Source organism: Chamaea fasciata, unplaced genomic scaffold (assembly GCF_029207755.1).
Source record: "Chamaea fasciata isolate MVZ Bird 193981 ecotype frontalis unplaced genomic scaffold, bChaFas1.0.hap1 SCAF_6, whole genome shotgun sequence".
Taxonomy (NCBI): domain Eukaryota; kingdom Metazoa; phylum Chordata; class Aves; order Passeriformes; family Sylviidae; genus Chamaea; species Chamaea fasciata.
This window is the reverse complement of record NW_027094091.1, coordinates 10,766,005-11,054,362: the sequence shown is the minus strand read 5'-3', so window position 1 is coordinate 11,054,362 and position 288,358 is coordinate 10,766,005. Positions and strand designations below refer to the sequence as shown.

The window sequence follows — 288,358 nt, the reverse complement described above, 5'->3', positions numbered from 1 at the left end:
CTATAGTAGTAATAAAAAAAGGAGTACCGGAGAGGGAAATCAATCTTTTCCCTTACTCATAATATCTACTAACTCTTCTCCAAGCCATCTTTTCTTTGTAGGCACAGCCCTATATTGGAGTAACTACCGGCAAGAAAAAAGAAAGAAAGCAGGAAAATCCCCTAAATTAAAAAATCCAAGCAGAACAACCCACAAAACCTTCTTGTTATTGATAAAAGTGTCTCCAAATATATGGCATGTGCCTACCTAAACAATACAAATATGGCTAGTAGCGCAAGAATGAGAAAGCAAAATATGGCATCTGTTGTATCTTGCACTGAAACAACCAGGGGTCGCATCACCTATCTTCCCTAAAATCATTCCACTAGCAGTAGGGCTGTCTTGGATAATCTGGCAGCACTTCTTACGGTGCAAGAATACAAGGACAGAGAGGAGAAACTTGTTAAGAAAACACATCTACTTATTGAGCTGGGACTGAAAGTAGAGGAGTTTTTGTGAAAAAAAGCTCTGATTATATCTGCGTCAGGTACAAAAAGTGACCTGGAGCACTTTGTGTTAGAAATATTTTCCACTGTTAGCATAAGCAAAGCAAACAACAGTACAGAAGTCAGGCTGCAGATGTGCATTGGCAGTATATGCAAATGCTCTAAAAAGAGGTTTCCACTTATTTATATACACTGCCATCAGTGTGGTGGGAATTGAAACTAATAACATCTCAATTGTTTAGTTGTTTTCTGGATAAATGAGAGGCATCAAATGTAGGAACTTGGCAATATATTTATATTAGTGTTCTGGATGGGGTAATTTTAAATTGATTTTAGGTCTTGTATTCTAGAAGGTGCTTTGCCACTGAAGACACTCTGTTCTCTGAAGAACTGCCATGCTAAATGAGGCTCTGTTTATTGTGATGTTATAATTTCTGTACTAGTATATGGGGTCTTCCTTTTCTGGGTACTTGAAAGCTTTTTCTCTAAGGAAGGGTGTCCATTACTCAGGTTAGCTGTCCCATTTCCAGCATCGTTTTCTTAATCTGAGAACAAGTCTTGAATTTTCAAGACAGAAAAAAAAGAAGGATTGATGCAGCTCAAGCAAGACAAGAAGGAATTAAAGCTTGGCTGCTTTGAAAGATGGATGCCTCCCAGCAGGAGCTCAGAGAAGAATTGCCTGTAAGAATAGAAAGTGGGGATAGGTTGCTGGGAAACGGATTAATGAGCTGGAAGATAAATTGAGAGGAGAAATTAAACAGCAGATAGACCCTGCTTTTGGTGTCAAAAAGACTGATGTCCAGTTCCATGTAAGAGAAGAGGCTGTGAGTAAAACTGCCACGTCAAACCCTCATGCTCTGGTTTCCAGACCAAAATGTTTCTGTAATCACCTCTGTTGGTGAGGCAAGCTGGGCTCTGCTGTCCTGCACATGTGTGCTGTTCCCTGCTCATAGAGCCTTCAAGAGCTGCTGTATTGCTTGGGCAGTGGCTCTGATAGCATTACATGGGAGAAAGGCCAAACTGGGCCCTAAAATTAAAAGAGTTGCCAAGGGTGCTCTGTTAAATCACATTTGTGTGTGTGGCTCTTACTTCTCTTGAGCAGAGGAGAAACCGTAATGTTTTCTGACATGTTTTTGAGGAGGGAAAAACGCTTTCTTACTTGATTTAATAGTTTGTCTCTAAAAATGAGCAGAATACGTAAGTGATTGCCTTTGAAAAGAGATTATTAAGGTGCCTGATGTGCATTCGTTGGTACAGAATAAATTTATCATTTTACAGTCCACACATTTGCATCTAAACCTGAGTCAGCGTTAGATCACTAGGGACACCTTTTACTGTCACAAAAGTCCTTTGTATTTGGTAGAATAACGGTGCTTGTATGTCAGTATGAGTGAGCTAGTGATGGAGCTTGTAAGTGAGAAGGAACATTTTGGATATGCATGGGAGACCTGCTGCAGATTCTCAGAGAAAAGAAGAACATATCCCATTTGGAGAGACAGCAGTGGAAAGGGCAGATTATGGAAATGGGTCATGCTCTGCAACAAAATGTAGTGCCTGAGGGAGTATCCAAGAAGCGTCTAAGAGCTGGAAATGTAGTGACACGGTTATGGATGAAGCAGCTCTGTTCATCCATTGGAGCAGAAAGCAAATACATCACTTTTCCAGAGCAAGTGAAGGCAGGTGCAACGAGAACTGAAGGCAATTACAAGTTACACACTGTGTAAGGCTCTCTCTCCTGTGCTAAGACCTTAGTGTTGAGTCCATTTCCCAAGATATAAATCGAATGGATTTTTTGGGTAAAATCTTAAATGTCTGGATGATACTTTCAGTTAACCTGATGCAAATTTAGCCTCGTCCTGTTTAGTTTGGTAGAATAACTTGGAATTTTTAATAAGGCAACTGAAGCAAAGTCTGGTCTCAGTAGGTTTTATGCATTTGAATTCAGGATAGAGCAGTGATGTGAGATGATGCTCTTGTTAGAGCCTGAGAACAAGAATGTTTACAGGAAGGGGGTTGTCCTTCTAAGTTTATAAAATTGCTTTAGATTGCGTTTTCTAAAATTTTGGTCTTTAAACCAAGCAAAGACTAGGACAGGACTGAATTTTACAAGCAACCCATCTGAAAATAGGCTGATATTACTGTGTACAGAATAATCTTACTGGGTTTTGACATAAATTAGATCACATTGATGTCACTGTTTCAGTGTCTAGCCTACAGGAGGCTAGAGATGGAAATATTATGAAAAGTCTGGGCAACATCTAAGTTGCCAAGTATTTAGGCCATATGGATCTAGTAGCCAAAGAAAAACAAAAACAAAGAGAGGGAAGCAACACCTGAGGTATAGCATTTTTAGACAACATGAAATGTTTTACTGGTCTATTTGCACATCTAGGCAAGAGAAGGAGGGAAAATATGGGGAGTTAATTTTATTTTTTGATCCTACATGTATAAAAAGTAATTTTTGGCTTTTGTGATGTTTTGCCACTTGTCAAAACCTTTAGATGAGCCCTGCTTGTGCTCCTTGTCCTCATGGTTGATTTATTAGAGCAACTGCAGCCAAAGGTGGGTGATACAAGAAAGACTGGCTTTGAAAACACAAAGGCAAAAACATCTTTGGTGTTTTGGCTCCCCCAGCCTCCTTCTGTAGTCCAGCAAAAGACTGGAGATAGCATCAGCTTTTACAGGCTCTCAGATTTCTACATTCTCATAATGTCTGCTAAGTTATGACAGTCATATGCCTGGTGAAGCATCTGGTTAATCTTTAATTCTGTAGTGAATAAATTCTCCTGCCTTTAGCACTGATGTGAAATAATGGATCTGACCTTTAATTTCAGACCCTGGTCTTGTGGGACAAAGTGAAGCATAAAGCTTCTTTCACAGCTCCACGGGGTTCCTGGTTTAATATTGGCAGATGTACAGTAGGATCTCGTGTCTTCTTATCACTGGCCAGTTTTAGGGAGTTTAGTAAAAATATTTAGAACAATAAAAAAAGATGCCCTTTGCAGAAACTTGTGTGTAAAATCCTGACAAAACTTTTCATCAGGGGCTTCTTATAAAGTGTCCCAAGGCCTATTCTTAGGGCGGTATCTGTCTGAAGTCTGGTAACTGCACCACTTTTTCCTCACTATATCACGTGCAGAAGTCCAAAGAATGCCTCTTGCTTGTCAACTGTTTCTGGTTGGTTTTTTTTTGTTTGTTTGTTTGTTTTTTTGTTAGTCTTTGCTTGCTTGTTTTTGTTTGTTGTTTTGTTTTGTTTTGTTTTGGGTTTTTTGTTTTTTTTTTTTTTTTCACCACAGACCAATGCTTTTCACCATAGTCCAATGATGAATAAAGTTTTTCTGATTCACCTTGAACCAGAGTTAAAAGAGAAGCTGAGATGAATGTAAATTTACAGACATAATTCAGAGTTCTAAGTTCTCAGATCTCTTATTATGAAGGTTAAATTCCTCCAGTGCAGACTTAGGAAGTATTGTATTAGGAATAAGTTCACTTGAAGAATATGAAAGAAATGCTCAAAGGAGTACTATCCACTGTACTAGAATAGTATGAGGAAACATTATCAAAAGATAAGAAACATGGCCTATAAATTTGCTTTTGAACCTGTAATTGCCCTAACAAGCTTCAAAAATGTGAGCCATTAGGAATTTTTTTTCAAAAATTTCAAACTGCAGAGAATTTAAATATAAAGTTGCTGTATCTTCATTGTACTGTTAGCAAGAAAGCTTCAAGTTCTATTAATCTGTATATATATATATATTTTTTTTTTAAAATTTTCTCCTCACACTGATTCACATTTTCACATTTCCAGTTTCACATCTTTACTGTTGTGTAGCTTATTACCTGTTAAAAATGCAGTCATTTTCAGTAATGCTGATACTGGTAATGTGAATCTCAAGTGTAACCTAATGTACTGATAAAATACCTTCACCTCTATGTCTCTGCTGTTGAGAAGTCACATGGCAATTATGTCTGTACCTGTAGTGTTTGTGGAGGTTTCTTTTGTTTTCTGAAATGCACTATTAGGCATGAAATGAAAGAAGAACTGACAGTGCCCAACCCTGATTGCTGTGTCCTCTGCATTCCAAACACAGTGGTTATGGGAAAAAGGCCACTTTCTTTAATTTGTGTTTTTTAGAGATAGCTTATTTCATGACACAAAATATAGCCTTCCATTAATTTTCTTGGGATTTTTTTAGTTTGTGAGCTATATAAAAATAGAGCTACCATATATATATATATACATACATGCATATACATATACATACATACATACATATATATATACATACATATATATATATATATATATATATATATATATATAATTTTTCTTTTATTCTGTTGGAGTTTGCTGTAGAAGGTCATCACAATTGCAAAAGTCCCATTGCTTTGAAGGATGCCGAAATGTCATGTTTGTGGAAGCATATGGGAGCCAACTGAGAAAGTTGTCTCAAAATATTTTCTCTCCTTTTCTTCAGTTTTAATTGGCTGTTAAATAGAATTTTCAGTTTCAACTTTAGGAAAAGGTAGGAGAAGTGGAAATTAGTGAAGAAAATAAAACCCTACAGGATTTCTTCCCTGAAAACCAGTTTTAGTATGTGTAATCCATGAGCATGGATAGAGGTGTATGGTTCTCTTTCACAATCCCCCAAATGTCCAATATGAATGGAAGTTAAAGGACCACAGCTATAATAATTTAACAAAAAACATTGATATTTCTCATTAATTTGAATGTAATTTCAAAAGAGTTTCTATCAGTTGGTATATTGCTACGGCTTTGATAATTGATTAATTTGTTTTCAATTACACTTACTCTCATTTATGGACGTTCCCATTCATTTCACTGCTGAAATTGTGGGAGATGTGGTTTTTAAAATGCCTTGAAGTCTATAATATATCTGTCCTTTTTAGAAGCCTAAATGAGATTCCTCATTAGTTCCAGTAGGAATCAGGTTGATGCAAAAATTAGTTTGCTTTAATTTCTACTTTCTTTTAAGTAGCACATATCACGAGCTGTACAATTTCTTTTCGTACTTCTCTCTCATTAAAAACCTCACCTTGTTTGGAGAGAGAAACTCTAATCATTGTGTGGCTGGAAGACAGAAATTCTGCTTTTCAGCTCTTAGTAAGAAAAAAATTCTGTTTGCATTTTGTCAGACTCATTTGTCACCTATGATGACATTTCAACTTTGTCACATTCAACAATTTCAGTTAATGTTGTTCATTCTGTTGAATTTGTATTTGTTTTCAAGAAAGGAAGGATAACTATAGGATGCATAAAATTATGAGCTAGAAAGCAAAGAACCGAGAAAACAGCTGTGGAGTGTTAGAGGAGAACTGGGGTGGACATTTCGAATTTTGGGTCCTTTTAAAAATATATAAACAGGTTACTGATTTCTGACCTTATAGTTTCTGAAAAACAATTGTTCTCTACAGGAGTCTGCTTGCTTTAATCTAGCTTGCACATGGGTTTAGAGTCGCAACACTCAAATTTCAAATGAACACATAAATTGAACTAAAATCATATCTTGTCTTTTAAACAATGAAAATATAAATCACGTTCACTCTGCCTTCGAGAGAAGGGAAATGTCCATGAAATGTGGGTAGTCGAAAGTCTGTGTGACAGAGAAGAGCTCTAATTTATACAGGGGCCATGATTTTAAGGAATAAATGTTTATAATCCCAGATGGGGAAAGGTTTTAGAAAATAATTTCACAGTCATGGGATTGCCACTCAGAGAATAATTACTTTGTTATGGACATATCTTCAGTTATAATCCGGTTAAATATGTGTATATACACTAGTAATAATTTAACAAGTTCCTTTTGGTGTGTCTCACTATGATGAAGAAAGGCTTTAATTCATCAGTGAACTCTCTGTCTGTTTTCCCACCTCCATTGGTTCTTCCAGATGTCTGCTGTAGATGCCCTAAAATGATAAAAAGATTAAGGTTTTAAGCCATCTGTTGATGTAGGTCTTGCTAGAATTAGAAGTTCTAATTACACATGTCAGTGTAGCACGCATTTTCAAGGCTCCCTTTATTCCATTATCAATATCCTCCTTGTAGAATCTTTTGAGACGTAGTTTTACTCTTTTATCCATTTGAGAGATCAAGCAAGAATTCAGTACCTTGGTTATTTGGCATCCAAGTATACAATATTTTCACTGATATGTCCTTACAAATAGTGGAATATTTCTCCTATCCTTTTAATTTTAGTTGTGAAGCATATTCATTTATTTCACAATTTAGATCCATTAACAGCATTTTAGGTTATCTGCCTTTTTACTAGAGCATCTAAGGTTCTGAATTTTTAACTGCACTCCTTTGAGGATCTCAGCATGATTCTCTGCAAGGTCTGTAGAGCTTGTGCAATATGGTGTGATGGAAATGAAATGAGAGTTAAGCTTCTTACACTGCACTTTGTACAGTTGCTTTAATAAGCCAAATTCTCTCAGTGTAACTGAATCATGCAGCTCACAAGTGGCTGAGAATTGTAATTGTAAAATTATCCAGTCCTTCAACGTGGATCTTCATTGCAACAGCTTCTGAAAGAAAAAGTGCCTGTGGATGGACTCTGGAGAGTTTGTGAAGGTGTACCAGGTTCCTGCGGCTCACTGTCAACACCCAGGCACACCTCACACCTGACTTGCAGAATGGTAAAATATCTCCTGGGTTGTGGTGGTGCAGAAAGACATTGCAGGCACAGGAAATATCTAAACATGAAATGCTCTAGGTTATTCAAGGCCATGTTTTCATTTTTTACTCCAGCTAATTAATTTAAATAAGTAGGAATAAGTTGGCAATATTGGCCAATATCTGCTTTTTTGGCGGAAGAATATTGCCCTAAGATACCCATTCATAATAGAAATGGGATTGACCTGCATGAAATTCAACTGCAGCTGGAATTTCTAAAGTTGAAAACAATGTTGTAGGTAAAAACCAGATACAGAGGAGTTTCTGGAGGACCTTTACAAAAGAAATAGCTGATAGGTTTTCCTTGCTTCACCACAGCCAGTGTGCCAAATAATGTCAGCTGCTATATTCTGTACCTTGGCTCCATCTGACTTTAACTGACTTTTTATGAAAACTGATAAAGTCCTAACCTGAAGCACCTGAAGTCAATCAACAGTGAATTTTTATCCCTTCTTTTAAAATTCAAGTGAAACCATTATCCTGTTAGACACATAAAATTCTTCCCACCTTCATTAAAGAACTTCGGCCAAGTTTTTGTTTTTGGAAGGCTTTTTCTTCCTTAAGTTGTTCTTGTCTGCTCAGTATCTTTTTTTACCCTTAGGATTTTCATGAAGAGCCTCTATTTTCATTTTCGGCTTTAAAATATCATTAGTTACAAAAGACACAGGATATCTCATTGCTGTAATTAGAAAAATAGGGTTTGGGTCTGGGATTTACAGGCAGCCCCCGGTGACTCTCAAAAGCAATCCATAGCTTTTGGAATGTCTTTCCTTTGGGAAGGAGAAAAAGGTTTAAAGCACCCCTGCTCAACTCTTCAAGAGCAAGTCACTTCAGGAGTTTCTCTAGACTTAACACACAAAAAGGAGGGCATAGACCTGCATAGGGTCTGTTTAATATAACACTGAAATATTGGAGGACATGTTTTAGAAAACCATACTGGAAATATGAATGACTTTTTAGTTTTTGCAGTTTCTAACTCTGCTGATTCTGTGCCCTGTACTGTTTGTTTCTCGAGCTCCCTTTTATGGCTAGAGAATTTGTGTGCATTCATTAGCAGTAAACTGGGATCAGGCTTGGTGTCTGTTTTCTTGGCCTCAAGTTTGCTTTTCTTTTGAATAACTGCTTTTTATGCATTTGCATGATCTATCTCTGTATCTGATGCATTTCAGTAAATTGCAAGATCACTAGCAAGGGCAGTGACCACATCCTCTGTCTCCTGATAAATCTGGAGGTTAACAAACTCTAAGCAGCCTTTCTCTTCAAAATGTGTCTTCTTTTTTCTTTGCTCAGGCTGTCCTGATTTTGCCCAAGAAAGAACAGAACAACTGCTGCTGTGATCAGGGCAAGGGTCCTGCCAGCCCAGTTTCCTTTCTTCAGGAAAGATCAGTACCTTACAGAGAAATAGAAAAGATGTGACATTGAAAAGAATCTTTAGAATACATTAATTTTTTGAATTTATTCTAGCCACTGATCCAACCAATATAATTCTCCCTTAGCAAATGGTACTCTCACATATGAAATAGACTTTTTCATGGTTTTAGCAGCCTTACACAGTCAATAGCTGTTTTATGTTCAAGTGTAATAGGTACTTACTAATTTTCTCCCTAGACTTATTTGCATTTCTGTATGAAATAGAAAATTTTGATAAAAATGCAAATATAGCACCTACACACTCCTCTGTTCATGGTTTTTAATTTATTAGGCCTGTGTACAATAAATCTTAATCCACTCTGTGTGCTACATACAGAGAATATTCTCTAGCTGTTGAAAACAAGTGTAAATAATGTCAGAGAAAGCAGAAACTGACATGGATTAAATGACCTTTCTAATAAAAGGAGCAATAATTGTAAATTAAAGTTTCAATTACCCAACATACCTATGGATCGATATTTACAGATGTGTCTTATGTTGAGGCAATAAATACTGAGGGAAAGGACCTGTATAGAAAAAGAGTTTCTTTTTAAGTCTCTTCCTTCAGCCTCTGGATTGTACTGGGGGTTTGTTGTTGTTGTTGTTGTTGTTTGTTGATTTTTAAAATTGTTGTTGTTTGTTGATTTTGGGGGGGTGTTTGTTTGTTTATTTGCTTTTAACTGTAGTTTCTTTTATAAAATTGTCTTTCTGTCACCCAAACTGGAGCTTCTTTTCCATATTTTCATTTCCATGGATGTTCCCTTGGCCTTTCTGTTTTTTATCCCTCCTACTGCCTTCCCCACTGGTCACTTTTTTTTCCCAGGATCTCTTCTCTGGCAAAACTAATGCCATCCATTTATATGCTGCTCTCTGATGCTATTTACATTTCTGGTTTTCTCACCTTCTGTTTCCTTAGCATGCTCTTCATATTCAATAATTTATTTTTATTTTGTTTTTTGGTTTTTTTTCAGTCTGAACTTTGATCTCTTATTTACACCTGGAAGATTTTCCCGATTCAGTGGGGAAATAAGCTCTCTTCATGCATACCCTTTTATGAGAATTCATCTCCTATGTGTGATTGATACTGATAGGTCATACAAATGATTTTAGGTCTTCTTAAAATGATTTACAGTTTAAGATAAAGTTGTCTTCAGCTCTGCAATGTCTTATGTGTCTGTCTTGTGTGTGATTATAGCTGCCTTGGGGCAGGATTCCTGTCTTCTTTCTTTTGCATGCAGCTCTGAGCATGTTCCTGTCACTAAACTAGTCATGTCATTATTGACTAATAGATGGGGTGTTTCACTTCTCTGTTCTCTTAATTTGAACCTTTGTGAAACATCATTCCCCTTTTTAACCATTTGAAACCTACCTTACAGCTACTTTTATTCTCAGCCCAATGGAAACAAACGGTATTTTCTCAGCAGAAGCATCTTAGTAAAATGTACTGTTGGCACAACTCCTAAATCTTGATTTAGAAGATTTTAGAACAGACATTTTGAATGATTTATAAATGATTTGCAGGGACTGATGTGTTTGCTTCAGAGATTGACTGACATGTAATCTAAAATTTCTTCACAGTTGTGTAGTTACTCCTTTTGACTTTAATGGGAAATTCATGTCTCCACTACCAATTTGATTAATGGGGTAATACAACTTGTGACATTAAAAAAAGTTAAACGTTGATAAAGATAGGAGTTTCCTAGGAAGTTGAAAATATATTCCAGTTGTTGCTGAAGAGTTACGAAGTCTGGTCACTTGAAAATGTTAGCATGACTTTTAATGTTAGAACTTTAAATAATACTTGTCGTCTGAATATTTGTGCCATTCTCCACTCCATAAAACTTTATGCTGAAATCTTAATGTCTGCAGGGATAAAAACTTTGTTACATAAAGTAATTGGTTTTGAAGAAAGGAAAAGAGCATAAACTGACATATGAATAAGCAGAAATGCCACTCTTTGAGTCCACTAAGTAGAAAAAATCTCAAAAAATTACATCTGCAATAAAAACATGCAAAAAAAGTTTGTTGGCCTTTTTAATATTTAAATTTTTAATGTAGTATTTCAATATGCAACATTGTTATTATTCTTAAGAGGTGTGGTAAAATATTGTCCAGTTTTAATCAAGCACACCATTTTCTGTACAGGTAAAGTAAGAAGATGCAATTACAGAGGAAGAGAGTAGTCCCATATGTAATTAATTCACTTAATATTCTTTTGGTTGTGTAGTAGAGTGGAGCGATAATCTGAGAAAAACAAGTTTTGTTAGCTGTGAAAACAATGTTGATTCCCACATGCCAAGTCAGTGCCTGTTAGTTAATATTTCTTGGTATACATTGACATGAAGTGCTTTGTGGAGATGGAGTCCTCTCTGCCAGAGTGTGCAGGTGTGCGCAAGTATGATGAGCGTGTGTGTGTCTGTGCAACTCTGATTTTGTATTCTCGTTGGGTCAGGAGGAGTTTTGTTTGGGCAAAAGCAAAATTTTACCCCCATTTAACGCTGAAAATCTGGAGAATGGAGAAATTAAGCAATTTGGGACTACAGAACTATGGTCTAGTGACAGAACTAGGACCTGCTGAACCCAGAACTTTCCTCCATAACAGGAGTGTTATTGCTGTTGTTCTTCCAGCTCTCCACTTGTAGAAGACTAATCTTGTCCATGAGACACACCATAGGGTTATTAAGATTCATATCACAAAATACTTCAGCTTTTAGGGAGCACCACTGACCTCAGGTCTGCCATCTTGCCTCCCATCTCTTCAAGGACTTGATTAACTTAAGCCTGCCTTTAAGATTGGTATTCCTTACAGATTTTGTGTTTCTAATTACTGTTGGTTTAGGGAAGATTGGCTTGTTGTTTCAGTAATCATGTGAATTCTTAATGGAAAATAAGGATCCTCAAATGGCATAGAGTGTGTTTTATCATCCATTTTTGTCAAATAAATTGACAGTTTCAGAGACTTAAATACTTACAGCCCTACTCTCTGTTAAGACTGTGAGCAGGCCCGAAGGGATTGATGACAATTTTTGAATAATAAGATATCGCATAGAATGAATGAAAACAGCAAATGTAAGCCCTGTACTGTTATTAAAAAGTTGATGCACCAGAGGCATACAAAGTTGTGGCTAAAAAGGGTCTTTGAGAGAAAAGGAGGATAGGAGCAACTGTGAATGAAGCTTTAAAAGAAGAAAAAACATGACCTGAGAAGAGAGTAGATTTAACATACATTTTGCTGAATGAAAAATTTCATCTCTCCCCTCTCCCCATTGGTATTTTGCTCACATGCTTTTGGAAATAAGCAGTGACAAGTTACCACTTTACACTAATTAACATTTTCTCTATAGAAGATTTTAAAGTTTCTGCATTCTTGAAGAAATCTAAATTGCATGGTAAAATATTAAAATGGTGTTTTTAAAATTCTGTCAACGTCTTCTGGTTGTGACAAATGAGAACCCATTTGCTTCTGTATTTTCACTCACTGGCTGTCAGTTCCCAGGCCTGGTAAACCTTGAGGGCTTTCATGTGGTATTTTGAATTTGGACCAGTCATATCAGGCCCTAAATCCAAAATATATTCCAAGGCTGAAGCAAAGATGTTGCATTAATTTAATTGATGTATTTTTCTTCTGTCTGTACAATCACAATTCAATATCCCATGAGGTCAATTCCCATCTTCTTGGTCCTGTGTAAGAATTTCTCTGAGACAACTGAGTCTAGTATCTGTCCCCAGATGAAATCCATTCTTCAGAGAAGCTGTCAGTGAACTGACTTATGTCATGTGTATGTTCATTTCCACATGCTCCACGTACTTATACCCTGAAACACAAAAGTTTTCTTCATTATATAGATAAAATCAGGAGCAGAGATATGCGGAAATATATTGCTTTCTTGGTGTATATTATTCTAGTATAATGAATGTTCTTTTTTGAGTTCACTCTACTAGCAGCTTGTGATAAAAAAGCAAAAAATAAAGTTGAGCACAAGTGTGTTTTAACATACCAGTGAATCAGGTTTTGCTACTGTATCTTTGTATCTAAATGATTTCTTCTTCCTATTTCTATTCTTGATGTTCTGCATTTTAATGTCCAGATGAACCAGTTTTATGGTTGAGAGGTTATTTTCTAAAGCAAATGATGAATGTAGCTTTACACAAGAATTTTAATGCAACAGATGCATTCACTTATAGAAAAACATCAAAGCCTCTTTGACAGCAAATGAAAATATATTAGTTTGTCATTAAAGGAATTTTGAATTTCTTACTAACTTAGATAAATGTAACAAAATATATTTTTGACATCTCATTAGTTAAGTTGATTCCAATGGAGTCATACACTGTTAAAGATGATTAAAAAAAACATTAAGACCGTTCACTGGAAAATACCATACGGAACAAACTGGAATTGATTTGGGTTGGGGTTCTTTTTCTGCAGCTTCACTTTACCTATGGTCCCCAAGAGCCAGGGAATTTGAGTGTTGATTTTAAAGAGATAGTCTGTTAACAAGAATGGTAGTACCAAATCTTTGTCTGACAGAGAAGAAATAATAAGATAAGCAGATAGAGTACTTGTAGCAGGAAAAAAAGACCAGTGGAAATGACTTGCTTGTCCCAGAACCCCATTTATTCACATACTGTGTTTCTGAACTTAGGAATTTGACTGACTTTATTTTACTTTCACCTATTCCTGTGTTCTTGAAACAGTTTTACATCTATGCAGATGATTTTGACTTGCACCCTTCCATAACTGTCTCCACTCAGTCCCCTGTCTACCCAGTAGTTTCATCAGAAAGATCAAAGAAGAGTTAGGTCTTCATGGGGTCTCCTTGCAAAAGATGTGCAGGGTTTAATCTGAGACTGGTACATTCAAATATTTCATGCCAATTTCTGTTTGTAAATATAGAGGGTTACAGTTTGAACTGTTCTATGTGAATATATGAACACACTGACAATATATGGCTATTAATATTTAATATTTTAGCCTTTTGCCAGGTACAGGTAAACTGAGAATAGGTCCAGCTCCAGACAACACTGCTTGAACACTTAAAAATATTCTGTTGTTCATCTGATGATTAGATATTCCTAGGTTCTTTTTTTGTTTTAAATCACAAGACATCCAATACCTGTTCCTTAATCATTGCTGGTAATGTTGTCCCCCAAACATCTTTTCCCGTATTCATAAAAACTGGTTAGGGAAGAGGTTGGTACATTCTCTCTTTCCTAGGTTGCCCATCCCACTGGGGATGGACATATTGCTTGAATATAGAGTTTCCTGAAGAGCTGACAGTCTGGTGGGTGATGGATGTTATTTCCTGCGAGCTGGCTTTCTTCAGGGACAGCTCAGGGCAATCTGAGTTTAGGACTTCAGGAGCTCATTGCACAAACCAATACTTCTTGTTTTTGGAGAGGGGGATCACTGCAGGACACAATGGGTGGACGTGATAACTAGCTTTGAACTGGTCTAAGATGGATTAGAAACTCCACCTCAATCCTGATCATACTGGCTGGAAGAATCCCTTGTGTGTGCCCCACATCTCTACCTGTGGCCTTTGACAGGGCTGCTCCTTGCCTTTTATATGCCATCCCTTTGTGATGCATGAGCCAAATGTCATGAAGCTAATACTTATCCAGGTCCTTTGTGAGTGTTCCTGCATGCATTCCCATGCTCCCATTTCTAGGAGGATTTTCATTCCTCACTGTCATGATGCTGTGCCTATGGTAATGTAATGCAAACACCTGAGCCAAGCTGGCTTCCTAGAGAAAGGAACAAGTCAAACAGTGTCTGATTATTTGGGGCCTTGCCCTTCTGGGGAGTGTCCCAATCCCCTTCTTTGCCGTTGATGATAACAAACTCATTCAACAGATCTACTATCATGAGAGACTGGGACTCTTTCAGAGGTGATAAAAGCAATTACTGATGCTGGCATTGAATTTTTTTCCCCATATTTTCAATTAAAACCTTGAGAGATGTGGAATGTGGCTAAGGAGGAATTTTTTGTGTGTGTATATATTTTTCTTTCATCAAGAATATATGGAGGAAAAATTACAAAAGGTGGTATGGAAATGTTGTTTGACAGGCTTCAGTCTTTTCAATGCAGACAAGACTGAATGCTGCACCAAGTAAATTGTTCAGTCTTCCCAAGATGACATCATGTTCCACTAGTCTTAATCACTATGTATCAAATCAGAAAATGTGCAGAATTACTGAAATGTCCGTTGCTGAAACAAAGAGTGTAATTCCAGGGCATGAGTAAAATGCAAATGAGTCCAAACTTTTTAGAAGTTCTAAATTTATTTTTATACCTATACAGTTTACACTCAGTATAGTTAACAATGTGTGCAGGAGCATGGATGCAATTCCCTTTAATACAGTTCAATGACTGTATAGCTGATGTTATCCATATCTATATGTCTATACCTGTATACATGCATATAAACAAATATAAATACAAATATAAATAAAAATAAATATATAAATATAAATAAATAAAAAAATAAAAAAATAAAAATAATAAATAAACAAATAAATGAATGAATGAATATATATATATATATATATATGAATGTTTCTAGAAGCAAGAAAAATGAAGAAATATAAAATGGCTTGGTCAACAAATTGGCTGAAAGAAAGAAATCAAGCGAAGTAGAGATACATAAGGATGCAGAAAGACAGCCACTGTATGGACACCACTATCGCAGTGACAAGTTTATGGCAAGAGAAATGATGATTAGGAAGAAATGAGGCAGCTAAATGATAAGGTGGGGAAAAGTAGATGTGGAAAGACTGATGCAAAAAAAAAGTATGCTGTTTGGCAAGAGAGGAATTGCATGATGGTCTATGAAATTAGAAAGTAAAGAGAGATAAGATGAAGTGAAATTGGATTTAATGAGGTAGAAGAAAGGTGATTAGGGACAGAAAAAAAATAGAATTTAGTGATGAGAAAATCCTGTTAAATTATCCAATAAATCTTCTTTCCACTCAAGCATTTCCCTTTCTCCTGTTTCTCTCCAAAATAATTTCCAGGATGGTTGTATCAGTGTCTAACCATAGAGTAAATGCCCTTTTAACCATCTCTCCATAGAACCAGGAAAATGATATACGTGTGCTCCTGGCATGTAATCACAGTGTCCAGGCTTGTAGTCTACATAGTGTGTTAGCTCTTTTCCAAGACCATGGTTAAGAAACTGGTGTCACCTTTTCAAGGGCTCCTTTGTGGTTTTTCATGGGCATTAAATCCATTCAGTATATGGGATACTGTGTATGATATAACCTTCCCCTGTTTTTCATAATCTCTAGTGCGCTAGTTAAATCTTTGTGCCATTTGCTTCTCTTTTATATTGTTTAGTTTCCTGTTACAGTTTATTTAAATCCAAGTATAGCAGATAGGAGCAGCAATACACGGTGCTCGTGTGTCATAGTTTAATCCAGGCAGCAGCCAAGTGCTGCACTGCTGATTCCTTCCACCTTCCACCTTCCCCTCCCATGGAAGGATGGGCAGGAGAATCAGGTAAAAAATCAAACAAGTAAAACCTGTGGTTTGAGATAAGAATAGCTTTATAATTGAAATAAAATCTAATAATGATAATTATAATGAAAAGGGGAACAACAAAAAGAGAGAGAAATAAATCCCACGAAGAACAAGTACTGCACACTGCAGTTGCTCACCATCTGCTGCCGACTGCCCAGTGAGTCCCTCAGCAGTGACTGGCACCTTCCAGCCAAATCCCTGTTTATTTCCTGAGCATGTGTGGAATATCCCTTTTGGCCGAACAGGTTGGGTGTCTGGCTATGCTCCCTGCTGGCTTCTGGTGCAGCTCCTCACTGGCAGACATGAGCCACTGAAGAGTCCTTGATGTAGGGTGAGTACTACTCAGCAGCAGGCGAAACATCAGGGTGTTACCAACATTATTCTCATCCTAAATCCAAAACACAGCACTGCGCCAACTTCTAAGGAGAAAATTAACACCACCCCAGCCAAAACCAGGACAGTTCAGCAGAGAGCTTTCAATTAATGTAACTGAATTATATTCAGAAGGTAAAGTTCTCAGATTTTGTGCAGTTTCCTTGTTTTCCCTTTTTTTTTAATTGATGAAGAGGAAAATTCAATACTTCATGCCTCATACGTGCCTCATACTTCATACAACAGTCCATCAAAACAACAACTGCCACTATTGCATTCTTAATGCATCACCTTTCTGCCTTGATGTCATGGCACTGGGTCCTTGTTTGGTAAGAATTTGCCTATAGGTTAAAATTCAATCTGTTTGGACAGTAGGATGGAAGCGACAGCAAAATTACTTATTTCCCGCAAAAAAGTGGTTTAACAAAACAACCCTGGACAACTCACAGTTTGCTGTTCTGAAAAAGGGCTCTTCTCAAATCAGTGAGCTAGTAGAGATGGAGGACTGTTCTGAAAAAGCAGACCAACTAAACTGCAAAGTTTAGTTGCGAAAAGTACTTTAACTTGAATATAGAAAGCTTTCCTGTGCAGTTACAGCAGGTCTGATGCACCAACTAAGCTTCAGTATTTAAACAGTATGTTACAGAGTGGAAGGCAACTAAATTGAGCAGGAGTTTTGGAGATCTGATATTTTAGTGATGACTAGTCACTTGTTCTTAAGTTTTTTTCTTTTTCCCTTCTTTGAAGACTATTTTAAGAAAATAGAAGAAATCCACTAAACTAAAGTTAATGCAGTTGTCATGAAAAAAGCCCAAAATCAGTTTAGTCAAATCATAAAACTACAGGAAGTGTACTGTTATGCTTCTCCTACAAACTGGGAATGCTCAGTGGAAATAAGTGTGTACTAACCAAGTCTTCCACCTCTATGTCCTTCATGGGAAAACATTCTGAGTGCTGCAATTTCACCAGTCTATTTGTTCAGCTTGAGGTACATTTCAAAACTGTTCTGGTCAATTAGATAAGCCTGATGGTTGCTCAGCAAAGTTCTTAATTTTCAGTGCCGTAAAGTTGCAAGGAAGTTCCCTTAAGTGGTAGTCCCCTTGACATGGAAGGTGCTGAAATCCAATCTGAGCAAGCTCTTTCCTTTCCTGTAGTCTCTGGCTGATCACCCTGTCTCCATGAATTTGTGTTACTTACCCATTGTCAGCTGAAGCTGCAATTGGCAGTATTTTAGTGAAGTAGAATTGTTAACCTCTTTTAAGAAGAGAAGCAATATCCAAGCAAAGCCTGTTTACCAAGATTTTGGAAATCTCTGCAAATATGAAAGTAAGAGCGTTCCTAATGACTATGAAAAAGAGAAAAATGCTGAAGTAATCACAAAATTTAATGAGTGAAATAGGTGTATACTTTTAGCTCTTTACTTCGTCTATTTCTTAAATACTCGTTATTAACAGTAAGGATTCTGCATATTAACCCTAAAACCTCTCTTTCCGGGGTGGATGATGCACACAGCTGTTTTTCCAGCCGTATGAGTACAGTCTGTGTTCTAGTGATGGACCAAACAGCCATTCTTTTACTGGTGATTCTTGCATCAAGCTCTGAGCAGGTTCCTGCTGTGTACACCAGAGTCAAATTGTTTGTGAAGTGAAATCTGAAAGGAAGACAGCATGAAAGAATTTCATAAGGAATATAAAATAAAACAAGATAGTTGTTGAAAGCTACAGGAAGCTTGAACTGGCAAGAAGAGAGGAAGTATTCTAAATTTATAATGAAAATTAATTATGCATTCATTGCATTTGAAGAGGTCAGACATGATGAATTTAAATAGTACATGAGAATGAAGGCCATCTTTTATATTAAAGGCAGTACAACAGGGTGATGTGAGGAGAGGCAAAGAAATATAGGAAGCAAATAGGAAAAATTGCAAGACTGAGGCAGTAAGAAGCAAGAACATTTAATGAAACAGATCTGCTTTGTGACTAAATTGATTCATGATTTTCAGACAATTCAAAACAATGATAATTTATTAGACATAAATGAAAAATTCTTAAAGCTGTACAGAAAGTTAAGAAAATAAGAAATTTCAAAGTGGATTCTCTCCAGCTTGCAACAACCTTTAAAACTTTAACAGAGTGGAGTAATTTTTTCTTAAAATTTTATTCCTTTCTTACATGTAGTTGCCGTGTATTCTTCTTGCTCTTATAGGGGGGAATGCTAATTTTTTTCCTGCTTTTTGCTATTTCCTGTCACATCTATTGTGTTCCTGCTATTCCATTTAATTTATGAATCTAGTATCCAAGCAAAGGAATTCAGCACAAGCCTGAGTAAATGCCGTATGGGAGGACTGGCTGTAGGGCTAAAGCAGAGTATGTTGCTCCACTTTCTGGGTTACTGGAGCAGAGAGTTATTCTTAGCAGGGATAGACTCTACTGAATAACACAGGCAGAAATTCAGCAGAACCTTTCTGCTTAACACTGTTTAATACATTTAATGTATTCTGGGATCTATGAAGATACCACATTGCTCAGCCATCTTTCTGTTCGAAAGTCAGATACTTTGGAGCTGGGGACTGTGTAATATTCATATTAACTTGGACAATGTTTATATTGATAGCTAAACACTGCTGTCAGAGCCAATGGTTTCATTTGAGCAAGGTATTGCTATGGAGCTTGTACCATGCATAAATAGTTTGTATTGTGGAGTGTGACTGGAAGTCAGAAACCTGCCCTGGTTTTCCTGGCCAAGGCATACCTTTAATCGTGAAAATTCCAGTTGAAATGAGTCCTTCAAGAGTTTGATTTCTATGGCCCTGAGCTAAGCGCCATTAATGGCTAATGAAATCAGACAGGCTTGGTGGCTAAGAATGGTGTAAAAAAAGTTGGAACAGAAAATAGTAAATTGCCATCTCAGTCTTTTATATAGCAACACATCAGAGAAGTAAAGATTTTTTTCCCAGAGGATGGTTTCATGTACCTTGTTGTCCATGGGGTGCCAGGTTACCAGAGCAGGAAAGTGTGCTGGATATTTCCATTATGGCAGTTGTTATGATTCACTGGTTTTAATAGTATTCCCAGCTTTACGTGAGGGAATTCTCCAGGCAAGCTCCTAAAGTATCACGTGGAACCTAACACGTTTATTGTTTGTTTTTTTTTTATCACAGACATATTCTTCATTTACTTATTGTCTGTACTGAAAATGGCACCATAATTCCTCTAGCCACAATTAGATAACCACAGTTAGGTTTAATCAATACTTATTCTTCTGAAGAATATTATACTGACATCGTGGAGTGTATCTCTCTCTGTCCTGACAAATACAATTACCACTGGAACAACAGCCTAAAGTCCCCCTAATTAATGTAATTGGTTATTTCCAATTAAATATTTAACACATGTGTGCTGTCCTCATAATTTAGAATCCTAGAAGTTCAGTGTGATAATCTATTAATGACTAGCTTTGCACTATGTTTGGTGATAATCCTAACAATGTTGGTGATTGGCTTTTAGTGCATAGGATTTTTGACACTTTTTAAGGTGTCTTGGGTTTTTGTGTTGTATTTCCTTTCCCCTTGTGTTTTCCTTATTCTTCACCCTAGAAATGAGTGTAGTTCTAGGATAGTTTTATGGTATTTCTTCTTACCCTCACCAAAGTGCCCGGGGTTACTGTGCATTTGCCCCATGAACAAAGTATGGGGCACTGAGTCACCAAATGGAGATAATTCTCTCTTTTCTCCATGAACCTCACAAATATTAGATAGTTCTGGGAAAAGCTTGTAGATGTTCATGAGAGAGCCACACTAACAAGAATATGGTGGACTATCAGCACACCAGATCAAGCAGAAGTTTGTTTCTTAGAGGAGCAATAGTTAAAATAGGACAATCATCTCCTGTTTTCAAATTACCATTTTAATGATCTCCAAGGGCTTAATTCAGTTTCAGTCATTACTTAAATTTTGCTTTAAATTTGAAATTAATTTTTTTTGCTTTTAAAACTTCTTTGGAGTATCAAAGAGTTTCTTCAGCATTTTCTCTCATTTCAATACCTCTGTCCTGAACCAAAAGTAGATTTTTTTTACTTTTAAAAAAGGCACAGCAGGAGAAAATCCTTCCCTGCTAGGATCCAGTCAAATTTTCCTCATCAGTTAGGTTGACAGCAGGTTTAGCACATTTATTAATTATGATTGCAATTTGTTAGAACAAACAAGATTCCAACCCTTTAGGAGGCCTACCTAGATTATAAATAAATAAAAACCTTTGAAAAATTCTTCAGGGTGAAAGCTAAGCAAAGACAGAGAAGGGATTCTACTTTGACACAATTCCAAGTGGAGAGTACCTTCTTTTGAAAAATTATTCCAGATAAGTTAACAATATGTTAATGGTCTACAAGTGTGTATATATAGATTTTTTTTTTAATTCATTTTTTTTTGCTTCTAGAGGTTCATCAAAACAAAATGGTTCGTGAACTTGTATATGAATCTCCTTGTGTAAATCTGTCTTCACGACTGGCATTTGTTCTCTCCTCTTTCTTGGGCATCTGATTGTATTTCTGGCTTTGGGGCACCTTGTTTTTATCTACTACTCAGCAGATAAAATTCTGCAACAACAGTGATTACTGTGCATGGTGGGTTGGCACATGCTCCTCTTCTTTTTCAAGAGAATGGATGCTTGCCAGGTCCTAAAAGGGATCTCTGGAGGTCATCAATCTAGTCAAACTCCCTTCCCTCAAGAAATGCAACTACCTTTTTCAGAATTACCATCCAAGAAAATTAACCAAAAGGGAAGGTTAATTTTCAGACATCATTTTCGGTGTGGCATTTGTTACCTAGCAGACTACTTCTTGAGCAGAACCCAAGCACTAATCCTGGGGTTATAGTTGTCACAAATTACTAAAAGAGCTGCTCTTTGTGTGCCAACAGATACAAGAGATTTAGATGATTATCAGCTGTCATGGTCAACTACTGTATTTAGAAAGTCTAAACTGTTTTTCAGTTAGAGGCAGGCAGTGTGGCAATTTAGTTGGGTAGCACTAAGATTATTGATTTCAGATTTTGAGAGGCTTGTTAAATATGTTGTGAAGGCCAGTATTCTTTCATTTTTTTTTATGAATGGCCATCAACACCAACACTGAAACCCTGAAAGTTGAGTGTACTGTAGTGACATGAATAAACCTCATGTCAATATCTTCAAAAGAAGCAAATAGCTGTTCACAACAAGCAAAGTCGTATTTCCTGTGCTGACCTGGCTTTTGTCTCCCTATCTACCAACACTTATGATTGTCATAATTTCCAGTTTTCTATACCTCATTCTGTGAACAGGGCTGTATCCACTCCGTTCCTTGATACAAAACCAGTATGAGCAGTTGTGTCTTGTCTCAATGTCTTAGGATCAGTATTTCTGAATTTTCTTCTATGGCAGTGATTTGCATCCAGTAGTTAACATGCCTCTATCCATTGTTGTACATTTGTCCATGAGAAGCAGAAAATAATATAATGCAAGCAAATAATCTGTTCATTGCTGGCACTAGAACTTCAGAAATGAAAATGTATTCCATAACTAACCTGCATGACACTTTTTCAGGGAAGAGTAAGAACTCTTGTGCTGTGAACTGGACTCACCTCTTTGTTACACTGATCATAAAAAGGGTTCTTTGGTTGCATTTCTGGGGCAGTTCCAACGAAAATCAGGGATCTAGTCCAGCTACACATACTGTAAAACAGAGCTGAATTTGAGTCATTAATGTGTTTTTCTTCAGATGTAAGATTTGGTTTCACCAATGTGCTGCTATAGTAGGTTGCTTTTGTAACTACATTCATCTTTTGAAGTTGCAGATATGACAGAGACGTGCTGTCAAGGTAGGTCAGACCCACAGAAGTGTATGAGATAGTCAGGACAAGGATACTGTGGGCTGTGAGAGTTTCTGTGACCCAGAAAGTAGCACAGAAGTACATTTACTCTGTGTGCTGATGACATATTCACTTTGTTTTTTCAAGAACTCAGTTACTCATTTTCCCACTTTATTATGTTTATTGGACAAGTGCCACATGGTTCATGATCAGCCGAAAACTGAGGTCACACCATTAACATTTTTTGGAATTCATAGCTAGACATTTTTCCCCTTTTAGCAGAACACAACTTTGAAATAAATAAATTTAAAAACCTGAAAGCTTATTGTAGTACCTTGTAGGTCAACCAGTTGGTTTTCCAAAAAATGGCATTGCCTGACAATACCTGTCAGCAGCTTTTCAGTCATTCTGAAAATCAAAGCATTTGCTTAGGTATATCAATGTAAATGCCACTGCCTGACTTAAGTGTTCTGTGTTATTTGGCCGGATTTTTTTCCCACAATTTTTAAGTGGCTTAGAGTGTCTTTTCCTGGACAAAAGTAGTTAACAGCCAAAGAAAACAGAATTGAAAGAGGCTCAGATTGTGGACATTTGATATTTGAGCTGTACATCTTTGTACATCTGGGAAGTTTCTGCTTTGATCCGAAGGTCTGTGGGATCAGTTGAAAGGCTGATGCTTACGTCACTGTTTTAAAGCTCTAAATGCTTTGTGCAACCACTCCTGATTTTTCAGTAAGATGTATTCTCTTTCTGAATGCTTCTATCAAAATTCCTGAAGGACCAGATGGTACCAGATTCGCTTCATGACTGACTTTCAGGCTGAGCCTGGACTTCATAATTTGGGATTTCATCTCTGGTTTAGCTGTGAGCATGTTAGCCAGTTTCTCTTTCTCTGGCCTCTTCTCGCTTTCCCAGTGACTTGTACTCTCTTGACATGGGAAAGAGACTGTTCCACAATTGGCTGATTGCAGCTTTTATTTTGGGTGTGTAGGCCAGGTGTGACCCTTTCCAGCTATAAATGATTGCTCCCCTCTGTCACCGACCCCACACATGGGCTGTGCTTCAGGATGTGCCTCAGTCTGTGCCAGGAGCTGCTCCCTTTCATTACCTTTTCTCTCATTATGCCTCAAAGCATAAAAGCATCATTTCAGCTGCTGTCTGCCCCTGGGTTTCAGGCAGTACAACACTTAGGAAAGTTTCATCAGATTCATCTGTGGACAGCTGTATTTAATGAAGATCTCCTGAGGATTTTTGAGCAACACTGTATTTAAAATTACCAAACTTCAGTCTTTACAAATGCTTGTGTGAACATTTCATAACCATGCCCAAACTGTTCTCCGTGTTTTGTGCAGACAAGGAGAAATTATTTCAAAAGAAACATTGTATTCCATTCTGGATGACATCCTGCTGCTTCCAACCATTTTTTTGTTTGCCTTTTTTTTTCTTCTCTGCTCCATCATATATTAATTCCGTCTCTTCCTCCTTCAGAGACAGATGGTGAGCTGGTGGTACTAATGAGCTCCCTGCTGCCCAGGGAAGGCGGATTGAAATGCTTTGTGTTCTGAGAACTAACAGGCTGAGCACCCTCACTGAGGATGTAACACATGTGATGAAAGGTTTGATGCACAAATACTGTAGCAGACGTTTTTTTCGCCAGCACCTATGAACCGTGTTTCCCCAAGAGAACAACTTCCCAAAACAGCCTTCCTAATAGTCCAATCCTTACTGTGTTTATTGGAGTATTGCTCTGAATGGTACAATAATCTCTCTCTTTTATGGAGATGGAGAGAGCATTAGGTTGTGGACACATGGCAATTGAATGCCCTGCTTCTCTGGCATGAGCGCACTGAGAAATAAAAACAAAGAGCACCTGCTGTTCCTTGGAATGAGTCTTTGAACATTTTAAAAACTTTCTTGGCAGAAAGCCATTCTCTTCTAGGCTGACTTTAAAAGGAATGCAATTAATTATAGGAGCCACAGACCTCTAAGGTAACAAAATGTAATTATCCAGGGAGTCATGATGGATTCTGTTATGTCTTGTTTAAAATGTAACAGGATTGTCAAAAGTGACTTGTACTGAGGATGCAATTAAAGACAGATTCAGTTGGCTGGCAAGTCTAATGGCTGTAATCGTGTGACCAATTCAAGGCTACCTACAAGTTTTGGAATGGTAGTTATGTGGATTCAGCATGATCACGAAAAATATTTCAAAACCTAATGAATTAAGATTCTGTGAATTTTTGTAATAGATTCATTCAATATGCTCTCTCCAGCAGAGACCACAAAGATGGATCCCTTTCCCCATACTCAGCAGAAAAACTTCAGTGAGACAGGATTCCTAATTGAGTAAATGTGAGACATTTGGGGTTTTGTGTTTAAAACCAAATAGATACTAATATCAGAGTATCTGTCTTTTTATATGAGATGTCTCCTTAAGAGAGACCATTATGCAACTAAAATGGAGAACATTAAAAAATCAAGGCTTTCTTTAAAATTACTACATAGAGATTGATCGCACACATTTAGGAGATGGATAGTAAATCTAGCTCTAACCTGAGCAACAATTATAGCTGATAAAGAAGTGTGTGACTCTTATCAAAGCAGGTGCTTTGATATCTGTTGATTCAGGATAGTACCCAGTCCACATTTAAGTTAATTACTGTATACTAGCAAGTAACAGATGTGTTACAGATGGCTAGGATGATTAAAATAAAAAAGCTCATAAATAAAGATTTTACAGGTTTGGAAGCTAACAATATATGCACATGTTAAAAAGGACTATATTAAAACTCAAATATTTTAGTAATTGAACTAAAACGATATTTATTTATTTATTATCTGTCAGTTGCTGTGGATAGGATTAAAACAGACTACTGAGTTACACACTCATTCCCATTTGTCTTAACTTCTACTCTGCCAACAGTTAGTCTGGGATAAAATGTGTGTTCTCTTTTCTTGGTTCTGTTCTTTCACCAGCTTTCAGTAAGAACATGAGGGTCAGTCTGAAAGTGGCTGGTGGTCTTTACACTTGTGGAAATAAAGCTTTTTACAGACCTGTACTGGTTTCACCAGAATACTTTTACCAACATTTCTAGTTTATGGCTGGAAATTCTGTGGCAAAGGGAGAGGAAGCCACACAGACAAACAAACACCTATCTCAGAAAAAGCAATGTGGTCCTGTAGGCAGTGCAGGGTCAAGAAGTTGAACCAAGGGTTCCCAGAGGACCAGTGGATATATTGACAAAAGGCTTTTGTTTTGTTGTTCTTTTACCCTTATTTTCATCCTAAGTCAAACCAATTGCAATATGGAGTCTCAAAAATTTTATATCACAAGAAAATGGTTTCCTGTCCAGCTGTGAAGTGTCATTGTCAGGTGAGAAAGATTATGAAACGTTAGTAGAGGAAATTATACAGTCTCAGTAATATAAGTGTGTATGAATAGGCTTACCCAAATTCCAAATTAGTAATACTAATGTATACCACCACATACATATTTCTGTGTGTGTAGATACATGTAAATGATATATTGTTTTCCAAAAGATGTTGATCTGAGCATTGTTGTGTCATGTGGGAAGATTAGGGTAAGATGCACTGCAGAAATATTTCCTTCTCTCATGTATTAAAAATTGGCTTCCTATTAATGCTTTCTATTAGTTTGCGTTTTTGGATATGGTAGAGTATTGTCAAATATAATGCAATAGTGTTCAGATACGTTTTAGTTTTGCTTTGTCACAGACATACCCTTTAAGAATTAGACAGGAAGAAATAATGTAGCCTTTACCTGGATTTGCATTATGAAGCAACTTCTTAGAAATTACTTTTAAATTTCTGTCATGTCATATGAAAAAGTCTTTTCTTTCTATTTAATTGTGAGACAAATACCCCACCCCTCATTCAGATGTACAGGAGATGTAGGCCGAAGAAGTATTTAGATTTGATTAAACTTCCTTATTTTCCTCATATGCTGCTGGCACTGGGGAAACCTGGGAAATTCTCTCCCAGTAAAGATAAATTGAGAGGAAATGCCTTTTCAGTGCTGAATAAACCACCTGTGCTTTAAATATGGAGAAGCTTGGTTATTTTGCATCCAGTGGAACCTAAACATGTTGATGTTGGAGGCTGTTTCCTTTTGTTAAACGGTTGTCATGCTATACTGGCTGTCGTTAAATTTGCTATGCCCAAATCTTCTGCAACTGGTTGTTTCCCAAGCTATATGGATTCAACTCTTCAGGTCTGTCTTCATATTGGGTTATTCTGTTCAGTTTTAGGATAAACTATACCTGCTCTCTTTTTTTTTTTCTGAAATGTTTTGCTGTTTCTTCTTTTACCCATCCTACATACATTAATATAGACAAATTCTTGTGGGTAATTCTTTTGCACATAGTCAGCACAAGAAAAGTGATGAATTTGGATTGTGAGCAGTGGACGAAGTACAAGTAGATACTCTACTACATCTAGATCATGTTCAAAAAATGCCTTCTGTATGTTCAACAGTACACTTGTTTTGGCTGAGGACACAAGGCTGTCATGCATATGGATCTGGATTTCTCTGAAAATCTGTTCCAAATCTGAAATCTTCTGACTTTGCACTATAAGGGATTATACTTGTTACAAAAGACAACTCCATAACCCACTATCAGATTTCTCCACCATAGTTCTAGTCACAAGGCCTATTCAAGTTAATGTCTAAAATCAATATTTTATCCCCTGTTGCTGTAGTTTTTAATTTTTCTTTCTGTGGGTAGCATGCAAAGGGCTACAATAAATTATTTCCTTTCCTGTTGTATACCACATCTCACTTGTAAGTACAGTGCCAGAATATGATGTGAATTGTTAATATTCCAATGCTGAGCACTGAAGTTTATGGAAATCTGGCATGTAGGATGATGGGTTTATCAATGTGAGTTCATTAAAAGGCATGTATGTTTTATTGCTTTAATTGGTCACTTTCCCTAAGGCAGTTTTTGAGTATCCAGTTCTTTATTTTTGGTCCAAAGATTTTGATGGTCTCATGAAAAACAAGCCAGTATCTAGGGGCGAATAACCGAATGAAGCTGCTACAGAGACGGTGGGGAGCTAGTGAAAACACTTCCTCACAGTCAACTTCACTGGAAAAACAGAAGAGTGAGATGAAGGGGATTCTCTAGACAAGTCTGTGTTTGCAGCAAATCAATTTTTATTACTGATCTGGTTGATGGACTAGACAGTGTATATATTACATTTGTATATCTTGGAATCTGAAAGGTTTCTAAGTGTTGTTGGAAGACAAAACTAGACTTCTATATAATGTTGGCAAACTGAGGAAATGATGGGAAAACCAGAGGAGATTAATTAATAGGTCTAGGGGCAAACTTTTCTACTTTAGCTGGAATTGACAGCTTCACAGCTACTGATTAAATGGAAATTTTACAGAAATAAAGCTTGAGTTTTAAAATTAACCACAAACTGAACTTCAGTACTGTTTTTGTGATACAGAAAAGTCAAACCTCACACTGGAATAAATGTATATCTTAATTTATATGTAAAAAACACAGATTAGTCCTGGTCAATTTGGCTTTTTAGCCCATCAGATGGGAGTGACCCTAAAGAGCATCAGGGGTGAAGGAGGGTCTAACAATTGATCTGTGACAAAGACCAGAAGAATGTGGGGGTTTTATTTTAGAGATTAGTAGTCAGTGGGCAATGTATTAATCAAATATAATAGAAAATATCAGCAAAGAAGATGCAGGCTCTAAATGCATAATGCCAGATGGTGAATAGCAGGCTTACATGTCAGCACAGAAAACACAAGTTAGAAAATAGGGAAAACTTTATAGTGATATACTCTTTAGGTTATTTGCCTGAGAAAATGTTAAAATCTTCATTACAGGTGGTTAATAAATATGCCAACAAACATCTGTTAGGGATAAAGTATAATTTACCTGCCTTGGCAGTGATGGAAATGAAGTGGGCATCTTTTGAAGAAACTTGCAGCCCTGATGTCTGGATTTCTCTGTGGGTTTGTTTGTTTGCTTTGATTCTAATGGAAAATTGATATTATTAGAAAAGAAATTTTGTGCTTTAGGACTACTTACTGCTTTATGTGCTTAATGTCTGAAAAATTTCACACCTACAGGTAATATTGCTTAAATTTACATGATGAGAGTTTCTTAAGTTAGGCAGATCAATACTGTAGTGTTGATCAATAACTGTTTAATGTATCTGTGGTAGGGTAAAATCAGATGTTCTTATCCTTTTGGTTTGTGGTAAATTATGTCTTCCTTCTGAAAATCTTCTTTTATGACCATGCCTAAAATAAACACTTTTATCTGCTCTGATGTCTTGGTGGTAAACGAAACATATTGTTAATATTTTGGCTTTTTAAAAAAGTATCAGAGTTATTCTGATGACTCTTGTGACCTTCTGAAAGTGCTAATTTGGAAAGCACATTAAGAAAGCTAATAGACTCCACTGGTACATTGCCCTGTGTGGCATTAGGGTTTGTTGCCAACTTCCATAGCAACACAGCAATGGTGCAATAAAGCAAAATTTGCCTCCATGCCTTTGGTCTCATTGTTACTCTGTGCTGTTCTACGTGGCATGATACTGTTGTGTAAAGTGGCATAAATGCAGGTTGAAAGGCAGTGTGACATCTTTATAACAGAGAGGAATAGCCTACAGCAGGAGCTGATGAGATTTGAAAGGGGCAAAGGATTCAGCTTCTTGTACTCCTGTACCTGCCTTTGCCAGGGTGGAGATGGGCATGGCAGAGCAGGCAAGGTGCCCTGGGCTGTTTGGGGTGGATTGGACACCTGAAGAAATCCTGCCTTAGAGGTTAGTGGTTCACCAGTAATCCAACAGTCAGCAGCTGTTCTGCCTGCCCCCAGGATGTTTCATTTTTCATAGAGAAAGCTTGTTTTTAATCCTGAGAGGCGCTTCTGTCAATGTGGATTACAGGTATGCTGGAAATGTGTGTTTAGATCCACTGTTCAGTAATGAAAGAATTGAGGGCTGAAACACTTTTGCTGAGTAAAAAGTTACTTTTACAGTACTTGTATACAAAAAAAAAAATTGTATACAAAACTTTAATATTTTTAGGCACTGTGACAAGAAATTGGAATTTGAATGCTAATTATGAATTATACTCAAATCAAGATGGTTCCTTTAGCTTCTTTATGCTTTGCATACATTTCTGCCCTAATGCATTTTCAGTTCTCTTTGTTACCTGAAATATCTTCCAGATCTGGAAGAAGGAACAATTTCTACCAGGCTTGTTTGTTCTGAGTTGCAGCATTACCTCATGGGTTTATGCTATCAAATACAGAAAACTGTTAGCTCTGTTAGCTCTCCTGGGTTCTCCTGGATTCTCATGAAAAGTTCATAGAATCAGAATGGCTTGGGTTGGAAGGGACCTTAAAAATCATCTAGTTTCCAACCCTGTGCCATGGGCCAAGTTGTAAATGAATTTGATATTGTACACAGATGTCATCTCCATTATAAAGACAGAATGCTGGAATCAGATCCCTTTATTGCTGGCTTCAACATCCATTTTATAAAAAAGAAAATCCATTGATGTCTTTGCTATGAAGAGCAGCCCACCGTGATTACTGGAGGGTGTGAGCAGTGTCCATGGCAGTGCCTGCAGGGCCTTAGCTGGAGGTTGATTTATGTGTTACATGGCACAGTCTTTTCCACCTGCATACATTTTCAGACAAATATGAACACCCACCAAATGTAGGTGAAGAACAGGAGCTAAGAAATGTTTGTGGTACTGACTGATGGCATTTCTAATTTTTCATAGGAAAATCAAATCTTTATGAAAGCTGAAGTAATCCAAAACATATTAACCAAGTAATTCCAATGATAATATTGAAAGTGGGATGTTTGATGTTTTCCAGTGGCAAAACAGTGCCAAAAAGACAAAAGTGCAGACCAGCTAAAGAAGCACTTGTTCTGTGAATAGGTTTGTTGGGACAGGTATGGTGATGGTTCTGCATATCCAGAACAGAAATCACTTTTGTTTTACAGTTTTGTTCAGTCAAATTACCTTTTGTACTTCGGTTCAGCCACTATTAGTTCCAAAGAGAGGAGTGCTTAGGCAAGAGAGCATTATTGAAGGCATATGCAGTACACAAAGAATAATTGAGAGACTCGTTCAAGGGTACAAAGTTCTGTTACAAGTGGTTCATGAAGCAAGCTAAAAAACCTCTTGAACCGCTCCCCCTGCACATTCTGTTGAGATGGACTAAAGCTGGGGAGGAGAAACAGGGATTTTTGATTATGGAAATAACTTTTGCTTTGGATGGGAACATGAATTTCTCAATTGAAATTACTTTTAACCACTTGGAATAAGAAGATTTCAAAATGAAAGTGTGTATTTATAAATGTTTTTCTGTAGTGAATGGCAGTAGGAAATTAACATTTACATTATGGATTCTTTAGAGAATGAATTGTTAAGTTAGAAAGTGTTGTTTTCCATCAGCAGGGATAGTGGTAGGGAAATGGAAGGATAATGCTGGAATATTTACTTGTCTCTGGATGAGCGGGTAGTTTTCCTCTTCAGCACAAGGTGACCAGGAGCTCTGGCTCCTGTGAAAAACCTCCAGGACTGAGAAGGGCAGCTCTCATTAGATCTTGTCTTCTGGAAGTTCTGCCATGCTCTTGGGTGTGTTTGGGAGTCCCGGTGTAGCATTTAAACAGAATCAGCCCTGAAAGGAATTGTTACCATGTACTTAATGGCATGTAGACCCAATTCCATTTTTCATATCACTCTTTTTCTAAACTGACTGTTGTTCTCTAGGAGCAGACTGGACCCAGTGTAGGTCTTCTGCTTCTGTCTGCAGGAGTTTATTCAGAGGTTAGGAGCTGGCATTGTTTTGTCCTGTGGATGCAATTTGAGGGACATTATGGTAACATTACTCCCACAGTGAGGATTAACTGACAAGCCAATACCATCATGGAATCAGTGAAGGTGCAACCCAGAGGATGATTATGGCAGCTACTTTTCCATCAGAATTCTTCTCTGTATTTGAGTGTGTTTGACATTGCAGTTGAGCTGGGTTTCAAACAGGAAGCATGCAGCAGCAGGCTGGGGGGCCAAGTCTTATGTTGGGACACAGGACATCAAAGAAGCCACATGCCTACCTGAATCTCTTGTTCGGCTTGAGTCAAGCAACAGAATATTGTTTTCTGTGAATATTAGCTCATTTTTGAGAATTAATTTATTTCAATCCCGTCTAGACATGTCTTTTGTTCATCTTCTACAAATAGACTTCAGCAAATGGCAAAAGGATTTTCAAAGTCAATAGATTTTAACTATGCATTGCAGAACTCTTGAGGATGGCAGTCAGAATTTATAATCACAAATGCTAAGGGCAGAACTCTGATTCTCCAAGTCACAAGTTGATCAAGCAAAACTAAACTGACCTGAGCTCTGACAGGGCATAAGGAAACAATTCATTTTATACCAAATAAGATACTCGTCAAGAATTGCTTTACAGATATTCTGAAGCAACCATCATTGATACTTTGCAAACAGTAATTTGTCTGAATAGCATAATACAGTGTTCTGTGATATACTGGTGTATCGAGATGATTTTAGTGTTCATAAAAATAGAAATCACAGACCTTGATTCCAAGTAATTTACTTAGGTAGGTGCCTTTTTAAGGGGGTCTTAAAGGATAAACTGTTTTCTGTCTCTTAGCATCTCTTCCCTTCCTGTATACCTCTTTGCAGAGTATTTACCCTTTTCAGGAAATGCAAATTGTCTCACCATTCTCAGTTTCCCCTTTTCTCAATTATAATGGAAACTAGGATGGTGGGAGTGGCAAGTGAGGTCTGCAAGATTGTGGGCCAGTGCTTCACAGCTGAGCTGTGAACTGCATTGCAGGTGTGTTGTTCTCAATTGGCTGTGTGTAGTGATATTTGAAATATTCTGACAGAGATCCCCTTATTTAACATTTTTGGAACCAGTTGCCTGCAGACAGCACACCTGATATTTAAGGAATTTGTCTTCTCCTTTCTGAGACAGGACAGTAAATTGACACCAAGTGTTCTTATGCTAACAGAGAAGATAATAGAAAATTCTAAAGCAAATGCAAATAGACCTTCTCGACTGTGTCCATGCCTGACATTGCTATCAGTACTGTTAGTGATGCTGTACTGGCAATTTAGATTAAATCTGTGCCTAACATGTCCAGTTTTCAAAGTAAGGACTAATGCATTTCTCTCTCCTTGCTGTGCTACACACTGGGTGTTGTATAATCACTGCCAAAAGATAAGAATGAAATGGGAAGAAAAATTAGCAAAAAAACAACACTATTGTCATGGGGAAGGCAAAGAAAAGATAGGTAAAAAAGATTGTATGTGCAATTAGTGCTGTGATAATAATTGGAAATGCAGTTACTAAAGCCATCTCCAAAGGCAAATTTTGCTTTCCTGCTCATAGACTTTGAAGTGGTGGGGGAGAAGCTTGAGGGATAGGGGTAGAGTGGGCAGCAGAGGATAACAGATCATGTTTCCCTCCACAGGACCTTAGATCTTCTAATGATGAAGTCACACACATCTCTAGTAATTGTATGCCTTGCAGTATTGCTTGTTCACTACAAGGCATGTGAGATGCCTCTCTCTTCCTACTTCTTTACACTGTGCCTTTGTGTATCTGCTGCTCAAGGGATAGAGGTACAGCAGAACTAATTCCCTCCCACATTCTTCTCTGCCTTTTGACACATTTACTAAAAAAGACAAGGTGTTTCCCCCACCCTGCCCCAAATCTGTACCTAAAGATTTGAAGAGACAACTGCAAAGCATAAAACTAAAGCCTGGAAAATCCACCTACTATATGCATAACCCAAGCTGTATTTTCTTTAAGACATTTCATTGAAAATATAACATAAATGTTCTTTTTTTCTTTCCTTTTATACTTGACAGAGTGTGTATGAAGATGTGAGAGCCTGAATGTGGTGTTGCTTATTGTTGTTATTTAGTAAAGCCACAGAGCTGAAATGATAAGTAATCCAAACCTCATAATAATAAGTAGGCATGACTCATGGATTACTCCTAAAGTATTTGTTCCATTAATCCAACTCTACTGTGTGGTTTGAAAGTAATTACATTTTAAATATCAGTGTGAATAACTTAAAGGTTTGGGATCACTTGAAGTTTCTTATCAATCATCAGCTAATACCCCTTAGTTATAATTCGCATTCTTAGCAGAATAAGTGACTCAAAGCTACTTCTTATTTTACTTCTTTTTATAATTGTTTACAACTTCCTTTGATTGTATGGTAATATCCTTTACATTTACATCCTTATTGTCTTAGGGGTTACAAGTATCAAGTTTGTTCAATTTTAATCCTTTATTGAGACAAATCCAGAAGTTTCTCTGACCTTTTGTAATATTTGAGGGAATGTGAAGCATCTGAAGCACCATTGTGTTGAATGCGTATTTATTTATATAAGCAAAATATGCAAAATATGAGGACAATCTGAGACAGATCCAAACATTATAAAAAAAAATTATCAGCTTTAAGTGCTAATCAAAATGCTATCCACACGTAGCTGCCGGATAGTCCATATGTGGCCAATGCAAATAGGGATGCGATGTGACTGTTCCTTGTTATGGTAGATTAGTCAGTTCCTAAAGACACAGTACTGATATAGAGGACAATTTCTGTGGGATTTGATGGGTCATCTGATTATCATATTTCATGTTGCGCTTACTAATCTCAGAAGAAAAGGATTTCCTAGCAGGTAAATAAGGAGACTGCAATTGTATTCGCACCCAGAATATTCTGACTTGGAGGGGGGCCAAAAGGATCATTGAGTTCAACTCTTAAGTGAATGGCCCATACAGAGGTCAAAGCCAAAACCTTGGCATTACTAACACTCTGCTCTAAATTGGAACAGAAGATCACTTTCCTTTTTGAGACAGTTATGCAGCAATGCAAATATTTAGGAAACACAAAAGAAAATTACTGCCATATGTAATTTTTTAATGTAATAATGCCATTGAAGGAAGGAAGGTATTACCACTGGAAAATAATTCTATCCTCCATCACACTCCTTAAGTCTAGCTGCCTCATTTTTGTGACTCTGAAGTGCAGGATTGCTGGCTCCATGTTAGTGACAGAGGAAAAATTCATTTCTATACATCGTATATCATGATGAAAGAGCAAACCAGCTTTGAGGCTTCTTCTCAAACTTGCCCAGAGCTTCCTCAGTAAGAGGCAAGAAAAAGCTTTTTAGATTCTGTAACTGTTTCTGGGAAGTGTTTTGCATCTGTCTTCATCTCATGTAATGTGGCCTATCTTGGTCTCAAAAAATAATGTTCTTCCTCAGTCAAAAAACCCGAAACAAACAATGACCAACCAACCAACCAACCAAACAACCCCCCCTAAAACCACCAACAAACCAATAAAAAAACACAGCATAGTTGAAGAATGGCTTTACTTGTCTTTTACTATAAAGTAGAAGAATGGAATTTGTCTCTCTTTCTTAAAGTACATTACAGATGACCTACTGTCCAAACTCATTTACTATTATTAGATCTTTCCAAACTTGAGATGTGCTGACATCCTGTCTTTAATGCTCTTGTAAATTCTGAAGTAAACAGATTTCAAAGACACTTGACTGTTAGTGTGAAGACAAGGTCAAAGAGTTGAATGACACATCCTCCTCGTACAATAAGACTACCTATCAATCAGTTTTACTAGCAAATTCTTAATAAAGAAAAGAGATCAGAATGTGACAAAAGTGTATCTTGGAAAATATATGTGCATGATGTTCATCTTGGTATCCTTGGAGGAGTAGCTAATGATGAACAACCATTACATATGACCTGGAAATATGCTTGTCTCCTGTAGGAGAACCTCTTCCACAGTTTATTACTTCTGAAAATTAGAAATAGAAAAAAATCTATTATGTTAAAGTGGTCTGAATTTTTTAAGTAACTAAACTTAAATGTGTACTGAACACATTTAAGTAACTAGAATAAGCAAGATAGTTTAATTTAAGAATTATCATGTTTTAGTGTTGTGTAATTCAAGGATGGTAATTTACAGACATTAGGAAAAAAATTAATTATTGCATTCACTGACAATGCATTTGGTAAATACACACTCAGAAGTTAGGTCATTTTTCATTTTCAATATGCTGAAAGATTTTGGCATTTTTTAGCATGCCCTGTGGTGCCACTATTTTGCGTTTCCCTTAATTTTCTGCAGCACTTTTTCTGTAGGGTTAGATGTTAGAGATGGGTTAATAAATGGTAATGTTAAATACAGCCAATCTCCCACTTCACTAGTAGGACACAGTCTAAAATTATACCGATGGCTCTGGAAGAAGGAATTCCCTTTACCTGCTAAGTAAATATATGGAAACAAGAAAATGGTGACTCAAATGTCTTACTGTTATTAGCAAGGATATTAAAAATCAGAGAAAAAATAAAATTCCTGTGTGATAAAGCACTTCAGGTGCATTCAGCAATAAAGGACTTGTATGTCTTTAAGATATATAGTGAAAGTTTTTCATTTAGTCATTATCTCATGATTATAATGAGAGTTTGTCTCAGTGAAAACAATTCAAACCTGGAGATCCAGTCTGATCCAGTCTACACACAAGATACATTTACATATAAATTTATACATATTTATATTACATTTAAATTTATACATATTTATATATGTAAATGTCTCTTGTGTGGTGAATTTGGCAGTGCTGGGTTAATGGTTCATTGGCTGGTAATCTGAGATGTCTTTTCCAACCTAAATGATTCTATGATTTTATAAGAAGGAGAGCAGATGGCACTCTGTGGTTTTCCATGGGATATTCCACAAATGTGGGGCAGTAGGCATTGAGTGACTTCTTCTGACCACCTTACTGTTGTTTCCCCCAGTGACAGCTGGAATTTGGATTTCTTTGAAAAAACTGCCCTGGAGTAGATATAATTTGGAATAAGAATAGCAAATGTATCTTGGTCTCTTCCCAAATGCTGGCATGGTGGGTATTAATTTACTGGTACAAGATCAAGCTGGTTTCCAAGTCATGTGTAAGAGGTATTTAATAAAACATGTCTGGTGGGACAAGTGGCTAGAATGTGGTACCTGTGCATTTATTTGTAGAGTAGTTGTATCATGCTGAACTTTCCCTATGAACTGGAGGCTTGACCGCATATACCAAAAGGTTTGCCAAAGATTTCATAGGTTGAATTCCCCAAAGTCGGGGTTTAGAGTGGAATCAACAACAGTAGAAAAGGAAAAAAGAAAGCTTTCCTTGGCCAAATCCTTTTTTTTTTTTTCTTTTCATTTAAGCTTGGCTACTTTAGGCAGTTGAGTAAGACTGAGCTCGATATGACTGAAAAATTACATTTAGATAAAATGCTTTTGTGCCACTTTTGAGATTTCAAATGCAGAGTTTGGGATACAACTTTAATTTCAGAGTTCACATCCAAAGATTGTGCAGGCTCTGTGTTGTAAGCACTTTTCTTTTCAGTAAACGTGAAGGTTTCTTTTGTTGGCTTAACCAACAGTGCTGCCAGTTAGGAACTGTTTTGGAACAAGCACACTCCAAGAAGAGTTCATTTCTGCTGAAATTAAAGCAAAAAACAAAGCTTTTGGTTTTAGTTTGTGAAGCTGTGGATTCCCTAGCAAAAATGCAGAGAAGTTCTTCTATGTGATGTTTTAACTGTGTTGGTTGTCTACGGAAAATTACTTTTGATGCACAGTATCTTCAACGAAGTCAAATTATCTAACTTTCAGTAACTGCAGAATCACAAGTTGAGTAACATTGGAAGGGACCTCTTTGACATGATTGGATCCAGCCCACTTGACCAAAGCATGGTGATCTAGATCTTGTCCAGTTGACTTTTGAATATCTCAAAGGATGGAGATGCCACAGGTTCCCTGGGCAGCCTATTCCACTGCTCAGCCACCCTCATGGTAAAAAAAAAAAAAAAAAAAAAAAAAAAAAATTGTGTTTAAACGGAGTTTAATGTATTTCAGTTTTTGTCCATTGCCTCTTGGCTTGTCACTGAGCACTGCCAGGAAGAGTCTGGCTCCACCTTTACGCACATCAATTATTTATGTACATTGATAAAATCTCCCCTGAGCCTTCTCCAGACTGACCAGCCCCAGCTCTCTCAGCCTTGCCCTTTGTGGTAGGTGCTCCAGTCTCTAACCATCCTTGTGGCTCTTTGCTGGGTGTACTCCAGTATGTTCCTGCCCCTCATTCTGAAGGGCCACATTACTGCAGCTGTATCTCAGCAGTGCTGAGTGGGAAGGGTTCACTTCCCTCAGCCTGCTGGAAATGCTCTTCCTGATTCAGCTCGAGACACTGTCGGCTGCCTTTGCTGCAATGGCACTTTATTGGCTTAGGTTTGATTTGATGCCCACCAGGACCTCCAGAGCTTTTTCTGCCAGGCTGCCTTCCAACCTGTTGGCCTCCAGTATGTTCTGGTGCTTGGTGTTATTTCTTCCTGGTTGTAGTACTTTCTGCCTCACTTTGTTGAGCTTTATGAGATTCCTGTTTGCCTGTATCTCCACAAGATATATAACTGATATATCAACCACTCCTCACAGTTTTGTATCATCTATAAACTTGCTGGATCTCTTTCCCATCTTCTTGGATACTGTGAAATTTGCCGGCCTCCATCTGCAACTGTTCTCTTCGTGACCTTCAACCACCACAAGTCTTATTCAAGGAAGGAGCCCATCTCCTGCTGTCCCAGCCTCAGTGAGAGAGCCCAGATATCCCAACAGCCTCAGAGCTGTGTCTGCTACTGGCTCCTCCATATGAGCTTGAGTAGTAGCTGATAGGGGAAGAAGGAGAACAGGTAATAACCTTCATTCCTACAAAAGAATTCCTTTTTAGACACTGGGTAACTTTTTTCTCTTCCTAGTCTCCTTTAACGTCAGACAAGAACGTGATTGAAGTTTTCAGTTCCTTCAGTGCTCTGGGTAATTTTGAATGCTGAGAACTATTCTTATTCTGTGAGGCTTGTTTTAGCTTGCGTTTGAAATTATATGCCGATAATTTATAGTGGACCAGGCTTCTGTTAGGGGCAGTTAGTCATCACCAAATGAATGGATGTATTAGCATGTCACCCTGATATATATCAACCTCCTCTCCCATAAAACACAGTGGCAGCTGTGAATATACTCTAAGTGCAGCTTTTTTAAAAAGAAAATAGATCCAGCAAGGCATGTATTCAGACGATCCCTTCTACCAAGGATCATTGCCTTACTGTTTTATTTTTGGAATGTTCATTAACGTGGTGTGGAAACACCACAGATCCATGTGGAGGTGTTAACAGCCATAAAATTGGCTGCTTCCTGTACTTGTTGCTATGAAGTGTGATCTTAGTTTGGAAACTCCTGTGTAAATGCGTGTATTTGCCTTAGGATTCTGTTTCCTAGCAAAACGTGACACAGTGCAAAATGTGCTGCATTTGCTGTGGCTGGCCCTCTTAACCTGTCAGCATAATTTATGGGAATACTTCCCAACACCTTCTGCTGCTAATGGTCTCTCAAAGTCCTGCAGAAAAGGCTAGTTCTGCCTCCTCATTTTGAGCCATGATGGTGGCACTATTTGTCTCTTTTCTGGATCTATTTTGAATTTATGTCTGGCCAAGGTTTTAAAAGAGCTGCTATTAAAGCAGAAACATCTGCTGGAGCTTTATGTGCTGCTGGCTTGCCAAGTTCAGCAGCAGGCCAAACTACAGCTGATGGGCTCAGCCCTCCACAGGTGTCACTGCAGTTACAGGGAAATTGGGCTGCTGAAAGCTCTAAACAAAATAAATAAATAATTAAGTAAACCCCCTTCAGCAACCGTAGAAGACTGTTAGGAGATTCTGGCAGGGGTCATTAGCAAATAACAGAAACAAATCCTGCTGAAGTGGTTGTGAGTGCCTGAATCCCCCGGGGCCCCTGGTTGCTGCAGCACCCTGAGATGTGCCTCCTCCCATTCCTACCTGCAGGCTTCCCATCATGTTCTCCACACTGCCAGCTCAGGCAGCACAGACACACAGTGATTTTAAATGCTGTAAGGAAAACCTGATTTTGTTTAACCATCTGAATACTTTCACGATTCATACACATCGTGGCAATCTCGTTTGTGGGCAGACATGGGTGAGGCAGATGATTGTTTTGGCATGGACTGTTTTTGAAGGAGAGGATTTCAAAACAATGTTTTAAAATTCCTTGTAAAGGTTTTGTTTTAATGCATTTGTAATAACTTGAAATAATCACGTCTTTGACACTGGAGACACGGGAACTGACATCCTGGATGAACTTGAGCAGCATCTGACAGCCTCCATCCCGGATGTGTACTTGCAGTTTCAGAGAAGCATGCCAGAAAACTCACAACAGGCAACAGTGGGTCTCTGATACATTTCCAGAGTCCATTTGTCTGTATTTACTTATTGTTTGGGATTTTTTTTCTTTTTTAAAATGTCCGGTTACTCCCTTAGTTTTGCCAAGCATTTGGCTTCAGGTGCAGAATACCACATTCAAATTACTGACAAATCATTGACTTCATTTACCTTTTTATAAAGGGCTACACCCGGCCATACAGTTAATTTTCCCGCTCACCTCCCCCACAGCTATCATAAAATGGCGGTCAGTAATTCAGCAGCAAAAACTAAAACTGTTACAACTGGAGTTAAAGAAGAGTTCTGCTTACTGAAGAGTGAGAGGAAGACTGTTACAGTTGGCAGAGCCCATTGCTAGAGGAATAGATAATTGCATGTGAATCTGCATATGCAATTTATTAAATTATTATCAGTTCTTTTTTAATTTTGTAAATGTTCCTATTCCAACCAGTTCTATTTAGTGATTACAAGAAAATTTGCTGTTCTGGTCAGAAAGCACAAGGCCGAATTCTTTCATATATCCCAACATGTTTCTTGCCTTCCAAGAAGCTGCCAGACTGAGAATAAAGTTGTTTCAGAAATATTTCTGCTGTGTTTAGTGGTTTAAATAAAAAGCCTGGGCTATGGGAAATGCCTAGCATTTTTCCATGGTGGAAAATTTTAATGTTCCTTGCAAACCTCAAGAAAATATTCTTGAACCGTCTCCTTTCCCCAAAGAACACAAGTATGTGAGATAAGAAATAATTCCTTTGTAATTACTCATTTCCTCTCACAACACTCATAAAAGAGAAATCATACTGGCAGTGACATATATATGTTTCCATTTCTGGCAATATAGTTAGTAAGCATAATTTTGGAAAATTGCATTTTAGCAACAAAGACTTCTTTTTCCAAAACAAAACCAAACCAAAACAAAACAACCAAAACAAAAAAACACCCCAAAAACAAAAAAAAAAAAAAAAGAAAAAGAAAAAAAAACTAACCCCAAAGAAAGAAACAAACAAAAAATATCCTACCAAAACTAAACCCAACTTTTTTTTCCAAAGACGGTTATCTAAATAGGTGAAAGGAAGTTAGTATTACATAGGAAGTATTAATTTGTTTTGTAGGTAGTAATTGAATAGTTTATTGAATAGTTAATTAAATATTTAAGTCTCTCAATAGCAAACCTCCCAAATGCTCCATGATACACCCTCTTCCTTGCTGAGACCTACTAATGCAGTACTGGACTTGCAGCTGCTGAAACTGAGTCTACACAGGGCTGTTTCTTGGGATAAATGCTTATATACAAAGTGTTAGTTACACAATACTTTGAATTCAGTGAAGAAAGTGTGGTAAGAAATTCATCTTTCCCATATTTCCCACAATTCATTCTTGTTTTCTACTCCCTCACATAGGTCACTGGAGCTGTTTATGGGAAGGGATTGTAAACAGCATTACTGAAATGATCCAAAGGCAAGACTTCAAAACTGTTGATTTGACTGTGAATTATTTCAATAAGTTCATTTCTAACAGGAGTAAATGACTGGGGTTGAATGATTGTGGGGTAATTTTTGATTTGCCCCCGAGCACCTTAAGGTACCACTGTGCCCCTTGAGGGCAGCGTGGTCCAGCACATGCCCCAGCTCTTCCATGGCTGCAAAGCCAAGGAACAAATAACCCGGAGCTTTTACTTTATGCAAAAGTAAGACATAACCCTGTCTTGCTGGTGGTGTCTTGTCTGCTTTGTCACTGTGACACTGCTTGTTTCATGGTTGAGTGGATTCATCACAAGTATCTGTGTACTGCAAGCGTGGCTACGGGCTGTACCTTCCAAGACGTACTGACAGCAAGTGCTGTGTGTTGCTGATGGAATTAATGCACCAAGGCAGTAGTTTCAGAATAGGTGTCTAACCTAAATTAACACTTTCTGAGAGGAAAGGAGATGGCTGCGCCTAATAGAAGCTAATGTGATGTTTTGTCAGCCTGTAGAATATAAAAGCTAATTGTTGGAGCTGTGCAGCAAAGTAATGAGGAGCTTGAAAATGTAACTGATAAGCAGAGTGATTATAGACTAATGAGCAGGATGTTTGTGGTATATTGAAGGACTAATGAAGGGCTGCAAAAGATAACTGCAATGGTATACAGTGAGATATGCAGAGTAGGAATGTTTAAATTCAGCACAGAAAGATTATGTAGTAGATACAAAAGATACAGTGCTGCTAACTGTTGGAGTTTGAGCATGTGTGTGAATGCATTGTGCAGATGAAGCAATTAACCAAAACCAGTACCTGATAAATGCATGACTGAAGATACTAGTTAGGGAAAAAATTGACACAGCAGGTAAATAGATATTGTATAATTCATGTATCTCCATCAAGTAACACCCTCATCTGTAAGAAGAGCTCTGTCCATGTTCTCTCATCAGAAAAATGTGAATGGTTGCTGTACTTGTGCGAAGCATTGGGTCCCAACAGCTCTGAGACAGGATGGTTCCCAGAAAACGTGGACTTCAAAACGCTTCCTTCGAGGGTAATTGCAAGATCAGGCTAGAAGATTGTAGCCTGGCATGCCAGTCTGAGCCCAGTCAGGCTTGGTACTCTGTGGTGTCGAGGACCCAGCTGTGCGTATTGCAAAATAAGGTCATGTCTTGTTTCTCACTGTGACATTAGCAGCCAGAGTTCCTGAGGAAAGATCTGACTCCCTAAAGTCACCTGCCATAGTAATTCTTGGCTACAGAAGACTGGTTTTCCCTCCCCTGTGGCCGGGATAGGATAGGATATGTTTAATGCTTTGAATAAAAGCCTAGTTCTAGAATGTTTATGATCCTCCTTGAGTCTTCACTTGATGCAAATGCAGTCTTCTGGGTTCTATTTTTCTTTTTTTTTCCGGTGGAATTTTTTAGGTCAGCAATTTGCAATAAAATATGTATGGACATTAATACCTGTAATTATTGGAAGGAGTCTCTGTAACTGTATAAATGCAAAGTTGCACCATGTCCTGTAAACAGCAGAGCATTACAGAACAGGTCACTTGAACTAAAAAGGCAGTTGGGATTACCAACTCTTAAAAATATCTGTTATGAGATATGTGACCAATATATGATATCAATAATTGATAAGTGAAAACGGGACATGTTCATCTCTAGTGTTTTTGGGAAAAGAAGGTAAACCTGCTACTGTCTAAATAAAAAGTTGCTAAAATATTTATATGTTACCTCTCGCCTACACCATTGATTCTTTAGTATAAAACTGGATTAAGGAAGAAGCATTTCTATATTTTTGGTTTTGGAAGGAAAAATGTGTGATTTCCAAAAGGCTCAATTTTCTGGAAAGTAGAGAGAGAGGTATTTCCAAAAAGTACTCTAGCAAAGCTGATAGCTGATTATTATTCTGTTAATTGGATGGCTGGGTGTTAATTGGATTGCTAGGAGTCCTACTCTTCTACAGCCTTTGAAAAAACTTTCATCTACACGAATTCCTCAATATATGAGATGGGTGGTGGAATCCAGTGTTCAATGTGTTCGTACTCTGAAGAAAGGCTTTGGGGTTTTGGAGGTTTTTGGTTCTGTTTGAAGGGATTTTATGAGGCTAACCAAAGCCTCTGCAATTCCCACACTGGAAGTGTAAAAGCCCTTGTAGGCTTCTGCGCTGTTTAAGGGAAGATGATGAGCTAGTTTTCTACTTGGTTAATGATGCTCCTCTGGTTTCTTCCCTTTCAGTAGGTTTGTCCCGGTATTTGTTGTTGGAAACTCTCGTGTATCTATTTTAGATAATCCATCAGCCAGTTCTTCATTACTCCGCTGTAGTTATCTATTTTCATTGCAGATATTTGAGGTATAATTCACTGTGTTGTCTCTATTATTCAGGTGAGGGTCCAGAGCACAAAGGAAATCCTACTGTTAGATGTAAGTCTGACACAGAGCAAGAACCCAAAACTAATTTCTCTGGCATTTTAAAGTTCATGCTGTAAATCTTGGACTGTTCTGCTGACTGAAAGGAGGGGAAGGTGGGAAGACAACATCTGCAACTGAGTCTGGAAAAAATTAGGTGGGAAGCAGTTGAGTGAGTTTTATCTACAGATCCACTCTTCCTTGATTCTCTAATGTGCATCTCAATTGAATATCTTTTTTCTACAATTTACCAATTATCTAAACCTGCAGATCTTTTGTATTCTTTTCTTTCAAAGACTTTTTTTTTTGTTTCACCAGTTAAGTAATCTATGAGTCATTTGAAATCTCTTCATTGTTGTCTTCCAGGATTTAAGTTAACGGAGCTTGAAAGATATGACTCATTTGACTAAAATGGATCTTGAGTTAGTCTTCACGAAGAAAAACTAGAGGAAATCTGATGAACATGTGTTTTAAATGTTTCAACTATTCTCTTTCTAGTGTGTCTCTTCAATTCATTAAAAAAAAAAAAGAGAAAAGCTTTTTTTTTGCAGCTGATGTGTTCTTTGAGTATTAAATTTGATTTGGGAATACAATTTTCATCTCTACAAATCTTCATTAGCATCTTACTGTATTAATTCTATTTTTTCTTACATATTTTTAACTATCTACTTGTAAATATAACCTGGAAAAACGACTAACAATGAGCAATGTTGAATCACAGGTGTGAGTCACCAGGGGAGAGGTGTATAATGATAGTGAAGTTCAGAAAAGCAAACATTAGTTTCACGTCTCTTTTGCTATCTGCTAAATTTCTTCTTCTTTCTCAATATTTCTGTTGGAAGATATCCAGATCCAATGTTTAGATCTGGATATCCAGATCCAGCATTTCCAAATTATGTTAGACATTTATTTTAGCTCAAATCTAAAAAAGTTACATTTTTGAGGATGAGATGTAAATTTACACAGAGCTTAGGGGCTTTGGGAGTTTTATTCCATCAGGGTGCATTTCTCTACCACTTGGAAGTATTCCCAACTATTTTTTTGTGATCACAATATTAAGCTAAAAAGACCTAATTATGTCTGTGCTGTAATATCATTGTATGATTTTGAGGACTCTTATCTGAACATGCTGTTCTTACAGTGAGAACTGATTTTTTTCTGTAAAGAAAAAAAAAAAGGAAAAAAAAAGAAAACTAGCACAGTTTTCAGCAGAAATATGTACATTACTTCCAAAGAAGCTTCTACCCAGCCACAAGCTGTCAGGCTCATGTTGTGTGATGTCTGCATCAGTGTGTGGGTAATCATGTCCCACCATGCAATGGTTCTATCACCGGAGTACTGGAAGATGTCTTTCCTGTGAATCCTCCACTGAGTTTTGCTCAATGAAGAAACATCCTTGTAATCTGTAGCCTGGAGTGCACAGGTGGATATGTAGCAGCAGGAAGCAGCCTGTGTGTAGTTTTCTGTTTCCCCTGCAATGTCTCACATAAAGCCAAAATTCTAATTAACTGTGTCCAGATCACTTCGAGCTGCGGGTCAGACCCTTCTTTACAAAGGCAGTCTGTACACTTCTTGCTCTGGATTATGGAGTTCTGCTGTTGTGCTGCCACTTCAAATAAACCTTGGTATAGGAGGAAATTTTACTCATCAGGTACATGTGTATCCTCTTTCCATTGTAACTTGAAAAATCTTTTCATGATTTTTTAGGGAGGAAAGAGATTGTGTTTATCCTGATAAAAAACAGATTACTCATGTGGTGTTTTTCCATCTTCTTAACACTCTTGACACAACATGAGTTTGGTTCCTAACAGAAAAAAAAAAAAAATCTCACTAAAACTGAAAAACTTGTAAAGGTCTCCTCCTCTCCTTAATTTTGTACAAAGTACATTTTGAAACTTATATTGAAATAGGCCTGCACTGGGATAACAGAATTCATCCTTCCCAAACCTGTCTGTAGCTCAGTAATGCAAATAAAGGATATTCTGTTCTAGCTGCCTGCTACAAAATGTTAGTTCTTTATATATGCAGAGTCAGGAACTTGGATGTCATATCTTAAGTGAAAAAGTTGAGGTGACCTGTTTTCTCTGGACTGTAGTAGATTCGGAAAACCAATTATTTTGCACAGTGCCTCCCTCCCTTGAATGATGTCCTTGAACTATGTCCTCTTGTGCACAAATGTCTCAAAGAATAGCTGACATTCCTGGGCTCTCTCAAATCTGGGTTCTAGTAAAAAGGATTTGGAAGTCAGAATACATTTCTCCATAGATCCACAGATCTTCTTCCAGTCATGGTTTTCCTGCTTAGGCATGGTGTACTTTTCGGGAGATACAGTTGCCTATTTTCTCAGGCTGGAACTGGATTTTTTTTTTTTTTTTCCTGCTTGAGATTGCTTATTTTTACCTGAAAAAAATAAATTAAAAAAAAGAAAAATACTTTTGACTGTATAGTTTAATAAAATTTTTCTGAAAATACTGTAGTTATCTTAGCGCCATATTCTTGTTAAACCTCGTTCTTTTTTTGCAGTACTTTCTATAAGTCATGAGAATTAGAAGGGAAAGTTTTGAAGTGGAACTTTTTATCTTGGAACTTATTTATCTTTTTGGGCTTCCTGCCTGTACTCTTTTCACACATTGACACAGTTGCTGTGGTGTCCCGCACATGGTGTCACTCTCCAGTGGTCTCATTGTGCTAAGCCTTGAACTGCCTCTTCAAAGTAAATTGAATCATCTTTAAGGTTCAGAGAATTATTTCAGGATTTTATTACTGGGCTAGCCACCGACCTGATGTTCTTCCCTCAAAGAGAATAGTCTAGGTTATATTTCCATCATACATACTTGTTCTGCATGGTTTCATTACAGCTGTCTGAAGTTGGTATTTTAAGTCTTTGCGTTAGTTTCTTTCTGTCAAATACCACTGGCAGATTAGGTTTAGCACTGTCTATCCTGTTCCCCTTAGAATTTTAATTAGTTCTGTGCTGAACACCCAGTTGTACACTGCAGTTGTATGTGTTTGATATCTAGATATTTATTTGTCCAAATTGAATTGCTATGATTCAGTTAATTCTCTAATGCACTGCTGTATATCTGCAATAAAAGCAACATTGTGTGTGGGGGGGAACCCCAGATCAAATCTATTCAGATAACGCTATAAAATGGTTAAGCTCTCAGCTTTAGGCTGTGAGGATGGTCTGAGTGTCAGTCTTATGACCAGCTGGGTTTTTTAACTGGTGGAGAAGGAAGAAAAAGAAGGTAAACATGAACCTTTCTTGGTATTCCTTGGGACCTGTTCCAGGCACATCACTGTCTGCCCTCTATGCTTGGTGGTGTCAAAGACATAGAAAGCTGCTCCATGACAGCGGCTGGAAGTTCCTGTATCTTGTGGAAAGCTGGATTGGTGAAATACAGGAGGTGCCTCTGGCTTCATACAACATACCCTCTGACTTCAGTGACATTCTGGGTGATGCTGAGACATAGAGGGATGCTCATGGCAGCTTTCTGTGGGCACCAGCCCTTCAGGGAATAACCCACCTCACATGGCTTGGGGGAGACCTCAGGCAGTGGGCTACTTCTCAGCCAGGGATTTGATTTTTTCACTGTTCTCTCTCATTGTACTCAGTCATGCTCCTGCAAACTTCATCAGTGACTGCCCTGGGTGAAGAGCATGAGGCAGCAGAGCCTGCTGGGGAGCAATGAACATGGTAGAAAGGGGCTGCGGGGCAGGAAGCACTGCACAGGCAGTGCAGGGTCACACTGGGAGGGACAGTCTTGTCCTAATTCTTTTGGACATGAGAGCTTTTGAATGCTCCCAGTTGTTTGAATGATGAAGAGTTCCTGAGCAGGGTACCTTCAGCCCTTTCTTATCCCGGGGTAGAGTGGAAATCCTCACACCAGCTCCGTGTCCTAGGAGTGCTTCTTGGTGAAGAAGAGACAAGTGCCTTAAATGTGTCTGAGTCTCTTTCCAAATGCAAAATGAATAAATGTAAATATGGAGAGGACATATGGTAGAATTTGATCCTAAACAGAACAAACAAGGTTTCATCCAAGGTGATTTAAATTTGAATGTGACTTGCTTTGAATTTCACTAATTTTTCCTTATACTGACATTTTCATTTTACTTGTCTGATCTTTTTATAATTGACATTGACAATACAATTGCAGAGTACAGATGCCATTTTTCACTGCCGGCTTTTCAGAAACATGGAACAAATTCTTCAGAGTGCCCACATTTGAAATACTCATGGAGACGTGTCTGTGACATATTGATGGTCAAATACTGAATTTCATTTTTTTAATTCAGAATTTAGTGATCCTCTGAAAAGGAGCTGGAGGAGTGGATGGGATGCCTTTATTCAGTACTAATTCTGCTAGAGGTCTAATGTGAGTCTTCTGGGTCTTGGGCCAAATTCTTCTCTTATGCAACAGCAAGCTCTGAAGTCAACTTTTCTTTTTCTGCATAGCTGAGGAGGTGCTGTTAGTACTTGCCAATGAGCCTGTGCTCTTCAAAACCCTTTTTTTCCACCTTGTGGGTGGTGATGGAAGGTGTACATGTCAAGCTTCTGTCACTGCTCAGAAAAAAATAAAGGAGCACTGCAGAAAACTTCAAAGTACAGACAAAACTAGTCAGGTTTTTTTTCAAACCTAGAATCTAGTTTTCTTAATAGTAGCAGGTTTCTTTTGGTAGCTAATGAGCAAAAGGATGGCAGAGAAGCATTGAAAATGGACAATTGGTGCACAGAGGGGCTTTCTTTGCAGAGTTTCAACGCTGAAGCCTTTAAAGCTGAGAGCACTTACAGATGTTTGATTTCTTTCAGGTCTTCAGATTTTGGGACATTATACACAAAGTTGAATCTACAGCCTGGAATTGCCACTGTTATTGACAATTTCTACATATGTTCCACCAACAAAAAGAAGGTATGTGGCAAAAAAACCATTTTTGTAGTGCAGGTGAGATTCTGGAACTATGCGAAGTGTGTTTTACAGGTTTTCAAAATATAGGAAACTGATTTTCATGATGGTGCAGATCACCTTTGATGCATTTGGAATGTACAGAAGTGGGATATTTATTGTTCCTGAATAGTACGGACAGAAAAAACTACCTCGATGGACACGGAAATGATCTTATGAGGTCATATGACTCCTGGCAATCATGCTTTCTTAGTGTTATCCATGCAAATGAAAAAGGAAATTCTCTAGGTTTTCATACATCCCAATGGATTCTGGGATTAACATTCAAACTCTTCATCCTTTTTGCACAAGGTAATTTGCATGTTCCGTAATATAAAGTATAGGGATTGGGCAGGCTGTCATTTATAATGATGTTTATCCTGTGTTGAACCTTAATTAAATAAATTTTAAAAACCCCTCTCCTTGATACTTTCTTAAGAAATGTTCCTGCATCATTACTAAAAAACAAAATGCTTTTCTTGGAACATAGGCAGGTTAAGTGGACTTTATAACTGAGAGTGAAATTGACCCAGTGTCTGTACAAAGGATGTTACATTAGAAGCAACAGGAAGAATGATTATGAGAGAAAAAAACCACATTAACAGCCCTTCTACATCTTCAAAGTGCCTGTGATTTAAATGGCAAGAATTTTGAAGTACAATGTGAAACACAAGCACAGTAGGTCTTTCATGAAATAAGAATTTTCTCTTGATAAGGGACCTTTAAATCCAGTGTAATACAGGAACACCAATTTCAGGTAGAGGCCACTGATTGGAAGAGCAATGGTTTTTGCTTAGTTAAAAGTCAGTGGAACTCAGCGATGCTGCCTCGATGATTAGGTACATATTATATTTCTCTTGAAATTGTCACTGGAATTTTGTCCCCAAGCTGTGCTATGTCTGAGCTTGGTAATATATTTTTAATCTGCTGCAAAGCCAGAAATGATTTTTTTGTTTCTTGAAGTGGAACCGGCAACAAGCATGAAGTTTCTTCAGATTGTGTATCTCAGATATACGGTCTACTGGTGGTTTCAAGTCTAAAAGAATAAAACCAAAAATCCTTACCCATCTCAGTTTCTGGAATAAAAGCTAGAAAGATGAGATGGATGACAGCCCCATGGAAGATCTTTCCCAGCTCAGTCAGCTACAGTATCAAAGCCTGCCCAAGCACAACAGTTCAGTGACAATGTGGTTGTGCCACTTGTGTGAAAAAATAAACAGCAGTAAGATCACTGCTAAATTTCAAACCCGAATGACACACCAGTGTTCACAAGAACCCTCATGTTAATCCTGTCTAAGAAAAATCTATATTCTTCTAAATTTCACAAGTTGAAGTTTAGAGATACAAACCCTGCTTAATAAACTATTATGATATTGAAATCTACCTGATACAGAAAGTCCCTTTGAGTCAATATAAATATGCTATTTTTATGTGGATATTTGCTTCTATGAGACTGTTGTTTATTAGTTTACAAGCAAGAAAAACAGCAGAGCAGAATGGATTTCTAGCACTTTTGAATGATACCATAGGGAGATATGTTAATACATGCAAATATACCTACATGCATATGTGGTACAGAAATGACGAAAGCAGTGGGGTTGCATGCTTTAGCCAACAGCTTCGGACTGTTCTTGGAGGTTTCACAGTCACGTGTGGAAGGTAAGAGGGAAGTCATCACGTTGTAAGAGCTTTGTCTGTTGTAATAGGAAATTTAAGGTGCTGGACCTTTGATTAGGGCACTAAGACGATCTCACACAAGTTACTTGGGATGAGGGAGGAACATGTCTCCCTGTCTATTTCAGCACATTATCACTGTGGTGGAATAGAATATTTAGAACTCTGACTCCCTTTTCTAAGCTGAGCAGAAGTCTCAGGGTTTCACTTGTTCTTGATGTTACTTCAGATCATTACAGTGTGGATTTTCTTCAACCAGTTCACATTTATTTAAAATGTGCTGAAAATAGAAACTGGAGTGCTGACTGTGTATACTGGAACTGAACATGCACTTTAAATTTAAAGCATAAGTAGTCCCATGCTACCACTTAGCATTTAGTGACTGGGAAAATACATGAAAGCAAGGATAAAAGACATTTATAGGGATTTTTAATACTTAGCATATTAAAAAGTATTCTATGATTTCATTCCATTTAGCCATTTTTGTCCTCATCTGTGGAAGAACAGATACTGCACATGTAAAGCTCATCATTCCCACCTCAGTGTCATCAGAGCATTAACCACACCTGGTTTAAGTTCTGTAGAATTAGGTATCTGGTGAAGCTCTCTCCCTCTACAATTAAAAAAAAACAAAAACCAACAAAACAATCAAGGGATAAATATGGGTATGTCCAGGCAGTTCATACTGTTAGAATCATAGTTTTTCATGAGAATTCTATGACAATGAAGTTGAATTATCTTGTGATAACTGATAATTATCAGTTATCTGTAACTGACTTTGTGAGTATTGTGGGTCTGAACAGAATCAAACTGTGGCTTCCTACAAAGACATACTAAGAGATGGGTCATGGTTTAACCCCAGCTGGCTGTTAAGTACCACAGTGCCGTTGGCTCACTTCATCCGCCCGTTCCCCCAGGGCCTGTGGATTCCTCTCATCGAGTCCTGTGGACTTGTGCACTTTCAGGTTCCTTAGATGGTCTCCAACCTGTTCTCCTACCATGGCCAAGTTCTTCAATCTCCCAGTCCCAGCCTTTGCCTTCCACAATTTGGGTGGTGTGACTAGAGCTCTTGTGGATCAAGAAACAAACACGAAGTAGGAGATCATTTGTTTGGTTGTTGTGAGATGTAGTTAAATGAAATATCTGCTAGAAGGCTCCAGTCTAGTTCTTGGGCTGATATTTTTACAGTTTATAGCTTCCAGTAAACCTGCTTCTGGAGTGGCCTAGACTTTCACTCAACTTGCCTCCACTCTGTGAGCTGCAATTATACCAGACACACCAATGGACTTCTAAGTGAGCTTTATACAGTAAATGTGAAATTGTACTGGATATTTTCTGTGAATTACTCTAATTTTCGTTTTCTTAAGATGTATTGAAAAGAATGCAGCTGATGAAGAAGTGCATTAGCAAACAGTACAACAGCATCCATTTCACATGGTACTATATTGAAAAGGGATTATATAAAAACCCCCACAAGGTTATAAGGTAAAATAAAAGGTAAAATATAGGAATATTGGGGACTGAATAAGCTGGAGAAGCTATGGAAATCATCTATAAACCCCACTACATTCATTCAAGAAGTGGAACATTCTACTTCTCTCTTAGCCTTCTGTGAACAAGTTGTGATGAGTGCTGTTATAGGTCTAAGTTAGGAATCAGGAAGAAGTTGTATCAAGGTCATGTCTACACAATCTTTTGACAATTGAGGTAAATCCATTCGCTCTGTGTCTTTTTCTGGCTGAAGGCAGCAGAACTCAAATGCAGAAATTGTGTTGCTGCAGTTACCAGCAGACTCAAGCTATGAAACCCAGTTTTGACAAGAAATTATGACAAATCTCTGAGGGCAGAGCTTAAGAGGGCTTTGTTTGCTCCTCTGAATGGACCTTTCTGATGAAATCATGGTATGGAGGTATGAACTGGGGCTGTATTTTTTTTGAGTCAGAGTTGAATTTTGGCCAGCCACCTGCACAAGTAGAAAACATTTTCACCTACCTGCAAATGACCAAGTAGGATCATAGATCCTACCCTAAGTGCTCTAAAACAGCAGAGTAGTAGGCAAGGTCACACTCTTAATTAAAAGTTCACACTTCCTAAGGATGCATTAATATTTGCTTTGCATTTTGTCTGGTTTTAGTGTAGTGTAAACCAACAGCTATAGACATTGATATGGTTTTGCAAAGCTGTAGAATAGTGAAGGGGAGTCCTGCTATGTAAGCTCTCTGGTGCTAACTTTTTGATTTGAAGAACTTTTTCATTGATCTGTGTCATAAAATAGCCTTTCCCTATGCAGCCTTGAAGTGTTATGCAGTGATAAAGAGATATCCCTGCACTTTAAACAACAGAATTTATGTAATTATGTCATTTTCAGTAATTATCACATGCTAATAATGTCAAATGGTGCAGGAAACCCATCAGGTACCATGGGCAGGAAATAATTTGCTTTGTGTTCTCTGTTTTCCAAGCCAACATTTTAATTGTGACTTAAGTGTGATGTACCTGGTTTATAGAGTATGAGATTAAGGCTTCCATAGTGTCAGTCTGGAATCAGGTGAACAAAGTAAAGTCTTTCTACGGAAGAAAACAGTTAGCAGAATTTATTTTCACTGAGCTAAATTATCAATAAAATATTAAATATTTTTGGGGGCATATATGCTGTTGGTTGGATGTAGAAATTACATATTTGATTTTATGGAGTGTTGCTGGGGAGGAATTGAATGACCACACTGATTTTTTTCCCTCACATTCAGTGCATATTTTAATTTTAATTCATGCTAATTCAATTGGTGCATCCATCCTTCCGTTTATATGCTTTTGGAAAACAGGCAGCTAAGCAGTTTATATTCAGGCTTTTGATATTAAGAGAAAATAAATGTTGATTGTGCGTACACGAACTTATTAGTTAAATGGGTTGAACACTTATATTTCCCAGCTGTCACAATGACCAATAGCTGCATGTTTTTCCAAACTGAAAGGCAAGGTGACAAACAGGTATTCTTGCTTGCCAAACAAGGCAGAACACTTAAGATAATAATAAGGATATAGGCTACATACCCTATTTAAACTCCTGATAATTTAAATAGTATGAATTACACTGTGCAAAACAGTATTTGCCAGAGCTATAAAAGCATTTTCCAAGATGCAGTTGTCTTGAGCAATGTTTGCAAGCACTTACAGGTAAATGCAGTCCTACATCATTTTGACATTTGTCTTTCAGAGCAGAACAATTGGTTGTAGAATTTGTCAAAATGCAGTATGACTACATTTCTTGTAAGGAATTATTCTACTGAACTATCAGTTTCCTTAGAGACCATGCCAGAACATCTGCAAATAAAGAGAGCAGAATTATCTTACACTTTTACTAGTAGTAAGCTAAGGAATATTCCTTTCAATAAAGTGAGTAGTTACTTCAGGAACATTTCCCTGTTAAATTACAGAATATGAGTCTGTATGTTGAGATCTCTACCATGATGTGTTCTTGCCTTATAAGCAGTGTCACCATTCAGTTTTATTCCAGTGATGCACCATCAGAGCACTGATGTGACCTGACTGCATCATTTTGCTTAAGGCTTTAGTCCATAACTGTTCAGTTTGTCTTCAGATATTTCAGATACTACCAGAAATATGCCCAATAATTGACTCATTTTTTTTCCCCACCCATACTTTGCTAGTTGGTAAATTGCTGTGAGAGGCAGTCCTGGGCAGAAATCCCAGATTTTATTCACACACAACTGATGAGCAGTTGCTTCATTGACAACCAGGAAGCTGCTAAATGCAAGTGTAACTCAAACAGTCAGAGCTTCATTTAGCTGGAGTCACAGTCCACAGCAGAGGTTCATCCAGCACCACCAAACCCATGACATACATGGGGAGGATTTGATGGATGCTGTTTGATGGGGTGTGACTATGTGTATGTGGAAAAAAAACGGGATAAAGCTTTGAGAAACAGAGTGGAACTGTTGAAAATTAAAGCTGTGGATGAAACAATGGCTTGGGATCTGACTATTAAAGAAGTATTCGAGTTATTTACTGGCTAAATGGAGGGTAGAAGCCATAGCTTTCCAGCTGGGCTGATTTCTGCTATGGTGAGAAACCAGAGCTTTTTCACACTTTGTATGTAAACAGGGCTGCATAAAAAATGTGTAAGTCCTATGTCATTGTCATATTCTAACTCCTGGTAATACTTTCAGCAAGTGGAAGGCAGGAGCAGTGTTACTGTCCTATTTGAGAGTACCCTCTCTCCTAACCAGTAGATTATTGAATTCGTTTTCCTACACAGTGTGACAGAGGAGGGTTTCATTTAGCTTTGTTTCCATCAAAACTCTTTCTGTGCAGTTCTCCATCCTGTTCTTGTATGTGCAGAACTAGAAGAAATACCCAGCTCCTGTTGATCATGACAGATTCCTCTTTGAATACCTTTTTGAATGCATGTCTACTAAAACATTGAACCATGCGAGCTGAGGCTACCTCTGAAATTTTTGTGTCAATTCTACTCTCTTCGAACCAATAAATATTCTACAGTCCAGCACCAGAAGTACACTGTCATTAAAGGCTGCACTTGATATTAAAAAAAAAAAAAAAGAAAGAAAACAACCGACAAAAGCCAGCTAAGCCAACAAACCTGACTAACAATACAAATGAACAGTGGAGTGCCATGACCAGCATGTAGGTTTCCCACAGTATGTAGGATAATTGTTCATCAAGGTAGAAGGTGTGTGAGCTAAATGGCTGCATGCTTGAACAGACATTCTATGTTATTATTCCATCCTAGAATTCATTTGATGCTTAGAGATCTCCATTGAAGTTTTTGTGACTGACCTTCCACTGTGATTTTGTAGCCTAATGTGCAACTTTTGCATTCTTTTCTGCTCATGCATACAATTATTCTGAGGAAAAATAGTCCTGTCTTTACGGTATGCTCACTATAGATGCTTTTGTCCTGTTTTTATGAATGCCCTGTCTAAAACTCATTAGTTATAAAAGCAGACCAACAACTACCAAAAAGACGTAATGTTAAATTAAGTTTACTGTAGTGAAGCCAAAAATAAAATGACTAGTTGGTGGGAGTACAACATAAAAAAGATTTATGTGAAAATGGAAAAGACCTCCAAGCAACTGTTAAGAGACCATTGTGCATATGATTCTGCACTTGAGAGATATCTATTTTCCTCCCAGTAATTCTGGAAAGAGAAGGATTCCAAGCATCGTATTTTCAGCAAGGTTTTATTTGCTATTATGATGAGCAGGGGTCATTGCTCAGAGAAATAGGAACAGTCAATCAAGATCATGCAGCAGAAAGCAGGTCTGAAGCTGCCCTCAGCACCTGGGGGAGGGTGCGCTGCTGAGGGGGTGGCTGGTCAGAGGGAATGGGAATGCACAATATTCCATGCCGGCGGGGTTTAAGATCTGGGATTTTGATTTGCTCTGTCTAAAAATAAGGGTAATTTTGCAAAATTTAGACTAGGTTGTTATTTCAAAGCTCATTATCTTAAAATGTAGATTCTTAGGTCCAATTCTAAAATTGAGCCCTATGCCAGTGAAAAATATAGAGGGGATAGGGGTGTGTGGATTTGCTGTGCAGGACACCAGACGAGTTGTGTGTTTTCATTGTCCAGCCTGCCCATGTGCTCATTGACCTGAAAGTACTTCTGAAAACCTTTTCTGCTTGAGATAACAACTGAGGGAAAAAAGGAAACTTAAATAATCAACCATAAATGGCTGAAGTAGATCTCTAGACCTGAGCGAGACCTGAATGAGGCTTTTCTCCAGCATGGCAGAGATTTCTTGTGTCCTAGCAAAAGCTACAACAGTCTTCTATTCAATAGTTATGAGGATCATGAGCATCTTTTTTTTAAGGCTATACATTTCTAGGTGAATATCATCCTGGAAGATTTTCTGATGCAATATGACACTTGGAGAATTAAATATAACAAGGAGGTAAATCATAATAAATGGGACAGAGTCCAAAGGAGAAGGTGTCCATATGAAGAGTGGATAGAGAGTTACTCAATCTGCAGGAATTCTGTCACAGGTAAAACAAGAAGGAAAGATGTGCTGCATTAGTGGTGCTGAATCTTAGCAAGAGGAGACAGGAGAAAAGGGAGAAAAAAAAAAACAAACCTGAAAAGAGGAAATGGTAAAGGATTGGTAACAAGCCTCTTACGGTACTCAATAAGAATTTAGCTGGTCTTCAAATCTGCTTGGATGAAATGGGTACAGGTAAGTCTATAGAACGGAGTCAGGTTTCTGTTGAATAGGTGAGATGAGGGTTTTCTGTGAGTGTTTTACATTATTTGTATCAATTGCAATTATCCTGTATGTTGAGATTGCTTTTGTCTAATTATTTACTGAACATCACAGCATGTCAAGAGGGTGTATCATGTTGCAGAAGGAAAGAAATTTGGAACTCTTTCATCTTAACTCAGGGTCTAACGGCAGGAACCAGTATGTCCATGTTAAGGAGATTATATGAACACTGCTAAACTGTATTTGACAAGAGATGAGTACCATTCAGGAGGTCTGCAAGGACAGTGTACAGTAGGTGTATTCCCCAGACAGGCCCGAGAAAATAATGTTGTAGTGTGTTTGAAACATATTCATCACGCTTGCTGATGGATCATCTGCTTCTTCTGGAGACCTGTGTGTTTCTTTCTCATTTCCCCAGGGATGGAGCAGCGATGAGTCCCAGCTTCCACGCTTCATGCCATGCTAGTGTTGTCCAGTGTGTCAAATCCTGCTTCTCTTTGCTGCTGTTCAACTTCCTTGTGCTGACCACACAGGCTTCTCTGGTTCTCTCAGCAGCAGAGAGGCAGCAGGAGTTTTTCCCCTAGAGTTGGCATGGAAGCACAGTGGAAATGAGCAGGGTTTAAATGGTGGTCATGGCCATTTTGCAGGGCTAGCAGTGTGCTCACCCCCCCTGAGAATCCCTGTGGCTGCTGCCCCCCGATCTGCCAGGAGTAAAACTGATGTTAAACCAGTCAACTTCTGCAAACTGCCTGTCGTGGCACAAGTAGGACTTCTAAACTATTGTGGAAATTAATTATTCCGTTGACTTTTTTTATTCTACTCTTTGTGGCATTTACTAGAAAGGATGAATGTAACTGTTTGCTTACCTTTTTCTGATTCTGAAATGAGCCCTGACTCCCAGTAGCCCTAGGAGCAGCAAATGTCTACTGGAAAAGCAGGACCTGTGTGGCAAATGTATTCTAAAGCAGCCTGTACCCAAGTGTTTGAACACAGTCAACAAAAATTCATGCAAAGATAAAACAGGATTTTAAGTTTGGGGGTTTTTTTCACACAATGAAAAGTTTCCTTCTGGAAACTGGAATATCACATTCAGCTAAGCCACCTCTAAAGCCTTCTTGATGTGGTCTCTTTGGGTCTTGTGCTAGAGACATATTTTTTCCATCTGTGGGAGTAATGCACAGGTTTGTTGCCATTCCTTCATAGCAGAAGATTGCTATGAAATGAATGGTGGATTCTCCTTAATATTGCCGGTTTGGGGAGGAGGGATTTTCTGCAAGCTTGTTTAAGTTTGTGACTAGAAGGTATTTCTCTCTTCACCATTTTTGCTGGGGGATTTTTCGTAACCTTTCATTGCCTCTTTCTGCTTTTCCATTTCTTAGTCTCTTTCCAAAACTCTTTCTGTTTTTCTTTCTCCCGTTTCTGCGCATTACTTCTTCCTACACCTCACACATAGATTGTGGACCAAATTAAAGCTTTTCTTTTTCTTTCATGGTTACAATTACTAAAGAAAAATATTTAGAAGAATGTAGGTAATGGTCTATATTTCTATTCAATAATCACAATATTCTTGGGATACTAATAATAATAAATCTGCTGATGCATCTGTAACTATCATTCATAAAATGAATCTCTTCAACAACGGTGGTAGGATGATTCAGTCGGAGAGCTGTTAGCCAGGAGACCTGACATCAGTTTCTATGACCTTGAGCAAGCCTGAGCCTCCCTGAAGCCTGACTTCCTGTTGCCTCATACCTTGTAATGGCATTTGCCTGGTGCAAAACCACTGTGACATGACATGATTTGACAGCCTACCTTGAGATCAGGTTGCAAGGTAAGGTTTTGCAAAAAGTGCAGAATTAGTCTGGTTTAGTTTCCTTGTTCATAAACTTAAGACCATAACACTGAAGTCTCTAGATCATCTATGATCCCTAAATAGTGCCAAGAATTTTTATGAACCCATTTCAAGACAAATGCACATTAATCAGGTATTTTTTTGTGTCAGACCCCTGCAGTATTCAACAGCCTTTTAAGATTTGCAGCATGCTGAAAATATTTGTTATAAATATGTTCCTATATTTTTTTAAGGTTGTTTAGCATTTATCAGTTATGGCTGGTTCAGTACATAGATAATAATTTGAATATGATGGTAATACTTTTATTCTCACTGAAATGAGGAACGTCAGCTTTTTGCCCCAAATAGAACAGGATTTATTTTTGCTGCAATTTCTGGATCTACAATTTACAGATATATTATTTTAATCTCAGTCCTCTGAACAAAATTGGCAGTCTGGGTCTTGAAATGTCTTTCAGATTTGACTAAGATGCTCTTATTCTTTTCTAGAAGGCACAAGTCTGTGCAGGGAGGGTCTGAGATGGAAGTGTGTCAGGTAGCACTGAGGGATTGCGGGTGTTTATCTTGTAAAACTTGGTGCCAAAAACGGACAACTGCAAGTTGCATAAAAGCAGTGCTTTCAGTGTAACTATGACTACAAGAATCGGCCTGGGATCCATGGGAATAATCTAACATATCACTTTAAGATACTAAATGCACTAGAGTAGTTTTTAGTGCTAATATATGTCCTGTTTTTTTCATTCCGCCATACCCATGAACTAATTTTTTTTACAGATTGCATCACTCTATGTTTAAATGTTTTTCCAGTTTGTTTGGGAGGCAGTGCTGGCAGGCAGGAATTAGTGGGGTTTGGCTAAAGGTTCCAGTCTATCCATGAGGATAATAGTGTCTCACACTTTGTTCTTTCTGTGGGCTCCCGCAAAGGCAATGGTTCTCTCATACCTGCTGCTATGAGGATTTCAGAAATGCTTCTCTGCTGTGCAAAGTGCTGTAGCACAGGAGCAGGAGGTCCAGGTCTGGGTCCGTATTATTCTTTTTACATACTTTCTAAGTAAGTCTCAGGGATGCAGGGTTTGTGATGGGCTTTGGGAATGCAAAGCAAAGGCTCCTCGGAAACTCTCACATGCTGTATATTATTGTGAGGTCCAACTGTAACTTTTCACTTGACTTAGGCTGACAAAGTCTATAAAAGTGTCCGTTCTGGACTAAAATTCCATTCAGGAAGTACTAATGTATTGCTTGGTATATTGCAAAACCATATTAAAACCACTTGTGCGCTGCGCTCTGCCATAAGATCTCAGAATTTTATGTGCATGTGGATGACTTGGCGTCTCCCGTTAATAACTTTGGGAATTCTGGAGAGGTTATAAGATTTCCCTTTTACAGATGTGGAAATGGAAAGATGTAAATTACTTGCATGGCAAAGAAATTAGAGGAACTTAATAATATGCCACACATCTAAGTCAGCTTGAAGACTTGTCTTGAAAACTAGTCTTTGCCATCACAACAGAGTATTAGATTAATCAAATAGTACATATTATTACCAGTTTACAGGGGAGTTTGGGCTGGTGGCCTATCACTACCATAAATATCACTAGTCAAATATTTGAAAGTATATTTTGATGACCAAAAAAATTCAGGGAGGTTATTATTTCTACAATCAAAGACCGAAATTTAGGAATTATTTTCAATGGTAAGATCATAATTAGCTTTAAAAGGGATCAAGTAGACTTTTACAATTTGTGGTTGTTTTTTTTTTTTAAGATTAAATAGGTGAATACACATAATTTGATAAAATATTCATCTATCTGTTATCTAAGATAAAATATCTCTAAGACTAAAGATCTGACTTCTGAGCCAAATTTCTTAATTTTGTACAAAGCTAGTTTTGAAGATAATGAAAGTTTTAAAGCTTTTCTAAAGGGTTTGAAGCAATTCGAATCGTATCTTAAAAAAGTTGTACTCAGAAATGGAGCAGAGAGTTGAATTCACACCTAGGACTTTAATTCTAGATACTTGGTTGGAAAACATTGCCCATGTGTTTCTGCACAGTTCACACAATTCAATTTTTATTAACACTTATTTTCTATAAACCATTTACCATGTAAAGTACCATTACCACATGGCTGTATTAGGATAAGATCAGAATTTTTTACCAATACTCTGAAAAGTTCTGAAAAAAATTTTATCTCTTGACTTCCAAATTAAAATAAACTGCTTGGAAAAGTGTTGATGGAGCTAAGATAAGGAAAACCAATGAGATAAAGGGGAATATTTTGTTTAAGTTGTTACCCTTTTAAATGTAGTGCTTTAATATTATGTCAGGGTTTACTTTTAAAAATAATAAATTCTCCTAGTTAAAATTAGCATTTGGCTTGGGAGACTAGTCAGAATTAAAGCATGCATTGTAAACATTGGCATTGCCACTTCAGCATTTTCTGGCCAAAATTAATTTTTTTCTGAAAATGCCCTGACATTTTAATAGCCCGATAAGTGCCAGAACCTTACACATTTTTTACTCTGATAGCTGGTAAATTTTTGACTTACATAATATTTATAACTCTGAGTTTACCTCCAAGTCATAAGGGATACTGCTTTACTTACGTATTTTGCAATTTTTTGGATTCATTAGTAAGTGCATTTTCCTTATCCACCCTGTTTTCTAACTAAGATCTTAAGAGGCAAATTCATTAGGCTGATGCTTGAAGTCAATGGGTGATAGTGCTCTGGTTTTCTGTCTTGTGTTCAGTAGTCCATGATTTAGGTAATTGCCAGTTATTTATCTCTTCTGAACACTTTGACAGCACACTGTGTTTTGTTTGTGGTGGCTTTTTAGCATGTCTCTTGTCTGATCTCTGACTAAAGAACCTACTGCAGCTTGTCAGTTTTTGAGGTTGGACACTTTGCTGTTCCTTAACACTACTCTGTCACCTGCCACAGCATTTAAGCCATGTTCAGATGTGTAAGGTAAATATCACCCAGGGAAAAAAGAAGCCAACACTCGAAGTGTTCATGATAGCAAATAAGTTTTTTTAAAAATCAGCTAACGATGTAGTGACAGAGTGCCAGAGTCCCCCTTTCTGCCTTCCTGCAGCTACAGCTAACAAAATTACCCCAGAGAACATTATAGCTGTAAACTGGCAGTAACATCTACTGTGGCTTTTACCAGAAATCTCCAAAAAAAGTCTATTCTCAAGGCTATAGGCATTTTTAGTAGATCTCAGGAAAAGTAAAATAATGTAAGAATGCACAGTAAATTTTCAGTATACTTTTAAATCATGTAAATATATAGTGATTGTTGCACACTAAGATGCTATTGTACTTCTTTGAAGTTTCCAGCTTATTTTCATTTCTTAAGGAATTGTAAACATCAGTAGGAAACCTTCAATTTAGGTTTGCCCAGCTCTGTTGTAGTATATTATGCAGTAATCAGAGGTATACTCCAGTTTGATGACCTTTCATCTAGGGTTGTTGTTTAGCAGTGCACAGTGCTCCAATCTGGTTTCATATGTTTCATGTATTGATTTTTTCACATAGCAGGAACTGGAAGAGTAACCTGGGAAGGTCTGGCATCACTGTGACCTGATTTTCCTCGTGACTTTAGTCAGCTTCTGGGAGTGGTGGGCTGATGGAAATGGCATTTCTCTCCCCACTTTGCTTTTGGGAAAGCAACAAAAATGTGTTTCCCTAATGGCTCTCCCTCTATCTTTCCATTCGAGTTTATTTCCATACCAATTCTCTTTTTGTCCTCCCACCATTCCAGTTGCAGATCAGCCTGAAGGGGGCTTTTCCTGGCACCTTCACCCCAGGGGCAGCAGCAGCATTCAGCTCAGCCTGTATGGCTGGGCAGCCTTGCATGGACACTGCTAATGAATGCAGCATTGAAAGCTGAGGTGGTTGTACCTCAGATGAAAAATTGCACATCAGATGCAGTTTTGGTCAAGAATCGCCTCCACCTGGTGCTCTGCTTTCAGAGCATCTTACCTCTTTCTTTTGGACAAAGAAATGTCCTGGCATTATTTTGCTCAAACCTCTATAAAAACTCCTTCCCTTTCTAAAGCTCCGGGGTACAAATCCCCAGTTCACACTGGGGCACCATGAAATCACAGAATTATTTATATTGAAAAAGACCTTTAAGATTATCAAGACCAACTGTAAGTCTAATGCTGCCAGTGCCACCACTAACCCATGTCCCTAAGTTCCAGGGACATGACTCCCCTGAAGGCAGGACCTGGCACTTTCACCTTGTTGAACCTCATAGAGCTGACCTTGGCCCATTAATCCAGACTGTCCAGATCCCTCTGCAGAGGCTCCCTGCCCTCCAGCAGATCAAGATTCCCGTCCAACTTGGTGTTTTCTGTGAATTTACTGCAAGTGCACTCTTCTGCCAAGACTGGTTGGACCAGATGAGTCCAGAGGTCCCTTCCAACCTGGTATTCTATGATCCCCCCATCCAGCTCGCTGATAAAGATGTTAATGATCTGAATGGGGGGATTGAGTACACCATGGTGATGGCTGGCTTCCAAATAAATAACTGTGATGATGGTTGCTGTGAGACTAGTTCTGTGTGAAGAGCCCATAATCTGGATGAAAGGCTCTTCATTCCTAGGGAACGAGAGTATGAGCAGTACTGCCACAAGGGGTTGAGCTGGTGACTGATGTCAGTATTCCAGGTTTCTAAAACAATGTCAGCAGGCCTCTTTGTAATCTTGGATATATTTCCTCCATCTAAAAATCTCTTCCTAAATGGAGTTCTCTCATGGGAATGAGGTTGCTTACTGACCATTTCAGAATACAGTAGATTGTCAATGTTTGTTCATCATGTGTAATAGTGGGTATGAAATATTTATAGTCTTTCCATAAGGATTGCTATTGGGAGTAGCAGAGTCACAACTGATTGCCTCAGCTGCTGCTTACAAAAGCCGGCTGAATTATCATACCTTGGTTGGAATGAACTAGCCCTGTGTTAGAAGTATATTACCCAGTAAACACAATGAAGTTGATGCCTGTTTGCAGAGACCTCACTCATTTCAAAAGTCTCAAGAGACAAAATAATTTATTTCTGTGGCTGAATCACTGAACAAAAGAGAAGCTGTTTGTTATCTGAAGTAACAGGACAGCATATGTTTCACTGCAGTGCGGCTGGCAGCTTAGAGCCTTGAAAAATATGTTCTTGTTTTCCAGGGACCATAGACATCAACTTTGTGCATCTCAAGAGGTGTTAAAACAACATCTGATGAGTCAAGTTGCAATGAGCCTTGCCAGGGAAGAGCAAGCAACATAGTCAAGGTTTTGGCAACTTTGATGTTATCTTTGCCTTTTATAATCAGAGAATATCTACTGTGATTTCTCAAAATTTTTCTTTAGCTTTACAAAAAGAAGGACGTCCTGAGATATTGTCTCTGTCACCCAAGTATCTTGAAATTTTAAGCTCAGAAGTGGAAACAAAAAGTTAAAGGACAGTTTGTATTTTAGCTTCTGTTCCCTTACCTATTAAAAATTACTGAATCTGTCATCTAAGACTGCCCGAGTTAGTCACCTGTGGAAACTGTCTTTATTCTGGAAGAATAAATTGCGAATTTTCATTTTTGTCATTTTTGAAAACACTTTGACTGCCAAACAATTTTCTTGAAATGTCAATTCTGCAGATTTATGTAGTCCTACGTTTGTTATGTTTGTGTTCAGCTATGGCATTCCATCTGTCTTCATGATTATTAGATAGGCAGCCATTTGGATACTTTAAAGTTTGTATTTTCTGGTAGAAGACATCAATGATGCCCACATTTTTTGCACCTTCACACTAGTAAACAAGGAAAAAGTGGTAATCATGAAAGGCTTTTTTGCTCCCAACAGCTTGCAAAGCCTTTGAAAAGTAGTCCTTGTACAAGATAAAGATGAAAGGTTTTCAAAGTCTGTATGTTTCTAGAAGGTCAGGCAATTTCATCGTCAGTCCTAGGCAAAGAGGAGGGACTTCATTTGCTGCTGATGAAAACAGCCCCATCAAAAGGCGTAACAGTCAAGTCTGTGGAGGAGTTATGTGCTTTGGTTGGACCTGTAATTCCATTATGCAGAGTAAAAGGAGTTTCACGGAAGAGCCTGAAGCACTGATTCTTCTCTGAAAGAACAGGGAAAGAGAAACCATGTTCCTCCCAGATTTGTCAGGCTGAAGTTGGAAGCACAGGGTGTTCCATAAACCTTGAACTGTGGATGATTCACTCAAAGAGCCTCAGCTGGGACCATGATACATAAATTAACAGAGAAGTCCGTGGCCATATCAAAGGCTCAGACTGTTGATCTTCTGGAGTAATTAACAGCTTCATCACTTCACCTTGTCCACCTTGTACAATTGCACACCAACCAAGCCTTACCACGGTGCCGTGCAGTACTCTTGCATATCCACCTAGGAGCAATTGCAGCAAAAGGGTAGATAACTTGGAGACCTGATCTTTACATTTTGCTTCCAGTAATATTTCCCAGTCATAACTGTTGAGCTTAATTTCCTACCCTATCCTTTGCATTAACTTAGAATTAATGGTTCTGTTTGCTGAACAGGCTGCAGGCAAATGGGGAGACATGCCTTGGGTGTAAGGTCTCTCATTTCTGTTTATTTTTTACTGCAGAATTCGTCTTTCCTCACAGAAGTCCTATTTATAAAGGAAATGAGAAAGGATCTAAGGAAATCCTTTCATCTTCCCTCTGCTTGCCATATTGAGGAATTATCACCAGAAGTAGAAACACTGACCTTCTCCTTATTCAGAAATAATAGAGAAATGAATTCAAGCAGTAAATATTATTTCAGTACATATAGGACAAAACTACTTGGTTGTACTACACCTATTACATCCTAGGGAAATTGTCACATTTGGATGGCTAATAATTGCCTTGCTGAACGATCTTCTATTTTGTTGGCAAACCTCATGCTGTTGCATGTTTATTGCATGTTTATTGTGAATGAACAGAGGGGTTCATTCACATGACGTTGAATTCTTTTGCCATCTTTATATTAATACCTGATCATAGTCTCAGGAGTAGTGGTTTGACTGGTTCATGGGTGACAGCGATTACTAGGTAAAACAGCATAAACAAATCTTTCAAATATTTTTTACTTCATTATTTTTTTTTTGATATCTCCATGGCTGTGAGCAACATGGAAGAACATCACAGGCAGTGTGTTGCTCCCAGTGCTGCTAGAGAATCTAACCTAAATTTGATAAGATGTGAATTAGCTGAGTTTAATCTTGAGGATGTAAGTGAAGAGGCATTTATCAAAATACTGTACAAAACTTCTGCAATGTTTGCTTGTGCCACTTCATTTGTCAACAACCTTCTTGAAGCATCAACCTTTAGTCTGGCAATAGAACTGGAGTGTTGAAAATAGTTTCTTAATTGTTCTATGCACTATGAGTTTCTTTATTACCAGATTATAGTCTTACAACACAGATTATAGTTGGAGGTACATGATATACAATATAAATATGATAAGAAGTGTCACTACAGCTTATCCTTGATTAAGATTTTATTTTACTCTCCTCTTAACTAGGATTGACTGGATCACAGGCCATTTCATTTAAGAGGCTGTATGTGAGAGCTTTGTTGATTTTTAATTTTCTTCCATTGATTTTCAGCATCCAGAGAGCACTTGTTCTCTAACGGCTCTCTGTGTTGGTGTTTGCTTGCAAATTGAAGTAAAAGATAAATGGCTTTCAGGGTAATACCTCTCCAAGGGCTTCCACTTGAGGGCTGGTGGCTGTTAGCAGAGCTGCATTATGTTTAGAAAAGTTCTGTGCTCAAACAAAAGCATTCTTGAGCCTTTTAAATGTGGTTAAATTGTTTTTAGGTCTGATGTGACAACAGTCTCTAGCTGATCTATAAATCTGTGCAAGGAATAGCCCATTTGTCCACTTTTTAAATGAAAGTAAAATTCTCTGCACTTTTTTTTCCTTAGGAATTTAAATGTGTTCCTTGCTCGTGTTTTTTCCACAGCAAACAATTGATTTTTCAATTAAAAAAAAGACTAAGAGTTGCTGGTATTCAGTTAGTTTTAACAGGTATTTGTGCTAAAATACAATGCTAAGTTGAAAGGTTTGTTCTGCGTACTGGAAAACAATATTTTTGAAATTGCTTTAAATTAAATTTTCAAAATCTTTGCTTACTTAGGAGTATTAACCTCATCCATAGCATAAGTTCTTTTATATTTGTATATTTCAAGCCTTCTTCACTGTTTCTGTGATACATCATTGCACTGAGTAATAATATTCTGTTTTACAACTACTGCGAGTGAAAGGGTCCTACCTAACACCCCTTGCCCATTGCCTCCTAGGACCAGGCTTTTTTATTTAGAAAAGACTAATCCTTATTCTAGGCTTGAGTTAGAAAGCCACAGAGAAAGAAGTGTGAGGTTCTAGGAGCTCCAGGAGGATGATCCAATGGCAGCATTTCCTCCCATCATCTTCACTAGAAATGATTGCTGTTTGTTGCCTCAGAAAGTCCTGTTTTGATGTCAGGTAGCTTTGTACAGTTTGTACAGAGACTGCAGTATGTGTTGTCATGCAAACCTTAATTCAAGCAGCTTCAGCAAAGATCTAAAGTAAGTTTTGTATTCAAATGTCTTGATCAGGACTGAAACAGCTTAACAAATTACCCCATTAGTATATGGGGCTGAGAAATTAAAGGCTCAGTCTGAAACAAAGAGGAGCTACAAATCCTGGGCTCCTTTCCCTGCTCTGCTGCTGTGTTATTTCATATCTCCAAATTGAGCACTAGAACAATCTCAACAGTCCCCTCGCCCTGCAGAGCATTGGTCACAGTTTCATCAAATCTCAAGAATTAAACCCTGGATTTTAGATTAATTTCTGTGTTCTGCTGCAGCTGGAATTTAAACTGGTCATGTTTGGCACTAAGCAAGTGGGTGATGCTATGGACTTCAGTGCAGTGCTTAAGGCTAAGCATTTGCACAATTGCATTGGGAACTATGGAATAAGATGGAATGTACAAAAATTAGTCTTTAGCAGAGGAGTGGGACAGGAACCTCTCCATATCTTAATTTATAAATGAGAAGAGTAGCTTTTTTTCCCCTAGAAAATCAAGTCTCTGTTTTACAGGAAAATGCAATTTATCTGAAGCCATCTCTTAGTTCTTTTTTAAAAGTTATAGATTCCTGATGGCTGTGTGTCACAGGGCACACAGAAATCTTTTGCTGAAGGCTTTGTTTCAAGCTTGTGGGGCTTTTCCTTCTCAGTGGTCAGGCACATTACATCAGATGTGCTTTTGTTTTGTTTCTTCAATGCAGCTTTTCAGGGTGACCTCTGCTGAGATAAGAGGACTAAAACCACTGTGGTTTTTCCTGAAGAAACATCTTTAGCTGAAATGGGCAGTTCATTGCCCTGACAGCAATTGCTCATTTTCAAAAAAAGAAACCAAACATGACCAAGAGCAGGTCTGGCAGAGCCACTGCCTTTTTGTTCCCTCCTTTATTGCTTGTGAATCAGAGCAGTGTTAAGTCTTGAATACAGTAGTATTTGTAATGACCATAGTAATGATAGAGAAAAAGCACTGTCTTTTCTTTTTTTTCTTGAGGGATTAAAGGAGTATCATAATGTTGCTTCATTCCTGGTTGGCTTTGGATTGGAGGCTCTTCTGGAAGAGCTTGAAATTTGGGCTATATCTTCACTGCATGGTTCACTGCTGTTTATTCTCAGGCAAATGTAGTGTGAAGGGGTTTGAAATTCTGCCAATAGTAAGAGTTGGATTTAAGCTACTGTTGTGGAAAGCACCATCAAAACAGGGAAGATGTCCAGGTTTAGACCACACAGAGGTGACACAGCAGCTGGTCTATATTAGAGGGATACATGTGTACTGGGGATCTGTCCCAGAGACTCGTTTCCCAGTGGGAGAATTTAAATATGATTTTAGGCCAGCATGAATCTCCAGAGAAGGATCTTCTCCCTCTCCCTTCCTCCTAAAAAGGGAGTGCAGCAGGTCGGCCTTGAAGGAGCTCTTACAAAGACAAAGATATAACCCTCAAATGATTGAAGGGGAAAGACAACCAAGGGATTTAAATGAAACGAATCCTGATGCTTTTTCTGTTTGTCTTTCAAATAGAGTCTGATGCAGCAGCCTTCCTGCAGGAGAGGGTTTTCACCCAGGGGGCTGTGGAGGAGGCTGGCTGCTCTGCTCACACTCTAGGAGCTCCTGCTCTGTAGGGATGCAGCAGTTTTTGGTGATAGTGTAGGGTTGGGTGTGTTTACCTTTGTGGAGCTGTGAGTGGCTAATTTGAAAGTCAGGGAGTAGAGAAATGAAACCTCCGTCTCTTGCGGAAGTGGCAAATAATAATTTCTGTTGTGAAGGTGACTCGGTTTACTCTCATTGCAATAGAAAGCAGGAGATTTTGTAAGTGATATTAGACCATATCACAATCCATAAATCAATCCATGTTCTTTGAAATGGAGTGTGGGATGTGAGGTGTGTGCATGTGTATGTTTATCGGCAATGGACCCCTAGAGCATTTCATGGCAAACAGCTAAGAGTGATATCAGAGAATACTCCTGGAATAAGACTCAAATGAATAAAATTGTGAATATTTTTCATGATACTTGTTTTTAATCAGATGCCTAGCAAGGGAGCTGAAGGAGGGCACTGGAGTGGTTTGAAGCTGAAAATCAAGCATTTTTATGGAAATAGACTCATTAAAACTGCCTGTTGGAGAAGGGCAACTGTTTTTCTCTGAACATGATATTTGTTCAATAATTGAAATATGTTTCTAAAAAAGAACAATACTTTTCAGTTTTCTTTTTTTTTCCTTTTTTGGTTATGTGATTCAAGAATGCCATTTATAAATAGACTAGATACCTTGCCTCAGAATACCTTGAAGGTATCTACCTGCTTTTTACTGATCTGGCAATGTAACCAACCCAACCTGCAAAATAAAAGTTTATTTCATTACCTATAGATAAATTACTAATTTGGATCAGTAAGTAGAGACGTGGTTCTACATCACAGCATCCATTGTCTTGATGGAGTTGACTAAGTAAACTCAAATAGCTTGAAATTATTTCCATTATTTAAACACTTTAATGATCTAATACCTTTTTTTACAGCATCTTTTAAAAATATTTTTAAAGCAGTTCTTTTACTTTGAACCTTGTCTTATACCTGAAACAATAGACCTTGTTACTGCATTTGCATACACGTTTGGGAAGCTATTTGATTATTTATCGTGGATATACTGTCATCTTTTTAACCTTCCCATTAATTCTAAAATTCTGGAGTGCTACTTAGTTTTTATTTTCACCACACAGAGTGACATCCTTGGCTTAAAGAAGTCTATTCAATTTATTCCAACTTCAGTATTTGATGTCAGAGGGTGCAAGGTGGGGCAGCTGCTCCCTGTGGGATGGGGAGCTCAGAGCCAAGGGGAATCCTGTGGCCAGTCAGGCAGAGATTGCCAGGCACAGGATGGTGACGAGGCTGCAGCTGGAGAGAGGGGGGGGTCAGCCTTGACTGTGGCTTCCCCTCAGGGTATCTGTGAGCCTCTTCTTCCTTCCCACCCCAAAATTTTTCATAACTATTTTCAACTCAAGTCAGCTGTTGTTCTAACCTCATAGACCCTCAGGATGGTCAGCTTGCGCAGGGGTCTGGCATGGACACCTCCTGAGGTCTGCTGGGTTTCTGGCGTGACTGAGTGCCCCACACATTCAGAATTCAGTTTCATGGGTGTCCCAGTCAAAGAGTACGATTTACTTAGTGTGTTTTTATTTTTAAGTTGTTTACCTTAAATTCAAAACTTCATAAGACTCTTTTTCATATAAGATGAGCGCTGTGAGTCAGCCCATTTATTTATATAATCTGGGTTTTTTATTGCAGAGTCAAAGACACCACGAGAAAGGAAAATGCTGTGCAACCTGCAGTATAAATCCTTAAAATAGATCCTCTGAGTCTTGAAGTCACCAGCTTCACACACTGTACGAAAATGTGTTGGTTCAATCCTCCAGCTGGCCAAAATACCCATTTTAAACATTTATTTATAATTTCCTTGACATCCTTTCCTTTTTGTGAGCATCTGAACTAGACCTTTCAAGGTTGTAGCATTTCCTCCCCCCTGCTTCTCTGGTGGGACAAAAAGATTGCTCCTGTCGTGCACCTGGAGCCCAAATGAGACAAGAATCAGTGCCTTGTTAGGCTGAGAGCATCCCAATTTCTCCAGGGATGGAAATCCATGCTGTTGTAAGCAAGATGACCCAAGTTCACTTGGTTTGGTTGCATTATATATATTGATATTGGTTCTTTTGTCACTTGGCTGATTTTTTACTTAACAACCCTCCTGTTTTGAAGTCTCCCAGCACGCTGGAGACCAGCTGAACCTGAGAGGCACTGGTGATCTATTGTGTGGGAGTTCTAAAGGTGTCTGAAGCTGTGGTTTGCAATTCATTAAATCCTCATCAACTCTTGTGGCAGATGCCATTAGTTATGGTTTCCCTTTAAGCAAGAGGTTTGCCAGCTCCTTCCTGCCAGCAAGTTCTCTGGTAAAAGAGAAAGACATAGTGTGCACATGGAGTATTCGCCCCCCTCCAAAACCACCCACTCTTCTGCAGATTTTTTCTTTTTCATTTTCCTTCTCCCCACTGCATTATTTGCTGTTTATTGATGGGGTTTTTTTTTCACCTTTTCAATCTAATTTTGTTTACAATATGTCTGTGTAGGTAAACTGGTTTATGCCTTTCACTTCAGGTGAAGTTAGACAAAATTTGTGTAACTCATGGCAAAATTGCATGTGAGGTGCTGGAATGAAATTTTTCATGGAAAAAGATACAGAGAAAGGTAGACACCACTGAGATGGGTCAAACTTTGTGTGTGACGGCATCAGGGATTGCTTACGGAGTGCTGCTTGCAAGCCAGTTAACTGACAGTTTCCTGGGCATTTATCCTCACTTGTTAGTGCATGAGCTGCTGGCTCTGCAGGGTATCAATATTAGAATTTTATAGGACTTTTTTTTGTGAAGTCTTTTTAAAGCAGACAAGCTGTGAGAATCTGCACCATGCCTACAAAATATGTTCTGAACAGAAGATCTGGTGACCCCTTTCAAGTCTCTCCATAAACCATAGAGCACCTGTTGGTGGCCTTTGTGTTGGCATTTTCATCAACTTTCTGAAGAGGCATCCTTGCTGCCTTGATCAGTACAACTCAGTGAGAGCTGCTGATTACAAAATTCTCTTTTCCAAAGACAAACAGAAAGTTTGTAATTGCTCAGCATACTTTATTTTCTAGCAGCTATATCCAACCACACCTGTCAGTTTGCATGTGTCACAGGAAAGGATTCAGATCACTTCCGATCTCTTTTGTCTCCCCCACCGTTGTGAGCTGGTGGACTTTTTCCAGCAGAAAAGGAAAAACATGTTTTTTAGGATCTAAGCCTGTCACTGCAGACATCAGAGCAGTGACCATAGTGTGAAAGAAATGTTTTGAGATTTTCAGAGGGCACATTCTTAAAGCTGAGTGTACTACTTTAAAAAAGAGAAAGACTTTCTCAACATAGCATACTAAACCTACAAATCAATAACAAACAAAATTATTATAGTGTGTCTAACTGACCTACTAACACTGATTTTAGTTTTTTTTTCTGAATAGAAACATATTTTTTGTTGTTTCCAAGACTATGCTTGGAACTGTGAGTTCCATTATGTGTTATTACCTCTATAACTGTGTACCTGGTCTTTTCTTGTACATTGACAGATGTGTCTGTCTCAAGTTTCAGGAGTTTAAAGTCTCCGGTGCACGTTAAAACTCTAGGCTCAGTGTGAGTGTTGGGCCTCTTGAGCAAACTATATGCCAGTCAAGAAAAAGCAGTAGTTAATCAAGCCTGTCTGGATATCTGCAAACTTCTGTGCTCCATGTTAATGGGCAAGTCTCTCAAAATACCTTTTCCTCCCTGGGTTTGGTAAAACAGTTATTTTTCTCTTTGAAAATGCAGGTCTTCTACTACTTGGAAAATATGTGCTAAATAACACAAAATAGTTAGATGAGACCTACCATTCCTATAATCACATTTTCCCCAGGATTGCTCTTGCTTTTTAGTAATCCATTTACTGCTGTAAGAATGCTGCAATTACTGGACCCAGGCATACTTACTGAAGGACTTTCTAAATAGCTCTGTTAGAGATATGTTATTCTTCAATTTGGCTTCCTGCTAAGGAATTACAGCCATTCTCTCCATGCATTTTTTCTTCTGGTACACAGATTCTCTACTGACTGAACAGACAAAGTTTCATTGATAACAACTCCTGATTTGGAGCCCTTTTTCCTCTATACCCTCTCCCATACTTTAAGTGATATTGTGTCAAGAAACTCTTCCCATCAGCTTGCATTATTTGTTTTGGTAAATATAACGGCTTGACCATCCCTCTTGCTGGGGGTGCAAGCCTGATATCGACAGAAATCCATGTAAAAAGAGGGGAAGAATTCAGTGAGGCTGAACAGATGGAATTGACTTCTCTTATGTGTTTTTTTTGTTGTTGTTGTTGTTGTTTGTTTTGGGGTTTTTTTTGGTGTGGGTGTTGTTTTTGTTTTTTTTTTTTTTGTTTTTTTTTTTGCCTAAAGAATTTTGATACTCAGGGTCTTGAGTGTCTATTGTCCTGAAACCCATTTACTGACTTCTAAAACTGTGGGGAGAAGCTACAAGCAGACTACTGTGGCAATGCAAAATGGAAGCAGCAGGAAAAACAGGGCTGGTTTTACACAGCAAGCAGAAAGGATTTGAGGAACCTAATACAAGGGTTAATAAATGCTTTTGAGCATAGGAGCAGCCTGAGTTTCCTAATGAGTATGTTATTGTATTTCAGGCAACTGTTTCACCAAAATTATCATCTTTGTTTTTTGTAAAACTAGACTGACCTCCAGCTGAACTGTGCTGAGAGTTTTAACAGAATTATACCAGCTGTTAATTGTTAGAAAAACCCTGTGCTAGACTCACAGCTGGTATAAACTGATGCAATTACATTGTGTTCAGGGGACCACTGCTTGTCACATCAACCTGAGGGTCTTGTGTTCGGGGTTTTTCTGAGGCTGATGGGCAGCATGTGTCTGCTGTTTTCCCTTCATGCTGTGCTTACGGTGTGTGCTTACTGCTTTCCCTACATGTTTTGCTTACTGTGAGGTGGGGATAATATCTATCTCTTAGATATTCCTTGCTCAGGCTTTGAAGAGACCTTTTACCACCTGTAATGCTTCCCAGCTCTCAAAGAGTGCAGCATGCCAAGGCTTTCCTAGCTGGCATCAGCCATCACTGTTATGGAACCTCCCTAATGTAGGCAAAAACACGTGTGCGACTTCATTTGACTGCACAGTGCAAAAGTGGTTTAAGGAGGTCCAGTTTTCAAGGAGAAACTTTATTGTTGAAGGTATTCCCATGTGAGCAGTATCTGCATTGCAGTCTTAGCCACTGGTTTGCAAAGAGGTGGAACAAAGGGGATGAAAATGGTGGGCTCATCTTTTCCTGGTTGTCTGCTCCTTAGGAAAATTGTAACTAAGGACAACTGTAACTAAAGCTTTGTCCTTTATACAGATTCATCTCTTCTAGAAGTTGGTTGGTTGGTTTTCAATATCAGATAAAATTTTAATTAATAGCTTAATCTCTTAATCTCTTTCAGTAGTTCTCTTTTAGTGCTCTTAAATTACAAAATTCCTAGGAGATGGGTGCTATTTAAGTCCACAGGAACCCGAAAGAATGCTAAGCTGGTTTTGTCCAGAGCTGCATAATCTGGTAATTGTCTACAGTAATGCAATTTCTGTGATTAAATGAGGTTTTTCCCTTGTAATTTTGACACCATGATGTAATAGCTGTATGGTAAAGGTGCTGTTTAGTAGCTCTTGCTTGCTCCTATGTCTTCAAAACAAGAAAAGGTAAATAAATATATGGTGAAGACATTTTGAACATTTACTTTTTTTGATATTTAAACAGAGACTTTTTTTCAGATGATTACTGCTTGCCATTTTCCAAAGCAAGGGATTGTCTCCAAGTGAATGTGCTGGAATGAGATATCAAATCCGCTGTGTCTTTGCCCCCTAGGTAGCCTGTTACAGCTAGAGGGAAGGGCAGCCAAATGTTAAATTATATGTCTCAGGCCATAGATACTAATTTCAGAGACAGCATTAAAAGAGTGAAAACAATTAGTACCCCTCCTTGGGCTGATAGCTTTCAATGGGGGAAAATAACCATCCCTCAAGAATCCCCCATACTTCCCCCCCACTGTAATGCTGCTATTGTTTTTTCTTGTACCTCCTTTAAATTCACAGTGGCCAAAGTTAATTCTCTTTCCCTCTGTAAAGTATTCCTTATGACCAAAGGGAGCTATTCCTTATGTGTAAAACGTGGGTATGAATTTCTAGTCTATTTTAATATGATTTAACAGGTGGAAGAGGGAGCAGAATTTCTTTCAGGTGGCCAGGTACTCCTTGGTGTGGCAGCAGCAGGTGAACTGCTGGCCCCTAGTGGTAAATGGGAAGTAATTGGAGATTGTGAGTATCCCTTGCTCAGAGATGATGTTTTCTGATGTTATGTCATGTAAATTACACCAAGATTTGATATATAACTGAGACCATGGCTGTGATTTAGTTTCAGTTACATGAATTGTTCAGTATGATTCAGATAATCTTGAAATTAAATACTCTTCATTTTAACTAAATGAAGGAAAGCTCAAGCTGCGTGTGAGCACAGGAACAATAAGATTTGCGTCTTAAGGGCCAAGGGTAGAGTCATTTTAAGGGAACAAGCAGTCAGTATTTTATAATTTCTGTAAGGAGCAAAAGCTTCTGTCAGGCTGGTTGTTACAGACAAATAGATGTCATTTTAAAACAAATCATCTGAAGGTACTTATTTTATTTCTTTTCCAAGTGAATCCATAAAGAGGTACAGCTCTCCCTAGGATATATGGGCAGTTAAAGAGGAAAATAATAGAAAGGCCAGTTTGGCGGCCTGCAGGTAAATGCTGTGTTACAGGGCTGATCTCTGCTCACCTGGGACAGCAGAAGCCACAGAGAAAAGATGCAGCATTCTCATTTTTAATACTTCACTGAACTGTGCTCCAGTCCAGCAAGTGCTCGTTTGATGAAATTTAGTAGTTTTCACATGAAAATTTTAGCCAAAACATGCTGAATCTGTCCAGAAGTCTCCAGGAGAAATGTTCATTACAGCAATACCTTAGGGAGATTCAAAGAAGGGAGGAAAATGCAAACCTTTCAGGACAGTTGAGAGGAGAAAAGCCTCCTTTATCAACCCAAGAAACAATTACTGTGAGAAGTGAGACATTTAGTCTTACTAATTTGTGTGTTGCCAGATGCTTTTACATTGCTTTATTTTCTTTGATTAATGTGTCTGAATTAAAACTTACCCATTGCTTAACTTGTATTTGTACTAGACATAGTTACTCTCAGCTTAGTGCATTCTTTTTTTTAAAGACCATAAATAATGGTCCTGAGTCCTAATCACAGAAACTGGTGTAATTCAGAGGTTGAAGCAAGAGATCTGTGCCAAGATAAAACGAGAATGGAATTTGATTTCCTTGCTCTGAATGGGGAGAGACTTTGGCATCGAGGTTGAGCTACTGTTTTCTGGTTAGCCCAGACTAACTGCCATTTCTCTACAGATATTCCCTTCTGTAAGACCTCCTTCATCCTCGCCCCTTTTTCCTCTGAAGTGACAGAAAGGATCTGCTTACGCTTATGTGCACCTCAATAACAGGATTTCCCAAACGTTCCCTGGCAGGACGTTTCGCAGTGACTAATAGTTTCCCTTTGTGTATCTTATTTTCTCCCTTTCCCCCTGGCCTGTCTCCCCTTCCCTCCCCAAGACCAAGGCCATAGAGCCCAGCTTCTTGCCTGCCTGACTGTGGGCTGGCTGGTGGTATTGGGTTCTTCGGGCCTGAATGAAGAAAGTGAAAAAAGGAAATTTAAAAATCCATAAGTTGCAAGAAGCAGAACAGCCAGGTGTTGTTTACTCAGTATAGCCTCCATGAAGTTTTTAGTACTGTAGAGATTTTCCTGTAGAAAATTTGTCTCTGAAAGTGGCAATATTTCAGCGGTTCCAGAGTCTTTTGGAGCTTTTCCCTGGGTGTCCCCACCTTGGAAGAATGTATTGCTTTACTGTAACTGCTGGAAATCAGGCTTTGTGTTTGATTCTTAGTGCTGTTTCCCTCATTCACAGGAAGCAGTGGCTTGGAAGAAAAGACTGATGCCCCTTCTGGCATTCATAATAAGATTTCCTTCCATTTACAGGGCCTTAACATTACTTACTCAGCTGTGCAGGGGTTGATGTCAGTGAATAGCTGCCTGAGTAATTTTTGAGTTATTTAACATGTTGAAAATAAGCCTGAAGCTGTCAGACAAGTAACATCTACATAGGCTTTTTTCCTAGCTGCAGCCCTTCTCAATTTCTGTACTGTATTAGAGCTAAGCTAATAATAGTACTTTGGGTGATACTTTAATGGGAAGCTTTGTTAATGCTCTTGTGAAGACTAAAGAGACCAGTTAAGTCAGTGCTAGAAGTGTGAGAGAGCCAATGAAGCTAAACTGGAGGTTGAGGGAATAGATGGAGCAGCTAGTTGTTTTGCTAAAGCAGACAAAGTATGTGTGTAGGTCTTCGCAGCACATTAACTAGAGAGTAGGTACAATAGCTACATTGTCATAGAGCTTCTTTTCTTCTTTAAGAAGAAATTTTTTGTTAAAACTGAGGCTAATTTTATGAATATGAGTGCAGGTATTCAATTCCTTGTAACATGTTAGTAGTCATTCCCACACTGAATCTTTTTTTCTGCACTAGCCCATAACTTAGCCCGTTAACTAGGAAGAAGGTGAGTGGTACTTTTTTTTTGAGCTGTCAGCAGATGATGTACAGAAGGAACCCAGCAGCAAAGTGGGGCCATCTGGAAGATCATTTGGTGACTTCAAAGTCAAGAGAAGAGTGGTAAAAATGAGAGCTGCATCTGAGAGGAGCAGGGGATGCTGGTGAAGATGCTGCTGTGGCACAGTTTTGTGACAAATCTGTGTCTGGTGGGCCAGACCCCTGTTTGGTAGCCCTGATGGAGTTAGTGGAACTTGTTGACTTCCTGCCTTTGGGAAAATGAGAGCTGCATCTGAGAGGAGCAGGGGATGCTGGTGAAGATGCTGCTGTGGCACAGTTTTGTGACAAATCTGTGTCTGGTGGGCCAGACCCCTGTTTGGTAGCCCTGATGGAGTTAGTGGAACTTGTTGACTTCCTGCCTTTGGGATTTTTGTCTCGAGTGACACTTCTATGAGCTTAGAGGTGTGGATTACCTGACATACACCACTGTCTAATCTAAGTAAGATATCCTTGTTAAGAAAATAAGATTAGGATAATAGTAATAAACACAGTAGTGACTGCAAGACTGTAAGACTGTAAATATCGTAGATTTTTTTCTATTTAAATTAAGTTCAGAAAAAAATTATGATTTCTTAAAATTAATGGTTTTATAATTGTTTCAATAAGGTGGTAAAAAATATTGTATAATACTTGTTTACTTCAGTGACTGTGTGTTTCCTTCTGTGTGGGAGCAGTTCTAGGATGAGATCTAAGCATATCCTGCCAGAGTTATTTTGTTTACTTTCTTGGTTTGCCTCACCCTTTTCTCTCGCCCTGTGGAATAACTGTAATGTATCAGATAAATTCTATTCATTCTATGAAATTGTATAAATAAACTTGAAAACTATACTAAAAATACTAAATTCTGTGGATTGGGTTTTTTTCCTTTGTTCATATTGAATAAGGCTCTAGAGGAAGAACTATATGGTATTGTTTGGTGTTAGTAATAGTGGCAGAAGACAGCTTTATAATTTGAGTAAAATTTCCTTAACTAAGTCTGTGAAAGCATCAAAGGCAGCACAAAGGAACATGACAGGGTAAGAGTGGGAAACATGCTGAAAAAGGCAGTGAAACATGAAAATACATTAAATAATGTACATACATAGATTAAATGAAAATACAGAAAAGCTCTCCTTTAAGGGCTAAGCCAGCACATGAAGTCCTGTGGCAGGAAAACCACTGCACGTGTACTTGTGGCTGATTGCCACTGTCAGCTTGTCTTTGTGACTCCCCAGCAGAGAATTTTGGTGCAATTTTCATGCCAGCCAGCCAGGTTAGCAGGCTCGTCTGGGGCTGTCCAGGGATGCAGGGTGGTTGCAGAACACAGCCCGTGGGAGGCTTTCTTCTGTCTTCCCCTGCACAGCTCAGTGTGGCAGCTTTGTGGTGGGAACCACAGCACGTTTGACTTTCAGTTGCATGTGTTCTTTTGATTGCAGAAAACTGGTCAGTGTAGGGTCATAAAAATTCCTGTGAATTACCTCCATGGAGAGTTGTGGAGGCCATCAGTGCATGTTACACTGTGGGAGATATTGTCTGTAGTCTATATACAATATACAAAGAGAGCAGAGCCAGATCTTCCCACTTAGGACTGGCAGTGTTCTGTGCAGATTGAACCCTTTTGGATGTGAGGAAAATGATGGGGTCAATGCTTCATATTCCATGTATTCTCCTTTTCTCCAAGTGCACAGTTTGCTCACAGCATATGTAAGCAGACACGCTCCTCTCTTGTATTCCCTTTGTGATTTCCTGGTATGCTTTGCTTTTTGCCTTCCTCTTCATACATGGACCAAGTAGTAAAGCTTGAAAGCAAATGTGCAAGAATAAACATATTGTCCACGCTCTGTATCCCTTACAGACAATGCAGACTTTGAAATGCTTTTTGTTTCAGCTAGAAATGTCAAAATAATCAGATGCTGGAAAGCTACTGCTTTGCATAAAGGAAAAATGTTGACACCGTTTTCACTTGCATCAAGGCCCTTAATGAGCAACTGTTAAGGAAGAGAGGACTAACACAAGTAATTGTATTTCTCTTTGGGATTACCCTGTCAGCTACAGTTCTTCTTTTCAGAAAAGCAGAATAGTATTTTTATGCTAATTAGAAATGTAATATATATTGAGGACTGAGACTCTCCTTTTACTCCTGGAATATGAAGCTTCCAATCATCCTGCAAAATTGAATAGCCATTTCTACCACTGTGTGTTGAGAGCACCCTTGCAGATGTGATTTGGGGCTGTAAATGAGTCAATGGTAGATCATTGTCCTAACCCTGTCTTGGCTTCTGAGTCATTTATAGATGAAGTGTGAATATCTTTGGATGGTGTAATTGGATAGGATGCCACTTCTTGAGATTTCTAAAACTCACTTGGTCTCTTGCTTGGTACAGATATGCTTGCAGGGACAATGGAACAGGGACATTTTTAGCAGTTAAAGAATTGAGAAAGGGAAGTAGTCCCGCTTTGTGGGATTTAAGCATGCAAAGGCTATTAATACCAAATGGGGCTAATGCTTTTAAATTCTGCTAGTATTCAAATGTAAAAAAATGTGCAATTTCTTGTAAAATATGCATCTTTTTTAGTCAGGGTTGTCTGAAAACTGACATATTGCTGTTCTAGATTTTCCTGAAATTGCTTTTGCTTTTATGAAGAAATAGAGCAATCACAAGCTTCATTAAATGGATGTCATCACTCACTGGTTTCTGTACTGTGTAGCTGTGATGCTTTGTGCTTTCTCTGGTGATTCCACTGTCACCATTCCAGGTACAAAGGCTGTTCATGTGGGATCTGTACAGAAAGTGAAGTATTTTTTTTTAATACACAGACCTTTATAAGATCTGTGAAAGAATTGGTTTAATACTGAGCCAAAGTCAAAAGAAAATGCTGAAGTCCACATTCAGGTTCCTAAAGACTGCAAAATTTGTTGGAACTTGCTTTAAGATCACTTTCTTTTCCTGACAACAACAACAACAACAAATAAAAAAAAGTGTCTTAGGTGTTTAGAAGCAATATTTTTGTTATGATGAGGCTTTTTTGTCATTGTTAGTACAGAAGCAGATTTTCATGTTCAATCAGTGCTGATATAAATACACAAGTAAACACAATAATGTATCAAGGGGCTGGGTTAAGAAAACTCAAATATTGCTTTATCTGTATTCTCTCATTACTCTTCATCTACTTCCTGAGTGATTCTTCGTACTTATACAATGATTTTAAAGAACTTTCCACTTGTCAAAATGTGAAAAATTTATTTGCTTATACACATCTGGAATATTTACTTTTTTGTTGCTGTTAAAGATTTTGAATTCATTTTGCTTTATGATTATATTATTGCTGAGGGCCTACTTTTAACAGCTATCATTTTGTCTGGGTTTGCATTTTCATGGGAGCTTCACCTCTAAAAATTACATTTAAACCTCATATTAGATTTAAACCTCGTATCAATAATAAGGACTGGCTTGTTTGCTCCTGAATGCTTTGATTTCATGTCCTCATCTCTAGAAGGTCACAAGTCTGGCTGTCCCTCAGTTTTCAAACAAAATGAGATCCTTAGATACATTTTGTGTTGCAGCCTAACAAATAATGTTTGGTTATGTACTTAATGAAAAAGATTGCTGGTGGATGCTCTTGTGCTACTTTTAGTTGTTATCTGTGCTCATTGATCCATGACAGCAGTTTAATTACACGAAAAATGAATGTCGATGGATGTAGAAAGAAATAAATCTTTTAAATCTGTGCAGCATAGTTCACTGAAATTACTGAGTGTACTGCACTTCCTCAGACTACCTTTAGAAAGGTTGAATTTGAGCTATAATGTACTCTGTGTGTGCATCCTTTAGCATCGTGTTTAACCTGTCTCTCACTGCTTTTAAAATGAAGGCCTGGAGCAATAAGCTGATGTATAGAGGAGGGCTTTGTAGACTTCAGGTGATCTGTATTTATGTGATATTTCATGTTTATATTGGGTTGATTTGCTGTGGATTTATTTCAGCCACACTTAGGATGGCAAGAATTAACTATGAAAGAGTAGGAAGCAGGTTTAACTCTTACCCAGATAACATATCAAAAAGAGCTGTTGACTGAGCTTACCTTTGTCTCTTAGCTGTCAAAGTGGCAACATTTTGGTTGAGTGGAAAATACAGACTTCATTCTGTTTTGCAGCAAGGAGATTTTTTTTGAATATAACATATTTTTCAGCCATCACGAGCTGTGTTTTCCATATTGTGGGATTCCAGACATTCATATGTCTGTGAGGCAGAAGAGTAATTGGTCTTTAGGTCAGTATCTTTTAATGCTCTCTGAAAATAACAGAAGTGGTGTGAAATGGTTGTTGCTAATCTCTGTTCCCAGTCTAAAAATTGTTAAAGATTTTTGGCTGCCTTTTCTGGCAGCCTACTGAATTGCTGGGTGAAAATACAGTAATTTAGAACAATTCACATTTCTTTAACTGTTTTGTAAGTCAATTTCCCCAACAGTTTGATAACGCCTTTAATTTCAGAGTAGCCACGGAATAAATAGCCATAGGACAATGCAGGTGCCATTTAAAGCTCAGCTTCATCACCTTTATGGCAATCATGCTTAAAGTCAACTAATGAGTGTGGAGCTCACGAGAGAGAAGATATTGGCAGGATAACACACACCTTGCTGCAACTACAAAAGGTCATTGGATTTTTAAGCTTTCAGTTAGCAAACAGCTACTTAAGGGGCAGAAACCAGGACTGATATTTCAGCCATGGTCACAGTAAAGTCACTTAAATACATAAGTAAAAACAGGGAAAATCTGACAGCTTCCACCTCCAGGGCAGTAGGGAGAAAGCAGACCTGACCTTGGTGACTCTTACCTACCTTCCCTGTATCGAGTGCAAGGCAAGCACTTCTCCACGTGGGTCATGTTTGTCCCCCACCCATGCACTCATCGACTTCAGACATTAAATCACAGATTCAACTGTCCATTTCAAACAAAACCCCAAAACTTTCTATTAAGCAGTCATCAAACCATTTTAGAGACTGCTTTTTTTGCCTGGCGCTCTCAATATTATGGTGCACACTTTTGAAACTGAGACTGGCTGAAATTATTTCCCTGAAATCGGACAGGGGCTAGGATGTGGAAAAAGAAATTGTAATTTGGGTCTCCTGGCACTGTTAGATCTTTTGTCCCTTGGGATGTGCATTTTATACAAGTGGTATGTGGCCAGTGTTTCCAGCTTGCTCCTGTATTTGATTTTATAGTCACAGTAATGATTATTGCTCATCTTGGTTCCTGCTAGACCATTTATTGTATTAAAATCTGTGTGCTGGGTTATCCTCAAGTTGAACTGAAGGGTTGGTTTATAACAATCCACCGTTTATGGCTCATTTAATATTTCAGATTTAAACAGTTTTTCATACTCCTTTTCCTTTATTCAGAATTGCTGCGAGGACTGAGTGGTCCTAACTGAGCAAGTGTATTGCACAGAGAATTAACTTGCAAATATTAAAAAAAAAGATGTATGTGGTAAAATGAAAAGCTGTTTGTTAAACTGTACCTCCAGTTCCTCGTGATTTAGGAAAAGGAGAAATTCTTCACCTGTATAAAATTTCTTTTTTAAAGAATGGCTTTTTTCACCTCATAATTTTTCAGTCTTGTGATTTGTAAAAAAAAAGATAAAAGTACTGCTGCTGTAGTTCTTGGTGTAATCTTTTACAGTGTTGGCCAGATTCAGAAATGATACAAGTGTTGGTAATAATTACTATTAATTTAGTAGGGAGGTGGGTCTTGCTTCTTTTCACTGTCGCAATCTAAAATTTTAGGCATTTAATACATTTTTGTGGTCGAATTAATAAGAAGCCAATGACATCTCACCATGAGAAGTCATAGAATTGGAGTGAGAGATGAAATGTATCATTGATATGGCTATGACCAGATTTGTTTAGAGACTGAGGAAATCTACACCAGAAGGCAGATTTTTAGAAATAGCCAGTGAATATTATTTTGAATTTGGCTTTTCATTGTCATTATTGACTTGCTCTTTGTGTGTGTTTGCTGTTAAAACCTTAAGCATCTAATCCTGTGTTAAGTTTGCATTTCTAAATCAATACTAGAAAAAGAAACTTTTGTTTGCAGTTTTTTCTATCTCTGACAGGACAAATGAAAACTTTTAATGAGAAAGTCCTAATTTCCATCTGCATTTCTACCATGCATTATAAAATGACTTGAAACTATAGATAGATTTTATTGATTGCTCAGTTGTTCATGTCTTCTGGTATGAATTGCTGTTATTATTACTTTTAAGAATATGTTAGATGGGTGGCTGGGGTCTGTTGCTGTTCATACCTCTCTTTGCACCAAGGGGATTGTTGAGCACCTTCCAAAGCAATAAAATGTGACTTCTGAACCTGTGGAACTATAATGCAGACTGTGAATTGGTATAACAACAGTGCAGCGGTACATAAAAATAGGTGAACTAGAGGGATCCTTTCTGCAAGATCACAGGATGCCTGGAGATGAACATAGTGAGCTGGGGATATCTTTTCTAACTCTGAGTTTGTTAATAGCTGATCTCTTTGCAATCCAGGTCTTTTGTATTCATGTTGTTTCTCAATTTTGTGTGCACAGGTAACCTTCAGGAAGAAATCAAATTCAGAATAATATACACACATGACAGATTTGAGTTCCATCTCTGCTGAAGTGTCTTTTCACTCCTACTAATAGTAACTTGGTTGGGGTTATTTTGGAAAATGTAATAGAAAATACACAACTAGGTATGTGATACCGTTTTAGTCTTCAGTGTCTGTGGCCATTTCCTATTGGTTACTTGGGCATAAAATAGTTTGCTGTGTGTTGCCTCAGATGGTGTCTTTTTCAAGACAACTGTTGTATTAATATTAGGCAGGTTTTCCTGCAGACATGGGAAATAGGGGACAATACAGTTTTGTGTCTAATGTTACTCAAATAGAGATGCTAAAAATGAATAGATAGAGTGTCTCCTGATAAAGATAACTGTATCTGTAGATCAAAACCACTTGAAGGTAATTTTGAGCTAGGTAACAATCTGTGGTGGGCATTGTTTTAGTAGGGCACAATGAGAAAGGTGGTAGTTGTGACAGGAAACTAGGATGAATAAGGTATGATTGAAGTAACTGAAGTCCTTTAGAATTTGGTCTGAATGAGTCTCAGTATGATTAATAAAGAAAGTAAGTCTTTATAAAGTTATGTGTTAATATTATTAATGCATAGGATGTACTGAAAATTACTGATGTATTTGTAGAACTTGAGCATCTTCCTCAGTTGCATGCCAATACATGCTTTCTGAAATATAAAATCAGTGAACTATTTCAGTGTGGTACCAGTCAGATTTGGCTGCAGGTGTGAATATCATCTCCCTTCTGAAACAAGTTGTCATTTGTTCAATTTAACGCAGGTATTTTCTGCTGAAGGGGAAATATCAGTGTGCTACCTGCTTGATGAGGACATTTAGATTCCACAGCTCTTTTAGTAAAGGTGGATTTTTTCTTTTTTTGCATTCATTGAGAATGTGACCTGATGAAATCTGTAAGTGTTAGGCATGTTCTTAACTGTCAGCTGTCACTCTGTTGCAGAGGCTTCATTGGCCCTGTATGTGACATCAAAGCCTTCCAGGGTGAGCAGAACTGCTGTGTTAAAGTAATGCTAATAAGAATGTAAACAGCAAAAGACACATGATCCAGGGAAATTGAGATCTGCAGAATGTGCAGATCTACATGGTGAACCTTTGTGAGGAGCAGCAGCAATAGAAATTTGGGTATCGAGACAAGCAGCGTTGGCTTTTGACTCTTCAGAGTGTCACAGATGGCAGGGAGGCAAATTAACAATTCTTTGAGAAAACATTTGTGTGTGTTACCAGGCTTCTGACAGATGGGTTTCTGCAGTAAGGCCTGCAAGCTGTAGTTTCCACTGCTGCTGTTGACTTACGAATACAGGGGAGTTAGCGTTGGATCAATAGGGATTTTTGAAGCCTTCAAGGCTCGTACTGGGGGGTGAGTGAGTGGTTTCCTTGGATGTTCAAGAGGTTACTTGGTAATAAGTCAGGCAAAGATATGAATTTCTGCAACAGTCATATGAAAGAATGAACTTTCAAACTTGAAAGATATTAATTTTTCTCATTTCAAGAAATGTGCACATGACTGAAATTCAAGTTGGTTAAGTTTGGTAACTGGAGCAGCAGTTTCTCTGGTAGAACCTGACCACTGGACATGCTGATTATAAAAGCATAATTCTGTTATTCCTCCTGAGAGCCTCAAACAAAATCCCTTTGTTGCAGTTTGGTGGCTGAGCCTATCAGTAATGTCCCTCTGGATCTGTGGGAGCAGCAGCTCATGGATCTGCCCTGTATCCACTCTGTGACACCGAGTTTGAACCACCAGAGCTCCTGGAGTGGGGAAGAAGTAAAGGCCTTAAGAAGACACAAATTGCCACTGACTAGTTACAAAAGAAATCAGAAGGGATCTAAATCTAAATATTTGATAATAACCAGAGAGTCAGACCAGGGCAGGGTTGTTGCTGTATGCATGGATGCAAACCTGTGCATCTTACAGGAAGAGAAGATAGGTGTATACTGATATTATAATGTCTTAAGCTTCTTTTCTCATCTGTTTTCAAGTATCTTCTAAAAGAAAATAAAGGGCTGGATTAAACTGACCTCAGATCTGCTACACAAAGTCGTATTTGACAGAGGAAAGGTAGATCTTAAAGAGAATTAAGAGTGTTTATCTGGATGGTTGTAGAAATCGTCATTTTAGATAGGAACCAACATACATTAATGAAGAATTAGGAAGCAAGGAAAAGGCCTAGTGTAAATAGGCTTCACCCAGAGGGTGGCTGGGCACTGGAACCAGCTGCTCAGAGCAGTGGTCACAGCACCGAGGCTGACAGAGTTCAAGAAGTGAAGTGTTTGGACAATCCTTTTGGGCCCACTGAATGACTCTTGGGAATCGTGCTCTGCAGGGCCTGGAGCTGGACTCAGTGATCTTTGTGGGTCTCTTCCAACTGAGGATATTCTGTAAGAAAGAAGCATTAGGATTTATTGGCGTCAGAGATTTCAGTAAAAGGCATGTGTCACTTCAGGAGGCATGGAGAGGATTCCATGGTAGGGTATTTGGTGGGAATTTCTTCTAGGATTAAAAGTAGTAGAGCAAATACAAGCCACCTGATAGGAGTTTCAGTGTGAAGAAAAAAAATTCTAAAAATCCTTTTAGAGGCAAAAAGAGCAAATGGGGGGCACAGCAAAGTGGTCAGTGTACCACCCTAGCTGTCCATGATCTCTGGCAGGTACCACTAGATCCCTTTTCTAGATCACCTGTAAGTGGCCAGAACCTCTCACTTCTCAAATAAGTAACCCAACATTACCCTTTCCAAAATCTTCTTCAAAGTCTCAGTAGCACAAGATAAGTAACTTCTCAAATAAGTAACCCAACATTACCCTTTCCAAAATCTTCTTCAAAGTCTCAGTAGCACAAGATGGGAAGGCAGATCTATTGGAAAGCAGTGATTTTGCACATTAGTGCAGGACTGTGTTGGATTTGGGAGTCTCCAATGTCAAATTTTAGCTGAACCCTAATTGCATCTGGACCACTATATAAATCTGCTCCAAAACATAAATGCATTAATTCTAATCTTAATAAAAGCAGCAGCTGCAGATGGCATTAAGGTCTTTAGGAAAAAAGCTTAAAGATATACTGTAGGTGAATTTTCATATTTTAAAATTGAATTTTTAAGTAAGTTTCCAAAGATTTGTAATTCTTCTTATTGCACTGGATCATTCAGCAGAACGCTTAATGCTGGGGAAGGAATGGTTTGCATTGGCAGGCTAAAGAAGAGAGGAGAAACTTAAAATTCCTTCAGACTAAGAAGAAAGACAATTCATTGCTGACAAGACTTTAAGAAATGTTAGGAAGAGCCTGTCAGGTGCATGGGTGTAAGCATCTTCTGGGCATACTGATAGACAAGGCTAATAAAGCCAGGGCTCAAGAACATGAAAGAAGGAGTGCTTGGCAGGAAGCCATTAGCAAAAAATTCATCTCTGTATTTAAAAATGAGTAGAACTGCAATTGAAAGGAGGTAGAAAAACGCAAGGCTAGATGTGTAAAGAGTGGAACCAGAGTGCTGATGCTCTTAGCACAGGGAATCTCACAAGCGGCTGATGAGCTGGGGGAAGATTCTGTCCCGGTTCCTAAATCTGATGTGAACATGGACGAGATAAAAACGTGAACTTAAAAATTGGTTTATTTCACTGCCACAGCACCAGGTCTTCTTATTTCAGTTTTCAGCTGTCATATCCTAACATAAATACAGCATTGAAACTGAGCATTTCTCTTTCATTGAATCTTTTCCTTGTTTAAGTAAGAACAGTTTGCTCTTGCTAAACAGATTGAGCTTGGAGACCTTACATGGTAAAACTGGCTTTTCAGCTCTTAGAGCATTTCTATGGCTTTTTTTTTTTTTTTTCTTACAGATTTGTGGCATTATAAAATTTTACCTTTGAGAAAATTTATTTGCTGTTTGCTAACCTAATATTCTGTATTGGTTTTTTATCCCCTAAAATCTTTAAGATCATTGATGGTGTCAAATTTCTGGGAGATGAGGAGCCCCAAATACTGCTTCATTTATATAAGCCCTAATTGGAGCAGGTGGCTATTTCTTGAGTTCCTTACAAAATAGGTAATTGTAATTTTGGGTGAGGTTGGCTATTTGAAGGCTGGTTTTCTGGCTTCCTGCTGGAGATCATAGTGTACTTCACTTCTTAGCCTGTGAGAGCAAAGCTAGGCAATAGGACCTTTAGAAAATCCCACTCTACAATTACAACAACAAAAAATTTTCTAGCAAGTGGTTGTCACTGCTTCCTTTTTTTTTAAAGCTGAGCCACCCACTGGGAGTTTGATTCTTTAGGATTCCAAAGATGATTTGAAGGCAGGGGAATTCAACCTAAAAATTATTTAGAGGAGTTCTTCAACGCCTCAACAAAGACACAGCTGTAGGCCTGTCATTCCTGGACCTCTAGGACTAACAAATAGGTGTTGGATGCTTTGGAAAGGGAATATTTGTGTCTAGACATGTGCCTGTGTGCTCTGCACATATTCATAGTGACTGTCTCTTTTTGCCCTCCTTGGGTTGATTTAGAAATGTGTATTGCAGAATCTGGATTAGTCTCTTTTCAGCATCCTTATTACCTTATTTTTAAAGATGTAGTGCCCGAAGGACTGCAATTCTTTAAGACTATTGTTAGCTAAGTTGTTGAAAATCTGTTACATTTGATAAAATTGTGAGACTGTTGGTATTAGCAAATGAATCACTTTCAGCAGAACTGTAGAAAAGCTGAATTTTCAGAAGGAATCTGAGGTGCTGCTTTGTAAATAAGAGCTGTAGATGTGTTGTATTTAGCCCTTACACCGGAGTCAGTCCCAGTCAACTCCTCTAAAGTTACCAAGTCCATGCTAACTTCATGGTGAGAGCAGAATATAAATTGTGCTGTCCCCTGGCTTGCTTTACTCCTGGCTGGATCACCAAGGATCAGCACTCAGGTTGTTGCTGACTTGTGGCTCCCAGCAGTGCATCTCCTCCTTGCTGCACCCTGGCTGCAGCATTGCAGGAGGATGATGAAAATGTCACTTGGGAACGAGGTACCCAAGTTCCTGTGTGTAAGAGACAACTGATTTTTTTCCTCCTAGGAGACTGTGTCATTTGATGGTTGCTTTCACTTTTCAGAGTCTATCTGAAAGTGTGCAGAAAAAGTTTTTTCTCTATTTGATAAAATGATTTGGGAATGCCATCTTTTGGCTTTTCAGGGTGGGTATTGTTTGTCCTGCAGTGCAAATGGATGGGGATGTCTGCAGTGCTCTGCTGCTGCTCTGCTGGAAAAGTAAATTGAAAACCAGAAACATTGCTGATCCTTTCCAAGTTCTTCCACAATGACTTAGTATTCCCTCATTTGTTCTGAAGTGTGATTTTTGCATTTATTTTACTTTGAGCCTCCAGTGACACCCATCAAGCCTGATTATACAAAGGGTTTGCAGTCAGACACTACTCAAGAAGAAGGAAGGATATAAACATTACTGCTTGCTTCATAAAGAAACATATTAATCTCTCTCTGCCAGGCCTTTGTGAACTTTTGCAGTGGATAAATGATACTGTAATTCTTCAAGCATGTAGGGAAGGGAAAGCTAGTTACTTGACTTGTGCTGTCAGCTATCATTGGAAACATAAAGTCTGTGTTTCTACAACTCCTGACAGTTTGTAGAAGTAGTGAATAAAAATATGCATACTTAGTCAAATTGTGCTGCCTAACCAGAATATACTGTTAGCCCGATATCCTATTTTTGGGTGAAATGTAATATATTTGATTGAATAATTCTATTGTGAGTTTAGTATTTCATCTTTCTGTTTGTATTTTCAAGGCTATAAATAAATTCATGAGATGATTTTGACATTATCTTACAATAAATATCTATGGTAATTCCTGGATAAGAATTAATTTGTTATTTTGATCAATCTATACTTACATATATTCATTGTTATAATATTTTAGTCATCTTATAAAAATGTTAAAATTGTACTCTTAAGACAATAATTTCAAGAAATGTCCTTTCTGGTAGTCAGTGTTAACTGCTGCTTTCAAAGGTAGATTTAAAAAAGGTTCTATTATTGTTTTCTTGAGGTCATAAATAGAATAATAAATAAACCACAATAATACAAACTCTAATTCATATTTCTGTGTAATTATAGAAAGCACAAGTGGTTCTTTGTCCTCTGTAATTTTCTGGCTGTATTTCCTGTAAATGCCAGCTCCACCATTTTTCTATATATTTTCATTTTGGTAGCTGAAGGAAAATGTCATTTCCCAGTAGACAGAATAAGAATCCTCTGTAAATTGAGTAAAATCAGAAATGTAAAATGTCAGCAACTGTTTTCATTTAAAGAAGGCCATTTTCTTTGTGTGTTTGCATGCAGTGAATAGGGAAAAGAAGTTTCTTCTTTTTTTTGGCAGTATTGCCAATAAAGATGATATTTCAAGCAGCATTTTTAATTTGTTCTTCTCCAGGGACTGACAATGAATTATTAACAGTTTTTAACAGCGATGCTGCCAGTTCACAGTGTGTCTGTAATCCGGGGTTGAGTCCTATCCTCCTTGAAGGAACAATACTTTGTTCTGTGTATTCAGTGCAATTTCAGCTGGGGTCAGATGACCTCTAAGAAATACCTGTAGTGGGCTGAGATGGTATCATCCCTGAATTGTTCGACCCTTGCATTGGAGGTTTTGCCAGAAGACAGCTGAGGTAGCAGAACAAATCATCCAACTGCTTTTCAGCATCTTTGGTGCAAATTAACTGTCTTTGTTTAATCAAGGCTCACTAGCTATCCAAGTCAAGCCATCCAAATCTGTGCTGAAGAAGAGGGATCCTTATACAATCAATTCCTCATTCAGCATTAGGAGAGGTGGACTTCAGCCTAAGAAACAGCTTATACGAGGAGAAGGATTATGCCCTGTAGAAACATGGAGCCATTGGAGCTGCCAGCTTTCAGATTTTTCTTGGTTTATTTTAATCATGGAGAAAAAATCTGAGGAGAGTGAGATTAGTACATAGGGCTCCAGCTTAATTCCAAAACTTGCATACCTATCTTTGATTTACCTTCCTATCCTCCATCTTAGTCTTGCCTTGTGGAGAGGGCCTGGCCTGTGGAGGGTGTGTTTCCCTCCATCTGGGATGTGATTAGCCCAGTGAGAGTCTTTTCACTCACTGCAGAAGGACCACAAACCGTGTCGTACACATAGGTTAGGTATTACCCTTGGATGTCCCCAGCTGGGAGGGATGACTTTGGCGTTAACGCCTCAAACACACAATCACGTATTGCGTCTGACAAAGTCATGTAAGTTATCTTTAGCAGCCCCTCACTGTGAATTAAGCTGTAGTGCATTCATTTGTGTTTATTGTGGTCTAAGACTGCATGCACTGATGGTTGCCATGGGCCAGGTAATATTTGTTAGCTGAATAAAGTATAATAACTGGATTTGGAATCTAATCCCTTGCTGAATGTGTGCATGGATTATTGTTATTATTGAATTTCTTAGTTAGAGTTATTTGTGTGTTAAGAAACCAACATTAATAGATGGGAATCTAAGGTAGATCGATGTGATCTGCTTAGTTTAATATCCTGTCTCAGAGAGAAGTTTAGGATAACATATCTCATAACAAGGACTGAAGAGGAAGGAGTTAATGTTCTTTTTTGAAAGTATTCTGCTAGTCACTTTTGTGGAATGACTCTTCTGTCATGAGACAGAGAGATAAAGTTCCCTCTCAATATAACTCATTATTTTGATACATTAATTATGAATCTTCTTGTTTATTTCCCTTCTGGGATAAACACTATCAATGTTTTCAAATCCAGCTTCAAAGGAAGAAGCTCTGTTTACAAAGAATTCCTAAAATTATGGCTAATCTTTAAAGTATATTCCAAATACAATCTCTTTGTTATCATAGTAATATTATATTTATTAAAGCAGCATAGAGAAGGATGGAGTCAGAAAATAATGCCCTCTCTGTCCACTGACCTGGCACTATTACCTTTACACTGAAGGTGGCTGGAGTGAGTATGAGAAAATCTGTCTTGTTTTGTTTTGGAGGATAGGGACAGTAAAACGTATTTCTTATAAAATCTGCAAGTTTTATATTTGAGGTTTTGAGTGAAAGTGCTGCCCAATTCCACAATAGTGCCTTAGAAATGGGTAACAAAGGGAAGCATAAACCAGGCAGTGCAGTCACTGGAGGAACAAAGATAATCTACATATTTATGTTAATAAATAAGAACAACCACTTTTTTTTTTTGCTGTCTCAGATGCTTCTTCCAATTATAGCATCCCTTTTTCTGTCTTAATCTTTTTCTTAATTAATACTGGTGAAGTTGTATTCCTCTGTGTTGTCTAGACATTTTTTATATGTAAAAATATCAATTATTTAAAAATTATATTCCTTATGACCCCAGCGTACTCTGATATGCCCTGAATACCCCTAGTATTGTTTGCCTGAGGCTGTGTTTTGTGTACTGAAGATGTGGAAGGTAGATATGGGTTTAGGCATTGGAATGAGCTGCCCGGGGAGATGGTGATGTTTAGAAAACTTCCCTGTCCAAGCATCGAGGAACCACTCTGGCAGTCACACCCACACCACCTGAGCTGGGACTGAGGCCACTCCACAGCTACAGCCCCCACACTCACCCAGCCAGACCAGGGTTCCCATAGCACAGTCTCAGATGTCTCATTTGTTAAAATAATTTAATCTTGGTGCAAAAACAAAATAATAGCTCAAGCTGGTGCCTCCAAGGAGGGGCCTCAAACAAAGACCTCTCACAGTCTAAGCACAAAATGTCTGTGAGTCCTTGGCTCCTGTCCTGTGTCCATTCCCTGGCTGGTGCCACAGGTCCCTGGGCCCTTTGTTTTGCAAAGGCATTTCATGGCGTCTTGCCTGGGGCTCAACCTGCAGCTCAAACTACAGCTGCTCATCGACCTACCTGCACTGAAAGTGTTCCTCAACAGTGGAATCACCATCCCTGGAGCTGTTCAAGAAAGGACAGGAGGTGACAGTGCCATGGTCTCGTTGACAAGGTGCTGATCAGTCAAAGGTTGTACTCACTGCTCTTGGAGATCTTTCCCCACCTTAATGGTTTTGGGATACTATGAATTGGAGGACTGGAGCTAGAACCCAAGTTTTCTGTGTAATGAGCAGTGAGAGCTATGTGAGCTTGACTGTAGATGAAATGGTGTGTGTATGTATATACACATACATATATATATAAAAAACTAGAACACAAAAGTGTTTCCCCTGGAAAAACCTCAGACTTTTTCACATCTCAAAGCTTTAACATTTCAATTAGAAGTCTCTTATGCCAATGGCAGCCTTTCAGATGAGTTTTTTATTTTCCTGAGCACTGACTCTCAATTTATTGTTGTAGATGACAAAGAATATTCAGGAGCATTAAAATGCATTTCAGGAAGTTCTTCAAACCAAAAGATTTGTTTAGTTTGCTGTTGCACAGGCACAATGATATTCTGAAAGAACCAAGACATTAGAGTAATTTTAAAATAGGTGTTAAAGCTTCATATATTTCTTGCATATCAATAGATGACTTGTTTTACAATAAAAATAAGGTATTTGAAATTAGTTGTGAGGTATAAAGTTAAATATAAACTTGCTGATTCCTTGCAGAATTGTAGTTTAACAATTATTACATCCTGGAAAATTATTAGATGTAAGTACATCTCAAAACTTGTTTTTCAGTTTGAGAGATAGATCTGAGCTGAGTACTTGATGAAGCATATTGTATATGAAAATTGAAAAAGCAGGTTTGATGAGATCAGGTTTTTTTTCCACGTATCAGCATTCTTAAAAAAAAAAAAAAAAAGAAGAAAAAAGGCCATCTTATTGTCAATTTCTGTGTAATGAAGTCTTAGTCAAAATGTGGTAGCTGTCACAAAAAGACAGGTCAGAAAGAGGCAACTCATGTCTAGCCCAGGGGCAAGTCAGAAGCTGTTAGTACCTCTGCCTATATATTGCTTAATTGTTGTTTTTCAAGGAGTCCAAAGATGATGTGAGGGGGATGTTAATAGCTGATGTTTCTGCTGCCATACCATAACTGCATGCAGCAGAGCCTGCACATAACTTGTCTGAGGAGTCTTTACATAGTAAAGAGAGCAAAGGACTCAGTTTTTACTGTGTCTTTGAGTATAAACTCCCACCTTAATGAGCAATGGGTTGCTTTTGCTACTGTTGAATAACAATAGAGGTTGCTTGAATTTTTTATTAGGTCAGGGAAATTCAGGTTAAATGGGTGCAAATTAGACCATGTTCAAACTTACGTTCTGTAAATACAATTCAACTTTTAATATGCCTTTTGTAGACTTTTCATCATGGTTATATTTATTAATATTATCTTGCTGTGAGAAATAATTCTTGAAGGATTACTAGAGGGCTTTCTCTTCTGTCAGGGAAAATAAAAACATATTCAAAATAAGTTTGATGTGGAACTACAAAATATGTGTCCTTCATTTTATATATAAAGGTTGAATAAGTGCCAATTTGGCATGTTCCCTAATTAATTTCAATTTAACAAATATTCATTTACTAAATCATGCACTTCCTTGCTTATTGATATTGTGGATATGTATTTTATTCACTACACACAATTGTACATATAATTTAATCCCTATTATGTCAGTATGTCAGTATGTATGTATCCATATTATGTCAGTATGTATCCAGTCATTATGCTGGCCATTATTTGGGAAAGAAGCCATGGCAGTCTGCATCCATATTGGTTCACATGTTGGGGCCCAGGATTTGCGATGACATAGGTGATGTTTGGCTGCCATTTAAATTGAAGGATCAGTGTTCCATTTTGCCGTTGAAATATGAGCAATAATTGCTATAAAGATCCCAAGAACAACAAAAGAGCTTTTCAAGGGTACTATCTGCTGTTAGTGCTGGAGACATCATTTCAGCTCCGAATGTTTCCCTTGACTGAGATTTTATGACAGTTCTCTCAATTGCTCATTTAGTTAGTGTTTTTAAAGATACTAAAGATGTATGGAAATGCTTATTAAATTAAGTAGCACTGATAGTAGGAGAATTCAGTTTTAAGTTTTTTAATAAAGAAGAATGTGACATACTTCAGTATGATAGTAGTTAAGATATCTAAGGATGTAATTTTCTTTTTTGTTTTTAATTTTTTTTTCTCCTAAGACTTCTCCACTGTTAACCAGCAGCTACAAGAATTGAAACCTTGGTAATATTTTTTGTAATTTTCACATAGGGAGAAAACAGAGGGGGTTTGTTTGTTTGTTTGCTTGTTTTTAAGAAAAAGAAGAAAGGCAACAGCAATTAGTTCAGCTTAGAGAACTTTCCTCCACAGCTAGACAACTTCAAAGTGGCTGAATCAGTTTCTTTTAGTAAAAGCCAGATGAAGAGAGACCAGATCAACAGTGCAATCTGAGTATGAAAAACCTAAACATGGTTTAAGCAGACAGTACTTGGTAACCTCACAACAGGTTGCTGTTTTCTGTTACTCTACTCACATATCTCCTCTGTATATGAAGTATTGATTCCTTCATCAAAATTCTCTGTAAGAAGAGCAAATACCCTTAAACCTTGATAATATTTGGGTACTTTTGTTTCCCCTTTCTGTTTTTTTTTTTTTTTTTTACATTTCTATTTTGGTTGCATTAGCCTGTACTAATAGATGTACGAGTCGATGATGCACTTGAAGGCCTTTTTTCTGCTGAACTTGGTCAAGAAGATATATGAGATTGCAATAGATCTATGTTGTATTTGAGTGTATTTGGCTACCCATATTTTGCTTTTTATTCTACAATAGAAGTAAAGGCAGGCATAGTTCCCTGAAATCACTATTTGGCAGCAAGGGCTAATGACAAGACTAACCTCCCAACCAAGTCTTCTGAGCATCTCCTTGCTGATGGCTGATGCAGACCTGAGAGTTAGAAAAGAGCTGTGTCTATTGTGAGAAGTGTTTGACTGAAGGTTGGCTTTTAGAGCTGGGAACTCAAATGGGCGGTGTGCTGCCTGCTGCTTTCACATATCCAAAGGTGTTATATCACGGACCGTAAATGTGACCATTGACTGTACATCATGATTATGTCATATAAGTGCAGCTGGAAGAACATTTGTCTGGCATTAAACCAAATAGCTCAACTCTTTCAGACAGCAGTGCGCACATAACAGTTTCAGATCGTTCATCTGTCTAGTTTTTGATATACTGTGAAAAGAAATGCCAGAATTTATGCACGTGGCCACGCTGGTGACAGATTCCTCAAGATACTTTGAGGAAATCTGACAGCTCCAATTTAAGTTTACTAATGTGATAAAGTGTTTTTTAAAGGGTATAAACATTTTATATAGGAAGCTGCAGTCTTGCCAGTGAAAGTGTTTGGCTTTACAAAAGCATAGAGAAAACAAATGCCCCTCCCTAGAATAACATGGCTTTACAGTAATATCATTAGAGAAATTTATATAGTTAAATCTGCAGAAGGAAGTATAGGATTCCATAGGCCATTGGATTTCTGGAGCAATATCTTGAAAGGTCATAAATGTTTTAACAGAAGTAAGGTTAAATTGTGAGATTGAAAACCCAAAACAAAATAACTTCTGGTTTTCTTTCTCTTTATTTTTTTTTTTTAATTTAGACTTCATTCCTTATGGAAATACCTTTACAAAAGTCAAATCCAGTTGTTTAATCTTTTTAAATAATACTCCTTGGTTGATATGAAAGTTTGGATCAATTTCCTTAATGCTTTTAACCTAGCATGGATGAAATAGATTTTCAACTTGCGCTTGTGAAAACTTAATTGCTGTTCAGGATAATTACTTGTTTTCTGCTATACTGTACTGCATTCTTTTTGCAGTAAAATCACACCTTTGAGTGAGAACACTTAAATAACAATTACTCTGACTTTATGAACATCAAAGGAAGGTAAGCACCTTGTTGTTCCCCACTTCAGAGTTGCACAGTGAAGATAATCAATTGGTTTGAGTGTGTCAGGTGTAAACTTGAAACAATAAAGACAGAGGAATAAACTTCTACTGTCTGCATAGAGTCCAGGGGTGCTCCTACCATCACTCTTGTTCACAGGGAACATCTGAAGTGACAGTAGAGGAGATATTAAAATGTACTGCCAGAGACTGATGGGTATTACCCAGGAGAGGAAAGGAATTTAGGGATGAAATAGCTCTGCCTTGTACCAGTTGCTGAAATCTGATGTGCCACCAGAGCATGAGAAGTGTGGAATATACCTCAAAACTGGAGGAGAAGGAGAGGGAAGATGTGCGATCTGTGAAGCTACTCAGTAAGCCCAAGGTTCATAACTAATCATTAGAAACAATTTTAAACAATTAAAATAATAAATGGCATGTATATTGAGGGGATTCTGAATATCAGAAATATGTCAGAGGTGTTTTTGAGGAACCAACTAATATTTGAAAGAGAAGGATTTGTTTGATAGTCTGTCTGGGTTTTCTGGTGTTCCTACTTTCCTTCTTCTACAGCTGTTTTGTGTGTTTCACTGTTGACACAGGAGTCTTTGGACGCCAAACATTTGCAATGGCTTAAAAATGGATTAAGAAATTCATGGAAGTAAAGTACACTTTTGCTCTTAAACATAAAGCTGCCACTCTTGTTTTGAAAACCACTGAACTTTGAATTGGTGGAAGATAGCAGTGTGGAATACCTGTAGGGCAAAAAGTGTGGAGCAGAAATTTATTTTCTATTGTAGTTTTTCTCAGAATCTATTCCTCTCCTGTCATGGAGAAAGGACATTGATGTGAACCCTCTCTCATCACTAGTGTGGGTAATCATATACTTATCTGAAGAGCATCTTCTTCTGGCCAGTGCTTCCTGTCACTATTCTATTTAAAAAAAAATATTAAATTATAAATTCACCCAATATATTTTAAAGTTTAATATTGCTCTCTGAATAGATTACTGTTGAATATTTGCTCTTCTGTAACAGAATGTTCTTAATTAAAAACTGCTTCAGTAGTAAGATACGTGTATCGCACAGTAAATGATCCTGTTCAGAAGGAGATGTACAAGAATACATCTGGATGTTCCTGGAATGATTCAACATACTCTCAACCTTCAAATGGAATTCCCTTATAGCTTTTTCATGTGATTTTTGCTGTATATTGTCTTTGTTAAGTGATGGATTCAATGGATGAACATGATATTGGCTGCTAAACTTTCTCATCACTTTCTAAATCTTCTCATTTCTTCCAGCAGATAAGTGTAGATACACTCTTCTCTCTGAATGTGACACCCATTTCTCCCCAGTTATTCATTCCTTTGTTGCCTCTTACAGCATAGCCATCATTTTCGCTTAAGCCTAGCTCAAGGTTTAGCATCTAAATACAATTTTGATGGAATCAAAGTGCAGGAGAATAATCCCGAGAATGTCACTGAGTGAGCTGCAAGCCCTGGAGGTCCAGCTCTTGTAACTAGTGGAGTTCAGGTGCCTAGTGTTTACTGCCATGAGAGCCCAGAGGTGGCTCAGGCTCAGCTGAGCTCAATGTCCCAGTCGGTGCCTGGTGCCAGAGGCTGTGTGGGTCACACGGGCTCTCACTGCTCAGCCTCCCCAGCAAATACTGTAGCACCTGTATTTAGCACGTGTCTGGCAGGTACTGACAGTGCTGCAAAGCTGTGGCTGCTACAGCTGGTACAAATAGGGGTTATCCCTGTGTACCTGTGGGTAAGTGATAAGAGCATCTGTCCAGGCAGTGTTAACCCAGGATCATAGGACTGCTTTAACTAGAGGGAATCCAAGCCAGTGCTTGTGATTTTCAGAGAAATCTCCTAGGAGGGTTTCTACTTTCTACTCAGTGATCAGTAGATATAAAGGTACTTGTGAAAGGCAGGAACAAATTCAGGACTTTGCCTTCCAGGATGATTCATGGAAGAGGGGACCTAGAGACAGGTCCTGCCACTGCCCCTTCTTGCCTCTCAAAATCCGTTCTTGCTGACCCAATGAACCAATATTAGTGTATGTCCTTGTCCAGTTTGGCTTGGAGCTGGTAGGTGTCATGCTCTTTAACCTAGTGTGTAGCTGATCATATAGTGCAGTAAGGAACAATTCCTACACTCATTCCTCCAACTTAAAAAACCCTAGCACTACCTATGTCACTTATGTCCATACAAAATGAAACACTTAATTTGAGGGGAAGCTGACAATTCCACTCTTCTTTCAGTATCAAGCTGGAGGCTTTTGCTCACTGTACAGTCTCTAGTAGGAGATGGTGTTTTTCACCATTTTATGTCATTTACATGAGGTGCACTCTTTATCCTCTATCCTTTGCTGTGTACCAACAGGAGTTGAATTCCACTCTATATGCCTCAGTCTTTACATTCAAAATACGGAGTGGATTAAAAAAAGAAATAAGAATAGCAGTAATTAAAAAGTACCAAAAATTTAACACAGACCCAGGGAACCCAAATATATGCAAGTTTACCTTTTTTACCTCTGCAATCAGTAGGTTCTGTGCTGGCCTGATAGGTAAGAGTGTCTTTCCATCATGCTTCTGCTTACAGGCATGGCTCAGGGAGCCCTGTCAGGGCAGTTGGTTAGATAAACTTTTATGCATCTGAAAAAGCAGGGTTGTTTACTCTGCTTTGACAAGTAGGTGTCTTGACTTCTCTTGTGGATGTGACCAGAGGAGCGTGTTGATAATTATGCTGCAGTTCAATACAGGTTTTCATCCCCTCCTGCATTTCTAGCCTTTTCCCTTCTGCATTCCCAAGCCTTTTCAATAAGGAAACTAAATTCAGCTGTGGAAGTTTTAGAAGTAATTACATTGAAAATGCCATATAGTGGGAAGAAGATTTGAAAACATGGTTCAATATTTTGTTTTAAATGGATTTATAATTACATATGGGAATTCTTTGCTTCCACAGTCCTCATTGGGACAGGAGAAGAAGAATGACAGCATGCGTGGGAGTATTGATTTTAAATAACTAGACTATTAAATGATGGCAAAAAATGTATCACTCAGTAGGTACCTCTAAGGATGAAATCACTTTCATCTGTCACTGTGGAATGGAAATAAGTTTTAGACTTTAGCTTTTGATATAGATTTTATGGACTTTTTTTGCCTGTATAATTGGATTAGAATTGCTGCACTTGTAACCTTTTTAGTGACTACTCATTCAAGTATTGACACATGTATGTATTTTATCAGTATCACCCTTGTGGCTCAAAGGCTTGGTCTACAAACAAATGAGTATCTGTCTCTAAAGATATGTCTCTCAATTACTGCAAACTTCTAGAAAACATATAATTTATAATAATATTGATTTTCTTTTCTTTTTTTTCCTCACTTGAATTCAGAAACATCTCTTGAGGCTGACAGTGCTGGCCATAAAGCCCCTTTGTTTGAGCTCAGATGGAACCATAGTTCAGAGAGTCTCACTGGATGATATTTAAATCATATTAGTCTCTGTGCAAAGTCTTTTATGGCTGTTAGTAGAGTTGAGAGGCATTAAGTTGCCTGTAATAGCTGTATCCAGTGAAAAATGCAGAAATTTGCTTAACAAAACTACTTTCAAATTCATGTTGAATTAATATCATTAATACACAAGAGGTTGAAAAAATGGTTATGATATTGTAAAGTATTGGCTTTTTAAGTTTAATTTTATTTTTAATGAGAAAGCAGGGAAATGCACTGGGGAAGTGATTTTATTAAGGATGGTTTCTAATCCTTTTTTTTTTCTTTATATATTTGAAAATAAATGAAACTTGTCTTAGAACCTTCTTGTTCATCAACTTCTAAATCTCTCTAATTTAGATATTCAGTAATTCATGATCAGGATCAGCATCACATAGATACACAGCCCATTGGAACTGGAGAGTGGACACATATTTCATCTGGAAATATGATGACAGATAGTCTGAATTTTCATGTGGATACAGTATGTATTTGAGTTGGTAAACAGGCAGTTTACAAAATCAAATGCAAACCGTTTACCCAAAATGTTTAACTGCTATGAGAGTAATGTTGAACCAAAAGTGGCCTTCGTGATCTCAGAGTAGTTTCGTAATTTCTTTGATCTCTGTGCACAAAATGTAATCTGATTGGTTTTTCTTTTGTTTTGGTTGGTTGGGGGGGGGGGGGATGTTGGGGGTTTTTTGGTTGGTTGTTTTTGTTGTTGTTGGTTTTTTTTTTTTTGGGTGTGCAGAAAACCATAACTGTCCTGTATTACAAGCACCAGGACTTAGATTATGTACAATTCCAACAATACGAAAGTGTTGACGTAAAGAACAATTTTTATTCTAATTTTTTATTTTAATTTTAAATAAAACCTGCTTCCTAAACATACGGGTTTTTTAATGTTTTGCTGAAAATATCTGAGCTCAGCTGGGGAAACCATAGCCAAATGAACAGTCCTGTTAACATCAGTGTTTGGGGCTAATTGTGCTACAGAATAATTGAACAGTGGTACAGACTCATTCTCAGGGTTTTTTTTAATGGGTGGGAAGCACTCTTTGATTTTCCCCTCTTCACTTCATCCTCTGCTGTTTCCAGTGGCTTTTGATGGTTGGTTGATTTGTTTGGTTTGGAGTGGGGGGGGTGGTTTTCAGCCTTCCTTTGAGCTCTACATATGTTTCCTTTTTGTATAGATGGAACTTTACCCACATGAATAATCATTTAATTCAGTGGGGACTATCTGTGATTTTAAACTGGAAGATCATCCTCATTCTCTGGGGCAGGGATTACTTCTCATGAGGTACAGACTATATTATCAGCACTCAAAACAGGTAAACTAGAGATAAAATGTGAAGGTTAGATTGATGAGTGGGCAGAAAAGTACAGAACTTTTTTTTTAATGAAAGACACCACTCCTTTCTCCCTTATGCTTGAATACTCGAAACAGGCCAAATAAACTTGTCTTAAATTTTCCAAAGCATTTTCTTTTGGAAGGAAGACCAGGCAGGATAAAGATCTTACCAGATGTATGCTTTGAGGAGGTATATATGATGGAAAAGACCCAATTAGAAGTAAGAGATGCGATTCCAACTTGACCTTTAACATCCATCCCCAGATGATGCTCTGTGAACAACTCTAGTGGTTTTCACTTTAAAAAAAATCTTGGTTTCCCCTAGTACCTGGCATGCCAAGGCGGTCTGCAGTCCACATTCTCCTGGCTGATACATTTCTGATGAAACAGGCTTTGGATAGAAATACGCTGGCAGAAATTCTGACAGCGGTGCTAGCGGTCTGTGTTTGCAATGGGGAGAGTCAGATTGTGCTTTTTTAGAGGAGAGCAGAGGTCGTTCACCTGGGAATGTGGATAAAGTGTGACTACATTTGTCCTTCTCTGTCTGTTTATCAGCATTTCTGAGGTGTGTGTCTCTCTCACAGGAATCTATCCAAGCTGTGCACAAACCAGAAATGACCTCTCACTGAATCAAAGGCACCCTATCTCCAGAATAATCACAATCTTTACACCCTAAAAATGCTTTTTTGAAACAAGTCAGGTAGACAATAAACAGATATTTTTAGGATTCTGATGTGTTGTTGTTCAGGTGGAGCTTTAGTGCCGTGAACCTTCAGCTGCTGCTTTGGGACCCTGTGGATACAAACTTGGATTTCTTACAGCATGTGGTGATGGTGGGAACAAGCACCACTGACTTCTCTTTTCCTCTCCTTCCTGGTAGCATTCCTAGATTATAAAGAACTGCAGACTTGGCAGTATTGACCAAAGAAACTCAGGCTAATCATTTAGGACATTCCTGAAATTTTTTTTAATCTTTCTCCTAAATTTGTTTTACAAAGGTTACAGAAGGTTTCAGCAAGAGACAGATTAGGAGTTCAGCAGCAGATGATGCCTGCTGCAAAGGGGGCTGAGGACATTAGAAGGGGGTAAAGAGAAAAAAATAAGATGAAAGTTCCTTTTGAAAGCTTTTGAAGCCATAATCCATCTGTACTGTAGGTTTTTGTGGTGTTTAGAAAGCCATGTCAAGGCAGCACATTCAGCTTCAGATACTAGTGATGGCAGAAGGTTAAATTAAAAAAAAAGTGTGAAGTTGTAGGAACTCTAGTAGCAGAAAAAGTTGAAGCCACAGGGATGAACAACAGCTAAGATATCAAAGTGTAAAGTATGTTTTATCTCAGTTCTCAGTCCTTTTGTAAGCTATTAATGGTTTATTTGAAATGCAAATGAGAGGGGATGAAATTTTATTGCAAAACCATATTCCACATCAAACTTTGATGTCTCATTATACAGAAAGAGCTTCTAAATTTTTTCATAGTTTTTAAAATCAGCTCAACATATTCTTAAAGGGCCTGTATTTAAGATAAAAGATTCGGTAAGCAAACAGCAGTTGCTGTTTTAAGTGCACGTTCCTATTCTCCAAGGCATCAAGCAGGGGAATCATTAAGTCTCCTTTGTTTAAATCGAGTTGAAGGAGAGGGCGGAAGGTGAGTAAAGACATTGTGGTAATTTTCTCTGAGACTATCTTATACAGCCCTTTTGTACCACCTGACTGGGAATCAATAGTACTTTATTGGAAAACAAGCAAGCAAAATGAAAACCTAGGACAGCTCTTGAGCACAGCTGCTGTCATTGCCATTAGGAAAGAAAATCTTCCTCTAGTTTTCAACATTTGCACAAAAGGACAATGATGCTGCTGGAATTTTACTTTAAATTTGACTTCTTTTCAGGACCTTTTGAAGATGTTGTTATGGTTGGTTTTTTTTACAGAAAGCATTCCCTGCTATTTTTGTGGAATATAAATCCCATATTCTTGAATATGCTGTACCAACATAGTAACTTCTACTGGGAAAGATTTAACTTTTTTTTTTTTTTTTTTTTTTTAAAGTCAGTTCCATGTTCTTGCTTTCTTCCCTCTTTTCTTCCTCCGCTTCCATCCCCAACTTCAATTCTCTACAGTGACATAAATAGGAATGAAATTTCAAAGAAGGGGAGAAGGGAATTCTTAACTGACATTGTCAGAGAAAATCTTGATCGATTTGGTTTGCACATTAAGTGTCTTGTGTGCCCTCCTGAAATCTGACCAAGGAACCAACTCAACAAAGTAGCAGAGAATCCAGCTCTGTAATTCAAGCTGAAAGTTGTCAGATGAAATGGAAACTTTTTTCCTAAGAAAAGAGAGAAAAACTTGTTTGACAATTCTTTGGAAAAATGAAATGACGAAGCTGTGAGAATTATGAATGGAACAACATTGATTTTGAAATATTCTCATCAAGATAAACATTGTTGACCCATTCTGGTAGTCCTCTATTTTTTTGGTTTGGTAATGATCACTTTAAAAAACTGGCTTCAGGCCTGGGAGCAAAATCTCTTTAAAATTTTTTTTTTTTTTATTCTTTCTTAGGCTTTTTTGTTAGTTGTTTTTTTGTTTGTTTTTTTTTTTTTTAACACATTCAAAAATGGATGGGATTGTAAAAATTAAAGATGGTTAATTGGGTAGGATTACTCAGGCCTAAGGTATAAGTGTCAATATCTCAGTTAATTGTAACTGGTGGAAGAAACTGCATTTTTAGGATGCAGTTCAATTCATAGAATGCATGTCTGAATTTGTGTCTTAAAGTGCCTATTTCTCTTCATTACGTAGAGCAGCTTGGGTAACTATTTCAGGTCTAGATATTCATGCAGATGTTTAAATTTAGAAATTAATTTTGTGCTCTAACTTGACGGCATCCAGTCAAAAATAGATCTTGGCATCAGTGTAGATGGCCACATTCAGGCTTCTGTGTGCAACAGCTGACAAGGAATAAAAAAAATGTTCAAAAGTTGTGACAGTGAGGGAGGGGGAAATGCTGAGAACACTATGACTACGATTTTAGTAAGAACCCAAGAAAAATGAGTGCTTTGCCCTCACCTGAGATTCTGTGTTCAATTCCAATTGCTGCATCAGAAAGACACTGGAGAGAGACAGGGGTTTAGAGGTAAGATGAGGATGAGGTGTTTATGGAGAAAATGTGACATATGAAAAGCCTGAAATGCCTTGAACTATTTAAGGAGAGATGAATAAGAGGGAAACAGTAAACTTAGCCGAAGTGGTGATTACAGTAAAAAAAAAGCAGGATGTGAATTTGTATTTTATTTTTAAAGCTTGAATGGAAGAACAAGGAAACACTGATTGGAACTGGAAGGGGGGAAATAAAAAACTGATAGAAGAAAATACTTTATTCACACATTGTATAATTAACCCATGGAGTCATTTCCCTAAGATGGTATTGAGGCTAGTGTTTTACCAGTTTTGGAAAAAAGAACTGGAAATAAAAATATGGGAAAAAGTGAAGTATCTCCAGCTATGATAATATGCAACATCCTCCCTCAAAAATGGGAGTAGCTTTGAGTGTTTTCAAAGTAATTTCAGAACTCCTGCACCAGCATGGCTTTGGGATGATTTCAGATTTCACCACTTTTGAACCAAGTATAAAGTAAAGGGTTTTGAGGATTTTTTTTTCAAAAGTTAATTTGTTTATGCAAAATAGATGTACTGTTTGAAACCATGAGATTGGATCTTGCTTGGTTATCATCTGCTCTCATTTATTCAACTTTATGCAAAATCCATTGTGGCCCTCTGTCAGAATGAAAGTGTATTTTTGTTTGTGATATATTAAGAGCAAAATAGCAGTGATATTTCAAAAAGAGTGGGCTAAATCAGTTTCAGTATATTGTCTGGCTGGGAGATGAGCTCAAAGGAATCTCAAAGCAATTCAAGCAGGTTGCAGCCTTTAAATGCTAATTGGGTTTGTCTGCAATGTTATTGATAGAGCCTCTAAGGAAGAGAATGAGAATTCATTATTCTTATATGAATAACCAAAGGAAGAGGAAGTGAATTAAGGGGAGATGTACTTTTTCTCCCTAAATTCTAGATCTATCAAACCTATTTCACTCACTTCAGTCTTGTGTCTAGTGACCAATGTAATGTTTTAGATTTAGTTCTGTTCATAGGTCATGAAATATATGTTGCAAATATCAGTGAGGTTTTTTTTTACTTAAGTAGCTAGCAAATATGTGAACTCCTGCTATTGCTCCAGCTGTGGGATGAAATTCAGCAATGCGGTCTGCTTCTGTGTCAGCTTTGGTCTGTTACACAGGGTTTAGAACAGATATTAGGGGGAAAACATCATGGAAAGTGCTATAAAGCATTGGAACAGACAGCCCAGGGGACATGTTGGAGTCACCATTCCTGAAAGTGCTAATGGAGCATGTGGATTTGCCACTAAATTATCTGTTTAATGGTGAATGGTGGTGGTGGTATGTGGTGCCTGGACTTGATGATCTGAAAGGTCTTTTCCAACCTCAACAATTCTATGATTCTATGATTGTGTGAAGTCCTGCTTATTTGAGTTAAAAACTATTTCTGTGAGCCCAAGGGTCGTTTTAACTAGGACATGCAATTGAGGGGCTCCTTGAACCCTTTCAGTTGCCTACATGCTTTTTATTTTGACCGAGGAGATCTGGAATTCCTGTGCTTGCCTCATTGCCCGTCCTCTTGGTGGCGTTGCATTCCCTGATTCTCACTTAAGCTGGGATGGGGTTTGGGCTGTAGAGGACTGATGTGAGGAGGCAACAGGGCAGCTTTCTGCATTCATTTTGTGGTTCATGGAGAAAAAGAATGTGGAGACCATTTCCAGATGGGTGTGACAAATAAAAATGAGGTAGAACTCTGGTTCAAGGTGGTGGGAAGCAACAAGAAAGGAACTGCCTGGAACTAACCTGTGGGGTTTTTTGCTTCCTAATCAGGAATGACATTCTGGCTGTGTGCGTTTCTCTCTCCTTTCTCAGTACAGTTTACTGTGGTCCAACCCTTAACATCGTTACCAACCGAAAATTTCCAAGAAGCTGCTGGTGCTGTGAGTGTCAGATTGGGTTAGAATGGAACTTAGAATGAGCGAGAGGGAGTTTAAAGCTGGAAGCCATGGGCCGTATTCATTAGTGCATACCAGCTGCTCTGTTTTGATGTGAAGGGTATAAAAACATCATCAAATCAGGAGATTAAACTGTTTATGGCTGCTTTCTTTTACTTTCAAAGGGACTGCCATACTGGTGAATCTCTGTAATTTTGAGACTGGTTTGAAAAAGGCCATTCATCTTTTAGATTTATTTTGTTAAACTCTGAGAAAATGGATGTCCTTGAGAGGATTATTATTTTTCTCAGACTTGCAGTAAAATCTGGAGAGCACCTGTAAAGCCTGTGTTGGATACTGTATATGTGTACCATGGGTAACTGTGCCCCGAAGCATCTTAGGAACCATTTTTTGAAATTAATTTTGTCTCCCCCCTCCCCCTAATTTCAGTAATGATCTTTCTATTCACTTATTTTTTTCATAAAACAGATTTAAAACAGAGACTGCAAATTATCAGATACTCACTGATGAAGTGTGTTAACTTTTTTTAGCATTTTTTTTTTTTAATTGTGGCATTGGAATAAGCAATATAATTATGTTCTCATAAACCAACCCAAAGAGGATTTTCTTGTGGCTGGGCAAAATTTAGTGACCTTCTCCAGGGCACTGCAGACCAGAGCCCATATGTATTTCTTGGTACACTCAATCCTAAATTTAAAACAGAAGGAGTAGAACAAAAGTTGTAGTTTTTTTTCTTTTTTGGCTGAGTGATTCTGGTTTCCTCCTTGTCACAGCCCCTCTCAGCTGCTTTTCTGGGGTCTCTCCAGGAATTCTGGCCATATTTCTTTCTTGTATGTTTTCATACTGTTGATAAAAGGTATAATGATGCCTTCCATTTAAAATCCATCCAGCACAATAGCTCTTTATCTCTGTGCATTACAAACCTGTCATTTGGGGCCTTGCATTAAATTCCTTAAATTCTTTTGTGGGGTGGATGCACAGCAATTAAAGCCTGGATTTGCAAGGGTCCTGAAGAGGTCTTGTTTTGTAGGACTGCCATGGGATGTAATGTTGTTTATCTCCCCTGAAAATCAGGCTTGTCTTTCCAGGCCATAATGCATATGTGTTACACTTAGTAGGATTTTCTGCTTGAAGTTTTTTTTAACCTTCTTGCCACCAGTTGCATATTTTCTAACATAATAATAATAATAATAATGATAATAATAATAATAATAATAATCTCTTAACTTATCCATTCTCACAGCAATATGTATTTAATGTGCTTTTGTCTATTATGCTCCATTGTTAAGTACTAAACCTATATCATTACTAAGTGAAGAATGATAATTTAAGTTGACAAAATGCCAAAAAAAACGTATTTCTGCATTCACATCTCAAGTGATGGATATTTAAATGTAATTGCTATGTAAGATGTATTTATTTTGTAGCTGAAAAATGAAAGAAGAGTGGATACATATTTAAACTGAACTTGGTTTGTGCAAGCATTGAGCACGAACAGCCAGGTTCATTGCAGCTCTTTTGTTACAGTTTCTGAGAAGAAAGTGTGCTTAGATGAAGGAGGAGAGAAAGAGGGTAGGGTTACAACTCTGTATGAAACCAAACTCTTTAAATAATGAAGATACTTGACCAGGTTTTCCCTGTACTATAGTATAGACACATATTAGTGGTGGATCAATTCTGTCTAACAGGCAATCAGAAGTCATCTATAATCAGCGTGTGAGTGCGTCTGTATGTCTATAAGTCTATAAAATAGTTAAAATTTACATCTGTAGCAGAAGAAATGCTCCAGACTGAAGATTTAGGGCACATTTATTTATAAATGGAAGTTGAGTTGAAGTGAAATAAAAGAATGACCCCGTGTAATAACCTGTGCTTTGCCAGAGGTGTGCTAAGAGGAAAATGTGCTGTGGCAAATGTTGAGAATAGGAGATGATAAGTAGCCTGGTTATCTTAAATTATTAGTGCTCTTCTTTGTATCATAGTGACTGGCAGGCCCCGGGGCATGGCTGCTTGGTCTGTACAGCCAGCAGAGCATCTGCCTCTCTTTTTTCAAATGCTTGTTCCTAATTGCTGTTGAACTGAACCCTGGCACAGAGTTTTTCACAGGGTTTTTTGCAGCACTTAATATTGAAGCTTTTGGATACTATCCATGTGCCTGCTTCATGGATATGTGTTTGTGTTCCTATGGTCCAGTTCATCAGCCACTGGACTTACAGAGAACACATTTCTTTTTTTTTTTTTTTTTTTTTTTTTTTTTTTTTTTTTTTTTTTTTTTTTTTTAATGCTATTTTGAAAGGTAAATGATATTAATGAAAATTCAGTGAGAAAGCAGAATATTACTGTATCTTCTTAATGCCCAGTGTGCCAAGAGGTGCAAACTGAATGCAAGTCTCTTTTAAAGTGAACTTAAGTTAAAATGAAACATATTTCTGTTGTCACCAGTGGAGTACTAATGATTGTAGCTCTAAACTTGTATTAATTTCCTTTAAAAAATAACATCAACCTTAATATTTTTCTAAAAAAAATTTCATCTTGAGAGTGAAAATATAATAAAAAACCTTTGCTTTCTTTAATAGATAAGTCTTAAGAATCAGCACAAATAGTTATAGATATGTTCATGGTGGCATTAATGAAAATTTCAAAATTATTGTTTACTCTCTTTGAAATGGATGACTAAAGCTTTCCTTTATCACCTTTAGATTTATCTGCAAGGGAGATAATTTTTTTTTCATTGCTTTCCAAAGGGAGACATCACAACCTGGCAACATTAGGAGATAGGTTCATTAAATGAGAATATGATAGTGTTTCAAGGCATTCAGAATTAGCTGTGCACGCATAAAGTGACTATCTGCTCTGTGTTATGAACCATATACTGCAATTAATTGTGTGGCCTTTGAGAATATTTTCAGCCATCTGGATGTATACAAAATGGTGGAAGAGCTTTATATCTTCAGGTTAAAAAAAAAAAGGTAAACTTGATCTTAATATCAATTAGGGCCTTAACATCTGTTTCTTGAACTAATAGTCCCTAAACATTGGCACTCTCAATATCAGATGTTAAAGGCTGGAACATTTTTTGGGTTGTCGTTGGCAGTATAAATATTATACATCCTGTCCTAAAATAAATCTGAACTCACTGGTAATAGTTGCCCTTTCAAGGTGTGTGCCTCTGTGCCACAGCATGAGAGAGAAACGAGGGGTGTTTTTTTCTTTCTGTATTGCTGGGGTGAAATCAGATTTGTTCCAATGTAACTACCAAATTGCAGTTTATTTAGAAAAACAAAACAAAAGAAAAGAAATAAAAGGGTGTGTGAAGTGGCAATGGATATCTTATAACAGGTATAAGTCAAGCAGAAATTGAAATCACTCTGGCTTTGGAATTAGTGCTGCACAGGGAAGGGGCAGAGGAAAAGGTGTTTGGAAATAGTTAAATTAGACAAACATTTATAACTGGAATGCTACATTCTTAGGTTTGTTTGGTTTCTTTTGCTTGTTCCATTTTGGTCTGGACCCCAGTGAGCCATGCAGTAGGGACTGTCTTGGCTGTTTAAGCTGAACCAGTTTTCAGACTGATTCTTTTACAGCTCCTCAAGCATAGATGCTGATGATTCTGTGCTGCAGGGGTAATTGCCATTTTCTCACCTTAAGAGAACTTTCTCTAAATAAATTAGAACACTTCTATATCCATGCTTCTTTTTCAGTGATTTACCATGTCCCCAGTGTATTTGAATTGTTTATTAACCAGATGCTACCTAGATTGGAAAGAAAAAGGTAATTTACCATACAACATAACCCAATACTGGCTTAAAAATGAACTAAATTCGTTCCAAAACATGGCAAACAGCATAGGCTTGTCCCTTGGGCTTTGCATGGAAAGTTTCACTCAGAGCTTAGAAATGTCTTCTCTGTGTCCCTATGCAGTTTGTACTCATGCTGGCTTGTTTAATGAGGTGTCTTGTCAGTCTTGGACAAAGTTGAGATAATGTTGTAGGGACAAACTGCAGCAATTTCCTTCCCCCACCCCCCTTTTTTTCTTTTTTTTTTTTTTCTCCTTATCGTGGCTTTTATGGGGAATCAAATAAATAGTTCAATAGAAATTCTGGAAAAAAGATCTCGTTCCCTTCTGCGTAGATCTCTTATATGTTTAAGATTTCATGAAGCTTTAAGGTCCTGTGAATAAAACTGCAGACTCTTATTGAGGTTTATAAAGAAATAAGGGGCCAGAGGAAGCAGGCAGACTTCTTGTAGAATTTGCATAAATGTTTAAACAATTTGATGATTAAAACCAAAGTGTAGCTAAACCATTGCGGGCACTCCTGGAGCTCATTTTAAGCACATATTTGTATTTGTGTGCTTTCAATATCTTCATAAATTTGACTACAGGAGCTAAAACCTGCAATAAATGTATAATTTTGGGGATTTTTGTATTAAATTATTTTCATTTACAGTCCATAGGTGCATGCAAACCACTGGAAATGCTTAGGAAAGAATGAGTGTTAGGTCAGGAGCCAAGACTCACATGTTCACTTGTCTTAGAATTTTAGATTCCGATGGTACCATACAAAGTATTTCAACTTTATGCCACAGAAGCTACAGGAAAAGACCCAGTACCCACCTGAGTAATGTGCTACATATTAAAAAAAAATCCAGATGAAATATAACTACTATATGTTTTGTGTGATGACAGTACTAATAATAACATAGTAGTAAGATAATATGGACCCAAGACACCCTCTTGTCATTTGTGTGCCATTTTAAAAAATGTTTGTAGCCTCTGTGCCTATGTTGTTGTTATACCTAGCTACAAGCGCTGAACTTTATTTTTGTTCTTATTGCCCAGTGTTACTCTTAACGTTTCAGATATTTCCTTTGATCTTTCCAACCTCTTTCTTACAAAGCACGTAAAGTGTTGTTATGTTCAGGATCAAACCAACACAATGGAGAGGGTTCAAATTTGGTGAAAAGCATTCAGTTGTTTTCAGCAAAGATAGAAAATCTGAGGATAGTTATTATTTTGGAAACTGCTCTGTGTATATATCAGAAAGGCTGAACTATTCTGTGATTTTATGAATATTAAATATTATAAAGCAATGCTTTTCTTCCTGGTGAAGTTCCTGTCAACATGCTTTTGTGATGTTATAAGCTCATGTTTTTTTCTGTGGAAAACCTAACAGATGGGTTTATTTTCAATTTTTTTATTCACAAAGGTGTTCAATTATTTATATGCTACTTTGCTTCCCATCATAAAGCTGCTCAATGAACATATTATATAGGCTTTTGAGTTTGTGGAACAGAATTCTGTTCAGTTTTTCTGTTCTTTTATCTCAAGCCTCTCTCATCTGTCCCTACTACTGCTGCTTCTCCTGTGTGGTTCTCATGCCTTTCTGACCACCAAATTCTGTCCTCTGCTATTTCTCCTCTTTTCTGTTTACAAAATTTATTTTAACCTTCCACAGCCTAATCATAGTTTTCAAATTTTATTTTGATTCATGAATTTACAGAAAAAATGGCAATTTTTCACCCACAAAATGGGAGAGAGGTAGAAGTAAAGTTCTTGTTCGCCATTTAACATAATTCCAGATATTCATTCCCTTTTGACCCCTCTACTGAATAGCTGGACAGTCAGTTATATTCTGTATTTAGAACTGGTGTTTCTTTGCTGCTGGTAGTTTTAAGCAAAGTTTCTTTATCCTGTTGACAGAAATGTCCAGCATGAAATTTTTCAATTCATATATTTCTGGATTATTTATTTTCTTTCTTCAGTTTGACAAACTAACTCTCAAGAATTTCCATTGAAGAAATTAAGTGTCTTGGAGGGCTCTGCTGTTCTCAAAATTAATGAAGTAAACCCATTGATTTTACTGGGGATAGTGCCATGCCAATTAATAAACAAATTACTTTGTAATATAGAAAATCTGAGGATGGTGAGATCTGAAAGAAAAACACAAGCTGTTAATTTCCTTCTCAATTCAGGGTGTATAGCAGTACGCGCTAATCAGCACATGAAATTTTTCTCCTACTGCAGTACATTGATGCAGACACTGTGTTGAAATATTTATAAATGTGACTTATTTTTTGTTAAAATATGAACATCAGGAAGGTTCTATTTATGGCTATCTAGAATCTATGTGATATTGATATTCAGAATCTATTTGATTCTAAAATGTATACACTCACTAATGAGAATTCCCTTTCAAATGTGTTAAACACGCATGAGAATGTCTACTATATCTGAGAGTGTGAGAGATAATTTCAATGAGGTGCCATTGATATTCTGTTGGCTTTTATTAGAAATCCATAGGAAAGGTTTGCAGCAACATCACATATTACCATATGGGTTTGCTTTGGTTTTTCTTGTATTGAGAAAACCAGTAGTTCACAGTTTGGTTTAAAACCCATAAATTGTTGACAAGTTTTCACTGTTCTTCTGAGAGTAAATTAATCAAGACTAATCTTGTCAGATCAGTGTTACTGGTTAGAATGTTTTCTGAGTGTGATGGTTTGTTGGGTTTTTTTCCCCAAAGACATTTGCAAAGCAAGATTGGCTAGTTGGAATTGGGAGCAGATTTCTCAGCAATCATAGCATGGTGAAAGTTGGGCTAAAGGTACGAAAAAGAAATCTACAGTAATGGTTTGACAATCTAATATATTGAACAGAATTGAATAATATGAGAGGAGAGTCATGACACACAGCGCCTACGAAATACAGGTGCAGGATAGAAAGGTCAACTACCGGAACAAGGGATTAGGACAAGGTTTTCACACAAAGAGAATTTCCAGATAGTTGGCAGTTAGGAAAATCAAGCTTCATTTTGGTGGTTAAATCAAAGGTACAAACTTTGTACTCTTTTTCTCTCTCTGTCTTAGTGACTTGCCCAGGGTCATTCTGTGAGTCAGTGTCTGAGCTGGAAATAAAACTGAAGAATTATTACTCCCAGTCACAGGCACTAACCACAAGACAATCTTTCTCCTCATTTCCCTTTTAATGGACTACACTTGCATTGAGCATTCCACACCAGTCAACAGGGGGAAATTATTGGCTATAGTTAGACAAGCGTACTAAAGAGTACCTTGGAGTTTATGGATGAAAACAGCTATAAAAATGCTCAGTTTTATTATTATTATTTATTGTTTGCAAACATGGAGATTCAATAAAAGTTTACAGATAAAGGAGGCCCAGTGCAGGGCTCAGGTTTCCCATTATTTCTCTTTTGTTCTGAAAGTAATATGCACTAAATATTTAGTTGTAAGAGGTTGTTGCCAATATTTTTTTTACAATTTTTTTTTGAAAAAAGATATTAAAATATGGAAAAAATCATTGTGAAAAATGACCTTAAACTATCCTGCTTCCCTTCTTAGCTTTTCTTCTTCACCTAGTAATTGTTACATGGTTCTCTGCTAAGAATATAAAACAGGACCTATTAGTGAAATTAGGAGTACCTGTAGTCCTGAATGATCTGTGAAGGATTTTCTTTCATTGCCAGATCATTTTCTTTTGTCTGAATGCCTGCTCAGTTCTCCACACTGAGGTTAGTTCCCCAGTTTTTTAGTTGATTTGTCTTCCTGTTGTTGCCAATCAATAGGAGTGAGTGGTGCAAATGAGCTGTATTATCAAGTACCACTCAACATGGTCAACTCATAAAAAATAATGACCATGTTTTTCTTTTGGGCGTTCCATTAATTTAAATGTGAATCATATTTGACAGCAAACATTTACACCATGAGTTGAAATTATTGGGAATGGAGATGAAAAGCTAAGGTTACTAGATGATGAAACTTCAGAGTCTTACTGCACAAGTTCAGCTAGGTTAACAGAGCATGGCCAGCACACTGGGCACACACACAGTGGGAAAGACAGAAGAACTGTCCACTTGAAGACATATCCACAGAATCAAAGAAATGGATCTGCATACCTGGCAGAACCTGGGAGCTGGAGGGATGTGGGGAGGGGAGGGGAGGGGTGGGAAGAAGAGGAGAGGAAGAGAAGAGGAGAGGAAGAAGAATAGGAAGAGGGAGAGGGAGAGGGAGAGGGAGAGGAGGAGGGAGAGGAGAGGAGAGGAGAGGAGAGGAGAGGAGAGGAGAGGAGAGGAGAGGAGAGGAGAGGAGAGGAGAGGAGAGGAGAGGAGAGGAGAGGAGAGGAGAGGAGAGGAGAGGAGAGGAGAGGAGAGGAGAGGAGAGGAGAGGAGAGGAGAGGAGAGGAGAGGAGAGGAGAGGAGAGGAGAGGAGAGGAGAGGAGAGGAGAGGAGAGGAGAGGAGAGGAGAGGAGAGGAGAGGAGAGGAGAGGAGAGGAGAGGAGAGGAGAGGAGAGGAGAGGAGAGGAGAGGAGAGGAGAGGAGAGGAGAGGAGAGGAGAGGAGAGAAGAGAAGAGAAGAGAAGAGAAGAGAAGAGAAGAGAAGAGAAGAGAAGAGAAGAGAAGAGAAGAGAAGAGAAGAGAAGAGAAGAGAAGAGAAGAGAAGAGAAGAGAAGAATAACCTTTAGGAGGTGTGCGATAATGGGGCTTGAGGGCAGCCCTTCATCACGCTCAGGAATTGCAAACAAGTTCCATGAGGAGGGGACCCACCCCCATGCATTCAGGGTGCTAGAAGAACACAGAAGTTACTGAAGAAGTAACAGAGAACATCTATTAAGTTGCTAAACAAGGTGGCAGAGGTAGAAAATACTTACTGATGCTTCCAAGGGCCACATGTCCCTGCAGAAGCCCGTGAGTATCTTTTAATTCAGAATTTCAGTACCTTTGTGGAAGCATCTGTGAGTGAGCCCAGGGTGGTGAAAAGGGGCTTTAGTGCTGATAATAGATAAGATGCTGGTGCTGCTAAGAAAAGGTAAATAATTTAGCATGAGCAAGCAGTCCAGCAGTGCTGGTGCAAAAATGAAACAGGTACTGTTAAATGCTCCACTATGCTATTCTGCAAAATGGGGGCAAAATTTCAGTTTTGTGAGGAACTGTTCAAGTGTGTTTCTTGCCTGAAACTTTGTGGAACTTTTAGTCATCCATCATGTCCACCCTCTGTTTGTTCAACTTAAAGGACTGTCTTCTCTTTCTGTTTGTTTATTTCTTTATTACAAAAGGATTAAGAGTATAATTGACCTCAGTTGGCCAAGAAACAGCAATTTTAAAGCCTTCCACTCCTGGGTCATTAGTATGACACATATACTTAAGTTTTGTTTATTCTTAAATGCTAAATCCCAGTAGAATGAGGAAAAGAACAAGCAAGCCTCAGAACCTAACACAAACTACAGACAACAAGTAGCAGAATCCAATAGCAAATTTCAGGCTTCACTTGACTTGACTACAAATTAATTCTGCATTCTAACTGTGCTCTCTGGTTCATTAACATTCCAGTTTCTTTTGTGTTTTCTGAGCATTGTATTTAACTCTAACACATCCCTGTTTCTTTCTGCGTAACCTCATTCCACCACAACATTCCCGTAGCAGGCACCGGGTTTGAAGAAATGCAGGGTTTTTTTCTCCCTTCTGTTACCTCCCTTCCAATATATTTCTCATCAAAGGTGCAGGGGAGTTTTGCTTCCATAAGGTAGTACTTCACCAATCATGCATTAAAAATGAGGATAAAGAGTAAGTACATCAGTAAAAATTAGCTTTCCCCCCCCTCCACTCAATTTTTAGAAGATTATTTAATTTGCAAGCCATTTGATTCTTTCTCTTAAAAGTCATTAATACTGTTATGGTACTCTCTAGTCTCAGTAAAGATACTTAACCTATTAAATAGATACAAGGGGTGGAGGGAATCCTTCAGGATAGCAGAAAAACCAAGGGTTTTTTTGCAAGATTCACCCTTTCCACCAATTCATAACAAGTAATCTGAAAATAACATGAAGTATATTTTTAATATGAAAATGAGTACAGTAAAATTTATTGAATGTGAAACCATCATGCACACTTTAAATATAAAATACAAATTATGTAAAATGTTAAGCTTTGGTTTTGCAAGCTGATCAGCTGGAGTTATAGAAATCTCCTAATTTCCAGGTGCATGAGGTTTTATGCATCCCTCTAAAGCATTAGATCACAGCTTGAAACAGATGAGGATGATCTGTGGCACTTTGTGTAACAATTTCCAGAAAAAAATGCATTTAACATTTGCAGGTATGAGTACGTTTATTTAATAGATTTCTGGTTTTTTCCTTGGACACATGGTGTTCCACAAATGAAATGTTTGTCAGATTGCAATACAAAGTGTGATCCAGGTTTTGTGTGTGGATAGGGTGTTTTGGTTATCCTTTAATAAAAGTTAAGGGCTGCAGTGTAATTCTTCCACTCTGTTCTCCTTCATGCACCTGAGTCACAAATGTGTAATAGGAATGTGGTGTGACTTGCGTCTCCTTTGCAAGATGCTCCACAGCCAAATGTCCGGGGACTCAGACCTGACTTCAGAGCCCTGCTCTGGGCATTTTCTGTTTTCATTGGCTGTGTAATGTACAATGCATAAACCAAGCAGGGTGCATAATCCAGTTTCTCCCACTTTCCACTGAGTACTCTGAGTATGAAGCCACAGAAGCAGCTCACTCTGCCTGCAAATACTCTGCCCTCTAATGTGCAGCCATGAAATGCATCTTCACCAGACTCTGCTGTAGGCTGTGGACAGGCACTCTGACTTGTACTCCTCCCAGTAAATTCTAGATGCTTAATTGAAATGCCCTGAGGTGTTCAGGATCTTACCTCAATTATGAATGGAAGGAGAGAAGCAGTTGTTCATCAAAGATATTTACAAATAATTTGCCCATGGGATGTAAACACACATCCATTCTCTCTCAACCTGGAGAGATATGCAGCAAATTCTCTCCAAGTTTAGGAAAGCACTTGGAGTTAGATGGAAGAAGACCTTCCTCTCTGAGGTGCTTGACAGGTTGAGTTTTCCTCTACCCGAGGAAAGATTCTGACCCCACCTCTTCCATTCCTGGCTATATATGTCACCCTACAGGGCTTAGTGTAAGTGGTTCTTGTTCCTCCGTCACAATTGGATGTGGCTTTTAGGAACAAGTCTTGCCTCTGGCACCTGGATCTCAAGTAGAGGGAGCCACAAAGCTCTTACTCAGGTGATTTAGCTTTGGATTATGGCAGGAATTTATAGACAACCCTCTTCTCCAGCTGTAGGTTTCTCCTTCTTAACTTTGGAACTTCCTAGGTATTTCTTTGGTTCATCTTTTAATGCTGGTATTTTTAATTATTTATTTTTATGTGGGAATAGAGAGATCTTGGTCATCAGAAAAACAAGTGTATGTCACTGCCTCTCTCTCTGAACTGCCTTATGTCACAGCCTTTGCTGGATTAGGCAGGTTTCTGACACATCTCAGACTCCTTCAGGTCTCTGGCTCCATTAAAGCTGTTCTCTCTCTGCAGGATAATGGGTAATACTCTTTTCACTCCTCCTTCCTGTTTTGGATGAAGGGAGTGTGAGCAGGGCTGATTGCACCCGCAGGAGATTACTAAGCACTTCTGGCAGCTTGGTATTAATATACTCATCACAGCATCAAATCCTCATGCTGTGAAAAGGAAATGCATCTTCTTAAAGCGCTTAGCCTGGGAAACACAATCTAGTTGCGAATAGGGATATTTCTGCTAACAATATAATCTCCTTTGCCTAGTTTTACACTGAAGACAGTCACCTATCAGCTTTTATTTGCAGTTGTAAGTCTGTAGTAAATTGTGTGACTTAAGCATGTTATGTATCAATTCAATACATAAGTCATGGTCAACAGAAAATAAGCCAGATCTTTGCATGTATAAAAATATTACTCAAGTGAATCTTGATCTTGATCCTGATCTTTTTTTCTCACAGTGTAGACATTGAAGACTAAGGGAAAATCCAGCTGTGGATAAGCAGTTATGCCATTTGATAGTGTTAAAATTTTCAGGGTCAGTCTAATTGAGCATGTTCTCCAGAATTTTTTTTTCTCTACCTGAAGATGTGATGGGATTGTAAAAGGAAAAGAATTTTCAGCAGGATTTTGGTCAATGTAGTATGAGGTGCCTTGCAGTAAATTGCAGTAGATTGTGTTAAACGTTCTCTGTCAAGGAGGCAGGCAGGGCTTGGGGAGCAAGGAGATCCTAAGGTAGGAAATTGAAAACTGTCTGTTCCTTCTAGTGATGTCCCTAGTTTTGTTTCTTAAACATGTAAGGAATTGGTGTTTTGGATGTCTTGCTTTGTTTTCAAGTAATATGGAAGAAGTGACCCGCCTCACCACGTCTCATAGTAACAAATTTCTGCTGACATCTGTTTTGTAAAACCCATTTGGAGATCTTTTAAATAAAACAAGGTGAGCATTGTCTCTTAAGGGGTTACAGCTGATGAGAACATCACCTGAGCTGTTCAAAGCCGTGGTGTGGAACAGCTGTTGGTTCTGCTGCAGGGCGGAAAATACATGTGATGTCCCTTGTCTTTTGTACTAGTGCTTGAAAGACTGTCCTGAGTTCTGTAGAAACAACAGCAATATAAAACTCAGTAACATCAGTCCATTAATGAATTCAAAAATGATCTGCTACAGCATGCTGAAATTTGTGTCACTGAACATTGGGTAGGTTTTTGGGTGTTATGTTTTTATTATACTTAAATAAGCGAAATATTTGAATAAGGTCATATTCTCTCAACTCTTGAAATGTCACAACTGTATTTCTAAGAAGGAAATATTCTGGTATTAAGAAGCCTAGTTATTTTAGGTTGCATGAAATTTGAATCAGCTAAGCTTTTAAAAGTGTTATTTTAAATTAATAGCTGATACATCCATTCTACTCAGAACTTCAGCTATTCAGTGAGGTTTTTTACATACTTTACTTCAAGTACTGGAAAAATACTGGAAGAAGTCACTCAAGATATCTGTAAGCACCTAAAAAAATAAAGGAGATAAAGGATGGTAAACATACATTTGCCAAGAACAAAATGTGTCAAACCAATTTAATGTTCATCTCATCTAGAAGAACAGTCATTGTGGGTAAAGGACAGGCAGTAGGTGTCATATTTTGACTTCAACAGAAGAAATTATTGTAGTTGGATAAAAAACTGTTGGAAAAGCTATAATAGGGGAATGTTATTAATATTTCACTGTCAAAAAAAAAAGCCTTTGTGTCAAGAATGTGCATATTAAATCTGTAGATGGCACCAACCTAAGGATTACTGTAAGCACTTGGAAAATAGTGATGCAGAAGATCAGGAAAAAACTGATAATGTGATTAAACAGGGAGAGGTACCTGTAAAATGTAATGATGTTGCAATGAGTGGGGAATGCCTCAGTTTTGCTAAAGTTTAAAATAAATTGTGGCTGAGTACAAAGCATAGCATTTGCTATTTTTCTTGATGATGGCAATTGAAAAATATTTTATTTTCTGTATCCCCGAGGTGTGATATTTCCATCTAATATATTGGGTGAAAGAGTCCATGCAAATGAAAAGGGACATAATATTTGTTTCAGAAAATTGCAGATTTCTACATGAAACTTTAAAGCTATTTCATATCACAGCTGCCTAAAACTTGTATTTCAGCATTGTAACTGCTCTACCCAACCATTTTCTTTTACTAACTGATGTTTTATCATTTAAGTGGGAATACTAAAATTTATTTGATCATTTGAAAATATCAGAATAAAAATTCTGTGAGGCACTTTTTACCTCTGTGTAGCAATGAGAAAACAAATATTCTTGATAATATTAGTTTAGCATCATATTTGAATATTGTTGTTAAAAGGATGTTGTTCTTTTGGTTACTTTGTTTTTATACCCTATATTGCTTCTGGTAGAAGTATTTTGGCACCCATATATATGTCCTAATACACTACCTTGACATACATCACTGTATGCATGTTGATTTTACTTGAGAGCCTTACATTTTACAAAATCTTTTCCTTAAACTCTCTTTTAGGAAGCTACTATTAGTTTAAGATAATCATTTTACGTACAATCACAAAAGAAATACCGGACTGGAACTCAAATCCCCGTTCCCTTATAAACATAGTGTTAACTTTATTAAAGAAATTGTGTTTAGTGTAGAAGCACTGTGAGGTTAAGCAAAGGCTTGCCAAACAATTTCTTTATATCGTATCAAAGTTATTGGTTCTTAGTGATCGAGTGTCAGAAAACTAAATGCTTTCAAAATCTGTTTAACTTAAAAATAGCTGTGGAGAATAATTTTTATTAGTTTAGTTATCATGTTAGCATTTCATTTGTGGTGTTTTTAGACAATACATTTTCAAGATTAATCCCATTAATATGTTTTAACATATATTTCTTATTTTATCTTCACTGAAATCATTATATTTTCTTTAATAAGATGAACATTTAATGTGCTCTTGGCATGAATTAATTTTTAATAAACCATTAATAAGTCAGATCCGTATGGATTTCTTTCCCCTGAAAATCAAGCCTCTTCTAGAAAGGCTTTTATAATAGATTCTGACATTTGAATTTACTGTAGTGTTTTCAACATTATTCATAATAAGAAGAAAGGAAAAATTCTGGTTAGTCAGACTGTAGATGATACTTTTTTTTCCCCTTTTGATGCACTTCTGAGACAGTGTAAAAATTCTGTTGCTAGAAAAGCTGGGATATTATACCATGTGTTCTAATTTCCTGGCAGAAATTTGTAAAATTGGACATTCATCTATTTATCTATCTGTCAAAATGTTTGTGTCCTACTCAATTCACTCTTTAACAGGTTCTTGAGTTCTGGTGATAGTTCTTGCATTGATGCTTCAAAGATCTGAGTTGCAGAACTGACATGGTCCGAGTATGGAAACAAGAATTCTAATTACAACTTGAAAGCCTACCTTGGTAAACTACAGCCTTAGGCTTCTCTGTGCTTTCCAAGACTTACAAAGGAGGCAAATATTTGGCAGTTGATCAATGTTTTCTTGCACTGGCCATAAAGCTGTGAAAAGTTGGGCAAGCTTTTGGACTGTTCCCTTCCAAATACAACTGGTAAACTTGAAAGAAAATGGTTTACCCATATTTAGTTATATTGATACCAGTTACACCATTTGGGAAAAAGATAGTCTGGTACTTGTGGATGGAATGGAAAAGGCTCAGATGTTCTCTCCAAGGAGAAGGAGGTCAAGACTGTAGGAATGTAAACTATCCTTTCAAAAGAAAGGTACTTCTGTTCTAAATTCAGGAAATCTGTCAGTGAGTTTTACGTGTTCACAAGTACTCAACATTTGTACCAGAGGCATTTAGTTGTTCTCCAGTGGGTTACTGTTCCTAACTGAAGTCAGTGACTTTCTCCATTCAGTGGAAGTTGGAGTTGTAGCTCTGTAACCTATTGCACGTAGTCAGTTGTTTCTCCTCTTTTCTGAGAGGAGAACATGAGCTCCCTGCGTGGAAGGCTTCTCTTGGATCTTTTTGTGCAGCTGAAGTTCTGTTTCGATATGAAGTTGATACAAGTCTTGTTGATGTTTGCTTAAAACTTACAGAAAAATCAGTTTGCTTTGAATTTCAGACTCTGATGAGTTTTAGACTATTAGGAGACAAGTGGGTATAAAACCTGTTGGTCGAGATCTACCTTAGGGGAAGAGCTGCCATTGGTTCTGCTTGTACACAATTAATTTGAATGTTATTTGTGGGGCAATAAGGCTTCTCGGGCATAGCATCATCATCAACTCAACTCCAGCTGTGCTCCCAATTCCCATGAGTTGGCTGGGGCCACTGCCAGCCTTCCACCTGGAGCGCTGAGTGTGCCCTACAGCATCAGGTTATCCATAAAGAAGGATTTATCTATATTTCTATTGCCAAGATCTCTTATTTTCCCCATAAATAACTGTATGTTATGAATGAAAGGGTGGTGATGTAACTCCAGCATTTTAAACAAACTCCAGCATTTTAGGGGAACTGCAGTGTAGACGTTTCTGTTTTCTGCAAAACAGATGTGGTCATTTTTTCTTCCATTGAGTTTTGGAGACAATGTTTTTCATAGTTTTAGGCCTTTTTCTGTGATTAGAGGTGTTGTTCTGTGCCTGAGTTTCAGAACAGGACATGTTCCTATGCTATTGTTCATTTTGGAGGTGTTCTCAGCTTAATCCATTGATTTAAGAGGAAACTTAATTTTTGTTGAACTGAAGCTAAAAGTTTTTAGAGTAGACTTCCACGAGGAATAGATAAAACAGCCTGAAGACCATATAATTGTCCTGGATTTATAAACTGTGTAGCTGTTTATATGTTGTGGTTACTTCCAGTAAACTTGTCAGCTTTTTCGCTTCAAGGGTTTACAGTTTAAATAAGCCTGCAAACATGCAAATGTGAGCAAGATCTAAGCTCTTTCTAACACTAAAAACCAATAGATCAGCGGGAATGACAAAGGAGGCCATGCAGGGCTAAACGAAAGTCTGGAGAGGATTCCTATTGCCTTATTTGTATTCATTTTCTTCACTGCTAAACCCCACATGTATAAGAGGAACACCCAGCCCATGTTACATGGTTCTGTAATAACAGTGATCATGTCTTTTGCAAGCATCTTTTCTAAGCTCTTGCTGGTGCTTTGTACCTTATAATCAAGTAGTTTCTATTATTTTCTAACTTAGCTACAGTACATTTCTATGTTTATGTTGCCTACCTTCCTTCCTGTCCATCCTCAAGTAAGGAATAACGAATAGATTCCATATACTTTTGTTTTGATAAGTGTAATCTTCTAGTTTTGGTTGTGGTGTTTTTTGGTTGGTTGGTTGGTTGGTTGGGATTTTTGGTTTGGTTGGTCCACTTTTTGTTTGTTTTTTCTTTTTAACAGTTAAAGCAATCCAGCATAGAGGATGATTATGGTGATCAGAAATGTGTGATATGATAAATGTGATGAGTTTTTTGTCACTGTTAGGAAGCAAATTAGAAGTATGTTTGAAAGATACCATTAAAAGATACTTTTGTTGGGGGGAGGGATTATGTGCCTTTTTTGACATATATCTACTTCTCAGGCTATGCTTTGTGAATGTGATCACTGCTTTGTATGTATGGGTGAATTCAGATAGGTATTTTTATGAATTAGGAAATTGATATAGTATTTTTCTTATAGTTAATATGAGGAGTGAGTAAGCATTCTTGCAGTGGTATTTTCAGGCACACAGACTATGTCAGTACTTCTAAGTGCATGGCCTCAGTCAGTGTTTCTCTAGCAAGGTGATTTCAGTTTTGCTGATGTAAATGAATTCAATACACTAGGGTGAAACAGAAAATACTGTTCTAAAGGGATTTGCTACATATTAGGATTGACTTTTAGAATATCTATGAATATTTTCAAATATTTTCAAATATTTTCAAATATTTCCAATTATAGCAGTTTGGACAGACACATAATGTATAGAACTTTATTAGATACCCACACTCTAGGAAGATGGCAATAGTCTCTACTGTAGTTTGGAGGGGATATCTGAAGATATTGATGTCCTGTGTTGGTGGACTATTTGCTTAGAAGATGAAAAAGATTGGTTCAGTGCTGTCATCAGCATGATGGGCTCTGACTTTTCTGTCCTGCTGAAACTGTCCCCTTGTGCCCTGTAAGGCACAAGAAGTGAGAGAGGAAGAGTACAGAGGGGTGATTTGGATCCTTGTGACTCAGCTTCTGTACTAAGCAAAGACTGCAATAAAATACAGGAGTGGTGTTGTAAGAAGGGCTGCAAGGCTTCATAATCCCTGTTCCTCCCTGCTCTGCTCTCCCGAGAGGTAATTTCATATCTAGAACTGCTTTGACAGGAAGATAGATACGGATTTGAATCCTTCCAGGCAGAGGAAAACGTTGGACTTCAAATTTCTACTCTGCCACTGCTGCATTTCATGCAGGTCCTCATGCTGGTGGTAAATGTTACTCACACTTTGAGAACCCCTACCAGACTGAGGCTCCATAGGCATATAGGCAAGAAATAGTCCTGTTTGTTTTGAAACTGGCTGGCCTTCAGTGGCATGATAGTTTTTAAGCAAAACCTGATTGAAAAGGGCAAACATAATGCCATCTGTAAAAGAAGGAAGGAGGAAGAATCTTGGCATTACAAGGTTGTCAATTTAACTAAATTTTTAGAAAAGCATTGGAAGAAATAAATTTTATTGTAAGCAACTGGAAGATTATAATTATGCATAATAACTGTAATCAAGAAACCAAGGTTAATCAAGAAAAGAAAAAAGTGTCATAAATTCACTTCTCTATTCTGACAGCTTAACAGTTCTGATAGATAGGAGAGAAGCTGTAGATGGCTATATACTTATGCATTAGAAAATCTGTCAGAATGGACAGATATATCAAAGGGGACTTTTCAGGAGCCCAATTGGTATTCTATATTTTCATTTAATACTTTGAATGAAGGACAGAGACTGCTTATTCAGTCTTCAGGTCATCAAAAACATTATAAAACACACAAGGATGTTTAGAAGACAAAGTCTGAATCCTGTGGATATAAAATCATTTTAGCCATTCTGTTACTGAAACACTACGGGAAAAATAAAATAAGCTTGGCTATGTAGAAAGGACAGATTTAAGCTTCTATATTTAGATCGGAATAATTAACTGTAGAAGCAGAGGGTGGGTAATGTTTCCTTAGGAATCAGCCGTACAAGAAAAAGTGTGCACTAATAGTCAATTTTAACTTGAAATTAGGTAAACAATCTCTTGTCAGTGGTGTCAAACACCATCTGGAGTGTGTGACAGGAACACAGGAATATTGTGTTAAACATCAGAAGGAGTTCTTTAGTCCTCCTTGATTCTCCTAAGGTCAAAAAGGATATGGACCAATTTAGGAGAGCTCAGCAAAAAATGAGAGCCATCAGAAGTCTGTTAAGAAAAACAAAAGCTTAATAAGAAAAGGTTGAAGGAATTGGATTTTTATATATATGCTTTTTTTTTTTTTTTTTTTTTTTAAGTACAGAGAAGGTAGGACTCAGGTGTCCTGATACAGCTTTCAAATATATAAAAGGCTGTTGCAAAGAGCTAGAGACTGAATTCATGGTCTTTTACAGGGACATCAGTGAGAAGCAGGCTCGAATTGCAGCAGGAAAGATTTAGGTTATACATCAGAAAACGACTTCTAACAATAAGAAGGGTGAAGCCTTGAAACAGGTAGCCTAGAGATAATGTGAGGCTTCCACTGTTTGAGGTTTCAAGAACAAGCATCTGTCCTTGGTATTGGGGAAATAGAGAGGGAGCAGGGAGAGCTCTTTGACCTAAGGTAATAGATGCATATGATGCATTTAGTTACATCTATTATCTTTCTGTTGGATTCTTGGAAACAATGTGTTTGTATTTGAACAGTTGTTGTATGTTACTGGTACATGAAAGTGCTAGGATGTAATGTAGTTAAATATGTGTTGAACTTGGAAGAGAAGCAAACAATCCCTGGGTTTCATCCTTATGTGCAAAAGTATTTCTACATTATAGTCTTTCAAAGGTGAAATAGAGAACAAAATTTCTTCCAGATTATTATCGTCCTAAAATGCTGTTTCAGCACTCAGCAGCTCAGAGCACAACACTTCCACTGGAGAGTTGTAGTTCAGTCCTAACCCAGTCCTAATAGCCCCACTGGGCTCCTGTTTCTCAGCCAGGGCTTGTTACTGACTTTGATTTTGCAGAACCTGACAGCAAAGGTCTTGCAAATTTCACCCTTGTTATTGTCTTGTTTCTATGTCTAATAATTTCTTCAGGCATTTTTCTTGAGCTACCTCTTGTATTTTTTTTTAATTTTCTTTCCCCCTCTCTTGCTCATGTAACCCTGGCTGGGATGGTATCAGATGCTGGTCTTAAATATCAGGTCCAAAGCTATCGTTGCTTTGTCCTGCTTTTGTTGGGAAAACAGATCTTTTCTGGTTTTGTTTTTAAACAGCAAAGGGCCTTACTTCAGGTCAGACTGTTTATCTGAAAGGCACTTCACAGATAAAAAGAAGAATTGCTGTATTTATCTTGCAGTAACAGCAACATCCAGCAAATAATGCTGCCATCTCCCTTGGCTCTGGTGCCTGGGACACAAACAAACCCTCTATAGAAAGCAGCCCATGTTGCTATGGACTCTCAATTTAAGCACTGTCTATTAAAGAACATCTACATGGCCAAATTTTTCTGGTTTTCCTCCCTTAGGAGGAAAAAAGGCCTAGCTGTTTTTCAGTGACAAAGGTTCTCAGTCCCAACAGATGGAAGAGGTGTCATCTCTCTTCTCCTGAAGTGGAAAAAGGACATTCATCAGCTCTTGGAACTGGGTGCAAAAATCAATAGCTCCTATGTTGTTAAAGCCATTCAAAGCTGTAGTTTCAGCATATTTGTAAAACAGCTTAAAGCAGTGAATAAAAAAAGAAAAAGGCATCACAGTAGGAAAACCTCACTAATTTCAGTATTAGCCAGAATATTTGCTATTAGCCTACTTAAATATTAGTATAGAACCAAACTCTCAGGTTTTTTTTCTTCTAATCCAAAACAGACTTATTTTTAAAACCCAGAAAGAACTTCTCACATTTCTTATCTTCTAAATACATACTTACTTCAAAATTCAATTTGTCACTAGCTTAGCTAGTTCTGTGTGTATCGTAAGCTGTGAAGGAATTGCTGGTACAACCCTGGTTGTTCAGAAGTGACTCAAAGGCAAGAATAAGCTGAATGGGTGCTGCTTCACTGACTTCCTGATTTTGAATGGATCTGTAGTATGTAGTTGAGCCTCTCCTGCAGTATCCTCCAGTGGTGAGATTTCAAAGTACTGGAATTATTCTAGGATAAATACATCGAGACTTTGGTAAATTCAAATTTTTGTTGCTCAGGCAGGGTGAGAGCACTTGGTCACACTCAGCAAGGATGTTTTTCTTGATGTTCAGAGGAGACCTCCTGTGTCTCAATGTATGCTCACTTCCTCTGGTTATGGCACCACTGTAAATATCCTGGCTCCATCTTCTTTGCACCCTCCACTGATATGATCTCCCTGGCCTTCTTTCCTTCAGGCTAGACCGTCCCATTTATAGCGTCACTCTAGCACAGTATCACACTAAATTTTTCTATATTCATGAAAACTAATTAGTATTTCTGTTTATATGTCATTCAGATTATTTACTGACCTGAAAGAAGTTGCACTTCTAAAAATCCATTGAAAGCAGATGTCTTGGCATCTTAGTAAAGTCAGGGTTGAGTACTATGTGTTTGAATAAATATAAAATTATTTAATACATGACGCTGTATTTCTGATTATGACAACCGTCTGAGCAATTCAGCTTGACTTTGATCTCCCACATGGAGTTTGGAGTGAAGGACCAGTAAATAGCTGTGAAAAATTTCTGAAGGAGAATGTCATCTACTATGATATTTTGCAGTCGTATTTATAATGCAAATTTCACTAAATTTGTGTACTTCAGGATAAGCAGGGATGATCTTTCTTTGTTCAGACAGATTTATCCTGTGCTACAGGGAAATCCCTTTATCTTATCACAGACTTTCTTCTGTGGTAACAAGGTATTATTGGTCTCATTACAGTGACATCAGATTTTGTTTTCTACTGCAGAATAAATGCAGTTGCAATAGCAGATCTCATTCAGTTAATTGTTTCAAGGAAAAGCCTTGAGATATCCTTCTTGTAATGAGAAACCTTAGATCTCATTGTTGCTTCATTTTAGGGGAAGTTGTATTAAAATTCAATTTGTTAATAAAAATGGTCAATTGGTTAAGAAATTCATTCGTGTAGCTATAGCATCTCTAGAATTGCACTTTTTTTCTTACGACTTTAAAGATTAAAGGTGACTTGTTAGAAGTCATTTTCACAGAAAGCTTTGAAGAAAATCCTGGTCCACTATTCAAAGAAAACACAAAGCTGTAATTCTTTCTTTGATGAAGTCCAACAATGTGAGATTTGCCACTCAAATCTCCACTGTATTTTGTACATGCATGATGGATTTCTGGTAGCATGTGTGGCTTTCTCCTCTGGCTTCATGTGTGTTTACATGTACTTTAGAGGATATTATGACATCTCTATCCACTCTTGTTGTCAGTGTTCTCAGGATAAATGAGAGAAGGTCTTCTAAAAATTTTATTGTATAAATTAAATTCTAGAGAAAAGATGATTTTGGTGGCTTTTTAATTGATAAATAAATATATATATATATATTTTTTTTTTTAAATTGGCAGTAGTATTTAGAAATATGCATCCATAGTCTTCTCAGAATTTTATAAAATTTTTCTCAATGTAGATTTTCCTCTCTGCTTTAACACTTTTTATTAAACATGCAGAATTCAGTTTTGAGTACTTGATATGTGGCAGTTAAACATAAAAATTAACTAAATGTAGCTTACTTAAATTCCTCATAAGATCATTAAGAATCTTCTGCAGAGTGGGCAAAATCTGAAAATGCTTATCATGACTTTGCCTTACATGAGCAATGTTACTGGTGGGAATCAATCTCTTCAGCTGAAGAATTTTTTTACTGTGACTTCTGCATTTTCTTTCTTTAAAAAAACGAAAAAGTAAGTTTTAAAAGGCAGTTCTCTGAGATCATGTTAAATGATCCTTTTGTGGCATGTAGTTAAAAATGCCAGAGTGCAGTCTTGTGCTTATGGCTTATATTAATGTTTTCTTCTTTCAGACATATTGACAGGTATTTTATTTCCTTTCCTCTCTTAACAACTCTTTCCTACTGGCAGAAGGTACAGGTTCAATTAAAATGAGTGTGTTGGAGAGAAGTCAAAGGAGTTACAATTCATTATGGGCATGAGAATAACACAGCTTGTATGACATCACATCTGCAAAAGATATGCAGGAATTTGCATGATATGTGATTTAATTTCTTGGAGTCTGGATCCATGATGATAGGTTAATATATCAGGTTAATATCCTGATATTAACCCTTTTATCTTCAGCTGCGTTCAAGACATGTCATACTGAACATCCACCATTTTTACAGGTGGATTAGAAGAATGGAAAAATGTATCACTGTGCTGGAGGGATATTTTTACACTTGGCTGTTGATAGATTTTATGTTGGGCATTTGATAAGAGAAAAGAAGGCTGAGAGAAGACAGATGGGTACAGCAGGAAGAATCAGAACCAAATCATTTATCAGGAAAATAAGAACTGATTAGGCAACTGGGTGGTGGGTGTGTGACAGCTGCAGCTCTGAGGCTGTGGGAGCTGCAGAGAGGAGAAGTGCTGGAGACATGCCATGGGTGTGCTTGGAAAGTCCAGCACCAGTTAAGAAGGTGGTTTAGGATGAAGTGCTTCAGTCTTGTCAGGTTAACACTCCTGTGTTTTTTCAAGTGGATTCTGTGAGTTGTTATTGGGATTTGTAAGCATATGCCCTCATTCACAGATGCAGTTATCCATACTGGTGATGGCTTCTCAGCAAATAGCAGTGCTCTAAAACCTTATCAGCATTTAATGCCAGCAATTAAAGGTTGTACCCGATATGCCCTTCTCCTAAAACCAAATCAATTTTTTTTTTTTTCCCATGTCCAGGAGAGATTTTCATGTCTTTGTTTCATTTGTCTAAGACAGTCAGATAAGAGAGGTACTTAGACTGAATGCCAGCGTTTTTTCTTTAATTGTAGAGGTAGTCCTCTCAAATGAGTAGAAATCACTAATAATCTCCAGTAGTTTTTAATGGATTTGTCATTCAGATGGCAGTTTTCAGTTACCTGTGGTTCACCTTGCAGCTCATGAGTTCATTCAGGACTGAATCCTTTTGCCACATAGTTAAGAAATAAAATTTTTGACAAATTAGGTGACTCTTACTGAAAGCTGCATATTTGGGGGAGTTTTGCACATATATACTTTCAAGAATTTTAAGTAGTGCAGTCTCCTTTGTCTTTTAGAAGAAATACTAAGATATCATGTGACTGTGGTGTGACTGCAATTTATGAATATGGTAAGAGTAGGTATTTTTCCAGAAATCCTCAGCCAGGCAATTTAAACTTCATACTGCATGTAAATTCTAATGGGCTGTGACTTTCACCTCTTGAGGTACCTGGTTTGAAACTATTGATTTATTCTATAATGTAAAAAATACTGTAGACAAATACTAGCTGAGCTTATGAATAGTAAGTGGTATCACCTAGTCCTTACTGTGCTGATTCCAGGCTAGGAGTTGTGATGATCCTTTCCAGTAGAAATCTGTGAATCAGTGATTCCCCAAGTAATGAAAAAAGCTCTGGGAAAGCGAAGTTCATATTGATGTCTCAAATTCTTATTAAAATTAAATTGGCAAAGTTAGACCAAAAATAACAGTAAGCTTTGTTAGCAGAATGAAAACCTTTTTCAGTAGATGTGAAAAAATAGAGAACTAGAAAATCATAAACTTTTCTTGATATCTTGGCAGTTACATCTGGCTTGTCCTGTGTTTTGCATCTGAAACTGAATAAGCATTTGGAACATGAGCTTTCTTACAGTCATTTGATGCCGTCTGTGTCACCATTACTGGACATTTTCCCAAAATTTGTGTCCAGTTCTTTAGAACTGACTGAACATTGTGTTTTCAGTTTCAGTTTTCTAGTTCTAATGGTGAATTCCCTCTTACGCTTCATTTGTTTTCTCTCAGATTTTACCAACTCTGACTTAAATAGATGTCTGATAATTTGTCTGAATTACCACTTATAGAAAGTATCTTCTTCTGGACCTTTTCTGACTGAATAATGTTAAGGTTCGATCATGTAATAGCATGGCTGTCCCTCTCACCCCTCAATGTTGGATCTGATCTCTTCCTCTGCTTAACTTTCCTTTTTCTTTCCTTATTCTAGACTAGGCCTGTAAATCCATCAAGTTTTGGGCATTTTCTGCTATTCATTTGTGTTTCTTCATATTGATCACCCAAAGCAGGGATAGTTCTCCTGCATACTATTTTCATGCTGTTGTGATTTATTAGTTGCCTGCTAATTTGTGAATGGTATTGAACACTAATCTTTACTGTCATCCCAATCTAATGCTTTTCACACCATTGGGAGGATTTTTTTTCATTTGTAAAGGTTAAGAAAGGCGATATTAAGGGAATTGTAAGAGCAGAATATCCCAGGAGATAACAGACATAAAGGAAATTTCATAAGAAAATGCTTATGTCTAAGAGAAAAGGCTATCCAAGGAATGAAACTAACTGACATCCACTCAATAAATACACCAAGAGAAGGGGAGGGGGGTTCCCTAACATGCTATGTGCTAAAAATTTGAATACCCTCATGAAGTGTGACAGAGCTGCTTCCTTTTTTTTTGGAGGAAGACAGTTTTTGACCACTAGAATTCATCAAGTTATCAAGTCAAACCATTTTGGGGTCAAGGGAGTTACTTATAGTTTGTGAAGAGTATGAGAACTAGAATCATAGAATTATAGAATTGTTACGGTTGGAAAAGACCTCTAAAACCATCCATAAACCATCCATAAAACCACCTTTATCCAGCCATAAGCCTACCACTGCCTGGTTCATCACTAAACCATGTCCCTGAGCACCACATCTACACATTCAAACACTTCCAGGGACAGTGACTCCCCCACTTCCCTGGGCAACCTGTTCCAATGATTGATTATCCTTTCAGTGAAGAAACTTTTCCTAATATCCCGTCTAAACCTTGGTGCATTTTGAGGCCATGTCCTCTTGTCCTGTCCCTTGTTACCTGGGGGAAGAGACTGATGATCACTGCCCTCTTCCTGCTGGCCACACTAGTCCTGATCCAGACCAGGTGCCTCTGGCCTTCTCAACCACCTGGGCACACCTGGCTGATGCTCAGCTGCTGTCGACCAGCAGCACCCCCAGGTCCTTTTTTGCTGGGCCCTTTCCTGCCACTCTGACCCAGCCTGCAATGCTGCCTGGGGTCGTTGTGTTCCAAGGGCAGGAGCCAACACTTGGCCTTGTTGAACCTCCTAAAATTGGCCTTGGCCCATCAGTCCACATCCCTCAAACTTGAAACAGTAAGCTGCAACTGCAGTTGTGCTGCTTTGTAAGGGAAGTGCTTAAATTGATAAATCTTAGGCCTGAAGGGCCATTGAACTTCCTTGTAGAATACAGATCACAGACTGTCATCAGTGTGATGGGCTGAAGAGAGCTTGTCTGGAGTCTGTAGGCAAAACAGACTGCTTGCAAGATGCTTTGAGTATTATTAAAATATTGGATTACTAAATCAGAAAAGTTTTACTAAAATGTTCTGATTTATGAGGCATATAATGTCTAAAATGTAGAAGTACTTTGGAGAGTACATATAAGGATTATAAGACATCTGCTATAGCATGAAACAGTAGTAGCAATTTTTCTTCAGTAAGGGACGTTTCCTGCTCATTGCAGGCATTTTGATTAGGTTTTAAAATAACTTATTTTAATGTTTAAATATAATTTTATTATAGAGATTTCTATAACTCAACATATCTATACTTTAATGGAAAAAAATAAGTCAGTGATAATCAAGCAAAAAGTACCTATTAAAGTGATTTCCTGGTACTGCTAGGCTGCTTTTGGGATAAAATCAAGTACTAAGCTATACATCTGCTCCAAGATATTTTGTGTTTTGTTTGTTTGCTTTTTGAATTCATACCAAATCAGTGCTGCTCCCTCTCCGTGCTTGACAACTTCTCATTTTTTCTTTTTCCCCTTCATCAATGCAGTGCACACATTGACACTCCTTTAGAGGAAAAGAATGCAGCCTGTAACTTTATCCAAAAGCTTTCTTTCCAACTGTTTGTCACTCTTGACAAGGCTGAGGAGTCTATTTCCACCTAATTGTGGTTGGTTTTAGAAATAGTCTTCATCATTTTTACACAAGAGTAGAATCCAAAATACCTTCATGTTGTGGATTATCTTAGTAAATTAAGACAAGCAGGTGAATTGTGAAGGCGTGTTGCTGTGTATTTGTCAGTGAGATATTCTAAAATACAACTCAGGAACAGTCCCTCTGCAAGTCTGTTGTGTTTCAAGGGGAAATGTTTCTATGGGAAACACTGTCAATATATTTGCTGAAGTATATAATTCCTGATTCCTAAGTTCCTATTTTCAGCTGGGCTCAGGGTTTTATTCATCGTGACTCACTTGGGAGGTTTAAATAATCATGGGCTCATCTCCCTTTCCTCCCCACCTGTCATGGCTGGCCCTTTCCTCCTGCTAATCAGTGACTGAGATGTTTTTATTTCCTTGAATTTTGTCATAATGGTGACTCCTCTGGAGACAGTGCTGAGTTCAGATAATCCATTCCAATTCTGAGCTCCAGACGAGTGCAGAGGAAGACAGCAGGGAGCGATAGAAAATGGCATTTGGAGAAATAGAAAACAAGCAATAAATTTTTAAAACCCAAGTGGTGGAGAAGTGGGGACCACGCAGGAAAAGAAATAGCAGCAAAAGTATTTCCAGAAGTAGGACACTTTTTCAAGTCCTGGACTGAGAAATAGTGGGTCATATTATGATGTCCCAAATTCTCACTGCACATTTTAAAGAGACACTGCACACATGCCTTCCAAAAAGGCACTGCACTGTTAGGTGAGTAAATTCTTAATTAGGTTGATTTCTTTTTGATAAGCAAACATCCATTGCTACCACATTAGTGATGTTTCACTGGCAAGCTCATGCATTCTGTACAATCAAAGCTGCAAACTAGGATGTTTTCCTGTACTCAGATTATTAGTACACCATAGTTTGCACTAATTGAAATTTTCACGGTGATTTCTAAGTTCAGAATGTAAGTTTAAAGAAATATAGTGATTTAGCCAGTTGATACTTTTGACTTCTCAGGATTGCACTTGTATCTTCTAGCAGTGTACAGTATACATAATTTATAAAATCCAAATTTCAGGAATGTGCTCAGCCCTGTAGTAAGATGGTGTTGCAAGGTGAGCTCAGATAACATGTCACCTCCAATTTTCTTCAAGATAAAAGAGATATCTTTACACAGTTGTGGGTGAGTTTTTTGGGTTTTGTTTGTTTATTTTTGTTAGTCTTGGTTGTTGTTTTTGTTTTTTTTTGTTTGGGTCTGGGTTTTTTTTTTTTTTTGCAGAGGGAAAAAGGTTTGGCAGTTTTGTTGGTTGTGTTTTTTTTTTTTTTCTTCTCCAGATTAATTGGATGAATCACAAGGAAGAGTTGTCTAAGGTCACCCAGATTTAATTGTTCAGTGTCTAATTTTCCCTAGGCTTTTCAGTGTCTGCTTTAAGTATCTGTTGCATGGTGGCAAGAACATATAGAAATCCCATAAGAAAAAACTGCTGCGATTTGGAAAGCTACAGTGGCCAAATGGTAACTTTTAACACTAAACAGAGGTGCAGGGGCTTTCCAATACTTTTATTTCAGGAGAATGTAACTGGTAATTGGGAAAAGATTGCTCAGTGGTAAAAGCAGTTGTAAGACGTAGCTAAGTGCCTTTCAAGCAGTTACATAGTGGAGGATCTCTGAAACACAGAATTTGCCTCCCCTCTTGGATTACCATTACAGCAGTGCCTTGAAGAAAGCAAAAATTGATTATGATGTCTTGATTTTAATCTGAGGAAGTTACTTAGTGGTAGAGTACATTAACAGTGCTTAATTCATAAACACAGTGGACATACACAAATGCTTCCAACCATGAAAAACTCAGCTATGGCAGGCTTTGTAGTCAAGCCTTCAGAAGTATGAAAACAATTAAAAGTAAAGGATATCTTTTGGTAATCAAGGTGATGGGACCCATCATGGTTTTGTGTGTTTCATGTATTTGTGAACATGGAAATAGCATATATTTCCTTCCAGTTTCATTTTTGGCACAGAGACCCAAATCTTTGTTGTAGCTGGTTTTTTTCTGTACTGAGAGGGGCAAAAGCTTATGTGTGTGTTTGTTTGAGAGAGGTCTGATCCATCACTGTTGAGGTCAATATCAGTCTGCTCAAAGAAACTGTTGTCATTACAGTTCTTCCTATTGAGTGCTATAAATTTTGGACCAGCCCAGTGAAAGGGGGAGCAGGTCCCTAGCAGAAGAAAAGCAAAAAGAGCAGAAAAGCAATTTTCATTTAAACTTAAACAAGTCTTGAATGCCCTAAAAGGGCAGTGAAGCATCCTCACCTTCATTCCCTCTAAGCCCAGAAGGTCTGAAGGTGACCTGGGAGAGGATTTGCAACACTACTGAATATCATCATAGTTGTTCTTTGAATATCCAGCTCCAGGAATGGAGCCTACAATCCCACCTTCCAGCACATGCTCTTTATAAAACAGATGAGGACTGTCAGGTGTGCAAGATGTGAACTGTGCTGGACTGTCTGGCCAGCCCAAAGCAGGAGCCTGTTGCCTGGGGCTTCAGGAGGTAATGCAAAGGTGTAGCAGCAGCTGCAGACTGTCAGCAATGTCACGAGGAAGTAAGGGGAAAGAGGGGGATCCGTGAAGGAACATGGTTTGGGGGAAGAGAAAGAATGATCTTCAACCAAATGCAACTTAAATAGCTGTGATCCCTGGTCCCTCAGAGCCAGCTCCTCCAAATCAGCCAGATCCCAGTTACTACATCCTGCTGTTAACCTTTCACACACAGCCCCTCCAGCTGCCACTGCCCTTGAAATGCTAAAAACCTGCTCCTGCCCCTTCTGCAGTTCCCAACCATTGGTGTTGCCACTACAAAACTGAATTTTGCTTAATGCTATTGAAGCCTGGAATTGCCTGAGAGCGATTTGTCAGGAAAAGCTGTGGCCTTACTGGAGTGTTCCTGGGATAGGCATTTGTCTGTCAGGAGAGGGCACAGCTCAGAAATCACACTGCAGCTTCTGTCTGACTCTGCTTTATGCTTTTTATATTCCTGTTCCTCTACAATAGTAAATAAGTTGTTTTCAGGTGAAGATGTAGTATCGGGTCTTGCACTTCCTAGGCAGAGTGCTCAGCCATCGCATGCTCTTAGGAAAATGTGAGCAGTGCTGCTGTCTTCTGCTCTTAGCTTTCTGCCTTTTTGAGCTTCAGGCTGTCCATGCTTGTGGGCACGGGCTAAGTATATCTCCCAGATTAGTAGACGCAGATTTTAGACCTATAGATGCCTTTGTGACCTACGACTTTGTGAGTTGTAGCTGAAGCTGGCGTGCATTTACAGACAGAGCGGAGGAAAGTCAACATATGTACAACAGCAAATTCAAAACGTCCTAGGATTTTTTTTCCAGGAGAAGACAGTTCTTAGGGACAACTAGATATGGGAGGTGTTACAGTCAAAATTATTTTGTAGCTGTCATGTTTGGACTCTGTTTAAATTTTTGCCTGATTTGAATTTTGGATGCCTGAGTGCTTTTTTACTTCCCTAAATATGGACAGATGAAATATGTCTGTGGAAAACTGAGGAACATTTCATCAGTACTTATACATTGTAATAGAATGTTTTATGTTAGAAATTCCTTCTCACATCTAAAAATGCGTTGGGTTTTTACTTTTGATTTCATTATTAGTATATTAGATCCAAAGGAGTTAATGATCTAAAGATGTAATGGGCACTGAATTTCAAAAATTAGTGAATATAAAAAATCATTTTTTTAAGAAAGAAAAGATATTGCAATTCAAAAGGCATTTTAGTTCTTTATTTGACAAATGTAGATTGATACTGAATTAAAGGCTTCCTAGAGTACTAATAAATATTATTTGGTAAATTTAAATAATGCTGGAGATTCGTATGGTAACGTACAATTATAAATACAATAAATTGTAAATCTCATTATGTTGGTCTTTAGAAATCCTTCTGAGAAGAAAGTAGGTGATGATTATAATGCAAATTGTGGTGTGCAAACTAAAGATTATCTAGTAAGGTGCTGTTCTGTTTCGATTTTATGATTCTTGTTTTCTAAGATGTCTACTGCATTCATTTTAAAAATAAATAGTGGTATTGAGTTTCTGTGCCCATTGTAGATTAGGTTAAAGTGCTAATTCTTTTGTTTGCTTGTTTTTAATTTGTTGTTTAGTATGATATCATTTATATGTAGAAATGCAGGAGAGTCCTCTCCTGCATTCTTTCCTCCTGCTTTGAAATTTTAATTTTATGCAGTGATTGCTTACCCTGGAGAAGTGTGAGTAGAGGTGATTTGAACTATTGTGATGTGGCCTTTGGGGTTCCCTGGCACCTCTTGTGGCCTTCATTTTATTCAATCAGTCATGACTTTTCTCTTGAGCTGTTGTCCCATCTCTTGCCAAGATGCTGATGCTCACAGGTGCTCTGACACCCCCTTGTGACAGCGCAGTTGTCAGAAATGTAACTTTTCCTCAGCAAACGCAGCACCAAATGGAACTGTATTCATGTCCAACGTGGAGTCCCATGGCAACAGTAGTGTGTTTGTGGGAAGGGTAATTACAGTCATGTTGGTAAATGAAGAGCTCCAGGAGCTATGTGGTAACTAATGCCATCTACCTGTGCCAGTTAATGAGGAGATGCTTGGTTTGGGAGAGAACATAATTCCATAAGGTTTTGAATTATGCAGTCCATGAAGCAACACTTTTTGCAACACTCAGGGCAGAGGAAATTTTATCAGTGTTATTTCAATCAGATTTGGACTAAGGCCAAAGTAAAGGATGCTACCTCACTGACCTGTGGTCCTACAGGTCTGGGGGCAGTGGTGCCCTTGGAGCACCTCATGGGATATTTTCCTTGGACAGCTTGGGAACCTGACAGCAAAAGTGTCCTGGGTTGTAGTGTAGGATGTGCACAAAGTATTCTATCATCATCTGAATGAACTGTTGAATCCAATTGTTGGAGCAGTGCTCTTCCTGGGCCCCCTCCCTCAGGGCTATCTTCTGCCAATGGTCCATCAAATGCCTTGCTGCATGACTCACAGATAACCCCCTCTGGGAGCTATCTCTGTTTAATGGGCCATCAAGGACCCCCTGTATGACTCTTCATCCCATTGTGAGATGCTCTGCTCAGGGGGAGGAACCAAGCATTCTCACCTGGATATAATCTGGGGTTTGGGACAGTACAAGCAGCCCTTACCCACTGGATTCCCAGAGGACCCGAGCTACCAGACCTTTCTACGGGATCACTGCTTCAGGAAGACCACCTCATCTGGACTGCTTCCATCACTCTGCTCAGGTTGTACTCTGACTCTGTCAGTGGTCTTTTGTATTATTGCATCTATTTTATTTTACTTTCTTGCCTTTCTTCCTATTAAATTGTATCTCTGGCTTGGAGCCTCTCATTTGTTTTGCTCTCAAACCACTACAAAAAGTTTTTCAGTTCTCACTTGATATTTATTGTGAAGGTTTCCTCTGATTTCATTAGTGCGGTAATGTAATGTCAAAGTTCATAACTATTCTTGAAAATAGATAAACAGGGAGGTAACAGCCTGAGGTTTATAAACAGCCATTCCCTTCCTCTCTGGATGACCCCATCACAAGGAGAGTGTAAGGAACTGGGACACAGAGTGAAAAGTTTCAGACCAAATCCTTACAGACTTACTAGAATTTATGTTATTGGTATCTGACAACAGATATGAGAAAGTGTAATCTTCATATCAGCCCTGCAAAGGTATCAATGCATGATGAATATATTGAGAGAAAACTCTGAAACCCCTTGGAGAGAAATCTACAGCTGTCATCTTTGAGCTGTAACTAAACTTTTCAAGGACAAAAGGTATTGAACTGTCAGGTGAAGGGCATGTTTCGGTTAGTTACATTTTCTGTTTTCACTTGTTGAGTCTCAGAGAATGTCTTGAGTTGAAATGGACCCATAAGGATTGTCAAGTCCAACTCCTTGCTCCTTGCAGGACTACCTGTATCCAAAGACTTTGTTATGCTGCTCACCACAGTGAGTGTCTACAATTCTTTTTTGGAAGCAAAAACTAATTAGCTGATTTTTTTTAGTTTTATAGTGTAAAGTGTAGGTAAAATCCTTAGTCATGTAAGAAATAAAACAAATAGATTTTTGAGGCAGGAGACAGCCTGGAAATGTATTCAGATAAGGCATTGGGATACTGTTCCTCCATTTAGTCTCAGCATGGATGATCCCAGATAGGAGTGTTTGTTGCAGGGTTTGTACACACTGCTGCCCATCTTTTATCAGGCTGTGAATTTATTTACAAAGAAATGTAGAAGGAAAAGCAAATATAGTTGAGACAACAAAATGTGTACTCAGCTTAGGAATGCTTTTATCCATTCTCTTTTTATTTCTTTACCTACTTTGATTTTATGCCTTTCAGAATAGCATCCATCTGTCTGTAGGAAGTGCATTACTGTTTTTTCTGATGCTGTGCAAATGATAAATACTAACAATATTTCCTCTGACCTGCAGTGAGAGTCAGAAACATTTAGAAAAATGTACTTAGCGAAGCAGAGAAGGCCTCATATGATGATTGGAATTTAGCCTTTGGAAGACTGTAATCACAATTTGCAAATGCATTTGCAAATTTCCTTGTGAAATAATTGAGAAGATGCAGAATGTTAAATTGGCTGTACAGAAACGTTTGATTTTCTTTTTTTTGGTTTCTGTGTTTTGTTTCGGTTTGTTCTTTTTACAGGGAAATCTGTTTTATAAAGATCATCTTTAAAATATATCTACTATTAAATGAGATGTCATGGTGGTTATTTCTTAGTCCAAGCTTAGATCATTCCAGTGATGGATGCAGAATAATTAGATATCCTATTTCTTGTGTGATGGAGCCTTGTGAGATGTGATAGCTGTTCATCAGCAGGGATAGTCTGCAAAATGTTTGAAGGACATGACAGAGGTCACTTCCTAAAAAATCTGCTCACATTCTGTCAATATTTTTGTGTATCCATTTAGTTTATACTGCGGTATTTGACTTTGCCTAGTCTAAAAATATTTTTAAAATAAAGTAAAAAAGGGGGAAAAGTCATATAATTAATAAGAGGTACATATAGGGATTTTTTTCCTAATTTTATTTTATTTTCCCAATACCATCTTCCCTTGAACAGCACAGAACAAGTTCAGACAGAAAAGATCCAAGTAGAAGACCACAAAAATGTCCAGGAGCTGGGTGGGAAGTCACTATTATCAGTAATGGTTACTGCAATAATCTACATTAGTCTCATTGCAGATAAGCATCTTGGCAGGGTTGTTTCATCCCTTGTGAATGGAGTCAGTCTGAGCTTTGAGGAGACAAGGAGGTGAACAGTAATAAATATGGCATCTGCATGTGAATAAAATGTGTGAATGAAATACTGTCACTCCCCAGCTTCAGTCTGGAATCTGGAGAACAAACGTAGATGCTGTGTTGAAACAACCTGGGCAGGGCATGCCATGGGTTACTGTTTTGTGTGGATAATGTAGATGCAGTGTTGAAGTAATGCTTTTGGACAGCTAAACCAGTATGTAAAAAAATTGTGTATGGTCTGTCTAACAGTAATTTTATTTCCAATAGCCTTGAAAGTTTCCTTGGGGGGACAGGAGATGTCCAGTGGGGAAAAAAACACTATAGCTGTATGCTGTTAGGATAATAAGGAGTGACTTCAAAGGCAGGGACCCTCGTCAGTGGGTTTTGACCCAAAGCTCCACTTGCCCTTAGTGCGGTTTTGTCTCCAGACTTCATATATAAAGGCTAGAAAAGCACATATGTTTATGCAAAAGACATGAACATTGGCTGCTAAGTAAGTGTCTGGCCTGCTGCCATCTTTGGGAAATCTACTACAATAGCGTATGTTGGCGAGAAAACATGTTTATGTAAATGACCAATTTGTCGACAAGGAATGCTGAGTGGGATTTGTCTCTCTGAGCATGCCTGAGGTTACAAAACTGGAAGATTAGCCTCGTCAATAGTAATTACCCTGTCTTCTTCCAGCCCTTGCAGGGAAAGAATGATACCCCAAGCTCTTCACTGCTCACTACCTGCTGCCATGTGATAATTGCTTTGGCTCAATCAAACCTTAATTAAAATGTTATTGATAATTTGTCTGGAAAAGCAACACTTGCACACATTTCTTAATGGGAGGTCAAGTCATGTCATCGTTTACCTTAATCAGCTAAAACTTCAACAGAAATGAATTAAAATTTACTGTGGTCTTTTTGCTTTCCTGTGGAGGTGTTGGTCGGTAACAAAGGGTACAGGATGATCTGCAAGGACATGCAGGGATGGCATGGGGAATAGATGTGTACGTATACAGATAACATTGTACAAGTAGGATAACATAACAATTGCTTAGCAACAATAGCTGAGCTGAGCTAGCTCAGTGATTTTAGTTCTTCTACATCACTTTCATGAATTACTCTTAGTTTTTCTTCTGAAGTGTAACAATAAGCAACTTTAGTGTAGTGTTCCAGTAGGAAAAGAAACCCCGTAGATCCATATAGTAAAACTCAAAACTGCTCAACTTACCTGAGTTTGCAGGAAATACATATTTCAAGCGATATTAAAGAAAAATCACTGAGGTTGACTTCCTTCAGGCCATTTCATGAACAAAGGTTTTCTAAATCATAGCATGTTTCTAATGTATCACGCTTTGTTTGGACCTTACAATATGTAGAATTAATTAAACAACATGTTTCAGGTTCATTTGATTTGCTGAAAATTGTAGATCAATTTTGTGTTGGGAAGGTAGGTAAATTTCATATGATTTCAAGCTTGGTTGTCATGTTAGACCCTAACAACCATTTGCAGGTTTTTAAATCAGTAGTAGATGCATGTACATGTTATAAATGCAAGTAGTAGTAGAAGTCCTGCTGCTTTCCTCCCTGGCAGTTCTGAGTCCCACGTCAGAGAACATCACCATTTGGATCAGGTCTGCACCTGAAGGGAACATACCTTGGCAAAAAGGTCAGTGTATGCAATGGTGCCAGCGTAAAACAAGGTTTTTGTAGTAGCTGTTATTATTATATATACTTTTTTTGATTTCTTGTTCAAAAAGCCTTTGGAGAAAATCTGCCGTTGGCAATACCCAGTCTATCTTTTGTGCTATCTTTCAACAAATGTGTCATTACCTGTCTTTGCTGGATGTATTTGGTAAACTGTGCCTAATTTTTGTCCAGCATGTACAGGTCTTTGAATAAGCATCCTGTAAGTGTATAGGACATTGTCTGCACCTGCCTTTTCTGTGGGTTTTCACATTACATGGTAGATGATTTGTGGATTTCTGTATTGTGGTCTTTTTGTTCTGAGGCGAAAAAGAAACTTATTTTTTTAAACAGCCAAGAAAGAGCAGTAGCTTCGTTATGAGCTTGATGGAAATGGGGGGGTTTGGTTCTGTAAAAAGTGCTGAAGTAGTATCTGACTAGCAAAGATATTGATGCTGCAAGAAAATATTATAAGCTCACTCTTAAATTTCTTCTAATACTTGCACATGAAGGACTGATTCAGTTAAACATGGTTGTCCACAAGTACATCCTTATGTGTGTGATTTTTTTTTTTTAAGGGCAAACTAGCACATTAACTTCAGATTAAGTTTATTCAGAGCCTATAAGCACTTTCAAAAGCTTAATGATTGTGCCCAAGAAAAGCATTGGCTAGGTTCTGGTTGGAGGCACCATTATCAATCATTCATTCTGTATTGATTTTAGAAATTTTCCAGCTGTTATTTGGAAGCCGCAGTTTTTAATTTGTAAAGTGATTTTCGTCTTAAGCCTCCACCTTCACATCAAAGTCTTAACATTCTGCTTGCTTTCATGATTGAGGAAAATCTCTCTGGAAAATTTATCCCAGTATATATCTATCAGATAGAGTGGGGATTTTCTTTGCTCTCATAAGTAGATTATGTAAAAGGCCTAAATTAAGTCTCATTAGTAATGGGTATTGGAAGGCCAGTTTCCTCATTCTCTCTCCACCAATAATTAGCAAAAAATGTTACTGCAAGCTCCAATATGCTTTTGTGATCTATTTTTTGTAGCTGACATAACTGAAATACACTTTACACTTAAATGTTGCTCCCCATTGTATCAGCGTGCTGTAGAAATCATTAACAGCCCTTATCATTCCCCTTTATTTTTGTGGTTAGAAAGGTATTATCACCACCCTCATCATCTCTACAGAAAAGTGTAATAGGGAAGTGTAGAGGTCTCTTCATTGTGATTCTCTGGCAGAGAGTCAGCCCCAGACAATGACAGCTCCCCGAGCAGGATGGGTGGTCACTGGGGTACAGTTTGCACTGCTGAAATGTGCTGCCTTGCTGGGAAGAGAGGGAAGAAAGGGTTTAATAGGAATTGCTCAGTGGCCAGAGGCAGCTGCTTTAGGAAATGGGGCAGTATTTATAGCGAGGTGCATATAGCTGTTGTATTTTCTTGCCAGTGAAGTGAAAGCGTAAACATTCAGCCGGATTTCTATTTATTTGTATGCAGTTAAGGGAACTGTGCAATCTGTTGGGGCTAAATCTCTGTCAACAGAATGGCCACTTTTCATTGCAAGTCTACTTCCTTGTCCATCATATTTCTGTAATTCCTCATTGCACTAGGCATACTTTGCTGCTTTGAATCCATCTAGTAGGTGACCAGTTTCCAGACAGATTTTTTGGAATTGGTATTGTTTCAGCTTTAGTAAGACCCACTTTTTAAGTAAGAAATCTTCTTGCATGTTAAACATATTTTGTCACCCCAGTGAAATCCTGCTTCAGCATTTCTTCCAATATTCACTTCAGAACTGTCACTGATATTTGAAGAAATAAAAAAGTAAACACTAATGATATATCAAAGTCAGGCACTGGAAATTGGTTTAAAAATTCAACATTTGTTTTTATCCCTTCCTGTAATCTTCATTTTGGATATAGTTTATTTTGGTTTTTAATGAGTAGCTTTTATAGTCTCACGAAACAATTACTCATCTTTGAAAGCAGCTATAGAGGACTATTCCATCTTCTCCTTAACTCTTCTGAGGTCTGTAGCCTTAGTAGATCATGTTCATTTGCTCTCTTGTCTGTTGTCTTCTCTGTTTTCAGACTTAAGCCCACTTAAGCCCACCTAACGAGTTTGCAAAAGTTTTTTCTCATTAGTTGTATGATCTAAATTATTTAACATTTGAAATGTGAAGCACATGTAGTGTGCCTTGGGCTCATCTGGTGTAATTTGTATTTCTCTGTGATTTTCTTTTTCCAGCTAAAACCAGATGAGGAAAAAAACCTCAGTGTTGTGTGTGTCATTGAACAGGAAAGTGAAAATGGAATCCAGAGCTGACGTCCTCTTTTTAGCTTAAGCACAAATCAAGCCCAGGCTAAGATAAAAATGACCCACCCTAAAGGGTTGGGGGTTTTACCATTAATATAGTATCCTATTTTGTATCAACTACACTAGTTATAAAGAAAAAATATATTATGTAAATGAGAGCTTAGCATAAGTGCTTTCCATTTTGCCTGTTACTTTGAGATTCGACATTAGTGCTCTGACACTTTTGTGTCTCATCACAGTTTGACCAATGTGACATAAAAGTATTAGCAAATTTCTTGAAGCTGCATAATGTGTTTTTCTGTAAAAGATAAGCCTCTCAAGTGTGTACTATATTAATAGAGAAGATCTGAAGGAGAATATAAAGCTGTGCATGGTGTTTGGGATTCTAGTAGCTGAAAAGTCCTAAGTACTTTGTATAGTCAAGTTTTATCATCAAAAAAAATTATCCAGCTGAAATTCTTCGCAGTGTCCATATACCATGTAGCTGTAGTTTTTAGATAATACAGCAACCATCTAGTTCACTCCTTGACAGGCTTGGATGCATGAGAAAAGTCAAAATAAAGTAAATGAAATCAAGTGGAACCTCCTGCCCCGGGAGTTTCTATAATTCTGTTGTTTAAGTCAAAACTTTTGCTTAAAATTGCAGTCCTGTGTTTGTGCCAGGACAGCATCTCACACCGAGTCAAGGTCATTCAGTATGCCTAAGTTCTGTTATAGTCAAATGAATAATTTGCTTCATGTCAGTTTGTGAGAATAAAATCTTAAACCAGGACTTGCAGGGGGACATAAATCTATTTATTCAAGTGCTAATCATATTTGTTTTTACCAGCTGCTCAGGGTTGGAAGTTTCCTTTATTGAGATTTGTGATACATTGTTTGGCTTGCAGATGATGTATGTAAGTTTTTCAATAAGTCCTATTACACTTTATAGTCAGGTTTTTGTGCTCCTTCCAATAGGCACATTCTTTCCTATGACTAAGAGATACGGCTCTTCCAATAGAAGAATTTTCACAGCAGCGTTCTCCTGCCTAAGCCCCTTACCTGTTGTGCAACTGTGTACTGAAGAAATTTCAAAATTCCCCAACACAGTCATCCCTGAACGAGAAGTGAATAAAAAATTGCTGAAATAAAATAGAGTAGTAGAATTAATGTGCAGAAAACAGACAAGCTTTTCTTTTGCTCTTCTTGCAAAGGTGTTTTATGTTCCTCTGAATATTTGTTTCCTTTTCAAACCTGGCCTCTAGTTGAAAGTTTGTTTTACATAATTTATTTTTTGGCAGGGAAACCCTAGATTACATGGCTTATGTTTACTGGAGGACTCTGTTTGATAGTAAGTTCGGCTAGAACATTTTAAAGCATTCCAGGTGGCTGGACAAGTTTTCAAGGGAACCTTTTTTTTTTTTTTTTTTTTTTAAACCTGGACTCAGGTTCTCTCAGTCCTATTATTATGGTTCATAAATTCTGAAATAAAGCTTTGGGGAAGTACACAAGGACGACTACTTAGTTTAATGCATATACTAATTGAAGTTTTCCTTTTGTATATATACTAATATTTAAAGGAAAGTGTCACAGTTGTCCATTTCAGGATGGGTTAGGTCCTTCGTGATTTTTGAAGTTTGTGGCAGTTGCTTGGTCATTTGGGAAATAAATGCTGAATCTTCAAACTGAATTGGAGGAATTTAACAATGTTTGGCATGAAGTGATATGCCTTAGCAAGCAAAATCAATGTTATGTCTTTGTGCCCTTTAACAAAAGGCTATGGTTTAACTGGGATTTTACTTTAAGGGTATCCTTTTTGTATTAAGGATTTCTGCCGTTGGTTATTTGCAAAAAGCCCCAAATGCAAACCCAAAATCTCAGCAATGTAAGTTTTCAGAAGGTTTGATCATGGAATTATAGAACTGATGGGGTTAGAAGGGACCTTTCAGATCATCTGATTTCAAACCCTCTGCCATAGGCAGGGACACCTTCCAGTAGACCAGGTGGCTCAAAGACCCATTCAAACTTGCCTTGAACACTTCCACTTTTGTTATTCCTTTTATAAGTAATTAACTTACCATACCTTTAAAGAAAAAAAACCCTTTATATTAGGACTTAGTTAATTTAAATATTAGGTTCATGTTGAGTTTTAAAACTTCATTAAGTAATCACAGTAGAAATAGCAGAGTCACGCTGTTTGATTTTTCTATTGTTCATCTTAATTAACCACAACTAGGATAATTTTTAAGGTGACTAAATGACCTACAAGAATATGTATCAATGGAAGCGGTATGCTTAGATACCTCAGAAAAATATTATATTCTGTGCTTACTGTATTCTGTGACAGTAATTAACTTTAGAAATGCATAAGCTAAAACATTCTGCAATCAAACCAAGCACCCTGGTCCATTCCGTAATGATATAGATAAGTCTTCATTTCTCAGAGCCTAAGCGTTGCTTTAAAAATATTAAAAATTGTTAGATAAAACCACAAGGAGCCTTGAACATTTTGTCCTCTCTGTGAGGTTTGCTCTAACACTCTGTCTGGTGTAAACAGAACCAGAAGTAACAGGAATGTTTTAAACAGCCAGAGGAGTTGGAACATCCGTAAATAATCAAGAGGATGGAACTGACCTTGACTGAAGTTTGGGTTGCTATGTAGTCTTAAGTTAAACAGAATCTTATGTTTTGCTCTACTTATATGCTAGCCTGATTCAAAACTGAATCTTCCCATACCCTCCACTGGGATTTGAATAGGTTTCAGATGAATGTCCCATGGCTATTATGAACGTTAATAAGTTAATGTTTGTGCAGTGCATAGAAAACGTGAGGTAATCCCTACCCGGTGAATATGCTGAATTTGGACGCAGCTGTAGTCCAAGTACGGATGGACAGAAGGGAGGGTGAAAGGTTGAGGCAAGTTACTTATCTACACTATGATGACCGTGTCATATGAAGCACAGATATGTACTGCTGTGTCTAGTGGTAATTGAGAAGCAATAGCCTCTTTAATCTTCCTTATCCAATAAATCTATCTTGTCTGAAATAAGCCTTCCAAAAAATTTAATGAGCAGTAGCCTCTAAGTAGACAATTGTTTCATGCTCCTTGTACCACATGAGCATGGTCTTCTGTTCTTTAGAAAGAATGAACTGCACCTTTGGAAAAGAAGTAACTCTCTTTGAAAAAAATATATAGGTAAGATATTGTTGTATTACGCTAAATATTAGAGATTCAAGGTGAATGCTTCCATCATTTTGGGGCTTTTTTTTTAACCTGCATCTAGGCTAATGATGCTAGCATGTGGATTTTGTCTTACCTAAGCTATTTCAGATTTGCAAAAATTTGATTATTTGTCAAAAGACCAGCTGTACGAGTAAGGTCACATCAGGGAGTGAGATACTTTTGGGTAAGTTCTTTGAAAAGTCAGTTTATTTCCTAAGTCAAATAAATGCAGCACCATTGCATTTGGGTTCCCAGTCACAATATGCCACCTTTGAATCTGAAGGATTTCCTTTAGCAGAGGAAGCCAAGAAGGAAGGATGATGAAGATGGGAGAGGGTTAGAGCTAGAAAATACTCAAAGGAAACTTGTTCTTTCACATGGTGATTTTGTGTTTAGAATAGCAAAACCTGTTAGTATACTTGGCTGATAGAACATACCCTATGGGTATGTTAAATAAGGAAAAAAACATCACATTAATTTTCGCTTAGTGAGTAGCTTTGAAGACATTTGGCTTCTTGCTTTTTCTGACCCTTCCATGTAGAGAGTACTTTAAGAACCTGTAGCATCAGAAAATTCATTGTTTAAACAAATTATTAATATGCTTTTGCCTGGAAGCAGACATACTGTTAATTTTTGCACTAAACCATGAAGTCCTTCCTTTTTGTTGTGGATTTTTTTTAAAAGAGAATTTTGTTTCCAAAAGGTTGTTGCCTTGTTTTATTACCTGACATTTCCTTGCCTCAGTTTTTCAGCAAAGTTACAATTGAGATCAAGGAGGGTAGTGAACTTCTGAAGTAAAAATCAGGGACAGCTGCGAGGTATGCTTTACAGCCAAAGAGGATCACTCATCATCTCTGCTTCTAAAAGCCATGGGGTAGTTTCTGTCCTGTACATGTCTTTGAAGAAAAATTTAAAGATAGCCAAAGATGCTGAGAAGCATTCTTTTAATCCTGCCTCTTCCACCAGCTGTTGAACAGAAGAGCTTAGGGAATGTACTGAAGTGCTGTAATAAATAAACACATTTGGCAGTGGATAAAGTCGACTGGACACATCTCCCTCCAGAGATTATTAATACAGCCCTGTGTGGCAGCCAAGGGGGCCAGTTAAGAATGATCTGAGCTCTTTGGAGCCCCCGGAAAATATTAACAATTGCATTTAATGCTTATGTAGCACTTTCCCAATATTTAACTGGATTACTGGAGGCTTGTAACTTAAAGGCTTCTGGTGACTTAAAACACAAGACTAGCTGAAATCCCTTAAAATAAAAAATGGCCACAAAGTAGCACGGTGTTCCCTGCCTAAGCCTTCAGCTCTGCATCAAGAACATGATAAAGAGCAAATATAACCAGAGGGCAGAAAACTCCTCCTCCCTTTGGACACATCTTAGGGCAAGAGCACTCAAACAGGAGCAAAAGAAGAAATAGGTCTTTTTAAACTTCACCAAATGTGAAGCTTGTTATGTACAGAGTGTCCAACAGGCCATATACTAAGCAATCAAAAAAACCCCAGAGATGACATCATATTGATAGCAATGATAGATAAAAAAAAACTTCTTTAACATGATAATAAATTAAACTCAAGTTCTTTTTGTTGAAAATGTAATCTGACCCTAACGTGTTTGCAAAAAGGGCCAATAGGGAAGACATGAAATAAGACTGAAATAAAGCCAGTTGATGTGAAAGGAGAAATATGTCATAGTCTGTAAAGCTGAGAAGAGCAGCCAAAAATTTACTTTTCTGTTAGGCGGAAGTGAAGAAGTTGGTAAAGGATTTTGGTGGTACAAAGTAAGAATCCTCTCCCTGGGTTCCCTGCACACTGATGGGGCTAAGAATTGTATAGTACAAAACACTGAGCAACAGATCCTAAATAAACCTCCTGCTAAAATGAGGTACAGACAAGATAGCAGGACTTTGAAGCAAATCATATCAGACATCTTTCGTAACACATTAATAGCAATGCATTATTGCCAGCAGATACCATGGCAATAGAAAATAAAATGCACAGAAAGCAAAACTCTGGGATCATGCTACATGTGTTGTCAAAGGGATGATCCTAGTATTTGTGATTGTCATTAAAGGTCCCTAGTATTTCCTAATGTGGGACTTTTCAGTTGTTTATAGTTCTGGCTGGCTTCAGGTAAAATTTAGACTGAATTTTTATTTTCCATGTCTGCTACTTGATTGCTTGAATATTAGGTAGTAAACGGTCTTTGAAGGTTAGGTATCCCTTTTGCCAGGGAATGAAGAAGGTATGTGGGACTATATACAAGAAGAAAGGGAACACATGCTCAAAGACTAATTTGTGATGAATACCTGAGATGCTGAGCCAAGATTGCACAAACAACTTCAGTGTAACTTTTGGAAATTACAGCTGCAGCATTTCTGGTCTATATCTCTGAGACGGGAGTGCTGGAATATTAGAAGCTGAATAAACACATCAGTGAAAATCAGTGGGGTTTTATTGTAAACAAACATGTTGGAACCCAGTTTCAGTGACTTGACTTGTTGTGTCCATTAGCATCTAGCTGCAGGAGTACACCTACTGGATTCATTGGATCTACTCACACAGCTAGAGGTCTCTCGCTGTGAGTGTATTTTGAGAAAGGATTCTCCAGCACTAGATCAGACAGAAGATCTGGCAATGAGAAAAAATAATGTTTTCATGATTTATTTCTGATTTTGAGTTCCAGCAAGTTCTGCTAAAGATAGTAGGGAATCATAGAAATGCAGAGGGAATAAATACTGAGGTAGCACATCAAGATTTGATTTCTTTTGGTAATGTAAAAAGGATGTATTGCGATGCTAAGAGCACACTGCAAATACAGCCACACACAAACCATGTGAGCAGGTATGTGCATGGCTGACCAAACAAATAGAATTGTGCTCGGTCAACCTGATTAAATCGTGACACATTATGTGTTTCTTTCCAGCGAGACATGATGTGTGGTTTCATCATACCACATTACATGGACTTGTAGTCAACATAGAAGTGCTTTTGGTAGAGGAAATCAAGAGGTTCTGTTGTATACACTAAGGAAAATATACTGTATCTTCATGTCTTCTTTATATTTGTGCATCTGTTTTTCTTTCAGATGAAATATATTATTTTTATACACATCAAATCAGTATCCAATCAACTGTGCATTGAAATTTTATCTTAATCTTAGCCCTTTCTATTCTATGTAACTTGATTTCTTAGCTTTTCTTCCAAACACAAAGCCAGAAGACTATACTTTGTTTCCAGCAACAGTCTTGAGTGGCTTTATTCATATGTTTGGAACATGTATGTATAAAAGTGTATAGATTTCTGTAAGCAGAAAACTCTAACCTATGTCCATAGTGATGATGAAAATTCGGTTGTTCATGTTCATCTCTTGTTCAGTAAACATGTACATGAGGTACAGTCCCCTCTCTGCATCTACTTGCATGTGTAATTACGTGTGCAACTTTTAAAAAATTAAGTCATTCATTATGGTTACTCTGTCACTAACAAAATGGTCATTCATCTTAATATTTAAAGACCCTGCTTGACAGTATGTTCATTACAATAACAGAGTTACCAAGTTTATGATTACAAAAATGCTTCACTGCCCACGTAGTTGGGAGAGCTGATAACTTGTAGATAGTGCAGGCAACACTGGAAGCATGAGTACCCAAGTCTTTCTGGGCTGAATTCAACTGCTGGCAGCTTATCTATCCTTTGAAGAACTGTCATCTGCTTAGTTTTGGGATTTGTTTTTTTTGTTTTGTTTTGGTTTGGGTTTTTTTTACATGAAAAAAGTGCAGAAAAATAAAATTTCCCTGCCATAGTCCATAATCAAACTGAAAAAAGGCTAGAATATTCTTGGGTTTTCTTTCTAACTAGAGAAATTTTATTAAAAGGCTTAAGATAACCAACATTTTGGACAAGTCTTTTTTTAACTAAAAAACTTTCCTGTACTATAAATCAGCAATCTCCAAGACTTGTATTTGCTTGATTTTCCAAGCAAAGTAATTTGGCTCAAACATCACACAGAGATATTTTCACACTGCTAAGAGAAACTTGTAATTTTTGGGATTTGAATCATACTATACATTCAAGATGCAAATATTCTTCCTTTTTTTTTTAATTTATAGGGTACTGAATTCAATGTTGAAGTTCCTCGTATTGAAAATATTCATAATAGCGTTATGATTGAGTCCTTACAATCAGGTATCTTAGCTGCTTCTCTGAATTGCTGCTGTGTATCAGGTTAATAGACTGGAGATTTATTTTTCAATGACTTTCAGTCTGTTTATGAATATACTGAAGCATTTTGCATGCTGTGCAGTCCAGTTGCTTTCTTCTGAACTAGTTATTATACAAATCCAATGTGAAGTTCACGATCTGCAAGATTTTTGAATTGGTGCTATTTCTCATCTTGTTTGGGGGTAGATACTTCACTGAATGTGGTCTTTTCAGAAAACTATTTTACAGTGTAATTAGAAATAAAAAGGAGAAACAAAAAGAGTACAAATGCCCAGTGACTTGGTGGCAGCTGTGCCAAAGTTATACATTTCATGACTTTTTCCAGTAAAGGTTTCTATTCTATGGTGGAACCTCATAGCGTATCTCACTGGGAAGAGGTTGGTGTCTTAATTTTCATCATCCACACAAGTCCTTCATGTTGTACCATGAGCCTGAGGGAATATCTTGCCCACTGCCAATTTCTTTTTCCCTTGCTGCTATAAAATGGTGTTAAATTAGGTTAACTTAATCTCAGTGGACTGCAGGTTGATCTCAAGCCATATGTGGAGCTTATCAAATTATGATTTCTTCTCTGAAATTTTGGTGGAAAAAATTGGTTTAAAAGTTTTAAATCTATTTCAAAAACAGGCTTCAGGCAAAATCTGTGCTTCTCTTCCATCCTCTTAATACCTACTGAGATGGAACCATATTTTTATTTCTTCAGTGGGGTTTTTTCTGCCACCTTGATTAAAATTATGAAATAGCAATGAATTTTCACAGAATGTATCTGTACAATGTTTGGTAGTGATCATGTAATCTGTCTGATTCCACAGGCTGATTACAAAAGCAGGTGTTCAGACTGATTACATGAAACAGCTTCCCTTCTGCAAATAACTGTCATTAAGGAGTAAATTGTGCAAATTGTGTTCCATGCTACTTTAATTCCAAAGTCATTCCATTAAAATGGATGGAACGTTTCTGGATTTCAACCAAGATAAGTTGTTTAGTGAATGGTTCAGATGGAAAACTGACAGCCATACATATTCGTGATCTTACTGTATTTTTTTTCCCCAGCTGTTGTCCTAAAGCCAGAGAGAATGGGTTGGTTGCGCAGAGTTCTTTTTCTGGGACACAGACTAAAGAAAAGAGCTGTGTAAACTGGAATTTTTGTTTGCTTATTTTGAAGAATGGATATTTCAAGTCTGGTACAAATAAAGCATTTCACTTTGTTGATGTAATGGATGCCACTGAAAAATTGCTAGAAAATAGTCTTCGGGCAAAAAATACAGCCATACTTCATGAGCCCAAGTTATTTGCCACTGCATCCTCTGCAGTTCCTAATGTGGTTGATGATCCTCCATGACAGCTGATGACTTTTCTTCAGCTGAAATAAGACATTACATTCCATTAATGTAGAGATAAATGGAAGCTACTCGGATACGAATGGTGTCCCAATATCTTCTGATAAAATCTGAAGTATTCATACACCCTGCCATGGTGGATTTGTTTGATATGATGTTGAGAAGGATAGTATTAGTATGACTCTCACCAGTCCCTCTTGATCTTTGGATTGTTCTGCTTTTTGAGATGAACTACAATTTACAGCAAAAGGGGACATGTGCAGTGAACCCTGTCTAGGAAATAAAGTTGCCCCATTTTGAAGGTTTTGATCATAGTGGTTTTTATATGACAAGTCTATGCAGCATAATATTAAAGAGGTAATTAGAGATCTGGGGAAAATCCAGCAACCCAGCAAAATTATGCCAGTGTGAAAATGAGGCTAGAAATTTACAGTACTATCACTTGCATTTTCAGCGGTGTTGCTCCCATGAGAGACTGCTGTAGTAGCCTTTTCTAGACTTAAAAGGTATGAAACTGTGAGGCTTTTATAGTTAGGAAAAATACAGCAATTGCTCTGCCTCTTTATGGTAAATGAGTGCTTAAAATTGTTTGGTGTCAATAGTTTAATGCTTAACTGATTCAGCTGTTTACATATATGTTGCAGGCTGCCTTTTAGATCAATTCCTCCAACAAATGAAAGCCTCATAATAGATGTATTTGAGCACTATCAGGTGCTCAGAGTTAATATTAAGACATGCAGCGAAACTTTTCATAATTTCTGTAGGGTTTTATTGTCTTTTTTTACGTCCCAGCGAGATAAAAGGTTTTTCAGTTACCTGGCCTTCTGAAGCGTGTCCTGCATTTGAACAGGAGCACAGCTCAATGCTATCACATTCCAACCCCAGCTCACTGCACTGAGACCAACACTGTCATGCTCTGAGCACAGCTGAGGGCGTTCTGTTGTCTAATCTGTAAATTCACAACCTGCTGTACAAGTGATGGCTTATCAAAACTTGATTAAGAGGTAGAAGCTGGGGAGGCAGGATGGGAATCTCAAATGTTGCAGCTTTTGAACTCTCTTGAAACCCCTGGTGGCAAATATCTGATAGCAGAGGGTTGCTACCGCAAAGGCTTGGACAGGTCTCGTAAAGGGCAGTGGTGCGCATCTGTGTCAGCTGTGTATGAGTAGTGATACCTGCCTCTCAATTAAACTTATCTCTGAAGTTTCTGAGGTACACACCACCTTCATAAAGCTCACTAAGCTAGAATATGCCATGCACAGAGCTCAGTAAAAAGTTGACTGTCTTGCATGATGCTGTGTTGGAAAGTTACTGATGGAGGATCTGTGAAGTTGGGGGAGTGAAGAAGGGAAGAGAAAAACACTTTAATAAATCTGCTTGACTCTAATTAATCTTGATTGACTGTGTAACTTTTAGGTAGCTTTGAGTTGGAGTAAATGTCAAATATAATTCAGTTCACACAGCAGTGTGAAAAGAACTGTTACTTTCCTTGGAGAAAACCTGACAGCCCAACTTTCTTAGAGGGCTTTTCTGTCTTGCTCATTTGTTCTCTCTTTTTAATGAAGCCTTTCACAGTTGACACTTCCCTAACAAAAGGTAACACAGGTCGTTCCATTAAACAGAATACTTTTCCATCAGCGACATCACAGCTGTAATCTGAGATCAGAAACTGTTACATCTTTTTATCTGATGGAAAGGATGAGTTGTTACTCTTATAACAGTGTGGTGTTCTGAAGTAATGTCTCTATACTATGGGTGCTTGGTATTAATGACATATGTTGAGAGCAGGCATTCAGCTGCCATAAAATATATACGTATATGAAACTAAGAAATGTGTGGTATTAAGTTCTTGAGTGAAACAGAAAATGCACTGCATTAATACCCAGCTCTGCATCAGACTTCACAGTTATAGAATCCTTTTGGGAACAGATTTGGGGGATGGTAGGCAAGGACAGAAAAGATCAAAATTGCTTAGTGCCTAAGATTAAGACCAGATTTTCAAGGGCTTAGAGTAACAAGTTTTGACATAATTGGAAAATTCACAGTGTCACAAAAGGAATTGCATTTTTTTCCCAGTGTCTTTGTTTACATGCTGTAGTAGAAGGTAAAAGTTTTTGTAAAGCTGATCTTTGTTTTTCTCCATCAGTTCACAAAATGGAGAGCAATAGTAATATTTTTCCTTTGTCATTCAGTCTATTTGCTTTTTTACATTAGAAATGATAGAATCTCTTTCCTTCTTTGTGTTCACATTTCTGAGCTGCTGTGGTTTGTAAAGAGTTATAGAAGTATTCAGAAGCCCTTCAGCCTTCTGGGGCAGGATCGCCAAATCACAGTATGGGTGAGGTTGGAAGGGACCACAGTGGTCATCTGGTCCATCCTCTCTGCTCAAGCACGACCATCCCAGAGCACATGGCACAGGTTTGTGTCCAGACAGTTCTTAAATGTCTTTAGTGAAGGGTGTCTCCACATGCTCTGTGGACAACCTGTTCCAGTGTTTGGTCACCCACACAGTAAAGAAGTTCTTCCCGTTATTCAGGTGGAGTTTCTTGTGCATCAGTTTCTCCCCACTGCCTCTTGACGTAGTGGTTGGCACCACTGAGCACAGCCTACTTCATCCTCTGGACACCTTCCCTTCAAAGACTTATACAGGATCACACTGCTTTTAATTGTGAGGATTTCTGTGCAGACAGCTGATTTGTTTGACAATCAAAATTTGAAGGAGCAAGAGTGTCAGGTTTGTACCTAAGAGGGAAGGAACAAGCCAAGTGGGACTGAAAAAAGATGAGTATCCCTCCAGGGGAAATCAAGACTGGTACAAGGGCAGGGAGAGAAAGGAAGAACAGAAGCAGAAAGTTGTAGGAGCTGGAGATTGCTTTTGACAAGGAAGGCTTTTTGATTCAGGAAGCAATGTCATGTCAATAATTCAGTCGTGTTGGATCAAGGTACCTAAAGTGCTGTTCCTTGTTGAATGTTGGGACACGTGTTAATTCAGCACTGTAATAAAGAAATAAATGTGTCTGGATAGCAGGGACCTGGGTTGAATTACTAAGAGCCACTATTGAAATGTAAAACGGTTTGTCCCTGTAAAATGCAGCAAGTTCTGCTGCAGATGTAATTTAATAAGCAAGACTGAGAGTAAAGAGATGATGAACAAGGAAAGATGTACCTGTATTGTTCTCATGTAAGACTGATTGTATCCATAATTAGTATTGAAAGCAAGGCAAACAGAGGTCCACTTTGGTGAGAATGGGAGTTGTTTATGTATAGAGTATGAATTGGGAAGAAAAATTTTGTCTGGTATTGACATGGTCTTTTTTTTTATGCATCTCTTGAGGTGATAAAAAATAATTTTGGTAGCCCAGTACAAAGATACAATTTCACATTTTCCAGTCATTCCTTAATTACAGCTGTTTGTGACTGTGGAGTAGCTAGTGATGGGGTGTGAGTAATGCTGGTATTCCCAGTAATTATTCAGAAGGCAGCATGACTTTTAAGATTTCCTGCAGTTCTTGTCCACATGAGTTGTACAAATGCCACATTTTAATGGCTGTTTAATATTTTTCAAGCAGCCAACTACTGTTCTTCAAAGGTTCTTAAAATTACTCTAGTAAATAAATTTGCTCTGTAAATAGAAAGAAAATAATTTAAATCTTAGGATTATCTGACATTTCTCTGCAATGGTATATATTCACTATTGTATTGGAACACACTAGAACTGCTTTGATTTAAGACTCATACTTGATTTTCATTCATTTTATCCATTTGTCTTTTTACAAGATTAAAATTTCAGGTGGAAATTTATGTTTTCCAAACTGCTATTCAGAATTTAAAGGATATTGGAAAGAAAAATATTCTGATAATTCAGCAATAGTTGTAAATTCTGTATTTATTTATTTATTTCCAGTGGGGCTACATGAGTATTGTAGCTCTGCTTTCTTTTTGCTCCCTAACTCAATGAGGAAGGCTGTCCTTGCAGAATACAAATCTTTCTTGGGCTTTGGTGTAAGGGAATGCTAACAACTACCAGCAACCTCCAATTCCTCTCTTCCATCTGCAAGGGACACTCACGACTTTGTATTCTGCAGACTACAGAAGTGTGTATTTTAATAAAACATCAGATCAAGACTGTGCACAAATGTTTCCCTGCAAAATATTTTTAAGAATCTTTCTGTGATCAGACTGTATCCAGCCTGTATTCCATTAATTCCAATAATCTGACACAGAACTCAGCATCCAGAAGCACAGGTAGCTCTCAGTGCTGATGGAGTGACCTTTTTCCCTGAGTCAAAGAAAGGTTTATATCAACTTATAGTCAGCATGATTTGACATAACTTTTGATTCCTTTTTTATTGAGTAGGCCAAGTATAGTTCATTCATGTTTCTTAATATAATGGTGAGTGCTGTGATTCAGGTCTTTCTTCAGAGTGGTGAGAATCTGAAGAGTTTACTGGAACTAAAAATAAGTATATTGGCTGACTTTCAGGTCAGAACAGGTAGGGTGGGGGAAATGGACTGCTCATACAAGTGTTAACTTCTCACACTGAATTTAGTACTTCTTGATAATATGAAAGTCACAGAGTGCTGATGTGCTATGGAGGATAAGCAAGCTCAAAGGCTTGAATTCTTACACCTCTGAAAAACAAGACACTCATCACAAGTTGTTTTAGTTCAACAGATGGTCACGGCAGACCTGACTCTGCAGCCTCACCTTACATAGGGAATGATTAGTTATTTCCCTAAAACACCTCCTATATTAAAGTGAAGGACTGTATAGACCTCCAACTCTGTTATTTTTGAAAGGTCAAAATACATCTGGACTACATTGTTTTAGCCAGAGTTTATACACTGGCAAATGTGATTAAAACAGATATTATAGCAAGAGATTTTATTTGGGTAAAGATTTGCATCTCCTAGACTGAGCTTCAGCAGATTTAATGGTCTTCATAGGATCTGTCATTTCTGCAGGGAGCTATGAAGTTGAATGAGTAGAAGATTTACTTACTTTATGGAAAATCTGCATTTGAGACTCCTTTGAGCAATACAGATGTTTATTTTTCTTCACAATAGTTTTTGTTTTCTTGTTTAGTGGTTACTATTTTGATCTACACTATGCCCATTGCAACAAAAGTTTTACATTAAATGGTCAAAATGCCAGCAGAGAAGATGAGAAGAAATGCACAGAGGATGAAACGTGTGTAGGTGTTTTTGTTGTTGTTGTTTTGGGGTTTTTGGGGTTTTTTTTTGGTTTTTTTTTTTTGAAAAGTGTAAGTAGGGATATTCTGGTGTATTTACAGCAAAGGACAGTTTAATATTAAAGCATATTTTTATTCCATCACATTAATCCTGCAATGCATGTAAGGATTTACCTACATTATGTTGATGGATATTACAAAGCAGAGAGGTGAGGTAAACACTCCCCTAAGTCTTACACTGAATTGCTGAGAGAATATCAAATACAGCCTGTGATCTCTAATGCCTTGTTTTGCTGCCTGTCCATCACAGCACATCTTTGTTGGGCTCCAAGAATCGTATCCTGATGAATCTGGTTTAAACTACCAATAAAGCAGTTTATGATAATATTCTAGTCTATGACCAGAGTAGGCCTTTTTACTTCTCCTTTTCTAGAGTGTAGCCTTCAACAGAGAGGGCTCATCTCAACATACAGTAGAGTTGGCATAGCTTTAGGGTCTTGTGTTGAGAGGGAAGGCTTTGTGAGCATGTAATTTTATTACAAATCTTCTGTTGAGGAAAAGCTGTGTGGTTTTTGCTGCTGTGATCTGTGTTTGCAGAGTGCAGTGTGCTTTGGGAAACAGTTATTGTACCTTGTCAGCTTCCATTATGTCACACCATTCACAACAAATTGGTTTTTTACCATAACTACATTGCAATAAGTACCCTGAAACTTTTGAAGGTGTTTTTTCCCCATATATTTAGCATAGTGAGTGTGGATTAACAAAGGTCACAGTTGACTGTTTTGATTAAAAATAGCAGAGAATTTAGGAATAGATTAAAAAAATCTTAAGTAATTCCTACATTCGGAAGACAAGTGTAGACAGATTATTGACATAAAGCCAGACCATTTTTTTCATGGGAAGTTATAGAATCACAAGATCACCCATTGCTATCGAGCTACATAATGGGAACTATAGACAATCAAAGGCTTTCCTGGGAGACCCAGACATGCTAAAGATACAGGGCAGCAAGAAATCACTTTTAACTGCAACTTTTGATGGAGATGCATATTCAAATTACCTATAACCTACACTGCTCCTTCTTCTTCTCCTTCTCCTTCAGTAATAGTTTGTCAACTTGCAGTTTAACTTAGACATGAATAATGGAGAAAAATGTACCCGGGGTAGAAGGAACAAAATATATAAATTCCCAGTTTGAGCATGGTAAATCTTGGACACTAGTGACAATAAAAACTTGAAATGCGTATTGCAACGTGTTCTGTATCTCATGAATGTTTCCAAAGCTCTGCAGACATCTAAAGACTATTCCTGTTCATTTAACTGGTAGACACCAGAGATAACCAGCCTCTGGTTAATAAGTTATAGAGTGAAGATGGGAGTAGAATTCTAGAATTCAGAATTTAGCCTTTGCCTGTTTCTGAAAAGTGTCTTAATATAAGAAATAATTTCTTTTTCTCCAGTGGAAAATTGCTTTATTCTAGAATAAGTTTTAGTTGGAAACCAAATCTGCGCTACATTGAACCTTCTGGTCCTAGTTCCCTGCAAAGTATCTATCTGCAGTAGATGTAGGTTCCATGCTCTATCTATGGCCTAAATCTGATTTCACACATTGAATTTGCAAAAGTGAAAGACTAAATATACTCAGTCACTGTAAATTTGAATGTGGATAACAAAGAAACATAATAATAATAACAATAATAATAAATTTCTTTATTGTTGTTTTGTACTAAAAAAATAAATAAATTGTTTTGTACTAGAAAAATATTGGCATCATGCTGTAGGTGCCCCACCTGGTTGAATTTCACAGGTAGAATCCTGTGCTCTGTTCAGCAGAGGGACCTGACAGTCCCTCACTGTCACTGACAGAAAGATAGGAACCAGATGAACACATCTTACCTTGGGTTTGACAGGCTAGGTGTGTTTTTGTTGAGATTTTTCAAGAATTTAACATTCCTCAGAAATTATATAGCCCACTCCAAAAACATCAACTTGTTTCATCCTGTTTCAACTAGCTGTTGGCAATCTGACATTTCTCAGTCACAGCATGTTTTCCTGGGGAACAGTTCAGCTTTTCAATTGCTTGCAGTGATTATTGTCTGTTAGCATGGTGCCACTTCAGGTTCTTGGGGCATGAACCTGTGTTGTTCTCTGTTGCTCTCTTTCTCCTTGTCTGCAGCTACTCTAACAGCCCAAATCACAGTGAGCCTTTCATTAATACCCACGGCCATGGTTGTTTGTAAAGTCACATTCGTAGCTCTGGGATACTGAAAACTCTTCCTAGTGATAAACCTTGGAAAAGATGCTCAGAATAGGAGGCTAAGCTGACCCAGGCTTCTGTGTAGGTATAGATTTGAATTCTCTAAAAATTGTGGAAAGCAAAAAAGATGCTGCAGTTGGGAATTTCTGATGCTGAGCAGTTTGCAAATCACACCACTAGTATATCAGCAGCAGTACAGTGAATGAAATTAGTGGAGCTGCTTTCTGAATATGACAGTGGAAATGAGGACAGTGTGTGTCTCATTTGAATTAATTTGCCATAAATAATTATTGTTTTTTTAAAAATAACCAAGGCTTCATTTGGAGTTAAAAAAATTACTATAAAAAACACTCAGCTGCTCTTAGCACTGGGTGTGACCAGTCTGGTTTTTGCAGCTGTATTTGTTTACTTTTGTCATTATTGCACCTACAGGCAAAGGTATGATGAGCTCGGCACTGTCCAGATGGGAAGCAGGGAGAGTCTTGCCCTGGGCAACTTGTAATCAGGCTGACAGAGAAATGGATGTGCTGAAGCCCTTAGAAAACCTAGCTAGGACTACAGGCATGCTGAGCGCATTCTAGATGATGGGGTCCTCTTGCAGCTTTGTTTATGAATTCTAACACTGGTATTATTTCTGTGTGCAAATCACCACCTGGATTTATATGGTTAAAACTCAGAGAAATTTTGGTTATTCTTCCTGAACCATTTTTAATAGGATCCTCAGTATAAACGTACAGTATATTGTTTAGTTCTCAAAGGCAAAATGTTTCGCAGACCACAAAGGTCTGTTTGGAGGCAATTGGGAAAACTAGCCATCTGCCTAGGCAGTCTTCTTGAATGTGACTTATCTTTTGGTTTTTGAGGGAGGCTGGTTGGGTGGAATTGTTTTTGTTTCTTTTTTTTTTTTTTTTGAGGGGAATGGAGGATTTTTGGAAATATGTCATCTTTGATACCTTTTGAGTTCTATAAGCCCTTTTGTTTTCAGTAACAATAAATAATTTATAGTCTATCTCTCTACAAACGTTTTCTTGTCCACTTATTAATTCACTCAAAGAAATGCCTAGGAGCAAGCTGATGAGGCGAGGTAGATTTGAGTGTGAGACACTGTCAGGCTACAGAATAAATAAGTTTTTTTTCTCCTTTTTTTTCCCTGCCTGTCACTGAACTGTTTAACTTGCAATAAATTATCAAGAACTGTTAGTAAATTAGTATGCCACCTGGGAGAGGTTGTTGATTATTTTGTGATTTCTATTTACTTTTCTGGAATGGGCTGCAGTCTCAGATGAATGCTTCTTTCAGGAAATTCACTTGAAGAAATGACAAAAGGCCATTTTTTTTTTTCTGGATATAGATTATACTGAGAGTTTTAAATTAACTTTTAATTACGTGAAAGAGGCTCTTTATATACCCCAGTGTTTCATTTTTTATGTCTCATCCTTTATGGCTTGCTCACACTGGCCTCCACCCATTTAGTTGTGTTCTGTTATGGTGTTTTGATGGTGCTTACAAGTTTTCAGGAGAATTATCTTAAATACAATCAATAAAAAGTCTGCAAGTAGTCTTACATTTTTTATAAGTGTCTAGCTGTGGTCCCAGGCTGCAGTGGCTTAAAGCATAAGAGGTGAAGAACAAGATGTGCTGGACATTTATACTGGAAAGGATTTTGTAATCATAAGAAAGTACAGTGTCATTTACAAACCTAATGCCAACAGGAAAAAATCCCAATCACCACAACAAAAATACCCCAAACAAAACAACAAAAAAGCCCAACCCAAAACACTTAAGAAAAGCCGCCAAAATCAAATAATTTTTTTTTGTCTTTTATGGCTTTAGGCAGATTAAGTTCTAGCTGGGCTTTGGCACTTCAAGTTTTCTCCCTGCATAACCTCATGATGTCCTTGTTGTCCTCCTGAGTTTGCATGCCCCTTCTTCCAAGGGATGACCTTCCTCCAAATGTCATAAATGCTTCTCCAAGAATAGCAAACTTACAATTTTGTGATCACTGCAGTGTCTCTGTTCCTGAACAGGAGGTCCAGCAGGGCATATTCCCTAGTTGTCTCCCTCATCAGCTGTGTTGGGAAGTTTTCTCCCACACACTCCCATCTTTTAACACCGTTCAAAGGACACGTATTTTTATTCCCATCTTGTTGGTATTGATGGGAACTTTAGAGAAACTGTGATAAATGTGAAATCCCATAAGACATTCATGTTACAGCCTCAAGAACTACTACAAAATCTTGTAAGTGCCAAAGCAGTGATAAGGCTGTTGTTTTGATTGGATTCTGCTTTAGATGGCATCAGTCCCAGAGTCTGCAAAACGGTCAGTTTGCAGAGTTCCATCTGACTGCGATCAGAATTGGAACTCCAAGACTAACCTTGGTCTCGTATTTTTAGAGCTCGGTGTAGCTGCTTGTATTAGAATGGAAAATAACAATATTGCCTGGATTTTCTTTTTCCATATCGGCTATAATTTGTAGCTGAATCTCTAGCAATGTTCTTGGCAAGAGTGAAAGCTCCTGAAATCTTCCTAGCTGCTTTCTCTCTAAACACACTTCTAGGAGCCAAGCTTCTCAAATTTCCAGTGAAATATTATGCTAAAACAAAACAAAATAACAAACAAACAAATGCCTGGTTTAATTACAAGCTTTTAAGGGGGATTAAATATTAGCAAAAGGAAGAAAAGGATATTAGTAGAAATGTTTGTGTATTCATTTATTAATGTTTGCATTCACTTTTAAACTACTCATTAAAACGTACTGGAAAAGAGTCAAAATAACATTCTCAGGAACAAAGAAACAATAACACTTTCCTCTAAATTTTTCCAATGTAGCAAATGAGCAAGAGCATGATATTTCTCTTTCTGAGCTGGTTTGGGTGATGTGCAGCCTTTCCTCTCTCATATGTGTGAGAATATATACAGAATTGCCTAAGGTTTAGTAATAACAGCATTCAACTGGGATGAGGCCAGGACTTGTTCCTGCAATGACACATATGAGTGCTCTAACAACTAATGAACAAAGACAGTATCTCTTCCCCAAGAAATATTTTCTAACAATGTGCAAGAGGTGGAGCATCCCCAGAAGGGGCCATTCTCTCCCCCTAAGTCCCTCATGGGCCCTAGGAATCATGCTTGTAAATCTTATGTAAGTTTTCAGCAATACATTTCAGATATGGGAAAAAAAATGCTTTTTAATAGAAAAAATATTTTAAACATAGTCTTCCAAAAGCACCAATCAACACCACTCCCAAGTACACCCAGAGAAAACTAGGACAATAGCTACCAGGTATGTGTATTTACTGAAACCCTACCTCAATATCAAATGAGTATTTTACAACTGCAAAAATCTAAGCCCCAGTGGAGAAAGGTTTATTGTCTGCAGTGCTGCTAAAATCAGGCACAGCAGTACTGTGTGCTTCTGAATATAAAAGCTCTATTCTTCAGTGAAGTCCTTTTCTATTAATGAGATTCACCCTAATGGGACCAAAAATTACTTTAAAAGACATTTTCTTTCTGCTTTTCAAGGTTTTTTTTCCAGTCCATTTGGGCTGGATATCAAAGATAAGGGGAAATATTTCAATAGCAAGAGCTTTTATAATTAAGCTTTGTAGCCTACATAATGGAGATATGGCCAAATTCAAGTGAAAAATAATTACTGTTTTTCCAGCACTTGCCTCTGCTGCTCTCCCTTTTTTCTCTGTTTCCCATTTTCTCCTTCAAACCCACATAATCTGTTGTGACATAAGTATGAAAGACTTGCTCAGAGCAGCTCTTTCCCCCAGGTTTGTGTTTTCCCTCATGGTCTAGGGGAGAAGACATATTCAGTCTTTAACTCTACCCAGACCTCTTTTCGGATGAGTGCCTACACTTTTCAAAAGGAATCAGGTGCTTCCTGAAGGAAAAGGACTTTACCAGCTCATTTCCTAGTGCCAGCTATGCCTTTAGATATGGAAATGGGCAAAAGCAGAATACATGTGAGATGTGTGAGACACATCTGAAGCACTTTGTAGAAGATGCTAACACAGGCGTGATGTTTATTATTCTCCAGTCTTCAGGAACTTCTCCCAGTCACTGAACCTTTCAAAGCTCTCAATGATTAGTCAGCAGCTTCAGCAGCTTTAGAGGTGGCCCATCTGGTTGCTTGACCTTGTTTCTGTTTGCAAATGTGTATATTCACATGCACACACAAATTTCTCACCTAGAAGTTTGGAAGATGCTACCTGTTCTTTTATAACTTGTGACAGACTCATTAAATACCTTCATCCACATAAGAAGTGCTCTATGAAACTGTGAGAGAGAGGAAGAGATGTGCTTGAAGTTGATGCCCCAGCTGGTATTAGGGATGTCTTGGGTGCCTTATGGGAAGACCTTTGCCTGTGAAAACACCTGATGAGTATTTGGTATTGAAGGCGAGAAATTGTTCAAAGTGAAATTCCCCGGGGTAATTGTTCTGAGAGAACCTTTTTGTAGTCTTCCCAGAAAATTCTTATGCAGTCTTATAACAGAGCTGAGATTCATAGTAAAGGACCAAAAGGTATACCTTTAGTATTTTTAAGACAGAAAAGTGTTTATCTATTACAGAAGATGATGAGGTCCTGATCAATGCTATATGAGTGATAATTTTAGCCACCACAACTGCCTTTCTTTCCTTCATGTTTTCTCACTGTCACTAATTACCATCCATGTAATTTCTCTTTGAGCTTAGTGCAGATTTTGCTATTGACAAATTAATGGCTGGTGGCTAGGATCTGTTTGAGCTGTTCCTTCATTAATTTAGATCAAATCACAATATGCAGTCATTTGTTGTGCATCCATTATAATGTCCGGAGAGCATTGTTTTATATTTTTCCTCTGGGATGTGTTCAGGAAGAAAATATTTGCAGTTTAGTTGGAGGTCTACAAAATAACTTGAATTAGATTACTCTGTGAATGCCTAAGCTAAAAAGATCAGTGCGTGCCTGTTTTGCCTGGTAAATACTAATGTTTGTGGAAATATTGGTGGGAAAGAGTGAAACTTGCCCATTTCTGCTTTTATTACAACTCCTTTTTTTTTTTTTTTTTTTTTTTTTTTTTTTCTCTGACACAGAGAAAATTTTCTTATTTCATGGGCAATATAAAACCAGGTAAGGGAACATTCCCCTGCTGTGACAAAAATTGGTACTATGCCTTCCCCAGTGCTATTCCCCACTCAAACTGCTGATTTAGAGCATACTGGAAAAGACCAGATTTAGAGCATACTGGAAAAGATTTAGTTCTTGTTATACAGAAGTGCATTGATTTAAACCAAAACTTTTGAATATTTGAACAAACCAATATGAGGACCACCCCTAAAACCATCTCAACATTAAATTTTGCTCACTTTGGACGTAGGAGTATACAAGGGGTACATCAAATGATCACTTTTGCTGAAAAATTAACAATAGCCAGGATAACATTGGACTTTGCAGGAAGATCAAAGGACTCTTCTGCTTTTACTGTGACCTTTGGCATGTTTATGCTTTTCTCTGTTTATGTGTACCAGATTTTTTGAATTCTCAGCCTAGCAGCATAAGGTACTGCTATGATATGTTTTAAAGAGGGCATTTCTCATGAAAATTTGCACTGTCATGGTAATCAAGTGACAATGATGTTTTGGTTCTAGCAAGTTATAGATGCATGACGTTTGTTCCTGTGGAGGAACTGGTAAATGATCAGCTTGTGCACCCTACCCTTCTCTAAGTAAGCAGACCAATGAATTGAGCTGTAATTGGTATGCTCTAGAGACTTGGCATCATCAGCCCATTTGAGGTGTTCAGTTCAAAAGATCTGACTGATTTAGGTAAATACAGGTTGCAAACAGGGCAGGATTTTCAGTCTATTCATCAACACCAATCAGAACATCCGTAGCTGTTTCTCTGAGAGCATTCATTATTATGATACGTAAGTGCCCTTAAACTCGATTTCACTATCAAGTGAAATAAGGGAAAGCCCTTATTTCAAAGGGCCTAAGGGAAAGCCAACTATTTCAAAACTATTTTCTTTTCTTATCTGGTTACATTATTTCAGGCTTGCCTAGGTGCAGTGTAAGCCAACTGTGCTCTGTCCAGTCACTCTAAACACATTTTTCTGTTAAGGTACTACCTCTGATGGTCACTCTCTCTTCAGTATGTCTCATCTGTTACCAACTGCTCCAGTTGCTAACCAGCTTATTTTATGATCCTGACTTCTAAATATTCATTCCACATCCTAAAGTGCCTAATATGTTGCTGATACTAGATAAAAAATATTGCACCTTCCGTTGTGACATTCCAAATGATTAATGAGCTGACCACAACCCAGGGGAGAAGAAACGGTGATACATGTTTTCCATTAGCTCCACCAGGATTGCTTCAGATGGCCTTTGATTGTGTCCTGAGATTATGTGATCAGTGTAGCAAATAATTCTCAGGAATCATCCTTAATATTCCCATTTTCCCTTCCCTTATGGTGGTTCTCCTAGAGGCTAGTTGCTGTTTTGAAATGCTTCTGTGTGACAGCTTAAAAGGGACTCTTCAAAAGAAAGTAAGAATTCTAGAGGAAGCTGTGAATGCTTAACATAAAAAGTAAAATACTGTTCTGGGGTGTATGTAAATTCCTTTCTATACATATTCCACCCAATTCAGTTGGACACGGAAGTGGACTTATTAGATCGACTTATAACTTCACATTTGTGAGGAGTGCTTTTGTAATACAACTTCCAGGGAAAATCTACAAGATTAAACTGCTATCTGGGAGACATTTTATTTTACTCTTTGCTTGGAATTACCTTGGGTTGATTTTTTAGGTATTGTTTTTCACCACTCTGAGAGTAAAGGGACTATAATTCACTCTCACTTAGCTACTTCTGAGTTATCAGGTCTCTCATACATCCAAAATAAAAATCATAACCCTTTACAGTCCACTTTGTGTGTTTTATGAGTGCTTCCTGAGCAGCAGCATCTCATTTACAAGTGAGACCAGGAGCTTTAGTAATCTCTCTCTCACCAAGCGTATCTAATAGCATATGAATAACATAAATTGTAAACCCAAGAAAAATAGATGAGTTACTTAGTCTTAAAAATGTTGAGGGCGTGACTGCAGTGCTGTGAAGCTCTGTGAATACTGCCCTGAGGTTGGCAGTACTGACACAACGATCACTTCCCTTCAGAGCTGAGTAGGCACAGAGCTTCTGTGATGGTGTCACCAGGTGATGCCCTGAGCTCAGCAGCCTTGTCTCCAGTTTGGCCAAGCACCTCCATCTAGGCATTAGCACCCATGTTCTTAATGGCTTGAAGGTGAAGGAGGGTAGACTTAGGTTGGATATTAGGAAAAAGTTCTTTACTGTGAGGGTGACGAGGTGCTGGAAAGATTGTTGTTCAGAGTAGTTGTTGATGAGCCCTCCCTGGAAGTGTTCTATGAAATGACTTGACCGTGGGAGTTCAGCCTACTGGGGGTGTCCGAGGAAACGTAGGTTCTTCCAGGTCGTGCTTGGCTTCTCAGTGCATCTCTGCTGTGTGCTTAAATGAAGAGTCTTTAGATTTTTTTCATTTCATACTCTGCCCAAATGAGGTTTCTGCCTTCAGGGTATGTATAGAGTGCTGAGGAGTATCTTGATTTCTGACCTTATAGAGGATTATAGAATTTAAAAGATAGTGTGTCTGGTCTCTCTCACCACTTACTGCAGAAATCTCCTTTAGCAAGTCAGATGCTGAGAGTGTAAAAATTTATTCATCATGGACATTTTTACTTTTTATTTCTTCCTTTGTAATACTAGAGAAATAGAAAGGAAAATAAAAGCCACGATTAAAATTAAGATCAGTTGCTGAAGCTGAAAGAGACAGCACAATTGTAGTATGTTAGAAAATTGCCCTTTTTTAGAGAAATTGCTGATTAGGATCAAATTTGTCTTGAGTTTAAATTTCAATTGGACCTAAACTGAGGGGAGGGGGGTTATATTTCAGACACAGTGCAAATGATGCATGTTAATATCCTCTGTTTATTGCCACTTGAAATTGCAGCATAACTTTGAATTGCTGCCAAATCTACAGTTAAGACTCCCGAGTAATCACTATGATTATTCCAAATCTTCATGGTAACAGTGAAAGAAAAAGTCTGATATGCAAAGAACTGGAGCCTAAGCCATCAGAATCTTTTCATCCTTTGGGGCTCAGATTGTGATTCCACTCATAGCAGGAATGGTTAGACATGCATATTGGCCAATCAGTCTTGAAAGAGAGATTAAACAAATGGATTTAGTTATGTTATTTTCAGATTTATTTGATACTTCTATTAACTCCTGCCTCACTGACTTTCTGAAATGAGGAAAAGCATGCCTTTTTTTTTAGTTTTGGAACAGTTTAATTCCTATATTGGCATGGTGTAGTATTTTTCTTTTTTATTAGATTTTTTTTTCTTTTCCCTTTGTTCATCTATAAGAGATACTATTTTTACTCGTTTTTGTTACAATCCTTAGCACTGTTTATCTCCTTAAAATTTATTTTTGTTTACTTCTTTGTAGCTGCTGGAAGTTGTAGACTTACATCTGACCTGAATGTATACACATGTTATTGTGGTTTATTTAGCTAGGTGGAGATTAAGTACTGAGGTCTGAGATAAACAGCATAGTGTAAATTAGGAATTTATTAAAAAAAAATTAGAAGACTCTCACAGGAGTGAGGAATTATATGTAAAATGTTTAAAAGGAGCTCAAATTTATCTGTGCTTAAAGTCTGTTCTGGTTTTTAAATACACAGTTATTCAGGGAAGTAGTGTATTTCGAGTTAAAACCCTCAGCCATCAGTGCTAGTTGGCTCTCCAGATAGTATGTCCTGGTTGCATCCCTTCATCAGTTGCTTGCAGGAGGGTTTTGCTACTTGTTCCGCTTACAAAGTAAATAAAACTTGTTATGGAAAGCATCTAATGTGGATGCAATCTTTAGTCTGGAGCATTTTCCTAAATAACTAGTGTTAGCCAGCAGGCAAGTCTGAGCACCTGGTGTGTTAGCTGTGGGAAGAAAATCTGTATGTCTGGCACATAATGATCAGTTTAAACTATTGAAATATAAATCACAACACTGAGTGAAATTCAAAAATATATATTTAAATGAATTATAATGTGTGTTTGAATAAAAAAATAGTTAGTGAGCCTGCCATATATGCTTATAACTCTACAATCTTTAGGCTATTTTTTAAAATAGATTTAACTCCAAAAGATACATAGTATTTTTGAAGGACAGCATTAGCAAATATCACAATGTGTTTGCATTACCTTATAACAAGCATTTTTCTTATGATTTCAGTGCTGTTGAGTCCACATTACGAAACATAGACTTGCCTATATTTAAGCCTCATTAACAGTGAAAACCACTCCGGTTTATAAATCTCATTCCTTTATTATTTTGAAGCCATGATTTTTATATTTTTGAAAGTGTAAGATTAATAGGGTCATGGGAATTAAAAAAAAAAAAGCAAGACAGTATTGCAGTGGTCCAGAGATTACTGTTCTTTCTAAGTGCAGTTCGTACCTTTTCTGGGGACCAGGTCTTTCTCTCTATGTTCTGGTCACGAAGCAGCAGGGATGAGCACTATATACCTCTCTCAGCAGGAAAATAGTTCAAATGTATTTATTTTCAAGAGAAAATAGATATTTTAAGCCTAAGTCACAGATGGGAGTCTGGCAAAAAGGTACAAATCTCTGTGCTGGGCATAAACACTTCTTCATTTCCCCTTGAGATGCAGGCACAGGGACAGGGCAGCACATGGCAGCCACATTCAATTTTAGGTTCGTGCCACGCCCACTGCAGAAACCCTAATAAATGAGTGTGTTACTAGGATTTTTGAATGCTGTACCTAGGCTACCACCAGCTATTAATGGAGTGTAGATAGTAATGAATTAAACAGACACTGTTTGAAGCACTTCCCAAGAGACAGAAAGCCATTGGATACAGTAAAAATAAGAGAAGACATTTGTGAAGGTGTCATTTACAGAGGCATTCCAATAAAATTGTCAGTTTCCTACTCTTGGGCAAATTATATCATTAAAAAATACAAGAATATAACAACATAATGGGTTATTATTTTGCTCTTCTTACTGACCTAGTCACGCAGCTAATGGAGTAGATTTCTCTTAATAAATGCTTTAGTGTGGGATTTCAGCACAGGACCATGAACCCTGAAGTATCTGTGGTTGTCTCTCTTGTTCAACAATGTGCTTCAATAAGTGCCCTATATGAGGTATATGAAAGCCCTTGTAATTAGTGCCACTGTGTATGTGCTTCAAGGACAAGTGCACATGCTTAAGTTACTTGTCAAATTGGAGCATCTATAAATGTTGAATTTATAGTTTTCCCCCCCAAGTCCAATTGCAGTAAAAGCTCAGCCCAGCTGTCATATCTGTATAATTCATTAGAAGTTTCAAAATTTTAACTTCAGCTGTGCTCTAAAAAAGTGACTACATAAAAATTATACTGTTTTTGTAATCTCTTTCCTCCTCTGTGTTCACATTATTGTAATTCTGTTTGCATAGCTCATTGCCATTTATCTCTGTAAGCAATTTACAGTCACTGTATCACAGTGATCAGTATTCTGTGATGTTTTCTGCACCATTTGCTGGATATTCTAAATACATTTTGAATTAAGGAATTTTTTTTTAATTGTTTTTGAAGTGTGAGCGAGAGAGAGCCCAGCTGGACTTTGAAAATCCAGTTTGTTTGCAGGATATCAGTTGATAAAGGCATATTTTTGAATGCCAACTAGACCCTTTTGATCCGGATAAACAATCAAAATGGATCCTCATATTGGCAGTTTTAGAACCATGATGTTATAGCAAAAGGTGAAGAAGTTGAAATGAGTGAAATTCTGACTAAATTATGGAGGGAGAATTTCTTTGTTGCTTAAAGCTTGACATAAAGGTCACGCAAGGAGACAGCTCAAGATATTATCTTGAGTCAAGGCATTGTTTGGACCTAAAAAGGAAATGCAAATAATTTATTGGCATATTCTTCTGCATCAAAGTGAATTGCCTTTTTATTCAAAATATGTCAGGAAGAGGAGAACAGTGAAATAATAGAGAGATATTATAAAGAAGTTCTTTCTCCTTGGTCATTCATCTGCTATGGCAATGATTATTTTTACAATTAGTAGCTTCACTAGATAAAGAGATTTGTTTATATGGATGTGTTAAAATAAGTCATTACTAGTATTTTGTTTGGCTTTTTTGGGGTATTTTTGCTAGTCTGGAGATTTTATCATGTGGCCTCATGAACCTTGTACACGCACCAAACCCAAGGCAGTCATTGTGAGCAGAGATGAGGAGCATAATCAGTTTGGTGTGGATTGCAAGAGAAGTTATAGAATGTAACATTCACTGATTCGGTCAGGGAAGATTAACAAAATCTTGCAATCCATATCTCTTAGATGATTTGAGTTTCTTGTCTGCAGAATTTTGATATATAAGGTAAGGTGTGTACAAAAGCTGACATTTACACAAAAAAGATAAGGCTGTGTTTTCTGTTACAGAGAAATCAGACTTCTGAAGGTATGTTGTTGTTTTTGTCTTTTAGATAATTCTTGTAAGTTCTTCCCATAACGACCGTGACCAAAGCCTTTTCATAAGCACAGATGAAGGAGCCACTTTCCAGAAACAACCCATTGCTTTCTTTGTGGAAACTCTCCTTTTTCACCCAAAAGAAGAAGATAAAGTACTTGCCTACACCAAGGAAGGAAAGGTAAGGCTTGAAGATACTGCATTTCTTTGAAATTTAGGAATTGATCTATTAAGATTATATAAAGCAATTCTGGCATCCTGATTAGTGTTCGGTTTTATGAAATACCAGTTGCCCTGAATGAAATCATATAGTGGTTTTAAGATTTATTTAAATATTTATTTTATGAATATCCAAATTTTTGTGGTTATGGTAGTTTCAGTCCTGGCATTTTCAGTTGATATGGATACTGGGAATATTTATCCTTCTGCATAATACAGTTAAATAATAATGAAACATGTTCCTCCCTAAAAAGTGACCATAAGCAATTTATAGTAGAGTAGAAAGTTAAAGAAGTAGAAATATTGCCTCCAAAGGCTGTATATCACAGGGTATAAAATAAACTCATACAAAACAAACTTCACCCTCATATAGCAGAATAGGATTTGTGGAATCAGTGACTCTGTAGAAATGTGGAATAATTATCTCCCTTATGATGATTTTAAACCACTTTCTGATTCAGGATCTGCTCATGTTTGTAAATTTTTAGCCTTTTTCAGATTTCTTCTGGGTAAACTGTGAAGTCAATTTTCTGGGTGGGTTGGGCTAAGCACTGATGAGTGTGCACACCATCTGTGAGTGGCTCATCTCATCTTCACGGTGCCAAAACTGCAGCTGCAAACTCACTGTCATTCTGGTCCTGGTAGCAGCCTTGACTCACCTCTACCATTACTCTTGTTTTATACTGAAATTGGTAAACTCTAGTCCATTTTACTCTCATCAAACCTTACAGAAAGTGTTTATTTAGGTGGTGAGATAAGTCAGAGAAGCTGCATATACTACAGCCAAATTCTGCACTGATTCCAGTGATGTTATATCAAGTCATCCTTCTGGACATGTTTTTGAATATACAAGTTAACAGCTGATCCCAAACCAATTCATGTTTACAGGCATTTGCAAATAAGGATAGAACTAGAATAAAAAGCATAGCAAACTAAACAAAGTCAAAAATTACACTAAATATTTTACTTAGCTTTGATTTAAAATCCTAACCAATAAAAAATAATTTCAATGCATGTTATGGAAATAAAATACTTCAGGGAAGCCTGAAGTAATGAAAAGCCTTTGTTATGAAAATATCTTTTTGTAGTTTGGCTTTTGTTCCTGCCAGTAGATATAATTACTGGATTTTTTATAGTTATAGAGTGGCAGAGTCATGATGTGTAAGAGTCCAAAGTGTACTGAACAAGTTGTCCAGCCCACAACAAGTGGGTAGAAGTATTTGTCAGAAGAGAGCAGGAGGTAGAAGTACAAAGAGAAGCAGTTGATGTGTGTTTTGATGAATTAAGCATATTAGGAAGATTGTCAGGAATTTAATACTTGGAAAATCTCCCAAAAGGAGTGATGCTACTATTTACCATGCTTAAAATGTGACTGGACCCCTCCCCCCCCCAAAAAAAAAAAACCCAAACCAAAACCAGTAAGGAATAGTCAGGCTTTCAATGAGACTTAAAAGAGTCAACCATAAAGAGTTCCTTGATAAATCCTACATCTTTATCTTAAATGTGTAGGATTGAAGGATGCCTTTGACTATAACTCGGTCAGTAACCTGCTTATGTTTTGTATGGAATCTGTTATATTTGGCCTAGAAGGGAGAGGAAGATAAAGTGATGTTGGCAGAGAAGGAGTTGAAAATCAAAATTGCATCTTGACACAAGAAAAGGTCACTGTACTAAAATCAATGATCTTGAGAGATTATGTTGATCTGAATTTGCCCTGAGGAGTCAGTACATTCTAGGTTTTTGATTTTAGTAACTTTACCTTCCCTAAAAGAAAGTAGTATCAGAATGTAACACAATCTAAAACTAAGAAGAAACCATTAGCTCCTGTTACTCAAATGATTTCTCACAAAGGCACTTCGCATACTGCAAGGAATGCAAGGAATCAGGTCCTTCATAAATACCAGTCAGCAAGGCTTCTTTATCTACTGGAGTATCGTGGCTTTTTTCACAGCTTTTGATTCGATTTAGGGCTTATTTCATATTGGAAAAATATGCATTGTTCTTTCATTCAGAACCCTAGATTCTGTTTAAATAAATTTCTAGCCTCTAGCTGACACCAAAAATGAATGCAAATCCAGTCAATGTGGTTGGGTTAATCCATTTACTGCCTCAAATCTATATGCTGTTTTTCTGGCTACCCCTCAGTTATAATGAATAACAATCATCTATTTGCTGAGGCTACATAAATGCTTCTATATTTTTTTTTAAAATTGTCAAGGATGCAATAGATTTTAATTGTTCATTTGGAAGCAGAAGGGAGGAAATAATGGCAAAACAGAATCATATTTTCAATATTTTTTAAAAAGCTTTTCAGCACATTTATTGCACAAGTGAGAATAAGCAGAATTATAAGACCTATTAGATGTTTGCTTCAGCCAAAGAGTTTAGCTGTCCACTAAAATAACTGTTTTAACATCCCATCTAATCTCATTTAATAGTTTTCTGTTGAAAAACAGAATACATATGAGTGACTTGAGTTTTTTATTACAGAAAGTTCAATGTGTATGTAAGTTAGTTACGTGTTATTTTTTATCTATTTCAAATATTGTGTCAGTTAAATTTTCATTTCGGCTTGAATATGCCTTATTAGTCCTACTTCACTCTCCCTTGCAGTAAGATTGCAGGGCTTCTTCCCCCTGCAGAAAGCCAAATTGTTCACTTATAAGCTCCTGGACTTCAATCCTAAATGTTTGTGTGAGCAGGTCGTTTGGCTTTGAGGGAGAGAGGGTGGATTTGGTTTGGCCTTTGGCTTCTCTTGTACAGGCATCACTGTTCAAAGGGCAAGAATCTTTCATTTTCTTTTGAAATTCCTTGATGACAAAAATACATCCCTTTGTTCATGTGCCAGTGTTGTCCCTGATCCTAAATAGTTCTCTTCCCTCTTGCCAGGAACTTCTGAATTCTTGGCTTTCTTAGCAGCTTAGACAGCAGGGTTAGGATAGCACATTAAATGATCATCTGTCACAGATTTAAGCAGTCTACTGCGGGAGGTTACCCAGTGAGCAGGGACTTTTTAGAAAAATGGTGAACCCAATGGTTATCTTTTCTGCGGTGCCTGTGGTGACAAGTGTTTGAAGAAGTAAGCAGCTTAGGTTCTTCACCCTGCACAGTCCAGTCCATTCACAGCCGCATCCATCCTCCCAAGGAGGTTGCTCGGGGCAGGATGTTATAAAATACCCTGGTTGCAGCAAATCCCAAGCCACATTAAATTAATACCAGAAATTTAGCAGGCAAATCAGGAGCCTGGCTCTGCAGCCCTATCATTTAGCTCTGGGGATGAAGAATTTTTGATCCCCAATCATTTCTGTCTGTGCATTGACTGACTACAGTAAGCAGTCTGAGTCCTCATTGTAGTTTCCTACCCTGTGGTCTGTCTACTTTAATCAAGTGTGCAATGGAAGAAAGCCCAGTCATTGTGGAGTGCCGAGTAACTGGGAAATTCTCTTCTATCTCTAATTCAAACTTTAGCAGATTTACTATATAGTTTATGCTACATTACCTCAGCCTTCATCTTTACATATTAATATTGCTGTTTTTCCGTAGTAGAACATAGTACATAACTGCGGGGGGGTTTTATCTTTTGTCATTGAACCTGTCATTTGAAAACATAAACATTCCTTACTACTCCTTGTAAGATACTTTCCCCCAGAACACTCAGTTACTGAATTGGTGACTTCTACATCAGAGGAGAACAGTTTTTGCTTGCCTTTTTATCCCTCTTATTAGAGCTATCAAGAGAAAAACCAACTTATGTAAATTGGATCAAATAAGAAATGCATGCAGACAGCAGGGGGCTTTAAATCTGTCTTTCAGAAGTATGGTAGAAACTTCCTATTTAATGAGAGGAAATACATTTTGAAGGCAAATGCTAAAGGAAGGAGATTTTTTTAAGAGCTATTTTAGATCCCACGTTATTCTGGGAGAAAACATCTTTCATCTGCACTCTCGATATCCATCCATATCATTATCATTTGTTTCTTTTACCAGAGGGGAGCTGCTCATGGAGAAGGTGGAGCAGGAATCCTTCTCCTCCAGGCCATCTTCTGCCTCTGTGCTGAAGGACCAATTCTTGTGGGTTACAAATTAGTGTCTGTGGAGCAAGCCCATAAGTGCATCTCTCATCAAATCTCTTAAGCATTTCTGTAATATATTTTGGTCCTCTTCTAGCAGAGTTTTAAATCCATTGACTTCCTGGCTTAAGTACTTTTGATGGCATTAAGGCTTGAAGCATAAAGGAAACATTTGTGCTTCTTTGGTCAATGAATGAGAGGAAGGAGAAGTGCCTTTTTACCATCCCTCTTGTGTAACCTTGCTGAGGTAAAAAAAAAAATTTGCTGACCCCAAATGAATTGTGTTTTCACAGTAAACAAAAAGTAATTTTTGCAGAATTTTCTTTATTATAGATGATATTTTAAAATAATTTCTCTATGAAAGGCTGTTACTCTGAAAAACAAGGTACTGAGCTCCTGGTAATGTGTTTCGGGGTTGTTTTTTTTTTATTTTTTTCTTTTTAATTTGTGTGCAATCTATCTTTCTAATAGTGATATAGGCCCTGTCTTTGAAGATGTACAGTATTATCATCTTGTACAGTATTACAGTTTCCTATTATCTAATTTTTCACCTTTTTTTTTTCTTTTTCTAGATTTATGTATCTATTGACTTGGGGAAAAAATGGAATCTTCTGCACGAACGAGTTTCTAAAGATCATTTTTTTTGGTAAGAAGTCTGCTATTTTTGAAATAATAAAATGGGCAGCAAAAGTATTTCATTCTAATCCAAGAAGATGTTTACAGAGGTGTGGATGGGGACTGTGTGAGCCTTGGCATCCTTTGCAGATGATGGCAATGTTCCTGTATGCTCTATGGCAAAATCATACTCATTCCAGGGATTATACTGAGTATCAGCACATGGAAGGGTTATAGGTCTGGATCTGAGGAGCCCAAGATTAAAAAAAAAATCTGCAATGTTGAATGAAATTGCTCTCCATTTTACTGGTGAAACTGATCTTTTGAAAGAAGAGGAGTCTTTTTGCAGAGAAATATCTATAATTTTTTTTTAAGAGAGGCTGGGTCATACCTGCTGACTTGAGTCATATATACACTTGCACTATTAAGGAAACGGGTGAAAAATATGACTTTATTGAGGACATATATATATAATTATTTTATTTTCAGCCGAACTACTGTGCAGGTATCTCACATTGTGTATGTATCTCACAATGTATTTAAGAAGTGGTTTAAACAGGTTGACAAAATGTTTGAAAAGTAAGTTAGTGTCTATTTTACAAATAAAATTATTTTGAAAATGGTATAGCTTCTTTAAAACCAAAATTAAGTTTTTGATTGTATTTTAATTAATTTTATTTTTTAAATTCATCAGTTTCCTGCTCACTTCTACCTTTGACATTGAACTTCAATGTTTAAGTATGTATTTTTTTATTAAAGGTTTAAGTCATACTACACTAGACACTTGTGCTCCCTAAATGGCTTTTAACTTCTAAATGGACTCTGATCCTTGTCAGTTGTGCAAGGTATAATTTTCCATATGTCTATGGAAGCACATCTGGCATTCAGTAGTATTTTGTGGTTTGCTGGGGGTGGTGCCAGTATTGCAATGGATACCTGATCTTCCTCTCATCTGTGACCCACCCAGATTTTCATGCAGTTCTTTCACTCTTGTGTTGAAATAAATAATCATCCTGGCCATACTCAGGGTAAAACAAAGCAATAAAACAAAACCTGCTTAAACTTTTGGTTAGGAAGCACACAGAGGTGTTATGGTATCTACAGATACATTGGGCACTGCCCGAAGCATAATTTGGTGAGTCCAAGGTTGTGCTGGCACGTGTGCTGCTGCTGCTGAAGCTGGGCAGGAGGAAGGTTGGGACTGAGGCAGAGACACATGGACAGTTTCAAACCCTGTCTGAAAGATCTGGGAGCACAAGACTTATCCTGCCCTGCTGGTGTCATCAGCCCTGGGCACAAAACACTTCCAAGGGCCTCATCTTCAATCTGCAACCTACTTCCTGCACATAATTTTAGAAAAGTAGCCTGTACTTGGCTACTTCACCTGAACATTCATCTGATTTATTCCAGTTTGCCCCATCTTTATCTGCTGAAACAGTTGAGTAGACAATTGAGCAGACACTTCCTGCTTACTTGCTCCTGCAAAGTATAGCTTTGAACAGCAATTTAGCAGCTTATTTCTGCACAGCAGGCAGAGTTTCATAGGCCATACACTTTGCAGATCTTTTAAGTACCCGGTGGAAATGTTTAGTTGTTTCTAAGTAGCATTGTGTGTCAGAAATATCACGTCTGCCTTATAACCAATTCTTCCCTAGCCAGATTATAAGGGATGTAAATCATGAGGGCATGTGGTTATCTGTCTTTAATAAAAATATTTTGAAATGCATGAAGACTAAAATCCATCCAAGTCGTTAACAGGTAAGAAATAAGAATGGCAGCCTCTCTCTCACAGACTTTTTTATTGGAGTTTTTTTCTCATCTGACACTCAGCACACTTAAATTATGAAAAATACAGAAAATCACTGAAATGTGTGTCAGTTTTGCTCCAACCCAAATAATTTGTCACTTTTCTGTATGTAAGGATTAAAGCCAACAAAGGCATGTTTAATATTAAGGCTGTATTTTGCTGTGTTTCAGAATCCTTATGTTTCCTTATATCATTTGATCGGAATAACTCCAATGTAGTATTTCAAAGTCATGGTTGTTCATAAACGTCACATTCCTCACAAATAAGAATTATAAATTTGAGGAATCTGTACATATATAACTGGTAGAAATATTTTCTAGGGGCTTCTTTTCCTCTTTTCTACATGGAGACAATAGTGATTTCTCTGAAAAACTGTATCAGCCAGCAACAGCAAGGGTTTGGAAGCAGATATTAGTGCATCACTACCAAATTATCCTTCTCATAAACTTACTTAGAATAAAGATATGTATTTGACTTCTATTTCATATGGAAATTTGCAACACATAGAGAGTCAGCTGTGAGTGGAGAGTTGGACATGACGGCTTTCCAATGGGAGTTTGTCATGTGAGACTTTCCAGTATTTATGGCCTTTGTCACCCAAATTACCCGAGTGCTAGATAGAAACAAGTGTTTGCATCATTTTCAACAGATGTAAGGATTGGGCTTTGTAATAGTTTGACTGTAAGGGCACCAAGTCTAGTGTTGTTTTCCTGTCAGCGTACATATGATCTGTTAAAAATATTATGTCAAACTAATTGTACATCTCATGATAAATGAGGGCATGTCTCTTGCTGATCGTAGCTGGTTGTGCCAAGAACATTTCACTGGGCAGATCTTTAGCAGATGTTTCCTCTTTGATTTCAATTTGAGCTTTGCCACTGAGGTTAATAATATAGCCTAAGATATTTATTTCAGTCTGGTAACTACAAATAATATCAGTCATAATATTTTCCTGTGCTTTGTAAAAAACCATTTTTTCTATGCCTCCAGAATCAGCCAGATCTTCCTGCATTTCCTGAAAAAGCTTTTTTGTTTTGTTTTGTTTTGTTTTGCTCAATGAAAATCTGAATATAATTAATTTAATGGAATGTGTTATGTATTTATATTAAGGGAAGGTCAATAGAGACTGAGTATTTTAAATGTTTATGTTCAGATACATATTATAGATTTATATGCAATATATTAATATCATGTTTTAGGCTTTATTTGCTTTCCAAGTGTTCTTGATCCTTCCTTAAATATCTTTTTAGATTTAATGTGTGGAATTTGATCTTTCATATAGTGGAACTAAAGAAAATATTATTGGAACTAGTGGAAAATGTATACAGCCATCTCTAATTTAGGAGCACAGAATATTTTCTTTCTTCTGTGATACAGTGTGATCTTTTCTTACCATCCTAGCTGATTTTCCTATTTGTTTATTTATTCTTTTGGAAAAGAAAACTGACTCAGCCTTCATAAGAGTTTGTCTTCTCCAAACATTTTAGGAGGGAAAGGAGGCTTCCCAGAGAGCTGGTTGATGCCCCAGGCCTGTCAGTGTTTAAGAGACATTTGGGCAATGCCATGAACCACTTGCTTTAAATTTTGGTCAGTGATAAATAGGTCAGGCAGGGGGACTGGAGGGTTACTGGTGCCTTCCAACTGAAATAGTTTATTCTACCCTATTCTAAAATCAGAAGAGTATAAAGCAAAAGCATGAAAGGCAGATTTGAAACTAACAATAAAATAAAATAAAATACTAAGTCATACTGTAATTAAAAAAAAAAGTATCAACATATAGAAAATAAGTGGGGTTTTTTCTGTATCAATACTAATTAGTCTTCTTTTTAAATTTATTTTGAGCAACTTCTTTTTCTCTAAAATTAAGAAACTTCTCTTGCTGTGGTCAGTTTTACTTCTGCCTACAAACTGCATTTGCCCCAGTGTGATGATTTCTGTTTAAGAGATGTTACAGCACCCATTCTTTATGACTGCTTTTTTCAGTTCTTGGTGCACTTGTAGCATGGAATGCATATATACGAGCTATCCCAGCCAAACATCAAACAACCACCCATTACATGGTATATAACTCATTTTGTGTATGAAGCCCATTTTAAAAAGTGCTGTATTATGTGGTAATCCTTGCCAAGAAGAGAGGGTAGTGGAGTTTGGGATTCCTTTAGGTCTGCTGCTATTCTTCCCAGTCCCCAAGGCTTATGTAGCATTGAGAAATCCTTTTGATTTCTCAAAATAGGTCTTAGTAATACATTATCAAAGAATAGATTGTGAATCAGCTGTCTACACTAGCAAAAATATACCCTGGGACAGTAAGAAATGAATTGGTAATTACCAGAGAATTAGGCCCAACACATTTCTTTTATGATTATCTAGAGCCTTAGGAATTCTTTATCCTTGACTCACTCGGATATTTGGATCCTATGCTATGGGTATCTTGCTCTTATTTTTAGCTAGAGATTTTCCATTTTCTTGAGAGGTAAGAACATAAAAATAAAGAATGATGAGTTTATTTTGATGAAGCACTTGTTCTCAGGGGATAAAGTTCTGTTCTCATCATGAAACTCCATACAGATACTCAGTCACAGCTGTACCCATTTATGTCAAGTGTTGTGGGTGCCTGGCTATTCAAATGTCAGGTGAAAGGGAGGATTTCAGCCATGTTATGTCCTGAAAGGGAGAAATGCAAAGAGGATTGCATTGAGCCTTTGTCATTGAATTTTTTACTTGTGTGTAAACCGGAGAATCTGTATGGGCAGTTGTTCTTATGTTTGACTTAATCACTTGGAAAAGGTTTTGTTTCTATTTCTGTGTGATGATGTTGTGGCTGGTTTATGTGGCAAGGTTTGGTAGCAGGAACATTCAGGGCTTCTGTGGGATCAGACCAGGAGCTGCCCTCGTGTCAGACAGAGCCAGTCCCAGCCAGCCCCAAGGAAAACCCTCTACTGGCCAAACAGCCTGTGAGTGAGGCTGATGGTGCCTCTGTGATAACAGATTAAACAAAGGGTAAAAAGTGCCCAGCAGGTGTGAGAGAAAGGGGTGAGAATATGTGGGAGGAACAGCCCTGCAGACATCACGGTCAGTACAGGAGGGGGAAGAGATGCTCCAGGTGCCAGAGCAGAGACAGAGACACTCCTGCAGCCTGTGGTGAAGGCCATGGTGAGGCATTATCCTACTCTGTTATTCATTAGCAATAAATTGAATTACTCTTCTCTAAGTCAAGTCAGTTTCACTTGTAAGAGTAATTCATGAGTGATCTCCCTGTCTTTATCTCCACTCTTGAGCTTTTCATTATATTTTCTCCCCCTGTCCTGCTAAGATGGGGCAGTGAGGGAGTAGATTGTGAGCACCTTGTGGCCACCAAGCTGAGCCCGAGGCAAGGACAAACCACTGCAACTCTTCTGTTTGAACAAACATGGTAGGGAAAACGTTTTTGTTAAAAAGCATTTAGGCATAGGGTGTAAACAAGTAACGGCACACGTTGGCTGTGTAAGGCATTGACTGAATCATTAAAGGTGTGCCTTTTGAAGTGGATGTGAAGGCAGCAAGGCTTGAAACACAAATCAGTCATAAGCAGATGTATTTTTAGGTTATATGAATCAAATAATAGTTTTTTCTTCCTGAGTGACCTGCTTGCCAAGAGTCAATGCCATTTTAAACTACTCAGTGAAAACATTTGTATGCTTTTGACCTGCTTTCTAAGCATGGCAGTGCCCTTAGCCAATTGCTAGAAATCAGTCAGTATAGATGGGGAACATGTTACTTTTTGGATTAAGTTTGTATTCCAAGATTATGAGAGGGGCAAATTTAGGAACCCAGCAAGTTTTCAGATGGCCTTCGATTGGAGGCTCCTGCACATCAGCAAGCATGTTTGTCTTGATTTGGTTTTGTTTTCAGATGTCCTGGTTGAAGTTGTCTCTTCATTAATATTCACCCAAATGAACTGCATCAAATGTTTAACAATGAAGGGATCCACTGGAGGTAGGGAAGGCGTATGTCCAGAGCAGACTGTACTGTATTGATAAGTGTTTGCAGACAATTGCTCCCCTGCGAAATGAGCCTGGACTACTGGAAAGAAAGGGGTTCCTGCTTGAAGTAAAATTGAATCATAATCTCTTCATAGAAGGGACTGATGCTTATGGTTCACATTTTGAGAAGTGCACTGTTACATGTCAGTTGTAATTAATTGAATCATGGTATTCATGATAATAATAATAATGAATAGTGCATAACTGAAATTTCAGGTGAGTATTTGTGTTTTCCTAATGCTGCACCGAACAAGAAGAAGACAATATTGGGGCATTTAGGGAAAAAGAGAGATACCTGTATAAAAGAAATTTTTAAAATTAAAATAATAGAAAAGGTCTCCCATAAAACTTTTAACAGAGAATTCTAAATTCTTAGCATTTCACTATGTTTATTTAAAACTACAAAAAAATCTAATGGTTGTATCATGAAATATATATTTATACACCTACTAAGACAAATGCAAAAGGCTTTTCAATTGCCTCCATTGCACCATATGCTGTTAAGGTCAGTGAAAATACCTGGTGAAGCACTAATGCAAAAATTATGAAGAATTAGGTTGTATAGCAGCTAATCTTTCAGGAGAACTTCTGTAAAGTGTAAAAATTCATATGCATAAGAAAACTAATCCCTCAAAAAAATTCTAAAATTACATTCTGCAGAGCTATTTTCTCCAAGAGACTCAACATGATGTCAGACAAGCACAAGGGAGATAATGGGAGCTTGTGTTCACAGGAAAGGGAAGAAGCGTATTGAGGCTCCATGTATTTCCACCACCCTGCAGTCAAGTTGGGCTGTTTTAATTCTGAAGTGTTGTAACCACCCTGTTATGTGATCCGAAGTGTTGGTGTGTTGCACTTGCTTTATCCTGCACGGTACACTTGGTCAAGAAATGTTTCTTTCCCTAGAGGAAGACATTTCTGATCTGAAAGTTAGGCTGAATTTCATTGGAAAACTTAGAGGTTGAATGTAAAACATTAAAAAGTCAACCAGAAAGCCCTGAATTTATCTAATTAAAATTCTAAACCAACAAATGGTCTCAGGCTGCTGAGGTTTGAACATTTTAATTGCAAAGTACTCTGAGAAAAGTGGGGGAATTTTAATCAAACCAAAAAACAACCACTACTGAAATTGAAAAAAATAGATAGTTCCTAGGAAAGTGCCTGTTCTATTTGGAGGGAAGAGATATTAAAATTTATTCTAAAATGTCAACCGAAAAGAAAGAAGCTGTCAGATTATCAGGGTCCACTGCATCTGTGCTTTACAAGACAGAAAAGATCCTATCCTAAAGCCAACTGGGGAACAGTAAACTGTCCTTGTGAATGGATGTGTGGACATAATGCTCACACTGCTACAATGCACTTATGTTGTGGTAGGAGTCAGTTTGTAAATGAAAATGCAAAAAACCACCAACTTTGTCTAACATTTCTCTCTCAATATAGAAAGTATGCAGATGAGCTGTCCTTTTCAGAGGACCACACAGGGTTTGTGTTCCTGTATGCACCTTGTTTGCCTGTTATTTTCAGAAGCTTGGCAGAGGGCTCTGGTCTGTGTTTTGCCTGCAGAATATCACACAACTTTTCCTCTGGTTCATGATTTAAGCACAAGTGAAATAACAGTATTATCTTTTAAGTACTGTTGGCAGAGGAGTCCACTGAAATGAGATTAGTTTATTCTTCAGGGATATAGCTTCAAATTCTCTATATTAGTTATACTCTCTTCTGGAGATTTTCTTAGCAGCTGTAAGAGACTTGGTCTTTTTTTCAGTAAAAGAAGAAAGGACTGTTCCTAAGTGTTTGTAAAGCTGGGTAAAGGGACTTTGGCGTTCAGAAACTCTGCTCTGTAGCTGACATTCAAAAACAGACTTTGAAGGTGTAACATCTTCCTTGAGTAAATGGTGTCTGCTGCTAGAGTTCATCAGTACAAAATTTACAGTAATGGAAAACACAGTATTTTTAAATATTCTGCTTATTTTAGAATTAATTAAATAATTATAATTAAATAAAACTCTAAAGGAGAAAAGTAGTCTGGGTAGGAAATTTTCATTCAGTGGTTTTCATTAAAACAGATCAGTTACATCTTCTTTCACTGAAAAATTACACTGGAAACAGTCTACATGTGTCTGCTACCACTGTTAGGAGGAGCATGATAGAAGTGAGATCATTGTAATTCTGAGCTGTTGAAATAAAGATGAGAAGGTAAAGATATTGACAAATACCTCAAACTGTGCTTATGAAATCATTTGTGATAAATTATAGATACAAGAATTTCAGAGGTACCCAAAAACTTTCTTTGCATTATTGATGCTTATTAGCATGTCAGGCTCAGAAAATTCAACCCAAAGGTTTCTTTTGTTCAGCTGCCTTAGGTCCAACACTATAAGTAAAATATTCAGCAAACATTTTCTTCCCTCAAATTGCTGACTACAGAGTTATAACTGGTTTGATTTTGTATTGTGGCTATCTAGAAACACAGATAACAGCACACACAGCACAAAATTTCACAGATCCCTTCCCTCTGCTCATATATATATTCTCATCAGACCTCAGTGGATCTAAAATCTTCTCTAACCTAATACACTGCCTCCAAAATGCTTAAATAGTTTGTGTTTGAGACATCAAATTCTTAATAAAAACAAGTTTTTTCCATGCATTTACTAAAAAAAACCCCAAAAAACCAAAAAAACCCAAAAAAACCCACTATAAGTTTCGCTTACATCTTATGGTTTGGAGGGGGCTCATCCCTCCCCCTCCCTTTCCTTCTTTGGACTCATCATTTATCTTATTAGGGAAAAACAGCATATGTGATTATTTCTGGTTGTTATGCAGCAGTGGAAATCATCCAGTTTCTGCCCCCTGGCCTGTGTTCCCGAGGAGCCACCAATTACTGAGTCTGAGTTTTAACCACTCCTCATAAATCACTGCTACTAAAATCATTAAACAATGATGTAATTTCAGTCCAAAGTATAGCTTTATTGCATTTGATTGTTAATAATTTTATCAAAATTATCATTTTCTCTTAAGTATCTTAATGGACCATTTTAATATCTGCATCCAGCTGCACTTTATCACTCAGTGTATCTCCTTTGTGTGTGTTCAGCTTGCATTTTCTGACTCGATGGACTCTGGCCCTGCCAGTGAGGGGCCTTGAGAGAAGTGATGTGTCTGTGGGAGTGGGGCTGGATTCTGCTTCACGTTGTGACAGCACAACTGCCAGCTCAAAGCTTGCTCTGCAGAATCTGCCTGACTAATCACAATAGAAGAGCCAGGAAAAAAAGCACAGCTGGGGCTGCCATTCCCAGGCTGGGATGGAAGCCCTGAGGGTAGAAAACTCATCTTTTGGCTGAGCGTATTTGACATGAGAGATATTGGGAGAAAATCATCCTGTATTCCCATTACACCTTTACAAAGTTAAACTGTACCTTGATCAACTCTGACCGAATTTCCTTCTCAGGATATTTTTTTCTCAAAATTATTCTTCACTTTCTTTGTCAAAGCAGAATGTACTCTTCTCTTGAATATGCTAACCAGAGTTATATCAATTTGTTATAGAAATCGTGTGTCAAGTTTAAGATATTTCTAATAAGAAAGGAATTTAACTCTCTTTTAGCAATAAATCCTCCTTGTAATCTCAAATGTTAAATATAATTGTAAAAAGATGCTATAGAGCTTGAAAGTGCATGTGTCTGCATATCTGTGTGTGTGTTTGTATCAATTTATGATTATGAAGGTTTTTTCCTAATTTCATGCATATTTCTATTCTTTTTTTTCCAATTGATTCTATTTGTGTGCAGTTTTTAGTGTAAGAGATTCTAAAGAAATTTAAGGAAAACATAATGTAAAGAAGAGAAAAAATAATTTCCTTATTGATGTTAGTAATAGGACATTATAAATGAGGTTTATTTTATTCCCAGCTAGAATTCTAAAGCTGGTTAGTATAAAATCCTCTCTTTTCTTCCATCCCCATAATTACTATTCTGTAGCTGGCTCTACATAACTTGATTATATTATTATGTTTTCAGGGCTGTTGCTGGAGTTGACGGGGACCTTGATTTAGTTCATATGGAAATCCAGGACCCCACTGGAGGTATGCAGATGAAAATGTTATCAATTGATACACTAGTGTATAATAATTTCTCTTTGCTATAGAGGTACTTTTTGGATTGTTTTTAAAACTAGTCAGAAGAGAAAGTGTGCAAGTCAGATTCCTTCTCTATTTATTTGCAGTCAGCAAAACTGTCCACTTATGTAAAAATATAGTGTAATTTAAAATCTACTTGTTTTTCACTTGAAGAGGAATTGGCGTCAAGACGCTATGCTCTGTTGATAATGTCCATTAATAGTGCAATTTATCCTGGCATTTAAACATTGAACAGTTTCTCCTGATTTGCAAATAAAACTGGTAATGCAGCGTTAGTGCTGGGTAAGTGTCTGTTAATGTGAATCATTGCATGTGTCAGGTCTAGTGCACCAACTACCATCTCTCAGAATTTCCTCATGCTATAGTATCCAGTATACTTTGAAACTTCAAAAGGAAAATAAATGGAAAAGCAGATTAGTAGTCAGAATGTGCCTAAAGAGTCACCATAATTCCAAAAGCTTGTATAGTTTCTTGTTACCAATCATACTCTTGAAAGATAATTTAATTCCTTGAATCAGATTATCTAAGTTCCTGTGCAATCTTAAAAGTGAGTCATAAAGAATGCACAGTTTGACTTGCCCTGTTCCCATAGATTTTCTTCATTTTCAGCCCTATTAAAAAATCAAAGTTACCATGTTAAAAGCTGGATGAAAAAAAGTCTAACTCTTTTAGCAATGAGATTTATGGGACATGATGACAGCTCCATCAGCTGCTTTCTTTAGAGACAATGTAAGATGATTCTTCAGGATCTGAATGCAAAGGGATTTTTTATTGGTGGAGGATTTTCAGTGGGTTTTGTTTTTGTTTGGTTGGTTTTGGTTTAGGGCGGCCTTTTTGGAGAGGAGTGTTGTTGATTGCTCTTAAGTTTTTTGGTTTTGGGGTTTTTTTTTTTGATGGTGTGGGGTTATTTTATTTTATTTAACAGAAACAGCAGAGAAAGAAAAACTCTCATGAAATACCTCCTGTCTAGATTCTCAACAAACTGACTTTATGCAGTTATGGTCAATACAAGCAAAACCACTGATTTTAGTGGAAACAGCATCTTTGCAGTAGCCATATGACAAAGAACTGTAATTTTTTTGCTGTGAACTGTGAACACCTGCAAGACTTTGGATGATCCATTGCTGCACCAAATGTCCTTGTGGCGACGATTTGGACATAAACAGGAGAACTTGGATTGACTCTAACTGCCTCTTACACAGATCCAGATTTTAAAACAAATAATTGCATCCAGTATACTGGTTTGTCCTTCTCTAATAAAAAGTCATTAAACGTGGGATGCATCCCTCCTCACACTGCAAAAGCAGAGGAGGACATGGGGATACATTATTTGCTCTCTCACACTGCACTTGGAGCATGGGTAGCATTACTGATCTGGGCACGAGATTGTGTAAATAACATTTTCTTCACTGTGCTTGGGCAAGTCACTCAACTACTTTGTGCTCAGAAGCTTGTGACAAAGGGTGAGCTGTACAAGAGCTTAGGGAAGGTCTTGAAGAGTCCCAGGGAAGGTCTTTAAATCAGAGCTGGTATAAGATAGTGATTGTTGGCTCTGCTCTCTCTGATAAGAGCAGATTGTATCAAAGATGCAGTGGTGCTGTTCTAAGAGCCCAGGGAGAGAAGATAGTCCTTGCTAACTGGAGAGGAAGAGAAAGGCCATAGCCTCCTCTGATTATAAACCAGTCTAGGCTTTTTCAGCAAGGTATTAACTCTGAAGATAGAAATCCTGCCCCAACAGACCAGTTCCAAGAGTGTGCTAATACTGTGTCTGAACATTCTTACAGAGCTTTGAAAATAGGCTTTAAAATTCTGCATGCTGTCTATTAAATGGAGCCTGATTCTTTTCTCATTCATCACAATTTTATACTGGGGTTGATCTATTGATTTCAGTTATGTTGTGTCAGGCTGCCATTTCTCCAAGTGAATAATTCAGCTCTGTGCATAGGTAAAGTGAGAAAAGAGGCTCCTTCTATTATCCCCACCTATGAATGGCTCATTCATCTAGCCCCTAATCTCTCTGGACCAGCAAAATTTGGATAATAACAGGCTGCCTCCGGGGAACTATGTGAACTGTAAGCAGTTAATACATTCTCAGTACGTTGGAGATTGAAAAAGTCTTATATGAGAGTTTGATATAATAATTCTACAACTAACTCACCTGGCAAAGGCAGCCTTTTTCCTACATGAATAGAATTTAATACTGCTTGCTTCTTTTTCCCTTGATAGCCCTGTCATATGTTTCTGTCTCTCTTCCCTCAGGTTATCGCTACATCACATGCCAGATTCAAAATTGTTCTGATAAGACAATGACAGTCCCATTTGCTGGCAGTACTGATCGGGATTCTCTGACTGTGCAGGATGACTACATATTTCTTCAGGTACTGCCATTTTTGGGAGAGGCAGCTCATTTTCAAATTCAAAAATAAAGTTCTAAACAGTGCAGCAATACTGTAAGGAGCAGGGAAGAATTAGTGAATGATGATTTATGATTTTTACATGGAAAAAAAGCATTCCTGTATCAGTCCAAACGAAAAGGAATTTTTTTTGAAAAGGCATCTTTAGTTTGTGCAACCAGTTGCCCTTTAACTACATCAAGATTTTCAAGTGGACTGTGTTACTTTTTATAAATACTTTTGTGTATTAGGGAAAATACAAACCTTGTGCTCCTGTGATTCTGTGATTCTTCTGGATCCTTCCCAGGACAAAATACAAAAATGTTCCCTGAGAAAAGCATCCAAGGACAACCACTGACAAAGTAGTTGCACAGCTTCTTCATAAGGATTCTCCTCTGAAGAGGTTTTGCCAGAAAAGAACTGCTAACATGGCTGTGCTTAGGAAGCAAAAGGGTCAAATGGCCATAGCTGGGGAGCTTGGAGCAAATTAGCATGGACTCATAGAATGATTTGGTTTGGAAAAGACCCTTAAAATTGCGTCCAGACATAAACCCAGCACTGCCAAGTCCATCACTAAACCATGTCCCTGAGCGCCACATCTACAGCTCATGGTGGTCCAAATTACATTGGGGTAATTTCATTCCCAAACTACAAGACCTGCCTGCAGAAATATGGGCTGGAACTTTGTCAGCCATATGGCACCAGTACAGCTCAGGCACACTTGTAAGTATTGTTTTATGTGCTTGGCACTGGTTGTGGTTTGAATCTATCAGAGCTGCAAACCTCTCAAGGAGCAGTTATATCCTTTTTGTTTTCTTAGATTTTACTAGGGAAGTTGCTTGTGCTTTCCTTAGTGCTCGGCTATCATTTTTCCCTTACTTTGATGAGATTTGTTTGCTGCAAAGGTATCTATTTATTGACTTTTGCAGGAAAGCTATTCTGTGGCAATGGATATGCCTCCCCACCAGTGCCTGAGTGTGCATCAGATTGGCTCCTTTCCAACATTCCCCCCTTGAGCTTGTTTCTTCCACAAGGAACTGTAAACTAGTAGGGTCACAAAGGATCTGTTCTCCTCTTGTTTGGCATAGGGGTTTCAAGGACCCGCATGACTTAGAAGAATCAACACTAAAAAACAAACATGAAACCCAACCAAACAAAAAAAAACCACCTGAAAACCTACACACCAAGAAAAAGAAAAGGAAAATAAAAACAAAAACAAAACAAAAACCCAAACAAGCAAACCAAAAACAAACCAGAAACTAAACCCCAACCAATGGCATTAGGAAAGAACTTTTGGACTAAGATAGGCATTCTTCAAATCAGAGCACTCATGGCACTCATTTTGCTCAAAGCTGTTGTCACCTGTGGCTCCCTCTAGGCACAGTCTAAAATCCATATCGTGGTGTGTAGATGCTGAGAACTGCTTCTCACCATGCAAACTTCCAGGCTGCTGTGCTCAGCAAAACACTGGCTTCTTCCTCATCAAGCATTTTGCTTTGCTGGATGTCATGTACAACTGCACCCTGAGCTGTTATTCCCTTTCATGGCAGACGTGAGCAGACACAAAATGGAAGTGCAAGGTAGAAGTGTACACATAAGTAATAGACAGTTGCTACTCAATGATGCCTTTGGTAATTTGGACTCTGTAGATCTGAGACATGTCAGAGCCAGTAGATGAGATGTTCATGCGTTCCCCATAAAGGGGTAACATCTCTAGATGTTTTCTTTTGGACTTTAGTGCAGTAAACCACAGTATGTAATGTTTATCTTAGAGCTTAATTGGTTTGCAGTTAGTCTTATCAGTATTACAGTAGGATAGAAGGTGGCTCTGGGATCCTATAGTCACATCTGAAGCACAGCCACTCCAGAGGTGTGAGGCAGGACAGCATTTACCTGTTCCAGTGAAACCTTTCCAGTGAAACCTAACAACAGCTGGACATCTGAGAAACAGCAAACTTTTGAAACCATGTGGAAATGCTTCTATCACTACACTAAAGTATAGTTATAGAAGTTATAATCAGACCAGAGACTCCTCATGATATCACAGCAATGCCTGTCAGAAAGAGGATGGGACAGAATCCTCTGTGCAAAAAGAGGGAAGAGTTTGAGACTGTCTCCCTGCCCCCAGCATTGTACATATTCCCTGCAGATGTGAATCTGTGTTGCAGGTCTGCACCGCTACTCCTGGCCCAAATCTATTTTGGAGATTTTTACCATCTTAGAGGAAGATCTCAGACACATTTTGTTAGTATGTCTATATCCACCAAGGCCAGAAACTTTCTAAAACTCATTTTTTTCCCAGTTTGCACTGACAGTCAGACAGTTTCAGAGGTGGTTTTAGTAGGAGGATTAAAGTTTCAATGCTGTTCTTAAGCACAGACCAGCCTTTAATACCAGTGAGGCTTGACATGCCTAGGTGCTTCAACTCCAATTTTCCTTTGCCTTGCATCATCTCCAGTCATTTAAAATGAATGATGTTAAAACATGCATTTAAAAAAAGCCCGTGAACAGATGGGTAAGACTGCCATTTAGCACTAGTTAAACAAATGATGAGGTTTTTGGTTTGATCCATCACCATTTAACAAATCACATTCCTAAAAGCATCACATTCTTTATACCACAAAAAATGTCTACAATATTAAATACTTTGTTACCTCTAAAACATTCAGACAGGTGGACCTGCTGTCATACATCAGCTTTATTTTTACCAAGCCAAATCAGGTTTTCATGTTTCAGGATAGGCTGTCTTTCAAATCAGGTTCCCTTTTTAAAGACAAAAATTTAGGAGAAAAATAGCTGGATTAGGATAGGTTTTTAAATGGATTTCCTAAGTCAAAGAAAGAAGATGAGTCTCAATGTAGAAAAAAAAAGTGAAATATTACCAAAGGGTAACTTTTATTTACTGATATCATCTGGTGGTACTCAAAGCTTAGTTGGAATTATGCCAGTTTATATACCAACACAATGGTGTTACATTTCTGATTAGAAAATCCAGGAGAGATTGCGAGTTGACTATTTTCACTGGTGTTTATTTGGAATATTCCTTTTGGCATTTTGGAACATTGCATTAAAAGTCATGACTACGTATTTCAGTTACAGGTTAAAAGCAAAAGAGTTTCCATCTCAGGTTCGTTAGATTTTAACATAAGCTGTCATAGAGTTCTGTTTCTCCTTTGTACAGACAACATCAGCAAATCGGACCAAGTATTATGTGTCTTACCGTCGAAATGGCTTTGTACAGATGAAGTTGCCAAAATACGCATTGCCAAAAGTAAGTGTGCATGTTTTTCTTTCTCTTTTTGCATTTGTCGTCTTCTCTTTCTACCTAAACTAGTTTCATTCTGCTCTTTTTCAAACCTCATAATTCTGAGTTCACAATTTCTCCTTGTAAGGATTTTTGAATCCTTATATTTATTTTGAATACTTCTGTTATTTTCATTCCATAAATGTAGTACTCATAAACCATAGAGGGGAATAATGTAGAGCAGAATGTTTGTCATCAGTTACTGCAACAGTTTTTGAGCTTTGCTTCCATGAGGCAGTGCTGTACACCCAATGGCAACGGAATGATATAGAGCAAGTGTTCTTTCAAGAATCAATTACATTTTAATTCCACATGGTGTTTTCTGGTATAAGCATGAATACTAATATAAGAGAATTTTGCTACTTGGTGGTGCTCTATTTCATTAAAGAATCCCAGTATGGACTTTGTTTGCTCAATGAAATTGCAAGACTTGATGAGAAGTTTCTTCAGTCGTCCATATGATAAGGGTTTCTATATTTCCATAGTACATCAGCAATTAAGCACAGAAATTTAAGTGTGGTCTAACTGATGCAGTTAATTTTTTTGTGCTGCACACAGTGTATTTCCTAACTTTACAGTTAGAAGAAAAATAACTTGGAAGTTTGAAAGATCCAGATGGATAAAACCCTCAAGTAACCAGCTCTGTCCTCACAGTTTACCCCGCTCCCAGCAGGAGGCTGATCTGGAGGTCTTGTTTTCTTTACATGCCTTCATTTGCACTGGTTTAATTCATTGCTCATCTAATGGAGGACATTAAAGTACAATTTATTTCTTTTTGCTTTTATTGTTATGAAGCAAACATGTTAATCTCAGGGTTTTTTCATCTTTTTTCTTTTTTAATGTCAGTATAAATAGTGATCTGGAGGCTTCTCATTTTAAATGTGGAACATATTACCAGAATCTTAGATCAAATCTTCAGGTATTAGTTGAACAAGAATCTGAAACTTGGATATGTTTCTAGTTGCACCACAAAAATATCTGTCTCTCTATCTCTCTATCTTGTCAAGAAATGTATAGTCAAAGAAAGGTATATAGACCAACCCTTCCACAAAATTATTTCCGTATTTTTCAGGCCTTCAAGGCAGCCTTTATTCTTTCTTGGGGGAAATCGTAGTCAGGAAAACAGCAGGAGAATATCCAGCTTTTGAATGTCAAAATATGCCAAACATGGACACCTCAAGGGAATGCAGCCTGTTGAACCCTGCCCTGGGACACAAATAAGCAATTAAGGAGCAAGGCAGGGAAGCAGAGTGTAAACAAGGAGCTTCTGACACATTCATAAAGTGTCAGTCACAATTCCCTGGTATTTCTGTCATATGAAGTCGGGATTGTTTGAAATAGTGCTGCATGCTCAATTCTTTGCCTTGGAAAATATGGCTTTTGTTTCTTTTCTTTTTTTTCTTTTTCTTTTTTTTTTTTTTTTTTTTTCCTTTTACTAAGTGGATTACCGCAGGCCTTATTGAGTAAATGAATTAGAAGTTGTTTCATTTTGGGTAGAGTCTATAGCTACCTAGGAACAGTTTGACTATGCCATTTTGAAAGGGGTGTTTTTGTGCTCTTCCTAGTTCAGGCAATACCCAACATAAGGAATGAAATAAATATTGTCTCTTCAGGATTTTGACAATGCTTTCTGGAGAAGTTTCTTTAGTATCTGCACAAAATAGAGTTGAAAATTTCATAGCTTTAAAACATTAGAATAGTGGAAGGATTTTAACCTTTTCTGAGAAGGTTACAGGGTTTTTAAAAAGAGATTTGGTGCCTTCACATTACAACAGAAATTTCACATACTGAACTAAATAAGAGCACAGCTCTGAAATTTTTCACAGTGCTATATTTCAGTGGGAATCATCCAAGTGCAGTAGAATTGGATCATAGAACTTTGCAAAGACACAGAATGTCAGCAAAGACACGGGCACATTTAAAGTACATTTAGAACATGTGACTGTGGAGTTGATTCTTTTATGGTGATAGGAGATAAACAGAATGGATGAATTTACAAAGGAATTTTTTAAAGATTGATTAAAACAAATAACTTTTGGAAGATTTGAGTTTCAGAGAGTTTAAAATATTAGATTTTGCCTAACCAGGAGATGAACTAACCAGGCTATATTTCATTTTTCTCACAAGCATGGAATGAGGTGTTAAAAATATCTCTTTCCAAGTGGTCTCTAGACAGAATTTTTGAGCAGTGATTGTATACAGGGAAGGAAAACTGTAGCGAAGTCAGAAGATGCTATAGACTGGTCAAGGATGTGTCTAACAACGTCAGGAGAGCTGTGCCAAAATGCAGTCTCTAGCCTATGGGGTCAGGGCTGGGTTCTTCACATGTTACTTATTCTTTTGCTGCATAGATTCCTTTCATGATGATTTTGCACATAGAGATAGAACGAGCATTTTCAGACTGAATAGTTAGAAAATATTTTCAATGTCTCGTTTTCCTTTCAGTATGAAAAGGTTGGAAATCTGCAAAGAAGTTGTTCTCAATTTTTTTTATATTGTTTGCATTTGCATTTGTGTTTGTATTTGCTCAAATGCATCCCCAAAGAGAAACCTAGAAAAGAATAGTGTCTCTTTGGATATATCTACAGTCCTCCTTACATGTGAATGAAAGGCTGCTAAAAGCAGCTTCCAGCCAAGCTCTACCTCTGTTTAAGTTTCTGGGCTCCAGCTCCACAGTGCTGCTGAGATCACCTTTTTGTAACACATCATAGCTCTGTGTGTACAGACAGCAGAGCCATTGGGGGCCATCAGGATTCAGATGATTTTTTAACCTTTTTTCTGTGCTGTTGGGAGATTTTTTTCTTTTCTTTTTTAAACACTGTGTTTGATACTGACATTGCATGGAATCCCACAGCTGTCTCCTGCATTTGACAAGTGCTGGCTGCTGCCAGGAAGGGTAGTAGCAAAGGCTGGTGAGACCATATCAAAGGCTGCTTGTATGCTCCCCAAAAGAGAAGAGGAATTTTCAAACTGTTGTTTTCAAAATTGAACTGGTTTTTATATATTTTACCAAGATTGCTTTTTCTGTGCTGCTAAAACTAGATGAGAAGTTAGGAACTCCTAGGAAGCAAATACCAAAATCAAGCCAAGAGCAGCAGCCAAGAGCTGTATTTGTGTGTCAGCTTGGCTGGTTAGGCATCCAGGAGTGTCCCAGGAGATCCAGAAATCCCCCTTGGACTGTTTCAAGCCTGGAGCAGAGGTTCAGCTGCCACTGCTGGGAGGGCCAGTCTGCCCAGGGGCACAGGCTGAAGTCCCATCCAGACTGTCAGCACACTTGTATTGCACAAATATTCCTGCTGCTCTCATTGCCCTTGCCTTGAGAATTGCAATTTGGGGAGGGAGAGAGGGAGGAGTACATTGGGTCTGGTCCTTTTTCAGGTATTTGAGTCATGCTCTGATGTGGGTAACAGTAAAACTGGGAACTAGTTCATTCCGAGAGTTCAAGCAAAAGAAAATTGTTAACAAAATTTTTGACCAAGCCAAAGAAACTGCTACAAATTATGGCCATTTTAATATTGCAATTGGAATAATTTATGTATTCTGAATCCTCTTCCCATCTCTCTTAAATCAATTCCATTGATAATGATCTCCTTTTAAGAACTGATACACGACATTGATTGATTCTGCATTCATTCATGCCTCCTACGAAATCTTAATGATGCAAGAGCTCCGTTGTCTGTTGTATCCTGCTGCAATTCGGAAAGTTCAGTTCTGAAAAGATATGGTGTGGAAAAAGTTTCTTTCATCTTTTTCAATCTCTGTATGTATTTTCAATCTTGTGAAATAGGCAATAATGTAAAATTTTTCAGGTAACCAAGTTAAATAGAAGTATAGGGGAAGCGCAAACAAAAACAAAAGAAGAAAAACATCCTATTGCCTTAGAAGTAGGTTGAAGTCTGTACTTTATTCATGTTAATATGAATCTCCTATAGATGCCTTTTATCAGATCCATGTATTCTTTTTCTTTGATTATCACCCAGTCACCTCAAAGCATGCCCACCCCTTCTTTGCCCCAGTCTGAATATATAGCACTGTTTTACCCATAGACTTCTGAAATTGTCTGTATCATTCAATAAGAGATATAAGGTGATCCTTAAATGGGCCTATCCATTAACAGCAGAAATGGTAGAAGATTCCTGCAGCCCTTTTGTGTGATGTTATGTAAGGATTTGGCTGCCTGATGGTTGGCTCGCAAACTGCTGAGTCTATGTCATCTCATTTAGCAAAGCTCTTAGTCTCCCAATAATTTTTGTTCCACTTGGGAAGCCCCTTCACTGCCTCTGCCACTCGCCAGCCGGGGAGGCTTTGGCTGAGGTTATTCCCCTGTACCAGGCAGAAGAGCAGTTTTCAGCTGCAGCTCCGTTCTTTTGAAAGTCCGCTGGAATGGCTGTTGAGCAAAGAAAAAAGTAGAAATGCAGGTGGCAGTGGCATTTGATGCAGGGGAAATATTCCTTTCCCAGGCAGTGTCACCAGGGCAGCCAGTGAACCTGAGCTATAGCAGCTGTCTGACTTGCTGCTTGTACAAATCTATCTGAGGAGGATTCAAGGAACTGTTCTTTTCTTCACTGTGCAACTTATTGATTTCTCTCCATGAACTTTTTTACTCGGCCAGGCAAGGAAGATTAGGAGGATTATCTCTGGGATATGTGCCATCCAGTTACCTTGATTGTGCTTGAGAGATTACAAGGGTATAAATGTGGTACATCTGGAGGTCAAGACTGAGACTACAGAGCCTTGAGTGCTTACATCTGTTCCACCGATACATTTACTCCTCACCACTCTCTGTTTAATACATTGCTTATTTCATGTTAACATTTTGCTCAACCACAGCATTAAAAGATTGCAAAGGGGCAGAGTCCTGACATCTGACCAAAAATTTGAAAGATTTAAAACCTAGGAATTTTGAGGTTCTCTTTTATTTGCTTTATTGACTGAAGCACCACAGTCCTGCCTGTATATCATTATACAGGCCTACAGTATTTTCACTGAATGATACTTTCAATGTCATCAGCATTGTAGACAAAAGACACCGGTGGGCTGTACAGTCTTTGTCATCTTTTAGAGCCTTCTGTCTTCAGGCTGTAATTGTACTTGTGTCATAGAGTTTCTTATCACAGTTATTAATATGATAAACCGTACTGAGCATTTCTTGAATATAAAATTCTGTAAAGTTCTTGCAGACTTACAGACTGGTCAGTTACTGAATGCAGATGGATTTGACTGTATACAATGAAAACAACTCATTTCTCTTCCCTTCCTCCTTCAAACCTCTTTCCTTCTATCCACAACTCCCCCATATCCCAACTCTGTTTAATAGCTTTGGGCCTTTTGGACCAACTTTTGACTGGGTGTTCATTCAGTTTTGTGTGATAACTGACTTGACTACATTAAAAACAGGTAATTATGGAAAGACTGAACATGTTGGTATCTCTGTGTTAGAAGTTAAGAAATAATTCTTAAGCAGTGTTTTCAAGAGTAAATATTTGATTGTGTCTGTGTACTTGCTGGAACAGTTCTTGGATGCCTGTGCTCCAGGTCGTGCCTGAACATGCACAGTTCTTTCAATGCCCTCAGAATCATTTCTTTAACAGACTGTGTCTGTCCATGTGATATGGAGTTTCTTTGAAGTGGTGCTCATCTTTTGGCACAAGTTGGCCTTCTGTAAATGACTAATTTTTTTGGGTATAACTTTGAAACTGTCTTTGTGTTATTTATTTGTTAATTAAGTTTTCTGCTATTGATGTAGTACAAACATAGCAGCTTACAAGTCCCTGAGAGAGCAGGAGTAACATGACCTCTCACTGGATGCTTAACTTAATCATGCCAAATTTTATTATGAAGTCTTTGATCGGGTTTCGTTTAGCATTTTTTGTAGAAAAGTAATTCTGATTCAACAGATCTCCAACTGTCCTTAATTCTAATTCCATAGGCTGGTTCATTGCCATGGACCCATGAGTAGTTCCACAGATTTTTAGTGATAAATATACAGATTTCTCTGCTTTGTGTGGTGTAACATGTCCCAGTGATGATGGAAGGATGAAGGAAAAATTGTGACAAAGGAATTTGCAAAATACAGTGCACAAGAAGCACCTTAGTAAACAAAACAGAGAAATCTCATGGGGGCTTGGAGGTTTAAAAACAACAACAAAAAAGTTTTGGACAATGCGTCTCGTAGAACCTCAGAACTATGCGAAAGCTTACAAGCTAAGAAGAGGAGATAAAGGGAGAATACTGGTATTTGGGAATCAGAGTCTGTGGCTGTTACAAACTGACACTGGTGAGCTTTGCAAAAACAAAGAGAATGAGGGAAGTGAAAATGGCAAGAGCATGGATACTTGTGTGAGTAAGGGATAGAGCAGAGCAGGCATGGCAGACTTGAGAGGGCAAAAGTAAAGTAGTAGAGATAAGAGAAGGGATGCCCAGGGAGAAATGAGCGTACCACAGAGGAAACAGCATGGTTGCTATGGCAAATCTGGGAGAAGTTTCTGCCTTGGGACATCTGGAAGGGCATGAACTCTCATTTAAGCATGAAAGTGAAAAGATCTTAAATACTGAATGTGTATGAAAAGGCAGCCTGGAGATACCAAAAATGTGAATAGAGACAATAAGGAATTTTCCAAACCCTGGAGATCTCTAGCAACAGTTAAAGAAGGTCTTTAAAAAATAATTTGAATAAATTGTGTGTGAATAGCATAATTACAGAAAAATGAGATGATCAGTGGCACTTTGAGTAGCTTGCAGAATGTAAAGAGAGAGAAAACAGGAGGTCCAGCAAGAAGGCAATTGCTGTAGTCCAAGCGTGAAATCATAAAAGAATAAATGCTTTCCTTGTAGGATCTGCTGAGGCTACAGCCTAAAGTTGTATCTGTGTCCATGAATTAGATAAAGCAGTAAAAACGTGCATTCCCTCCACCAAGATTTTTTTTTTTCCTCAGACATCCTTTCTAGTTAACTCTTGGATGACAGACAGCAGGTTCTGTCTAGCAATATTTGCTGATATCCCTTCTCCATATGCTTCTTACCTCTTGAGCAGTGGGTAGCTGGATGAAGGAATGGACTTGGTACTCTGACAACCCATCCCCTGTATTTGCCAATCAATTTCTTCTTTTTAAATTCACCTTTCAGTACAGGAATAGTACAAGAGTGACATGACAATTTACCTTTCTTTTGACTAAATTTTCAGCAGTTTGTGTCATCCTGGATTTTGAAAGGTAAGTTGAAGAATTGGCCATGAAGTTTGCAGTTTTCCTCATATTGTCAATTACTTTTCCCAGAGGACTGTATCAGAAAGCACTGGGCAGGAAATGCTGCACAGGACTGTTGTAAGGTAGTATAACGGAAGGACTGCTTTGTTTCTTGAGGGAAAAGAAATCACTGTGAAAGGAAAATAGCTGTAAGGCTGAACTGAAAATCTGAAAGCGTAAATTCTGAAAGGAAGGAACAAAGTTCAAGGCAGTGCAAGGGTAATTTCACTTGCTAAGACCAGGATCTGTTAAGCTCTTGCCTCAGCAAAGTTGCCAGCCAGCAGCCTGAGTGGACAAACATCTTTATTAGTAAGAGCCGCTGCCAAGAGAAAAGTGAACTTGTATTTGCTGAGCAAACTTTTGCATCCAACCCCTCTTTCCCCCACCTGACCCCTACAGTCTGCCCAAAATTAATCTCCCTGTCCTTGTGCACTGCACGTTTTGGCTCTTTGCATGTTGCTTCTGATGGCTCAGCTGCTCCTACCCTGCCCTGGGTTGGGAGACCCAGAGCTGAGCCTGTCCCCAACTCTTACCTCTGCCACCAAGGGCCACCACTGCCACCTCACCAGGGAAAGCATTGAGTGGGAAAGCATTGGGGCATGGAAAGTGCCTTGCCCACATTCCCTGGAGTTTTGCACTTTCTGTGACACTGTATAAATATTTTATTGTAATAATGCAGATGATAATTTTGCGGAAAGCTCCTGGCATCATGGAGATTGAGAGTTTTCTAGAGGTTTTCACATTTAAAATATTGGGGTTTTATTCCTTTTGACTCTGCTTTGCTTCCATCCTTATTATCAGGTAATCATGGGAACTTTCCATGTGGTATAATGTAAGCTACCAAGCCTCATGTTGCCCTGGCTTAGGGCAGGAGATGAAACATTCTGTACATTAAAGAGGCTTTCAAAAGAAGCCATTGTAATCAGTTGCTGTGTTTTGCTGGCATTTCTGTCAGACTGTCTGCTTTGGAGTAAATTTTCAGTACAAAAAAAAAAAAAATATTCCTGGGATGCTCAACAAAAATCCACTTGACTTCAAAGTTCAGATGGAAGTTTGGAAGTTTTTGGAAACAACATTGACCTGTCATTGATAGGAAACTTCACTTAGATTCTTTTGTGTTGAGATGTGTCACATGTGCAAAAATACTTGAAATTTGACTGAACTATTAGTATTTAATGACCCTCCTCTGTTCATATAAAAAATCTTTCCACTGCATTATTTTACTTCTATGCACATCTTTTTCTAACCTGAGTGTCTCAGTCACTGTGCATGTTGCTTACAGTGTGACTGCCATGCTTTGCTGAGTACTCAGTGTTGCTCTACTATTCACACTTTCTTCAGCCTTAACTAGGATTCATATGAATTTGGTTTATTTGTCTCCTTGAGTTTTACAAAGTTTTTTTACTTAATTTTTTATAGCAAATTCATCCTAGATTTATATTCTCTGGTAGCTTTATTTAATATTGCCTTAGTACTCCATTGCCTTAGTACTTTTCCAGTAATAAGGTGACCAGAACTGAATACAGTATCCCAGTTAAGGACCTTGGTCATGAAGAGTTTACAAACTTTCAGTCTGTGTGACTTGATGTAATTTCTTACATAGCCCCAACATCTGCCTTTGTGCTGCCATATTGTGTTGCAAACTCATGTCCCTTTATTCTCTTTCCTAAGCTTAGTTCAGTGTTGCTACTTCCGATCTATTTCTTCTGCTTAATTTTAGTGTTAAATTATTTTCCCCAGCTGTGTTTTGTTTTGTTTTGGTTTGGTTTTTTTTGTGTCTGAGTCATTTGGAGTGAAGAAGCTGGGAAAACTGAAAGCAAGCTGTGGCAATATCCATGCCTGAAATTCTTGGGAAGTGAATGCAGAATGTTGACTCTCCTGTTATTACCGTTGAATATTTAGGTGGTTCTGTAGACACAGATAGACAAATTAATCTAATCTACTATAATGCACATGAGCTGTGTGCATGAGAACTACTAATTCCTATGTGAACTGCTGTACATTGTATCTGATCCTCTTTGTGTGATGCTATTTTTTTACCTAATTTTCATTTCTATATTACTGCAAGATTATTTTTTGACTAGCTTTGTTAATGTTGCTTCAGTCTTCCATTGACTCTTATCCAGATCTTGGAAAGTAAGTCTCTTGTTTTTTTCTTCCTTTCCCTATTTTTCCTTTCAAGAAGTCATTTCCTGCTAAAGTTAAAGCAGATTCCAGCTATTGCACATTCATGCCTTTTTTCTTCACTAAGGTGGTTTGCACTGCAGTCAGAAGGCAGTGAGGAGCCACCTTGGAGCAGTGGGATACAGCATGCTGATTAGTATTATGTTAGGAGATTATTGTTTTTAAACATTCAGATGTTTCCCCTCCCCCCAGTATTAAACTCTCCTGACCAACTTACTGTTAACAATAGAAATTATGTTAAAAATTATTCATTATCTACCTTATTTTCTTATAGGATTTACAGATAATCAGTACAGATGAAAACCAGGTGTTTGTGGCTGTACAGGAGTGGTACCAGACAGACACATACAACCTGTACCAGTCTGACCCTCAAGGTGTTTACTACTCCATCTTGCTGGAGAATGTCCGGAGCACGAAGCAGCCAGAAGAGAATGTCCTGATAGATATTCTGGAGGTAGATCTTTATATTTTCCATTTTGTGGAATCTTTGTGGAAGGGTTTTTTGGGTTTTTTTTTGATTATGAGTATAATTAATTTTAAATTAATGTCTTTTCACAGTTATATTTTAGTGAAGTAAAAAGTCTAGGATTTCTGTCTTATTTGTAGCACATTGTTACTCTTTACATGTTTCCCTGTTGCCCTACTAACGTGGTATGTACTCTAACTAGATTCTTGGAATGGGGTTCTATAGATGTGCAAATTCAAAACTTGCTAATTTTTTTTAAGATATTGAAAAGTGAATCTGGCAGCAGAATTCATTATTGAAGTAAGAAGCTATGGAGCTGTCTATGCTCAGCTTTTTTCTTGTTGGTGACTCAGTGGTGCATTTCCAGACTTGAGAGCAGGACATCTTTTAGCCAGTAGGGTTTTAAGCAGTAATCCTGCAAGCCTTGTGCTAGGTTGTGTCAGCTCTGAAAGGCTAGGAGCCAACAAAATTAGATATTGGACGGCAAATCCACTTGCTTTCAGTATGTGTCTTGTGCCAACAGCATTTTCTGTGAGACAAACTCGGCTGTAAACAAATTGATCTTCTATTTTAGCATCAGTGCGCTTGGCAAAATAAAAGACTATCGTTTTGGAAGAGTATCACAGACTCTTATCAGTTCCATTCCTGTGTAGGGAATGGAATTTCAGTGTAATGAATTTCAGTGTAATAAGATGTACATTTGCTCTGGTTCTGTTCTTTCTAGCCATTATCAGAACATTATAATAGTGCAGCTTTGGTCTGACTCAGTTTGTCCCGTTACACTGTAATTTGCCTGGTGTTAATAAAAAAAACAAAAAGCAAAAAACACCCAAAACTTTAAAGACGCACCAGACTTCTTTGGCAAAGGTTTACAGTAATTCTGGATACAAGGCACACACTGATGAAATTGTTAAATGACTGTAATTAGACTCTTCTTGGTGGGGGAAAATAACAGTGTTTTCTTCCTCCTTATCTCCTGCATCTTTCTTTAACTTTTTCTTTCTAAATGGCCCTAGTAAAACAAAAAGGTCTCTCATTACCAGTGATTATTTTCTAGGCCCTACCTTTTTAGAAATGAGGCTTCCTAATGAGTGAAGCTATACATTGTGTGTAGCCACGTTCCCACAGGGTGATTTATTGACAGCTTTAGTTTGCAGCATTTTACTCCTGGTCACCCCTGTGACCAAGCAAAGCTAAAAGGTAGTCAGGTGCAATCTGTACTCCTTGCATCACCTGTAGCATGTAATTTTAGATAAGTTATACAGAGATGTTACCCCTGGCTATCCTTTTGTCTACAAGAATTATTAACTTAATTGAGTTACACTGGTTGTTTCATAATTTCCCAATGTTACCAAGGGCATATTAGATAATGTAATCGTAGTTTATTGTGTGCTGGATCAGTTGTAGGGTTACATTTAGAAGGAAATGTACACATGACAAGGACAATACACATGGAGCCATACAATTCAATTTTTAAGGCTATTTTTGAAACTGAGTTGCTTTATAGGAGAGCACTGATGGCTTCTAGATAGCTTGCATGATAAATAATTAGTGCTCATCTTGTTTACTAGAATGGAATCAAGTGCTCGTAATGTGTCGGTTGTTTACTCAATATAAAATTGCTAATAAATAAAACACATATTGCACCCCTTGAGGATGGGATTATGTTTGTCTAATCTGGGTTTGCTTTTTTGGGCTTTTTATTGCAAGTACCCCACCTTGGGAAGGGGAACCTTCAGGACAGCACAGAGACAGTCCTCATGATGGAAAATTTCTCTTTCTGCCAGTATATAATTTTCCCTTCAAAATTTGTACTGTTCATCTTTGTTATCTTATGCTGACTCCACTTCATATTTTACTTGTACATCTGCTATAAAAATTTTAATAGGTGTCTGCCTGTCTGTATTCATTTTCTTTTATATGATTTATCTTTTTTTGCACCGTATTTCTTCTCATGTTGCACATGTAGTTGTTTAAAGAAGAGAAGGAAAAAAAAGGTTAAGAACTAAATGGCTGTCCAAAAGGAGCATGCCCTTGAATTATGTGACTGAATACAAGGAGTATGTCCTTGAAATTGTATCAAGTGCTGCCAGTGTGAAGGAGTCACAAATTTGACATAGGTATATGTTTGCAGAATGGGGATGCTAATGTAATACCTCTACATTGATTCCTGCTGTGACTCCTTATGTAGATAAGAGCTACATAAATTGCCGTACACTTTTTTCATGCCTTTTTTCCCCAAACAACAAATTATATATATTTAAATTTTAGTCACAAACATATGTTGCATACCAGTAATTTCTACATTTCAGTAACTGCTGCTAATAAACACTGTGGGACTATCTGAGCTGTACTTCTTGCTACCAACTAAACAGAATATTGTTGGGATGGCATATCAGAAATGTAACAAGGGGCAAATAATAAGTCACTGCAGAAAATCACAGAAAGTAATTTGGTAAGGTACAAAGTGCTTTTTCAAGAGTACTGGGGAACAACTATGCCCTGAACTGTTAAGGAAAACAGGTACTCTGAGAACTAAGCTCGAAGTTGAAAAAAATCAATGGAAAGATGCTTTGAATTTCCTCATGTTCAGCTGTCTTGAGTGGCTCCTGGAAGGTTCATCAGAGTAACTGAGCACTGCACAATGTTGAAATGTCTTCTTTTCCATAGCAACTTATTATTAATGTTTATCTTTTCCTTTCTTGATAGAAAGATACTTATCTTGCAATTTTAGATTAGGGAACTAAGTCAAGGAGTAGAATGTACAGAAGAATTTGGGTGCCTTGGCATCACAGTCTCATCCAGGAGGTAGATTTGACACGCTTCATTTCCAGTATTTACAGAGTCAGGTGTGTATTTTTATAGGCTACAGGACAAATGAGATGGAAAATGCTACAGCAGGGGTGGGATGTTTTAAAAATGCCATTTTTTGCACACCATAATTTTGTGTTAGTTATTGGGTTTTAGGCTAATGCACCACTCTGACCATGATATTTCTGAACTTGCTCTGAAGATAGATGCCTGAAACCTATTTATTATTTCAAGCAGGGTTTATGCCTCTAATTCAAAATACAACTCCTGTGAAGTGCTGGTTGGCTTTTATCTTTCCAAGCAGCAGTGAGGAAAGTTAACTGAGATACTGGAAAAAATGTTTTCATAACCTTTCAATGTTTGATAGATTCAAACACTTATGTCCCATATTCTAGAGAGAAGTTACCCTAGGGCTTGGTTAGATTAGAGATGGGGGTGAGAATGGAGAAAAATTTTAGCCTGGCTCCCATTTGATGATTATATGGAATTATTAAATATTCATTAAGCGAGGGGGTGGGGAGGGAAAAGAGAGGAGAAACAAAAATAATCATGATGCAGCACTGGTTTTGCCATCCACAAATGAAGAGGGAAACCTCAGTTGCAGTCCCTGATCTAATTATTGTTTAAATATTTAATGCTGTGTTCACTGGAAGAAGACATGCACGGAAATTTTACCCCAAGTCTGTCTTCCCACGTAAATATTTGAACTGCTAGGCTTTTCGTGGCTGAGCTGTCTCTCAGAGGTAGACTATGTAAAAAATCCCCAGCAAGATTAAAATGCTTTGCGTGTAAAGAGAGCAGGTTTATCACTTCTTTCTTCCTTTCCTTTTCTCAACTGCACTGCAAAGTAGTTGACTTTTATGGTATGTTTGACTTGGAAATGGTTCTGAGCTTTCACCATCCTGGATAAGTAACCCAACCACAAATACATAGGATTTAAGAAAGAAGGAACTCGTGAGAGAGTAGAGTATTTAAATGCTTTTACAAATTTTTTCAATATAAACTTATATATATTTCCAAGTTCTAGACCATTGCCATAAGCATCAGAACATTCCTGTTCTCTGTAGGTATGGATGGATCAGTTCCTTCCCGTATTTATAAACAGTGAGTATCAAATCTGTAGCCTGCTGGTAGGGATGCCTCCTTTTCACCTTCAATCAGACTTCTGCTAAGTGAATGTTAAATGGAGTAATAACTGGCTATTGGAAAAAGAAGGGAACAGTAAATATTTCGAATGAAAAATAAAAAAGTAAAAGTTCAGAAGTGCATCATGTTATCAGGGGGCAAATATTCCTGATCATTCAAAGAGCTGGCTGTCTTGTGCATTTATCTGTAATGAATGGTTCAGTTTTGTTAAGAGTCAGCACCTAAGGAGATGAGCAAGCTGTACTTTCCTGGAAATGTGTATCAGTTTATATATGTTGTCCAGAATTTTCCAAAAATTCAGGAAGTCTCATAAATAATGGCAAGGGAAACAAGAACATTCTTAATGAAACCTTCACTTTTAATAGAAGATCTTTTCTCATGCCCTTGGGTGGAATACACATTAATATGTTAATAACATAAATGTTAGGGCTAGAACTAAACAAATTAAGGTACAATTACTGTCAGGTTGCTTCTATAATTGTACCAATTAACTTTAACACTTTGAGTTGTAATAATTTTCTAATACAGGTTGTTTTGAAATAAAATAATGGCCCAAGAGAAGAGGGTCTTTTTTTTGTTGTTATTATTTTTCTCCAGAGGTTAAACAGGTGAAGGGTGGCTAGCTGGAGTGTGGAAGCATTTCAGATGCTTGAGAGGGCAATTCAGCACTCAATGTTTCTTTCTCAGATGATCTGCCTGTATTTATTTCCTGCAACGGACAGTAGTGCTTCCCAATTCATTGTTATTTCAAAGGATATGATACTCTGTTGTGTTATTGTAACCTATTTGTGTGATATTTATATAATATGGGCACAGAAATGCAGTGTAAAAGTTAGATAGTTGTTAAAAATTGCTTACATCATTTGTAGAATAGCATTTTAAAGATCTCCGTATTTAAAGAAAATGCAGAGGTGAAATTTTAATGGTGAGGCCATGGCATCATAATTTTTATATTTTGCTATATAAACTATTGTTTTTTGCTATATTACACATTTGATTAGCCTTATGACATGGAGAGAACTGCATATCCTTTAAAAATACATTTAGAAATAAAAGTCACTTCGTAATTGCTCTTGCCTTCTCCCTTTCTCCCTTTCCTCTTATCTTTTTGCCTTCCTCATATTTTTTTTAAGGCATCATCTACTTTCCTTTCAGTTTCCAGGAGAAACTGCCTGAGATCCACAGTTCAGAGCCACAAAAGAGCAGCTAATCAGGGATAATCCTTGCTGAAAAAAATGTGTATGTGCTGGATATTAACTCTTCTTCTCTATACTTCAGGTCAGAGGTGTAAAAGGAGTCTTTTTGGCCAACCAGAAAATTGATGGGAAAGTTACAACTCTGATAACCTACAACAAAGGCCGTGACTGGGATTTTCTAAACCCCCCCGACGTGGATATGAATGGCAAACCGACCAACTGCAAACCTGTAAGTGGCTCTTTTTGGTGTATCCTCCCTCTAAAGTGTGCAAGAATTATCTGTATAGTAGGATGTGCAGTAGTTCCAGTGGCCCAAGAGCTCTGTGATGAGTTTACCAGCCAAACTAGCATGCAAATTTACTTGCATTAGATGAGGCTCTCAGTCCAGCCATTGTGTAGAATGAGTAGTCAGGTCTTTCTGTGGCACTGCATTTCGTGTTTGAGCTACTTTGACACAGAGGATACATTTCTGGTATGCCAACTACACAACCCAGCTCAGAATAATCATTAAAGTCATTTGTGTCCGGATATATGGAGCACATCATGAGTCAAACAGAGATTACCATGAATTTTTCTCTTTTCATATTTTGGTTTCAAAATAAACCAAGGTAGCCCTTGGTTCCCTTTTAAAGTAAACTCCTGACAGTTCCTTGAAAATAAATACCTCAGTAGCTTGCATAAAATATTCCTTCCTTTTTGTAAGAGGATGTTATTTCTGTTTGTTTAGATGTCCCAGGTGCCCATAGTATTTTGTTATTTGCAAGGCTGTACTGAAAACCTTGTATATTTTTCACTGAATCTCTGCTCCTGGGGACTCAAAGCTCTGCACTGGTGGGCAAGATAAATGCTTGTAGTCCTGCCACTGCCAGAGCTTTACTCCCTCTCCACGTGGCAGAAGTGGAGGCCTGGAGCTGCTGGTTCCCTTTTGAAGAGGTCAGGGCTGTGCTGCAAGGTTCCAGCCTGCAGGGTCTGGTGGAGACCGATCTGTGATGAGTGGGACAATGGCAGTGGCAGCAGCTCCCAGGCAGTGCTGGCAGCTGGCTCCTGGTAAAGCTCCTGGTCACATTGCTGGGAACTATATGACCTTTGAGTGCACTGCACAAAGGGCAAGAAGCATTAAGTTGCTTAGCAAGGAGACATGATGTGTCCTAAAGTCATTATGCTATTTTTCATACCAATTTTTTTTTTACTAAAAAAGGCATTTCAGCCCAAACAGTTGTTTTTACCATTTACCTGGGACCAACAGACATGCAATACTTGTTGCTGTAAGTTAACATTTTTAAGCAATAATTCTGTTAGAAAGGGGTTTATATAATAATGCTTACTTCTTTGAGTTTGGAAATCTTTTCATTGAGACAGTGGCACACTATGCGGTCATCACCAGAGATTCTTGTTATAAAGTGAAGACTGATACTTCAGGCTGGAATTTGCCTCCATGGGAAGCAGCCATTCTTTTTCTTTCTGAAGACATACATTGCTGAAGCTGCTCTCTGTCTGGGCTTTCATTTATTGTAGGAGCATAACTGGTAGCAGTGATTTTTAAAACCTGTTTTCTGCTTGTTCCCCCACAAGCCTGATTGTTACCTTCACCTCCATCTCCGGTGGGCAGACAATCCCTATGTGTCAGGCACAGTGCACACCAAGGACACTGCACCAGGGCTCATTATGGGGGCAGGTAAGTGCATGACATTACTTTTTAAGACCTGAAATGTGGCAGGGGCTCTTTGTAGATCTAGTCTTTGGATTTGTAAGGATACCCTGCTACAAACAATGCCAGAACAAGGCTTTCCTGCAGGATATTAATTTATGGAATCTTTTGGTCAAACAATTCAATATAAGTTAATGGAAGGCCCAGAGTTGTGTCTTCTCAGACAGATCTGTCTCAGTCACCTGAGTCCATGATGCTCTGCTGTGCTGTGCAGTACCTCCTTCCCCATTAGTGTGCTGTGGAGGTGTGATGGTGGCTGAAGGACATGTCCTGCATTCTTTTTCTCTGGAAGTGATATGGACGCCCTCCAGCATCATGAATAACCCAGACAAAATGATGGAAACAGTGGTCAAGCATTTGTTCTTTAAGCCTGGATACAGATAATTTGTCTTGTAATTTTTATTAATTCCTTTCTGCCTGAAGAGAGATGAATTGAAAGAGGCAAATATGTCCTTGTGCTGGGAAGGAACAATGCTGGTTGTGGCTTCTCCATTATAACTTACATATGGAGTCCTGTCACTATGAAGTGGAATTTAATAAAGGAAATTCCATTGCAGTGTTGAGCACTCATCAAGAAAAATACTCACATAACTCAGTTTAGCTTTGTATCTTTATAATCCATCTATTCATTTTATTTAATCTTCTGTTTCGTTTCAAAATTGTCTAAATGTTAAGGATTCTAACAGCTTTTTAAAACTGTATTATTTTATTCTTAAGGATAATGTTTAGGTGAAATGCACACATGTAGGCTTCTCTTTTCATAGAAGTGTACCTGTTTTTAATGAAAAACGACTTTTACTTTGTCTTACAATAGTCTCTGACAAATAGCTTACTAAGTTGAAAGTTTCCTGAGAATGTCAAGGTGAGAATATTTGGTGTTTAAAGAGAATGACAACTATCAGTACTTGTAATCTTCAATATAACTGAAGACTTCAAGTTTTTCTGTACTGTAAAGGGAGTTTGAAGTATTTTACTGGAGACAGACCTACCTGGTGAAATGCTGCTATTTTTCTATTGTTACAATTGAGACTAAGAGTTTATGCAGTGCCCTTGTGGATAGATTCCTAATACGTGTTCAGGTCAAACTTTATGAATTCATACGTTTCAAAAAATATCTTCCATTTCAAATGTCTTCTTTTGTCATGAAAGCATTCGAAATGTAGGTTTTTAATTTTAGCGTCATCATATCATGCTGAAATGCCTTCCAGTAGCAAATTAAGCCATGCCATTTAATTAGTCCATTATTCTTATTTTATTTTTCTTTGTCTTTGCACTATTTTTGTTTTCTTTTGTTTGGGGTTTGTAGATATTTTTGAAGCGCACTGTTCTCTGAGACAACATTATGGAGGGCAGGTTGTAGAAGAGTATTTTGCCCTAAATTCCTTTCTAGAATGGGGTGACATTTTATCACTGTGACATTGTCTTACTCTGCCAGGTAGAGAACTTGTCAACAGCTTTCCTCAACAGGATCAGGAGGGAGTTTTGATTACATCCTGATATCATGAAGAACTGAACTAATATGTTAAATTTGACTTGCTTGTGGAACAACCAGTAATGTGATGGGAATGGTAGAAGGCACCCTTGCTCAGTTGCAAGCCACCTTGCTTTTAGCTACCTAAAAAGCTGGGAGGGGTGGTGTGAAAGTGGGAAAAATTTGCCCAAGAGAGTGCAGTGTGTCTTTCTTCTAGCAGAAGAAAAGCTTCTGTAGCTGAAAACAGACCAAAGGGACTTAAAAATACCTTAGAGCAACTGCATCCCCTTGCCAAAAGATGACCTGAATCAACTCTGATTTTGACTTGCATTTACATTATTTGGATGCCCAGGTCATCTGGATTCAGGGCATGTGTTCAGTCTCATCTGGCAAACCTGATACCCTTGTAAACTTGCACTTCTTATCAGAAATTCTTTACATAGAGTGAGCTTGAATTTCCTTTGGCCTGATCCTTGAAACTGATAATCCTATACAAATCAACATAAGTATTGGGTTCTTCGTGCGTCCAGGAATCAGATTATTTGGGCCATATCACACACTACTGGAATTTTACTGTTAGATTTAGGGAGAGCACATCTTCTGGAAATGACTGAAGATGATAAAGGTCTGTGAATGTCAGGCAATCACAGCATGTCTAGGAATCATCAGTGCCTTGTGCTGTAAAAAGAAAAATTATTCTCAGGGTGAAATAGGTAAATAATTGCCAACAGAGAGAGGGAAATATTAATACTCTGGCAAAATACTGTACAGTGATATTACTAATACAACTGTGTACATTTCTGATAATCCATTTTCAGGACCAGTGAGCAGGTGCTAAGAAGGCCTCTTTGGCAGTTGATGGAAATAGAGAATATTGACAAGAAAACTCCCATTAGCTGAAAAACTAAAGGACAATAAATAATATTATTTTTTTTTCCTGGAAGTGTAACCACGGGGTAGAAACAAGTGATGCAAGCCTGTGGAAAAGAACTGGAAATATGGTGTCTAAGCATAAGAACCCTATCTATCAAAAAGAAAAAAAAATCCCTTTAAAAAGTGGATTTTGGCTTCTTTCTATGAAGCTTAGACAACACAGCTACTTGTGGTAATGGAAAAGCTATTCTGTGATTTAAGTACAGTTTTGATATGGAAAATGCTGGAAAAATCAGAGATCAGAGACTACTGAATATTGTTTTAATTTTAAAAAGGGCTAATTAAATGGTAAACTGCATTAACACCTAGAAAATTGGGAAAATTTAACATCTTTAATAAGATGTTAAAATTGCATCTTTTAAAACTCATGTTTACAAATAAAAAACCCCATTCTGTTTAACTTGCATAAACAGTTCTCAGGAATGCATATTTTTAGCTTATGACTAAATATAAATTGTTCAGACAGAATATTAAATTTTGTAGCTGCATACAGAAGTGGTATTTTAAATAACTGTTTTGCTCTCTTTAAGAAATGCAATAGGATTTTGCATTTGCATTTGATTTTTGTGCATTTTAATCTTGGCAACAACTTCTATTTCTCACAGCATCAGCTATGAAATGTGTGTCAATTGATGTGTAAATTTTTACTATAAACTTGCTAAGGACTTTTTTATGAAAAATGTTTAGAGAAGTGTAGCTTTTTCAGGTGCTAGTTTACAATAATTGCCTACATAACTTCCAATCCAGATGGCAAATCAAGCAAGCAGTAAATCCTGCACATTCACACAAATGGAGGAAGTGCTGGGAAAGTTGTTTACTTTTTGTCATTTCAGGGCCAAATATAATTGCATACATTGTGATGAATTTCTATAATTTTTCACAGAAGTAGCATAGTAGGATGCCTCTATAAAAAATGGATATAGGAACAGGGAGATGATTGAGCATTTCCCAGTACATTTTGGAGTGAACATTCTTAAATTCCTTTAAATTTTTGTAACATGCCTAAATTCTGATTCTCCACTCCCTCATCTGAACATATCTTCAGCTTGCCAGGCAAAACTGTGTGTCTGGGAGATTTAAATACAAATTGCATTTATTTTTGTTCTATACTGTGACTACTAGATTGCAAACCATGAAATTTTAACTTATTGTGCATGGCCTGAAGGCATCTTACAACTGTATTAATTACCAGTAATCCAGGCAAGACACATCTCTCTTTTTGGAGTAGGTGTCTGCCTCGATGCTAAATTTAAGTGACTGGAAAAGATTTTCCATATTAGAAGGATTATCTAAGCGTTGCATATGGGGATTATTTCTTCTTACTGTAAACATGTCCAAAGTCACATATAAAAATATGGGTAAACACAGCGATAACTAGCATTTAAAACATGTAAATTGGTGGTAAATTTTAAATGAAGTAATCTTCCATATTTTTTGTGACCCAGTAAAAACCTGCCAAAATATCTGACTCTCTTGAGATCTGTATTGAGAGCTGTGTTTCTCACAGCTGTACCACCTTTCCAGAGAGCTTTGCTGGCCAGACATCACTGAAAAACATGGCTTTCTTTCACATCTCTGTGCTACCATGTGCTAAACTGTCATGTTCAGAGTTACAGAAAGCTTGGAGAACTATGCTGAACGGTAGTTAGTGCCTCTGTATTCTAGATTTTGGTACTGCTCTCTCTGCAAGGATGGAACACGTGATTTTATGCAGTTACTTAAAATCCGTCTTTACTCTGAACAAGTGAAAAAGCAAAAGAAGATTTCATGTATCCCAGAGCACAGTTTGAAAAGGTTTCTAAGAATGCAAGTAACGGAAATGAAAAATGACTGTTCTTAATCAAAAACTGAAAAATGAAGGCCAAAATGTTTCCTTTTGCTTCCTGAATAGAAGCAGTGTTAGAGCAAAACTGACTCAGGCCCAGTGCATCTAACACATAATCCTGGCTGTGTTGGTGGCAAAAGGCTTTGGGAGAGTATTTAAGGACAATTCAGGTGTATGACATTCCCCAGGCACTGGAGAAGACACACACATTAGAGTCATTTAGTTACAAAAAGAATACAAAATACTGTAAGGAAAACTTTAGAAATTTCTGTATTACAAAGAAAACTTCGTGAAACTGGATGGCAAACACTCTGTGTCATGTGACAGAAGTGTTTTCAGGGCACTCAGATTAGAATGTTAGAATGGTTCCATTTGTAGCTGTGGCTAATATAGCCTTGGCATGGTTTTAAGTCCAGCCAGCAACTAAGCATCACACAGCTCCTGTCTCACTTCCCCTCCATGAGGATGGGGAAAGAAAATTGTGAGGGTAAAAGAGAGGATACTCATGAATTGAGATAAGAGCAGCTAAATAACTGAGATAACATAATAATAATAAATTTTAATGAAATGAAAAAGGACAGAGAGAAATGAAACCCTAGAAAGAGAAGTGATGTAAATGAAAACAGTTGCTCACCTCCAACCACCTGCTGCCAGCCTGTCCCTGAGCAATGCCCCTGCACCAACCTCCCCCCCAGTTCATCGCTTAACATGATGACACATGGTCTGGAATATCCCCAGGTCAGCTGGGGTCAGTTTTCCTGGCTGTGCCCATTTCCAATTCCTTGTGCACCCCCCACCTCCTCACTGGTGGAGTGGGGTGAGGAGATGAAAAGGCCTTGACTCTGTGTAAGCACTGCCCACCAGTACTGAAAACATCTTTGTATTCTCATCAACACCCTTTTCAGTACAAGTCCAAAACAGAGCCCTGTACCAGGTGCTGTGAAGAAAATTAACTCTACCACAGCCCAAAACAGCACATGGCTGCAGCTGATTACCCATTCTGGTTGCAGTAACTTTTTCAGTATGGGCCTGAGTTGCCAGCAGTTTATTAGATTACATTTACTTGTTCCCCCAAATGGATTTTGAGATCTAACACAGACCCACTAAAATGATAGAAAAGTTTCTGTGCTATAATGGCACACCTGAGGAGTTACTGCAGGTATTTACAGCTGTAATAAGAAACACAGATTTTGGTGTGGCCCACTAGGCAAAGTAGCACACTGATATTTGGGGGCTGTGGTCCCCAAACGCTTCAGGACATGGTGGGAATGGTACATAAACATTGCTGACTTCCAGTCTTCGGCTGAACATAACTGATACCTTCTCACCTTCTCATGTCACTTGATCACAATGTCAGTTGTGCTCACATGTCATTGGCTGCCTCACTTACCACAAATATGTTTTATAATTCTCCTCAGATATGTCATGGAAAGGTTCAGAATTTCTCAGCTCTGCTTTGAGTGCTGCTGTGGCTTTGCAGTTGTTTGTTTGCAGTGTTATTAATGTCAGGATTTTTTGCATTTCATTTGTTGCGAATTGGAGCTGTTGTAAACGGGTTTATGGGGTGCCATTACACACTGAGTTGAGTTAGCTGGCCTATCCAGTAACACGGCACTCTGCAAGGTAGCTAGAGCCTAAAATTATGCATATTGTTTTAAATCTCAAAAAGAACAAAATGCTCCAAATCTTTCAAGTTATTTTTATTAGCATATTGAAAAATAAAGTTAAAACAATATAACTTTTTAACTAGAGAAAACTCACAATTCTTGTGTCACACATGTTAAATAGAGAGGTTTGCTAATAAAAATGGGAGGGAGTTCACTTAGATCTTTGAAAGACTTGGTTTAATTCCAGTTCTGCTTTTTCAGGCTAACAGCTTTCAGAGTGACTTTTCTGTGGTTTATAAAACTTATACACCACTATCTGTTCCTGTGGAAATTTCCTTCTGCCTGTCACGTCTCAGATTTGGCTTCATGGGTGCTTTCCACTACACTTTGCAGGAGCCTGCCTGTCTTCCCTGGTGCTGCAGCTTTCCTTCTTTTGGCCCCGCCTGCTCCTTCTTTCTTAATCCACTGACACTTTTTCAGCAAGCCGTAGTCTGTGGTACCAACAGAGCAAACTCCAACTGCACTGAGAAGTTTTATCCTTCCTTACAGAAAGGTGGTTTTGTTTTGGTTTGGTTTGGTTTGGTTTGGTTTGATTTTGTTTGGGGTTTTTTTGTCTGCTTGAAGACTTCATTTTACGAAGTTTGGAAAACTATGTCATATAATTGTGTGTCCCAAAAAACCTGGAAGTAATGAAAATTACAGCCTTCATTAATGGCACAATTAAACATTGTGTCAGCAATCAGCAGATCCTGCATGCACCACTTCTGGGCTTCCATCCTTGGCCCATGGATGGACTGTTTTCAAAGATAAGCATCACTGAAGTCCTTTTTTCCAAAGCAGTGTCCCAGATTCTGTTCCTGTTGGCATCATTTGTTGTTTAGGCAGAATGAAAAGTCTCTGGAATTATAACTCAACCCACTAACTCCTTTTGCTCTTTTACCAAGAAAAGACAGTAAAGGTAAAATAAAACTAGAAGTCATGTTTGTCTTTTAACAGAGCTGCAATTACAGTGCTGTTGCTAATATCATTACTAAATCAGCTGGATAGAAAAGGCTTTTTAATGAAGCACAAGTAGGTGGTGTTTAGTTTACAGACTAATTTTCCATTAGCAAGGCAATTTACCACTGAATTCTTTGAAGTGCAGATCCTAGCAATGCTCAAAATAAAGACCTGCTCATGCAAGTAGAAATCAGTAAGTGGTGAAAAGAGGTAGAATAAACAGCATTTATTCAGGAGCAAAACTAACAGTGCATTCATTAAAGTTATCTGTGTAAGGAAGAGTGTAGACTGGCAGCAGTAGGTTAGATTCTAGCAAGCAAATATTTCTGTATTCAGCTATCCTATAGAAAACATACTGTGATTACCTGCAGAAGCACAAGAATATACCCATTTGCAGGTGATAGAGCAGAGAAAAGTGTAACAGAGGAAGGTAAGAATAGCAAAAGAAATGTATTTTTTAAACGCAGTTAATCAAATCTTCCCTTCCTTCAGCCCTGAGAGAGCAATTTCTCATTCATATCTCCTTCTAGTGATCAGATGAATCTTAAACCTGTATTTAGAGGGAAAATATAACTGAATTAATGTGCAAAGCTTTCCTTTTGGAACTATTTCATTTGGTTATATTCATGGGAGGTGTAGGTTAGATATCACGGAAAGGTTTTTCACCCAGAGGGTGATTGAGCTTTGAAACTGGCTCCCCAGGGAAAGGGTCACAGCATCAAACCTGCCTGAGTTCAAGAAGCATTCGGACAATGCTCTCAGGCCCATGGTGTGATTTTTGGCGTCTCATGTGCAGGGCCAGGAGTAGGATTCAATGATCTTGATGGGCCCCTTCTAACTCAACACATCCTGTGATTCTATGACCAACTAAATCTGTGCTGAATTATCTGACAAATGAGTGTGCAGTGGGTTGGAAAGATGAAAACCCAAGAAAACCCCAAAAATGGGCAATGGCATCTTCTGAAGTGTTAGATGCAATTTAAAGGAATTAACTGACTCCTATAATTTCCCTGATTCAATATAAATATTCCAGTCCTGTCCAGGATATATTTAGGGTAAATGATGTAGAGTTATCCTATTAAAGAGCAGAGCACGTGCAATCTTGATGGTCTAAATAGAGTGTGTGTCTTGGGCAATGGGTGCTGCTGTTCCTCTTGGGAACCTTTCAGCACCTGTAAGCACACTCTGCATAAACCGATCTGGTTTAGTGGTTAAAACAAGCTATTTATATAATGCACAAGTGAAATTTCACAGTGCTAGTCTAACGTCAAGTGTTTTCTTTCATTGTCTCTTCTGCTTAAGAGGATCTGATAATTTTCATCTTATTTCTACTGTGAAAACATGCAAAACATGTATTTCAGTCAAAATTCCCAGGAGGATATCATTTATAAGGAATATTGTGCCATAAATGATTCTCCACTAAAACACTAAACTGCCTGGTGGTTTAATAATATGCTATTTGAAATACTGCATTTTAAAAGATGGAGATCTCTGTATTTGGGACTGCATCTGCTATCATCTTCCCCAGGTTTAACACTTCTGTTAACTTTGCAGGAACCTGAATTCTCCTCAGTGCTATTTTTCAAAATATTCAGTTACTTCCTGGTTAATATTTAGGTAAATCAAATCATTCTGCTTTCAATTCTTTTGTATTTACTCTTTTTCAAAAGCCCTGTCCCCACTTTTCATTTTTCATATTTCACCAGATTCTAGTCTAGCTACAACTTCATCAAGTCTTAAAGATAAAATATTTCATTTTTAACAGTTTGAGTTCAATGTGAATAACTTTATAGAATATGATTAAGGTTAAAAGTTCTGAGTTTATGGATGTTTCATAGTTATATCTTAAATACATGTTGTTTCATAATAACTTTTCAGCATGCAGCAACAAAACTAAAATGTTGGTCTGAGTTCTGCATTTTGGCATTAGAATCAAGCCTCCTTGCTTCCACCTATGGGCAGCCTAGCAATGGAAAAGAAGACTTTGAAATTCTACATATGTGTTTTTTTAAAGGATTTAACTGGATCTACCAGAAATGAAGTAAGCCTCTTCAACTGTCTTTAGTTCTTGCTCTGACCTGGAAACTTCTTACTCAGACTGGCATCAGGACTAGATCCAATCTCTCTTGTTCATGTGGATGCAACCCTATTATTCTCCTCTTTTGTGACAGGTAACCTGGGGTCGCAGCTGGTTGAGTATAAAGAAGAGATGTACATAACATCTGACTGTGGGAACACGTGGCGCCAGGTAGGAAGCATAAATCATCAAAGGAACCTGGAAATAATTTTAATGTACCAAATATGATGAATTATGTAATGCTTAACTAATCTTTAGATACTCACTCTTTTGAAGGAGGTGGTATTATTATCTCCAGTTTGCTTGGAAACTAAGAGATTAAGAAGGTGATTTTCTGAGGCTGAAATTGATCAAGCTGTCAGGTTCTGCTGAAGTTCAAATATTTTGGTCTCTTTAAAGATCTTTTAAGTATCTTATGCAAAAAACAGTGTCTGTTTAGGTTTTTAATAATTTAAGTAATCTTCCTATGTTAATAATGAAGTGGGTTTGGACTAGATCTTGCACTACAAACATTCTGAGCTAAAAGACATGGCTCAGGTAGAAGGGCAAAAATTCTTCTGCTTCATAGTCTGAAAGCTGTTAGTTAAGCATAGAATTTTTTAAGTCTTTTGGCATGATTTAATAAATTCAGGGACTACAAAGGCCAAAGCATTAAAAAGAGAACTGTGCTATCGTAATTCTGTTTGAATTCTGGAAGGCTTTTTCTTCCACTGACTAGTGTCCATTAAAGCATTTCACCGTTCTCATATATTGTTTCCTAAACTGCTCTGTTTCTGTGCTGGGTTTGCCCTGGCTTGATGCCAGGTGCCCACTAATCTCTCTCTCTCACTGCTCTCCTCAGCTGGCTGGGGGAGGAGAATGTAACAAAAAGCTTATGGGTTGGGATAAGGACAGGGAGGAATTGGTCCCCAGTTACCATCATGGGTAAAACAGACCCTACTTGGGGGATATTTATTTGATTGTCAATTAATAACAGAGTGAGAAATAAACCCAAATCTTACAACACCTTCACCCTACCTCTCCCTTCATCATGGGCTCAATGTTACTAATTCTCAGCCTCCTCACCCTGAGCCACACAGGGGGATGTGGACAGGAGGCTGTGGTCAGTTCAACACACATATCTCTGCTGCTCTTTCCTCCTCACAAGGACGACTCCTCACACTCTTCCCCTGCTCCAGTGTGAGGTCCCTCCCACAGGGGACAGCTTTCAATGAACTTCTCTAACATGAGCCCTTTCCATGGGCTGTAATTCCCCATGAGTTCCCCAGAGTGGGTGCTTCCCATGGGCTGCAGCCTATGAGGAACAGGCTGCTCCAGCATGGGCTCCCTGTGGGATCATAAGTCCTACCAGCAAACCTGCTCCAAAATCAGCTTCCTGTGGAGTCACAGCCTCCTTCAGGCATCCACCTGCTCCAGTGTGGGGTCCTCCAGGGGCTTCAGGTGAATCTCTGCTCCACTCTGGACCTCCATGGGCTGCAGGGGCACGGCTGCCTCACCATGGGCTGCACTGGGGGCATCTCTGCACTTCCACCTGGAGCACCTTCTGCCCCTCCTCCTGCACTGACCTTGGTGTCTGCAGGGCTGTCCTCTCTCATAGTCAGCCCTTCACTCCTGCTGTAGTTGCTGTTGTACGCTTAAATACATAATCCCAAAGGTGCTACTGCTGTCACTGATTGACTCGAGCTTGACCAGTGGTGTGTCCATCTTGAAGCTGGCTGGTATTGTCTGTAGGATGTGAGAAAGCTTCTCCAGAAGCGTCTCAAAGAAGCCACCCTGGTAGACTAACCTGCTAGCAAAACCTTGCTGTTCAAACCCAATACACTCAGCATAGGAATGTTTTCTTTCTCTATATAGGTATATTGCAACAATATACAGTATCATATAGATTCTACTTATAATATATATCCAGGATTTAAAAAAAAAGCACCCTCAAAGGACCAAAGTGTTTTCAAAAAATAATTTCATTTCAGTTAAAATAGTGTTGTATTGTTCAGCTGAAATCAGATTTTGTTATTTTCTTAGAACCATTAAGTGTGAGAATGTTTTCAGTAGTGTTACTGAGCTTGGGGAATTTGAGGTTAAAAGAGAAAAATACAGTTTCTTATGTTGTTATGGTAGGGTGCCATTAGTACTCCACAGAGTACTTTAAAAAAGAAATGGGTTATTTTTGTAATGATAATGTCCTTTGATGTTTAAAAGATAAAATTTTATACCAAATTCCTTCTTGAAATTTAGCATAAAAATAAATAGGTGTTTAAATGCAAAAGCCTTCCAGGATTTACAGTGGGTACTGTGTTGTTTAATACTTCTTAGAGGATTCTCATAATTTCTTGTCAGCATTTGCCAAAGTTTTCTAGTTTTTCTGGAGTGAAGAATAAGAAGAAAAGAGGAATGAGATCAAATTTATGTTTTCACTGATTTTTATTTGTAGAGACACACAGGTAAATGATATGCGTTGCAATTTTACCCTAAGGTTCCTAATTATGCTATAAAATCAACCACAAACTGATCCCTCATTGTTACAGTAAAAATGGCAAACAACTTTCCTGGCTTTGATTAAAACTCCTATGAAGCCCTTGAAAGAGCTTACTCAATTCTAATATTTTTGATCAGAATGAAACTGTAGTTTATTTGATGTATTTTATGGCCTCACTATTCACGATTAAATAATTCTTCCAGTGGACAGCAGCACATTTTCTTTCTCTGCTGGAGTTCTTACAACAAAAGAGAAGGCTTCAGTCAGGTGATACAGGAATTTAGATAGTTCAGTAAATTTCAGGTCTTGTGAGCTGGTGAAATCCTGTGCCTTGGCACAACACTTTGTCTGAGTTTAAGTCTCTGCCTTGGAGACTTTGTGGTTGTCATTAATGAGGGCCTGGCACCTTTCTCAGAAGCTCACATGGTGTTGCTGAGCTGTTTACAAAGAGGAGCAGTCTGTGCTTGTGTATAGAGACAGAGAATGAGGAAAAGCAAACATAAGAGACTTATGGGAAAATGTAATGCAAGGAATTAATTAAAGCTTTCTTGAAATAATAGCAGTATTGGTTCATAGGACTGTGGATTATTGGACTGTGGGGAAGGTCAAAGATCCTGTAATTTGACAGTGTGCTCTAAGACAGCATCAAACCTTCTATGGCTTGCATTTGATGTGGTCATATAAGGGTTCAGGAAGACTTACCTATAAACACAGTCAGAGTTCATAGATAGAAATGAATGCCTAAATAAGAGGTTTTGAAATTGAGTGAATTCTGGTGACAAAGCAAATGTTTGGGAAAAAATCAGACGGCTGCTGAGGAGAACTGTAAGCACAGTCAAATGATGTGCAGTTCAGGTGTCAAAACCCACATATCATGCTAGTAAGTTTTTTGCCTTCTGTGTTGAACAAGTCAAACATCTGTGTTTAGATAACATAGGCCTGTGGTAGAGGCACAGTGTCAGACATGATTGAGATCCCTGCCCTGCTGCTGCAAAGACAGAAGCAGGGTGGTAAATTACACCTGTGCAAACCCTGCAATACAGTAGGCTGGGTGATCCTCTGGCATGGAGTGAGCTCTGCAGTGTCTGCATCCCCAGCTGTGTCCCCTCCCCTGCCCAGGTTCTGCTTCAGGGCTTCCCCGGTTGGCCGGGTAATGAGAATGAATTTATTATTGCATTTCATCTGTGGTTTTGTGGTTGTTCCTGCATCTTACCTGTGCCAGCTCATACAAAAAGCAAAACCAAGAATTGTTATTATAAATGCCACTTGTGCTGGTTCCAGTTGCTTTTTTCTGTCTTTCTGTTGCATAGCTGGGCTGCTTATTGGTATATCTTGAAATCGTCACTCTTTCTTTGAGGAAAACTAAAAGCTGTGGCTATGTACCGTACAACATTGCACTGTAAATAGCAGTGCTTTAGGAGCTGATTGGCAAGCAGCCTAAACATCCATGCTGTGAACTGGGCTGTAAAAGAAAGGAAACTCAGCTTGACATTATCATGAAATATATGGGCTTAGAACCATAAAATCATTAAAGTTAGAAAAGACACTTAAGATCACCAAGTCTGACCATTAACTTAAGTGCCAGGTGGACCATGAAGATGTAGCCTAAGGTAAACTCATGTTTATTTGAAAGATTTCTCTGTCTATTATACCAGGAAAACAATATAATAAAATGTGTTACTGAACATGAAATATTGGGATACTCTGTTAAGTGATGAGGATTAGTTTATGTATACATATGAGTGTTTATTTTTTTAAAATACTGATTTCTGTTCACAAATATGGCTGCCACTGTTATTTCAATGGCATCTGTTACAACACTTTACTTAAAATACAGCAAAGTATTTATGTAGCTAAGAGCAAGAGAAAGGTCTGACTTTCAACAAAATGCCATAAATAAAAGGAAAAAGTCAGCAACAATAAAGCTTTCACATTTGATCTGCTACCAGAGTAGCTCTTGCAGCAGCAAAATGTTCAGTTTAGCTAATGAGGTTACACAGAAAGCCTTTTGAATGTCTAGGAACTAAATCTAGATCTCCGGAGCTTTAGTCTGGTGAGTTTTTTTTTGTTGAAATATTATTTATCTGTGTCAAATCCTTGTGTATCAAAGCAACTTGAAAAGCCTTCAGTTAAGTGAGAATACATGTTTTTCTGCAGGCATCTTAGGAGGTAGAGGTTAGCACTTCTAAGCACAACAAAAAAAGGATGTAATTCCAGCCTCTCAACCCTGAGAAGGTCCAGCTGGCTCATTCTGTGTAAAAAAGCTTCTGGTTCCAGATTTGAATTTAGTAATGGATATCACTTCATGAAATAAAGAAGTAATCTCAGGAATTTTTGGGGTTTTTTGCAACTTCTGTATTGCAAAGTAAAATTGTATGGCATATATTATTCTAGGACCACTTAAATATGCTCTCATTGATTTCGTGGAGCTATACCAATTTCTTCTAACAGATATTCTGACCTGAAATCGCTGCTGAAGTTGTTGGGACAGACGTAGGAAGAGGATAGAATAGAAACTGTAATTTTGATTATAAAGCACAAAACGTGCTCACAAAATTACAGAAATAGGTTTTGAAAATCTTATTCTCTAGTGGCTGGCTACTAGTAAGGATCAGAATAGATTTATTGCCTGCTTTAGTTAGTGGAGAGATGTATATCAGAATTGGTGGCCTGCTGTGAACTCACATATCTTATCTTCTTAGGTCTGAACTTCATCTCTCACACTGGAACCACCTTTGCCTTGATCCTTTGCAAACTGTTTGTCTTGGTTTTTCTTCCAGAAAGTAGAGATAAATATTTACTTTTGTGATAAACAAGCATGAAACTGTTCATTCTTTTCAATGTATTGAAGATGAAGAATTGTTTTCATAAGGCTTTCTTACATTTTGTTTATAAAAAACTTGAAGTGTGTGCAAGAAGAGCATGATGTAACAACAGCATTAATATGCCTGAAATGTGTCCTCTGTGCTTTATAGTGTACTAAAGCAGGATTATTAAAATGTTTTGTGAAGACCAACCATGGTGCTTTTCTTGGAAAGGCTGATTTGCACAAAGTGGTGCAGATATCAGCTTCCTTTATCTTCAGTGGTGAAGCTCTGGGAGACTTGGTGTCCCAGCACATACTGTTGCATTTTGGTTTGAGGGGAAGTTCAAACAAGGTTTAGAGGAGGATCAAAACTCTGCTTGCTTATCTGACTCCAGCTGATCTCATCCTTTTGAAGTGCATCTAAAATTAATGTCTGTCCTTTACGGAATTCTCTTCTGAAATACACAGTTGGGTGAATGTGTAGATCAGACTATTAATGCCTCGTATCAGGGTTTTGCCTGTAAACTGGAAACACTGAAAAACTGATCAGACACTTGAAGTCCTAGGATTCCCATAAAATATGTTCTTACTAGATGAGAAGAAGACTGAGATCTTACCAAATTAAATGCTTGCTATTTTTGAAGTAATTGTGAGTGTGCTGTAACATACTTTCACCCCAGCTCTAGTTCAGTCTTGCTGAGAATTCCTCTAAATGTAGCATTTAATCTTGCCAAAAAAAAAAAAAAATTAGTTTTGTCAGTATTTTTTCCTTTTACAAGGCAAAGTAAAGCTAACCTTTGCAGCTTTCACCTTTGCTTTGTCAAAGCATACCGGAGACTGCATGTTTGTCTATAAATGCTAAGTGTCTATAATTCTCATGTATCACTTGGTCTTGTGTTAAATGAACTTTCACAGGTTAATAACATAAGTAAATCCTGTGGTAAAACAGATTTTAGATGTAAAACAGGAAAGATACCTATCTGTGCTTTTATTTCAGCACTGCTGATAACCTCTAGAAAAGGAGTAAAAATAATTTATGAAGTTTTTAATCCTTTATACCATTAAATCAATATTGCTTGTATCTTGGTTCCAAACTCACAGTGGCCTCCATGAGACATCATATAATATTTGAACTTAAACTCACTGACACTGGAAAAGTGGAAAACATGCTTTCACCAATTATTTCGTGTTCTGTAGGTTCTGGGGAAAAGTCACAGATAGCAGTATTTTTCCTTTTTTTCCTAGAATGAGACTACAAAGCATTTTATTCTGCAGGATGCACAGAATATGGCAAACACCAAAGTAAGGTGTTGGGTCAGTTGGTGATATATAACAGGAAGGAATGCAGAATGCATACTATGAGAAAGACAAGCTTGGGCTAAAATGACTTCAGGCAGTTTAATCTGACTGTGATTTGAACCTGAACATTTTCTGATTCAGCTGCTTAACTTTCTTTTCTTATACAGCTGGGAGAAATATAAGAGTTAACCTGACTTTTATGTCCTTTTGAGTTTGAAATGTGGACATTATAAAACATAAGTCTCTTAATTCTTGTTTGCTTGTTCATTTTATTTCAGCTGTTTTGTACATTTGCTTAGCTGGCCTTTCTTTGTCTGACTTGTAGGTCTTTGAAGAAGAGCACCACATCTTGTACTTGGACCATGGTGGAGTTATTGTGGCTATCAAAGACACCTCTATCCCTCTGAAAATACTCAAGTAATTCTAAAGCAAATTAGAGTAGAGATTTTTTGTATTCAAGGCTTCAGAGTTCAGAGTTTAAGATAAGCATTTCAATGTGATCATGTATGAAACGCAGGTGGAGTCAGCTTAATTTAACATTCATTGAGTCAACAAAATGCAGTTGGATGTTTACTTTAAGATTACTTCATGGTGCTGAAGGTACCATGGCATCATGCATTAATCATAATAACATTTTCTTGCATCAGTATAGGCATTTTTTCCTTAAAAGACTGTTCTGGAACTCTACAGTAGAAGCCGTGTTCAGCATAATTGGTTATCTACTACTGGCTGACACCAGCAGTACGTGTCGATGCTCAGCCTGTGCTGCACATGTGGCTTAGATGTGCAGTCAAGAGAGTTCATTGATTCTGTAAAGTCTCTGTTCTCTCCAAGGACCATAGGGAAGTTGGAGAAGAGCCCTGAGTTTCTCTGGCAAGAGCAATTTAATGTAGAGTTTGGGAGCCAACAGGCAAAGGACTTACTTGCGCTTTTGTGCCATGTAATTTGGTGTGCCAGAATCACAGCTTATCTGAGATATTCCTGCACAAATTAACTGCAGTGTGCATAGATCCACTCATATGGTAACAATGCAGAAAATGGCCTTCTCTGCCTGTTTGGCAGTAAAGGCTTTTTGCAATGCATTTTGTTATAAAATATCAAGTTTTAGACTGCATGATGGTGCAGCAGAACATGGTAAACTTGTGCGATGGCACACAGAACTATAATCTTCAGCATAAAAAACTGTAAGACATCTTTATCACTTGTGAATTGGCTCATTTTTGCAGAATTGTGTTATATACATGAGTAGGAACTAGGCTCTGTACCTGGTTGTCTGGACTAAAAGCCATCATTAACTTACTTTACAAAAGACCTGGAGGAAGTGTACAGAAAAAAAGAGACTTGGACTTACAAGTTTTGGATGCACATTTGAAATACGTTTAGAAGCACGTTTTGCTAATTCATCAGTATATTTTGCAGATGTTTATGGGGATGGTAGCAGCCATGAAGGGCCATCCTCATACTGGTGCCTGGAGTTAGTCCACCTCCCACATTTTAGCAGTTGGCCTCTCATGTTTCACTGGCCTCTGCTTAACAGATCTATAGCTCAGAGACTACTAGAAAGAATGAAATGTGAATTAACTTGCTTTTGAATCTTCAAGATAGCAATATAGTTTGTTGACAGAGCTCAATTTTTAATCGGCCTGAGGAATTCTATTATTGTGGAAAATTTATTACACCTTATCATGAAGATGTGAATCCCTGGATAAGTTGCTGAGAAAATCACATTAATATCATGCACTGTCTAGGCATACTGTATTTTGTGCTCAAAAATCCTAAGATTTATTAATGAGGGGATTTTTTAAAAGTGCATTCTGCTTTGTATACCAATAGTTGTAAATGAAATAGTTGTTTTCTGCTTTTTTACAGGTTCAGCATAGATGAAGGCCAGACCTGGAGCACACATAATTTTACCAGCACTTCTGTCTTCGTAGATGGACTACTTAGTGAACCTGGAGATGAGACACTGGTTATGACGTAAGGTTTTGGTTTCACCTCTGTTTTCAGTGCTCTCTCTGTTTATGCATTTGCATAGATTTTCAGCTGTGCGTGTTTGAGATGGTCCTTGAGTCAGTGGCTTTTGCTTCTCACAGTCACACAGACACTTACACTAGTGTCTGAACCTTCCTGGTATGTAACCTGTCTTTGAAATCATCTAACTGCAGTATTTCAGATTTTAAAGAAGTGTTATGTTCAAAAGAAATCTTGTTAAGTTACCACAGGGGAGAGTGGGATAAAAGGACTGCTTTACAAATCTGAAAGATGCAGGAAAAAAAAAAAAACTATTACCTCTTGGTTTGGGGTTTTTTGGGTTTTTTTGGGATTTTTTTGTTTTCTTTTGGTTTTTTTTGGTATTTTACAGATTTTTAGTCTGACATCAAAATTGTTAAGCATCTATTGTCTTCACAGTGTAAACAACTATAGTGTTGTCTTAGTAAATAGCACTGCAGTACTTGGTGTAACCAAGTACTGTGCTATCAAGTATTTGTTTTTATTCTGTGCAATGACAGAGGCAGATGCTGTGAATAGAGTTAAAAATTACCAAATTCTGCAGCTCTGAATTGTTTATCCTGTTTGTCTGTCTTTTTCCAAAAGAATCTGGGACATCTGTATCTGAGCTGAACATTTTCCTCCATCTCTAGGATAAATGCCAGTATTCTAGAAGTGTCTGAGAGTGTGAAACCCCTGTCCAGTCAGGAAGAAAGGCATGTGCTGCATGCAGCCAGAAAAGGGGAATGCTCTCAGGGCAATGCACACAGGTTTCTGTGTGTGCTCCTATTGCAACGGTTTGTCATTTTTACACTGGAGCTCAGTGTGCTCATGACAAGCTTTTTCTCCCACGAGTTGCAAATAGAGCTGTCTTTGACATGTACCAGTAGCATTTTCCCCAGGGAAAGATAAATTAATAACCCAAGTGTGTAAAGGACCCTCAGCAAAACAGAAATCCTACCCAACATACTTCAAAGTGTTGTGCCAAGTCCATAGCGCTGCGCTGTGCAAAGGCGAATTTGGTCTGTTGGTTATTTCTCTCTTTTTCCACTGCCCCATTTATCCTCCATTATACTCCATCTGTGACCTGAGAACATATTATCCCATCATCTTCCCCTTCTCTCAAATACAGGTTTATTTATGATATAATATATGCCACATGGAGACACTTATGCCTCTGAATGAGGGATTTCCATTGATTTCAGTAAAAGTAGATGGATCAAAAGCCTATCTCAAAATGTACTTACTGGCAGATAAAATGATGTGTAGTGACTGGATGTTCTGGGCTTGGGGTTTTTTCTCTTATTAAGTATCATTAAAAACAGTGATTCTGTGAAGATGTGCTTAATTATCTGGCTGAATGGGCTAAAGTGCTCTTGTAAAGCATAATGCCTTTCTAAAATCATCTATCTAAATATATATAGAGCTGCAGCTAGGTTTGGTACATGAGCCCAAACTGACATAAAAGGCATCATGTGACTTGTATATTTCTAAAGGCACAGCAAGAGTCTGACTAGTGTTTAATGCCAGGCTTGTAGGATCTTACTTTTTAGCTAGTTTTACTGAGCATGGAGGGTATCAAACATTTAATAGCACAGACTGGCCGTGAAGACACATGCAAACTTCCTGCCAGATTCTAAAGACAATGAGAAGAATAAACCTGCAGTCTGTGTTTCATGGTTGCCATTGTATCAACTTCCTTGTCTCTCCCGCTGCTTTTGACTGTGTTTTACCTTCAGGGTGATGTTGTCAGCCCAGTGTTACTCTGTCTGACTTTATGTCAAGACCTTTTGTGGTTCTGTCTGGCTTAGTTCATATTTCCTGAAAACTTACTGTTGTACTAAGTTATTGTGCTTGACTTAATCTACAGTGATTTGTTGCTTTTGAGAAATATACATTCCCTCTAAAAAAAAAAAGAAGGAAATCAACTATGCCATCTTTTTATTTTGTTAGATAGAATTTTTTTCCAAGTAGAACGTGGTAAGGTGAGCTTGTAAATGGTAATGAAAATAAATGAGTAGTGTCTTTCACCTTGAGGAATCCCCAAATCCATTGCCAAGGACCTAGTCTGACATTTTTTACTGGTACGGGAATTTGATTTTCTTCCTTCAGTGTGGAATGTGCTTGAATAAAGACTTTGAATAAAGAGTGCAATGTAAAAATCTGCATAATTTAGGAGAGATAGCATCATTCTGAAGTGGGAAGGTAATAACTGAAAAAATGTGGAGCAGAATTGAGGAACAGACAGTATTTAATTTAAAGTTCCTAGAATAAACTCACAAAAGAGTCAAAGAATATTTTACAAGTACTGAAAGTGACTGCTATGGTAAAATCCTGGTTCCACTGAAGTCAGTTTATGTGTGAGAGACTTCTCGTTGTCCAGCATGGTGTCTGGAATGTTGAGCGGACTTGTAATTGAATTGGTTTGTATTTGAATTCCAGTTCTGTCCTAATTTATCCAAAATCACAGAATCATGAAATCATACAATGGGTTGGGTTGGAAGGGATCTTCGAGACCATTTAGTTCCACCCTTCCTCTCATGGGAAGGGACAGCTACTAGAACAAGTTGCCCAAAGCCCCATTCCACCTGGCCTTGAACACTTCCAGGGACGGCGTATGTCTGCATGTGGTCCAACAGCTCCACATCCTTCCTGTGTTGGGGACCCCAGAGCTGAGTGTAGCACTATGGGTGGGGTCTCATGAGAGTGGACAGAGTGGCAGAATTCCCTTCATTGCCCTGCTGCCCACAGTGCTTTGGATGCAGCCCAGGACAAATTTGGCTTTCTGGGCTGTGAGCACACACTGCTGGCTCATGTTGAGCTTCTTGTCAACCAACACCCCCCACTCCTTCTCATCTGAGCTGTTTTCAACTCATTCTTCCACCCAGCCTGTATTTGTGCTTGGGATTGGCCCAAACCAGGTGCATGACCTTGCACTCGGCCTTGTTGAACTTCATGAGGTTCCCACAGGCCCGCCTCTCAAGCCTTCAAGATCCCTCTGGATGACATCTCTTCGCTCCAGTGTGTTGACTGCACCACACAGTTTTGGTGTCATTGGCAGATTTTCTGAGGAAGCACTTGATCCCCCTGTCCATCTTCTGGAAAAGGTGTTAAACAGCACTAGGCCCTATACTGACCCCTAAGGAATGTCACTCATGACTGTTTTCCATTCCAAAACGAAGTGGTCTAGTAAGCTTTACTGAAGAAATGGGAAAATGTGAACCTGGTTGCCTCAAGTCTTCATTTCAAACTTTTGTGTTTTCTCCAAAAGAGAGAGGGAAGCCGAATGTTGACTTGTCAAAAGTTTTCATAAAACTCAATTGTCATCTGTCTGTCAACATTAATCTAAATCATTCATCGAAATCCTCTGAAGTATTCAAGATGTGTACATACAAATGCTAAGGAAAATATATTTTATTCCATTGTGCTCTGCAAAAGACCTAGTTAAGATTTTTAGGAGTTTTAGAAGTAAAGTATTCAAAAACATTAGGAAGTTTTCAATCTATCTAGATTTCCATTTCTAAAGAGATCTAGTTAGGAGTTTAGGAAATATAAGCAATGAAGAATTCATAAATTTTAGGAACTTGATCTGTGTAAAAATCAACTTCTAACTAAGGAGCTCAAATGCAGTATTTACTGTTAAATGAATAAGTGAGGTTTGCTAAGAAATTTTCTCAACTAATATATTTTCATCAAAATACTGCATGGAATAGTAGGTTTTATTTTGCTCTAAATTCGTAGCAACAAAAGTTACTGCAACCTGGTGTTATACAGAACAATATTTTTAGTTGGGAAAATTACTTGCTAATACTGGATTGAGCAATTGCCTAACTCAGTGCAAAAGGAAGAAATTCTGTGTGTCTGAAATACTGATGTTCCTCTCCAGAGGAAATAGTTAATGTAATGAAGGTTTCAAACCTGTTGAAATTGCTTCTAAATCACATCTCAGCTTCAGGGAGTGTTTCCCAAACCAGGTTTTTTAGATTGCAGTGTAAATCCAGTAGGCACAATAACCATGGTACCACAGACAATAGCCCCTTTTAAAAGGCCAATAAGAGGTTACATAAAAGAAGTTCTTTTCCTTATGTCAGGTAGAAACAAAATCTTCCTTGTGGGTAATTGTATTTTTTCCAGAGGGTTATTTTTTTGTACTGTCTCATAGAATTGCAACTTTGGATGTTACTGGGAACTTCATGACTTCTCTGAACTGCAGAATTCCTGCATACATGTTTTAGTGTTCTTGAATGCCCATTTCTTTGTTCCTTTTGGGTTCCTGGGTTATCATGGAAACAGGAAGATAGTCTAATTTAAACTTGCTCAAAACCAGGTGAATATTAACAGGTGTTAGATATTAGGCCGAGCCGTCTGGATTTTTGTAACTGTTGATTCTGCTAGGAATGTCAGCCTCACCTTTAAGAACATCAATAGCAGTCAGCATTATATGTATTTTGTGGAGCTTATTGTCACACATGGCAGCACACTCCTTTTCCTGTTCTCTTTGAGTATCTTATTAGGTGGAGGTACTACTCTGTGTTTGGTATTCTCTACTGACTTTCTCATACTGCAGCACTTACAAAAGGTAGATAAAAGGTAGATAAAGCCTCATTATGTAGGAGAATAGCTGATTTACGAAGGCAAATTTTAGGTTTTCTTTTCAGCTAGGTAATGTCTTGTATGAGAATCATTGCTCAGTTATGAAATGGTTGTTCTGCTCCCAGCATGAGAAGGAACATATCTGAGAGTAGATAGAGGAAACGTGGTGAAAAAAGCATTGGAAAAGCAAACTGCTTCTTCTGTTCCAATCTAATCTGGATATCAGCTAATACAAATGTACAGATATATGTTTAGTAGCAAGTCTAATGCTTTTGCTGTCATGTCTGTGGACACAGATTTTAGCAGAGCAAGTCAAAGCATTGCAGTGTCACCACTAACTTGTGACCTTGGAGTCATAAGCTGGTACTGCCCCAGTCTCTCCCTCTGCTCAAAAGAAGTTTAGTGGGTAAGGTTTGTTTTTTTTTTCATTTCTTTCCTTCGAGTTTCATGTTGTAGTCAGAAACACAGGAATAGGATGGTTTCAGTGTCACTTTAAAACCCTTATTTAATACATTTTTAGGACAGATCTGTTAATATATTTGAATAAGAGGAACTGAAAGGTTAGGAATTCATGTTCTGTAAGAATCTGTTATCACCTTGTCCCTATTTACAGGAGGAGAGGACAGAAAAATGGTGATATGACTTTTTCATTCAGAATAGACTCTGTGTAATTTTGAGCTCTTGTCACAGATCTATTGTCTGAAACTTTGGTCCTCTACCTATGCTTCCATTTAAGTTTCTATTTCAAATAAATAACCATTACAGACTTAGCCAACAACTAAATTTTTTAAACAATTTATTTACTTTTGGCTGGGACCTTGAACTGTATTTTGCCCTCAGAATGAAGGAACAACAATTTAGATGACTGTAGACTATTACCCATAGCTCTGCTAGGTGAAGTCTGAATGAAGAATTTCTAATTGGGACAAGACTTGCTTTTTAAATATATGCGTAGGAAAGAGATTATTAACTAAAGAATTATTAAATTTTGCAAGTATCCCAGATTAATTTGATCTTTAACAAAGATGAAGACAGAGAGTTGAATGATTTAAAAGCTGTCCTCTACAGTATCATATGTTTCTCTTGAAACAATTTTGTTCCCTGTCCACCTTGTATTTACTTCTGTATAAGTCATTAGGCTAGGCAGTAGATCTGCAATGTTTTCCAAACAGCATATGTGTTAAAATGTTTTCCTTGGACAGGAATTTATCAAATAGATGAGAAAAAATGTTGGATGTAATTCACAACTATAATGGAGCCACTGAACTCCTAGATGAAGTGGAAACACCCTCATTCTACTCCTCCCTAGCACTTCTCAGAACCTAAGCATTCATTTCTGTTCTTTTTTCCCCAAAAGAGCTAAAACCAAGATGTTTTGGCATTAATGAATGAATGAATGGCAATTATTAGCTTATGGGAGCAGGAAACAATGAAAAAACATATTTTGGTTCAATTTCAACTAAATTGTTTCCTCCCTTCATTTTTCACTTTGGCAGGCAATAAAACCCCCCCAACTCAAACCCAAAAAACCCAGTCTAACCAAGAAACCCTACTCTTCTCTTTAGTGCATTAAGTATATGCATGTGTTTGTAGTTTAAGGCATTTAAATCATAAATGTCTCAGCATATTTGCACATGATCTCCTGTATACACAAGCATTTTTTATGTGCAGTTGCTTTACATAGGCAGGTGTCTACTTTTGCACATGGAAGCATTCATCATTTCTGTAGTTGCAATTTCGGAAGGCCACTGAAATGTGACCTCTGTTATGTTCTTTTGGAGAATTAGAAAAATATGCTGAATTATAATCTTGATGTGTAACAGACTGCAGCTTGAATCTCACATTACTTTCATCCATTTTACCAGAAGGAACCCTTTGACTTATCTAGGTTTTTGTTGATTTTACAGTGGTGTAATGGAAGCAAAGACAACTGTTGGAAGGAAAGCTTATCTAATAAAGATTCACTTGTCATTTTCTCTTCTGAAAATAGTAGGCTTTAAATATCGCTGTAGTACATACTCATGGCTATCTGTCTCTGCCAACCCATATCCCCTTGGAAATTCTTTAATTAATAATGTTATTCCTGTGAGTTAAAGAGAGCAGTACCCATTGGCAGTGGCTACACTAAAGTACATCCTTCCATGCCACTATCTCATCACTTTACTCCTCAGCTTTTCAATTTATGCACAGATTTTGGCATGTCTTGCTGTATCTTCAAAGACACTGTAATAATATGAACTACAACAGGCAGAACAAAAAGAAGATTGTCACATTTATTTGATTTTTCAGGGATATTGTCATCATTTGTAGTAAAGGTCTATGTGAAGCAAAGGACTCAACTCTTTGAACTCACCATAAATTGACAAGAAACTTCTAACTAATTCTTTTATGTAGAAGATAACTCAGAGAGATGATGGGGTTTTAATGTAAATGGCCTTTGATATCTAGTGAACTGTAAGGTAGATTAAATATTTAATCTGAAATTGCAATTGTGTTATAAAAATTAGCAGAGAGGTCTGAGAGTTAAAAAATATTTTGACACTACAGTAAGTTCACTGTTCATTCTATTTCCTTGTAATATGATTTACCACTGGAAAGGAGACCTCATATGTGGAACAAAGTATAAATATAATTTTTTGACAAAGCTCTGTGGCTGCTTCCATTTAAAAGGAGAGAGAAATAATTGTTAAAATAAGTAACTAGCAGCTCTGGTGGTGTGGTTTCCTTAACCAGCTTGATCACTGTTAGCTACTGAGGTTTACTACTAGCTACTGAGAATTTTGGGTACCTGCTTGGACAGCTTTGCTTAGGTGCTGTCCAGAGGAATTTGGGCATGTTATCCAAGAGAGAGCCCTTGAGATTGCTCAAGTCACCTGTATGTGGGGCTCTCAACTGACCTGGATTCAAATCCTAGGTTTTTCTGTTAGTAGCTCTACACTTTTGAAGTCTCTTTCAAAAAACCTAGAGGCCCTGCTCCACCCCCAAGCTGCGTATGAAGTAAGCAGAGTGTGCCAACAGGGCAGTTCAGCACTGTGCAGACACTGTGCTACAGTGTCCTGTTTTGAACACCACAGTTGATGGCAAACTCATATAGAGGAGAGCAAAAGCCAGTGCAGAACTTGGAAGATTAAGGCAGTGAATCTAGAATGAAAGAGGATTCTGATTTCCAGCTAAAGTAACTGCATCACCCAATTGTCATCACCAGTCCTCAGTACAACTGCAAAACTTGCACAGTTTTAAGTTGCTACATTAAACATCTGAATAAATTCCCCATGTGACCTTTGTGACGTTGGTGAGAAAATACTGCAGGATCACTCCCACCACTCTACGGTCTTTGGGTGTTTTCAGATATTCATGAGTAAAGCAAAACACACAGACAGGCGATGACACAGCTACTGCTGCTCAACTGAACAAGGAGTCTGTATTGAATAGGTCTTGTCTATTGAACAGAATTTACTGGAAAAGATTATCATTGCATATAATTTCTGTTAAATTAACTCTGCCTGATTATGAACTTTACCAGGAACAGGAATAACCAGCAATCCCCCAGCAAATAGTTTAAATGAGTTAGCTCAAAAACTGCATTAAACTGTCTTATCTATCAAATGATGCAATCAAATTAAAAAATTATGCGCCCATAAATGAACTAGGAACAAATGTACAAAGTTGTTATGGCAACTGAAACACTGAAGTTAAAATTATGGATCCTAAATTCTTGCAAATAAAAGTAAATTAATTTCCAAGGTAATTGGAATTTCTTCTAAAAATTATTTATCACAGCATCATCTTTTATAGTTTCAACAGAATTGATTTGATGGCTTTCTAATGAAATATAGTTAATCAAGAGGAAGGTTTTAGTAGCTTATGAATTGCTATCATCTTGATATATAACTTCTAGTAATCAGTTACACTTGTGGCATCATTACAGTTTTTTTCATGATTTTATTCATCCTATATATTATATATTTTGCACCTGAGCAATTATATTGTGATTGCTGTTATGTATTGCTTTATTGTAGCTCATATTTTTGTCTAATCCATTGAATCCTACTTAATACATTCCTTTGTTGCTTTGAAAAAATACTTTTTTATGCTAGTGATCTTTAGCAGTACATTTAAATGTGTTCATGTGAATTGTCTGCAAAACGTGCTACTGCAGAAACAGCATTAATAATCATTTAGGCTTTTTTTTCCAAACAGTATGCTAAAGTAGATGCACGTAAAATGCTGCATTCCTTGGAAAATTTACCCTAGGAACTACAAAACTGTATGTCTGCATTTTTAGTGGAGTTTGTGACTGTACTGGGACACTTTCTTAAAACTTTGGAATTTTATTTAACCCAGAGAATGTTGGGAGCGCTAGTGTCATTACTGTGCTCTGTGAGAGCGTGGTCTTCAGTCTGTAGAATCAGAACAGCCATAATGGAAATGACTTTTAAAGGAGTTTTGTTAGTTTCTTTTTTTTTTTTTTTTTTTTCCCCAAAAGGCTGGACCAACATGCAGAAATGTTATTCCAGTCTTCTGCTAAAAATCCACAGAAGAGAATGTTACAGTTCACCACCTGAAACAGTGACTTTGCTGTTTGCACATATGGTTTGTACATAGCTGCCATATTATCCTAGTAGATTTTTCATAATTTCCAGAATAATTTCTACAGTTTTTCTATCATTATAGGGTGTGGAACTGGGCAATATTTTTCTAATCTCTACCTGTAATCCTGATATTTTCTAATTTCTCACTCTAACGTGGCAGAATAAACAAGTTCAACACCTTGAATCATTACTTCTACAGAATTCTAGAATCATAAAATCATTGAGGTGAGAAGGGACTCTGGACATAACCTGGTCCCACCCCTTTGCTCATGCAGACCCACCCAGAGCCAACCACACAGAGCTATTCCCAGATGGCTTTTGATTATCTCCAAGGGTGGAGACTCACAACCCCTCTGGCCACCTGTAACAGTGCACCCTCTTAGCAGAAATGTTGATTCGTGATATTCAGAGAAATCTTCCTGTGTTTCATTTAGAGTCTGTTGCCTCTGGTCATGTCACTGGGCACCACTGAAGACCACTCCAATCCTTGCAAAGAATCTTCTTTGTACCTTCCCTCCAGGTATTTATAGACTTTGAGAGTTTCCCCTGAGCCTTCTCTTCTCTGGCTGAACAGTCCCACTGCTCTCAACCTCTCCACTTACAGAAGCTGCTTCACCCGCCTTCATCACCTTCACAGCCTTTCGTTGGACTCCCTCCAGTCATTCCATCTCTCTCTTGTACTTGGGAGCCCAGAACTGGACCCAGTACTTCACATGTGAACTCACCAGTACTGAGGAGAAGGAATTAAAGAATAATATGGCTGCATCTTTTAAGTTTATCCTAGTCCTTCATCTTTCTTGCCCTTCCTCCAGGTCTCTTTGAAGACAGCTCTTTAGTCTATAACAGGGCTCTGCAAACATTTTGTTGTACTTCTCAGCTTTATCTATTCCAGTGAAAAACCCAATTCTTTCAATCATTCTTCATTGGTTACATTTTCTAAGCAGCTTATGAGTCATTTTGCCCCTCTTCAAATTCATTTTTAGTGGATCTGTAAATATGCATATAAAATCTAAAATTAGACACAATATTCTTCCAGAGGCTTCACTAGTGCCAAGTTTATCAAAATAATTACCTCCATGTCTTCTGTTTTTGAGTTCTGAATAAAACAGAATTAGTCTTTCTTATTTGCAGCAACGGTGCATTCTTGTTTTAATTCCACAGAATTACCCAAGTCTTTTATTTGATATTTGAAAGTTATTTTCCATTTTGGTTTCCACCTTTGATGTGGGTTTGGGTTTCTTTTTTCCCAAGGAGTACTTTCTGAACTTGCTTTTGGAGCATTTCGTCATATTGATTTCTGAGCATTGCTTCCATCAGTCAATGTCCACTCCCTTCCCTATGTGTTACCTGCAAAACTTTTTGTCTTTCTTATTTGACCACAAGTGTTAATGAATATATTGACTGTGGGCCCATCATATCTTTGTGATACATATCTCAAAATGTTCTTTATTTGATAACTACCTTTTGAAAATGGATTCTTCTATATCAATATTTATTTCTATTCATCTTCACAATGATTTTATCTGCACTGATATTTTCTTTTTTCATTGAGACAATGTCAGCTAGAAATGTGTAACAGTTTTAACAAAGGTCAAAATAAGCTACATTTTTTTCCTTTCCTTTATCCACAAAACCAGTTACCCTGTAAAAGGAGAAAATTACATTAGTTTGACATGATTTGGTTTTGATAAATCTGTAGTAGCTGTTTGTTATCATTTTAATTATCTCCAAGGTGCTTAGAAGTGGATAGCTCAATAATTTGTTTGGTATCTCTGTGGATATCAAAATTAATTCTCTAACTCTCTGAGCTCTGTTTTGCTGTTTTGTATCTCTGGTTATATATACAGACATAAATGTGTGGTGTGTGTGCATATTTGGGCAACATGTTTCCCTTGCCATAGTTATTTGGAATCACCCTCATGAGGTTTCAAAGATCATTAATAATAGTTCAGAGATTATGTTTTCAGGAGAATGTCATTATTCTGTTCCGCCTTGAACTCATAACACCATCTCCTTTCTTCTTTTTTCCTTGACTAATCTGCCTGAGATAGCTTACAAGAATGGAGAAAATTTCATTTGTTCTGTAGAAAATATTTTCTTGAGGCAGGTGTAAAGCTTTAACAGGACTTGGCTACTTGCACTTGAATGTATTTTTTTACAAATAATTAATAAAAGAAATGTCGTAAATTTGTGAAGCTTTGTGATGTCTGGAGCAGCAATCACTGAGGTAGGTAGTTGCATAAGCACATGGTGAAATCTGCCTTTTGTTAGTAACTTGTATGGAGAAACAAAGATTTTAGAGAAGAGGTACAGGTATTTTGCGTGCACAAGACACTTCATGTCTGTCAGCAAACCCAGTCATATAGAAACAGGCATTGTGGAAAAAGCAAGAGACCACCTAAGTAGACACTTTATTGAGTATGTAACTACCAGTGAATAAGATTATATGGTGACAGCGGCTCTCAGGATCCAGCTGAACCAGGAAATGGAACCAAACCCTTAGGCTCAATGGGAAATGGGACCACACACCTATGTGCACATACAGTCAGTGGACTGAGCCACATATTTTAGTTTGTGTGTGTTGCTTCTACTTCTGAGCCATAGGTACGTTTAGAAAGAACGGAATTAGATGATCCAAGTCCTTTAATCTCAGAGCTTTACTAAAAAAGAGTAAGACATACGAGCTACTTGCATATGTTTGTGTTTAATTAACTGCACTGGTGGTGGTGTGGTTTCCTGTGGGCATGGGTTGTCCGGTCATTATAGAGCGAGCAGTGTGGGCAATCACCTATTGATATCTACATGTCTCTGCTGTGGAGGAGAAGCAAAGATACCAGAAAGGAAGGGGGGAAATCACTGTGCATCTCTAGTCTCTGTGACCTATTTTTCAGCCTTTTTGGTAGATGTCAGAGCTGAAAGCCACTTACCAGGGAACATGCTTCGTGTATTGCTTCTGTGCTGTAGAGAATGAACCACTTCTGGTCTACCCCAGTTCCAATCTGAACCTGGTATTCAGGACAAGAGAAATGACTGGCCACTGCAGAATGATTTTAGTAAAACTGTACCATTCCTGCTGTGTCTGGATTTGGACAAAACTGAGGGCAAAACAAAAGGAATTAATTACTTTGGAGAATGATACTAAAGCTTGGAATATGAACTTTGTGCAGTACGAACTGCACAGAAATTGTTGGCTTCAGAATTAACCTTAAATTCTTTGGCAAGTAAGTCACATAAGCCTGATACAAACCACAAGTACATTTTACTTTTGCCCAAATAGAGTCTTTATCCTTTCTAATTTGTTGCTGGATGTCATACTTACCCATTTTGTTTTGGAAATAAAGATTCTGACTTAGAAAATGTTGGCTTCTTTGAAAGTGCAGCTTGGTTTTTAAAGCAATGAGATTTCCTTTTCTTTTTTCTTTTTTTTTTTCCCCCCCCCACAAAAATTGTACATTTTGTGACTGGTTTTTTGTTATACGTTGAACTATCTGAAATGAAGAAGAGACTCAGTTCTCCAGGACAATGTGAAAAAAAATACAGTATCATGATAATTCTGTCAGTTTAACAATAGCACACTGGCATGTGAAGAAATTAACACAAAATCCTGCAACAACAACAAAAAAAGAAGAAATTGCAAATCATAAGGAATGAGTGACAGAGCTGGAAACTGACTCTTGTGATCCAGGATTCTGCTCCCTGATCTGAGCTTCCTGTCGCAATCTGAGAACTTTGTCTGTTTCCCATAGCAAGATAATAGACAAAAATTTTTGATTCCAAATTAGACAATATTATTTCCTATAAAGTTTCCGGATAGTTTGCTAGGAAATAAAAACAAAAAAACCCCAAACTTTAATATAGGAGTTATATCTCTTCATTGTAAAGTTTCATACAATTGACAAATGTTTCCTAACTAGACTCATTGTACAAAGAAGAGGAATAAAAGTGGAAGAAAAATTAACCTGGGACCTTTTAGCAGAGAATTCTGACTGTGAATAGGGAAGAATAGGACTGAAATTTTGAATCTCAGCTGTATGGTATTTCTTTACAGTAAGAGTTTACTTTTGATCTTTTGCTCAGTGTCTTTGGACATATCAGCTACCGTTCAGACTGGGAACTGGTGAAGGTGGACTTCAGACCATCCTTCCCCAGGGAGTGCACTGATGAAGACTATGAGTCTTGGGAGCTCACCAATCTACAGGTATTCATGGTTTTATGTTAACTGACAAAACTTTCCCATAGCTTTCAGATTGATGTAGAGTTGTGTGCTGAGAAAATGTTTCCAATTTGAATTTGAATGCTATATCCCCAGCTTAGATTCCTTTTACTGATTTCACAAGAGTTTAAAGTGGGAGAGGATTTTGTGTTCCCTTTGGTTCTGTGATCTGTGTCCCAGAAGTGTATCTGGGGGGCTGCCATAATAATAGGTGGTCCTGCTGGATTGGGAAGCATGTTCCATAAACTGAAGTGTGGAATATTGATTGAAACAATTTCAACATGCAGTCGTGTTCTGCCAACTTCCTGACCACATACCATACTCGTATTTAAATTGCTATAAGTAAAGTCCATTGCAGAAGTAATTTAGAATCTCAGTAGACCAATCAGATAATGGAGTCCAGTTGTTTTGGGCAATAACCTTTCTGCAGTAATGCACTAAGGCTGTGCTAATCTTGATGCTCTGGCCAAATCCACTTTTCAGAAGCAATACTCTCTGTACAATATACCGATTAAAGAGACGAATATGAGGTAGGTTTTTTAATTAAATGGAATACATCATATTTATTAATAATCATTCTGATTATTATGTTCTACTTCTTCCACCAGGGTTGGTTTATTTTTTGTGTACTACTCAGTGTTACTCCAGCTCTCATTTGCTAGTTCTCATGCCTAATTTTACACCTCTTGTTTGGGACTTCTGTGTGTGTACAAAGAATGTTTTGCAGATCTGAGCCTAAAAAGTAACACTATCTTGGGATATTGGCGTTGAAATATCTTTCAGAAATTAGAAACTACTAAAGTGACTTTGACAGAGTACTTGCAGCTGCCCAGTTACCAGTGAGGTGTGTATGGAGAGAGTTCATTCTGTGTCCTCATGGTTGGTGCTTCAGGGGGACAGCCAACATGAAATATGATGATTTAGAGAAATTCAGCTATCTGGGGCCAGATTAAATTTTTAAATGGCCATTCAGAGCTTTGTACCCAGGTTGGGCACCCACGGAACATAAATTGCACTTGCATTTTCATGTGCATCTTCAGATTTGTGTCCTGGAAATGTAGCTGTATTGCAACTCTGTAATAACCTGTTAGTGGACAGCAGTGGATATAAGGGCTTTCTATGTCTATATATCTGAGGATCAGAGGGTTGATAAAGTTTATAGTCTTGGCAGGAAGACCAGGCTTTCTCAGGACAGCACAAGGTCTTTGTGCTGGAGGTTCTGTTGCAGTAAGTCCAATGCTTTGATATTCAGGGGGATCGTTGCATCATGGGCCAGCAGAGAAGCTTTCGAAGGAGGAAGATTTCATCATGGTGCATTAAAGGGAAAAGTTTCACATCGGCTCTCACATCCAAAGTTTGTGAATGTGTGAACACTGATTTCTTATGGTGAGTCTGTCTGTGGGCCTTGGGACTCATTGCTAATAAATATTTACTTAGAGTTTGAGATGGGTTTATTTTCCTCCTTTTTTCCCCTGTTCTTACATAGCCATGTATAAGCAAATAGGCAACCTGTTATTAAATAACAAGTTTTGTTTACATTTGCATTTGTTTAAAAATGTTGTCATGTCTAAGTATTTGTTTCACGTGACAACAAAATCCTGATGTTTTTCTCTGTTGATCAAGACTTGAAAAATGACCATTGAATTAATTTTAAAGGCTAACAAACCCTTTCTACATAAAAAAAAAAAAAAGAAAAAAAAAAGAGGTTGCTCTGAGTGTCAAAGGAAACCTTTAAAAAATCTTTTTCACTAACGGAGGTCATTTTGCAGAACTGACAAAATAATTGCAACCAGTTTTTCCCCCAAGTGTACACAACTTCCATTGAAATTAGAACAGAATTGGCTTCATCAACTTGTATGTTCATCTAGTAGAATAACACTGAAAAAAAAATATTGACTTTGAAAAATGTAGTCTCATTCACCCCAAACTGGATTGCAGAGTGCAGAGGGGATAGTAACACATTAGGTATTGTTGTTTTTCAGTGATTATGGGTTTGAGCGCTCTGCACCTCTGAAGTCTGAGTCAAGCAAATGCTTTGCTGACTTTTGGTTTAACCCAGAAGCACCTCCTGAAGACTGTGTGTTGGGGCAGGCCTACAGCAGCAGCACTGGGTAAGCTGATTTTGCATTTCACAGGCTTGGTGAGGCTTCCAGAGAGGGGCAGAATACTTCAATCAGCAGCCTCAAATGTGGTTTGAAAGAAATTCACATTTAAATGGAGTCTGCAGGAGAGCTGGAGAGGGACTTTACGCAAGGACATGTAGTGATAGGACGAGGGGGAATGGCCTTAAACTGAAAGAGGGAAGGTTTAGATTAGATATTAGGAAAAAATTTCTTTGCTGTGAGAGTGGTGAGACGCTGGCACAGGTTGCCCAGAGAAGCTGCAGATTCCCCATCCGTGGAAGTGTTGAGGGCCAGGCTGGATGGGGCTCTGAGAAACCCCACCCCATCAACCCACTTGAGTGGAAGGTGTCCCTGTCTGTCTGTGACAGGGGGGTTGGAATGAGATTATCTTTAAGGCCTCTTCCAACCCAAACCATTCTGTGAAATGTAAATAAGGCAAACGGTAAAAACTGAGAAATGGAAAAGTTCTGATTCTGACTTAGAGCATGAGCACAAGCTTCCTACAGGACTAATGAAAGAAAAATATTGCTATGCATGTTCACAGCGGTTCAAAAATGAATCCATTTGAGAAAATGGGGAGCTGTCTTTTCAGAATTTTAATTTTTTTTGTAATATTTTGTATCTATTATTACACTTCTGATAGGAATGGTCATTCAGAGCCTTTTCTTTTAGCTCATTTTTTGGGTTCAGAGTAATTTTCAGTTTAGATCCAATGAATTACTCTGAGGAACTGGCAACATCTTACAGAATTTCCAAGTTTCTCACTTCCGTAATGGCAAGGAGTTCTGTGGAGAATAGATTCTTTTCCTGACCATATGGGACACACAGAATCAAAGGAAACCTTTAGTAACTATAAACAATAGTGCATAGAAGATACACTACAATGTAGTCTGACGTCTGTGCTGAGAATAACTTGCAGCTGGCATCTATTCTGGCTTATCATAACACCATCACAGTCGGTTGTGGAGATGAGAACCAAATGCTGAAATGTCCAATCTGGCAATAGAATCACATCTCTGTGTATATTTACCTTACTGAGGAAAATGCTGCCTTTTGGGTTGCGGCTGACAGCTGTGATATACAGAATGAGAATTCAAAAGAATGAAATATGACTCTGATTTTAAAGGGTGTTTAAAAATGACATACCTGTGTGAAAGTGATCTGCAAATAATTACTGTACACATCCAACTATTTCATTATTAGCACTTTTAAAGTGTGAATCCTTTCACTCTTTTATACATTATATTAAACAAGTGCTTTAAGTGTTTTAAGAAATGGATAGATTTGAAAGCAGCAGTTAAGCAATTAGTTCTGGGTTAGTGCAGAAGCTGTTTGGTCTAATTTCTTTGTGATCTTTGGGATTTGAACCAGGACCTCTAGAGCATTGAAGACTTGGATGCTAGAAAAGGAGATGGCAGAGAGAACACCAGACTATCCAGGTCCCCAAGGGCTAGTCTGGAGTGTTTCTAAGTTGGAAAACAGACTCTTCCAATGCATGCAAGTGAAATTCTAATCATGCTCCACACCCTCTTTCATCAGGAGGTTTCCCATAGTAAAGGCAATGTCCCCAGTAAAAGTACTTGCATTGTGAATTGACTTTGCTCATTTGCAATCTTGTCTGTGAACCCAAGGAAAATGCAGTAGCTACAATCACATATGCATTTGGTGCCTTTGCTGGAATTCTTTTGCTTACCTCCAGTTCACTGTGTCCACTGTTCACTGTTTTTGCAGGTATAGGAAAGTTGTTTCTAATGTGTGTGAAGGTGGAGTAGACCTGCAGCAGAATTTAGCACACCATATGTGTCCACTGATTGCTCCCAAGGGACTTCAGATCAGCATCAGAGAAGAAAGTCTGGCTGTTAGGCCTGGGGAAGACATCACCTTCATTGTCCAACAAGAGCAGGTAGTAATGATCATTGTCTACATGGAAATTGAATCACGGATTTTAGGCTTAGTGTCATTCCTACCTGTTTTGCTGCTGAATGAAGATTAATTTGTGCTTGAGACAAAGATGAACAGCTCTGTAAATACTGAAACTTGATTTCAAATTAATAAGACAAGCCAGTAAACTCAGTGAACCTCCAGATTCTACCCGCAGAACAGGATTTGTCTCCTCAGCAAAAAAGGCACTGGTTTCTTGGAAAGTCAGAGTAACTGGATTACCAAAGTCTTCTTGGACTGAAAATTTCAACTGCTGTATCAGAGAAGACCAGAAATGCTGAGAACATTTAATACTTGGGTTTAGCTGTTTTTGAGAATCAGCCTTTCAGAAAGGAATGAGGAAAAGCTATACAGAAATCAGCAAAAAGCTCAGCATAAGAATATTTATTATATATTACTTGTGTTGCCAAAGATACAGGGCTTTTTTCTGTTTATTGAGAGACAATGCCCTAAGGCCCTGACCAACAGCAGCGAGTAACTTTTGGATGAATTGTTTGGCATGGGTTTGTTTTCTCATGCTTGTTTTTTAGCATTCAGCTATAACTGCCCTGCTCAGGTTACTGGAGTATTGTAATCCTGGCTAACCCCACTGGTTTGCAAGAACTTGAAGAAAGTTCACACATTTTGGCAAACCTGTGTTATATAAATCGAGCACTTGGGATTTATTTCTGTAATAGAATCAAGAAGGTTACGTGCAGAACACTGGGCTGCTTAATACTTCGCAGGCTCTGTGTCCCAGTGCACGCAGTGCCCCAACAGTTTGTGTGGCAAGTTCTGCTGCCTTCTCTTTTTAGAGTTTGTTTGGAAATGTTTATTGTTAAGCCTAGAGCATTTGGTTACAATTTGGATTCTAATGATTTTGATTGGCAGTTTGACTTTTTTCCTACTGGAGCTTTCATGAATCTCTGTGGCAATATGAAAAACATTTAAAATTATTCACAAATCTTCAGAAGGAAGAGATCTTGAAGAGAATCCCTTGCTGTGTTTTTTGGTGAAATCTTTGCTCCATACATCAAAGAGGAAGACAGATTTAAAAGAAATGTAGCAGTTTGGTGCCCTCTATGGCTAAGAATAATATTTAAACTCAAATGTCCTGAGCATTGCTTAGGACTTAATCTGTATGACAAAGTTTAAGGAGAATTCGTAACAATTACTGAATTTAAGACAGCTCTACTACAACAAACCAAAACATACTACTTTTTCTGGTGAACAAAATTAATCTGCAAGTTTTTGTGAATGCATGTTTTTAGGTGCATCAGAGAGTAAAGGAAAAAGGTTTCTGGTACATTTGGGCAGTTTGCAACTTAGAAATAATAATAAAAAACAAATACATCATCATGATCATAATTTTTCCCAAATTTTGTTGGCTGAATACATGGATAAATAATGTCATGATAATCTCCTTTTTTTATGGAAGTGGAAGCCCCATTTCCTCATAGATTTAACTGCCTTTTCCCTTTGTCTCTGTTTTGCTATCTCTCCATTCTCTCTGTCTTTACTGGTCAGGAAATAGAAATACCTTGATGTTTTGAAGACAGCACCCTCATCTTTACACTGGGGAAGCTATTAGAACAAAACATTAAGAGAACCTTCCTCTACTGTCTTTCAGTGCTGGTTTCTGTCTCACCTGAAAAAATATGCATGTATACTTGTTAGCATAAGAAAGAGTGAACAAGAACTGTATGCAAGCGAATGTCATCTAAAGAGATTCCACTTACTAACACATTGCTGGCAAGGAGACATATCTTTTGCTTTAAACTTTAATAACATATTATCTCCTCTGCAAAAGTCTACTCTTCTGTTGTCAAAAGGAAGATGTTATTTGGGAAAAAGCTGTTCACGGTGAAGAGGCTTTCACAGTCCTTTATGTAGCTTGAAATAGGGTGCTTAGGTATTTGATAATCCTACAGGTTCCTTATTATGGATATTTTTATATTATAAACGATGTTGTTTAATGTGATAGAATATGGAAGAAAATCATCCACACTGCAAAATAATAAAAGGAGGTAATAATACTATGTTTTCCTTCCTTTTGTAATGGCAGGGTATGTAGGTTCTAGGCATGATACCTTCTTTGATTTTCAAAGAATCATAGAAATATAGACTGACAGGTTGGAAGGGACCTCCAGGATCATCTGGTCCAGCCTCTCTTGGAAAAAGCACAGGGCTGGATAAGATGCCCAGCTAAATATTAGAAGTGTCCAACTCTGGGTAATTCACCAATTTCCTGGGTAGATTATTGCAATCACTGATCATTGTCGTCATGAAAAGAATTACATTAGTGCTGCCTTTTAGGATTAAATTTTGAAATAAAGCAATTTCAGAGAGTGGCTTTTGGAGAAATTAAGTGATTTTTGAATACTTTAATGTCAGTCCTTTTCTGCTTTGATGGCCTTTCATGTCACTTGACCAGCATACGGGTGTATACATTTCTTTCCTAGAGGCAAGCAAGTTTTTGAAATCGATACTTGTGTTTTCACAACAAAGAGACTTTTCTACAAAGCCTGGTCCTGCAGCCTGTCTGAATTGCATGGCTGTGATGCCTATGATCTCTGGCAAGCAAGCAGGAACATCCACACTGCTGGAGATCAAGGAAGCAGTGCCTCTTGCTCAGGCAGTGCTACCAGTAGTATTGAGAAAGTGCTGCTGCTCACACCTAAAATGAATTTTCCTTTCACTGCATCCAAATCACCAGTGCATGTGGCACAAGCCTGATTTCTCTCTTGAGCAGCTGTGCCATGACAGCATGAGTGATGGGCATGTTTGTCCTCTGACAGTGGTATCAGTCTTGTGGTACTTTAAGCCTAAATTTAGGAACACAGTGTCACTTAAAGGGGCACTTAGCAGAAGTATGATGAATTACAAATTCCAGGAGATGTTTGACACGACAGAATTATTTGACTTGACTTTTAAACCATTTCCCAATCTCAGCTCAGTGATCTGCATCATTAAGAATGCATCTAATTTTGCCCTAGAGCATGTTAGTTCTTGGCATGCTGGTAGGTTAGGGTAACACTCTACAACTCTGTGTGAAGATCCCAACTTGGGTCTTGAAGGCCACATGGTTGACACTAAGAAGATGTGGCTGGAAGGTGCTGTGAAGAACACCTAAGACAATTAATTTTACTTTATAAGTGCAAAGGCTAGAAGCTTTTGGGATGAGTAGTGAATTGCTAGAATAACAATCTTCAGTAGCTTACAGTCACTGGAGCATCACTTTTGAACCTGGGGCTGCCCTGCACCATTGTGTTACATGATGTCCAGCTGCATTAAGCGAAGAGTAATGGTTTCTGTGCCACACAACTTGGTTAGTGGTTTGGGATATATAATTTTAAAGTAGCACCTTGCTCTGCAAACATGGTATTATCTCTATTAGTGCACACAGCATCTGTTGCACTAATGTAATTGCTGGGGCAGTTGTGGTTGCATCTGTTGCAATTGGGTCAAGATGTCTGGCTGAGGCTGAAAATGCTGTTGCGATTCCGTAAAAGGTTATGAACATGTGTCCTGTCTATTTTGGTCGTGGCCATTTAAGATATTTTTGATGTATTTTCCTTTCAGGGTGATGTATTGAGTACCAAATACCAGGTAGATCTTGGAGATGGCTTTAAGGCAATATATGTGAACCTGACGATGACTGGAGAGCCCATCCGTCACCGCTACGAGAATCCCGGGATTTACCGAGTGTCGGTGAAGGCTGAGAATGTGGCTGGGAACGATGAGGCTGTGGTTTTCGTCCAAGTCAACTGTAAATCAGCTCTTTGGTCTTCTTACTTTCGCCACTCTGTAAAAACCTCATGTCAGCTATGAAGTAGGAAAGAAAATTACTAGTCACAATTTGGAGAAAGCATATTTTTTCAATATCCTCATGCAGCCTTGCAGTATTGTGTGTTGTTAATGCAGAGGCTTGTAAACCTAATCCAGTAGGAGGTCAGAATTAGTTTTGTTTGGATTTGGCAGAAGGATGGTTTATTAATCTTTTAAATAACAAGCACATCTCAGTATAAATTTCAGGTTTGATCCATCTTCCTGATTCAATACCCCTTGTCAGCCTTAGTAGCTAAAATTTAATACTTCAAGCTATGTCTTTGTAAAGCTTCCAGGTGCAGTGTAAAGCAAATTAACAGACGTATTGGGAAACATATGAACTCTTGTATGGTTTTAAAAAATAGTCAGAATCTCAGTGGTTCTAAATCTAAATTTTCTGTAGTTAATTCTCACAGAGTTTTAAATGGTGCTTGGATATAACTTCATGTTTGCAGGCAGTATTACTTGACTTATACTTCTCTTCCTCTCCTTAATTAAGACTGAAAAAACCAATCAGACAGATATAAAATAAAGAATAGCACGGCCCAGGGAATATCATGCACCATTGCAAGCTTAATGTACCTAAGTCATCTCATAACTGAAATGAAGAAGAAAACTCAAAAGTGGAACTGATTTTTCCTCTTCCTTTGAGATTCAAGACAGCTATTGCCTGTTTTCAGATGCGTCAAAAATTCAGAAATGAGCACCATCAAAGGAAAAGATATTCATCTTGCATTCTCCAGGTGTCTGTTTCCCTCTGTTGTGAGTTGTGTGTCTTCCATCCTAATCCCAAAGCGATGGAAATCACTGGAGCCATATACCGGCTTGTGCACAGAACCATCTGCTTTATGTCAACTTGTCTAGTGACTGCTGATATTTATGTATTTTGCTAGTCAGTGTCCTTCAGTTCAGAGTTTCCAGTTCTTCTTTGGTTAGCAGATGAAGCCAAACACATTCATGCTAAAGGCCAATCTCCTGTTAATATCAAGCAGAAAGAACCAATGAAATATTACATCTCAGTTTCATTGTGTGTTTCTTTAGGGTTTTTTATTGTTTGGTTTGGTTTGGTTTGGTTTTGGGTTTTGTTTTTGGGGATTTCTTTTTCGGTTTTTTGGGGGGGGTTTTTGTTTTTTTTTTTTTAAATTATTTTTCAACTCCAGAGAGCTCAGGTAAATTACTGTTACTTTTTAGAAGCTTCTAGATGCTGAAAAGTGGAGTAGGCAAAGAAATAGTAGATCAGTACAAGCAATGAACAGGAAAAAACTCTGTGTGACATCCTTCTCTCTAAGAATAACTTCTAACCCTTCAGAGAATGACAAGCAGTAGCGAGCCCTGATGGAAAGCAGACGACTTTCTCGAAGGATGCTTTTAATATGGCCTATTTTAGGATAAACAGTAAAACTAGAAGTTGTTGATTTTCTTTTATGCAGCAGATTTTAAAATTGCAGAAAACAGACTTATTTTAGACAAGTAAATGACTGGTGCATTAGGAGGACTTTAGTGCTGAAGTGCAGAGGCAGCAGAGCACTGAGATGTGTTCCCTTCCTGAGTCTGCCCGAGGATGCTGCACAGGGACTAGCAGACTCATGGAAGTGTGTTACACAGCCTGCTTCAGTCAATGCTTTCCATGTGATTTGCTCTGTTTAATTTTTTTAGGTAAATTGCAAGATTTGAGGAAATTAGTTGGGACTAATTAAACTGCAATTTCTAGTGAAACACTAATAGCCATTAAGGGACATTTTTCACTGTGGAATACCATGAAAACAGGAATCTCTGTAGGATCCTGCTTTCAGGAGTCAGCAGTCTCCAACTGATGTATTATTCCCGGGGAATTTTTTCAGAGGGAAATGGTAGAGGAAATATTTTTCACTTCTTTCAGGTTGCTATGGGATACTCCATAATGCAGGACAATTATAGGAATTTTGGCCAGTCATCCAAATCATACTTTCTGATCCAGATAAAACAATCTTTCTAGTGAACTGCAAGAGAAATTAAGAATTAGAATTAGCATAAATGTGAGTAGGCAACTGTAGAGGCCCTAGAACTCAGAATAAAAAAAATGAAGATCTACATAAATACATTAGTAGATATGCTGCATGCATTTTATTTGTCATGGAACCATGACCTTTATAGTGTGGAACTTCGGAAACTACTGAAATTTTAACTTAGTTAAATAGAAATCGTGTAACTTCAGTCTTAATTGTACACTCTTAAGGGTGCTATGAAGCTTGATCAAATGCATTGTGGAATTGTGTGACAGAGACAAGCAGAAGGATTTGCAGTAGTTATTCTCAGCTCTGTAATATATAGAAACAGCAAACTTGAAATTACAGTCATCATTCAAGTACCAAAAAACTTGACCTCTAAAAATTTTGGAAAAGAAAGTAATCTTCTTCAGGAACAAAACCATATCTCAAAGTGATCAGTTTGTGAAAACACAAATTTATGGCAAAAGCAAAAAAGTTTCTCAGATCGTTCCAAAAGGAAAATCTGTTTCTCGGAGGAAAAAATTTAATGAAATTCCTAAAATTGAATTTTCTTCAAGACACCATCAGCAGAGAAGCATTTTTACTCCTCTGGAAGCTACTGAAGAAATAAATTGTTAAAGCTCCTGACATTTCTTGAATTAATGTAGGTGGTTAAAGAGTTGTTGGAGAAAATGCAGAGTGAAAGCAGAGCCAACATTCAGATGAAACACCACACAGATCAGGTGAAGTGAGATGGAAAAGGAGTTTGGACAACTTGCTCTCAGAAGTTCAGTTAGTTTAGTCGAAGTGAATTAGAGGTGAACAAGCAATAACTCAGTTCCTGATACAAAATAAGAGAAATACTTTAGACCAGTGTTAATTACCTTTAAGTTTGCACTGAGATGAAAAACCATTGAATGAGTTAAAAGATATTTAGAATGGAACAGAAATGGATGGGTTAGTATTCATTCTGTGTAATGACTGAATATTGATCTGTACAGTGGTTTTGTATCCCAGGTCGTTGGTGCAGGTGAAGAAGTTAAGAAATTCTAGTTATCACACTATACCATTAAAAAGCTTTTACCTTCAGACATTCTGATAAAGATATACAGGGAAACATCTGAGAGAAAGATTTTCTTTCAATGCAGTTATTGTACTGTGAAACAGCACAACACTAATAAACACAACACTTACAGGAAGATAAAACTACTGTAATGATGCATTTCTTTTAAACAAATAATAATGTTTATGGTTTTGGTAGTTCAGAAAGGAATAAACTTACACTAAGGCACATTTTGGAGTCCAGAGGTTATCTGTTTTGATTTGCAAATAAATGCTCCCCTGATGTACACATCTATTTTAAAGCATGCATTAATGAGATTTTTTTGTGTGGTGTGAGCCTAACAGCTGATATTTTATAATGAAAATGAGTAGTCAGCAGCATTCTTTTTCAGTTTTCTGCTTCTCCCTTGGCAATTTGAGATTTGTTAGATTCCTATTCATTTGATCTTTTGTTACTAAGTTAAAAAAAAAAAAAGCTGAGATTCCCTTTTCCACTTTTTAACTGGACTATTTTTTAATGTATTCTAGAATAGGACATGAATGAAAAGAATGGGCATGAGAGAAGTGCATTTTGTTGATCTGCCTTATTGCTTTAAGATTTTATTTGAGGAGTTTTGGGGTGATCTGGGGGATTTTTTTGGTTGAAATGAGGTCTTTCCAATTATGTCCATAGCTTTCAACATGGATGGAAAAGAGGGAGGAAAGGAGGGAGAAAAAAAATAAATTCAGGCCCTTATGGTGAGCAGGTGGGAGGCTTTTGGGGAAGGAGGTGTTAATAAATTGATGGATTCTTGTTCAGTGATATTTTTGGAACTTTGTTCAGCTCCACTCCAGGCTTTAAATTTAGAAGTGGTTCCAGTCATTGGGAGAAACCAGGAGGTGAACCTGACAGCCATCATACTGCCTAAGAACCCTAATTTGACAGTTTTCTACTGGTGGATAGGAAACAATCTTCAGGTATACAAATGTTTTTGACTGAGATTATTTCAATCCCTTTCCAATAAAGGTTGTCCCTTTCTTTCAATTTCCAAACTGTTTTCTTTGGGGAGGGGGGGTAACAACAATTTATTCTACTTCATTACCTGTGAAAAAAACACAACTTCTAGAGGGAGATGGATTTGGGATCATAACTGGTGAATGATGAAACTTGGATTTATGCACTTTGAGGCTAATAACGTGAGTGATGTAAATTAAAGTGCTGAACAAATATATATATATATATATATATATACATACATGTGTATATATATAATGTTTGGGGTTTTTTTTTTCATTGTATGGATAAATATTTTCTGGGAGTCTAAAATAACTGTCATATCAAAAATAAATGTGTTACCTTAAAGGATATCAAAACATTGAGAGCACTCAAACAATCTAGTGTTACTCATTTGAGAATCAAAGTCTATATAAACATGTCCTAGAGCATTAAATATCCAAGTATTTCTATTGGGAATTTTTGTTGTATAGCTGGGTGCCTTTCTTTTAAGGTAATTTTTTTTCAATAACAGATAAGTAAAATATTTTCTTTATGAGGCAGACTAAGTGTGACAGAGGAATGCTTCAGATAAGTGCAGTGAAGTTTCTTCTTGTGGATGTGCTGTCTACCATAACCCCAGCCTCTATCTGTTCATCATTATTGACTTTGCCATTGCAGGAACAGGCACTGTGGGTCTTGTGAAGGGTTTTGTAATTCTTAAGGATGTGGTAAGGGAATAGAGTATCTCAGCTCCACTTTAGAGGTTACTCTGGGGTGGTGCTCTAAGTTGACAGCATTAATCCTTTTGACCCTGACATGCCCTACATTTTTTGGGGCAAATGACTTGCTTCATATAATCTTGTAGAAATTGTTGAGTCTCCCTCAGACTCCATTCGTTTTAGTGGGATCTGACTGAAAACCTAATACTCAACCAATTACTCTAAAAGAACTGTTTTCCTCTTCTGGCTGCTATTCTGATTATATAGGGTCCTTGTAGGGAAAGAAAAATTCTATATTGAAAATTGTAATTGATCGGTTTGATAAAATACTGAAAAATTTAAATTTGATGTGCAATTTTTTGGTGATATTTTTAACAACAGTCTCTTCCAGCACTGTTCTCATGGTTCTTGCTGAAATTCTGTTTTCAAATGTTCTTTGTTTTTTAAAGCCACTGCTTACATTGGAGAGTTTTCTGGTGACAAAGTTTGCTGAGACAGGTGATGTCAGAGTTACAGTGCAAGTTTCCTGTGGGAGCTCTATGCTTCAGGACTCAAAAATTGTCCACGTTTTTGGTGAGACATCAGTCTTCTTCCTTTTTTTGTTTCGAATGTATTTGTATTTGACCTCTAAAACCAGCCCTACCACAAGTGAACCTATTGTAAAATCTAATTCCAGATTTCATTGTTAAAATTAGAGGCATTAACGGTCACTAAATAACTCCACAAAGCTGAACAGTGGGATTGTATGGGAGGTTTAATCTTAAACCTTTTGTTTCCTTTGCTTATTTCAAATGTTACTGTGATTCCCAGATGCTATATGTGTTTTAGTAGTAATTTGGCCTGTGACTAGAAAGTTTCCCAGCATTTGCTAGTAAAGTAGTCTAAATATCTCTGAAAAAAAAGAAAATGTAGTTGTGTATATGCTCTCAGCATTGAAAGCCACGTCAAATAATTGCCTTTTATCACAATATGTCACTGTTACTGTGATGTTTATCTGAGATTTTGGATCAAATGTAGCTCTACTGAAATTATTAAATAACTCTTCAGCTCTTGTTCCACACTGTGCCCTGGTGTGGCTTTTTTGTGCTTTATAATGTGGTGACAAGGCATAATAAACTGTAGAAAATGTAGTGCTGGGAAATTATTTACATTTTTATTTGTGCTGTCACATGTGGGAATTGTGATAAGTATAAAAGCTTTTATTTTAATGCAGAGCTAAAAGCCTTCAGATACCATGCAATACAAGACATGATACATCTCTATTGTCTGAGGAATATTCTGCTATTTTTGCTTTTAGTATACTTACTAATTTGAAATAATGGCAAACCCCCACTTATGCTAAATGGTGCTTTTATGAATCTTCTCCTTTTCTAAGATAAATGGATATAACATTTATGCTACCACTTATAAATGCATCAGCTTTTTTAGAAATCTTTACAACTATAACCCTCGTAGTGTGAGTGCATCAATGGCTTTATCATTGCAGTGCTCCTTTTGCCAATGCTGATATCAGTAGCATGAAAGTACTGGCCATCAGGAAAATAAAGAAATTTTTGAAAGAGAAACCCATGTTAAAATAAAATTCTGTTGGAAATATTGGGGGGAAGCAGGTTTGACTTCTGCATTCCAGAGGTTCTCTATCCCTGCTTTGCATTAAGTTCTCTAGGTTTTCATCCAAGGATCCCATAGGGAGAAAGGGAAGATTTTAGAGAGTGCTTTCGGAGGATCGACCCCGTTCTAGTATTTCGGATATTTTTGTCAATATTCAGAGAAATTCTGTGGATGTACCTTTATTTTTTTCTTGAAAGAGGGATGTAGTTAGCCATTTTCATATAATTTCTACTTTTCGTATCTGATTTATGGAGTAATGTATTCATTTTATATGGAAAACTAAAACGTGTAGTGGAAAACCCCCCACATGCTTGTGATTCAGTGAGAATAAAGGCCATTGGTACATTATCATTTCAAATAAAAGAAACCCATGACTTCTTTTTAATACTCCCTTACTGACCTAGGGGAATTTTTGGGAACATTATGACCCCAGAGCATGCATGTGAATCTGCTTTATTTATTTTTATTCCTGCTTTTTTAGTCTTTGGGCACAATTTTGATGATGTTGATGAAAACACAGAAAGAAATTGAACACCTGACCACAGAGAGCAGCAGGGGTCCTAGATACTGCAGTGCTGCACAGCAAAAAGTGCTTGATAGAGACTTTTACTTTTTAGTTCTATCAAACCCCTTTTGAAATCTAGTTTATTTCTTGCTGTTTCTTTTTGTTTTTCTAGATAATTTTCATGTTCTTCCTCTGAAGTTTACTAAGCACCTGGACATGTACAACCCCGACATACCGGAGTGGAGGGAAGACATTGGGCGAGTAGTCACACGGCTTCTTGCAAAGGTATTCTTTCAGAATGTTCCCTCTCCAGTCATAAAGCTTGAAGGTTAAGTTAATACCTTCTCATTGAGAGCAAAATTATTTAGGCAGAGCAAAATAATAAAGTGAACCTCATGAGCCACACTTCAAGCAAGTTTGAGCCTAGTGTCGCTTTTAAGTGTAAGCTGTTGACAATGATTTTGTAACACAGACAGTTTAGGTCTAACACAGCCTAATTGGCCATTAATACTAAATGTTGCTCTCTGGGATTAGGGATAGACATATCAGCAAACACTGCTGACTCCAAAGCGGGAAGAGTTAAGGAGCTTAAATGTGGTAGATTTAGAAGCTAAGCAATGTGTAATATAAAAGACATCATCTTTGTGTAAAAACAAAGCTGAAAGAAAGAATTTACTGGGCTTGCTCTGTAACTTTGAAAATTACGTGTATTATATAGGCACACAATTTGTACAGCTGTTTTTTAGAGCATGTTCACAAAAGAAATGTGGATTGGGAACAGCTGAATCCTGTAGGTTAAACCAAATACAAACTATGCAGTCGTGCTGTGGCATTAGATCACCTCATGGGAACTTTGAGCTCAAGAGCTCTTCAAGCACACACTCTGCCAGCATCTGTGGGTGCACACACTGCCTTTCATGAGGGCAGTAGCAGTGAGGTACAGTTTGATATTGTTTACAAAATATTTGAATTTTGAATCAATCTACTTTTCCTGGATTTGCAGTTGTGCAAATCAGATTATGAACTTTTTGACTTTATAGAGTTTCCTGCTTTTTTTGTTTTTGGAGATTCTTATCAAATGTCAAATTAATTTCTTGCTTTTATCAACTTAAACTCGTTCCATAATGAGTTCCATCAGTGTCAGTCAAAAAATATTTCAGTCCCCTATAAAATAGCTCTTGCATTTTAATAGTTACTAATACCTTTGCCAAGGTATATGAACAATTTAATGGAATTTCAGAATCTGTTTAAGAAAGGCTAAAGAAAGTGCCCATGATCATTAGAATTGTGTGGCTGCATTGTACAAAACATGGAGAAATTTGGTACTAAAATCCAAATTTGTACAAACTGTTTTACAAAGAGATGCACTTGACTTTCAGCCAGGGAATGAAGGTATTCATTACAGTTTCAGGAACTGAACCTGAGTGTTCTTAGTCTCACATTGGAAGACTTCTCTCTGTTCATTAAGCACCTTCCTAAGTAACCTTCAAAAGCTAAAGTTAGCTGTAATGAATATGCACTTCTAAGTCTACATTGTGTCTGATTGGCCCACAAATGATCCTAACTCACTTAGGATTTTTTTTTAATGTTACCTTAGAAGTGCTCAGCCACTGCAGAATTTTGATAAAACCTGAAAACCTCTCGTTTTGCTTCTTTTCACAATGCCACTGAATTATTTTAATGCCATAACAACACTCAGGTCTTCCAATATTCAAAGAGCAACTCACATTTCAGTAGTTATGTTTAGTTTTGTTCATGTTTCAACTTTTAGTGGAATTCCTTTTAAGTATTAAGGATCTGAACACCGAAGTCTAAAAGCCATATGTGAAGTTACTTATGTATTTTATATAAAACACAAAGTGTGCCTTCGTTGTCTTCACAGGAGACCAGTATACCTGAAGAAACCCTCATGACAGTTGTGAAACCTGGTCTGCCCACAGCTGCTGACTTGCATGTGCTACTACCAGCAAATCAACCAAAAAAAAAGAGAAGCATAACCAGTGATAAGGTAATCAGAGCAATGCACATCTACCTTGGACAGGCTTCGTCCTGTTTTGCAATAAGTGACTGTTTTTGTATGAAATTAAGAGGTGATCCCTGCCGGTGTAAAGATCTCACTCCCACCTGACAAGATACGTATGAATGATATAGCAGCTATGTCTGCTGTGTTTGACAGTTTACAGACCATCATAATCTACTTCTTTCTAGTATTGGTGTATTTCTCAAGAATATTTAGTACTGGTCTGTCCTTTAAACAGAAACAGCAGTGATGCATGTCATTCTATGAAGATCCAGTAGAGCAAAGAGTCTCTGCGCTGTCTTCAGAAGGAAATTAGATTTCAGGTCCAAACAAACCCAGAACATTAGTTGTTGACCCATAATGTAAAGAGCATCAAGCAAGTATTTTCTGCCCCTATAAGAAAATGTCCTTTTCAATTGGTAAGAAACAAATTTAGTGAACACAGGATTGAAAATCAGATATTAGCTTCTCCCTAGTGTTTTCAAACCATATTTCTTCTGTATTAAAAGACTTCATACCAGTTGAAAACCAGAAGACTGTTGGCAGTCTTTTATTTGTCCTTTTGCTGTGACAGAGAAGAAACAGATCCCAGTTCTCTGCCTGTACCTTGCAGTTCATGTCCTGCCAGTTACAAAGAATCAGTGTAAGGTATCCCTCATTTTAAAGGGCATTTTGCAGCTTTTTAAGACAAGGTCATGGTCTCCAAAGAGCTGGAGAAGTAGGTAATACAAGGCTTTTAATATGAACATAAACCTAATAGATTGTGTTTGGAGATAATGAGATATACTTAGGAAAGTCCAAAGGAGTATGTTGAAGTTCTCCGAGTACTTGAACAGGTGTCTGTCGTTAAAATGCAGACCATGGTGAGAGTACACTATGTTTTCTACTTTTTTGGCAGAAACCCTTACTGTTCTCCCATGTAATCACAGTGAGAATTCCTGCGAGTCTGAATTCCTAAATATGTTACAGGAAATAGTTAATTTCAGCAGGTGGTTTCTTTTGTAGGGACCCATTCATAAATTAAGGCTTTCGGCCTGGGGAATGTTACCACTTCAAAATAATTTGAAAACTTCCATTTCTTCAAGAAGCAAGGTGAAGCTTCTAAAGGAAATTCCTTATTCTGAGCCTATGGGGAATGGATGAGTTCAATAATTTAAAGAAACTAACGGTGATAGATTCTTTTGGGTGTAGAAACATTTTACTCCAGTAAGTGTTATGCATTTTGCGCTGAAGTGCAAAGTTCCCTTTAAATCACAATTTCTCTATTAGTGCCATGCTTCAAGACAGTATCAATTAAAATCAATGCTGTCTCAAGGTTTTTCTCATGTTTGTGTATGAAACATCATGTAAGTTACTTTAAAGCATGAAGAGGAGCAATCACATGCTGCAAAGGATTTGAAAAAGCTTCCATTCAGTAGGGCTATATGGATGTCACAGGAGTGTAGCAGGACATGGTTTTGTAATTAGTTCTCCAGTAAGACCTTGCAAAGGTATTCTGGAACTAGAGAAGCACAGGAAGGGGAAAGTAATTGTATAATCGGGAGAATAGGTGTACATTTCTGACATTGTTAGGATGAACCAGGTCAGGACACCCCCATGGTGTCTGGGGCTGGAGCAGGAACAAGGCAGACAGGAGCAATTACAGCAGCCTGTACTATGCAGTGATAATAAGTTGGGTACACCAGTCTCACATCTCAACACCAATTGTTTTGTAGAGTGCAGCACTGTAGAGATGTACAGCCAGTCTTTTTGTGACAGCTGCCTACATTTCTGGTTTTATATTATTGCTAATAGAAATTGTTTTAGCTATTGATATGTACATATAAATCTGTTGATTTAGACTTGAGTGACAAAAATTTTGATAAATCGTGTTATATCAGAATCAATTGTGACTTGAGAAATACCCTGAAAATATAACCTATATAAGTAGAAAGCAATAGCTTCTGTTAAGTCAACAGGAAAATACTCATGTTGTCATATGTTTAAAGATTCCTTACTTTCCCTTTTGTTACTAGAAGAGAATCTTGAAGGTTTGTATCATGAATCAGTGGATGCGCTTTGTCACACTGCTCATGCCAGCTCTCAAAGTCAGTGTTGTGACACTTTTGTGAGGACTCAGCAATGCAGAATGTTTTCTGCCCATTTGGAGGAGGTGTCCCTGATACCCTTACCTTAGACATAGTTACAAAATGTCTTTTCTTAAAGAGAACCTGTTTGTTCTCGGCTGAAAACATTTTAGATTTGGGAATATTACATTAGTTTGGAAAGATTAAAGGCAATCAATTCTTGCCTAGGCAGAGGACACCTGCTTGCTGTAGTTTTTATTGGTGCTTTACATGGAGTTTTGGGATGCAATACTGTTTATTAGGTTAGTCATGTAGAATATGGATCATTACTGATAAAAGTAGCAAACAATAACAAAGATGGTAAGTAAGCTGTCAGTGTAGTAGGAAGAGCCCTTTGGAAAATTCTGAAATTTTATTCCACTCTGACAAGAGCCCTTTTTGTTTCAAATATATGCAGGGAGAAATAAAAGCTGACTGTGATTTAACCTGCTTTCAAGAACAGAGAAATTTCAAAAGTATCCCATTCTAATTATTGACTCCAGAGAAGACTTGGTTGCTTAATTTATGCACATCTACTGCATGTCTAATGTCAGGTGGGATGAGTCCGGTCGAAAGAGTCAATTAAAGTGCAATTAAACTATAATCTGGAAGGCAGAAATCTTCTGAGGAAGATTTCAATCCAGACAAACTACTTCATGAAAATTCCCAGTGAGTTGCTTTGGCAAAAAGGGAAAGTCAGAACCCAAGATGTATAAGTGGGTAAGAGTTTGAATAGTGCCATTATTTTTCATTCTTTTACATTCTTATAATGCAGGAGCCATTGTGTTCACATGTTCAAATATTGTCATTGTAAAGGATGTAGAAAAAGAAGATGGAAAATTCAAATGCTGATATACGAACCTTAACTTAAGAAGTCTAGAGAGGAGCTCCAAAGATGGCATTTTTTTAAAAAAAAGCTGGAGAGGTGCCAACACCATGCTCAATAAATATCTTGGAGTAGAAAAAAAACCCCATGAGCACTGAAAAAAAATCAGTCTATCAGTGAAATAAATAAGCCAGAACCTTTGGCTGGATTCATATGAGATTCCAATTTTTGACCTGAGGACATGTTCATATAGATTTGGATATTAATCTGGCAGTGGGGAGTTAAATAACAGACAAGTCTTAATCACTTAAGCAAAAACCACACCAAATGTTGGGTTCCTTACGAACCTGCCAGGAAAATATGAGGAATCAAAAGTTACAGAGCTCAGAAATTTCATTTACTGGATGTAAGTCAGATTAACCTGAGGTAGTTGTCTTTCTTGCACTGTACACCATGACCACATGATGAACCTGGATTGATATGAAGAAACTTTATTTCACTGGTAGCAGCATCACTTTAAAGGCTCCTGATCAGTGGAATTGTCATTTCCATTTTCTTTTCAGGCTTTGGGCAACAAGATAAACACTTAGGAGCTGTCTGCTGTAATTGTCTTGCAAAGTAACTGAAGCCATGCTCACTTCACCCTTATGTTGAGTCATTCCCACATAAAAAAATTTAATACAGTCAGTGGAATGGCTTCAGAAGTTAGATATTTCTCAAAAAGAATGATGATATTTGAACTTTTGTATAGTGTCTGTCCATAATATGAGAGGGACTACAGGGATTTTTATCCATTATACTTCAAAAGCTTGTCAAAGATGAGCACCATAATTGATAATATCATAAAAGGAGTTACTTGTGAAGGTTTCATGGATATAAAGCAAATTTCTAATTTGGCATCCTCTGGGAAGTCATGTCCCAAATTATAAGGCATAGAGTATGAAACTAGCTCTAATCTTAGAAAATTGACCATGTTGAAGACACAAGCAAGTAGAAAGTATAATTCAGACCATTTGTCATCTGGGGTTAAGATGTAAGGGTATATTTAATGGTTCTGCTCCTTAAAAATATGAGAGACCATATTTCACTATGCTCTGTCCACTGGAGGAAAATAGGAGGAATACTGATTTTTTTTCCACATGGATGAATGTATATATTTCTGTGGAGTATTGTTAAAAATTAGATATAAATGGAATTCATTTCATTACACGTAAGGAGGTAAATTATGACATGCAGTTCATTATTATATAGTAGTTACTTTTCATGGCAAGAAATTCAAAGTGACATCACAGGTTTTCTTCTCATAGGTCAGAAGAATGGGGGGTTTTAGTATGGATTAAGCAATGTGTGAGTTATGACCCAGGTAAACCCAATAGTGTGTGCAAATTACTTGCTGTCTGTCACATACTGGGTAAATGTAAAGACTTGGGTAGTCAAAAAGAAAGATTTGGCTATAAAATGGTGACATTTTCAGCTTTTATGTCTTCTGGAGTTTTGCTTGATTTTTAAATATTGGATTTCTTTTAGATTTCAGCTCATCATTGACAAGTGCTTTCACCATTTAAGGAACCAGAGGTTTTCCTTTTTAAAACATTGAGTGTCTCAAAGTGAGACTGAGCACAAGACATCTGATGTTCTCTCTGTTTTATTTTCAGAGAATAGCAGCTATAAAGCAGGCCCTGAATGCACACAACATCAGTTTCTTTCTGAGGGGAGGATACTGGGTCTTAGTGACTTTAGCTGACTCCGGTTCAGGTAAATATATTAAAAAAAGCAATCCATAGACCAAATTTTGGATGCCTGTTCAAGTTCTAATAATTTAAGGAGAAAATCTTTATATCAATATATATGCGTGCATATAACTCATATGTATATACTTACCTGGTACTTGTTACAAATAAATAAACACATATGTATATAATGTTTTTATAGAAATGTTTATATATATAAAAAAAGATATATCTGTGCACATTTTCGTTTGGTTATTATTAACAATCACAACCAAATAAATATTTTTTGATGTTTCCAGTTTGTCATACCTCACAATTTGGATCACAAGCTTCTTGCTTTTCCTGTGTAACCACAACATAAAGTAAATACCTCCATTGTACAGAATAGTGCCCTGAAGAGCCAATCAGGCTTCAAAAAACTCATCTGGTGATCTAAAGGCACTTTAGGCTGCACCACCTGCTAAGAAAGCAGAACTTCTTCACCCTTATAAAGGCCATTAACTCTGCTGCTGTTAACTACCTGAGTCTAACACAAGGCTTGCTGCATCTCTGCCGTATATCTCTGATCAACTAATGGGAAGGCTGCTGTAAGGTCTCCACATTGCTAATTCTGTCCTGAGATAAATTATGTTTTTACTCTGTTTAAAACAAATGGAAATGGGGTGGGGGCAGGGGTAGTTGTGTGCATTTCCTGCCTCCTGGGTTCACTGGTGATGGACACTCGTTGAGAAGAGTATGTGTGCGTACATGTGTGTATTTTGAACAGAGAGACATTAAAATGATGTTTTAACCAGAAAGTCCAGCTTTGACTTCTTGAATCTTTTATGAGAATGTCCTGTAATATTTGTTTGTGTATCACCTCCCATAATATAGCCTTCTTTATTAATTTCGGTGTGTTGTGGGAGAACAGCTTTAGCCAGCCACTATCAATTTATGTAAATGCTGGTGTGATATTTTACTGTCAGCTCTCTGTAGAAGACAAAGCTCTTTTATCTAGTTGCTAATGTAGAACTGTGCTGCAGTCTCACTGTGGTACCTTGTCTGGTGTAAAGGGCTGACATTCGTTTGCCAGCACAAAAGGGATTGAAAGAAGCCCATGTTAATTCCGGCCTTTACCAATGCAGAGCCTTGATGAGTTCATTTGCTGTTCAGAGCCTTAGTTTCTCCATCTGTGAAATTAACACAGCCCTGCTTTTGCAAAGCATGTACTTACGGTTTGTGATCATTTACTTCCGATAACTTTAGATTCCCTGAAAAAAACCCAAACAACCATTGAGTATGCAAATAATTAAATCTTCGGGATCTTGAGTTTTGCTGTTTGTTGCTTTCTTTTTTTTTTAATGGGTCCTATCTCCTTCAGTAAAAAGTCACCAATTAATTCTGTTCTTCTGCCTTTCTGAAGAAGCCACAGGCGGAGTGAAAAGAAGAAGTTGCAAAAATAACAACCAATGTTTTTGACCTGACAATTAAATAGAATGAAACACTCAGGAATGAGAGTGATGTGGAAAGGCACATGCAAAACTGTTCTTTTATTTTGTGTTTCAGACTCTCAGAGGATTGGAGGAGGCAGTGGCTACTGGGCTATTGTGGTTCTCTTTGTTATTTGTCTAGTTGCAGTTGGGGCTTTCATCCTCTACAAGTTCAAAAGGCAAGTAAAGTTTAATCAATATGTGCATTTTAATAATTAAATTTATACAGAGTTTGTTATTTGTAAAGAAGATTTCTTGAGGAATTGCAAGAAGTATACCACTTTGGAAGTCATATTTTTCTGAACTTTTCAGACATCAAGGTACTGCACTGATGTTCTTTTCACTTGATGTGTTCCAAGATAAATATCAACAATATGGGAACTATGGAGAGTTTTTTCAGTTTTTCTTAATAATACCATCAAGAATCAGCTGAACTAAAATACTCTTCCTGTTTAATTCCTTTCCCATTACTCCTAATAGTTATGAATAAACTAAAGCTGTCGGGACAGGAAGTGCATCTGCAATGCTGATTTGCTTTAAAAAGTAGTTTTATCACCTCATGTAATGCTCTGGGGCTTCTCTTTGCACACATTACATTTTAATTGCTGAGGCAATGCCATGGAGAATGACTGACAGAAAGAGATTAGCATTAATTTGGCACTAGAGTGTGTGGAGGGAAGAAATATTTCCATAAGCGGCCCTTATGTGGAGTGTATTCTCTAAACCGAGCAGTGCCGGCCTTGGACAGTCCATGGAATCTTTAGTCTGCAATTGATTTTAATCCCAGCTGCTGTGCAATTTAAAAAATTTGTTCTTGTTCATGGGACAGTGTTATCAGTGCCATCCTACTGGCATTTCTGTGTCTCTGGGGCATTCAGATGGGTTTGAGCATACTGGAAACAAGCCTTCATCTTCATCATCATCATCATCATCAACTCCTGTTGTCCTTTGTCAGTGAGGATTCCTACTGATTTGCCTCATTTTTAAAGGGTGATTTTTATTTAAAATGAGTATAAGTTTGTAGAACTAGGGGCAGCATTAAGTTCCTGACAGCAGTAAATGTAGCTAGCATTGAGAGTTTGTTTAGCTATTTTTATGTCAATAGAAAAAAAACCCTTTTTCTTCAAGAACCTAAGCTTTTTAGAGTTCATAGTGACTGATTGTTTTGAAGGACAAAGCACAGAATACTGTATCAGACTGTCTACAATGAAATAAAAATCCATTTTGCTCTTTTAGGTGCCTGAAGCGAAGAGAAACATAAAAATGGTTGATGTGATGTAATTATATTATTTCAATAGCAATACAATGGGGAATTTTCTGTTTGTCGTTTCGATCATAAAACTTCCTTGTGCTATCTTTTCAAAGCTATCTGATTTATATCTTTTATTAGCTCTTAAATGAGAGCAATTAAGTAACAGTCACAATTACTGCATGATAGAGGAAGTATAAAATATTAAAGAAAGGAATAAAAACATATTCTTTCTTGAGTTCTTTCTAAAATGCCCAATGAACCATCACTTTATAAGTAGAGCTTTTACAAAGAAGAAAAATATAGTACAATTTCCAAATTGTGAGCTTTAATGTCTCTCACACTTCTGTATATAATTTGTGAAAATAATTTGCATTTACATTTGGGGGCAGTGGATATTGGAGATGCAAGTGAGGACTATTGTGAGATATATTCAAAAGTTTGTCAGTAGCCTAAAAACTGCTGTTGGCATTGATGAATGACCATGCAGTAGTATTCAATTTTAGTCTGTATCTTATCTGTTTCTGAGATATTTGAAAGATTCCTTTTTAAATATTCCTGCTAAGCTTTTCAAAATTGACAGGTTTTTTTTGTTGCATCCTGCATCTGCAATTTCTTCTTCAAAGAATATTGAGCACCTAATCAGTGCTATGTTTCACTTTTTCCTCATGGGCTCCCTGTGAACTCCTGTCCCACCAAAATCTTTAATCCCTTTTAAGAAGTCTTTCCTGTGTTTATGGAGATGGTTGCTGCATTGCTGGATCCCCATGGAGTACTTGTTGGGAGTACAGTCCCTTTAAAGTCAGTACAGTGAGTACCTAAGTTTGCAAACTGGTCTACAGGGACTAAGGCTAAGAAATGAGTGTCCTTCATGAAAATAAAAGTTGCATGTTATAATGCATAAAGGCAACTTTTCAATATTATATGCCTGAGTATTAAAAATTAATTTGCTGAAAGAATGCCATAGGCAATAAAAGATGATGCATTTTAGGTGATTATTTCAGAATTACTGTGGCCTATGGTAACTCAGATAACTTGGGGAAATAAAAATATGATTTCATTCCACAGATAAATTACAGATGTGTAAAGTGTTGAAGTGATAATACTGTCCATAATTATGATGTATGATTTACAGACCTAAGGAGGAGATGGAAGACATTTCCCTTTATTCATGTAGATTAATAGAAGGGTTAAAACTCTTTTTTCCCTAGATCAATGAAATTTTTTTGGATCCTAATTTTATCTACACTGATTGGGTCTACAGGACCTGCAGATGGCCTTGGAGCACATGCAAAGCAGGTGGTTTGCAAGAGATTGTATGAATGTCTTGGGCTGCTCTCTCTCTCTTTCTCTCTCTCTCTTTGCTGGCTCAAACTTAAGTTTGATACCTGCAAAGACGCAAGATGGAAAAACTGGCTTGCAAAATAAGACGGTTACTGGATTGACAGGGAGGTTACAGCTTCATACACGAGAGCATGTAATCTATTTGCAATGACAGAGTTCAGGACCTGTGATGAAAAAAGGAGAGAAAATAGCAGGCTTTTGTGTAGACCAACACCTTTGACAGAAAATGGTGAAACATGCCCAAACTGCCCCAGGGTTTCTGAGTTCTGAGCCTTCTTGTCCCCAAGCATGGTCACCTGCCCAAATTATTCCTGAAGTATGTGTCATAAGAACTTGGGTACTAATTTACACTAATTTTTGTCAGACTGAGCTAGGAAATGAAAGATGGTGTTGACAAGACATCAGAGACTAGTCCAATACCTCTTTTTTTAATGAATCTTCTGTAAGTATTGGAACTTGCTGCTCCTATTTAATTTCTTATTTTTTGAAAACTGCAATATTCAGTACTAAAAATTGGTGTCCCTGACAAGAAGTAAATCTAACAAAATTAGTTTGGGAGAGAGCAGTGATCTAAAAATAACAATCCTGCATAACATTCTTTGTCCAATTCCTCATATGCAGAAAAAGAAAAGAATATTTTATCTAATTAGATGGGGGGGTAGGGGAAAAACAGTGGCAGATTCATATAGAGATCTGGGATTTTGGCTGATTAGTTGCAAACGCAGTACAAACCAATGCTATCTCATCTCTCCTCAAGGCATGCCCATTAAATAGAAAAGATGTAAATGGTACAGTTGCTCACTGCTCTAATAAAGTTGAAAATTTTATGATCTACTGGATAACCAGAGCTGTCATGGCTGTGTAGCTAATGATTAGGTGACTGTAGGTCACATCTGTTTTTATATGTTCCTAATCCCAAATACTTGAGCATTGACTAGGAAGACTGCTGCCCTTTGTTTTTACATGCTGTAAAATTGCAAGCATTTAACATTTCGTGTCCTCATTCCTGAACCTCACGCAATCCACACTTTATCTGATGGTTTCTTTGTGCATCCAGCCACTTCTTGAAAACCTGGTGCTGGAGTCCCTAGAGCTCATGAAATGACTCCTGGCAATCCCAAGCATGGTTCATTCCTTTCAACAAAGGGGAAAAGAAAAAAAAAAGAAAGAAGCCCAAATGTTTTGGGAAACACAGGGGTTTGATCCTTTGTGATCAGAGTAGATAAGGACTTCAGATTAGGTCTGGTTTTATTCTGTATATGGCGAGTAAATTTTAAATTATAAATGTGATGGGTTTTTAAAAACTAATTGTAATAGTGTTCAACAAACAAGCTGTTTGGTTTATCTGAGCTATTGGTTTAGATAGTTTAGGGGAGGAATTTTGAGCATGGCAACAAGGAGCAAGGGGTCATTCCTTGCAGGTGAACCAGCTGTGGCTGTGCAGGTGGAGATGTGGGTGGTGGGCAAGCCATGAGTGAAGTGCCTTTGCTCTGCTCTGCTCTCACTTCTGAGTATGGAAATCACCGAGCTGGTGCCTCAAGCAAATAACATGTTGTAATACTCACTAGTATGCTCTAGTTCTTTAAGCATCCAGGTAAAATGGACTGCAGCTGCTTCTTTTGCCCACAACAATATGAAACAGCTGGAAAATATTTTTTAAAAATCCAGGGCTATTTCTTAATGTGGATCTGGGATCTGCACGTATTTTTTCTATACCATACCATCTTTACTAGATTTGGTTCAGTAAAAACTCACTTCTTCCATTCCTTTTGAAACAATGTGTGTATTTTTTTGTGGTTTTCAAGCTGCCATCCAGAAAAGATTTCTTCATCCTCTCAGAGAAAGCTTTATGGTGTGGGATCCTGGGCAACAGTATAGAGAAGGGAAATAGCATTGTCTGCACCAGATGAAGTGGAGGAAAGGAAAATTATATTTTAGCCACATCAAAGCTGCCATGTAATCATCATGCTACTAGCAGAAGATATGAAATCATCATTTTCTTATTTTTCGTTTCTGTATGATAGCAGGATATTAGAGTAGCTAAACCAGAGCAAATAGCTTGCATTTGTGCTTATGTATTTCACCTGGTTAATTGCAGCAAATTTGATTCTCTGAAAGAGTATGAAAATCTTCATCTTTTAATTTGTATGCAAACTACTGCCGCTGTACTTAAAGTTGCATACATTGTTTTCACAAATCACTTTGAATCCTCTTCACCCGGATTTATACCATCTTGTGTGTATTCCTTTTTTTGCCTGCTACTATCAAGTACCAATTTTGGTAAATGAACCCCCTCCTGAGTAATTTCTACAATCTGGAGCAGAACTGTTATCTTTCTGCCTCATTGACTTACTATCTCATTTTCAGTCTCTGAAGAAAAGCTATCTTTTTTCCCCACCTTGCTTCTACTACTTTTATGTTCCATGAGAGCAAGCTTAGTCCCAGCCCATGCCTTTTAGTGATAAAAAAACCAGGCACTAATTTAATGTTCCATAATATTTTGTAAAAACATCCTCAGAAATCAAAGTAATAGCGTGCAGGAAAGATTTCGGAAATGAAAGAGGCAAATATATCAGGAGTGCCTTAAAGCACAAAGAAGTCAGTCATCTGAACATTAATCCAAACATAATAAAGTCAACACCACAATAAAGTATTCTATTTAATGGATCATTTTTGTTGTTATTTTTATTTAAGTTCCAAGAGAATGCTACATTATTCCATATTCTTTGCCATGTGAATATGTTCATATTTTTTATATTAAATGGAATTTTAATCAAGCCTCTGGAAAATAAATGAAGTTTCATAAAGGCAAGGGAATATTTTTTTCCACAAAGAAGGAATTGAAAGCTAAATAAACTAGAGCTTAAATGAGTAGGAATCAATATCACATCCCCCTCCTGCTGTTCTTTCCTGCTGAACATTTTTAAGTGCTAACAGTTTGTGGTATGAATTGGTTAGAATTTGTGACTAAAGGAAGGAAAACAAAGTACTTCCTGGAATGTCTTCTCAAAGGTGTGGGACCTGGAGAGCTTGGTGAAAATCATGTGCTGTGATGTTCTTTAGTAGTGCTGTGCAGAATTAGATGTCTAGCTCACGTTTTTTTGGTCCTCAAAGCAGGCATAATGTTTCTTCTTTTTCATGATTGAAATAAAATGCTACACGAAAAGCAAAAGGAACTAAAAATGTAAACCATGGAGTGCTGCTCAGCAGAGGAAATTGTCTCCAGTGATGGATGTGAAGCACATGCATTTTGCAGATGAGCAAAGCCCCAAAAGAAACCATTGCATAATCTTCTTGTCTGTTCTTCTAAATATGCTTTCAATTTTCTTATTGCTGATACAAATCTCTTGGGTCAAATTTCGTGTTTTGTCATGTTTTCACAGTAGTCTTTTCTGTAGACTCAAGAATTTCAGCTCTGCCTGCTTCAAACAGTTACATTGCACTCAATATTAACAGTTTCTTAAAGAAGAGGAAAGCACATCAGGGTACACTAGAGTTTTACTCTGTGTAAGTAGGGGTAGCTGCCTCCTTCCTGCATGTTAGAGCAGTGAGAAGAAAAATTGCCAGAATCAGGCCCATCTTTAGCAAGGCTCCAGTATCCACATCCTATTTCATCCCACAGTATGGTCATCCCTTGTAAACAGAATATCCGGCACCTGTGTTAAAAAATTCCTCTTGAAAAGCCTTGGGCTATCATTTTCTTCAGGGTGGTTGAGTGTGTTCCTTGTAAAACTGAACCAATACGAAAAGCAGAGAGATGTTTGTAGTGTATAAAAGGTCTAATGCCTACAGTACATGTCTTCTCAAGGCCTGTGATATCCTCCTTCCTCCAATCCATTCAATGTTACAGTCTCCTGTGTAAGTGTGAGGACCAAAGGAAAGTGTGGAAGTACTGAGTACCTCAGCTTTATACCTGCCCCAAAGGATCTGTCCTGAGCAGAACTGGGCAGGATAAGGCGAGCGAGAAATAACAGCTCACATAATTTTTTTTCTCCTTTTTTTTTCTTAAACTATAAGGAAATGTTCTTAGCAACAGTACATTTAATGGTTATTTATGAATTTGAGAGGTTTCTTCACTCTTCCTGAATATGTTTACTAGTATGTGTTCTGCTCATGGTTATCCCTAACTAGTAATTCATGCAGGAGCCGTGAGTTGAAGCCTCAGGATTTACACAAAAGGACACCCTTTGTTGGCCTGGTTTCATACAGGTTCCAGGCAGCAATCACACTAGCAGCATTTCTCCCTTTACTTAACTGCAAAGGTCTGATGTGCCATATGGGTTTGAGATGTTCAACATTTTTATTACGCCAAAATTGTTTTGATAATGCCACTGATGCTTCTCCAATCTGTCAGAAATAGTTCTGAGAAGGTTATTATAATTATTGTAGAAACATATGTGCTAATTCTGCAGATGTGTTACAGAGACATTCTTCTGGGTTTTGTCTCCCTTAGGCATTTGATGGTGGACAGAAAGTGAGCAGTTTGACAGGTTTGATGCAGGTCTGATTGAGAGAATAGTTTTCCACATGACCAGTTTCATTACCAGACACATTAAAAACAGTCTGGAGTTACTGGCCCTAGAGAAAAAAAAATCAAAATTAATTACTTAATGCATTTGTTTTGTTAATGAGGAATGTCCTTCCCTCTTGCAAAATGGGCTTTTTCTAATCCATATAATGAAAAGAGAGTGATGCAAGGCTTGGCTTTATGTGTATTTTTTTTTGGAGGAGTCCTCAGACCTGTTGAAGTGATCATAATTGCACAGCATTGTGTCATCAGACCTTCTTTCCATCCTTGTCCTTTTCCTTTTGGTTTTGTACTGTTTATAAATAATGGGATAAAATACCTAATTTTTATTTAGAAATATAATTTTGTGTGTGTGTGTGTATAAACATACCTATACAGATATGTGTGTTTGTGTAAATACATAGGACTCAATTTATCTTTTGGATTGTTCAGATTAAAGGGAGGAGATTTTCTTCAGTCATCTTTAATTTCTTAGTAATTTCCATTTATTTTCATTACTTTGGTGCAATGGAAGTTGTTTTTCATAATAATTTGTTGCAGTAACTTTTTTTTTCCCAAACTAAAATTGTGCCCCTTGCTAAAGACACCTTCTTGTGAAATGGCATTTAAAACATATCTTCAAAAGCCTAGAGAAAACAGAGTAATCTGTGTGTTTATCCAGCTTTTAAACTGCTGCCGTAATATGGAGCAGGAGATGGTTGCTTTTTGAGAAATGCCTAAACATTAGTGTCACCTTTTCTATTTTCTCACTGTCTAAAGGAACGCAACAGAAACCACAGCTGTTCAACCCTGTTTTTTCTTTTCTTCTTGTTGTCTGCCCATTGTACTAATCTGGCTTTAAGCACAGACTCTGACAGCAATGATCTGCTGTCATGCTGCTCAAGCTGTCAAGCAGCTTCTGGCACTGTTGGAAATGGAGCTTAGAGCCTGCAGCTCCCTAATCTGAAGTGTCTGCCTGGTGCTTGGGGAAGGACGTCCTCACATGCCTAGGCACACTGCAGGTGAACACAGCTACAGCACAAAGGGTAGGGCTCTTGAGGAATGTTTAAACCATAAAATCTGTTGCAAAGCTGTCAGTCCCTGATTTTTCCCTTTGAGTTTACAAAGTCTAATTTAAATTAATCTAGTTAAGAACCGTTTATCAATATTAAGTCGTAAGCCTCCCAGTCTCAGCCACAGTGCTTATTGTCCATTAGAGGCATTTAAAAAGATGCTTTTTGCTTCTCTAGATTCTAGTCAGAGTGAGTGAATTATTTTCTCTTTTAGAGTTTGTGTAATTCATTAGTTCCCAACCCAAACTTTATACTGTCTCCTTCAGTGCTGCCTGCTTAACTTGACCAACTTCCCCTGTCTTGTGCTCTTATCAACGCCTGTTTACCTTCTTACTCCTTATCTCTTGGTCCTGGCCTCCTGGCTCTTCAGTCTCTGCTCCTTTCCATTCCCTGTCTCCTGGACTTCTCCTGATTTTTTTCTCCCGACCCTGACTGACTATGAGTGCCATCTGATGCTATCACACTTCAGTGTCAGCCCACATGCTCATGGAGACGTGATGATGATTGCAGCTCAGCTTAATGTATGTGAAGATACCTGGGACCAAGGGCCCTTTTATTGCTTGAAATTTTAAAACTGGTTTTCTGTGGCTTTAGTCCACAGAAAAAAAAAAAAAAATTTTTCAACATTGCTCATTGTCTGTCAATCTTAAAAATGGGTGCTTAAATATTATGTTAGTATAAAGATCTTGATGAGGTGGTTACATGAAACTGTGAAAGAGAACAAAGAGTTGCTAACTTCAGGTTGTGATCACAAAATTAAGGAAGGATGGGATTGGTGATGATTTTTTGTTCTGGAAAAATTTTGCCCTGCTAGAGCTCTGCTCTGATGCCACTGTGTGTGCCACAAAAGAATTCTATCCCCAAATTTTTACTTCTTGTCCCATTTAGGAAACTGCCAGGCAGAAATGTCTACGCCCAGATGCACAATGAAAAAGAGCAGGAGATGACAAGCCCTGTTAATCACAGTGAGGACACCCAGAACATCATCCAGGGTGAGGAGTTTATTGATGATGATCTGGACTCTCAAACACTAGGTAACGCAAGAGGTAACTTAATTTTTAGCTTATAAATTATCATAAGTAGCTGATTTTAAATTGATGTTTGTTTTCATTTTAGTTCTTTTTCATTTTCTGTTCAGTCTCAAAAAGATGGAAATGGTAACACCACAAACAAAGGATTATCTCTATCACCTTCTTTTGGCTTGCTTGAGATACAGGCTAATGTATCGATGATCTGCTATATGAAGCATGAGTACAGAGATAGTTGTTTAATGTCAGGAGACTGACTTGGACAATTTTAGAGATAAATTATATTTGGTAGAATGGGATATAATCTGCAACAGTTGAATTCACTCAATAATCCCCTGAATTAGTGGAAAATTGAGTGCAGGCCAGAAGGATTTGTAGAGTCAATGCTTCTGTGATTTCAGATGGATTGTATGGAGATCCATTGCTTTATTTGCCTTCATATTCCAATGGCATTTAAAGTTTTTGTGATCAAAAACATGAAATTTATTCATGTATTAAAAATATCATAGATCTTCCTTAATTTAGCAGTTGATTTTCTAGTATTCAGGAGGTGGTTATAAAGAACCCACGAGGGAAACTTTCTGTGAGTATCTCTCATTGCAAATGATTTCAGGTGGAAGTGTATATCCTGGCACCCTGTGGTTAGTTTTAATGCAGCATGGAGTTCTGATCGATAATGCATTGTCTTCAGACTGCTTTCAGGTCACAGTCTGGAAATTCTAGGACAATGTAAAAAAAAAAAAAACAGTTCCATTTCTGAAAATTTGTGAAAATAAATCAGGTGCTCCAAAGCTTTTGGGATTTGTGGCAGTAGATTGATGGTGTGAAAGGCAATTGTAATGTCTTCATGAACCCCAAGGAAGAAGATGTGTTTTATCTGCACCCAAGGTAGCCTGGGCAAGACAGAACCTGATCTGAGGAGAGATTTCTTTATCTTGGATTTCACCTTTTTTGTTTGTTGTCGATGTCTTTATTTTCATTTGCTGAACAGTGTGCTGCTTCTAGGTTCTTGGTGGTGTTAGCTTTGAACACAAGGGAAGAATCCAGCCTCTTGCTTTGCTTTGTGTATTTCTATCTCTTCTTTGACAACCTTGTGTATGAATATCACTGCTTTCATTCTGATTTTGCAAGATGACCTTTGTTGCTCTCCTGACTTTACCGGAGTTAGTTCCAGAAACAAACCTGGAAAAACAAAGTCGGTGTTAAATTTGTTTGGTCATCTCGTCTCCAGGGTCTTTAGACGAGAAGCTGAATGCTAACAAAGTCCTTGCAGACATGCCTATTAAAGTGGAGCATTCAAACACCTCTAGTAAGGTACAAAAGCATAATCTCTTTTAATGGTAAAAAAAATCTCATGGTTTGTTTAAAAAAAGGCAGCTGGGGATGCTCTAATGAAGAAATGCTACCCTGATTTGTAGCACATTTAGAATTAGTCTCTCCTTGCCCTCCACTTGTTACTCAAAGAAAACAAAAATCTTATATCTGAGCAGAGCATTATTTTGGGGTTAGAGAGTACAGGATCATGATGTTTCGATGACATAAGAATGCACATGGAATTTCGAGGTGATTTGTGCTTCAGCTGGGTTGTCTGCAGCAGCTGACTTTCCAGGAGAGCGTAAAAAGCTCGTTTTTGTGGATCATAATCATCCATATTTGTCAGCTAATGTACAGCTTTTAGACGGAAGATGTTATTTAATACATAAAACTAAACTCCTGCTCACTCTACTGTTTTGTTATGTGCAATACTTTCCACTAGCTCCGGTATTGCTCAGTACTGCCAAGAAAATATTCCTGTTAATGATACTCTATTTTATCTGGCTTAGAGTATGAAACATGGTATAATCCCTGCTTTATATTAAATTCTGGTTTACGACATTATTTGCAGAAGGTTCCTATGCTATGGAGATCCCTCCTAGTTCTGGTGAGCTTTCTCCCTCCCTCTTGGGAGATGTCAGTAGCCGCCTCCGCTCCATGCGCAGCAGGGAGTTACAGGCCTGGGTTTCTGTTTGTTCTCTCTCTTCTCATAACTTTTGAATTTCCACAGTACAGTATTTCCAGACTCACCCATCCACTTTTTTTGTTTTCTATATATTTTATGTTGCCTACTTTATCGCAACCCCCACCTTGGGACTCCTCAACACCATTACCTTGCAGTGACTCCTTCTGGGAGAAGTGGCAACTTGAACAGCTACAGAGTTCCCTTATTGCTGATGCCGGTCAGTGTCCAGTCCCAGGTCAGTGGCATGTCGAATGGACGCCTCAGGTTCCATTCTCTTCCCTCACCTGCACCCCTCGAGACAACTACACCTTTATAAGCCACAAAGAGAACCAACTTATGCTGTCACTGGGATAGAAACCCTAGGAATTCACCACAAATCCACCACCATGAGCAAAAGCTTTGTGCAAAAGTGTGCTGTAGGTACATGGAGCTGTTGCACCAACCTTCACCTGACCTGTTGTTTGATAAAGACAGTCTCTTATGCAATTGACGTGTCTCTGCAATAAAAGGGGGATTTATTGTGGAGTACCTGAAATACACTAATGTTGGCCTTTTGTTTCTGTATTTTCCTAGGCAATCACTCAGGCGTGGTTTTGAGCATCAACTCCAGAGAGATGCACAGTTACCTGGTTAGCTGATATTTGCAGCTGAACACAAAAACCGAAAGACTCTTCTCTGTACCGTTTTATTTTTCCCTGGTGATGTCCCAAAATGGCAAATATGGCTGTAAATGCTGATGGAGAGGAGGTTTCTTATCAGTCCTGTGGAAAAAAGCATCCATCATCAGTTATCAAGGGCGAAGGATAACATGTCTTGTGTTCACTTTATGGCCTGGGAACTCATTGGGATTGAAACTCAAACTATGGTAGCAAATTTGTAGCCCTAGGCACCTTCAATGCCACCCTGTTTCTTTCCTGTATATGCTCTATTTCTTTATGTTTGTTTTTAGAATGATTGACTGTAACTTTTTGATTATATTTTTAATTGAGGTATTCAGTGGAAGGCTAGGAGTCTTCAACCCGAAAAGTTGATTTTTACACAAGTGACTAGACCAGAACAGATGGTTGATCACAATGACATTTTTTTTAGGAGGGCAAGTGTTTCTGTACTGGGAAAGGATTGAGTGAGAGACAAATGCATTCCTAGTTGAGACAAGCTCTTAAACATGTGCGAGACAATCTAACAAATTTAGGCTTAGGCCCTTCTGAGGATTAAAGGAAGTAAAATGTTAATTAGGATATCTCATAATATACAATAATGCTCTTGTACGTGTAGCAAGTCCTGACAAGCTATCAGCACCAGTATCTCCCCCAATCCCACCACATGTGAAAGAAGAACACCAGCTTGATGCTATTTCCAGACCAGGTGCCTTTGCTTGCAGACAGTCATTTTAGTTGCTCTTTTCTCCTGAGTGAGCCCCTCTAGGATGATGGCAGCTGCCAGATGAGTTATCCTGTAAAACCCTAGGCTGGTGGCCTGTCTCTTTTTAAATTTCCAGAGAGTGTAAATACCTCTTTTAGGCAGCTTTCTTTGTATTGTTATTTTTTTAAAACTTGCTATAAGGGCGGCTGTGGCAGGTGAGTTCTGCTCTGGGGAGGGCTGGGTAGCACTGCCATCTCCTTCCCACAGCATCCCTGTTTGGGATTTCCTCTGGCATTTGCCCTTGCTGGTGGGAGCGGGCAAACCCCAACCTGACCTTTTCCACTTGGGTTGGTTTGACAATCCAAAGGGTCACGGGGATGATGGGAAGGGATTTAGGGCTTCCTGTTTCCTTCCCATCACCACAGGGTGTCTCTCAGTCCATACCACCACTGGCCCCTTTTTCTTCAGGGAGGGCAGGGGAAAGGCTTCTGGAGGAGCTGCATGCAGAAAGGCTTGTGAGTCAGGTCCTTGTTTCCTAATCCAAGTTTTGTTGGTTGGGTCAGAGTTTCCTAATCCCAACCTCTGCATCCCTAGGGAATGGCAATGCAGTGAATCCACGCTCCTCTTGGAGTGTGGTTTCTTTTAGCCATGGAGGAAAACAAGTGTGGTGTGGTGAGTTTAAATGTCTGGCATCCTGTGAATCACAGCTGCCTGGGATTAGGATGCTTCTCTCAGAAACCTATATAATCTCTTCACTTTTTGCCTTTGATAGAGAATAAATAGCTCTGTACTCACTGAATGTCATACTGAGGCTAGTGACAAGCTCGCACACCATCTTGTTTAAGAAGGATACAGATAGCACCTCGTCCAGAATATGCAAACAGAAAATAATAAATGCTAGTCAAATAGAAAGAACTGTCTTAAAATCAGTGTATGGATTGGAATCATTCTTCCATGTAGCTGTGAATATAGAGCATATTATCATCAAATGCAGCAGATTGGGATGTAGTAATTCAGTGTAGTACTGTAGGCTCTCACACACCCCACAGGATGTATGTGTAAAGCACAAGGAAATCTAGATTATAAACTTAGTGTAAGGAACTAGGTGGAAAAGTTAGAGTGAAGATTCTGAAAAGCCCTTGCAAACCGCTCAGGAAAATAATTACAAAAAATGTTCTAAAATTTCTGCCTACTTAGTTGTATAGTGCCATGTAAACTCATTAACAGAGAAGCAATGCCCTGGCTGACTATTGTAAGCCAGACTGTGGAAATCCAAGGTCTTAAATGTATCTAAGTCTGGGTTTCTTGATGAGAAGTGCATATACAAAACATGCTGTGAATTGGAAACTCGTGGAATCATTGCACCAGGGGCTTTCCCTCCTCACCAGCTCTTCTTGCTTTTTCTAGTAGAAATGAGCTGGAGTAGAGGATAAAATACCATTGCAAACATCTTACTTGTTCCTGTGAAATAAATCTGAAATAGGTTGTTTTAATAGGGCAGGTGCGTGGCAAACCAGCTTCATGGACAAGGAATGGGATGGAAGCTCCAGCTTGGGGTTGTTCTCACATGGTTAGTCTGATTGGCAAAGGACTCTGTTGGAAATAGGTCACACATTAATTTATGTATTAACAGCTACTTTTATACATTTAATTCAGGGTGATTTGTGTCTCTGATCACAGGAGTCATTTGGAACACGGTAGAATATTTAACTGCTTGGTACTCTAATTAACACTTAGCACAATGTAGTGCCTGTAATAATTTTTTCTGATGCTTATTAATTTGATTCATGCAGCACTCCTTTGAGGTTGGTTTGTCATGTCTTAAAAACACTGTTTTCTAAAGACATGTTGGTATTACCATAACTGTATTAATACCCAGCAGATAATAAAGGAAGCCTTTGATTTCCTCACAAGAATAACTTTAAAATTAATTATTTTAAAACTGAGAAAGTACTATTACCATTTTCTGATTCATGGTGTCCCGGTTTATCCATAAATGAAAAGACTCACTAGTGCTGGTTCTCAGATCTCTTGAACTACATCCATGATATCTTAACTTTTTTATCCTTTTTATGTATCTAAAATCCTGATACATTTGTATTCAGAAACAGAGTTGCTTCTATGCACAAATGCTAGTCACACTTGTGTGCATGCACACATGCAGTATTTGTACATATTTCAGTTAAAGTTTTTAGTGGTGATGTTGTGGCTAAGAAACAGAAAATAACTGTCAGATACCTGGATTCTCTACCCAGACTGAGCAAGTTACTTCCCTTGTATCGCTCCAGTTTCCCCACCTATAAAATGGGGCTGATAGTAATTACCTACCTCACAGGGGTATTGTGAGGATTAATTGATTACTGTTTGTTCCGGATCATCAGAGCAAAAGAGTGTTGTGAGCATAAAGTATTAATGGTTTAACTTTCTTTGTTTTACTTGTAACTATCACTGTTCTTAAAAGTTCTCTTAAAAGAAACCAGCCATAATTATGTATAAATGTAAAAAATGCATAATCCAAAAAATGTGCATCTCTAGTAAAAAGGGGGGGAAAAGGTAATTTTATTTAAACACTGCTAGTGGAATATACTGTTACATGGTAGCACTGCAACATTGGCTGTGATTTTGCTGTTACACACTAATATTGTCAACTCCTCTGCATTTTTATTTGATCAAAAACCTTATAAAAATGGGCACAGTGCTATTTATCAGCACTGATATTGAACCATACTGAATCAAAAAAAAATTGGCAGTGTACTAGCCTCATTGGCCTCTTATGGCCTTCTTAAAACCTGATGTATTTGCAATTTCAAAAACACTTTGTACTTCTCAGAGTGCTCCAAGCAGTATGATCTGAAGCATTCTAACAGAGCCATCATGATTTACAGCTGTTATCTTTGCTTTCTCTTTTGACATTGAATGTTTTATATGGCTTTGGAACAGCCCATCCACATGAAGTATTCAGAAATGCTCAGAGGACATTTAGGGAAAATTCAGGCAGTGTAAATTAATTTTTCAACAATATAAGCAATATAAACCAGTGTATATTTTTATACTCTGTTGAAGAGGGTGGTGGAAATGGCTGTGAAGAAATAGAAGGTACCAGCCTGAGGCGAGATGTTGTTGTTATCCACAATTCACATCCAATTTCTTGGAACTCTTTTATGATATTCTCATTGAATTATATCCTTCTTGATGAGTTTTCTTCTTTCAATGACTGATGTAATGAAGAGTAAGCTGTTTATTCATATAAAGTAGGTGGTTTGTTAACTAACTGTCCTGTAGACAAAGACAAATCAGTGCTTTGCCATTAGTAGTTCTTAGTGCAAAGCAGGTTTCATCTGACATGGTAAGCCGTGTTTTCAGTCCAATGAGACCTTCTTTAAGTGGGGAGACTCTACTACTCTGTGCTGTATCTTTAATAGAGGTCAATAGAATGGAGCTGCAGTAATTTCCATCCTCCTTACACAAATACATCCTCAAAGAAATGTGTGGGAAAAAGAAAATCTTTATAAGTAAATAAATAGATGCATTTGGTTGCAGTAGCTTTTTGATGATGAACCAGAGGTTCTGATAAGTTTTGAATTTCTAGTGTTATTTCAAGTCAATGTTTCTAAGTAGATAGAATCAATGGCAATTTCAGTCATAGATTTTTCCTATGTTTCCTATTAAAAAAGTTTTGTAATTTTCATTAATGAGACTTCAGGGGGAAAGAGAGACTAAACATTTTATTTCATTGCTCAGTCCCTGCCAGTTGGAGTTATTATAGTTGTTTTACTGTATATTGATTGATACCACTGTATTGTTTCCATATTCATTTTTGTTTCAGCATTTTAGATGAAAGTAAGTGCCCATTTCTCTCAAAATATTGGATTTCCACCAGGACTAAATTTATAAGCATTCACCTTTATAAATCTTGATTTTTGAGTGGCAAAATTTTGTTTTGTGTTTTAAGTCCATCCAAAAAGCTGCTTCCTGGCTCATTTTCTCTCTTTCAGTCCCAGTTGTGCATTGCTTCTGCAACTTTCTTCAAGAGACTGGCACATAGCCAGTACTAGTCTGAGAAAACCTATAACTTTCATTAGAATGGCATTTAATTGACTATAAGTAAGGTCTGCTCAGATAATTTTCTTAATGTTAAGTTTGTATTTTCAGGTTTTGTATTTCCTTTCAGTATCTTAGCATTTTCTCTCTCAGTGCCATTTAAATGCATTTTTATTCCTGTAAGTTTTTGACTTATTTTTACACTACAATCATCAAATAACTCAGACCCCTGGTTAGCTTTTGCAATTATTAGCCTTACTCTGCAGTCTTTGGGAAATGTCAAACTGTGCCCTCTCAAATTTTTAATCTTCTGTCCCAAGCCAGCCCTTCTACCCAGCTGGTCACCTCAGCAGCATTGCTTCCAGTTGTGTGTGCATGCTCAGACTGGAGGGGGTGCAGAAGGATTGCTCCATGTTGAGACAGCCTGGAACAGCGTATTTCCCAAATCTGGATGGGAATGTCATGCAGAAAAACTCTTATTTGTTCCTTCTTTTCAAGTGTGTTGCATAAATAGAGAGGGTGCATATTACTGGGGAAAGAAGAACCTGTAATGGTACTTCAGGCTGCTCTGGAGGCTAAAGAGTGCATCCTCTTGGAACATTTTCCCATTGAAATTGATACGTACAGGAAGTTAGTTTCATGATTTTTAATATGAGATCTCATTTCTGTAAGTCTTCAGTCACAGCTTTTTTCCTCCTGTTAAATGGGGTAGCAAATTACTTAAACTATGAATTGTGGAGCCATGTATGACTTCCATTCTTTTCATCGTTTTTTTTTCGTTATGTGAAGCTTGTCAGCATTACTGTTTCTAGCTAGTTGATATGCTGGTAGCTGAGATGATCTTCTGTGAGACAGTATCTAACATAAATACTGGAAGGCTTAGAAATATGTACTCTGAAATACAACGACATAGCTGTGTAAAAAATCCTTATCAAAGAGCTGTTATGGTTTGCATTAAATACTTTTTAATAGTATCTCTAAAAATACATACTCCTAATTGCAAACTCTTCGCTGCTTTCTCCTTCCAGATTGATTTTCTTTAAGAAGCAACATTTACTAGGCCTGAAAGGAAGTGCATTCTTTCCCTTACACAACTAATTTTGCTTAATATTTTTTCCTCGCAACACTTGCATTTCACACAAACTTCATCTGTCTTGATCAGCCTTAATTTCTGAGTTTCTGTAGAATTTGCAACTTTACACTGATTACTTGCAATACAGTGGACATAAAGCCCTGTTGAGCAGCAATAATACAAGCAGCAGTACCTGGCACTGCTTAAATAATATGCCTTTTTTGCACATATTTTTAATAGTATAATGAGTATATTAATCACCAGGATGGCCAGGCATTCCAAATAACTTTCTTAGCATGTCTTGTATTTCTATGTTATTTGTTGCTAATTTTAGTCAGCTTTTGATACTTATATTTAGTTCTTAATAACAGTGTCTGCTCTTGCAGATCAAAGAAAATGAATTGGCTTATTCACTGTTTAGAAAAAGTATTAATTCACACTGCTTATTGATTAAAAAAGTTTTAAATGGAAATCTTTCTGAAATGGTGAAAGAGATACTTTTTAATGAGGACAGCTCATACAGGAAAACAGCAGGCTTATATCCATGTGGCTTTTGAGATATTCTTGTTATGGATTTTGAATACTGTGCAGAAGAAGTGTAACCCTAAATATCATAACATGCACATAGACAGTTTGCAAATGGTAAAACTATTCCAAAGGATAAAATTGTAATACATCACCCCTATGTTTCAGATTCACTTTAGGACCTTTAAATGGTTAAAATTACAGAATATTTTGACAAACAAGATGCCCAAGGAATTGCCAAATTCACTGGCTCCATTTACTTGTGAATACACTCCTCTCTTTGGGGTTAATCTTTTGAGATGCTGTAGTAGCAAAGTAACTGTTCGTGAAGTCACCTGCGTTGTTTAATGCTTCCAAATCTTTGCCAAGTAGTTTGTAAAACTATATAAAAAAAAAAGGCCCGAATTTCCACTATTTTCTCTTCCCCCCCCCCCCCCCCCCCTTTGGTAGTCCTTTTGTTCTCTTTCATTATTGCTGCTGTTTGTGGCTCTGCCTTGCCTGGCTTCTCCAGATGACAGCTCTCTACAGTGCACTTTTTCTTCCTTGATTTTTGTTCTGCTTTATGTTACTGTGGTTTTATTTGGATATGCACCCTACTGTGTCCCAACTGATAGCAAGAAGAATCACACGCTCTTCCCCAATCCTGCCTCTCCTCTAAGCTCTGCTGTATTATCTGAGTCAATGAGGCTCCCTGTGCTTCGTGTCACTGCAGTCCATCCTTCCTGTTTCTTTCCCACTTTAGTAACTTTTAATCCTTTCAGCTTTAATTTTGGCACTCATTTTCTCTAAATCTTTCTGGAACTCTTATCTTTTGCCTTTCAAGAACTTCTCTCAGATGTTCAGCCCAGAAAGCACATGCTTCTAGTTTGAGATATGGATGAGTATTATACTCCCTGAAAGAATAAAAAGCAGCATTTCCTCTCTCACCAGTGTATATATTGATTTTGCAGTTGGTCTGTAGTGAAATTATGTATTTAATTGGCAGGGATGGTTATCTGTTATCTCCCAGATATCTTCCCCTGCCTCTTTCTGGGTTACAGGCTGTACTGTGGTGTTCCCATGAGTTTCCCAGAGCACAGCCAGCAGTCTGGCAGGTAGACAATTGCAGCAAGGTTGGATAAAGATACCTTGCCAGACCACTGGGCTACATTTGTATTCCTGTATGGGATATGCTGGGACTCAAGCTCAGACACAGCCTTTTAGAGAAATTGCTACAACGCAAAGCTGAAGAATAGGTGAAGTAAAGAGAATTCTTTGTTAATAGAGGGTCGGGAGCAATTTGACTTGACAGGTTTATGGAATGGGTCTGTATGAAACCTTTCCTACAGGCCAGGGAAAATGGCTTGGATTCAAGCTCCATAAAATACAAATTTAAGCCAAGTCACCAGATAGATTTGGCAGAATCATCGTGCTGGAGGAGCTTGGAGAAATTAATGGGAGTAAGATCATTGAAAAGCTCAGCAGTATCTTGGAAGGGTACAGCCTGTCTTAGGGAGCGTAAGAGAGATGTGGGAGGGAGGGGAGCACAGGATTAAACAGGACAAGGAAGAGCAGGGAGAAAGTCAATGTTACCAGTGTGTATGGTTTTACCACATGTTGTCGATTTTGTTTTGCTTGAGTCTTGAAGCTTGTTTTAATTTGTAATGGCAACTATTTAATTTTGTTGGTTGCATGCAGAGACTTTAAACCATGACTCTAAATTGATCCAGCACGAGGAACATGCAAAATTATCACCATCTCTGCCTATAATTTAAGACAGATCTGACTTGCAGCAACATCCCACCTGAGGTGCATGGAAAAGATGTTGCTTTCAGAGCCGAGATGCCTGTATGTGTGCTCCAGATGATTGTGGGTCATTTGCTAATGGCGTTTCTCCCTAGCACAGCACTGAGCTAGGAGACAAGGGAAAAGAGTTATTTTATAGAGTCTGTGTCTTGCATTTATACTGTTTAAACGTAATTTGCTAGAATGTCTCTATGAGCTGTAATTTTATAATGTTTAAAGAAGATGAATGGAGCTGGTGTAATATTCCTGAGGGTAAACACCAGTGACTGGAGTTTACTGAACATGTGACTAGAAATTTTAATTTCAAGAACAGAGAGTTCCTCCATTTCATATACACACCAGGCCTTTGAGTACAGATCCTTTTTTTCATTTGTCACTGACAGGCTGTGATTTATTTCCTCATGGGTGTAAAGTCATGGGTTGTGCTAGCTGCAGTGCAGAAGGCTCTGGAGGGAAAACATAATCAAATGGAGAAGTATACTTGAATTCTCCTCTCTTGATCCCAGCTTCTCTGAGTTGCTTTTTTCTGACTGTCATTCTGCCAATAAACTGGGTTGATGTTAAAAGGTGATAAACTAATTTTCATCCTCTTCTCTGTGGCTGAGAGGAAAAAATAAATACAACTAGTTTGCAGAGGAATAGCAGATTGGAAGAGGATAGGGAACTTGATCATCTGGCAGAGTGCTTTGGGAAGCTTCCACTTTTTATGTTTTACTTAGCACTTATTTTTACGAATATGTACAGTGCCTGTGATTTACCTTTCCATTAAACTTTGATAGGTTTCTTTTCAGAGGTGGTTCTAAAGAATACCACCCTAGTGTATTGCAAGCGTGGGTTTAGGAGGCATGAGGTGTTGCCCTTCCTCAGCTAAATAAAATTAACTTGGTATAATTGCTCTGTATTTATGCAGCAGTGCTAGGAATATCGCTTCATCCTAGATTGGAGGAATACTTGGAAAGATGAGAGTTGGAATAGGAGAATTTTCCTTTTTAAGAGTAAAGGATGGAAGCTGGCTTATTTACAGTGCATCTGTGGCTGTTCCAGCACAGGTGGGTGCAAAATCCCTTAATCCAGATTCAGACAGAAAAATATAGATTTTTCTGGCATTACACATGAAAACAAAAGGAGAAAAAAATAGTAATGGAACCAAACCTAAACAATATTTTGTGGCTAATTAGAGCTGCAGCTCTTGGTAAGTATATGAAAACCTATCAAACAAAAACTAGACTTGACATGTGTCTTGTAAAGATTCACAAAGCAGGTCTCACGATCCTATTAATGTGGAACATTGTTTATTTGGCATTGCAGGGCCAAATTCTACCCTAATTTATGGCCACGTTGTTCTACAGACATTGTCAGTTCAGCTTTGTGTTACAGAAGAATTTCTGAATTCTGAATTTGAAAAGCAACTGCAGGTTAAAATCAGCCACCTTCTTAATGCATCTGTGCTTGCACAGGTAACTGACTGATTTTCACCATAATTTTTATTCCCATTGCTCTCATTGCATAAGAGTTCTTTGGGTAGATGCAAGCTAATTCCATCCAAGGTAGAACTGAATTTTTTAACTGCTTCTGGCTGCTTGGTCAGCCAGTGCCTAACACTGTATCCAAGTGTATTTTTGACCAAGGGGTTATTCCACTCCATGTGGAGGTTCTTAGTAGTCATCGGTATGTCATAACCCTTACCTTTAACATGCACAACTACACAGTCCTCTTCTTCTGCCTTTGCACATTCTAGTACTTGTGAAAACAGAACATGCCTTCTCCTAATTTTGTTTCAGGTGACCTTGACTTTAAGCAGGTTTCTTTGTATACAGTAACAGGGCTCAAGTGAAGAATGAAATAAATCCATAACTGGTGCATTGTCGTAAATGGGGAAAAGTGTTATTTGTATATTTTTGTAAATATGTAACATTTAATGGCAGTTTTGTAGTGACGTGCTGTTTTTGAGAAAAAAGAAACAAATATATGTTTGAATATGCTTGACGTAACACTTAACTGTGATTCAATTGCACAAGTAATAGCTTAATGAAAAAGTCTTGTGCAATATGTAGTGCACACACATAACCAAGTATCTGTTAGCGATCCACAAGCAAGTTTTTGGCTACTTTTAACAATGGTGATGAACTGTGCCGTGCAGATTATCACGGTCTCTTTCAGCTTCCAAACATGTAGCAGGCAAACTACTGTATACGTACCTGTGTACTCCACTGCATCCAAAGGTATGCATTTGTCCTGAGAACCTGCACTCCAGGTTTTTCTTTAATAAAATTTGGTTCTAAACTATTGGCTGCTTTGTTTTTCTTTTAAAGCTTTTCATGGGGTTTGTGGAGGGGAAACAGTTAAACCAGCCTCCAGACTTTGTGTGTCTGTATTTAGCAGAAAACTACTCAACTCAGCAACACTGAGCTCAAAGGCTGCAGCAAACTTTCATCCTCCTCCTCTTTAGCCTCTCCATCCTCCTACACTGCAGCTCGACTCCGTTCCTAGGGAGAAAGGGACAAGTCCTTTTTCATTTTCCCTGGGAGTTGAGCTGCTGCAGTGTAACTGGTGGAGGGTGACATCCTGTGGTGAGACGGAAGCCGTGCAGCTGCTGTTCTACAAGTCACTGAATCAGAGGCTCAGAATTTCTGTCTAGCTAAAGAATTCCGTAGGTCTCAGCCTTGATCTCCCTAGGATAGAGCGCCATCAACAGAATAAAGGTATGTGTGTTCTGCCCTTCCCGCGCCTTTGTTCCAAACTCTTTTTTTCCTTTTTATTAATTGCCCTTCTTTTACCCCACTCTTTTCCTAAGGAGTTGCCTATGCTGTAGAAGCTGCATTCTCTTTGCAAAATTGAGGAGTCTGCAAGTCAAAATTAGCCCTTAAGCTGGATGTAGCTGTGTGCAAGGATCAGGCCCTGACTCAAAACTGAGCTACAAACTATGTTCAATCATATACAAAGCCAGCAAAACCAAAATCCTCAGAATTACACCCATTGGACATGCCCAACTACTACATACTATATTTATTTCACTCTGCCTACAGTCTTTGGAAATGAAATGCAAAATTATATAATGTAATTCTCTAAGGTCTTGGCCTTAATATCCTAAAGGTTTTCTCCTACTGCTCCTGGCAAGTGGTCTCTGTCTTTGCAAAGGTCACTGAATTGCTAAAGTCGGAATATGCCTTGCATCCCTACTGACTGGACATTCCTTCCTGCTTCAAAGTTTAGAGATGAGCTGCTTTTGGTGTAGCTCATATTTCAAGCTGGAATAGAGTTTATGGTTTGCTGAGAGGTGGCTGCTGCTGTGTAGTTTGGTGCCTTTCCATGCAAAGTCTGACACTGGTAGAATAAAAACTCGATGGTTCTTTTCACTGCCTGTGGCCCACAACAGGGAAGAACAGAGGTGATGCTAATTGTTGTGGTTGTGGATGTGCAATGTGAAGTCTTATTAAATCTCATACTGGGATAAAGCAGCAACATGAATTATTATATACCAATTTTTAAATTAGCTATACAAATTTTATAGACTGCAATGAAGTTTTAATAGGACCACAAATGGATTATTTATTCACAGTGACTATATTTTGAGGATCTAAAGATGGATAATTAAAAGGAAAAATAATTCAGACAAGATTAAACTCAATTTTCTCAGTCTGCTCTAGTTCAGCACTTTCTCATGGTGCCTGCTGAAGGAGCTGGCAGCTGGAGCAACGCTGGGTGTGGGCAGTCTGACCCTTCCCTGTGGCACACCATGCTAAATGTGAGGCTGGGTGCAGGAATGAAGCTTGAGGCTTCCCTTACTTGTGTAGCTCAGCTAGGAAACATTGCAATTTGTCATTTTACGTTCTCTAATCCTATATTGTGGCTAGCCGAGACTTTAAACTGCAGTTCATCTCTCCAAAAGCAGACTGTTGAATCTCAAATGACATCTCATTTTCCAAATTTAGTGCTCTGATATAAATAAAAGCAAAACTCAAAGAAATTCTAAAGTCTCTTATTTTTAATGATGTTCCAATAGTTCTTTCCAAGGAAAGCTCCTGATTTGTAAGGTCAGGAGTGAGAACAGACACAGACAACCTGTTCCCATTAATGAGACACCAAATAAACTTTGCTAATACTTAACCTGAAGGACTACTTTACCTCAGAAACTGATTTCTGTGGAAAGAAAAGAATAATTGCTTCACTTCTGTTTCATTTGCTGTCATCATCAAAGTCATATTAATTGCTATACTATTTTGAACTGGTTTCAACACCATCATAAGTCATGCCTCTATAATAAAACTTCTGAGGCATAAACAACAGCCAATATTTCTTCTGTTTTCCATTAAGATACTGATTTTTTTCATTTTTTTTTTCTTTTTGTGATTTATGCTTTGAAATATGTTTTGCTTTCTTATGGGTCCAGCTGCTGTGAAGAAAATGTTACTGTACTCTGGCCCTCATGGTTTTCAAAACCTGAAGCAAAATACTACAAATGCTGCATAGTGTATTTTGAAAGTGATAAAAGGATCCATTCTTGCCATTACAGCATCATACCAAAACCTGATCTCAAAGAAAATCTAAAATCAGCAGTACATGCCAAAAACCAGGTTAAAAAAGTAAAATTTCTAAGGAATTTTAGAAATTGAAATTTAGAAAGTGAAAGCCATTAACAGTCTATTTAAAAATTAGTAATGAAACCAGGAATTAAGCTTATGTTCAGCTCAGGACCATGTAGCTGTAACTCTACTGGTTCTACAAAACCTAATAGGAAAATTATTTCCTTGTAACTAGATTACTGACAAGGAACACCCTTGATAAGATTTTTTTGTTATCTAATAAATTGTGAAGGAATAATTTTGCATTGCCTTGATCTTAAAAGAGACATGCTTGCTTTAGAAGTCAAATTGAAAAGAATATGATACACTGCTTTATAGAAGGGAATGTTTTTGTAACCGCTAGTGTGAAAAAACCCCAATTTTTCCGTGAAAAGAAAACAGCTTCATTTATCAGTAGCAATATGCCATGGGAGCAGGGGAAAGCACAGAAGGACACTTAGAACACACTTCCAGCTTACAGCCTCCCAGGAGCTGGACTTTTCTGCTTTGAAGCAGGGAGCTTGGTGTTTGATAGCTTTAAGTAATTA

General features: G+C 37.8%; 1 protein-coding gene across 1 annotated transcript; it reads left to right on the top strand.

Moving 5' to 3' along the window:
• The first annotated feature begins 48,257 nt into the window (after nt 1–48,257).
• Nucleotides 48,258–278,029, top strand: SORCS2 (sortilin related VPS10 domain containing receptor 2). The gene is made up of 26 exons (XM_066184899.1): nt 48,258–48,452; nt 172,216–172,380; nt 177,061–177,134; nt 186,952–187,016; nt 189,330–189,448; nt 192,645–192,734; nt 202,470–202,649; nt 207,897–208,043; nt 209,387–209,489; nt 218,529–218,605; nt 225,341–225,432; nt 226,885–226,992; nt 240,267–240,387; nt 241,655–241,788; nt 242,385–242,513; nt 244,257–244,428; nt 248,028–248,214; nt 252,126–252,259; nt 253,447–253,570; nt 255,286–255,398; nt 256,996–257,121; nt 261,720–261,819; nt 263,340–263,442; nt 272,325–272,470; nt 274,619–274,698; nt 275,037–278,029. The coding sequence occupies exons 1-26, from the start codon at nt 48,258–48,260 to the stop codon at nt 275,058–275,060; spliced, it is 3,108 nt and encodes a 1,035-aa protein (XP_066040996.1). The 3' UTR covers nt 275,061–278,029.
• The last annotated feature ends 10,329 nt before the right edge of the window (nt 278,030–288,358 follow it).

Excerpts from the sequence above, each read along its gene's own strand:
- SORCS2 (XM_066184899.1), top strand. The coding sequence starts at position 48,258 with ATGGACAATTGGTGCACAGAGGGGCTTTCTTTGCAGAGTTTCAACGCT. Across the intron at positions 48,453-172,215 it reads GTTCCACCAACAAAAAGAAG|ATAATTCTTGTAAGTTCTTC; the intron begins GTATGTGGCAAA and ends TTTGTCTTTTAG. Across the intron at positions 209,490-218,528 it reads AGGGCTCATTATGGGGGCAG|GTAACCTGGGGTCGCAGCTG; the intron begins GTAAGTGCATGA and ends CTTTTGTGACAG.